At 43.5% G+C, this 288,358-nt stretch overlaps 3 protein-coding genes and 1 long non-coding RNA gene across 6 annotated transcripts; 2 read left to right on the forward strand and 2 right to left on the reverse strand.

The window, feature by feature from the left end:
- Positions 1-17,549: 17,549 nt before the first annotated feature.
- On the reverse strand, positions 17,550-43,048 carry GDAP2 (ganglioside induced differentiation associated protein 2). Of its 2 annotated transcripts, none has more exons than XM_037390737.1 (14): positions 42,920-43,048; positions 41,099-41,345; positions 39,432-39,571; positions 35,106-35,259; positions 33,475-33,563; positions 31,043-31,119; positions 29,816-29,975; positions 27,971-28,121; positions 26,927-27,003; positions 25,492-25,568; positions 24,794-24,933; positions 24,122-24,176; positions 19,258-19,401; positions 17,550-18,323 (listed from the first exon to the last, which is right to left on the reverse strand). In XM_037390737.1, exons 2-14 carry the CDS (start codon positions 41,272-41,274, stop codon positions 18,276-18,278), a joined length of 1,488 nt encoding a protein of 495 aa, XP_037246634.1. In that variant the 5' UTR covers positions 41,275-41,345; positions 42,920-43,048; the 3' UTR covers positions 17,550-18,275. The 2 variants fall into 2 exon arrangements, with proteins under 2 accessions (XP_037246634.1, XP_037246635.1); XM_037390738.1 differs by lacking the exon at positions 42,920-43,048 and adding an exon at positions 42,412-42,511.
- Positions 43,049-43,073: 25 nt separating this feature from the next.
- Positions 43,074-65,761, forward strand: WDR3 (WD repeat domain 3). The gene is made up of 26 exons (XM_037390736.1): positions 43,074-43,334; positions 44,265-44,474; positions 44,936-45,054; positions 46,758-46,836; positions 47,180-47,275; positions 47,733-47,843; positions 48,868-48,969; positions 49,085-49,182; positions 50,090-50,185; positions 50,514-50,744; positions 51,562-51,655; positions 52,014-52,115; positions 54,361-54,446; positions 54,901-55,036; positions 55,741-55,797; positions 56,464-56,564; positions 56,714-56,825; positions 56,938-57,072; positions 58,618-58,668; positions 59,297-59,362; positions 60,199-60,291; positions 60,847-60,894; positions 62,871-62,914; positions 63,426-63,554; positions 64,280-64,373; positions 64,971-65,761. Exons 1-26 carry the CDS (start codon positions 43,164-43,166, stop codon positions 65,124-65,126), a joined length of 2,817 nt encoding a protein of 938 aa, XP_037246633.1. The 5' UTR covers positions 43,074-43,163; the 3' UTR covers positions 65,127-65,761.
- Positions 65,762-65,873: 112 nt separating this feature from the next.
- On the reverse strand, positions 65,874-177,667 carry SPAG17 (sperm associated antigen 17). The gene is made up of 47 exons (XM_037390739.1): positions 177,561-177,667; positions 169,716-169,856; positions 169,257-169,316; positions 154,093-154,221; positions 150,143-150,353; positions 146,069-146,263; positions 138,527-138,708; positions 135,665-135,820; positions 134,874-134,955; positions 134,394-134,512; positions 133,350-133,487; positions 133,148-133,261; positions 131,592-131,742; positions 129,714-129,944; positions 127,255-127,343; positions 126,482-126,598; positions 124,832-124,986; positions 120,098-120,282; positions 118,308-118,405; positions 116,778-117,014; positions 115,502-115,613; positions 114,814-114,942; positions 113,452-113,565; positions 109,232-109,440; positions 104,891-105,011; positions 103,351-103,700; positions 101,603-101,732; positions 99,830-100,050; positions 99,401-99,545; positions 98,075-98,229; positions 97,484-97,660; positions 95,042-95,169; positions 94,737-94,867; positions 93,013-93,140; positions 92,456-92,638; positions 89,982-90,095; positions 87,836-87,881; positions 86,180-86,282; positions 85,672-85,725; positions 82,167-82,269; positions 81,462-81,558; positions 80,089-80,187; positions 78,025-78,176; positions 77,377-77,546; positions 74,177-74,237; positions 71,648-71,792; positions 65,874-70,547 (listed from the first exon to the last, which is right to left on the reverse strand). Exons 1-47 carry the CDS (start codon positions 177,654-177,656, stop codon positions 70,411-70,413), a joined length of 6,600 nt encoding a protein of 2,199 aa, XP_037246636.1. The 5' UTR covers positions 177,657-177,667; the 3' UTR covers positions 65,874-70,410.
- On the forward strand, positions 71,723-77,360 carry LOC119149473. 2 transcript variants are annotated; one of them, XR_005104712.1, is made up of 4 exons: positions 71,723-71,819; positions 74,908-75,297; positions 75,510-75,652; positions 76,795-77,360. It is a non-coding gene; the product is annotated as an uncharacterized LOC119149473 (long non-coding RNA). The 2 variants fall into 2 exon arrangements; XR_005104711.1 differs by having other exon boundaries at positions 75,510-77,360.
- Positions 177,668-288,358: the final 110,691 nt, after the last annotated feature.

Consider the following 288,358-nt stretch of genomic DNA (forward strand, 5'->3'; position numbering starts at 1 on the left):
TGTCAGTTTTTTGCTTGGGTTTCATGTAATTTTTTTGTTTGGTATTTTTTTTGTGCCAGGGTGTTAGTTTTTTTTGTTTGTTTGTTTGTTTTGGTTTTGTTTTTTATGTGTGTGTCCATCCATTTTTTGTTTGAGTTTTGTGTCAGGTTTTTTGTTTGGGTTTTGTGTAATTTTTTCGTTTGGTTGCATTTTATGTAATATTTTTGTTTGATTTTTTTGGGGGGGTCAGTTTTTTGTTTGGTTTTTTTGGTGTGTCTGTTTTTTCTTTGGGTTTTGTGTCATATTTTTTGTTTGGTTGGGTTTTGTGTAATTCTTTTGTTTTTTGTTTTTTGTGGTTTTTTTGTGCCAGCTTTTTTGTTTGTTTGGTTGGGTTTGTGTCAATTTGTTTGTTTATTTTTTTGTGTCTTTTTTTGTTTGTTTTTAGTGCCAGGTTTGGTTTGGGTTTTGTGTTGTTCTTTTGGTTTGTTTTTTTTTTTGTTTATTTTGGTGTTTTGGTTTTTTTTTGTATCAGTTTTTCTTGTGTCGGTTTTTATAAATTTTTTGTGCGCCTTTTTTTGTTTTGTTTTGTTTGGGGTTTTGGGGTTTTTTCCTTCTTTTTTTTCTCGTGGTTTTCCCCTCCCCGGCCTCACGGCGGGAGCAGCCCCGGGCGCGGCGGAGCGCGCTCAGCACCGCGGACAGCGCCCGGCCGCCCCCGCCGCGGCGCAGGAGCCAGCGGGGGCACACGGCGGGGCGGGGGGCGGGGCGCGCACGCGGGTATTGTGCACAGCCCCGAGGTAGGGAACTCTCGTAAGACCTTCCCCTCCTGAGGGAGAAATCTCCAAAAAATGAGGCAGAGACTCTGCGGGGCTGGGTAGCCAGCAAGCGTGAAGATGGGGAGTTCAGCAAGCTGCCGTGTTCCTGGTGATCCCAGTCTGGATGGAAGGCTCTAGAAGGAGTGTTTATTCTCCAAGACCCCTTCCCACCAGTCTTTCTGAAGACAGCCTCCTTCGTGAGCTCGGGGGGGTACTGATCAGGCAGCACGTGACCAACGCTGGGTCTTTACCTACTGAGCAAGCACCAGCCTGCACGTAATGGAGGGACAAAGCCTGTCTGTAATGAGACTTCTCCTGAGCTTGCAGCTCATCCTCACGTTCTCCTGTGATTAGAATTCTGAAGGGAAGATGAGGGCTCATTTCCAACCTTCTCAGGGCTTTCCTTGTACCTGTCACCTACACAATTACTCACAGCTACTCACCTATTCACAGCTATGGCATGTGTATACCAGTCCCTCGGTCAGAAACGGTTAATGCCATTTCATGTAGACCCTTTCACTGTGAGAATGTCATAAAGATCAATTAATTTCCCTTTTGGCATGAGAGAAGAAAGTATTTTAGTCCCAGATTTATTGGGGGAGGCCTGAAAAGAGAAGGAAAGATAAGAAAATAGAAATAGTCACACAGTAAAGTCCCTTTCTTCAGGACCTTACTGTTTTGTGTCCCTTCAGGCTCACCTCTGCACTTACCAGGAAGCATTCTTTCCTGCAGCATGGGCTTGCAAGGATTTCTTTGCTTCTTCCTCAAAAAGCACAGACAAGCAAAGTCTCAAGGCAAATCCTCTTCAGTAGGCAGCTGCGCAAAAAAGATAACTCAGGTCTAGGACTATCATAGAACAAATACAAGAAGAAAAGCTTTCCCACCTCAGCTCCCATTTCATGCTCAGTGGGATTCATACTAATAAAAAAAAAAATGCTAGGGACTTCTTTTTAGCCAGCTGAGAACATTTAAAAGGCAACGCTTACCCGGAGGTTGGTAGTAGTAGATTCCCCCTTCTCTTTTGGTGTGAGCTCCCAGCCCTGTTTCAGCCTTTTCGCTCACCAGAGACCACGTATTAGCTCACAGCAGAGTTTGGGCAGAACTTCATGTAACTTCTTATCCTTTTGACGTGTGGCAGAGAAAGAAAAGGCAGGGCATGCTGTATGGGTTCTTGTGTAGACCTTTGTATGGAAGAGTGTGATACCAGTGTGTAAAAGACAGAAAATATCAGAAGGGAAAATATGTAACTAAGGGTGGAGAGGTCAGGACTGGATCAGCCTGACCACGGAAATGTCAACGGGAGGAAGGAGCTGGATGCACAGATGACTTTTCTTGGGCTGCCTGTAAAAGCTCTGTCTGGGTGATGTGCCCTACTGTGCTGGCCAAGGAGGGCTCAACTGCCCAGCTCAGCTGCCTTCCTCCAGTGTGCTCCCTCTGGCTGCAGAGAAAAAGGGTGAGGGAACTTGGGGACTGGCTCCAAAGCCTCAGTGGGTTTGAGTGATCTTTGACTCTTAGGAGAATTAAAGGTCCTTTCAATGCTAGAAAAATAGATGGAAAGGAAAAACTGCCATGGGATGGGATCAGAGCGAAGAGGGGTCACGCTGTGGAACAGTCCTCCCCAGGCTGGCAGATCTCCTAGAGTGGAAAAATCCTTGTTATCACCCTCAGGAACAAGAAGGTGCTGATGAGGGGGGACAGCAGGGAATTCAGGAAAGCAGCCACCCAGGAAGGCTGAGGGATTAGTGACCTTCCTTTCTTCTCCTTCCTCTCCCCCAGACCCCAACCCTTACAGCCTCCGCTTGCTCCCCCAGTTAGCCTTCCCTTCACCCCTCTTTGCAGGGGCTGTTCTGCAGCTGGGCTGGCTTCAGCCCTGTCCTCTCCCTCTTTAATTGCAGACCCCCTGCTGCAGCCTTCCCTAGAGGGGTGCTCTGCTCTGCAGGACAAGGGCCAACACCCTCCATCTCCAGGCACATCTTGCCATGTCGGGGTGTGTGTAGGGGGTTGAATCTCATGCCTGCGCCTAGCCTGGGCTGCCAGCAGCTCCTCTCCAGCTTTGCATGTGCACTGGTATGTCAGTGGTGCAGAAAGCATTTACATCCTCCCTGGGAGCCCACGTCCTGGTGCTGGGGGGGGGGGGATCCCAGCCAGCTGCGAATGCTCCCTGGCAGCTGGAGGGTGGCATGTTGTGTACACAAGAGTGTGTGAACTCAGTCAAACTTCACAAACAAGGATAAGGACAGAGCCAGGACATAATCAGTGCTCAAATATAGCAACTCAAGGTTTCCTGAGAGAGAGACAAGCAAAACAGCCAGGCAGAGCAGGTGTTGCAGTCCCTGCAGCTTTCACTTCCCCTTACCTTGGCTTCTCAAGCTGGTGCTGGTCACAGGGCCCAGTTTAAACTATTGGCAGCAAATCAGCTCATCACAAGCAGCCTTGTTGCTATGCAAGGCAGGAGCCTTATGTGCCCTGTGTGGTGGCACGTCCCAGTGCCATGCAAGTCCCCCACCTCCAGCTGAGTTGCTGCAGACAGCCCCCACCTCCTCCCCATCTCCATAGCTAGCTCCATTGCTGCTACCAAAACAGCCAGGCGTGATCCCAGCTGGCAGTTCAGAGCAGTCTCGTGGCTGGCCTGTGAACCAAGAGTTGAGGGGCTGTGCCCCTCTTTGCACAGCCCTCCTCCTGCTCTGCAGAAGGCACCAGCAGAGCTGGAGCTCCAGCAGGACAGCCAGCTCCCTGTATCACAGGGGATTGCAGTGCCTGAGAAAGGTTTGGTGGATTGAAATAAAGCTCTGGAACCTGGAGGTTCCCTTTCATCTCCAGAACAAGAAGCTAAGCAGCTGGAGGTCTTATAAATACTGACATTTGAGTTTCATCCAGTCTGTTGCTTCTTCAGCAAGGGAACGAGTAACATTGCTTGCAACACAGCCACTGGCCAGATTCAGCCCACCTTGGCCTCTCTGGTAGGTCTGGCCACAGCTTTCAGCTGGTGGAAGGACTGGCTTGGTGAAATGCGATGTGGGCCAAGGTGGCTCTAGTCTCCCTCAGCCCCTGGAAGATGTCATGGGGAGTGTGTCGCAGCTGCCCAGCCGCCATGCGCTGCTTCAGCTTTCCCTGGGGAGGAGACCCACGCAATGGCAATGCAAAGTGGAGAAATGCATCCCCTCCCTGGCATGGCTTGGCCTGCTGAGCTAACGGGGGGTTATGCTTGTGGTTGCAGCTGATAAATCGCTGTCCCTCTGAGCCCGCAGGGAGCTGCTGTAAGAGGTGAGCTGGTGCTCCCTAGCCATCCCAGGCAGGCTGCATGAGGAGAGCCACCTGTAGCTCTCTGCAGGCTCGGGCACGGCTTGGGATGAGGTAGCTGTGTGTTGGACATGGCCTGGGAATAAGGAAAGGGGCACCTCTGAACCTAGGGTCAGGCTTAGAGCTCTCCTAGTGCTGGATCTAGGCAAAAGCTGGCTTGTGCTGGACCACCAGCATGTCAGCAGCCTCAGAAGAAGACTCTCTCTGTTGGAGGCATCGCACCACCCTTGACTTTCCCATTGGTGCAACAGCAGCATGGTAGTGTAGCCGTCATGGCTATGCCATCGCCCTGGAGAAGAGGCCAGGTTTCTTGGGGAGCTGGAACCAACAAGGAAAATGTTCAGAAACAGGGGTCTCCTGGTTCCACTGAAGCCAGGATGCTCGGGGGCTGTCAGTGTCCTGCAAAGAACATCCCTCTCCTGACTTGCTTCGTCAGCTGGGCTGGCTGCTTTTGACCCCGGATGGTGGTACAGCAAGGCTTGTGGCTGGAAATAGCTGCTCTCTCAATGCCCTTTTCTGACTCAAAAAACTCTGCTGCTCTGTGAGAGGACACGACAGCTAAAATGGGATGAAGTCAGAGGGCCAGCTGCAGCCTGTGCAAAAGCTTTCATAGCATCCCAGGTGCTGATAGAATACAGAGCAGGGGAGGGGGGAAAGGAGAGAGAAACCATCTACACCCTTCTGCGCATGCACGGCAGCTTGGACTCCCGGCCGAAGCCTAAACCAGGTGTTTCCTCGGGTGTGCAAGTGAGGGGGCCTTGCAGCTACCCGCTTTCTGTAAGGTCCTTTGGTCCCCATCCTCCTCCTCCTCTCCCTCATGCCTGCAGATGGCGTAGGATGTGGAGCCACCTCTGTTGCCCCTGAGATAAGAACTTTGTCCCACTGCTTTCTTGTGCCACACCCCACAAAACCACTCCTGCCTCTGTTTTTGTGCTTTGACCTGGGCACTGGCAGGTAGATGGGGGCCACGGCCGGCACAGCACCCATCACAGTGGTGCTCTGCTCTGTCTCCATCCATTGCCATCAGCATGGTCACCTGCAGCCAGGGTGTTAGATGCAGGCAGACGGAGAAGCCTCAAACCTGGGTAGGTGGCTGAGTTGGGTGAGGGTCTCTAAGTAGAGATGTCATACACAGCCTTCAAATTCCTCAGCTCTCCAGGGAGCTGGTGGTTGGACTTGCAAAAAAAAAAAAAAAAAAAAAAAAGTGCCACACACCAGCAAAATCCCATATGTGCTGTGGTATCCCCAGTTCAGTGTGGAGATGGACTGAGCCATTGTCCCAGCACCAGCTGGCTGCCTGCTGCTGGAGGGGTGTCCTGCAACAGGGTCAGTGGCTCGTGCAGCACCTGCTCCATGCACGGCTCTTTAGTAGCCAGGCTGTGCTCTTTCCCAAACCTGAATCCAGTCCTTTGTGTGCCCAGTGCCACTCACAGCCTGCTCTGCTTGTGCTCATCCCCATCCCACCCTGGGGAAACTGGAGATGGTGGGTGGCTGGGTGGAGATGTTCCCATCTACCCTGCAGGAGCAATGTGTAGATGTACGTGGACTTAGTTACCAGCTTAGGAAGTTTCTGAGCTGTTCATAGTCCATCCCAGTAACTGATCTGATAAACTGGTGCACGTGGTCCCTAGAGGCACTTGCTTCCTTGGGAATGCACAACAGCCCAAGGCGTGGTCCTACCTGTGATGCCAGGAGGGTTTGTGCCCGCGTGTCTGAGCGGTACAACACAGCAGGTCAAGAGAGTAACATGCTCACTTGGCCAGCCTCTCTGTTCTGCAACAGGAAGGGACTCTTTGAAGAGAAGTCACAGTTTTTCAGAGAGTTTGGCAGCTGTGGATGGTGGCTGTGGTGCATCTCATAGAGTTCATGGTGCTGGCTGAGCTTCTTAACTGCTCTGCCCTACACTGGGTGCCAGTTCTCCGGTGTTCCTGGCCAGACCAGCACACAGGACCCCAGGAGCTGCCTCTTGGCTTTGCAGGGGAGCCAGTGCTAGTGCTGAGGGCATGCTGTAACCCTGCAGCTCAGTCACTGCCTGCGAGCACCGCAGTGCAAAATGCCTGAGAGCCAGTGATCCCTGTGAGGCAGCAGCACGCTGGAGACACAGCAGCAAGGTCAGACTAAACATCAGCTGTGCGCAAGGTTGTTGATGTTTTGCCCTGGAGGAAAAGGTCCTGAAAAGACTTTGGGGAGGCAGTGAGGCAAAGTTCTGTGCCAGGATGGGACCCTTTCCCCAGCCACATCCTTTTTGGAGAGACCCTTAGAGCATGCATCCATCTGCTGGCAACACTTGCTGCCCCAGCGCGGGTCCCCAGGCTTGCGTGACCTGGGCCTTTACCCCCAAAAGGGGAGGCAAAGCAAGCCCTGAGCTTGTGCCCTAGCTCAAGAGTCATGTTGTGATTTGGAATGCTTCAGAAGCTGCATCTCCAGGGAGGCACCAACGGCACCAGCCCCTCTCCTGAGCACTGGCATCCTGGGCTGTGCCTGCACTGCTTGGGCCATGGCATCAGCTATCCAGCATGGTTCTGCTGGTTGCCACCAGTGTTGCTCCTGCAGCAGAGCCTGCCGAGTGGGTTTTGCTGGGGCAGGTGCCACTGGCCTGGGTAATTAGGACCGTCAGTTCAAGTGGGCCAAAAATAATTTTAAAAAAGAGGGTCTACTGAGCTGCTGTGTGCTGCTCCCAGGCTGGAAGAGATTGGTACAGTTGGGGAAGCATGGAAGATGCTGAGGTATCAAAGAGAACTGCACGTGGTACTTTCATAGAAGATCTGTGGGTGTCCCTCCAGCCATGCTTGAGACAGTTCATTACCAGCCTAAACCCAACCCAGCCCCATTTTCAGGCTCGCTAATGTTAATCACTGCCCTGGAAGCCTGAACAAATATTCCTACCCGTGTTTGTACCCCTTTGCCCTGAGCTGTGGCAGCGCTTCTCCCCTTCTACTGCAGGAGGCAGGGCTTTGCTCTTCCTTAAATATATGGGCCAGGAACCAACAAGTAAAGTCTATATGGCCTTGTACTAGGAAGGAAAGCTTTTAATATCTATTTTAATAACCTTTAGATTAAAAATTGCAAGGCAGAATGGCTAGAAAGAAAAAAAACCAAGCCCCATGAGCCTATATCCAGCCACTGTGCCTGCGGATTACCTTACAAAAAAACTTATTAAAAATCTTTGAAAGTCCAAATAAAGGCCAGTTCATTCCCTTTTAGCCACTTCTTGGCTGATTCAGCTGAACATTCTGTTGGGTTCATGAGACGATGGCATTTGCTCTGTAGCAGGCATCCCCTGGCAACCGTCAGTGTGTTTATGATTTTTCTAAGCGTGTCTGCTTCTCCTTCATTTATTGCCTCCGGTGATTTGCCAGGCAGGGGTATAAGCCCTATGGGTCTGCACTTCTCTAAAATGGGGGATGGGGGAGGTGGGGGCTAAAGCTGTTTGGAAGTTTCAATGTAAATTGCTGGCATAAGTTAGCCCATTTCACTCTCTTTCCAACTTGAAAACTTCCTTTTTCTTTGAAAAGTAGCATTAAAAGAGAAAGGAGACTTGGCTTTCTAGCCCATCTTGCAAGGAGGAGGAGGAGGAAGGACAGTTGCTTTGTTTGGGGGATGGTTTTGGTTGTTTGTCTCTTTAGAAGGATACACAAATACCTGCAACACTGGCAAACTTGGGTTTCTTCTTTTTGTTTGTTTGGGTTTTTTAAAATTATTATTACATTTTATTTAGGAAATGAGGTCTCGATTGCTCTCTCTTTCCTGGAAGACTCTGCCTGGTACCAGTGGGGTAGAAAGTGGATTTGCCACAACCCAAGCAAGGGGGAAAAAACAATAGGCTCCAGAAATATTTTAGTCAATCAAACAATTCAAAACATACATGTTTTATGTCAGTTCCTTTTAACAGCCGTTTGCATCCAGATGTCTGGCAAGTGGTCGGAAGAAGTGTTTTATATGAAAACTCAAAAAGCAGTCGCTGCTTCAGCTAGCAATGGAGAAGGCTGCTGTCTCTATCTTCCTGCGGGAAACAGGAGGGAGACAGGAGATGTTAGGGAAAGCAGGTCATACAAAGAGAACCCAATTCAGGATTAAAAAACAAATTTATGTCTAAAAAAAACCCCAAACCCAAACCCCTTCTTGGCTACCTTGGGGTTTTTATAGACCAGAAAGCAAAAGCCCTACAACAAATAAAACTCACATAAAGCCACAAGTTGCCTGGGACCTTTTGGAGACCAGAAGAGACTGTCATCACCCTGCCTTTGTCCCTGGCAGTGCCATTACAGAGGGTTGACTCACTCCACCAGCAGGAGCCCTTTTTCTACCCAGGGAGGACACTTCAGCTTAACTGATATGGCTTGTGCCTCAGGAAAGACTGAAACTTGCTTCGAAAAACCTTCTGCCTGTTTGACCACTGGCTTTGCTCAGCTGAGGAGCTTTTGCAAAACACAAATGGAGCTTTTGCTGATAAAGCTTTGGGGAAAAAATGGGGACAGCTGCATTGCTGCTCTTGGAAAAAAGAGGTAATTGCATTTGTGTGCCACGGGTGAAACAGCTTGAGCAGAAAGCTGCAAGAAGCCTGGCTGGCATGGAGCCCGTGTGGCCTGTTCCCACTGCCCTCCGCAGCTCTGTGCCTCCTCGCAGTGCAAACAGAGGTGACCCGGGGCCGGTGACCGGGCATGGCCGGGCTCAGGGTCACCCCTACCAGTGCTGCCCCCCCCCCCCCCAAGCAGTGCTGTGGTGGCAGCTGCTCAGCTTCCCTCTGCCTCAGCCCTGGGGCTGCCCGCCCTGATGCTCAGCCACGCCGAAGCCCATCCCCAGCGCGTACCACAGCTGCCGTGCCCAGCCAGCCTAGTGCCAGGGATGGGGATGCGGCACAGAAGTCAGGACTAGTGTAGACTTAGACACGGTTCCCCATCAACTGTGGTGCCACTCCAGGCACCTGGTGTCCTTGTGTAAACAAATGGTTCTGTGACAATTTTCTTTTTTCTTCTTTTTTTTTTTCTTTTGTCAGAATAGAAAATCAAATCTGCCTTCCTTGGCTTGGAAAGTGGCAAGAACAGGATGGGAGGAAGTTGACTGGATGTGACCTTTCAAAAAGGTGTCTGCCAGTAGGAAAGCAAATGCTAAAGGAAAAATAATAAGGTTTAAAAAAGTGAAATCTTTAAAATTTAAGAAAAAATGGATTCCCATGAATATCACAGTTTGGGCTGTCAAATAAGCATCCCCAGATATATTTTTTTGGTTGAAGAAGACCCTGTGCTTTCTGCCTCATCTTCTGGGCAGTCCCAAGAAGCTGCCCAGGACCTGGCTGACTGTGCCATAGGGTGTCTGCCCTGGGACACAACAGCGTGTCAGAACACAGCAGCCTGCACAAGCCAGGACTGAGACCAGGTTAAAAGAAAAAGAAAAATACAGTCTTTTGGGCCCTGGGAAACAGACCATCCCATCCCCCTGTCCCCCTCCCGCATCTTTCTGTGGGCCCTGCAGGCTCCCTGTTGCGTTGGCTGGTCCTGGGGGGAGCAGCCCCAACGTCGCCCCCGTCCTCCCCGACAGTCCTCCCTGTATGAGGTTACTCAACTGTGCGTATGAAAATAACTCGTATGTCCCAGTTTATTATTTCTCCTAAGCGGATGAGAGGGTTGGAGGCTGATCAGAGCAGAGGAGTCTCCTGGTGAGTTCATTCTTCAAAAGCTTGAGTGGGCTGCTTCTCATTAGGGCTTGCTATAGTGCCAAGAGAAAAGAATATTTCTTTCTGGATTCATGTGCACGTCCCTTTACCGCTGTCCTGGAGCTGCTACAGCTGTTCCTCTCTTGGGATTTGCCAGACACAGAGCAAACCCTGTGTGTTTAGACTGCACGGGGTGCCGGCAGCTGGAGGCGGAGGGCTCAGAGCAGCATGAGCTCCCAGCTGGGCAGTGCTGCTGCAGGCATAGCACCGAGCTCTCCACCAGTGCCCAGGTGTGGGCACACGCTCCATTCACAGACCCTGTGACACATCAAAGAACAGCTGAAGAGTCCAGGGTGCTCCTGAGCAGCTTTGTTCCTCCTCACCCAAAAAACCTCAAGCCAAACACTCAAAGCTTCCAAACCTCAAGAAGTATCTGGAGTCAACATGCTTCATTTAATGATGGTGGTTTTAAACTGCACGAGCCGTGCTATGGGATGGGATGCCACTGGGAACACTTGCTGCCCGTTGTCCTTGCTGGTTGCCCCAGGGCTGCAGTGTATTTCCTCGGGCCAGCTGACGAGCCTCGCTTTGAGCAGGGGCACGTGCAAGATCAGGCTAATGAAGCAGTCCTCCATCAGAAAACCTTGCTGCTGTCTGCAATGTATTTTCAACAGACTGTTTCTAGTTCTACTGCTTGCTGCCTACCTGAATCGATACAATAACTTGCATTAAATGTCAGCACACGCTGACGTGCCTTTCCAACCCAGGTGCTGGAAAGGTGTTGCACTTTCAGCCCATTTGCAAACAGGCCACCAGAGGAGGGAAGCAATGGGTTTTGCAGGGGGGCAGCCCCAAAGTGTTTTTAGTGACTCACTTTGAAGGCTTATTGCTAACTGTGAAATATTTCTGCACTGCTGCTTCTGTAATGACTAACTAGTTCTGCTCGCTAATGGTAACAGTGATGATTACAGCACATAGAGTGAAACACTCAAATGTGATGCAGCAGAGAAGAATTTGCTGAATTGCACCAAGGGCTCCAAAAATGCCTAAAAGGGCATCTTGCTCATGGCCGCTCCACCTGCACAAACTCTGCCGTCTTCTTTGGGCCTCGGCACGTGCTGCTGGAGCAAGCACCCCTTCCATGCCTCTAGGCTCTGCTGGCCTGAGCTGCCACATCACCCAGTCCCCCTGACGGCTGCTGCTGCACCAGCCAGGCTGCAGGACATTTCTTTGTACCATGCTTTAGGGTTGCCAGTTGTTGAGGGTTTAAATTTTTATTTATTTATTTTAACTCCTGAATCAGTCCCTCAAAAGCTTTGGTATACTACTGTAACAGAGCTAAGTTCAAAGAGATGTTCAAGTGCAAACAGAGCTACTGGGATAGGACACAGAGCTTTTCCCTTCAACTACTTTATTGGGATCTGCCAAAGGAAGCTATCCTACCGTTACCATAAAATGTGCTTGCATTTTTCAAATGCTCTTGTCTGGTCTTATAACAAAGCAGCTCTTCTGCTTGGTGGCCTTTCTTACGACTCTGGACTTCACATGAATTCTTGTTTGTTATTGTTCTGACTATGCTGTTGACCATCAGCTGGTCTCTGTTCAGTAACATCTTACCAAGTTCACATTTCATACTGACTGTGTGTACGAGCTTCTGGATGCATTTTCATAAGGTATCAGAGAGGCTCACGTTCCTGAAATGTCATCCTGCCCAGCTACCTTTGGAAGAGCCCTCTGAGACCAGAAAAGGGGGATTGCCCCTGGCCTGCAAGGCCGACCACTCACAGGGAGGGTTTCAGCTATGCCCAGCAGTTTTCTGTCAGTTCCCCCCTACCTCCCTCGCTGACTTAAAGGGTTTGATGGGCTGGTCAGGCTTCACTTAACAGGGGATTCAAGTGACCTCAGGGTCTGAGGTTTCTTTCTCCACTCTTCTGTGATTGGGTGATCACCTGCCAGGCTGGTTTGGGGACTCTCTTTTGGGATCTCTTGTAACTGGCTCTTCTCTGGGTCCTCGCAGCTTACTGAGGAGGTGCCCCCAAGACTCTTAGGAACTCCTGAATCCACATGTATGTGACTCTGGGCAGCGACTTTGGTTACACTTAGCCTGTTATTGCTGTTGGCTACTACTAAGGAGTAGGTTCACGTGCTATGGATCCACCTGCCCCAAAGAGCATGCTGCTTCTTGCAGGCTGTTGCCATTTTGCTCGCATTTGATCCAGCAGGCACAGCGTGGCTCACTGCTCTGCTAGAAGCCCAGCACAGCAAGATCCAATGGAGATGATGCCGTTGGACCAGCGAGCCAGAGAGCCAGCAGAGCTAACTAACGCCAGCCAGGCGCTGGCCACTGCTAATTCAGTCAAGGGCTCACGCTGTAGGATTCCCTGTTCCTGTGATGATGTCTTTGATATGCGAAGCCTCCTTTGAAATGCCCTTTCTGGGCAGACTGGGTAACATCTCACTTGCAAATAAGCAAACCTGTTCAGATGATGTAAATACATTTTTTCCTGCCAAACTATTAGCAATGCCTAAGCGAGTCCAAGTCGTTGCAGCAGCCAGCTGCTGTTATTAACCTTTTAAACCATGCAAGTTACGAGCTCCTTATTGCGCAAACATTGTGGTGAGAACAAGAAAAAGGGTTTGCAACCAGCTCTTTCTAGGAAATAAGCATAGTACATCGATGGACAACACTGGGCGTATTCTGTGGGATGGGCACCTAAGCCCAGCGCAGTGGTTATACCGATACATCAGTCTGGTTTTGTGCAGTGTTGCTTTATGGTAGGTTGTTGTTACAGCATCATGCTAGGAACCAAAGCAGTCTTACTAACAAGATTAATTTGTGAATTATCCTGTTGCTAAACTAGCTGTCTTTAGCACTACAGCCACACCTGAAATGTCACCCCAGTCCTTCATACAAGCAGTTGGCCAGACTACAACCCAGTTGCACTGACCACACAGGGGATGGCGCACCCATGTGCCAGGGAAGGACTGCAGCGTGGGTAGCAGATCAGCTTTATGGTGACTGTGAAGATCCTCCCACCCAAAGCACTCTCCCATCACGCCCAGGGGCCCTGGTCCTGAAGGCACCAGGCACACAGGTTTTTATGGGGAAAAGATGCACAACACAGGACACCTACTGCGCCAGACCACACAATTGGTCCCAGCAGAGGTGCTGAGCACGTCGCTCCATGGCTTCAATCAGTCGTTCTCCTTATCGACTACTTAAAGATTGCTTTTGCTTTCTGAAAAAAAAGCCCACAACACAGCAAGAGCAAAACGATCACGCCGAGCCTTTCTTCTCAGCTATTCATATCAGTGACTTACAGGACCTTCCCAAAGGACTGAAATTAAGCCCATGTTTCCACACAGCTTTTTTTAACGGGTGATCTGAAACTCACATATGCAGATAGCAATACAGCTGCAGGCTGGCGGGTCGGGACCACGCTGACTGACAGAGGCACCATGCAGATTTGGTGTGTATGCTGGCTTGGGTCTCTAGGCCAGGTACAGTGTCTCCAGACCATCTCCCCAGGACCTGGCTCAGGCTATTCGTGCTGTTACTGACTCCCTGGCTACAAAGCCAAATCTCTCTCCTAAAACCAGTTCCACCCAGAAGCATCAGTATTCTAGGAGGACGAGGCACTGTTGCTCAATGCTTCAGGCAGCCCAGCAGGGGTGGGCATTTAACCACCTCCCTCCCTCACCCCGCAAAAAAGGGGAGAATAAACTCCTCCAGTAGATGGGAGGAATGAAGAAGCCCTGCTGCCTAAATCTTCCCTGGAGTAAAGGCTTCTCCTAACATTTTGGTGAAAGTGTCAAGCATGCGATAACATTTTGAGTTTTGCTGCTCTTGTGCTAACCGCACAGTAATCTCAAGCAGCCCTGCCTCATCTGGAGGAGGAATCTGGATTTCAAGGGAAGCACAGCTGAGAGAGGCTTCAAACAGGATCTGATTAGCCGATTAAAAACAGATGCTGTCCTGGCAGCCAGGCTGATGTGGATCATCTGATACAATCCCCTTCCCCTCGTTTTTGTACATAATGTCCTTCCAAGCAAAGCCACCTCCCCCACAGCCATGTCTAAATTGCATTAGGAATCTTGGCATTTTTTCAGTTATACATGTTGTGAATGGTTTTGCCATTTAAAATATTTTAGAGGGACTCTAGAGTCAAGTAGTTGACTGCTTATCAGAAATCCACCTGGTATTTAAAAGAAGCAGAGGCCGTGCTGCAGAGGGCCTGGGGCTGTAGCACTTTATACTCTCTGCAGTTCTTAACCTTTACACAGCACTTTCCTCACCTTCTCCTGGAGGAGGTAGCTCCATCGACTCCGAGACCCGAGGAGGAACACCCCACCACCTCGCATGTTTTGCTTTAGTTGTAAGCATATGAGTCGAGAGGGCTCTGGGTCCCAATGCTGAGCCGTAACATCTTTCTCTCATTCAGCTTTGGAAGAAAACAGCACCCTGCAGCAGGTTCACTCGCTGCTCTGGTATGTCTCAGGGCTGCTTTAGCTCATCCACATCCCTTAGCCTAGTGCAGAGACTGTGTGTTGTGGGTCTACATACTCTGTCATTTATCCCTCCAGCCCAGGACTGACTCCTTTCCTGTTGGGGACTGAAGAAAATCCAGCGAGCAGCCTTAGGAGCACAGGCAAGGTATATGGCGTTAGTTCTCCTTGGCACTGGTGGCTCACAAATGTTGTAGGTAGACTCCTCCTTACCCTCTTCCCCAAACACAGCTGAGACACTTCCCTTACTCTCCCAAGCCCACACTTGCTAACAGAAGTCACTGGGATCAGTTCCTATTTAGCCAGAATCAACACATTCAGGAATTTCTGTAACATCCATAGAGGTGCAAACAAGTTTCAGACTGGGACTATTCATTTGGTTGCTTGGTCACACATGTAACAGGAGATTCATCCCAGAGAGGCCAAGGAAAGGGGATAATTCCTTTTCCTCTTGTTTTTGTTTGACAAAGGGGAAGGGCTGATAGCAGCTTGTTGAAGAGCAGAACCGTCTAAATTTCACATGGAGTGTCCGGTCCCAGCAGCAGAATGCTAATCCTCTGCAGCACTACAGCCACAGACTGCTCAGGGACAGAGCAGGGAGAAGGCCTTGTTCGGCGCAAAGCCGAGGCAACAGAGGCACATGCGATAGGAAAAAGAGAATTTTCAGCTACTGCTGGGGAAGAGAAGATGCCAGAGAAACTCAGCACCTCCGCTCTCATTCCAGGAGGTGAATTAGAACTCTCCAGAACTCATAAGCAGGAGAGCACAGGAAAAGAGCAGCTCAGCTTCCAGCATACATATCAAATTCACACCAGCTCGACGGCCTGTAGCTGATGTTCTGACTTTACCCATGACATTTTGCCATGTCCTACTCGCAGCAGCAACCGGTTAAGAAAGAAGCCCAAAACGCAGCAGGAGCAGCAGCCACCAGGTACTTCACCTTTCAGTGCCTTAGCAATCACTCCAAACTCTGCCAGGCCAAACAACAACAGGAAAGCCAAGATAACTTGTCACCTGTCCGCGGTCAGACATCAGCTTGACGGACTCTGGCTCTTAAGACCTGTAACTGCAGTATCTGCAAGGGAACATGGGATGCTTTCAGAAGAGGTGTGGCTGAGGAGCACCCAAGCATTGCATCCCAGTTTTACTGGCAACAACGTTGTCACTTTTCTGTCAACATCACACAGGGCATTAGAGCGGTAACGACACTCGTAATTACACTAATACACTTCTCTGTGGAGACTCCCCTTTCCAGCCTGCAGATGGTGTGAAACAGCTTTAAGCAATAAAACCTTCATCGGACATTTTAATTCTGCAGTGACTGCACTGGGTAGGGATGTTAAAACACACAAGAGTTACGACATACACAGATTGCCTCCCTGGCCTCTTCAAGAGGAAAGCATTGTACCCACCCATAATTAGGGCATGCCAGCATCTATCTCAGCCTAAATCAAATGCAGTTCAGCTGGTTTAATGCAATTGCTTTTGCATATTAGAATTAAACAAATATTTTAATAGCAATGATTATCCTGAGCACTTCAATATTTTTTTTTCCACTGTCATGTTACATTTAAAAGTTTCCAGTAAAAAAAACCCTGGTAAATTGCCATAACTCCAGAGTCACTAGAAAATGCAGGATATTTGCAGTACAATCCAGGTCTGACTTGCCACTGAGGTTTGTGAGACTTGGGTAACAGGAAAAAAAAATATTAAAGTCTTTCAAGGGAAAAATATACACAATAAGATGCACAGTGCCAAGATCTCCTTTTTGCTTTGCAAATGCTCTGGAGGTACATTCACACATCGCTGAGCCAAGTCATTTCTTAAAATGACTGGACTAGGGTTTGAAAAACGTGCAGACCGAGTCCCAAGAAGAACTGTTTAGATTTTATGACTCTGAGCCATCTGTGAGCTAAACGGACAGAAACCATCGAAAAATTGTGAAGCTGAGAGTTTGGTTTTCACAATATGCTTCTGAATCCCTGTTAATCTGCCTATTAAGCCAACGCTGGCTATTCTGCAACAGCCCCACTGAAAATGCCACGGGTGTGAAAAACAGCAGATGGTTAATGGGGGTGGAAAGCTAAACAAATCGTTAGAGAAGCATGGAAAATTCACTGCTGGCTATAAAAGTCACTAGACAAGGGCAGCTATAAACAGCTAGGTGAACACAGGAGGTAGGGACACGTGGTAGCTGCTCTGTATAGACTGCTGCTATTTCATTCTTAAAAAGCAGAAAAGCGCTGAAAGAATCGCGTGTGAGCTGACCATACGGTGCAACACGCCCAAGTACTGACACCAAGATGGTTTTCCATCGTGCTACAGTTTCCAGCCTGTGGCAGCACCTTGGATCCGATAATGGAATCGCACAAGGACCCTGGAGGACACTTAAAAAGCAAAACCACTTGCTTTTTACATGCTGTACACGCATGACTGTTAAACCCCAACCAAGTGATTATCTTAATTTGTAACTGACATACCAACATGCTGAGGATATGTGGAGTATAAACATAACATTAAGCCGGGAGGCCAAGGTAGGAAGGAAAAGAAACTCAGTACAGCCCATCTTTCACTGCACTCCTCCAACTACAAACCCCCAAACTCTCAGACTGCAGAAACAATTGTGACATGCAATTAGGTGACCAAGAGAGGAATTTCCTCCCCTCTTTTTCCCCAACAATTTACCTATCTTTAAACAGGAGAGAGATATCCATTTCCAATCAACTCAACGGGCATGAACAACTACCTCCTAAGGCATCTCATGATGATTTTTGCTTATGCTTCAGAAAAGGTAGTTATGGCAGAAGTGGCAGAACAAGGAGAATTGAAGTGAGGTAAAGACTGAGTAGCAGCTACAAGTTGGGGCAGGAAAGCAGCTACAATGAAGACATGAAAATCGTACCATCATTTTCATATTCAGTACTGTTGCAACATTCCTCCTGCCAGGGATTCCATCCTGACGTATTTGGGACTGCCATCCCCGATTATGTTTCACAAAGGAGCCTTCATCCTACTCTTTTAGCTTTCCATTGGCAGGCTGAAAAACTTTTCACCTCCAGTCCCCCCCAAGTACCCTGTGGCTGAGCTCTCTCACATGGATCATGCCTGTCAAAAATCGTTGTCAATGTAACAAGGAAATAAAGGGGATGCTGGTATCTCTAAGGAACAATCTCTGCCACCAGAGGCTGGGGTTGGAGTCACTGCTTCCCCCTCCCCGCCACGCACGCTTCAGGCAGATGGCATTCGTTTATCATACAGACACATCTGGCCATGTCAAATGAGAACAAAACCAACTGTAGTTAGAGAAAAGAAACTGCAAATGCTTTTCAATTTTATTCTTACTGGGAAGGTAGTGGCATCCTGACATGTCACATCATCCAATGAAAACTGACAGGGACTTTATCAAGGCTCCTAGCTCACCTAGCATTTATGGTACTAAGTCTTGCAGTCATCTTGGCTTGGCGGTAGTGTTTTGTTCAGCCTGCAGACATGGCATTCCCAATTCCAGACAGTTTTGCCGGGTCACGACCAAAATAACTGGCACTAACAGAAAGGGAAAGTAATCAGATGTGAAACTCAGAGACCCTGTGATGAGCAATGTGTCAGGCTGGCACTGCACAGTATTTGTACAGACCAGTCAGAAATGGGTATTACAAACAGAGCTGGAAAATTAGAACAGTTAAAAACATGACCAAGTGCTTTTGATAGGTTTCCCAGAAAAGAAAGTCTGTTCAGAAATAAATGTAACAACTTCAACTCCCCCCCAACCCAAAATAAAATGCATCTAGTGATCTTTAAATCAACTTTTCCATTGGATAAATATATTTGAAATGGTTGTACAGTTCACAGTGGCATAAAGTTCTCTGATTGCTTGAGTGCTTGAAAATATCTCATCAGTAAAAAAATACCAGAGCTGGGGGAGGAAAACCCTCTCTCTGAATTCTGCACATGGGCAAATGCACAGGTTTTGGCAGGCATCAGGTCATCGGATCCATGGGAAACCAGCAGCATCACAGGACTGCAGATCACAAGTCAGGCGACGGAGGATAAGAAGAATAGTAAGGCCCATTTTCCTGCAACGAGAACAGAACGAGCAGTTGAACAAAAGTCTTCCCCAATACATCTGGTGCAACGGGTGACGACACAGAGGCAGAAATAAACAGGTACCCCTGGCTTCGTCTTCCACAAGTACAGTGACGGCCACAATTCACCCAGGAGAGGACTGTGCTGGCAATCTGGCAAAAACTGGTTTTTGCCTCTGTTTTAAGCAAAAAGTGCAGGTTAAAATTTTGCCATTAAGCTGAGCTGTGATGCAAGGAAAGCCACAAATGCTAGCATAGCCGGTCACTTGACAGAAGTTGCTTACACAGACACACAGCTCTAGTCATTACTTTGTAGTTACAGCACACCCCTCTTTGGAATGATTTGGCCAAAGCAAGCCATATTCATTCTGCCATTTGGTTAGAGACCTGGGATGGAGAAGGGAAGAGGAGGAGGAGGGACCAACACAAAGGCAAGGCACCCTTCTATGGTTCCATTTTTCCCCACTGCTTCCCCACCCCCTCACCCTTTCCTGCACGCTTGTCGATACATGGGACAGGAAAGAATAAACACAGATAGTATTTCTTTTTACAGTCAGTGTAAGGTATATATCAGGTATATAATGTGAATTTTATCTTATCCACAGGCTTTTAGTGTGTTGTGTTATAGTTCTTGGCTGAAGAAAAGTTGTCTGCCTTTTACACGCATAGCAGACTGCTCTATTGGGAGAGCAGCCTGCTTCTTAGCCAAGCCCTCTGGTTTGACTGACGTAGAAAGAAAAATAATCATTAAGAAAATACTTCCTCACAGGAGAGCAACCAGAATTTCCAGGAACCCTCCCTTTCTTCTCCCCATTTCTAAGATGTGGAAGTCAGCCCCTTTAAAGCTCTTGCAGAGCAGAACGGGAGAAGCGTAAGAACTACACTTTGGAGCAAAGACGGATGCTTGCAACACGCAACCACTTACCCTGGCATCATACTCGAGGACAAAAGGGGGGAGATCAATCTGTTCCGGGGGTATGGCTGTGAATAACTGCTGAAGGCTTTCCACATAGTGGATTTTGTCCTTTAGCCCTGAGACCGTAAAGGTTGTGAAAAACCATGCTGAGACCTGAAATAAACCCCAACAAAAACAAATTAAGATGGTGCTGTTTCAAAACTTTCAAGTTCAACAGAATACTGCAGTTAAACAGGCTTGATTTAAGCTTGAAACACTAATAGCATGACAGTAATACAAGGTCAGGAAGCACGCACCACTGACTGCTAGCAACCACTGTCTCCAGAGTTCTGAAGCTGGTGCTTTCTGACTTCACATGCACTCCTTCCCAGCTGCCACTTTAAGGTCCCTTTCGACTGTACAAGAGTGACAGCTGTTCTGCTAGTTGCCTTCAAAAAACCATTAGTGTAGTGGCACATTTTCACATCCAGTTTAGCCAGCTCAGAATACAACCTATTGGATTCTATATCTGACAGAAGCATTTTCAACCCTCTGCCTTCAAGTTTTCACAGACTGGATCCACGGCAATCCTCCACTTTGGGGGAGAGAGGTTTTTCAACTGTTCAGCGATCCCATTGAAACTGCTCTGCTTTGGGTTGGCTAGTGAGAATGTCCTTCTGTTTTATCACACTTCTTATCAAAGCCTTATCAACTTATTCTACAGGATTTTACTTCAAGTATTCACACCTCTGTCTCTTTTAAACAGGATAAGGAATTTTTGTTTTGCAAAGGCCAATAAGACACCATTTATACCTCTGCAAGTTACTAAATATTCCTTCCTGTTTAGATTGACTGCAGAAGCTTTTACTTTTCAACACCCCTTCTCCAAAATTAAGCATTATATCACTTTTTTATTTCTTATCTAGTTTTTCCTGGCAGACTGAAGGGAAAGAAAAAAAACCCCACCAAGTGTTCTACAGGTCGCAAATGCTCCCATAAGGGACCATTTACATTGTTCTGGGCAACCAGCTCTTGCTGACCCTGCTTGAGCAGCGGGGCTGGACCAGATGACTTCTAGAGGTCCCCTTCCAATCTTGAGCATTCTGTGGTTGTTTGATAGTTGTGCTTTGACTGCAATAAGTTAACAGAAAAGAAGCAACACCGCAAGAAAAGCCTTGAGGGAAGTGGGAGTTTCAAATAAGCTAAAACACTAGGTCAATAAAAATGATTTACCCAAATGCAACATTTAAAGAAAAAGTTGATGCCCAAAACCTGTCCTGGAATATCTGCGCTACCTCCTCAAAACAGCCTATTTTCATGAGAAAGGCACAACAAAAGAGACAAGGAGGTAAAGAACAGGACAGAACATTAAGATTGGCTCGTTATTTTAAGGGCAGAATTAGAGATTTACGTTACTGGAAAGCAGGGAGACAGTTTATTACCGGCCTCCATTACTTACTGTGTTTTTCTAAGAAGACCTCTTATGAGTGACACTGGGTGACAGTTTGATGAGTGAAAAATACCCTCTCAATCCTGTACCAAAGTAGCATGCATTCCAAGGCACATTATGAATGATAATCACTAAATATTAATTGCTATGGACGTTTAATACATACAAAAGTCCAATAGGGAATATTTTTGCAGCCATTATGAAAACTGTTTTTGGGGAAAGCACACACCCCCCCACCCCCAAGTATACCAGCCACTGCAGTTTGACACATCTTCAGCAACAGAGAAAAAAGGGAGGGGGCAGAAGCCTTGCTAAAGAATTCTTCTCCTATCTCTATTCTTGATAATCACAGGTTATAGAAACAGCAATATGACAGCACCCATTTATTGGTAAAAGGACATGGAGCTTTAAATGAAACCAAGTCCTTATTAATGCACTGAAAGCAAAATAAGTTATACCAGAGCAGTAAAAAAAAAAGTTAAGAATCTAGACATCTGAAATTTTCCTTTATTTTTCTTGTTCTGCAGTTCATAATCTGAATAAAAGGCTATCAAAGTCACTCTGTCAAGCTAGAAAACCACAGTGTTAAAGTACCAGATGTCTTTCCCCCCAAAAAACCCAGCACCACCACAGATGCAGTGTATCACCAATCTCTTAATTAGGTCATTCCCCAAAGAGAAATTTGCTAAAAATCTAGAAAATTTTACTACACTTGGAAGGATCTTGCATAGAAAAAGCTGTAAGCTATTTGCAACAACCTTTATATTGGCATCTGATCCCCAGAAACTGCTTTTATGACTGTTACAGAAAAACAAGACAAAAATTGTTCATGATAAGTACAAAGACTACCATGATTAGGAATATCTGGTTTGATTATTCATGTATGTTTCTGTTTTGAAACATTCTTGATTCACAGCCAAGTTACTATATTTATAAACCCAGACTTTCTCTGGGTGAGACTGTTTCAGATGCAGCCACCAAGCTTTGTTTGGAGCGCTCTCAGAAGAGGGGAGCTGAGAAGATTCACACAAAATTGCCCCCCAAAAGCCCTTTACTTATGTATCAGCAGCTATAGCAATAATAAGCAGAAGTACATTCACATGCAAGAGGAAGGAACTTGTGGCAGCACTTCAAGGGTATCTTAATCGAAGGCTTGCTGGTGAAGCGTGCATTGCTGCCAGCCTAAAAAGCTAATGGTGCCTATGCTGCAATCTTGCAAAAATGCAAAGAACAGTTACATTTCAGCAGCACAAGAGAAGTTCTTCCCAGATCACAAGAACGCTCACATCAAAGCATGAATAAAGGCAGGATCAGTATCCAAAAACGGGCCATGCAGTGACACACCCTGCTTCAGTTACTCTGGGTTTTAGGGTAACTGCTGAACCCTCCTCCCTGCATACCAAACCCCACGTACTCTAGACAGGCAATTATCCTCAGAATATACATAATTTTTGAAGTTTCATATCTAGAAACCAAAGCAAGAATCATGGTTGGCACCACGAAGTACATTAAGAACTATGCTTGTTTTCTAGGGGCACATGAGTTTCTAAAAGACATGATGAAAACCTCTTGATCCTTTTCAGCCCAGAAATGAACAAAGCAACTCTAACAGATGGCCACCATCCTCTGTGCCAGGATTCAATACTGCTGTAAAACAGACAATTTGTATCTGAGGTTTAAGAGCGAGGTGTATGTAACAAGGATGATGCATTTGGGAAGCTGCGTGAATGCAGAAGCCTTCCTCCTGCATTTGAGACATGGGGTATTTTCCACTACTTCTAGGGAAGTCAGTCAATGCTCCAAATGGGAGGACAAATGTGCCAAACATTTCTGAAGATATTTGAGGCTTCTGAGCTACTAATCTTCCATGGGGACAACAGCCCTGAAAACAGCCAAAAAAGGAGGGGAGAGACAAATCATTCCCTCTTAAGCAGCCATCTTCACCGCCAGGACTTTCTGCTGCACATTCCCCACCGTGTTTCACAAGCTGATAGTCTCTGCAACAGCCAGCAGCAATCCCACTTGCCCTTCAGTTAGAGAAAAGGCTTGGCAGAAAAACACTGACACACATCCTCTTTTGCCTCCAGCTGTGCTGCTAGAATAGCATACAAACCAATTCCACTCCCAGCAAGTGGGAGAACTCTCCATCTCTCACCCGCCTTGCTTCCCACCAACTATCTGCTTGCCCCACAGATCTGTTGAGTGCCGCTGCAGTTCTCAAAGGGACAGAGAACATGGTAACAGACTGGTGAACGCGAGTCCTCATCCTACAACAAAAAAAACCCGTTTCTCAACCAAGTAGAAATGTAGGAAGAGAGGAGAGGGATAAAGTGCTGCTGAGAATTTAAAACACTAGTACTTCTAGCTTCAGCTTCCACTCAGCTTTGTGACCACAGTAATGTTTGATGCCAGCTCCTAAGTATCCTGACAGGAACTGGAAGGTATGCTGTTGGGAAGCCTCAGCTTCATCTGTATAAAACCAGGGAAGCTCTGAGTCTCACGGTGTCCCAGCTGTGCGCACGCAAAGAAAGGACTCTTTGGAAATTTAGCAAAGAAATTCTTGTTGAACATGTGCAAACAGATGTTTTTTTCCAGGCGTATAATTTCCTCAGATTTGATCAATGTCAGCAAAAAGCAGAGTAAACACAGAGGTTAATCTGATGTGAACGCAGAGGACCACATTTCCAACTGTTTTAACAGGACTAACAATTTTAGGAAGGGCCGCTGCTGACACTTAGTTCATCTGAAGTACTCATACCGCTGCAATACGAGTAGTGTGTATGAAGTACAGAGGGGAGCAAGCTCCGTCTTTTGTTACCCCACACAGACCATAGCCAAGGGTAACACCTTACTGCCTGATGAGCTCAGTTTTCCATCTCCTAAAGGCTTAACAGGATTTTTCTGCACTCCATCACAACAGCATTCTTCCTATCTTCCTTTGCTACTCTACACTCTATAATACCAAATAACCTCGGGGCTGCTTGACGCACTGTCCTCTGCCCACACCAGGGCAACTCTTAAGCAATACACAGCACCGATGCAATACCTCTTGTGGTGAAAGAAGAGGAAATGAACCACACAAAAAAAAAATTCCCACAGTTTTTGGTCATGGTTTGTCACCCTGCCAACCAGACAGCAGGGAAAAGGACAAAATGTTTCTCTTTGGAAGAAACAAGATCCAAAGCTTCCATCTCTCTCTGTTAAGAGCACAGGCAAAACAGGGCACAGACAGCTGCGCTGCACTGGGGTGCAGCTTATCACTAATTTTGGAAGACTACAGCTAGATCAAAAACAGGGATGAACTTCAAACTCTGACCGTGGATCCAGATGATACTGCCTAATTTTGGAAGTCTTCTATATATCTCCATGTTCCTCATACTACAGTCTTACATGCTGCTCTGCCAACACCCGAAATATACTTTTCTTTTGTACTGTTTACCTCACCTTTGAACGAAATGTTGGGTGGACAAAATACAGTGCCTTCAAGTTCCTCTTGTACCTGGTTTAGAGAAAGAAAAAAAAGTCTTTAAAAGTGACTTCTAATTAAGCTCATCTACACAACCCAATTGCCAAAACATAGATGATTTTGCTTAAATGCCTGTGATGTAATTTTATAGAGTTAGATCTAACACAAGGGCAGATACCAGAAAAGTAAGTGTAAGAGCGTGGGAGGGTGGGTGGGTTGGAGCAGAATGATTATTTTTCAGATAAAGACAACATAGACAACATAGCCTGCAGTCTTCTATGCGGACAGTGAAAATTATGGACAAATTATGACTGCCAATGTTACCCAAGCCTCTTCCCTCACAACAGCAACACACTTTTAACAAAGCCAGGCTCCAGAAGCTCCACCTCTAGATAAGAGATAGACAATACACCCAGTACATCCCTCTAAGAGCTCCAGAAGGCAGACTGCAGAGGACAGAACTTCCTGGTTTAATAGCTGGTTTTATGAAGGAAAGAAAACATATCTTCCTTCTTCCTGCCTTTGTTATGTATTTAGGTCTTTGCTCCAGCAAAACTCTTTTATAAATAAATCAGAAACCAGATACAGGGAACGACATACATTTCCGTAGCACGGAGGAAGACCAGAAAGGGTCTCCTATTGACACTCACTTGGCATCAACAACATCGTAGAGTTTCTTCAAGAAATTAGAGTCTAGTTGATTGTAATCATTTGTGAGCGTATGGAAGTACACCAGGACATATTCCTTCACTGCAATATGATCCATGACGTGGATGAAATACAGAAGAGCCTGAGACAGAAAAATGAAATTTATATTTGCAAAGAATTCTTTCACAGTTGCATCACATCTTAATATGCTTCCTTTAATTCATTCATAAATCAGGAGTCATGAGCTGGGTGGCATTATGTTTCAGCTACAAATGCAAGGTGAACATTCCAAGCCTTCAACTTGACTGTAGTAACTTAGATGTCTTTTTTTGTCTAGCTGACCTCACAGATGGAGATAAATTCTTGCTGTTTCCATGAAAAACAAATTTGACTCATTACATTTCACTCTTCATGTCTTGGCTGTTATAGAAACAGGGCAAATCTGTCTCTTCTTGAGATGAAAAAAAAAAAAAAATGAGCCACGTTAGGTCTGTTTTTCTAAAAATAGCACAGTTCCTCCTCTAAAAAGCCACCCCCAAAACCCACACACAAACCTTTATAAGAGAATACAAATTTATCTGCCTGTAAAAGAGATTAAATAGAAACTATTTAAGTCTTCTACAGCTAAAGTTTCTAGCAGTTATAATCAGATTCCTGAACATTCATATTCAACATACACAATAGTTTTACAAAGCGTTACCTTTTCCATGTCTATCAACGTTACAGGGATATTCCTTCCAACCACCACCATCACTGTGCGGCCACAGTTATCTACACCTACAAAAGAAAGAGAAGTATGTCTACACTTCTCTCAGTCATGCCAGGTTTTGAAGTTGGTCCCTTTTAAAACAGGGAAAACCAACCAGAGCTCAGAATTTTTGCAATGCATATGGTTTCCATCTTAAAAACAAAGGAAATACACTTAAGTTATGGTTCTCACTATACCAGTGGTTATTCTGATCCAAAAAAGGGTGCGTCACATCCGAGAAACTTAAGGACTGCAATTTTATGTTGCCCGAGTACTCTGCATTTACCCAAATCTCAAGTAATAACATTACTTTTATTAAAAAAAACCCAACAGAACAACCAACCTTCACTTGCAGTTCTACCACCAATGCAAACCTCTTCCTAGAAACCAACCAATCTAATGCAGATTCCCAGAGCACACTTTACTGACCTCCTGCAGCCCACAGAGCCTTGACTAAGGCAAACAAAAGAATTTAAAATTGCAGTTACTGAGCACAGCCTCAGCATTTGCACAAAGATCAAGGTAAGTATCTGAATTTTCAGGAGGCCAAAGTTATCAGGCAAAATGCTGAACAGACTTTCTCTGCAGAAACACAGCCATGGTTTTGAGACCCTGACTACTCGCCTGTTTCTTCCTGTCATGGTGCAAAGCAGCTATACGCCACTGGGACTATGGCAAGTTTTTACGTTCAAGTATGATGCTATCTAAAGAGTAAAAGTGAACTAAAGAGTACAGGTTCCCCATTTCTGCTTCCTAGGCTGCAAGGACCTTGCAGCTATGTTCTTCCACTGAACTCTCCACTGCGTTGTTGAATCTCTTCCTAATCTCCCCATGTACTGAACAAAGAAGTTGCAAGATGAGCTGCCCCTGGCACTCGGCCCTTAGTACCAGGAGACACACACAGAGGAGGGCAACGCATACTAACCCCAGGGAAATAAAGCAAGCCGCTTTCTTCAGGAAAGCTGTATCAAAAGTTGCTTTGGGAACTGCTTATTCTCTACAGTAATCACCTGAAAACAACATTCATTTCTTTGTAACAAAAGGTGGCGACAATTTAGAACAAAAGGAGAACTCTCTCATACACAGTACCTTAGCATTGGCTTAATTTATCAGTACTGATTCACATCTAAAGCTACAGACAATTCAGGACATGCACCTATCCTCAGACTGTTAGAGCAGAGCAGTTTGGGAGTTTACCACAGTGTCTTTCAAAGCCAATCAAGAGAGAATTCCTGCTTTACTGCAGAGATGTTGCCTAGTTCTTGGCCAGGCTTCTAGCTTGATAACATGGCTTACTGTATGCTCAGGTCTAAAAAAAATACTGTATCTTTATTTTTTATTTTTGCTTTAAAACAATATACATCAGTTGTTGGTAGCCTGAGCTTACCTGTCTGGTACAAGGCTTTCAGAGAAGCAATATCAGAGAGGTCTTCAGCTCTTGCCTGACACAGCCAGCGATTGTAACTAGAAAGTTAAAAACATCTGGTCAGAACTGATCCCCCTTCAGATTAGCATTAGAAGCCTGAAGACATACATGGGAAGGGAAGGACAAAACAAGCTCTTTATGACTGAGCCCTCTCTCTAGTATTGTGGATTTCTGACCTATGAAGCAACTATCAAGTTATTAAAGAAAGAAGAGGGTGGGGAAATTTGAATCTCTTAGTTACATATCTAGTGATTTTCACCAGTGCAATGAATATGCACCAACTAGTAACTACAGTGGCATTGCATTTGGGCTAAAAAGATTGGAGAGATTTTCCATTTAAATACTTCAGTATCAGTGTTTAAAAAAAATACAAAAGAAAGAAAATGTATTTGAAAAGTCCGTAAGTCAAACATAACTATGTAGCAACAACCATTACATACAGATTTCCCCACCCCTCCATTAAACGGTGAACAAATTAGTGATTCATCTGACAAAAGAAGCCATGCACCATGCCTCAAGAGGACTCCAGCATGGAATTGGCTTCTAAGAAAGTGATCATGCACGTTAAGAATGAGCAGGGGGAAGGAGGAAAAAAAGAAAAAAAAAGAAAAAAAAAAAGGAGAAAAGCTTCGGCATTAATTTATTTTTCTTTCTGTTTTGAAAGACTGAATAGAAATGTTTTGCTATCTGCCCAGAGCCTCAGGAGCATGCGGGCAGTACTGAAAGCAGGTGATCCCTGTACAAAAAGCAGTGACAAAACAGTGACATCTCGTGGCACAGAGGTAAGGCATGGCCGGACGCACTGGGAATGCCAGTGGGTTCACCACTAGCTTCCCTTCTCTTACTGCCCCTTCCCTTCTCCCTTCAGGCCAAAACCGCTACAGCAGGTTTTATCTGTATTTCCTTGCCAGAAGATTAGGCTTTACAGATAACAAAACCATCATAACGGTTGGTCCTCTGAACAGCTAAAACACAAAACATTCAAGCAGACAAGGGAATTCTCACTTCCTCTGATGCTGTTTTTGCAGCGCTGCCTCTGACAACTGTCCCTGAAGGATGAGGCGTCTCTGTTTATCAACATCTCCCTCCATGCGGGCAAAAGCATGGGAACCAATGAAAGACAAGTCTGCCTCCAGACCCTCTTCATCTGAAGCATCTGCAGTAGAAACAAAGGGTAGCGTAAGATGTTCAAGCTGCACACAAGACAGCAATGCTGCTGAGGAACTGGAGTGTATCTCAGGGAGCCAACCCAGTCATCACACTACAAACTAACCCAGAAAACCCACAGCACACCACGATACGACAGATTATAGTTTGTGATAACTACAGACTCCCTTAAAATGTTGATTTGCCTGGAAACTAACTGGGCAGGTCCTAGTCATCGGCTTGTAACAAAGGGGTGACTGCTAACTCTTGAAAAACAAGGTCTGGAGAGAGTGGCTTGGGCTTTACAGTTGTTCTACTTGTCATGGGGAAAAATAAGTATGCAGAGGGACAGATGCTGCAGCTTTATTCAGTTTAGAAGCGCGTGGTAGAAAGGACTCGCTTTTTATATCATTGACACTGACTGAACAGATCCTGTAGAGCTGGTGGTAAAATGAGTTTAGTATTTAGTATTTATAGTATTGTTTACAACACAACTGCGTGATGAAATAGAAAAGCACAGGCTCGCTTGCTGGCGACAATACCAGAATGCTCCACTACATTTGATGTCATCAAGGAACATGGCTAAGGCTTCCAGCATTACCTCTCTGGGCAATCTGGATGGGAACAGTGTTTCCCAGTTTTAACGTAACATGCTATAGTAGCAATGGGACAAAGGCACGGGATTCTGATATACCCCTTCGCTCCTACATGTGCAAACCCTGTAATTTCACAAACTATTCAGTAGTGATTGAATGCCTCCCACTGACCAACCACAGCTGCAAACACCACTCTAACCAGCAACATGGACAGGGAGAAGAAAAAAAGAAAAAAAACAAAAAAAGAGAAGAGACTGGAGTCTGATCAGCAGGAGTATGTTTATCAGGTATCAAACCGTGAACTGTAAAATTGTCTGTACCCTCACTGCATAATCAGCCTTACCCCAACTGGCCATGCTAAAGTAGAAAACCTTTGAAACCCTTACCAGGTTATCTGCCTTTGATGGTTTAGGGGTTCACAAAGAAATGTAAAACTTTCACAGTGCTGCTTAATGAATAAGGCAGAATGTGCCAGCTACGACCACTTATACGTTAAATCATCTTGCCACATGTATCTCACCTCCTCAACCCTGACGTCTAGGCAACCTTTTTGCAAAGAGACTTCTTCCACTGAGCTTTGACAGACGTTTCCCAAACATTGATCTCTGGGCTGACCTAGCTCTTCTATCTTTTAGGGGGTTTCTTCTTGTTTTCATTGAGCATCTACTAGTTTGATGTACACGCTGTCCCAACAGAATCTTATCATTTGAGACAACATTTGCTAATAGTTAAGCAACACTTGGCTAATATACAAGATAGGTTATTGACAATAATGCCTTTTTAAGTTAGGGGCTGCACAAGATTCTGCAAACAAACTGCAAAGGTCCTAAGCACTTTGAGAATGGGAATGCCATTTGCAATGGGAATGAACTACGCTTCCCCCAAGAAAGAAAAAGACAGAACAGCTCTACTGCATCCTCTAACCACAACACAAAGTGGCAGAAAGAAGTAGTTACTGCTGGGGAACACATGAAGGCAATGAGGCAGCCTGACAGCCGCCTTCCTTAGGCGAGGTGCGGTAGGAGCCCAGTGCTCCGCTTCTCACATGCCTTGCCTGGCTTTCCATTGACTTTCACACACTTCTGCCAAAGTTCAGTTAAGAACTCACCATCCGGCACACCCGGCTTTTCAGTGATCCTGATCTGCCGCTCTGGTACTACAGGCTCCCCTTCTGCATTGCCAATATCTGCAGGGAGGTAAGGCAAGGATTGTATCTCTTCTTCCAACGATCTTGGAAAATACAGAGGCAGCAACTTCTGGTAAGTGGCCTACAAATAAGAAAAATGCGTGAAGGGTCCATCACGCATCCTTGCTTTTCAGTTAAGTAACGCTTGCCCTTGTAGCAGGGACCTTCTCAGCGGTTTAGAGGCAAACTACCACTTGCCTCAATGGCTTATTTTGGGCTGCTACCTGGCAATAAAGGTGTGTAACCTTGATAAACGTTAACTTTTTTTTTTTTTTTGCCACACTGGTAAATGACCTTAAGAGGACTCTGCTTTAACCTTCCTGAACTCAGGTAGATCGCAGACTTCAGCTTTGTAACTAAGTTAGAATATGCATGGGTGACAGACTTCAGTGAAGGTTGCTTTTATATCAAAATGCACCACTACACAGATCACCTTTGGTGATCTGACTGGGAAAAAAGAAAAAGCAACCACCAAAAGAAACTCTCCCCACCTGGAGGAAAACAGTGAAAAATCTCTACTGAACACTGTAATAGCTCATGTGTTCTCTCCAACCGATTAATGGTTTTAGACCCCTTATCCAGATGCCACAGAACCTAGTACAATGGGGTGTTCTGCCCAGGAACTGCCATTAGCAAGTCTGATATACAAAAGAAGTCAATATTCAAACTGCCAGCATCCGTCTGCACACAGATCATTAAATGTCAAACTTCTTATTTCAACAAGCCAGCCAGCAACGTTCAAGATGCTCGCAGGTGATCTGCGGGCATGCTAAACTGGCCCTTTTAAAGCACAAGGGAAGCAGCGCTGTGTAAGGAGGAAATCTTGTACTAAGAATTTCCTTTCTGGCTGGCAGATTCCATCCAGCACAACTGCATGTTATAACCTCTAGTACTGGCTGCAATTCACGGCTCAGAAATACAGAAGCCAGAATTAGAAAGATTCTGAACATGCCCATAGTGATTGCCAAGGGCATAAACAGCACTGGAAAAGGTGCTATGCTAGCAGGAGACAGAAGGATGCTGTAGGACCAAAAGCCTGTATGATCTGAAGGGGAAATCCGAGTCCAGCTCTAGAAAGGAGCTAATTACTGCTGCAGAAAAGATCAAACAGGCCCATGAATTTTGGTGGAATGAATATCAAGGAGATACCTCTTCAAGCTCGGAGACTGCAAACACCACCTTCTCCAGAGTCTCTCCATGAATCTCCAGGAACCTTCTAACTGTGCCTGCAAGAAAGAAGAATAAATGTACTTTGCAAAAACAGGAGAGGAAATTTAAATGCACAACTGCAAGTGAGGGAGTTGGAATACAGAATAGAGACACATCCCTCCCCTCACACAAAACAGCTTCACGGGCTGTACCCAAGTGTGGATTAAGTGGCAGTTTAACACACCAAATGGCTTGCTGGCCATACTGGCAGTTCCATCTCCACTCTCTGTCGCTGCTCACTCTAGAGATGGATACAAAATGAGAAAAAATTTCTCTCTGATTTTAGTTTGCTAATTATTCCTCAGTCTGTGGAATGCGATTCTATGGCCCTGCAAAATTAAGCCAAATCCCTCCCCCTTAGAGTCTGTGCAAGCTGCCAAAACCAGGCAATCCTAGAACAAGTCATTGTGCCTTAAGTTATCAGGAAAGCAAGATGATAAGCAGCTATAGCAGAAGCTGGTATAAGACAGAGTCCGTCACACAAAACCTCTGGAGTCAACTATGCCAAAGCGGCATATAAAAACTGTATTTATAAATCATTAGAGAAACTGTTTCCTCTGTTACTTTCTTCTGACTCCCCCAAATCTCTAGCAAATCCAGGGACACAGTGAAGTTCCCAAGCCATTGCAGCTGAGGGGAAAAGAAAATGTTTTGTAACCAAGCTCCCCGTCAGACACATCCTTGTACAGATGAGGTCCTTGAGCTGCAATAATCTTGACACATATCAGGATTTTCAAGTGCTTCCCTGTCAGGCTGCCAAGGGAGAAAGTGTCCAAAGCAATAAGTTGGTCTAGCAGTATTTTATCAAGTAGCATACAGCCCTAAAGGGACAACAGACGACAGCAATAAGGAAGTGTACTCTGCAGAGAATGCATTAGCGTCAGTTCTTCAAGAAAGAGCAGAGGGGGGGAAAAAACCAAACTATTTTCAAATATTTCCTGTACAGAAATTCACATAAAAAGCAACACTACTTTATGGGAGAAATGCAGTTGTGTGGTTCCACAGCAAACAGTTTCCTGAACCTATGCGAGCAGATGTTTTCAGATCTCTCACTCAACAGGCAGATAGCAGAGAAAACAGCAGACTAATCTGTTTCTCCAGTGTCAGCATCTCTGCTGAACAGAGGGCAAGAAAGATTTCCTCAGCCAGCTTGCACAGCAAGAGGAAAACCCACTCCCTCCATCTGCAACAACCTCCCTGTTGTGCAAGAGCACCATGCAGGAGGGTCCAGGGACTGGGTGGTGGTGGTAGAAAGCAGATGGGAGCAGGCCAAGAGAAATGCAAAAGTCAAAAGAGAAAAGGGAAAAGTAAGAACCAGGCAGGTATATAATATTCTTCTCAGGGCACTTTCCTATTTCTAAGTATTTTCAGCCTAGGAAATATTCAGATTTGTTTTTAGTAGCCTTCATTTTTTTCTTTAATACAGTTTCCTTTTGAAGCCCCCCAGATTTGAAAACTTTTAGCATCTACAATGCTTTTTGGTAAGAAGGTTCATAAAACAAATAGTGTAAGCACTTGTTTGTTCTGAACCTGATTCATAGTAGCGTTGTTTAAAGGTTCTTGTTTTGGGAGACAGCGAACAGCTGATTCCTACCCACGATCTCCACGCCACTCGAGTTTATAGACATCTATCACATTCCCTTCAACTTCAGCATATTCCAGTCTGAAAAAGACTTTAGCTCACTTAGCTATTGCTTGCCTTTCTCCATTCTTGCTGACCTCTTCAACTTCTAGTTCTAGTGCATCCTTTTTGAATGTGCAGCTTTAAAGGGTGGACAAACCACAGATTTCTAGCATAATGTTCTTAATTTTGTTGTGTCTTACTCCAGCTGCTGTTATGAACTCCAGTGAGCTGTTGTTTTCATGGAACTATGATAATCTCAAGATTTTGCTCCTTAGGTTAGGCCATCATTTTGCATGTGAAGGCAGAAGCACACAGGAGTGGGTCAGTGGGGGAAGAATATCACTTCACAGTTGGATATGCTGATGACACTAAAATGGCAGATGACATTCACTTGAGGCCCATCTCCAGCTATTCGACAGTACGGCCTCATCTTTGCTATTCTGAACACTTTTCTATTACCAGCAAACTCTTTCACCTCACTGTTCAGCATCTTTTCCAGGTTAATTAATGTATTGAATATATTCCAGCACAGATTCCCATAGATCTTTACTGATGACTTCTCAACAGAGAAAGGATCATTTGTTTTTATCATCCACTTCCTGATCAACCAGAGGCAGCCTTGCCTTTTTACAGGCTCCAACAAACCACAGCCCCCTAAAAAAAGGGTTTCCCCATATTAACAGCAGTCTGAGGCAAGCGATCTGCTGAGTAATGCCATCCAGTTTATGTCACATCCCAGCAAACTTACGCAGTGCTATGTGGGTTGCATCCTCCAAGGGGTAGCATCTTTTCAGAGAGTTAATAACACAAAATCCTATGGAGCACATTGCCTGCTCCCTGAAATCCAGAAAAAGAGAAACAAATGAATAGACGGTCAGGTGAGAACAAACGTTTGCCAGTAGGGTAGATAACATTAGCACTTTTTTTCCTGCCTTTATGCAGCAGTGACCCTCTTTTAGGTTTGTGCAGAGGGATTCTCTTCTAGTAAGATGTACACATACCACCATCAGGCAGAAGAGGGAACCATTAATGATTCCACACTGTTTCCTCTTAGTTTTGTTCTCAGATTTCTCCTTCTACTTCAGCCACATTGTTCCTGCAGTTTCTCATATCCTGAATGAAGAAGTTCTTACCTCAGGCTCCTTGCAATCCTTTCCAAAATATTTTTCCTCCTGTACAGATTTGACAGTGAGGAGAAGGAGGGGAAAATGAGGTGCGCTCTATTGCAAACACTCTCCCGTTCCTCCACCTGACCTATCACTTGTTTTGTTAGAGGTCTGGACACAGACCAAGGTGGCTTACTCAGTCCTAGGCATGGTTGGAAATCACTGGTATAAAGCAATACAGTAAGATCTGCAAGGTGCTTCCAGCAGAGCACCAGATTTTTAGAAGAGTAAAACAGATGCCTTGCCAACAGTCACCAGAGGAGTCTGAGCAACCTCAGAGCTGGCAGACTATTTTACAAGCATCAAAAGTTACTCTAGAAAATAGGTTGACTGAAAAGCATTCAGAATCCATTGAGCAGAATTATTGAAGTTTTAAAATTGTTTTTACCATGCTTCAATCCAGGCCTGACTTTGCTTGTTGCTTCTGAGGCAGAACAAACCTGCACGTACTAGAAACCTTAGCTTTGATCTTACGAAACAGTTGCTATTGCCCTCCAACGCAGTCCAGGCTTGGAAGAACTGATCTTCCCAACCTTAAGAAATTGTTAAGTATATTTTATGACATTGCTGTTATTCAGGTACTTTTTGTGACTGTTACCATTACAATAGCTGTCACAGGAAAACAACAGACTACAGGAAAGAACACAGAAAAAACAGAAAGAAAAAAAACCCTGTTAGCTAAGAGGAAACAGAAAATACCACAGATGAAAGAGGGAAAACTACAAACCCATCTGCAGCAACTGTGGATTTAGAAATAACTTTGCACCTTGACTCAGAACTTTAGATGACTGTTGTATGAAGGCAGAGGCCAAGCATGTGAATGGATACAGCAGTCGGATCTGCCTGCGGCTACGTCCACATGGCCGCAGAGACACATGAAGCTGCTGCTTGAGCAAGCTCATTTAAAGCTTTTCGTGGCACAGAACCCAATGCAGTTATCACTGCTGGGCTCCTCAGAGTAACTGAATGCTGCGCAGCTCCAATTTCAAGACTCGAACCAGCTCAGATCTCTCTGCACATTCAATCTACACCACCGACACAGGCAACAAAAAGCATGAAGTATACCACGAGGCCACTCAGGTTCTCACGCCCTTAACCAAATCCAGTAACCATCAGAAGATATTCACAGACATTCGGCCTCTGTGCAGACCCGAGTGTCTAGGGCAGACACACCACGGACGGCAAACCCTGACGTAAGTGGCCGTGTGCTTACTTGGCGAGCTGCAGGACATTGCGGTAACAGCTGTACAGGGAGCTCTCGGCTGCTGTGCGATACCGGCTTTTGTATTTGGGTCCCACTGTGTGAATGATGAAACGTGCAGCCAAATTAAATCCTTTGGTGAGTTTAGCCTCACCTGTCCTGCACCCTGAAAAAAATAGACACAAGGAAAAATGCCAATGTCATGATAAGAAAGCTGGAAATATTCAAGCCCTTGACTTCTTCCAGTCAGACAACTCCATACATAGAAGTCATCAAATTTATATCCCATATGAAGTCATTTACACATCAAATACTAAGGATAGCATTCGATCTCATAACAGCTGCTTAGCATCACCTAGTCAGGTTGAGGTGACAGCTGTGCTCCATCTCCCAATTTTAAAACTATGCATGTAAGGACAAACCAGAAAATGCTAGAAATGCTGCCTTAACAGCAGTGCTTACTGTGCCACATACAGAGCCAAAGGCAGCAATGATTTAACTATATGCAGAGAACAGATGCACAAATATGCCATACAACCAGCAATAAAAAGTCCTTCTGAATTTAATAACTTGGCTTGGGGAGATTGCTTTTCGGATAAAAGGGCTAGAAGTCTCCTTCAACCCATCAGCTTTGACAAAGCTATTCAAAACAAACACATCAAGCACTTGCTCCACCTGTGCTCCCAGAACAAGGTACCTTGCTTTGTTTTGCAAGTTTCTTCGTGTTCACAAGGCAAAAGTATGATTCTCATGGAGACCATACTTTCTTGACAGACTAGATACCTAGTCTCAAGGCAAGGAAGCTCAAGCGACACATTTAATTGTTCCATCCACAGCACCCTCCAGTTGCACACTCCAGGATCATCTACTGTACGCCAGCATACCTCACATCTTTACCTCTTTTTAGTTTTGACTGCTCTTTGGCTATCCCCTGCAAGTTACTCATACTTAATTCCTGTAATTTTTCACAAGGGAAATCAGTTTGTCTTACAAACTTACAAACCCTCGATGACATCCGTAGGCCTATTCCCTTCAGTTTGTCAATGCATTTCTGATAATGAAAAATCCAGGAACAGCTGTTGTGTTTGAAGACTGTTTTTAGTTCAGCACCTGGACAAACAGCCTGCTAACCCTCCCCTTCTTCACCCAAATCTAGCCCGCTCCAGTTCTGGACGGCTGAAGAAGTACTTCTAGTCTTCCCCTACGCTCAAAGACAAGTATTTTCTCCCTTCTTCCTTCTGCATGTACAGCTGCACTGCAGCTTTCTGATCTGGCTGAAAACTAGTATTTTCACTGGATTAGCTTTCAACCTGATCTTTGAGGTTGCTAGTGCCCACAAAATGGAATGCGACAGGAACGAGTGGCTGCAACCACCCTTCTGGCAGCAGCACTGCAGTAGCCTGGCTTAAGTCAATCGTGAAGCTGCCCACCGAGTAGCAGTGTTCACCTCTCCTACTCTGTTGTTTGTGGTGCTCAGGCGGGCTATCAGCATGCACGAAAGCGTATTTTATGGCAAGAAACATTCCAGGTTGAGGATCTCTCTTGCTCAAAACTTTAAGCACGTCCTTTTAGTGGCAACACGTTGCCTTTCAGCGAACATCTTATACACTTTTTAATCCAATAAATCACATCATTAGCTTCTGTAGACTTCCACCTTGGTTTTATTGGGTTAATCAGAAGGACTACAACAGCACACTAAAACTAAGCACACTATTCTGAATTACTGCATATCCTCTAAGATGCCTCAGCTCAAGAGAGTAACTAAATAAGCACAGTATGGAAAAAGCAGAAGCTAAACCCAAAGCACTTAATGCATCAGGTATCAAGTTACTTTCTTCCTCCCTGGTCCGCCCAAGCCACACAACTTGAAAATAGCAAGCAAAGGCCTGCAGGAAAAACGGTCTCGTGAAAAAGAATGAAGGAATTTTGACTGAGGTATAGTTGTGAATTCAGCAGAGAAACTAATAAATTCAGACCATCAGTAATCTCTAACTGCACTTATATCACACTTTGTACTTCCCAATGCCTTCTGCCCGGAGATCTCTATGAAATTTATAAAACTAAAACGAGCAGCAAATATTATATCTATTTTAAGAAACAGGGTGAGGTAAGCTAGTAGAGAGAGCTGCACAAATCAAAGTCTGTGGCAAAAGTGAGAACAAAGTCAAGATCTTATTTTTTATCCCATGATATTTCAAACATTAGAACAACTTCTCTGCAAGTTTAAAACTGAGAGTCTGAATCCTCCATATAAAGTATGCAGTGGAGAAAAAGTCTCACTGGAGCAGGAAGACTACTGTGCGTTGCTGTTACAGAAGGTCTTTATTAGTCTGCAACAAGTATGTGTTGATAGGCAAGCATGTATCAATAGCACGTAATTTGCAAGCTTGCATCCTTGGCTGTAGTATTTCTGTTTTAATGAAAACTACACACTGTTCCTATGAATGCGTAAGTTAGCTGAGCCTTAAAGAAAGCAGGCCTTTGAAATGTCAGCACATCACATGCTTTAAGATCATGATTTTTCTTGGAGTCTATGAAATATGAATACATACCAAGGAGTAGGAATAAAGCTGGAGAGAACTAACTGAAGATCACCACTGCTCCCATTTCACAGCTTTAGAGCAAAGACCATGCATTTTCATGTTTTCAGCAAGAACATTCTGCTAGAAAAGAATTTCAATGGGAAAGCATGCAAAAGGAGGCAGAGGTGACGAAAGAATCAAACTAATTTCCTAACTGCACTCACTTCCACTTCTGCTACTGTGACAAACACATTAAAGATGCACAAAAGCCAAAGCTGTAATCCAGCCTCTCCTTCCTCTCCCACCCAAACCGCCAGTAGTGCATCAAAGAACTGATTTTCAAAAAGCTTTTATTACAAGGCTAAAAGGAAACTGTCATGTATAGGCAGTCATGAACCTGCAGAATGTGTTATGACGGGAAGACATCAGCGTCTTCACAGGGGTAGAGAATGCAAAACTACATCTATCTCAGCATGGTAAAAGGGAACGTAAGAAGCTAAGCCCAACTTTCACAAATAATTCCCTACAGAGCTGACAGGTCTCAAATGTTAAGTATGCCTTGAAACATTGTCCCTCTCCACCTCACAGTGCACAGAAGGAACCCAAGTTTATTTTAGAAGAGTTCTGGTGTACATAGCAGGGTCCTAACTATTTTATAACATCTGCTGTATTTTGAACCCAAAGGACACGCTGAGTTTTCCCTCTCCTATGAAACTGTCACTCTTCCTCTGGTTTTACATCCAGGTTACTCACAAAAAGCAAGTTGAATCAGCAAAACATGATTTTATAAAAACAGGATGTCTATTAAATTGCAGTTTAAGCTACTGAGAGTTTTCATTAGAAATACTGTGGTTCTTCTACCTGTTTTGTTACTACGTAAGGAGAGCGCGCTGTTAGGCAAGAGTGAGCAGTACTACTCAAGGATCACTTTGGTCTCAAAATTCAGCTCAGTACCACAGGTATTAGAAAAGTGAATTTTCACCTGCAAACTGTATTAGATTTCTGTATGACCCTGGACAACTATAAACACTTTGCTCCTCACACAGAAGAGGGAAACTCCTCTTTTCATCTAACAGGCACTGGGAATAAAGCTGAGTATTTGTAAATCTCATCACCAGCCATAAACTCTGTTAATAAGAACTCAGGTAAAGCAAACCTCATCCATTTCCAGAACAGCCTTCCATTAGGGATGGTCTTGTAACTTTATTAGAAAGTAATCTGTTGTGCAGAAAAGGCAAATGAACTAAACAATTTAAGTAGTCACTAAGTCTATTGCAGTGTTTTATCAATCCATCTATTATTGCCATTGTTTCCTGAAGGACTGTGTGCATATATTAATATCCTGACAGAGGATACACAAAGTGTATATTAGAACCCATTTAATTTCTGCAATGGTGAACTTCAGTTCCTGTCTTCCACAGTATATATACACACTGAACAGGGTAAGAGCAAAATCTGACTATGTACAAGGCTGGTCCCTTGAGTAAAAGCTCTGATAAGCTAACCACCCAGAGTGGCTTCAGGTAACAATGGGATTTACTGTATCACAACTCAAGGGCTCAGCAACTCTAGTATCTGCCCCAGGTTTTTAATGATCTGTACCCTGAACGACAAAACCAGGAGAGGCTAGATTGTCATGTGTTTCCTCCATCTATTTCACATTAACACCAGACGTTGGGGGAAGGGGATGAAAAAAACCCAAACAAACAACAGACCAGTGCTATGCCTTGATTTTAGTGTATGTCCAAATCCTCATGCTTTGTACTATGCAAGGACAGTAGATTTCAGTAAGATAAAAACATCTCCAGCCACTTACCTTTGAGCTTCTGGAGTTCATCCCTCAGGTCAGGCCCGGCGTGCATGAATATACTTTCAGATACTGGGTTCTTATCAGTGAGAGACTCATTACTGGTGTTTACTATGGCTGTGCAGTTCAGTAACGCTACATCTCCTTTCCTGAGGAAACAAGGAAACCGTTTATTGTGGGCTAAATGTAAGATGAAGCAATCATTGTCAAGTAAGTGCTGACAGGCAAGGAAATGCCAAGTTAAAGGACAAGCATTAACAGCGCTCCAGTGCCCGCAGAGGGTAGCGTACCCTGACATGCTCACCATGCAGAATCATCCTTTGCCTCTAACTGATGAAGAAAGACTGCAAGCAACCTGTCATTTCCTTAAACGCTCCCTGCCTCAACAGAAACTTAGTGATGTATGTAAAAAAGGCAGTGCTGCAGTTTTATGTAGGGCAGTTTAACTAGCAGAACATGCAAAGCAGCGTGTTAAACTGATGGGAGTGTAACACGTTCCAGAAACCCCATGTATTCTCTCTTGGAGATAAGAGGACAGTCCTTGTGGCACGTTACTTTAAAAACTTGAATAATTTTTTCAATGTACTTTTCTTGGTTTGCACACATGCTACCCAGGGCACCTTACTGCTGCTGCTTTTCCTCAGACCCCTGAGGATCTGGAGCGACACTGCAGCTAGACAAGCCTTTGCTGCTTTTGTTCCAGCACTGCGAACCGCAATTTGATCATGACCATTCTGCTGTTCAAGGCTCAGACATGCAGAAGATAAACAAAGCAGAGATGCACGAGAGTCAATGGAGTAGCAGAACTCTGACCTGCTTTTTGTCACTGAAGCAGCCATTAGGGATTTGGGGATTAAAGAGCATAGGAAGGGAAATAAAGACTCCCATGCACAGGGAGAGATTCAAGTAACAGTTGAAACTGCACATATTTATTACACCCAAGCCCAAGTCGTAAGAGATGTTTAACCTTTTACTTCTCTCTTTCTTTACTTAATCAGGTTCAGGAAATCCATGAACAGTCCCATTTCCTGCACGTATTAACCAGAAAGAGGTTCAAGGCCGACCCCTGAATCTGTGTCCCTGAGAAATCCTTCTCTCTTCACACTGATTAACAAAGAGCTACTCATCTAGAGAGCAGGTTCAAGTATCTGAGTTATAGGAAAGAAAAACTGATGGAGTAAGTTCACCTCAGCACACGGTACTTTATCAATAGATTCTGGCATAAAAATGTAGAGACAGAATACAGAACAGAGAGGGGGTGCAGGAGAGAGCCCAAAGCAAGCCATGAGAACCACATGAAAGAAATAAATACCAGAAAAGTGAAAGATTAAAGCCAGCAAAGAAAGAAAAAAGCTAGTATACAGCAAGTATATTTAAAAAAAAATTAAACAGTTGTATCAAAGTACTGTATTTGGTTTTGATATTTAGCGTACAGTATGACAGCAGGAAATACAGCTCCAGTCTGCTGCATCAAGAAATGCCTACAAACGTGCTGTTTATAACCTACGGTGGAGCAAAATCTCAGACTTGCGGATTTACAGCAAACAAAAAGATTCTTTTCTTCCCAGAGAGGGGTTAAAGACTTTATTCTAAAGCAAGTGATCATTACATGAGGCAATCGGATCCTGCAGTACACAGAAGTGATGACAAGCACACCAGAGCCACATGGAACTTACCATAAGATTATTTTTGCATTTATGTCTTTCCTGTATGGAAAAGGTGATCTAACATCAACTTGAGCTTTTTCAACAGGATTTTGGTGAGAGTACAGCTGCTTAGCCTCATAGGCATCAGTCCAGCCTGGCAGACTGTCAACATCCACAAATTGGGAAGGAGCACCCAAGGGATCCATGGAATGGAAACAACAACTCCTTTCCTCTGCTAGCTTGTCACACTCCAATTCTCACTGGAGTCTTCCAGGTGCTTTAAAGGAAGAAAATCAAACCAGGTCACCAGCTGTTCACTGAAAGTGACTCCCACAGAGCCAGACCTTTCACCAGACTGCAATGCAATTACAGCTAGCAGAAAACAGAAACACGTTTCCCACTCAGCTGCTCCTTCCTCCTCTTTTGTTACCTGTATGCAAAAAGGCAGTGCAAATACTCACACTAAAGACAAACTTTTCCAACAGTGCAAGGTGAAAACACCTGCTCTATTAAATTGGCCCAACTGGCTTGTGATTCTCACATTTTGAAAATGCTGAAAACAAATTCCCAAGTGTAGAAAGGACCTCAGTCTTTCTGGAAATTATTTCTTTATCTAAACAAACAGCAAGTTTGTAGCAGGGTATGTATAATCTATCCCTGCAAAGATTTAGGTCTAGCCCTGGGTCATACCTTTTAAAAAAAATCAATCAAAAAATGCAAAAGCAAAAGAAAATACACAGCGTCCCAAATCACTACAACCCCAAAACTCCTAAACACCCCCCCCCAACAAACAAACCAATGAAAACTTCCTCCCTCCCCCCAAATCGCACAACCCTTACGGTTCAGTGAATTCTGAAGCTATGCAAATAAGACTTAGAGTTGCACAGTTCTCACAGTCATGCACTCAGGCATGAAACGCCTTCACTCAAATAGGTTTTGCAAGAAAGAGAGCGAAGCTGTAAAATTAGAATGCTGCCCCAATGAACCTGCAGGTTGAATTCTGCCATCCGATTTTTTTTTTTTTTTTAAAAAAGGCTGAGATGACACTGGTTGCTAGATTAAGACCCAAACTTGCCAAAACATACTTTTTAACTGCTAGCACGTTACACCTAGGCTACTACATTTTCACTGTAGCTACTAAACTGTACTAGTAAATTAAGCTAGCACAAATACATGCACGGGTGATTCCAGTTCACCACATATACATCTATTATTTAACCTTTTTCACAGGTTCATTACTGATAATTTTGAAGAGACAGCATCCCCAAGTGGTAATTCTGAAACATGGATTATGAAGTATTTTCATTAGCTAGAAAAATAATCCAAAAGAAACAACCAAACACCCGAACTCAAGCTGAGGGGTGATAACGGCTGACGCCAGGACACTGGCAGCCAGGAGAGTGCCCAGGTAAGGTTTCTGCCCTGGAGTGCTGGGAGAAAGCGAAGAGCAAGAAGGCAGGATGGGCAGAACGGCTACAGCTCAGAGCTCACCCCCAGCGCTGCCCTGCCGCTGGGAAAGCGCCAGCAACCGGGGCCCGGGGGGAGCGCAGGGGGCAGGCGGGGAAGGGGCGCGCTGTTCCCGGGTACTGCGCCCCCCAGCCCGGGGGGTGCCAGGCTCCGGGGGCGGCACAAAGCGCTGCGAGCGGCGGCCCCGGCGCCCCCCGGCGGGGTGCGACACCCCGCCCGTGAGGGACGGCGCTGCCCCCCCCTCCAGCCCCCGCCGCTGGGCCGCGCCCCCCCGGGGCCAGGCCGGCCAGCGCCCCCGCTGCCGCCCACCCCGGCTCCGCCCGGCCCGCGAACCGCCGGCAGCGGCGGCGCCTCCCCCCGCGGACCGGCCGCTCGGTAACTCACGGGCAGCCCGCACCGCCGCCAGCCCCGCCCGCCCGGAGGGTCTCGATCGGCGCCGGTTTAGCGACATCACCCAGAAAAGCGGCGCGACCGCAGCGCGCTTCCGCTTCCGGACTGCATCACCTCACTTCCGGTGAGGCGCACTTCCGGTGAGGCTCACTTCCGGCCCTCCCTCGGCTCGTGTGGTGGCGGCGGCGTCGTCTCAGCGCCTTCTGCCCGGCGCGGCCCGGCTCTGCGCCCCGCCGCCATGGGCCTCACCCGGCAGTACCTGCGGTACCGCCCGGCCGCGCTCTTCGGGCTGGTGGCCAGCGCCAGGGGCAGCGTGGCCTGGGTGGCGCTGCGCGGCGAGCGGGGCCGCTGCGTGGCCGTGCCGGCCTGTGAGCACGTCTTCGTGTGGGACCTGCGGAAAGGGGAGAAGGTGGGAGCGGGCCCCGCGGGGGGCTGGGGAGAAGCCTGTGGGCCGCTCCGGGGCGGTCGGAGCAAAGCTGGCCGTTAGTGGCTGCGTGTGAAGGGAAACAGCACCCCCCAGCTCCCCCTCTGCGGGTGGGGTGGCTTGTGCTCTGGCTGCGCCCGGGCTGGATCTCGCTGTTGTTCTCTGAGGTTTGCCTTTGTGCCTCAGTTGGGGAAGAGTAACCGCTCTCGCAGCAGCTGGGAAGTTACTCCCTGTTTAGCTGGCGACCAGGAGCAGCACTGTGCAAAAGTGCTGGGGTGAAACGGGGATGTCATGGGGTTTGTGTCTCGGCTGGGTGTGAAGCTGGGCTTCCCACGTGCAAGTTGTGTTCCGTAGGGGGTTTGTAAGCTGTAACTTTAAAGGCTTTGCCACATGTTGTCTCCTGTCAGATTCTGAAATAATCGCAGGTACTACTGTCCACTGCAAACCAAATTCAGGACTTGCTTTACAGCCCTTAGAGTGTTGACTGTTGGCACGTTGTTTTGGAAATATTTTTGTTGTTCTCAAGTTCTTGGGCAGACTATGGAAAAGCTGCTCCATCCTATACCTGAGAAAGGCCCAGCAGGAGAGGATGAGTCAGGAAGAAGCTTTCAGATTTTACTCTCAAACAACGTTCCTTACTCTTAGGCACTTAAAATCTAGTGGCAGAAATTTGGGCTTTTGATTTTAAGAAAAAATTGTTTATTACTTCCCTTTTAGCTGCTGGCTGCCTTATAAAATGGGGCTAATGACACTGTACTGGGTGTAGGAAGCCGAAAAATGAACTTCTGAAGTGGCAGAAGTGCTCGGTTGGAAGTTCAGTAGAAGAGCAGAGTATATTCTTTCTGCTGTGTAAGTATCCTGCTCTGACATGTCATTTATCAATGTTATACGTGTTTTGTCTCCTAAAAATTGCAGGTCCTTATCCTTAAGGGTCTCAAGCAGGAGGTCAGTTGCCTCCGTACTTCTCCAGATGGGTTGCACTTGGCTGTTGGGTATGAAGATGGATCGATCCGTATCTTCAGCCTCCTAAGTGGAGAAGCGAATATCACTTTCAATGGACACAAGGCGGCAGTTACAGCCCTGCAGTATGACCATCTGGGTGGCCGGCTGGTGTCTGGCTCAAAGGTGAGGGTTGCATGTCTGGAGGACAGCCCTTTCGTAAAGGTGCTCCATGGAGCAGGCTGACCTGCACTGAAATGTTTGGTGTTTTTAAGTGGGTTACGTGGCCTCTGCCTGTAGCTGGAGGATGGCAGTGAGAGGAGTTAGGGCTGCAGGACAGTGATGGAGTTGGGGAGCCCAGGGCTGGGAGAGCAGTGGGGGCTGCAGGGCAGGAGTGGGGTTACTAGTAGAGCTGTTAAAGCTTCAGCTCATGAGGTCAGGAATAGCAAAAGTGACTCAAGCCCAGACAGAGGTGCATTTACTGGTCTGAATGCACCTTTGGGGAGGGGATGTCACTTGCATTAGTCACCCTGACATTCAAATTCACAGTGAGAAAGTGTGCTCTCAAGTAATCTCAGTCTCATGGCAGAGGTAGATGTTTTACAGGGGTAAGTGCCGGTCCCTTGAAGACCCTCTGTCTGTTCCAGGATACAGATGTCATCGTGTGGGATGTCATCAATGAGAGCGGTCTGTACCGTCTGAGCGGACACAAGGATGCTGTCACTCAGGTCCTTTTCTTGAAGGAGAAGAACCTGATGGTCACCAGGTGAGCCAGGCCAAGTGTAGTGGTTGGTCAGGAAAGCAGCTGTGGTGTTACTTGCAATTTAGACGTCCGAGGTGCTGCAGCCATTTGTATCTTTGTTCTTGACTCATGATCTGTCAGACCCACTAGCATCTGAGAATATGATTTTGCCACATCCACATATTTCCTAAGTGCGGTGCCTGAATCCAGATGTGGTAAGCAGAACTGAAATGGCTGTCCTGAAAAACAGTGTTTGGAAAAGCATTTAACTTGCTAGTGATATAATAGCAACTTAAAATTATTGTTACGAGGAATAGTGATAATACATTCATTATGTATGTAACTGTTTCTGCTGTTGATCTTGAAGAATTTAGCAGACTTACCTTCTGTCCGTGTAAGTCACACAGCAATGTGACAGAAAAATTGCTTTCTAGTAAACTGTAATTATAGGAATGAATTAAAAGAGGGTTTTTTGAGTTGGTTCTTAGTTATTTAATATGAGCTGCTAGTTAACTGTATCCATCTAATACTAAACAGTTGGTGGAAGATACTCTTGCTCAAATATCAGTCAATAGTTTTTTATTTATTAATATGTCATCTAATACCTTAATAGAAAAATGCATGCAGTCAGTTCGGTGTACAATTAGAACAAGTTTCCTGTGCTTTTTTTGTTGTTTTGAATAGAGAAAGTAGTATTTTGTTGGTTTGGTAGGTGATGCCTGTTTCTTAATGCGGTTTCAAATCTTTGGAGGTCAGCTTTAGAAATGAGTCTTAATTCTCTCAGTAGCTAACTTGTGATAAAGAATTCCTCTCTATTTTTTTATTATTTTATTAACAGAGTAGAGATGTTAGCCTGTTTTTCTGAAGATGTGAAGTTTTGCTTCCTTACTTTAGATTATTTCTTTTTTTTTTTAGCCCAAGCAGCTAACTGCAGCCCTTTGGGTACAGAATTTTTTGTGTTATTTTTCATTAATCCAATTTACAAGTACCTTTGGATCCTATTTAACAAGAGATGGATTAACAATAAATACCACTTGTAATCAGAAGTTTTTTGTCACAAGGGAGCTTCGTAGTGGAACAAGTTTCATATTTTGATTTAGTTGAAACTTACTGAGGAAAACAGGCTCTAACAAGGTATTATTTGTTGTAGGGTGTACTGGAGGAATCTGTATAAATGTTCAAATTACTTTCCTCGGGTGCTCTTGTAGTATTGGGGTAGCATAATAGAGCCAGAAATTTGTTTCCAAGGAGATCTAATCCTACGGGGGCTTTGAAGGAGTGAATCGGCTGTAATTCTCTGTTAGGAGGAGCAGCTCCAAATCACTGGTCAAAATGAAGGAATCTGCTTTTTTCTGTAGCCTGGTCAATGCACAGGCATGGCACAGGTTGAGAATGTGGAGGGGGGTTTAGAGGCAGCTTTAGAATTGATCATCACTTTGTACTTCTTGTTCTCACCCTAAGCCAGTGAGAAAGGACGCTGTGTGGTACTGGGGCTTGCAGCTGGATCCAGAGTAGGTTTTGGTGACTTGCTAGATACCTTTTCGCAGTATCTTTGTGTTGCTATACTCTGGTTTTGCGCAGCTTGTGAAATGCAGTGTTTGAGCAGCTGCTTTGTATGTTGTGGCATGTTTTAGATTTTTTTTTTTTGGTTTGTTTCTACCTCTTCTCTAAGCACGTGAGCTCTGGCAATCTTTCCTCATGTCTTGAGGTTTTCTTCTTTGTTCCAGCGGCAAAGACACATTGGTGAAATGGTGGGATCTGGACACCCAGCACTGCTTCAAAACTCTGGTTGGACACCGTACCGAGGTAAAGAGGATGTGTGGGCAGCTGTTGGGGTGGAGGGACTTTGGATTATGTGTCATGGCTCACTTTGTGCTTTCCCTGCTCTCAGGAGTTGTAAACTGGCACCGTGATACATTTTGCTTGTCATTAGGCTTTAGGGATGAGCGAATAAGAAACTTCCAAACTTCCCAGGAGCTGTCATCTATGTGCAGTGGGTGACAATTCCAATGCAGAGGTCCCTGGAGGAGGTCCTGGTTAGATCCAGTCTCTTCTTGGTTACTGCGTAAATAAATCGATTAAAGATGCTCTGCTGTTACGACAGTTAAAGGAGCCATAAGCCAATTTCTCACTTTGTACCTCTGGACAGGTTTGGGGGATGGCTTTGGTGTCTGAAGAGAAGCGTCTGATCACTGGGAGTGCTGACAGTGAGCTGAGGGTGTGGGATATCACGTACATCCAGGAGGTAAGATATTCCCTCTCTAACCCCTCACAGTCTTGTCCAGCTGCTTGTCTTTGGAGTAAGATGGGAATGAAACCGGTTAAATCTGATTGGCGTTCTGGGAAATAGAGCCAAAGCAATGTCTGCTGTCTGAGGAGTCCAGAAGTTGATTTTGATGTAGATTTTTCTGTGTTGAGTTTTCAAGTGAAGCTGTGAGCACTTCCAGAACAAGATTTCCAGACTGTGCCACATCTTCCTGCCTTCTGGCTTGCAGCTAGAGAAGACAGTCTTGTGGGTGGAGGATAAAGAGGGGAGGACATGGAGCGTGTGGTGCCTACAGGCATGCTGTAGGCCACTCCTTTGTTGCAGTGTGCGCTAATCACTTGTTCCTCCAGGGAAATGAAGTGTAGGAGACAGAAGCCAGAACACTGCAGCTCTTGTGGTTTAAGGTACTCCTTATGTTCTTTTTCTCTGTGAACAGGTAAAAGACCCTGATGAGCCAGAATCCAAGAAAAGCAAAGGGTCTTCACCTGGAGCAGAAGAAAATACTGAAGAGGATGAGCCCCTAGAGCTGGATGAGCAACCTGAGGAAGTAAGCTCAGTTTTCTGTGGGATGGCATATCTAACCCCATTTGCCTGGTGCTGTTGCAGAGCCAGCAGGAGTTTTAGTTGGTCACGCGTTGCTTCTCTCTACTGGATTTATACCCTACGTGTCGATTTAGTCATATTTCGTCCCCCATTAGGGAAAATGTGGTAATTCTTGTCTTACTTCATAACGTCTTCCTTGGCAGCAGTTGCTGCCTCATCTACCTGGAAAACACCAGCAGAAGTCTGTGTGCCACAACACATACGTGTGTTATTTTCCACTGAAAGCTTTTTCTTTGCCTTCTGTTTGGGGGGGAACTAGCAAATGTGTAAAGTTCAACAGTGCTAACAGCAATTTCATCAAACAACACAGGAATAAAATAGTTACTAGCTGGCTGGCAGCTGCTGAGTGCAGTGCTGATGCTCAGCTTTGCAGGTCAGTAGCAGAAGCTGAGAGGTCAGAGTTGCACCAGAATGAAATACGGTGTGAGGTGTGATTGCAGAAGGCCATTCCCACTTGTACTGCTGGTGGAGGTGTCACTGAATCTGTCTCTCCAGTGGACCTTTCTGGGGTTCCGCTCAGGTTGCAGACTGCTTGTAGTTATGGTAGACACCTGCCCTTGTTAAATACTTTTCCGGCTTCTTCTCCAGAGGATTTATCTCCTTTATCCACCTGTTTAAAAGTCTCTGTTCTCACGTTCTCACCTCTTTCTGACAGAGGAACTGAGCTGTGCTGCCTTTGTAGCATAAACATTTGGCTCTGTCTCTTAAATGGCTGTGGTTTGTCAATGAAGTTATTCTTCCACTGAGACTGTCAATGATTTTCAGCTAAAATGCAACAAAACATAAGAAGATATGCCTGTAGCTCACAGAAATGCTTGTTTTGTCCCTAAATTATCCTTGCTAGCTGTTTCACCTGTATGTTCATTTCCTCCTCTTCTCTTCTTGACTTCCCTTGCCAGCAGGTTTCTGAGTTTGCTTGAGAAGATCACTTGACCTTTCAGACCAAAGTTCTCCTTTTTTCCCTATAGCGCCTTGTAAAGTGCAGTAAAGTTGGATCCATCATGCGGGAAGGGAGAGATCGAGTAGTTACTCTTGCTACAGACCGAACGGGCAAGATTTTGGCCTGCCATGTAAGTAACGAGGGGCTCTGCTACTGAGCTGCAGAAGAGACTGTTGGAGACCTTGGGTAATTTCTGTAAGGGCCAGCCAGAGCTTTCTGTGCCTTTGACTTTGCTCTGTCTCTAGGGAACAGGTGCTGTTCTGGAGGTGTTCTGTGTTCTTTCTGAAGAGGAAGTCCAAAAGAAATTGGAAAAGAAAATGAAAAAAGCAAAGAAAAAAGCCAAGTAAGCAGTCTTTCGGATGTATTTGGATGCTGTCTGTGTCCAGGGAACCGTTAGAAAAGCCCTTCAGCAGCGTGACACGATGGTTGAACTCCAAGCTACGGGTCATCCTGTCTGTGCTAGGTGTTCTGTTTTGGGGTCACTGTTCCTGCGCGTCCTTGGTGCTTCTCTGAGCAGCGCTCCTCCCTGAGGCTAAGGAAATACCTTTCTTTCTGAGTCTTCCCCCTGCCAAAAAAGCTAATGTGTACACAGTACTTGACATAAAATGGGTTTTTCAGAGCTGCTCAGTTTTACCTCACAGTCGTATTTACACTGCTTTGTACATCAAATAAAGTCCTTGATAAGACATACAGGAATGAGAGTTTCATCTTGAGAAGTCACGGTGGCTCTGATCTCTCATCTCCTCTTTTGCAACAGGCAGAGAGATAGGTGAGAGCTTTCTTAACGTTGACTTTGTGTTAAGTGGCTGTCTGGGTATCCCGGCACTTAACAAGTGCCTCACAACAGCCCTTAGGGAGAGGTCTGGTTCCAGGGTAGAAACTGAAGCAGTGGGCATATAAATCTGGAGATGCATTTTGGCAGTGGCTGAGGACTTTTGGAGAGTGGTAGGGGATGAGCAGAAGCTGATCTCCCTCTCGGACACATCTTTCTGTTTATCCACGTTTCTAACATGCCTTGTTCAAGTGCTTTGGCTCCAGAGGAGGTTGCCTTTTTTAGGACAGTTTGTGTCTTTAGTAGTCTGCATGCCAGCATGAACTTCACTGTCTTAAATGTAGTTAGTACTGCTGGATAAGAGGGCAGTTACTTTCAGCAGGCTCAGTAGTTTCCTTATGCTATTCTCTGTCTGTGTGTTAGTTTGTGTTGGCTGTGCTGGGTTATTTGACTCTCCTCCATTATCTGACATTTCTAGAAAGAAGTCTGAAGAGGAGCCAGAAGGCAGTGTGGAGCTGAGCCTGCAGGAGGAGATCCAGCGGGTCACTAACATCAAAGCTTCTTCTAAAATCAAGTGAGTGGAAAGCCTGTTGTAGGGGCTGAGCACTGGTTGTGCAGCTACTTGGGCAGAGCTCGCCACAGCTCCGTGTTGGGGGAGGTGGGGAAAGTTCCCTCCTCGACATCTGTTCGTCTTGGAGCTGTGGAGAGACCTGTCATGATCTCCAGTCCATTCACACGTTTTCCACAAGTGGTCCTCTTCTTGCACACCTCTGTGGCTTAGTGTGCATTTGCCCGTGGTGTGCGCTCTCTATATTCCTTTTTCTCAGTTGTTGATATTTGATCCGTCCTATATTTTGTCTTACCGCCCCTGTGTACAGCTCTGATTTTGTCTAATCAAACAGGTCATTTGACTTGATTCTCTCTCCAAAAGGAGAGGTGAAGATCGCACTGCTGCTCCAGAACAACGTCATTGAGGCATACAACCTGAACCTGTCAGCACCGGTCCCACAGGCTGTCCGTGCATCCAAGATAACCATTGGAGGCCACCGCAGTGATGTCAGGACGCTGGCGTTTAGCTCTGACAACATTGCTGTTCTCTCAGCAGCTGCAGAGTCTGTAAAGATCTGGAACAGGTATGCAGTCCCGTTGTGTCAGTGCCCTCTGCCCTGCGTGTGTGGTCTCCCAGGGCTCAGGGATGCTGTGTTCGGGGAGGCAGTGATAAAGGAAGAGGTGACAAAGGAGAAACATAAAATGGTGAACAAAGTAAAGGGAGCGAATGGAAAATTATTTGACTTCTTTCCTTACTAGAGAAACTGGGAAGCTATAGAGCTAAAACTGCGTAATTAACTCATGGAGTTCGATGCTGTAAAGCAGCACTGAGGCCAGGTTTAGTGACAGGTATGGAAAGACGAGTCTCTAAACACAAAGGTCACTTGTAGCAGTCTGGTATAGACTGTATTTTGTTGGGTTGTTTTTTCCTTTTTCATAAGAGGTACTGGCTGTTACCCTACACTAGCTACTACGTGTTCCCTAATGAACAAGTGGGTTTCTTTGGTTTCTTATCTGAAGGATCTAGTATTAGGCTGAGCAGGCTGCTGTTCTGATCTGGTGGTGTCCCAGTGTTTCCTGAGTGGTGCCAGTTTCAAGCCGTCTTTCCTTTGAGCATGTTGTCTTATGGTCGTTCCTCTCCTGAATGTTTGAGAACAGGAGCTCTGTCCTTGCTCATAAGAGCAATAAGTCATGATGGTGGATGAGGTAATGGCATGTTTTGATGGAAAATGTTCTTTGCAGTACTGTTGGATAGCATTTGGGACATAGGATGATGGTGGTGTATCTTCTGGCCCCAGATGAAAAGACGGTTGTGGGCAGAGGGCATTCTGGAGCGTGTCTCACTTAGTGGACCAGATTTTACATGTGGTAAGAGGTTTTGGGCTCTACCTTTGTCCACAGATCAACCTTGCAGTGCATCCGGACAATGGACTGTGAGTATGCGCTCTGCTCACTCTTTGTCCCAGGGGATCGGCAGGTCATCGTTGGCACCAAGGTAAGTAGCGTCCTTCTGCACTCCAGGCTGCCCAGGTCTGGAAATATGTTGTGAAAATGTCCCTAAGGCAGCCTTTCAGAAAATGCAGTGCATCTCCTGATCTGGAGCATTCTGTTCTAGGTAGAAAGAACCTCTCTGACAGTCAGGTTCCCAGACTGTGTGGCTCTTGTGGCTTGAGCTGGACAGCTGCGGAGACTTTGGGCAGTCCTTGATGGAGATTAGGGCCATCTGTGTGTAACAGCTGTCTAATGAAGCTGGCTGTTTGGGAGGTGGGTGGCAGGGGTGCTTTCCTGCTGGGAGCTACCATGTGTCGTGAAGGTGGACTGATTTGTCCTGTGTGATGTACCTTTCTTCCCAGACAGGGAAGCTACAGCTGTATGACCTGGCTACTGGGAGTCTGCTGGAGACACTTGATGCTCATGACGGGGCGGTGTGGTCCATTGCTCTTTCACCAGACCAGGTAACTCAACCAGGTAACTTCTCTGTATCATCTGTTGCGTGTCTTTTCATGTAGCTCCTTCCTATAGAGCTGTATTTGCACTCCTGGTGGGAGCATGGGAACCCCTCCGCTTGGGAGCTGGAGGATGCAGCCGGTAGCATCTAAGAACTTTAACTGTGGATATATGCCCAGCTTGGTGAAATAGCTCTCTAGTTGTGTGGCACATGACAGTGAGTCCTGGGCTGAGCAGCGCCATCCTCATCATCTCATCTGGCTTCTGCATGATTGAGAATACTCAGACTTCCCTGGTGGAACCAGTGTGCAGCAATACATACCTTACAGCTGTGTTCCAGCTGTGGAGAGTTCAGCCCCTTGTAACCTGCTGCAGTGGCTGATCATCCTCCTTGGTAAATTTGCTGCTTGTCAGCTGGCTGGATTAAAAATCTTGTTAACATAGTGAAGTTTTTCCTTTGTGTTGCACTGTTGAGTGACCGCATCACCCTCCTTATCTATCTGATGGTTATTAGGCTGAACTCCTGTCCCTGCAGGATGTATTTTCCGGGCTCTTAATTGTTCTTGTGGTACTTCTTGAGTTACTGTTGTCATTTTTTTTTTGCTGGTGGCCCCAGGGTCTGGGTGCGCTGTGTGATCAGAATTAAACCAGTGCCAAACACACCAGTGCCTTTTGAATCCATCCAAGGATTTAATTAACTCTTTTGGTGACAGCACTGCAATATGTATTCAGATAATAATCCACTGTGTCCCTCAAAGCCCATTTTGGGATGCTGCTGTGCAGAAGGCGTATATGTGGGGCTTAGGTCCTCGCTTCCTAACATGTAAATAAAAATTTTGGTTCTGTTTGGGCACTCTTTCAGATAGATAGAATAGCTCTGACGTTATGTAGCTATATCTAGTTAGTTATTTGTCTAGTAATCCATAAAATCTGTAAGTGGCACAGTGTCAAGTTACTAGGGATTTCTGATTTAAAATTAAGCTTTGAAACCTCTTAGCTGGTCTTTAGTCCATGGACTATATGCTCTATTGAAGGATATTATCCTAGGGTTGTAATGAAGATACAACTCGGGACCGAGAGGCATGCCTTGCATGAGCAACACTGTTACTGTTATCAATTTATCCTTAAGCTTTAATCTTAAGGAAAAGGATAATCCTGTCAAATTAATTTTCTTCTGTTGTCTGTGCTCACAGTTAACCAGGCCTGTCTGTTTACTCTGTCTGAATTACGGTGTTACATTAATTTCTTCCTGGATCTCCCTCAGTATTTCCAAAGTTTCTGAGAATGGACATTGACAGTTTACAGATTACCTCATGCTGCTCTGTAAAGTCGTGGATCTGGGGGATCTGAACCATTAATTTGTACATGTCTGACATGGGCAGCTGCTTTTTGACAGCCTTGTGAGTCAAGTCTTGTAATGTGATTATGGTCTGTAGTTTTTCCCCCGAACACAACAGATGAGAAGTGCTGACTGAACCCATGTTTACTGAGCCAGTGCTGTTTAATAGTTCTCGTATTTCTCTCTGTAAATGGTTCAGTGCTACTGAAAAGGTACTTTTTTTTTATGTTCCTATTTTGCATGCACACACTTGCTCTATGTGGCCTAACCACCCTGGCTGTAGAAATCTGTTTGTCTTTTACTCCCGGTTCAGTTTTTCTCCATTACCACAGTTTAGGTTCATGTAATTCTGTCAATTTCCACTTCTGTCTGTTGTGTATGCCTTTCTTATTTTTCTTACATAGTCATGTTGTGCTGGAAGCTGGGGTGTTTTTTAGTGGAATCAAAACCATAGCAAGTAATAACCTGCCTGGGATTCGTTCACATATGGGACAGGTTTTACTCTTGTTCTTAATGTAAAAGGGATACTGTTGAACTGTTCTTTCTTTAGAAGGCTGTGCTTGTGGGGTTGTGGTAAGGTGTGTGTGATCCAGGAACAGTGAGCGTGTCAACGTACCCACAAAACACAAGGACATCGTTATCTACAGCTGAGATGACTACTTTCAGTCCCAGAATTTCAGTCCATGTCTTGATTTACCTTTGGAGTCTTTGTCTTTAGACCTCCCTGCGAGAAATTACAAAATTGTTGTTGTTGCTCTGACCAGCACAAGTGCTCCTGGTGGTGTCCACTTGAATCATGAATACTGTAGGAATGGGGGACATTTCAACAACCCCCTTGACAGTTCCTTGCTGTAGAATTTGTTTGGGTTATAGCTGAACTGGTTTCGCAATAATTTCTTTGTTTTCCCCTGCAGCGTGGCTTTGTGACAGGAGGTGCTGATAAATGTGTCAAGTTCTGGGAGTTTGACCTTGTGAAGGATGAGAGCAGCGTTCAGAAAAGGTGAGAAAAGAAACCTTCCTACAGACTACGTTCAGCTGCAGTACCCATTGCTGTTGATGGGGGCTTTGGCCTTTGCTGTGCACTGTAAGAAGTGTCCGTGACGTGTATGGGGAACACATGGAGAAGAGTGTGAGCTCGGTGCTGGTTTGTGAAGGTCTGAGCTTAGGTGGGGAAGGGCACTGGCTGCATTCTGATCCCTTCCTTGTGTCTGAGTTTAGCTTCTAATCACAGGATGGGCCTCAATTATTAAGCAGTAAATGTAGCAGTGAAGTTTATCAGCCTGCAGTGCTGTGATTATTTCCAGTCCTGTCTTGTTTATGTGGTAAAGAGGAATGAGATGCTGTGTATTAGAATGAACTTGCTTTCCTGGGTGCAACGTGGGAGTTGTATTTGTATCTCTTCCCAACTTGTTTGTTTGGGATAACAGTTGGTTTTTTCCTCTTCTTGTTTTCAGGCTTTCCATGAAACATGTACGCGTTTTGCAGCTGGATGAAGATGTTCTCTGTGTGCGGTACAGTCCCAACCAGAAACTGCTGGCTGTCTCCTTACTGGATTGCACTGTGAAGATTTTCTATGTTGACACACTCAAGGTGCCATGACCAAATGGGCTCTGAGACTGTGCAGGGAGTGACATAATTGTAGCCTGAAAGATCAGGAATACGTAGGAAGAGTGTCTGTTTATTGTGGGACACTAGTAAGAATCAAAGAGAGACCTGCCTCCCACTGCAGGTGCCTGTTTGATAGCAAATCTGACAGAACCGTGGCTGCCCCACACTGGGGAAAATATCTTCTTTTCATCTGGAAAGTGTTGTGAACCTGCAGTTGGCGAGGTTCACTCTAAACCCTGTGGGCATGGTGGTACCCCAGAGCTGCAGGGCAAGGGTGGGGATGGCTGTAGCACACATGGCATTAAATAGGGGATAGCAGAGGCAAAGCCTGAGGGAGGAGAATCTTCCTTGTGAGCAGTGTGGTGGTGTTGTGAGTTGTGTATTAGCATGTGAACGATAGGGAGTGACACAAGACAGAACAGCGCTGACAGGTAGGCAAAGAGAGAGAGAAGCTCCGTAGGCAGTGGTGATCAGCACCGGAGTTAGCTCAGCTTGCTTGGGTACTTCCACCCTTCTCTCAGATCTGCCATCATGGCCCTGCTGCTAACAGGGTTCAGGGCAAGGATGAAAGTGGGGCAGTGCTAGAAAGACAGGGCTTCTGAGGTAGAGCAGAACTGGTCTGGAGCTTGAGGTTTTCATACGCTCTACCCAGCATGTCTGACTGAGATACCTTTCTTCTGCTTCAGTTTTTCCTCTCTCTGTATGGACACAAGCTGCCAGTGCTGTGTATGGACATCTCCTATGTAAGTATCGTTAGGGCTGTGCGTTAGGTGGGACTGTGGTGATACGGATGACTGAGAACCTCTGCTGGCAGAAAGGCCTCTGGGATAATGCTTTCTTGTCACCTCCTTGCTCCCAAGTTAGCAGTTTCCTGATGGGACACAGCAAGCTCCTCCTTATCCCGCAGTCATACGCTCACTGGGAGGGATCGCAGAGTAGGAGTCACGACAGATCTGACCGGGGCATTTTCTGAGTGACTGAAAATCAAAATGCTGTGGTGGTTCCCCACACCCGTCTTAGGAGGTACAGCCAGCTTTCTGCTAAAGTTGCTGTGTGAGAGGAGCCTGGACTTTGTTAGTGGGAGCAGAGAGCAGGTGCTGAGGGGGAGCAGGCTCTTCGTGCCTGTTTGTTCTTGGGCTGTGTCTTGCTCTGGGGTGTCTTTGGAATGAGGCTTACTGGAAGCCAAAAACGCCAAGATAAAGCTACGGTCTTAAATGCCTGTGGAGGTTCAGAAAAGAGCCAGGCTGCTGTCAGCGGGCCACGCTGGTGAGGGGAGGTGGAGGGATCAGGAGCGCATGTTTCAGGAGCCAGGTATCTGTACTCGGCACTGCTTTGTCACTGGTTCAGCAGCAATTCATGGGGCCACCAGCCAGCTACCCACACCCTCCTCTCTCTTTGTTGCCCTGTAGGATGGGACTCTAATCGCAACTGGTTCTGCTGACAGGAACGTGAAGATTTGGGGCTTAGATTTTGGGGACTGTCACCGCTCTCTCTTTGCCCATGATGACAGGTCAGTCAAATCCTTCAGCATCTCTGGGCTGTGGGCTATCTTATCTACAAGGGGTTATAATCCAGCAATAATCCTTTTGTCCGGCATATACCGGGGGGAGGTCTGCAGTGTTCCCCACGTGGGTGAATTTGAGCCTTTTTCCCTTCCAGTGTGATGGATCTGCAGTTCGTGGCAAAATCCCATCTCTTCTTCACAGCTGGGAAGGACAGCAAGATTAAGCAGTGGGATGCAGATAAATTTGAGCACATCCAGACGCTGGAGGTAGGAAGTTTTGGAGACTTGAAAGGAAGTGTTATCCCTCCATGAGCAGCACTTCCCTTGGTGTAGGAGCTGGGTGGTGTTCATGTCTTAACCTCTACTGTCTGCCATGCAGGGCCATCACCAGGAGGTGTGGTGTTTGGCACTCAGCCCCAATGGAGACTACGTGGTGTCAGCATCCCATGACAAGTCCCTGCGCCTCTGGGAAAGGACGAGGGAGCCACTTGTTTTGGAAGAGGAGAGGGAGATGGTGAGAGTTGCATCCTTCCTGCCAAAGACAACTTTCAGACCTGTTTTCTCCCCAGCAGGCAGATTCCTTATTTTTCACTGTGGAAGACTCTTGGAAGGCTTCCTCACTGCTAACTGCAGCCTGGTGTTGCGGTGCCCAGGGCTGACTGGGGTCTCGTACACGCTGGGACTGTTGCCCTGAGCTGTCTGGAGGCAGCACCACACTGTTGCAGGTGCTTGCCTGTCTGTACTGCATTGCAGATGCCTGGCTAACTTCCTCTCTGCTTTGCTTCTCTTTTGCTTCCCCAGCTTTCCCCTCCGTAGCTGTGGTTTCCACGGGTCTCTCAGCTACAGTCTTTGACCTTCTCTTATTCTCTTGTGTTCCTTTCCACTCAAGTGTGCTTTGGTGGCAGTTCAGCAGGTGGCTGTTGTGGAATGATGGGGAGCACGGCTCCTGTTAAATGCAGTTTGCCTTGGTTTTCCCCTTCTCCAGCTGCGAGAGGTCTGTTCTGTTTCAGTAGCAGGGCCCAGAGCTCAGGGGTGCTGGAAGAAGCCCTTCCGCTCCATTCGAGCATGTGTTGTGAGGAATCAGAGACTCATAGAAGGACTTGAACAGGACAGAAGCTCTGAGGGTCTCTAGTGCAGCCCCTTGCTCACTGCAGGATAACCTTAAAGCTGTATGAGACTGCTCAGAGACTTGCCTTGACACATAAACATCTCCACGGGAGGAGATTTTCCAGGCTGAGTACCTATTCCAGTGCTGAGCAGCTGTTGGGGTTGGCAGATGCATTTGTTTTGCATATCCAATTGGAAATTATTTTGTTACTTTTGTCATTTCACTGTATCCCTCAGAGGAGTCTGTCTTCCCTTCCTAAAGCAGTTCTCAAACCACAGTGGGAGAAGGATGTAGAAACGTGCTGAAGCAGGAGTGGATGGGAAACTTGCAATAAATGTTTTTTGGTTTTGTGGTTGTTTTTTTTTTCCTGTCCCAGCCTGTTTGTGAGAGCTGAGGTGACCCATAGGCAGCATCTCGATGCCCAGTAAATAGCTGGTGTGCTAGGAGCGATGGGGTAAAGGAGAGACCTAGGCAGCTCCTTTTCCAGGTGCCAGAAAAGTGTGTTTTGGGTCAAGTTTGAGTAACAAGGTGGGCATGAGTACACTAGTAGTGAATATTACACTGATGGGGCCCTATTCATGCAAGAGAGACCAGACAGGAGTCTTTCTTGCAGGCTAGGGCAACCCTGGGACTTTTCTAGGCTTGTTTCTTCTGTGCTGTGTGCCAGGTGCCAAGGTCTGGTGCTAAACTGCTTTTGACTGTCTCAGCTCGGTGGGCTGTCTAAGGGCTGTTCCTGCATCCAGAGCAGAGACTCAATTTCTTTCCAGAGTTCTCCATGGGGCTGGGACAAGTGGACGTTTTGCACCGGCATTGTTGAGCTCTGCTGATTTGGCCTGGTTTTGCAATGGGCTGCATGAAGCTGCAGGTTCCCTTGCTCAATCAGTGTGGAAAGGACTTGTACCCTTGCTGCCGGCTCACCTGTGTTATGTGTTGTGTTCTCATCCACTGTAGCAACGCGAAGCTGAATATGAAGAGAGCGTGGCGAAGGAAGAGCAGCCTGTGGTGAGTCGCACGCACCATCCGAATGTGTGCAGGCCGACGGTACGGTCTGCAGGAGGCATAGGGGGGGTGGCAGGGCCTGATACTTCTCTTGCTTGGAGGAGGTGCAGGGAGGAAGGTGCTGAAGCTGTGGTTGCTCCATGATGCAGTTGGTTGGTGCTTCCTACAGATGTCCAGGGAGTGTGCGAGCTGGCCAGAGCTACGGACTCTCCCGTTTTGCTGTACTGTCGTCCTTCCTAGCTCCCCGGCTCAGGTCCACGCCAGCTCTGTACCAAGGCTGGGCTGTCTTCTGAGAGCTGCCTCCAGGTCATGGGTGCAGGACTGGTGGGGAGGCCTGATCCCTCTTGCTGGGATGCTTGGCTTGTGTTGCTGATCGTTTTGACACTGATCAGATTGGTCGGCTTCTGTTGGCGCAGCAAGAATGTGTTCACCTGCCTCCCAGAGCTCGGCGCTACCCCTGCCTCTGCTCTTGAGGGAGAGCTGTGCACTGGGAAATCCTGGACTGCCCCAGAGAAATGCCCGGTTTAGGGAACGGGGCTGGTGTTTTTCTTGGTATGGACTGGTAGGATGCAGGGGGTGCCTACATGTGTCACTTGCAGAAGGAGGGAGCTGCAAACTCTATATTTTGTAGGTGGCTGGAGAGACGCGAGGAGAGACGGGGCTGGCAGGAAAGAAGACGATTGAAACCATCAAAGCGGTAAGATCGCGGGGGTCTGCCAGCAATGCTTCGTGCCTTGCTAGTCTCTCGACAGGGGCTGTCACAGGGTCGCAGCATCAGTTTGAAGAGGAGTAACCTGTGCTGTCACCTAAGGACAGGTTGCCTCTGCCTGCCAGAGCAGGCTGTCCTGCTCAGTGGCCAGCAGGGAGGGCTCTGGCTCTGGAGAATCACGCACCAGGTATTACCTTCTCCCAAGATCTCTCCAGAGAGCAAGGTGTGCCGTTCCTGGAGCTGCAGCTTCCTCTGCCTGTCACGTGTGGAACAGACTTCCACACCGGGCTGCTCTTGCCCTTTGGGGTTTGCAGCCCAAAGGAGCACGAGGCCGCTGGGATGTTCTGTAGGCATCAGGCCTCTCCCTGCAGGGCTGCCCAGCCCCGTGGGCATCTGTGGCCGGTGGAAATGTATTGCAGTGCCTGAGGTGTGGGCAGTTTCATGGTTGCAGATTTTAGCAGTGTGGTGCTCTTGTAAATACAGAGGAAATCCTTAATCTGAATAGTCACAAGGGTCCGAGCCTGGCTTGTGCTTCAAAGAGGTACTGCTTGCTGGGGTGGAGTTCAATGTCAAGGCAACACTTAAAGCTGCTGCTGAGGGCACCTAGGGCAGTGGGGGGAATGTGGATGGTGTTTGACATCGTCAGGACATGATTGGTGTGCTCAGGGTAGCGGTGCAGCCTGGAGTAGAGGCTGTCTTTCTGAGCAAGATGCTCAGAAATGTGACGTGACGCTCCATGTCAGCCCTTCTGCATCCACCTCTTTCTGTGGCGTGGCTTGAGCTTTGCTGTGGCTTGTCTGGTGTCACTGATGTGCTGTTCGCAGGCCGAGCGGATCATGGAAGCTATCGAGCTGTATAGAGAGGAGACGGCAAAACTACAGGAACACAAGGCCATATGTAAAGCTGCAGGAAAAGAGGTAAAAGACTGAGGAATGTACCACTCCCAAGGTGTGCTGCGTGTATCCAGCTCGGGTGGAGAGGCTCAGCATGCAGATAAGATCAGGACAGCTGGAAATAGGAGACATTTGCTGGAACCTTTTGGAGAACAAAACAGCACTTTGCCCCGGGGCATGGTTGGTGGTGTGCTCGACAACCTTTATGCTTAAAGTCGGGGTAGGATGTAAGTTTTGTCACTGGGAGGGCATGCTACTGCAAATTCATCCCAGAGCCTGTTCTTTGTCTTCATCTCTGCACTCCCTGCTAAATAAGGGGCTGTGATATAACTGGGAAAAGCAGCAATTAAGAAGTGGATGAAAATTCATGTGTTTGAGTTAGTTATACACACCTGGGAATGAGATTGTCTGGTGGCTGCAAATGGGGCCTTCAGTGATGTCCTGGGGAGGGCGGAGGTGTGGGAATTGCAGGGAGACACTTGATGAAAGCTCTCTTCCACTGTGGGTTTAAGTTTTCTCTGCGAAATACGTGTTTGTATGCACGCACCTGCCTCATGCTAATCCATTCTGTGTCTTCAGGTCCCCTGTCCTGTCAATCCCATCCTCCGTGCCTATGGGAATATTACAGTAAGTGAAAGCCCAGGCCACAGCTGTGGGCCATTCCCTGCTGGAGCGGGGCGGGGTGATTTGCTGGCTCAGCCAAAACACTGGGTTGCTGTGGGGAGGGAGGACTGCTTGGTTCAAGCTGGCATAAAAACTCAGCACTTTTGTGCAAAGTGAACAACTTTTGGGTTTTTTGTGGGTTTGAGGTTTGGTGTTTGGGTTGGGTTTTTTTTGTATCTTGCACATGTGTTACAAAAGTTTAACCCCATGGGGGTAAACGTAACCCTGATGGTAGCCATGACCTTACCATGTATGTTGTCATGAGCCAGCAGTTTACAGCGTTCTCCAAGATACGGGAAAACTAGTTCAAACCTTTCCTGGCCTAAGGGCACGCCCTCCTGCTGCCGTAAGGGTGCAGTTGCCATGCTATAGCATGTTCCGGAGGAGCTGGGCCATCTTACACAAGGCACCCGAGCATCCACTGGAATGCGTGATCGGGAGCCCACGGCAGCGTGCCCCCACCACGTGACGTCAGCGAGCACTTGGCCAGATCTGTTTTCTCCCTCCCTCTGTGAGTACAGGCGTGTCGAATTGCGAGCTGAACAGATGGAACAGGAGTGAATGAAATCCTGTGGCTCTGTAGCTAGCAGCTTTGGAGGAAGGTGATGTTTGATTGAATCTCACGATAAAGAGAAGGGAATTTCAACCTGTTTCCAGAGTCTTGGAAGGGTGTGCTTGTCCAGGTGCTAGGCTGCGGGGTGGAAACGTGACACAACACCCTGTTACGTGGGGAACTGACCATGATGAGCATTCAGGATGTCAGACCACGGATGAACATACTTCATGCACTGACAGTTGTTTATCTTATTGCTTGGGAAGAGACTCTGCTTGTGGAACACTTGTCCTAATGTACCTACTGTGTTGTCTTGACTCAAAAAGCAGGAGCTGGACAACGTACATGAGGGCTCCCTGACCCTAAATCACTGCCTGTGCCGCTGTAACCGAAGCAGGGCAGCTCTGAGCAAGGCAGAGCCGTGTTGGAGCTGCCCAGGTTTGCTTCTGCGGCACTGGTACAGCAGTTATTGATTCGGGTTTTATTCCTAAAGAACTGACTTTGAGAAAATTCAGTATGGTAGTTGAATCTCCAGGTGTTTCAGGTTAGAGCTGGTGCCTTTACCTGCTCATGTCATACTAGTACATAACAGTGTTCACTAAACTCTCAGAATTTTTCTCTATACAAAATATGCACAAATGGATGTATAGATTGCATTGATAAATAAAAATCCACTACTCTGAATAGATTAGTTTTGTTTTTCCTGGTTTATTCCAATGTATGCTCCTAGTCTGCATTTTTACTTACGCTTAGGAAGATACTTGTTTTTTCATTCTTCACTTTTCTGAAAGTAAGTGCCAGATGAGAAAGCCTTTTGTCTTCCTTCTAAACCTGTAAACACCTTACAAGAGCTTTTCTGTCCCTGCCTCCATGATTATAGGAATATTTAATTGTAAGTTGAACAAACTGAAGAGAAGTGAATGACATCCTATGACTTAGTAGTTAGGCACTTCTCTTTGGCTATGCCCAGCTCTGCTCTGCATCTGCCAAACACTTTCAGCAGATAAACAGGAGCAGCAGGAATTAAAAGTCTTTGGGAGGTGAGTTTATGTGTAAGGTTTTATATGTATCATTTGTCTGTTTCACCAAGCTTTTTATCCAGTTTGTACAAGGTTCATTGAACTGAGTATGAGATGGTTGAATATAGAGTTTTCACAATATTCTTCACCAGTTTAGATTATCCTGAGAAGGCTGGGTTTATGTTTTGTGGAGGGACAACTTCTCAGGCTGGCAGCTGACTGAGGGTGAAAGGGTTTCCTCTTTGTTATGTTCAGCCTGATCTGTCCATCTCAGAAGACGTGACTGTGTGGTTTTAACTGGGTGAAATGGACCTTAAGATACATGTTTGTTTGGAACGTCTCATGCTGGTGTCTTTCCTCTGTTACAGCCTTCTGCGTACGTGTTAGAAGTTTTCAAGAAAGTCAAGTCGAGGTGAGTCCCAAGAGCCTTATTGCTGCAAGGTTTGTGACCGGTTTGTGACCGAGGGTTGGGTTTCTGGGCCCGGGGCTGGCTGGCGTCCTGGAACAGTCTCTTGTGCTGGGTTTGGGCAGTGCTAGAGAGTCTGGAGTCACTGTTCCTGGCAGCCTCTTTTGGAACATGCGTGGAATCGGGGAATGGGAATTGTTCTTTCCGTGGGGATTGTGTTGGATGAAGCTTGTGCGTGTGGGTTGGCTGCTTGGAGATGCACGTGTGCGTGAAGAGCAGCTTGTGGGGACGCCGAGGAGGGAAGGCGGTGTGCCTGCTCCCTCTGCCAGATGTCTGCTGGCCTGGGCTGCAGTCTGCGCAGGTGACTGTGCTTTGTGAGCAGTCACAGAGTTTCAGTAGCGCTGAATGCTTAGCACAGCTTTTGCACCAGAACTGACCTGTACGGAAGCGTTTCCTGCTCCTCTGTAGCAGTGCAGTGGCCGAGACTAACGCTTCTGTCCCTTCGCTTTCGCCTCAGTGAGCTGGAAGAGTCTCTCCTGGTGCTGCCCTTCTCTTACGTCCCTGACCTGCTCCGACTCTTCAATGAATACATTCACCTGGGTTCAGAAGTTGAACTCCTGTGCCGAGCTCTCCTCTTCCTGCTCAAGTGAGTCTTTAATCTGCCCAGACAGATCTGCTGGTCTTAATTCAGCTGCTCCTGCTGTCCAGAACCTGGAGCTGAGGAAGCCCTGGCAGGGCTCTGGCCAGCAGTGGGCCTGCCGGTTCCTCTGGGCCCCTCGGGCTGGTGCATGTCACAGAGCTGCTCTGTGCCAGTGACACGGGACAGCACAGAGCTGGGAATACACCCTGTTCCTGCAGCTGCAAGGGTGACATTGCTTGCTGTGAACACGCGTGGTGTATGAGTGTGGGGAAGATTTGGGTTTTCTCATATGTCTCCGAGTCTGAAGCTCTTGGGAAGTGTCCTTGAGAATAAAGATGTGGTCTCTGCAGGAGGTAAGGAATCGCTGCAGCCCCCAGCAAACGGTGGGTGGGAATGGGTTGATGGCTGCAGTGTTGATGTGCCCAGGTGGGGTTGCTGGTCCTGGTCCCCTGAGTCTCTGGTACGAGAGGTGCTGCATCAAAGCTGAAATGGCACTGTTGGCTGGCACAGACACTGCAGGGCCCGTGCCCTCAGAGAGACCTTCCCTCTTAAAGGGAAGCATCAGAAAACAGCTTTTGCAGATAATCTGCTCATGCCTGTTGCATAAGGCTGGCCTGGGGAGGCCTGATTTAAGAAAAATCCTGTCTAGAACAGAGAGAGGCTCTGGAGAGAGGCTTTCTGATGTTCCTGAACACAGTGCTGCAATGCATCACCGCCCGCTTTGTCCCCAGGGTACATTTTGGGCAGATCACAAGCAACCAAATGCTGGTGACAGTGATCGAAAACCTGAAGAAAACCACCATCTCCAGAGTCAGCGAGGCCCGGGTGAGTGCTGCACCCTTCCCTTTTCCAGGGGCTGGAATAGCAGGGTGGGCCAGTGTCTGGGAGCGTGTGGTGGTATCTGTGGTGTCCAGTGGGACGGTTGGGTGGGGTCAGAGCCCTTTCGCCTCCCTCCTGCACAAGCGCGCCGCTTTCTCCTCGTGTTCTTGCTGATGTGAGACTACCTAGTGACGAGCCTGCGCTCGTGCTCCCTCCCTCATTTACTTCTGGCTTTCTTTAATGTATGTATTTGGGCTTTGGCTTGCTAGTTTCTAAATATGTAGGAGGTAAACTACTTCTGTTGGGCTTTTTTGTGGCTCCTGGTCTCTCGGGTAACGCAGACTGTGCACCTTCCCAGAGGCAACCTCAGGTACCTGCCAGCGACTTGTCTCTCAGAAAACAGAGCGGATTAGAGCTGCTCTGAACAGAGTGCAGGACGGACTGTTCTACTCAGATGAAGTTCATGTTTAAATAATTTTGCTTTATTTAAATGTGTGCATTGTCTTGCTTTCATAGTTTCTTAGAAGGGCGGCCGGTGCAGGCCCCTCTACCCCCTGACAAGCCTGGGATGTGCCCCACAGTGTGGTGCTGGTCTCGTTACAGGATGTGCTGGGATTCAACATGGCTGGGCTCCAGCACCTGAAGAGGGAGATTGAGGCCAAGGACGAGGTGACCTTTTTTGCTGATGCCACTGACCGCTTTGAGGAGAAGAAGAGGAAGAGGAAGAAGAAAGAGAAGATGGTTCTTGCGATGCTCTAGCAGTTGCTGCCCAAGACCCAGAGCACCTGGATGGGGTCACATAACCTCAGTGGTGGCTGTGGAAGTGTTCTTGTGGCTGAACATCCGTGATGCCGTCTGGTGACCGGGACCAAGGCTGTCCCCTCCCCGTGTGGTATAACCCAGCATATAACCCCAGCTCAGAATGGTTGTCTCTGAGATGAACTCTCTGTAGTCTGCTGCAGATGTGTGCATTTGAACTATTTCTGAGGTGGCCATCAAAGGTCCATGCTTTGCCTCCAGCAGAACGCCCGTTAGAAATGGAGTCAGTTTGCCCTGCTGAAGAGATCAACTCATTCTGGCAGTGCTGACTCAGTGGAGTGGGTCCAGCATGTGAAGTGCTGGTGAGAGAGACCGTGCCCTGTCCGGGGAAGGCAGCTGGCAAGATTTTACGCTGTTTTGACACTTGCTGGTGCTTTCTGGCAGCGCTTAGAGCCTCTGGGCAAAGCTGTGTGACTTCTGCCAGCGTGAGAACTTGGTCTACAGCCACTCGCTTTTTAGTGGGACGGGGAAAAACGTGGCTGTGCTCTGTTCAAGGCATATTTATATGTGCCTTATAAGACAACTTTGTTCATGGAGTTTTGTCCTGATATTTCTCTAGTAAAGCCTCAGCTGCCCCACCCTGTGTGTCAGTTCTCAAAGGGTTCTCTTCCAGAGAATAAAATCTGTGAGAGCAGATGAAAGGGCTGCCACCCAGGGTTGTGCTGTTCCCTAGAGCTGGCAGATGGAGCACGAGCAGTGTGGGTCGTTTGCATTGTACTTGCTTCAGTTTTTAGAAATTGCACTGAATTGTTGCAGCGTTGTACTTGTATCACATACAATGATTTATTTTCACAGTGGGGGCAGAGGGACAAAGTGAGCAAGTCTGTGCTGCTGTCGGTAAGTTACTGGTCTGTAGTACCTGCTGGTTTTACTAGTAATCACAGGTTTGGTGGATGTGGTGGGGGCTGCTTCTGGGAACTTAGCTGACTGTTGGACTTTAACGTCTGACTCGGGTACTCGAAGCTGGACTTCCTCCTAACTTGAGCTTCTGTCGGATGGTGGATTGTCTTGGTAACCTCACTGGACATCCCGTATCCGTGTCAGATGCTCCTGAAATGGGCCAGCTCGCTGGGAAACGAAGGTGGTGTTACAAATCGGGGGGTGGCTGATGCCACAGTGCACCCTCAGCGACCGTGACTGAGGGGAGAGGTACCCAGACCGGGTACCCAAAGGGGAGGGCTGGCTGTAGGCCTCCACGTGATGTGCTCTGTTCGCCTTAATGCCGGGGAGATAAATGTTACGGAACTTACATAATGAGCTGCTGTTTGATGATCCTGTGGGAGGCCTGGGAGAAGAAACACTGCACAAGCGCACATGAACTCGGGGACTGATGACAAGGATGTAGATGGTGCTATAAAATAGTCACTTGGCATGCAGAGTCATCTTACGATGAGGGGTGTCTTCTTTGATCTAAGTTGGAAGAGGTGGAAGTTCTTCACCTTTGTCTCTGCTGTCACTGGGATTTGGGAAGAATCCTTGGAAAAAAAAGGTCTTTGAGGTGGCTGGAAAGTGGTTGTCCTCTTTCCATAGGCGCTGACACAGGTTTCCCTCTGGTTCTCTGACTTGTGTCGCTTGTGACCAGCCTGTATGGGCAGCAGTGACTTGCCTCAGTGCCCAGAATGCGCCCGCGGGGGGGCTGCGGGGGACTGGAAAGCAGCAGGGCAGAAATCAGCAGAGTCAGTAGGAAAATCATTGGGGTTGGAGAATCCCGAGTCAAGCCTGACAACTGCTGCTTGTGGTGGCTTCTCATCTGTGGCTTGGGCTTAAACAATGTCCACAGCTGGGTGCCTGCCTCAGCACCTTCCTGAGCTGGCTTGCAGCCTTGGCTAACGGGTTAAACCCGACTCAGGGAGCTGATGGACACGCAGTCGTGTCTGGAGGGAGCACTGGTGCAGTACTTGCTGCCGAGGGAGCTCAGTATGTGCTTTAAATGGGCGAGATCTGTCCTGTGCCAACAATCCCCTGATAGCCCGGAATTCTGGTATCTTTGGGCACTTCACCTTGCCCTTGCTTAGGTAAATTTCCCTGGATTTACAAACCTGAGCAGGAAAGTACTTGCAAATACAGGGCCAAAAAGTGTATTTTAAAATACGTCTCTCGACTGTGGATGGGAGAGTCCAGAACTGGCATTCGTATTTCCCAGTGCTGACAGCTGTTAATCTCCAGTCATGGGATTCTCAGCCGTTGTAAAGTACTGAGAGAGCAAGTCGTCCGCATGGGTCAGGGAAAATTCCCCATCTCTCAGGATGTCACATGCTGGAAAAAGGGTGAAGTACAGGAAAGCACCTCATTGGAAATGAATTCATAAAAAGGAAGCAGAACTGCACTTGAACACACGAATATGGTGTCTCACAAAGAGAGATTCTTCTAGTCACTGCTGCGAAAGCAGGGAGAAGGGGGAAAGGCCATCTGGAAGTGGCTCAGCCTTCCGCTGTGCAGAGCTGTGCAGGTGAGCGCTTGAAGGGTGTGTGTGACAGCGGAGGAGAGGATACAAGCAGAATCCCTCTCCGTCAGGTGTAACTGTGTGTATGTGTAATCCCCATCTGGTGTCTGCAGCTAATTGCAGGTGGGTGAACGCACAGGAAGGGACGCCTGTAATTGTGAAAGCAAACCAGAAACTCGGGATTAGAAGGCCAGAGCAGATCTTCAGCTCTTGGAGTATCACAGTTGACTTCAGTGAAACCTACCACATGCTCAGTCCTTGGAAAAGCTCTCAGCTGACTCGGCGCAGGTTATAGGTTTATTTTGTTTTTACAAGGGGTTAGGTTTCTATCAGGAGCCATTCGGCACTCTTCTGGTGCAGAGTATCGAATATGGGGTTTGAAATGCTGTAATCTTTCTGCTGTTTGCGTTTCAGACAGTCACGTCAGAAGGCTGTGCAACTTTTGGACCACCTTTTCCATTAATAGGGAACAGATGTTTTTATTCACATTGATCTGATTAAATACATGAAAAAGTCTACATCGGGATGTTTCCATAATGTTGGACTAAAATTCAGGTATTTCAATATTGCTGATCTTCATGTCATTCTTCTAGGGCTCTGACTCGTAGTGAAAGAGGAGAGGAAATTCACATGCAAGGAAAGAAAAATCCCAGCTCTACCCTTGGACAGCCCTTGGAGCAAACCCAGTGTTATGGCCAGGTTCTTCGCAAGTGTTACGCACAGGCTGCAATTACTACGGGCTGGCTGTAGTAGAACTGGCCTCTGCTCTTGCTGGTGGAAAGGAACGACAGGAGTAAAGGGTTCTCACGTGGGCTTCACCTAGATTAAGAGTTTGCTTTTATTTCACAAACGGAGTAGCATAAAAATCCTGACCACAGGGTCAGGATGGGCGTATGCTTAGGAGCAGTGAAGGCTGTCATGGCCTTCAAGGCTGCGTGCTTCCCGCGCAGTGTTTAATTCTGAGTGTATTAAGAGAATCTTTGTGAAATGTTTTAAATATAGACAAGAAATAACTGAAAAAACATAAATGAGATAGGACTAAGTTTGGTCAGGTGAGGCTTCCATCAGTCATTTTTGCTTGATGGTCTCTACTAGGAGCTGTGGCAAATTTGTGACCTAGTAAGTTTCGTCTCAGTGGAGGGAATCATTGGCTTTGGTGATAACCACCTGGGAAGGGTGATAGGAACTTGGATAGAAATTGGTCACAGTGCCTCTGCAAAGACTTAACTATTTCTATTCTGGATGGCTGAACAAGACTATTTAACCAAATACAGGGTTTAACCTAGGAGTGTCGGTGCGTCAAGTTTTTGTGAGACTAAACCAACCAGTCCAGAGTTCCTTGCTGTGTGTTGAGATGGATGTGGGTTTGAGTCTGTGAGATTTTGTGAGGAGGGATGTTCGAAGGGACCCTTGGTACAGCTGCTTGGGTAGCATGGGGTGGCTGGAGCCCGGGCAGCCATCATGAGCTGGGTGAGCCACGGGGGAGGAGGGGACCGTGTAGGTAATTCCTCTCCACCTGGGGCTTCTAATGGGAAATGATGTTGATCAGAATTCCTGTTGAGACTGGTGGGATGGGCAGGGGGAGATGTCTTACTGAACCGTGACCTGACAGGGTGAGTACTTCCATTTCAACACCAATGGAGAGACGTTTGTCTGAATTGCTGTCACTGATGAGCTCCAGGTTGTAGGTCCCTAAGCTGGAAGGCATTAAATTTGCTGTTCTCCTAGACTATAATTACGTGTTACTCGGTGGGTAAAATTCCACACTGGAAGAGGTAAGAAGATATTTAAATGGAGTGGGGGAAGCTATATTTGATGTACTCTGGGCAGCCCTAGAGCAGCTGTAGCGGTCGGAGGTGCCTGTCTCTGCTATGTTTCTTTTCAGAACTGACTGATGTGGTCGCTTTTCTTTTTCTCCAGAGGAGAGGAAATGAGGTACAGCTGGGATTTCTTCACTGGCTTGTTAGATAACATGGCAGACTTGCAGATGTTGAAGTTGAAAGGAAAAGATGACATCAGTGTTCACATGAGAGGCAGATGGGGACTCGAGGGGGGAAGCAGCACCCATAGGGCTCCTGTTTGTGACCTGTCACCGCTGACTGTATTGTGGGGCGCCGGAGTGGGCATGGGCGAGATGAAACACCTGCCTAATGTTACAACATGTCGGCTGGTAATTTGAGGAGAAATTCCCAGTAAAGCTTTCGTGTTGGCAGGGAATGTTACCCATTCTCCCTATAGCCTGATCCTCTGAGGTTACAGAAACGTGCTGCACGAACTGCCGTGTGCGGAGGGTTGTGTGTGCTTGAACGTGCCCTGTGAGGTTCCCCGTCTGTCAGACTCCTGTCCCTTATTACACTTACTGTTGAGATCAAAGGGTCAGCGGTAAGACACGGTTTTAGAAAGTGAAGAGTGTTAAAGAGAGGCTGATTTATTAGGGCTTAACTGCAATAAATCCAGCCTCCCGCTGCCAGGAGGCTCAATGGCTTGTTTAATGTGGAGACATTTCAGCGAAGGGCTTGGGATGGGACTGGGGAGGCTCTGCCGTGCGTGCTGCCAGGAGCTGAGCTGCTGTAGTGATCTCAGTCCTGCAGTGATCCTTCGGTTCATGTCAGCCAGCGCTTCCCCTTTCCCAGCTCAGGTCGTCATGTCTGCGCGATACGTGCGTGACAGCTTTACTGTCAGTTGTGTGAGGGTTGTTGATGACATGGATCACAAGCCGAGAGGAGGTAAAGCAACTGTACTTTAATTTAGGGCTGGTATCGCTGCATCCAGTTCTTACATTTACCCAGAAAGCTTTCGGGGTACTGTAATCCAGGACCGTGGTTTATGGCTTGTAGGAACGGCCCGGACTGTTGCTGCCATCCCGCCGTGGGGGTATCCTTGTGGGCGGCACTCGTAGATGCTGCCAGTTAACACAGGTGGGACAGCATGTTAAGGATCCATTTCTGTAACTGAACGTGCAGAGGCTGTGAAACAACTTGAGCTCTAAGATCAAAGGCCAGGTAAACCACGGCGGGGGGCACGTGTTCTGGAGGCTGCTCTGTGGCTGGGAGCAGAGCACGAGCCGGCTTTGCTGCTGTGCCATCAGCCCTGCCTCGCTCAGCTCCACAATAACGGGCACAAAAGACTTCTTTGGGTCACTCCAAAGTAGTTCGGTGAGTTTTAATGTCGCTTCCAAAGCACATCAAGCCTCAGTGGAGCTGCTCTTAGCTAGTGCTCTGGCTGGCCTCAAGGACCCTGAAGTTCTCCTGTGTTTGGTAAGGGGGGCCCTTGCCAGGAGTGGTGTTTCTGGCCTGTTTGGATGCACCGTGCCTTGCTATTTCTCTGAGAAGTTTCCAGAAGACCTCTTCTCCCAGACTTTTAAGTATAAATTTGATTATAAGTAAAACAGAACTTCACCCTTTCTTCTGCATTTGCCCTTAAAAAGTGAGCCTCTAATTTTATCTTTAAAAATTGTTTCTGGGGCATAAGGGAAAGAGAAATAATAGTTCTTGACTTTGCTGCTTTCTTTTGCTCTACCTCTGTCTTTAATGAAACAACTGCAAAGCCCGCTGAACCCCCACTGGGTTGATTTCTGAGAGCCTTCATGTACCTGTATGCTGTCTCTGCTGACACAGGGATTGTACGTTTGTGTAGCACCCAGGATGACACACGGGTGTTGCTCATCAGCCCGTACCAGCAGACGCTACCACAGGTTCAAAAATGTTATAAAGGGTTTCTATTGGGTGGTGGGAGTTCCTACTGTCTTAAAAAAGCCGTATCTTTCTGGGCTTACCATTCTTCCCTTCCCCACTTTTCAGAGCTTTGTTGCTCGGATGTAAATTGCTTTTGGCATCAACTCTTAAATTGTTCATTTACTGGGCTTTTGAAAACAGCCATTTGCGTGTTTCTGGAAAGGACTGTAAAGCTTGCGATTTCAGCAGCCCGCACTGGAAGTGATGCTTCAGGCTCCTGACGGGTGGATGGTCACCAGGGCTGATGCTAGGAGGTGTGGGGGAGGAAAGGTAACAAAGGATATTTGCTCTCACAGGCAGGAGAAGAGTCTCTGTTTCTGTTACTATTTCAATATCATGGGAAACTTCTTCAAGGCCACCAGTATCTTCCCCTCTGCTTACTGTGGCAAAAATCTGCACCTCCAGTTCGACCTGCAAGCCTGGCGCCACCTGGGAGAGACAGAGGATCACTGACAGGTACGGGGTGTGTTTCATATGTGGTCCCCTCCAGCCGCCTTTGGAGCTGGTTCTTGTTCTTCATCACCTGAGGGCATGAAAGACGTAACGCCCAGCACCAGCACGCAGGATTGTGCTTGCCCGTTACCACCTGCCTGTCACCAGAACAGTCTGTACAAAAGTGTGTCACTTCGCATGGCAGTTTGAAAGAAAACTATCAGGTGTTTGCATTTTTTCCCCTTAAGTTTCCTTTTAGGTTCCAGAGGGAAAAGAGGAATTGGAACAGCTGGGAAATAGTCAAAAAGAGAGGTGATCGATGCCCTGTGCCCGTCAAGTGTTTTAAGAGGCCTTTGGTCAGAGCCCTTACCACCACCTGCAGCGTGTGGTCAGCCCTGCAGTGGCCAGGCCGTGGGGCTGGGTGGCCGCTGAGGTCCCTCCCAGCTGGAACAGGCTGTTGCATTCTACTCTAAAAAGAACACAGAGGCAGGGAGAGAAGGGAGATACAAAAGGGATGGATGAGTAGAGAGGAAAAGAGAAATTATTCCAGCTATCTATCGGTGTAAGGCCTTTGACACGGTCCCCCACAGCATCCTTCTCTCTAAATCAGAGAGATACAGCTTTAATGGGTGGACTGTTTGGTGGATGAGGAATTGGTTGCAGGGTAGTGGTCAATGGCTCAATGTCCAGATGGAGATTGGCAATAAGTGGTGTCCCTCAGGGGTCCGTACTGGGACCAGTTACTGTTTAATATCTTCATCAGTGACACAGACAGTGGGATCGGGTGCACCCTCAGCAGGTTTGCAGATGATGCCAAGCTGAGTGGTGCTTTTGACACACCTGAGGGAGAGGATGCCATCCAGGGGGACCTGGACAAGATCAAGAAGTGGGCCTGGGTGAGCTTCAACAGGGCCAAGCGCAATGTCCTGCACCTGGGTCAGAGCAATTCCAGTATCAATACGGGCTGGGGGATGATGGGATGGGGGATGACAGCCCTGCAGAGGAGGACTTGGAGGTACTGGTGGATGAAAGAATGGACACGAGCTGCCCATGTGCACTCACAGCCCAGAAGGACAACTGTATCCCGGGCTGCATCCCCAGCAGCGCGGCCAGCGAGGCAAGGGAGGGGGCTCTGCCCCTCTGACCTGCTCTGGTGAGACCCCCTGCAGTGCTGCGTTCAGCTCGGGGCCCCCAACATAAGAAGGGCACAGACCTGTTGGAGCGGGTCCAGAGGAGGCCATGAACATTCTCAGAGGGCTGGAGCCCCTCTCCTATGGGGACAGGCTGGGAGAGCTGGGGTTGTTCAGCCTGGGGAAGGGAAGGCTCCGGGGAGACCTTATTGTGGCCTTTCAATACATAAAGGGGCTTATGAGAAAGATGGGGATGAACTTTTTAATAGGGCCTTTAGCAATAGGACAAGGGGAAATGGTTTTAAACTAAACGAGGGTAGATTCAGACTAGATATAAGGAAGATGGTTTTACAATGAGGGAGGTGAAACGGTGGCACAGGCTGCCCAGAGAGGTGGTAGCTGCCCCATCCCTGGGAACATCCAGGGTCGGGCTGGACGGGGCTCTGAGCACTGCAACCTGGTCGATGTCCCCGCTCATTGCTGGGGGGTTGCACTAGATGATCTTTGGGTCACCTCTCCCAAACTGCTCTATGATTCTATGATTTTAAATACAGAGTTGTGGCTAGGGCTCTGAACTAGGTGTGCCTCGCACTCTGGCACTGCCTCCTGGCACAAGCCATTGCTTCTTGATCCCGTACCTGTAAAAGCACTGGCAAGGATAGTGCCTGGCGTTACCCAGATGCCGCAGGGATACTGGTCAGCACAATATTTACTGAGATACAAAACACAGGTCAAGAGAGAGACTGAACAAAAGCAGGAAGCGTGAAAGCTTCCTACTTAATGGGACAATTATCACATGCTATGGTGCTCTGCTAGATAAAAGACTTAAGGTGGAGAACAGCAGGAGAAGAAATGGTTGTGACAAGGGTTTACTAGGTTCAACTCTTGAAGGTAGCAGGACAAGAGATACAGGTGTAAGACAGAGCAGATATCCCCTAAATGATGGGAAACCTCAGAGGCAGTGTTTGCTTTAAGAAAGCTCTCTATCCTTTGTGCTCAACCTGCTGCTTTCCACTGGACTGACCATGTTTATCCTCCTGCGTGCTGGTGCAGGCTCTGAGACTGGGAGCACAGTGTGCTCGGCTGAAGGCAGCAGAGGGACAGTGGAAGGCAGCATCACTTCAAATAACTTTAAACTAATTATGGACCCTGCCAGCGCTATTGCCAGGCAGCTGGTGCGAGAGGACCCCTAGGTGGCCGGAGGGCCAGCTAAGGCCAGGAAAACCCCCAGAGGTCCTGTGTGTAACTTACAGGTCCTGGTGTGTACAGCACTCTCAGTCCTGTGTGCGGAGGCGGTTGCTTCACCCGGAACCTGTCAGAAAGAAAAGAGAATCAGTTTGGCAGAAACTGCTCCAGGCAGGGAGAAGGCACTGCTGGAAGCAGGCTGGCTGCTCTTCCTCCGCTTGTGCACGCGGCAGCAGGTGTCAGCTTGTCTCTCCTGTGCAGTGGGCAACTTGGGCTACAGCCGTACTCCTGAGCCTCTTGCCAAGGCTCAGGTTTCCAACAAAAACACCCAAAGGAGCAGGTTAATGGGCCAAAGTCAGTTTCCAAAGAGCTTGGCAGAATGTGACACAGAACAGAATGGGTCCTTGGGGCAGGGTGTGAAACATCAGCGTTCTAAGCCTGCATACCCAAAGGAAGCTGAAGTACAAATTACATCTTCTTGGCAAACACATGGGTGTTGCACACCCAGAAGTCCTTAATGATCTTTATCTAATCTCCTTTGATACATTCTATTGCAGAAAGCATGATACTGATAAAAATGTGTAAAAAATCTTTAATTTCATAGTAACCACTAAGGCAGTAGTTTCACTTATTTCTCACTGATTGCTTCACATCTCTGCATCCCTTTGTGCAAGCAACTTCCACTGTTTAAATCTCTAAAGAAATTAGAGCAGATACGACCTCTGCTTTTGCATGGCTCTGGACTTTATCCTGCTTTTTTTTTTTTTTTTTTTCTTTCATTTACACCTGAACAACAGTTACCAGCATGCACCTGCACCGGAAGCTGTTAAGGGAAAGGCATTACAAGAGGCATCCCTATTATACGGCTCCATCGTATGGGAAGCCCTGGGAGACTTATAAACTGGCTGTCAGAATTCCGGCACCTTCTCTGGAGTGCTGGCTGCTATGAGAAACAGGACTTGATTTTTGTCAGGATGTCCCAACAGGTTCAGGCTATGGTATGGATAATTTGGAAGGCACACAGTTAACTACTGACACTGTCATGGAAAAGTTTTGGCTTCAGCATGAGGCAGATGTGGCTCAGAATTGCCCACCACTGGCCATGCCCCTGCCCGAGCACGTTCTGCTTCACTCCGCAGCTGGTCACTTAGCTCTCCTCTCAACGCATGAAGCGGAAGGCTTAAAAGGTGAGCTGAATTTATCAGAATCATGACGGTATTTTCCTTGACTGTCTACATCTAGGGCCTGGGCACAAACACACACACACAAAAAAAAGTAATGTGCACATCTTGAGCTCTAGGGTGTTGGCATATGATCTGCGGATTTATCAAGGCATGTACCATCATGCTTAAATGTGCATTAAAAGAAAAAATGTCTCTTTGTTGCCATATTTAACTAGGCTGATCTAAAAAAACAGAAGCATCTCTGCCATCCCTCCTGATGGAAGCAGCTGTACAGCAGTCTCTCAGCTGGTCTTGAACGGATTTCGGAGGTACTCCCTAGAGTGGAGTACGCGGAAGAGATCATGATGATCCCAGTAAGGTAAGTCTGTGAGCTCCTCTTTTGGTGATAATTAGCCACCTGAAGAGGAGGAACAACAAATGTCAGACGTAAATGTTTATTTCATTGCACCACTGTGGCACCACAGTAAAGGGGTGCTGTGACTGCTGAGATAGGCAGTGTCTCTGTGACACGTCTCCTGAGCCTTTTTCTAAAGGGGACAGCAAACTGCAGGTCCCCTGCAGCCAGAAAAGGGAAGGTGGGCAGGTGCTTGCTCATGTGAGGAGAACACCAAAGAAACAGCACCCAGAAGGTGCAGCACATCAGGTCCAAGAATGTTTAATGCCCTCCTTGCTGTTTTCCTTAACTAGTGCTAATGCTGCAGGAAAAAAATAAAGACTACTGATCACCAGTGCTAAGAGGAACCAGCTTTTGAATGATCTAGACCAAGATGCCAGTAGGGTGTTTATTTCCATGCAATCAGTTAGCCTCCCTCTCCTGGGACCTGTGCATCCAGCAGAAAAAAGACAAATGGATGACACTGGTCTAAATAGCAGCTTCCCATTAACTGCTAAATAAGCCAAGAACCTCTCCAGCTGCCGGAGGTAACTGAGGATAGGTGGGCACAAGAGGCTGACTTTGGAAAACTTCGGTGGGAATAGCTGTTTTGGAACACAGCTTGGGTCTGGCTTTGGGGCTTTTGAGCCATCTGAAATGACACGTTCCCACCAAGTACTGCAGTTCCAGAAAACATCTGGTGGGATTATAACCATTTAAATTCAGCTGGTTTGAAGTGACAGACCTTACGTGGAAGCCCAGAAGCTCAAAGGGCTTACAGACTGTTGTTGCTGGCTCTCCTTTGAGCTAAAAAGCAAGGTACATCATATACAGCAAGGTACATCATATATAGCAAGCGCGGCTGAGCAAACGGAGTGGGAGCAGCATGCCCTGCCCTCCTTTCTGTCACACGTATGGCACCTGGGGGACAGATGTCCTAAGCACACCTGCCTGATACAGCTAATGTAAAACTGCTGCAACGGTGCTGGTGCCAGACTGACTGACTGACCACACGTGCAGTCACTCAGAAGAGGAATTCTAGTACAATCACAAGCATTTTCTTGCTGTATTTATATATTCCTTAAACCACAGCTGGGCATGGTACTTTCCTGTGATTTGTCATGCAGGGCATGAGATGATCTGCTGGACTGCAGAGCTACAGATGGACTTACTTCTCCTCGCCCTTTGGAACGCAGTGCAGTGCTATTCTGCCCCCGCACTGACAGTGGTGACGCTAATGAAGGGAAACGTGTGCACACACAAATGCTTTATTTCATCCTCATCCCCTGCTTGTTCCCAGTGGCATCCCTGGAGCTGTTTCTCGATGCAGCTGCCTGAATACAGCTCTGCCTGTTTAGCCTGACTTGCAGTGTCCAGCACCACCTCCCATGCCAAGTGTAACACTCGTTACCATGAAAGACTTTGGTCCCTGAACATGTGAACTTCAATAAGAACCAGTAAATCATCTGTGACGGGCCAGGACTATGCAAACAGCACCTGCTGGTCCTTCCTGCAAACATGCACTAATATGCAAACAACGCTGAAGTATTTCTAATACTATCTCCTCTATCTAGTCGGTCATTATCAAATTATTCCAAACATAAAAATACCATTTTTAATCTCATGCTAATCAGATCAAAAGGTTGACAATTAACAAACAATGCATCTTTGGACAGTTAAAACCCAAGGTACTAGAAATTCAAACTAACCTTGAGAAGTTCACACCCACGTTCTTCAGGATCACAGTGGCTGCATAGGTGCAGCCTTCCCTTAGCACGCCAAGCGTCGCTCTGGCCGGAATGAGGTGGAAGAAGCCACTGAGATGCTGTCTTGTTGCAAGAGAAGATGTGTTGACCTTTCCTGCGACAGGATCTTCTATCTTTGCAAACAGAATTAAAATGTTAGACAGCAAAGAAAGTTGGTGGCCATCAAATTAGGTTCAGAGTTACTTAACCTACGTTTGACCTCTGCCCACTCATCCTGAAGAATGACAAAAAAGACATCCTAATTTGAGTAAAAACCAAAGAGGCACTTCAAATATTGTTGGCAAATTTATACTGGTTTGAGTTTTCGGCCATGTTAAGCCACTGAGATGTCTCAGGTGGAATGGGGGAACCTCTGCTCCTGTGGAAATCAGAGCTTCCCCATGGGTGCTGGTGCACAACCCTGCTTTTGGCACACAAGTCTGGCCGAGCAGTTGAGAGGGAAGGTACTTATAGAATTGCCAGTAAACTTATACACAAATTGCAAGTGCTGTTTCAGTAAACAGATCCAAAATACCTTCCAGTATTGCTCCAGAGTGAGGATTTTATGCAAGAGAAATGATATTAATGTTAACAAAAAAGATGTTACTTTACCTTTTTATTTGGTATGGAGTTTGGTTTTCCCCCCTGAAGGGATGACGGTAATTTCACTTTCTCTTTTCTTGGCTGTCCTGCAGCATTCACCAGCAGACTCTGAACTTTACGTTGAAAGGGTGTCTCTTGTGATCTTGCCGCCTTGTGTAGGTCTGGAAAGGAAAGATTTCCAAAAGCATGAAAAACTAAACATCATAGTCAGCCTAATCCTCAAGTTCTTCTTTAGGTAAGATTTTGTTTTCTATGAAAGCATTTGATTAGCAATGACAGAAGAATCAGTCTCACTTTTATTTAAGAGGTCAAGAAAGGCATTAAGGAACCCCCTGATACGAGCAAGTAATTAAAATCTAATAAGTAAAGTTGTACTGATTATGAGAACTTATTTATTAGAATTATTAGAATAATTAGTTGGAAGCATCTCAGTGGAAACTTGCAATGAAGATAAAACCAAAAGTGATTAAAAGCAGTAGAGGAGGTCCAAAACTCCAAGCACTAAAGTGAAAATGGAGGCAGCTGCTATCCCAGAGCATCCCTGCGCCGCACCCGATCAGCTGGGGGACCGTGCAGAACCCCGGGCTGGCCAGGCCCAACCTGCGCCCCCTGTCACAACAACGCGCAGCCCAGCCCCGCAGCGGCGCTGCCAGCCCGGCAGCCTTGTGTCTCAGCAGGATTTACTGCCTTGCAAGCAACAGCTTGTTCATAGGGATGGCCTGTCTGCTGCTAACTCAGGGGCGTGATCTCAGCTGTCTTTTAATCTTTAATTCTGCTCTACTGCATCACGGAGATCGACTGAGCACAGGGATGGCCACAGCAACTTAGATTTAAATATAACTTCTTTTGCTTGACAGCCTAAGACTTGAGTAGTTTATCGTAAAGTCGTAACTGCTGAAGGGAAGACACGAGACAATTATGGTGGCTGTCTTCTCACCCCAGGTCAGCATCTAGATCAACATTTTGTATGGAAGAGAATTGTTTTTTCTTTTATTTTTCTTGCCATTTTTTCTGCCATTGTTAGGCATTGTCCAGCAGGAATGCTAAGTCTGGACAGTCAGTCATTGTGGGGAGGCATAAATATTTTTGGGGAATAGCACCTCCTCTGGAGTCGCCTCCTATTTCCAGAGGACAGAACTGCAGGGGGTAGGGAGGCGCTCCCCATCTGCACAGCCAATGGCCCAGAGCTTATAAAACCCAAAAAGCTAAGCATGGACATTAGGGAAAAACCCCTAGCATCCTGCTTTGCCTAAAGGTAAGCAACATTTATGCTTTCACATTAGAAATTAGTGTGGTTTTGGCACCTCCCCCTCCCACCCCCCACTGCTGTTCCTTTCATCACCTCCCCTGTGCTCTGGAAGGACAGATCAGTGCACCTCCCCAGGCTCTACGCAGAAATAACAGAGGAAACTGAGGACGTTTGAAGGCAACAGCTTTTGCAGAGCCTCATTATTAGGAAGGGGTACCAGTATGTCTGCAGGGGAAAGGAAGGGGAGAAGGGAAGCTGCAACTATGGGATGCAAGGGTAGATTCTGCAAGTAAGCACTGCCAAAGCTCAGCTGGTGTGGCCTTGTGAGAGCCAGAGGTTGGGGCTAATTAACACAGCCTGGTGGCTCTCCAGTGGTGCTCATCCCAGGCTGTCACCACCAGCAGATGCATAAACAGAGTGAACGACAGTAGACATGGGAAGGACAGGAAAACTCAGTGGGGATGTTTAAACAGCAAAGACCATTTAACCACAGCAAACTGTTCTATAGTCTTTTGTTACAGGCCTTAACGAGCAGGAAAAATCGGATTGTGCAAATAATTTAGTTTGAGAAATTACTTCTTGGCTTTGCAGTTCCACCATCCCCATCATCCCTGTGTCATTACAGCAGTCTCCTAGGCTGAAGGGGAGAATCTCTCCGACTGGTTTTATACCTCTCCTCCCTTCTGCCAGTCTTGCAGTCAGAGGTATTCAGAATGCTGAACAGAAAGGGGGGGACTTAAATCTCTGTTGTAAATATTTTGTCAAAAGTTATAAGAAGATAGGTATTAACCTCCTCCTAACTACATTCTGGAAGGCAGCTTTACCTGTCATGCTGCTGGGATCTTCATTTTGTTTGGAATGAGCCTGCAGTGGAAGGCCAGGTGAAGGTGAGGAATCACTCAGGGTACCACAACATTCAGATGCTAAAGGGAAAATAATGGAATACTGTGATAAGGGTTTGTCATGATCATCATCATTTTCATAAGCACATGAAAAAAATAAATCACAAAGTCTTTGACACTTTAACTTAGACAGCCCTTGAGAGCTGCCTCAGAACTGTGAGAGGCGGGTGAATTCTGCATGTGCTCCACTGGGCACCAGGGCCCCAAACCGCATACCTTGCGATTAGTTCATTGTATCATTTCTTGTTCTCTGGCTAACTGAGCAGTAAGCCATGAAGGGCTAACGGGCAATCCCACACACACCTTCTGGTGACTGCAAAATGAGGAAATACAGAAATGAGGGAGGGGCTGATAAAGCCCTATGGAGGACTGCTTCCTGATGCGATCCTTTGCTGTGTGTGACTTTTAATCTCTCTATGACCTCAGTAACTTGACAGGGCTGCTTTTCAAACAGAACTGAAGCATCCCTCTCAATGCTGTAGAGCTCAGACCTAAGATGATGGTTCTTTCACTGCTCCTCGTCATCCAGTCACTGCTTTCCTCCTACATTCTCCAAACTGTCCTTGGCCTGCACGTTTCCTAATCCGTAGTGCTTCTGTCCCAGTCCTCAAGCTGCCCCTCTTACCACTGAGTTTCAGAATTCCATCACCCTTTTTTTTTTTTTCCCTACAGTCATACTGAAGTCTTACAACCTTTTTTGAAACTTGGCCTCCTCGGTTCTTGCTCATCCACCCCAATTAATGTTTATGCCATTTAAGTTTTTCTCCAGCATTTTGCATCCATCCACCCCTCACTCATAGCACAATTTTCAGTTTTGCATCTGAAGCCTGAGGTGCTTCCACACTCAACGTGTCTGCAAAGGCTCCTTTCACATGCTAAATCCAGAAGTCTCACAGACCACATTTATATTAGTGGATTGAGCAGGAACATTCCCGCAGACTGGAACACGCTAAGCTATACTGTTAACTTGTTGGAACTCTGGTATGATACTGACCGTGCAGCTCAGCAGTCTCCCCAGACCCACCCGTGGGTACCCAAGTTTTGGCCAGGAAAAAGGCCACCCTGTTTTGGGAGACCGAGTTTGGATTAGACACCTGTGCTGGTGGATCTGTGTCGGGGATGCTCCTGGGAATGTTTCATGTATCAGAATAGATACAGCCATTGCGGTCCAAGTAGGTCATGTGTCAAACTGACCGGGAATACACGGGGTCAGATCATAGAAACTTACATTTAACTGCAACATGAAATGAGACAACGGGGTAAAACAATGAAGACTATACTAAAATGTAGATTACCTCTACTGGGATTTTTGATTGTCTCTAGAGGGAAATTCCCACTTTCCTTCTTTTGAACTGGAGGAAGTTCCATAGACAGTGCTTCCACATCAGGAAACTAGAGAAAAAGTAAGAAAGAAAGCTTAGGTCTGCCCACTAAACACTTAGGGAAAAAAAAACAGCAGAGACCATCCCCTGCCCCCGTACCTCCCCCCTAAAAAAGGAAAAAACCAACCAAACAGCCCCGAGAAGTGGTGCAAAGGAAACAAATAAGCATAACCGAAGTGGTAACTATAAAAAAAGATATCCCTAAGTATGCCTCAGATTCAGAAGTACATTTTGAGCATGCTTTATAAACTTACAGCGTTTATTGGGTGAGATGACAACAGTTCCCAAGGCCAACCCTGACCCGGGGCCCGGTCTTGCCACCCCCCTCTCCAGTTAGCAGGGGGGGTTTTGAGGGGTAGGGGCACAGTCCTGGGCTTCAGCTTCTGCTCTGGATGAGACTCTCTCCAGAGTTTCTACTCAATAAACATATACCACCTCCAAGACACGCTTCCTTTGACAAGGGCACAGGATTCCCAGCGTTAATTCCACCACGCCTGTCCTCTGTAATGGTTTCCTGAGATAAGTGGAGGCTGAGGGGTAACCCCACAGCTGTCCTTGCGGGAGTACGGCAGAAACCACCCGGCCAACACAAACTCATCCCGCTGTCAGCTGCATTACCTTTCTCAGGAAAAACTGCTGGCCAAATTCTGATTCAAAATAGGGAGGAATTATTTTGTTTTTTATTGCCATTAAGGACTTCTTTTCTTCATCGAGTTCTCTCCTAGATTTTAACATTGTTGGTAAAGAAAAAAAAGAAAAAAGCATTATAACTGAGCCCACCCTGTTTTTCAGTATTATGTTTAAAACATTGAGGAATGGAATTGATAAAGGCAAGTGGCTTTTTTTTCTTTCTTTCTGGTTAATCACATTGAGTAATACTCATAATGGGCAATTTCCTCTGGGATAGAGCAAGAAGGGGCTGGTCTGCCGTGCACAGATGATGTCCTCAGACACGGCGGGTACGGTTTATGGAGGCGCTGACCAAAATGCAGACGGACAGTGGGGTGGCTGCTGTGAGGGGCCCCTCCCCAAAACGGGCTCCAGTTCTCTAAATCTTGTAGAACGTGTCTGAGACCACCAGTAGTGTCTTTCCAACGTTCCAACAAACACTTAAACATGAGAACTGGTATTTCGGATGCATTGCTAAGATTTATAACACAAGCAACTTCATTTCCTGATTTTATCACGGAAAAACTTGAGGGCTCTGTGGCTACAGAAAAAGCTGTTCAAAGTTCTGAAGGCAAAATTCGCCAGAGACCAGTTATGCTTTCAGCTTGATTTTGTCCAGTGTTACACAGCCACAGCTGCAGTGACTTGCAGTGTCTAGTAACAGTCATTAAATTATCACTCTTCATCATACTGGCAGTTCTGACACTGGCTTTAGAGCCAGAATTGCCTATGATGTCCTAGGGTGCTGGCTACTCAGATATATATTTTTAAAGTGATTCTCCAAGTAGTACGAAAAACAGTGTAAAATGCATTAAAACAGTATTAAAATATAAACCTGAAATTATAAAAGTTTTTATCTCATGCAGGTCCAAGTAATTAAGAAGTAGTATGGAACAGAACTTAGTTTTGAATTGCTATTTAACTTTTCACAAAAATAAGGAAGAAAAACCAAGTTTCTGATAATAATATTAGTTCATCACCATTTCAAGTAATTGTTTAATTTAAGACACAACAAATGACCTAAACAGCTGTCAATATAATTACTTTAATTCTATTGTGGATGAAAGTATGTTACTGATAACTCTATGTTAATCCTAGTTCATTTGTCAAGTTTTCTATTTCAACATAAATTAAATACGTATTTTTAATTCTTTAAACAGTCCTGCTTGGATTACACTGAGGAATTTGACATTCTCTCAGATTCACAAAGCCCTCTCCTGTAGAAGTGAAAGTGATAATGGTTTTAATGCACAATGCTAAATAAGAAGGTTTTTATATGATACCAAAGAATTATATCATGGAGCGATATAATTATCTGTCTCCACAGACTAAGAATCTGTAAATTTACTTTTGAAAAATCATATTTTTCTCTCAAATAATAGTGGCTTTGAGATTATTCCTATTTTTTTTCCCACGTTTTTGTAAATTACCGTATCTGCAGACTGAAATCCAGTGACTCAATTTACACCTGAGCAGAAATTCTCAGGAAAATTCACATATTGGATTGTAAAACATACATTTTTAGCAATATATGCTGTTTTGAAGCATCCATATAGATTTGTTTTCGTGAACTTATCGAACAGCTTCATCATTCGTGACTGGGAGATAAAGAACATTTTTTTACAAACTTGAAAGCAAGTGAAATCAAGGGGATTAGAACTAAAATTTAGGGTCAGCCTTAACTACAGCTTTCGGTGTTACAAACATCTTTATGCTTTTACACACAGACGCACACACATCTCCTCCTGTAAAAGCACTTCTAAGCTGAGGATTACAGCACCTGCCTCACAACTACCATAAGAAATATTTTACAAATAGCAAATTGAGGTACAGGTAATTCTCAAAGTAGAATGTTCCAATGTGGCGAAATGGACCTTGCTTTAGTAGCCGATTTTTTGGATGACCCTAACCTTAAGGTTCTTCTTAAGACAATGAGTTTGCCCTTAAAGATAACGAGTTTGCCTGTTGCCCACATGTTTTACGTCCTAAAATGTCCTTGCAAATGCAGCTGCATTTCCAAGGTCTAAACCAAGAGCGTGTATCCTGCAGTTCACAGCGTGCTCTGCAGCGAAGCCCCGACAATCAAGTGACGGAGCAGAGGAAGGGGTGATGTGAACAGGAGGGACACCTGTGGAAGACTGCATCTCAGACTGATGCCTCAAAGCTTGCCAGCCGAGCTCCTGCAAGACTTCACAGCTGCAAACAGGTAAGGAGCCAACAGCTGCCCGACATCGTTCTTTGGCCAGGGGCAAGGACAGGCCACGCCGCTGTGAGGAACTTGCCTAGACATGGAGCATCACCCCTACCTCTGCACCGATCCCCTGTGCCCCACGGAGTGACACTGTCTGGGAAACGACCCCCCTGAACACCCTACAAAAGGCTGTGCCACCCAACAGTCAGCGGGCATCTGGAGCACCCCCTCTGCCCCGGCGTGAACGAAGACTGCGGACCAACGGGACACCACTGGATCCATGGGGGTGACTATTGCTTGCACCTCTACCCTGATGGCTTGCTAGATCTCCTTCCTTCCTAGCTTTCCCTCTCTTTCCCTCGCTCGGAAGGGCAGGCCAAGGAGGGCAGCTGCCCTGTATGCAAGAGAGCAGGCGGAAAGCACGGAGCTCTGCCTGGTGGGGGCTGACGAGCCAACTGAGGGCTCACACCTTAAGATTAGTGGGCAGACGCAGACCAACGTGGAGAACATTGTTGTGGGTGTCTGCTACAGACCAGCTGATCAGGAAGGTAGATCAGCTTTGCTTTCTTCAGACAAGTGGAAGAAGCCTCACGTTCGTAACACCTGCTCCTCATGGGGGATTTAAGCCCCCACCACCCACCACTGGAAAGCACCTCTGCAGAGAAGGACCTAGGAGTCCTGGTGGACACCACATTGAACATGAATCAACAGTGTGCCCAGGTGGTAAAGCTTTCCCTTCCGCCCAGCACTGGTGCCACCACATGTGGAGTAGTTTCTGAGCATCCTGATATGCAAAAGGGCCACAAAGATTACTAAGGGCTTGGAGGATCTGTCCTGTGAGGAGAGGCTGAGAGACCTGTGACAGGTTTGCCTTGAGAAGCTTTCAAACACCACCATGAGATCGATGTGTCTGCGGTTCTATTTGAAAAATCGGCTGGGATTTGTAGAATACCCAAATTTTAACCTAAAGCATCAGTGTTTGAAATATTAATATAACTGCTTTTCCACGCTGGTGGCAGAACCAGAAAACAGAACACAGGACTTGGGACTTCAGCCTTGCTTTGAATAGCATACGTTAACAGTACACTGCCAGGTTTTGAAATAAATGAGAGAGACTCAAACCACCCATTCAGCATTTCTGTTGCAGAGAACACCCCAATAGTTGCTAGTGAACCATTGGATCGTTACCCAAGACCTGCTGAAATCAGTAACAGTCTTTCCAAAAGCAGATTTAAGTTGGCTCATAAAATAAGTAACTTCTACCTGTGTTCTTCCAGTCTGCTCTGCCACTTGGACACTGGTGGTACTCCTTCTGGGCTGAATGATCAGGAAAGAAAAAGCAGTGAAAATGAGAAAACTAGCATTATGTTCTGAAAAAACAAAAATATTTACAGGGTAAAGCTGGAAGGAAAATGCTCTGTAGAGCTCTTATATATGAGTATGTTAACATCTCAGCTGATGCCTGACTCGGGCTTGTATGGTTTGCACAAAATTGGTCACTCATATCTGCATTTTTATTACATTAGTCAATCAAAGAAACCCTGAAAATCCTTCTCCAACAAACTCTGAGGTATCTTTCTCAGATATGGAAAGACAGGCACAGAGGGACAATATAATCATAAGAAAAGCTAGTAAAACATTATGATGTGTATCTAGAGATCTGGGTCCCAGTCCATGACGACAGTCAGCAAAGTTGGCTGCCTTGCCTGCGTGCTTCATTCCATCCTTCGAGTTATTTACATTTGCATCAGTTCTCACTGGTCTGTCCTACCTGAACCTCTGCTGCTGGTCCTCTCTTTGCTTAGTGATTGTCTCCTCTGGGTGACACTGGCGATGAGAAGCCACTGCCTGTTCATACAGCTCAGTTACGTGAGCTGCAGGGTAAAGAGGATTATTGAATGTGCACGTTCTGCTAAGCACTGCTAAGTGTTCTGAATAAAAACCATCCTTCTGTCACTTGATGAAAACCTAACAGATTCTTTATTACTGTGAAGGAAGAGGCAGAAAGAACTTCATTCCAAAATCTATTTCAGAACATTAACAGGTAGGAAATTAATTCCCTTCAATGTAGAAAGCACCAGAAGCAGGTTAAGTTCCTACCAAATACCTGTGAATAGGAAAAGTTGCTGACATTCAGCTACTTTCTGACTGGGGAGAAACGTTCCAAGTCTCTATCTCCAGCTGAAGAAAATAATGTGGGCTTTCAGGGACCTTTATTACTTTCAGCTTACTTAAGCTGTGCTTAATTGTGGCTGTGAAGTAGCCATAATCAACATTCTTACGGAAGGAACTATTAGTTCAATATGTATAATGGAGAAAAGCCAATTTTTCCATATTTAAGATTGTTACCACCTCTGGGGCTTTAATAAAGAGTTTCCCTGTCCTCTGACATCTTTTATAAAATGTGTTATTTACTTCATGCTTTGAACCTAAACTGTGAGTCCCAAGCCTTAGCTGAAAACAATTTTCTGTGGCAAACCTTGGGAGATCTGAGTATTTGAGAGAGATGATGTGACTATGGCAATATCTCTTAGTGTTCTGGGAATCATGTAATTGCAGACTTCAAAATATGGGGGGTTTTGGTCAGCTTTTTCACCATAAAATATACTTTTTCTGCTTTTTTTATTTTTATGTCTTTTAAAGAGCTTTTCTTCCCTGCTATCTTATTCATTAATAATGTTATGTTAAAACTGCACCTCCATTTAAATCAGGAAACTGCGTACCAAACATTTGTTGCAGCAGTTTCCATTTACTTTGTACAAAATGCTTTTTTTTTGACAAGCAGCGGTACCCTTGACAAGGTGGGAAGGGCAGAAAACCAACACTTTAAAAGGGTAGTATCACTATGGGATTGAATAATGTGGATTTCTGTATGGAAAAGGCTGAAGAATTTTTAAAACAAACAAACATCTTAATGTTTTTGTACATACTGAAAACTTTTATTAAAGTTAACATGTATCTTAGGAAAACTTCTAAAGAAATTAATGAGGGAAAGCTATTACCTTGTTCCATCTTTTCCCTTAAGCAAGGTTGATGTAATCAAAACACATGATGGATTGAGATCAGATTTTCAAGTGTAATAAATAACCAGGATTTATCTAGTTGCTTTGGAAAACTTGTCTGAGAAGTTGGTACTTGTGTAAAAGTAACTAAGTACTGTCTTGGTTCTTATACCTAAGAAAACTCAATACATGAGGAAATGTGAGTCAAAATGCCAAATACACACACCTAAACACAGGAACTGGTTTTTAGAGGTACTGAATCATTGATGCTAACAAGTTCTAATCACCTGTAAAAATCACGCAGAAGCACCTACATAGCGGACAGATGAACCTTTACCTTCCTTCTTTTAAAATAATACTACAGTACTTCAAAACCTACTATGATATTTCACAATTCTGAAAGAAAGGTATTCAATTTTTATTACCTGTATCACTGAGATTCTCGGTTGACTTCTCCCAGTTGGGGAAGGCCTGAAAATGAAAGAACAGTGACTACGTGAGAAACAGACCCGACACCAGCAGCAGCTTGTTCGAGGGATTTCCACCCTAACAAGTGCTGCCTTGCTACCGAGAACGCACCCACGGGAACGGAGGGATTTCAGTGTTGATGAGCTGGGGAAAAAAGCAAAGTACAATTTCCCTGGTCCACACGGGTCTTTTGTTTCCTTCTTGATGGTCTACTTCACAGGTGGCTTTGTATTTTATGTAGTTGATGTTAGGTTTTCAAAGGGTTTGAACCAGATCTAGAAGTCAGGGGCACAACAAGCCGAATGGGAAATGGTTCAGGAATTAGTAGGCTTTGTTACTGAGCAGCTCTTTTGTGGCTGGCTGGTTTACCGTAAAGCACTGGAGGGGTGGGAAACCCTGAACTACGCTGTTCCTTTGCTCTCCTGCTGCCCCTGAGGCAGTTAAGTGGAAACAAGAGTTCCCGTGATCAGGCAGTCTGGGTTGTAACAGAGGGAACAGCGGGGGCTTAGGAGGAGCGGGATGCGGTTCCTGGGTCACAGCACGCCCACACCGAGACGCCACTGCTCAGAAGAGAGTTGTCCAGTGTGCAGTGTGCACCGGGAAGCATGCTCATGGTAGCAGGGATAATCAACAAGAATTAAGTCACTAGATAAGTCCATTGGAACCAAGCAGCATGAGATTCAGCACCTGGATCTCATCAAAGCAAATAAATGTCTGCTTAGAGGACAGGGACAGATCACCTCTCTGTGTTCCTCCTTCCAGAAACGTTGGGAGCTCCTTCCTAGTTTTTTTCTAGATACTTCTTTTCTCGACTCTCTTTTTAAGACTTGTATGTCACTTGAAAATACTGAGCAAAAATATAAATACGAAAGCTTGTAATATAAAAAAATAGCCTTCAGTTTCAGCAAATGAAAATGCTAACATGGATAAAATGTTTAGAGTCAAATTCTAGAACTACATGGGTTCTTTTTTAAGCTTGTACAGTGGAAAAAAAGTTGTATATCTATCCAGAAAGCTAGGAAAAAGAAAAGAACAACATTTAAAACTGGGAAGATCTCATTCCTAATGTTTTTGCATGTCGAGACAAAGTTTAAAATGTAGCCTCTAAGGCCAAGATGATGTTTGTTTGCTAGTGTGCTCAACTTTTGAAAGGCTGACAGATCATACGTAAGTGAATATTTAAACTAACATGGCTAGGTCTTGGTATTCAAATGTCGGATTTTTTAATTTGGTATGTTTGAATTCACTATATGCAACTTACTTGACTAAATGAAAATAAAGTATTTCCTAAATTAAACTAAAAAAGAAAACAGTGTTAATAATAGTAAAAACTATAATAATAGTAATAATTGTGTGAAATCACATCATGCAAGGTACCAAATTTAAAGGAAGCTGTAGGAAAAAAATTAAAGCACTGAAATAGAGCGAACTGATAACTTTTTACATAAAACGTAAGCCATGTCTCTCATTCATCCTAATTCATTTAACCCACTAATGCTGCTTGAACTTTTCTAATTTTTTCCCCCCTCATCTCCCACTAACCTCACTGCTTCCTGACTGCTGCCAAGTCCCTCCTCCCCTATTTACCCATCTTTCCCATTACCCCTCCCTTTTCTTTTCGTGCTCTGATTATTTGTGCAAATTAGCAGAGCACATTTTCCAAAAAATATGAACGCTGCCCAGCAGTAATAACAATATTCCTTCAGATTGTTTTTGGATTATCCCAAAAGCAGGGTTTAAACTCTCACTATGGAGGTGGCAGCTGTGGTTGAAATACAAGTCTCCCAGCTGCAATGACAACAGACTGGAAACATTCTCCTCCGAATGCTGGGGTATACACACATTTCAGTAATTTTCATCTGTGTGTTTGGGAATGTATCATTCCCTAGAGCCAAACTCTTGAACTGCTTGGAGCATTGCTTCTCCAGAAATGGCAGCAGTGCCGTTCAGTAGCCCAGCTGATGCCGAGTGTGGCTCTGCTTAACCATTAAACTACAGCAGAGCTGGCACTGTGCTACCCTAACATTTGCTATTTAGACAGTGATGTGTCTTAAGGCTGACACTTTCAATGCAAAGTAGTTAATTATTATTTTTTTTTCTCACCGTAACCAGTTCAAGGAGCCTTGCAGCATTCTCCTTTTCCTCTTCTGTTCTTGGTTCTTTTACATTCATCTCTTCCAGCTCATCTTCCTGCTTTAAAATGTTGTCTATATATTCCTGGTGGAATAATGAAAAAGAACAAGAAAGATGCAGACGTCTTCTGTGCAGAGGTAGACTTAAGGGGCACACATATAGAGAAAAGAGTTTTTAGAAGTAATGGATGTATATGCTTCTTCTCAATGTCATAAAGGCCCCTTCTGTGAATTTGTGTGCTATATAGATATCTAAAGGTTTGTATGCAGAAAGAAATAGTTTTTAAAAAACCCAACAGGTCAAAGAGAGGAGGACCACATGCTGAGAAGGTCACAGGCAAAAGCTTACCAAGGACTCTGAAGACCAGCAAGACTACTAAATCTGCAAGGACTAACATACTGAGGACACCAAGAGTCTGCTGAAGCTCTACCAGGCCACTAGCAGACATGAGCACCCACAGTGTGACTCAGAGCACATCCAACAGCCGTCTGGATGCCCCTGGTGTGTCAGTGTGACCCCTCGGTTCTGCGCAGGCAGGTGGGTTTGGCCTCCCAACTGTTGCACTAGGCAAGTACAAGTAAGCATGCAAGCGTTTTGAATAAACTATGTAAGTGAATAAAGAAATGTGTTGAGGAAATAGCTGCTGCTAATAATAATAATAATAAATTATATTATTAGGATCAGCTTAATGAATAAAAGGTGTTCTAAAAAAACATCATTTGTGATCTGTATCTCCTTCCTGCTCCTTCCTGTCTGATCTCCTATTGGGGAAAAGGAAGTTTACAACATCATAATTGAAAATGTGCGTTCAAGAAAAAAGTCTGAAGCTCTGTTTTTAGACAGATGTTTGCTTTGCCAGAATCACACTAAGTGCTACAGAAAAGAAATATTTTCTTTTCCCACACTACTTCATGCTTTAACGGATCAGTTAGGTGGGGAAAAAGGGTCCTTACTGCAGGCTGCCCTAACCCACTGCCCTGCTAACGAGCTACGGGCAGTACTGAGCTTTATGAACAGACAAGGTTTGCAGGAGCAATCTGTTCCCAGTTCCAGTTCTTTTTCATTCCTTTATACCTCTTAAATATTAATGGAGACAGAGAAAGGAAGAATACTTTTTTCTTTAGATCTTGATTTAGTTCTGACAGTTTAGTTTAATTTTCAGTTATTTGACTAAAGATTTAAGATAACTCTTTCTGGAAAAAAAACATTAATTAAATATTTATATATAAGCAACGAGGATATTTCCATTGCACATTAACACAATTATTACAAATGTTTTCTTTAGTGCCAATAATTGCAATTCTTCAATCCCCATGTAACCAAGAGCATTGTTCTCTCTCTGAAAGCCAACAACAGATCGGTCAATAGAGTGACCTATCTTGCGATTTTGGTGTGGAACTTGTTTTTGTAGTGTTGCCTTTGAAAGATCAGTTTGCAAATTAAGAATAATTATATCTATTTATAGATGGGTAAAAGGATAAAATTTAATTCTGATAGACTGGCATGCCCCAAATATGTCCAGGCTGAACAGTTGTCAATGTTTTTCTATTGCAAGCATGTCTGCTTTGAAATGTAATATGTGTGTGTGTGTAAATAATTCTACCTGGCTACAACATGCTACGACCTTCACACATTTCATATGCTGTTAACTTCCAAATTCAGTCTGCCATGCCATCATCAAAATATGTTGAATCAATGTTATAGAACACATGTATTATATTATTTTCTAACTGTAAGTGATAATGAGATTATAAGTCTAAAACCTCCTCTAAAAGCATCTTCACAATGTGAATTAAATAAATCAGTGTTTTATACCAACACTGAGAAGTCCAAAGTTGTTGTCAAGCATCAACTGCAGCACTTTCAGTTTCCATCTCAGAACACCTGCACAGGAGGTGCAGCTCGCACCTCGTTATGAACCAGCCACTAATGAGGGATGGACACACACTGTCAGGAGGCTACAGAGCTATTTGCTAGACACGGATAGAGTGACAGGACTGACTTGAACCTGGAAATATTCTACACTGATTTATGAAAACAAATACATAACCAAGACCAGAGTGTGTCTTAGTGGCCAAGTTAACTGTAGAATTATGGGGGTTTAAAAATTTGTGTACAACTTAATAGATTTACGTTTTTAAGGCTTTGTGAAGCAAAACAAACCCCAAGCAAAGTAAAAGCAAAGTAAGAGATACCAGTAATGACAACAAGGAAACTATTTGTTAGTGTACTATCTGTGATGTGTACCGGACAGGATCCCACGTATTAGCACAGAAAATTATGTTCCACAAGAGATGAGCGAAACAGCTGAGCTGCTTCTTAGAGACCTGTCTAGATGTGAAATATTGATTGATCTTCAAAGGTAGCAGATTATTTTTTTGTGTCACCCAATTTGTCTGTTCTCTATTGCTTACTGGAAGAATGAATAAATGCGATTGCACTACCTTGAGGGAAAGCTGCAGCTTTTCCCTTAGTTCATCACTGAGTGGCTCATACTGGAATAGCTGACGGATTTGCAGTTTATTAGGACATTTTTGCATGGGTACTGGCAAGCACGTCTGCTCTTTGGATCCAATGCAGAGACCCCTCCAGATATGTGTTCGGGCTGAGGGACCTGTGATCTTCCTCTGAACAGAGACAAGAACAAGTAAAAAGAGCAAGAGGCTACTTACATCACTGCCTACATGCAGATATCAGCAATGTGTGCCTCAGCTGAAAAGCACATGCTCTCCTTATAGCATCATAGATCTAGACAATAAAGCCAATAAAGTTTCTGGGCACAATTTATCTATCGTAAAACCTCTTCATCTGGCAAGATGAACTCCCCTTACAATTGCTAAGCCCCCAAAGGGACTACACTTTCCCTGACACAGCCTACCCCTCACTTTGTCTCCTCAGTAAACTGAACTTAACGATGTCACATTGTTTTAGAGCTCCATTTCCCCACAGTGACTAACACCTACTGCTTAAGCAGGAAAAGGTAATTTTGAAACAATTATACCTCAAGAGGAGAAAATGTGTCCTGGGTCCTTGACTGAAGATTTGGAGGAACAATACTCTCTGGTTCTTTCTTCATTACCCAGGGGGAGGCTTCAGCCAAAGGGCGGAGGACAGTAATACTTAAAACACCTGGTTCAAAGATACATTTTACTAAGAATCAGTTCAAATAAAAACAATTATGGCCAAGTGTCTCAGACCTCCAGAAAAATACACTTACCTAAGCATAAAAAAATCATATTATCAAGTGGTAAAACTCCTCGTGAAAAAGTGATACCTCATGGCTACAGATAATATGGGAGCCTGGCAGTGATTACAGAAGAGCTGGACAAGTTCAGATTACTCAGACCGTGTTTAACAACAGGCTGCCTCCGCCACTTGCTTCGATTCTTGGGTAACAGCTCAGTGGCACAGTGTGGGGAGTATCCCAGGCAGGAAGAGCAGACCACTGACCCATGTTCACTGAATACAAATTTCAGTAGTAGTACATCATATTCAGAACATGCCTAATTCTTCACTGTGTTTTATACTTCGCTGTAATCTGATCACTGGATGGATTCCATTAGAGAGTATTTCTTTTTATTGTTCTGATTAATGTTAATGTTCCTCAAAAATTTTTTTCCAATCCAACTGAAAAATCTACTTGATCTACTACTATCTACCCCATAGGTGGCCTTCAGAACGGGTAACCCCACTGAGGTACTTTGTCACAACGACCCAGAAGTGTGAAGCCTTTTACTACAGTCAGTATTGTGACAAATAGAGTATGAAGGCTGGAAATGTGTGCTACTCTTACAAACGACTGCTGGTTGTGAGCAAGTTTTCTTGACTGGGATTTTCACTAGGCATGTATCTTCTCCATCCTCCTGATCTTCCACCTTCCGTATCTTCCTGGTTCCCTCAGTGCTCTTGCTCTTTTCCTTCTCCCATGCAAAAAGTATTTCATTCAGTTTCTGCAACAGGGGACCGGTCATTCTTGTGCATACAAGTGAAGTAGCATTTAAAAATGGACAAAACTGGTATGAGTAGTAGGTGGGAAATGCTTATGATATAAATCTTTGAGAAGAATGTCTTAGTATTTTATGGCTTGAAGCAAACTATGCTTATCATCCCCCCATACCCAGGGGAACCATATATTCCTGTCTTTTTAAAGATACATTTGTTTTCTTAGGATCTACCTGTTATGCCACAGTGTGTTTTACAGACACACAGTGTCTTCAACTAACTTTACAATAATAACCAATCATTTCAGGATGTAACTTTTTGCATTGCTACTATGAGGTGGTTGGTGCCATGTTCTATGGCCACTGGCATCGCCTATTTCAGTCATGTTTTTCCATGTTCTTAATAACATTTATTTATCCTTTCCAATAGCCAGACTAAGGGTCAACATCACAGTATCATTGTCTTCATTGCTAAGAAGAGTTGTATCATTAATGAAGACTGTGATGCATTCACTGTTTTTTGATGGTAAATACACAGAGTATCTATGCATTTGGTATCGCTTTTGTTTGTGTGTCTGAGAGTGGGTTGTTTGTTCATTTATCTCTTCACAGGGTTATTCACAAGCTCCTTCTTCCCCACGCTTCACTGCCAGAAGTGTGGGCACTTGCCTACATGGAGAAAAGCATTTTCAGATTTCCTGTCCAGATAAGTGTTTTGAAGCTTCTGACTCTGCCTTTGCAATTACTTCTATTATTAGTTTGTCAGAAAAGAAAAGTTTCCTACCTGGACATTCTTGCACAGGATCCTGCAAGACGGCAGCAGTGGGATCACTATGGGCGTTGGCCAGATACTTGTGTACATCGCTGCTCCGCAGGAGCTCGGTTCCAGAACCATCTGCATAGATGATGAAGAACCTACAACAGCCAGCCATATGCATCAGACTATATCAGAAAAATGGAAATCCAACATGACAACATCATCAAATGTACAAAGATAGAGTACTGAACAAAGGAAGCACAAATCTACAAACCCTGCACAAATACAACGCAGTGAAGAAAGAGTCGACCCATGAACCCAACGCAGCTTACCTGGGGGCGTGCGCATTGTAAGTGACAGGTTTGTTCACATCTCCGAGCGCTGCTGCTGAACTTCTGTCCTCCTTGTCATCACAGCCAGCACCAGGAACACACACATTTGTGCTGCCATCAGCCATGACCTTTAGTAGAAATTATATAGAATAACTTGAGTTACATGATACTTTTAAAACAGTAACTTGCTGCTGAACTTTAATATAACCCAGCTCAGTGAAAGAGACAGAATAAACACATTTCATATTGAGCAATCTGAAATTCACAGGAAAGAAAAAAGAATAAAACTGAAAAGACAGTGAAAAAAGCAGACCAACCCTTTTTAGAAAGACATATGCCATGTCATAAATAATAGTATCACGTGTTGATGTTCAATAAATGCTCAAGCACTGTTAGTTGTCAAACCGGGCCATCAATGCTTGCATTCCGTATTCAACATATATATCTGCAGGCATCAACAGACAACTTTACACAAAAATACTCGTTTGCTGGTCAAGCCAGGTAACTGTATACTCAGACCGCCACTGACATACCTCTGTGAGGTATATATGTATCTATGTGTATACACTGACACACATACAGAGACATAGTTACACACAAATATATACATTACTAATATGTTTGTTAATAATCACATAGTACATACATATATACTCCTATGTAGGCATATATAAAAATATAAATGTGTATATACATACGTACAGGTGTGTGTGTATAAATAGGTATATAGGTAAATGAATAAAATATATACACCTATATATACATGCATCTAGATATAGATTCAGACTATATATGTATATCTATCTAAATATATATATATATGCATATATTTAAAGAGGGGGCTCTTCTCAGGAATTCATTAACTTTAAAAATATAGTCTCACATAATCTTATGATAATACCAAGTGAATTTCTACAGTATTTCCTTCTTGAAAATACTATGTGATTATTAACTAACATGCCATTAACATAAACAAACAAGGTACGTCGCAACGAATAACCACTTAACAGGGAATAAGGTGGCCTTTGGAAGGCAGAGTTTAAACCAGAGTGATTCAGAGGGCAGACCACGAACTGAATCCGATGCAGCCAGCCCATGCCCTTTTGGCTGTACTCTCAGACACAACTAGGACAGAGGAAGAACCAATTCTGTTACACCTGCACCTGGTGGCCATCCCTACCAACCATACAGGAGGTGAGAACTGGACTGGAAGACCTGGATCACAGCTGACTGGAACAGCGGGCAGGACCCAAAAGCTGGCTGCTGCCTATTGCATCTGTACGCAATGAGCAGCTTAGATCCATGAGTTGCTACCAGTACTGTATCCACATGGTCACCTGCTCCATCATACAAGCACTTACCCAATGAAAATGGGGTCTTGAGAGTAAAACAGTAGGAGGATGTAAATAAAAGATACTCCATCAACAGCAAAACCAATGGAACACATTTTCCCTACGGTTATTCTTCATATCTGCATCCTCTCATTCTGCATTCATCTCATCCTCCTCACTACAACCCACACCCCCTGTGAACCCACAATACCTTCAACTGCCCCACGGCCTCCTCAGCCTCCTTCCTTTGTTCCCTAGGAATCAGCTGAGAAAAAGTGGGATGTGCCGATGCCAGGCAACTTCTGTGCTGCTTTGAATCACACTGATTTTCTAGGATCTTGGTATCTTTGAAATTTCTATCCCTCTGGTTGATTAGTAAAAAATTTGATTGGGAGAGATGCACATAGAGCATAGATTTATATAAGCACCGTTTCTTCAGCCAAATTAAAAACTGTATTATAATGCCTATGTCCAGGGGAACCTCAGTGCTGTTTTGCAGGAATCTGGGAAAATGGCAAAGATTACAGTTGCAACAAGAGAAAGGATACTCTAAGGTTGCCACGTTTTTAGAATATTTAATTAGAACCTTAATTAGAAAACAGCGTGCAGGTCACAAACACTTAGATGATGTTTCTGGAACTCAAAATGAAGTACTAACCTAGCTCAAAAGTATCTCTTAGGTGTGAAAGGATCACAGCGCACAGAGTATGATTTGTAAGACTGAATCATTGCTTTGACAACATTTGCCTTACCAGGCAGATTCAAGTGTTTCTGTGTACCTTCTGAAAAGCAAATATCCTCTCTCGTTTTTAGTCCTCATTTGCAGACCTGATTTTTCACTATAGTAAAAATCAGGCTAATTAAGGTAACTTTACAGGTGAGGTAAACTGTAGACTATGTGTTTTATTTCAGTCTCTCTAAAAAAGGGGAAATAACAAAAAAGGGGAATCCAGCCACATACACAAGAACATTTCAGAGACCTGATTCAGGAGCTATTCCCTTCTGGCTCCTAGACTACTGTAAGTATCAAGGATACAAGCTGACTTGGAGAGATGTTTGTAAGATAAAATTACTTAAAATGCAGAAACCTGTTTCCTTCCATGTATTTTACCTTGAAAATATTTCCTTCAGGATCCATCACCTCACAAATAGTGCTGGAAGTGTGTTTCATAATATATCTCCCTGCTTGATTCTCTTCTTTCTTGCTGATGAAATTGTAAACTTCATGGGTATAAACTGCTGAGCAATCTTCATCAATGAAAAGAGAGCCTGCCTTGATGGGTAAAACCTGTGACAGTAAAAAAGGAAGAGGTTCAGTCCTGAAAGGTGAAATCTTCGGTGTAGAGGTACCATGAAGATGAAGAAAAGATGTGAGTTAAGAGGAGAGCTTTCAGACCTTTAATCATCCAGTTTTGAGGGACTGAAGGGAAAGAAAGAAGGAAGATGAGGTCCAGGATGTAGGCTGACATTAGTCTCTGTAATACTTGCTTTAACTTCAGGAAATTTAAGATTGTGATTTAGATATACTATACAGTTGTGAGTAAATACCGAAATATTGGCAGAGTATAAAAGACATGGAATCATAGAATTTGTGAAAGCTATAGAGGAGGAAGTTAAAGCAGTCATGATGAGAGCTGCTGCTGGCAGGGAAGTTGGAACAGAAAGATAAATTTCATTGTCACAAACTAAAAACAGTTCCCACCTGATACGTTCCCTGTGGCTTTGCTATAATAGATGTCCCATCTCCAAAGATGGTACAACAGGTACCATCCTCACAATCTGTTATGACAGTAGCAAACTCAGGATTCTCTACTTGCATGCACTTCACCTTCTTTGTGGTGGCTTCTGAATGTTCATCTAAGAATCAATACAGAACAAGAGAGGAGCACATGAACCATGGAAATGTCTTAGCATTCAATTTGCTTTTTCTCTCACAGAGTTGGATCTCTGTCTCCTCAGTAAAAGACCCTCACAAACTTCACAGCATCCTTTATCATATAATTCTATTTATGTAAACAATATGTTATGTAAACCTTTGGATTTCTGGACTGTGCACTCAGTACTGGAAAATCCAGCAGCAAAAAAATGTCTGTAACCATTTGGCTAGCCAGGAGAGTACACTGTGATTTATCAAGTACAGTACTAACCATAATGATCTGGATCACTGGATCTGATCAGTTGGATCACTGAAATTCTTTATGTCTATAATAATAGCTCTAAGGTGTGAAGATATTCCTATTCAGCAGCCCAATCTCGGAAAACAAATCAAACTTGTATGTTAATCTGGCCATTGCCCTCCCACTGAATAGACAAATCAGTTCAAGGTCATTGTTTTGATTTTTACAATCCCACAGGGAGATGTTCCTGAACGTTTACTGTTAACTGAATATCTTCTCCTATGCAACCAGCATTTCCTACTGTGTTTGAACACAACAGTCCAGGCACTCCCAAAGTAAATGTACACTTCATACTAATTACAAAAGACAGGACTTGTCCACAAAATGAACAAGGGAAAAGAATAACAAAAAAAGAATAACACTGCCAGCCAGGAGAAACACAGATGACCCATAGCCTCACTTATTTCAGGCAAACATAAGTTTCACTCCTCTAGATGTGGCATTTTCCACGCCCATATTCAATCCAATTTTCAGTATCTCCAAGGCTGGTGAGCCCATGGCTTCTCTGGGGAATACACCTCTTCAGTTAGGACTCAAACCAGCTGGCTTGCTAGCATTAGGGTAGGTGGAGAGAAGGCAACGAACACGCTAAACTCTGGCACTGTGGTCTCATGGTGAAGGTGGGCCATGGAAGTACATACATAGAAAGAAGGAAATTTGCTGGTTTGTGACAATATAGTTTCCACACTGAAGAGCGCTGAAAAAAAGACCAAGCAGACAAACTAAGCCTAGACTGCACTAGTGCATTTGTTATCCAGGCTACTGGTATGACCTTCCTTTAGTATATATTTTGATGATCATCTGCTTCACAAGACGTAGCAGAGATCACAGTGCTCCCCTTTTGATTTTACCGATTTCCTCACTATCCTTGGGTACAAAAAGTTCTTCACGGCTTTTATAGAAAGTTGTGATCCTAGTGCCGTCAGCATGATCTACTACTCTGCTACCATCCAGCTTCTCAACAATTATCACTCCATCATCTCGTACAGTCATAACCTGAAAGAATGAAGAGATACTCATTTATATTAGCACTTGTAACGGCAACAGTCATACAAGACATTATGTACTGAAACTTGGGAGAAGCTAGACTACTGCAACTTTAACTACTTCAGAGACCGAGGAATCACATTTTCTTCAAAATCTAAAGCTTTTTTATTAGTAGCAGTGCAACAGCACAACCTGTAGGACAGGTGTTCAAAGAACAAATCCTACAACTTCTATGAAGGCAGCCCTGTCTCAGCTTAGTAGACAGTGCTGTAACAACACAAAAGCTGTAATACCGTTCCGTCAGCTGGGTCAGTTGCCTGATAGATTAAGACTGGCTTCAGATCCATTCTCTTTGCTCCCTCCGTGCCCACTCGAATGCCTGATGGAGTTGTCGTTATCCAGGTTCCTGCCTGGTCCTCCTTAGGTTGCTCAGAATTAACCAGACCCTGAACAGTATTTTCAAACAACTCATCCTTGGTTGGGTGTGATATACTGTTTCTGCCACTGCCTTTTCCTGCAGAAACAAAAAAATTCTGTATCAGACTTGGTATTCTCTAAGGCAAAAGACAAAACCAGTAAAGTGTAGTTTCTGTGAGTATTGGTTTTGAAAGAATTGAAAAAAGAACTATTTATCAGGCTGAAAGGAAATCACAAGTCCTGTTACTTGAAGGTGTGCCCTTGAGCTAACCTTACTTATGTATTTGTTAATGACACAGAAAAAGTAAACAGTATGCTAATGACACGACTTCGGAAGGAACTATCAACGCAGAAGAAAATTTGAATGGGTTACAGAAAAAAAAGCATCCAAAACTGTCCCATGAGCTTGAAGATTAAAGTAATAGGAATTTGACAGAGCTTATTAGAATGAAATTTAATGTGAAACGGAATAAAAATAATTTCTACTTCAGGCAGATTTGTAACAGTAGAAGAAAAATAAAAGTCCTGGAGTTATCATCTGTATGGAATGACTACAAGTTACCAGTGTGAAAATACAGTAACAAAAACGGCAAACACAATCCTGTGGTGCATCAGAAGAAAAGGAGGGAGATTCCATTGTGAAAGGGAGTTGGAGAGATCTTATTAAGAACATGACAGAGAACTCTGATTTCCCATCTTCAAGAAAGGAACTTAAACTAAGTGTATGTCGAAAGACAACAGCATGGTCCAGTGAGGAGTCTAAAAGGCTTACAAGCACATACAACCTGGCAAGAAAAAACAAAAGCCCCCAAAGATATTTGTCAAGAATAAGCAGTGGAGAGAAAAGGTGGTGGGGGGAAAGTGATCATCCATAAAGGATAAGGAATAAAGGATATACGCTGACCACTGATAATGAGACTGAAAATCAGAAGACAGTTTGCCAGAGATGTTCTCAGACATCCTTCCTGTTATCCTAAGTCATATCCTAAGAACAAGGACTGGATTTGATGACTCAGAAAGTCTCTTTTTGAGAGACCTTTCTCTTTGGCAGCAATTTTTATTTACATACTTTCAATAAATTATGTTACTATTATGACAGGTGATAATTATTCTGTGCACTAAGAAGCACTGACAGTGATCTCAGACTACACTCTGAGGTATGAAGTAAACTTTTATTTGGTTCTTTCTCATTCAAAGTAAGGTAGGAATGGTTATATTGGCACAGACCACAAGTCCATACAACCCATTGATAATGACTAATAGTAGGTGCCTTGGAAAACATACAATGAGAAAGAAAATACAGCAAGTCCTCTACAAGAGAAGGATTTCTCAATACCAAGACTAAAACTTGTGTAACACATAAGTAAGGATTTGACACTACTGTAGTTACAAGGATTTATTTTAAAAGACTTCGTGTTGAATCACTCTGCTACTGATTTAGGCAACCTTTTACTTATTAGAGTCCTAGCATGTTAGAAGAAAAAGGATTTGGAGAAGTGATTTGTTATGAAGGTAACAGATTAGCAGTGCACAGCAGCTGAGTACAGATAAAGTTGGATTTTCTCACTGGCAGAATTTTCAGACTAAACAAGTATGGCCTTTATTAAGCATCATCAGCCCTGCTAACTTTAAAACACTTGAAATATTACCTTTCTTAGTGCTGGTTTCAGGCAGAGGCTCTGATTCTGGTAATGGCTGCATGTTCTCTGGAATTGAAGGTGGTGGTAGGACAGGGCCAGAATCAGGACTCCTACTCACTGTGCCATCAGCAAACAGAACCTACAGAAATCGAGGACATACTAGAGGTTTAAAGCACTTCAAAGACCAACAGAAAATCTCAAAAGAATGTGTCACAAATGCAATAGTCACTAGGACATTGTGGGTAACGGGAGAGGAAAATAGTAAAAACTCTCAGAATGAATACAAGAAATAAAGAGGCTGTCTCAAAAAGAATAAGTAAAATAGCCTGTTCCAGCTGGGAGGGACCTCAGCGGCCACCCAGCCCCACGGCCTGGCCACTGCAGGGCTGACCACACGCTGCAGGTGGTGGTAAGGGCTCTGACCAAAGGCCTCACCCCCCGCCAGGCTCGGGGCAGCCACCACCTCTCTCGGAAGCCTGTCCCAGCGCCTGGCCACCTCTGGGTGACGAAAGGCTTCCTCGTGTCCAGTCTCAGCTCTGAACCGCTCCCGCGTGTCCCGTCGCTGGACCCCAGGGAGAAGAGCTCAGCACCTCCCTCTCCACCTCCCCTCCCCAGGGAGCTGCAGAGCGCCATGGGGTCGCCCCTCAGCCCCCTTCGCTCCAAACCAGACAGGCCCCAAGTCCCCAGCCGCTCCTCACAGGACACGAGCCCTGCGGCCCTTTCACCAGCTTTGGTCCCTCCTCTGGGCACCTTCGAGGACCTTCCCGTCCTTCTGAAACGGCGGGGCCCAGACCTGCCCCCGGCGCTCAGGGCGAGGCCGCGCCGAGGCTGGGCACAGCGGGGTGACCGGCTCCCTTGCCCGGCCGGTGATGCTGCGTGTGATGCACCCCCGGGTGCGGGTTGCCCGTGGCTGCCAGGGCACACTGCTGACCGATCCTGAGCCTGCTGCCCACCAGCACCCCGGAGCCCCTGCTGCAGGGCTGCTCTGCAGCCACTCCCCTCCCAGTTCACACTTGTGCCCGGTGCTGCTCCATCCCAAGTGCAGAATCCGCCACTGGGACTTGTTAGATTTCATCCCTTTAATGACTGCCCAAAGGGCTGCTAATTGCTGCAGTTCATGTATATCATTAATGGGGACTCTATTTAGTAACAAACAGGCATTATAGAAGTAAAGATTACTCTTTGACTATTTAAGTGGTCAAAGACATCATTGATATCTGCAAAGATGGTATCTAGTCTATAGCACCTAAAAGGTACCAGAATTCTAGGCAACCTAAGTATGTGTAAACAAAAAAGGTACTTAGGAATACAGTCTTTTTGATGAAAATTTAGGGTACCTGAAGGTGCCTGCAGGACTGAAGAACAGTTCATCTTTTCTAGATCACATATGATTCTTTAGATGACTAAAAAAAATGTATGGATACTTTCCTGTTGCTAAAAATACCCAAAGCCCAACTAATCCACACTTCAGATGGTTAAGTCAATAATTTAGTTCTCAAAACCATATTCAGCTGTTTCCTAATCCCAGTTGCCTAAAACCTTCACATGACTAAGATTTTCATCATTAAAGCTATGTGCCCTAAGTTCTGATTCCAAACAAAGCCAAGAGCATTTTAGTCTTCACATGGCTGCATCACTCAGTGGGTACTTAACTCCTTCATCTACAAACCGGACACTTCTCTATCTCAGCTGACAAGCACAAGTGGAAGGGTAATCATACCTGCAGGTTGCTTTCAAAAAAAATCTACTAAATGTACCTGGGTAGACCCATCCATCAGGTACTTTATGATGGTTCCTTGACTGGTGATGACTCTTGACACCTCTTGTTCTGTTTGCCTTGACACAGATGTATACAGACGACAGTTCTTTACCTTTTGGGGATAACTCTGCCTAACCAGAATTTCCAGAGCAGACTGTTTGGCCTGTTCTCTTTTGGTGTCTTTTTGCTTTATTTCACCTTCTGTAACCCCATGTTCCTTCTCTCCACTTTCCATAACCGTTTCCTTCTTTGCTTCATTTGCTTTGGCCTTCTCTTCTTTGGCTTCACCTGCTTTGTCTTCATTTCTCTTTACCACCACTTTCTCAGCTTCAGCTGTGGTGGCTTCACCTTTCAAATGTGAAAACAAATTCTGAATTACTTAATACAGCGTAGCACACACATTCAAACAGTGCTAAACACACCCAGCACCATGGTGGCTACAGAATGCATGCAACTCTAGGCGAGTAAGACTGACCCTCCTTGGCTTCCTCTGTAACCCACTGAATAAGGGACAGGCTCTGTTTCTCTGGGAACAACTCAAAGCAGACATCCACTCAGAAACTCTGCATCCTCCTGTGGAGGTGTCTGTCTTTCCAAATGAAAATAAGGGAGATTTGAAGATGGATATATTACGGATACCGAACTTTTGGAAGACTGACATTAGGTGAGAGGAATTTCGTAACCACCCATAAAGGTTTAAAAAGTTACTGAGTTTCACCAAGTTTGAGTTTGTAGAGAAAGTGAAGTTAGATATTTTGTCTACTTGAACAAATGCAGTTTTTTAAATATGGCAGTGTGTTGAGTATACTAGTAAGTATAATTATGGTAATTGTGTTAAGAGACTACATGTGTGTGTGTCCATAATTGCTTTGTGCACCTCAACTATTCAGCATTTCAACTTCATGCTCCTTGCCAAACTATGTATGTTTGCAAACTCTCTGCATCATCTTTACTTCATACCAGACTGAGCAGAGCACATTTACCCTAAACTGGCAAAATCTGCCAAGCTGGCTGCACCTGCAGGGGCATTACTAGTGGAGACACAGATGTGATCATTGCACTCCACTTGGCTTCTCAGGCTGCACTTGGGAGTACCGTGTCCAGTCCCAGTCCCCACAGTTCAAGAAAGACGTGGACAGACTGAAGAGGGCCCAAAGGAGGCCCACAGAGATGAAAAAAAATAATCTATATATAACCTTATAAATATATATGCATTTATTAATTGAATTTGCTCATCTTACTACGCCAATATACCTGCACATTCAACTGATTATCCAACATGACTCCCAAGAACTTTTTAGGGTTGCTGCTTCCCTGTCCCAATTTGTGATGTCTAACAACTTGCAATTCTAGATTTTACATTTGAATCAAAACACTATGTTGCAAATGCTTTTCAATAGACATTATGACACTTAGCAATCTGAAGCATGAATAAATTAATATTGCTACATCTATAAGCCATCAAGGCAAAAATAATTTTCTTCCATAACTTTAACTGTTTTTAAATTCCTTACTTCGCAGTGGCTCACAAAACTAACCTCCAAAACTTTCACCAAGGAAAGTTAATACTAGTCCATTGGGACAGGAGACGTTCAAACTTGGGAAAGCAAGAGCATTTGACATCACTTGTGTTTGGGAAGCTGATTCTTCCATTCCCATCTACAGAATGAAACATGAATTAGTTTTATTCCACATTTTAAAAGAATAAAGAAAAAATTAGCCTACCGATATCAGTTTTAACTAAACACTGGAAAAAAAGTGCTTTCTACCACTCATTTTTAACATTTTGAGAGTTTAAGGAATCTGAAGTGGAAACAGTAGCTTATTTTCTTTGATTATGCTATTCTTCTCTCATTCCTTTTATTAACCCTTGAAGAACAGCCCTTCCTGACTTTATTCATTTTGCTGAATCATTACGCTGTCTTATGCACAGTGTCAAAATGAGATGACAATAAATGATAATGTGAAGCAGAAGAGCATGAAATAATTCTTGAAGTTGCACATCAGTTATTTTACCTATAACCATTAGAAGAGCACAAAAGATAAGTAGAGCAGTGCTGCCGAGTCGCTGCAAAAACAGCACTGACTGGAGAAGGGGACAGAAAGGACCGTTAGGCAGTCAAAACGTGTAATCCTCTTTGCACTGCCCTGTAGTGGAAACTCTTCTGATGACCAGAAAAGATGAGGTTTACCTAAGGAGGGTCTGAAGACCCTGGAACATTTGGAAAAAAGCGTGGCAATGAATCCTTTGATGTCACCCCCTCAAAAACCTATGTGACAATGAAGTACACTATGCCGGTAGTCATAAAATGAAAACAGTTTTGGGTTCCAGACAGAGGTACCAGAGAGAACTTGTCCTGGACTTACCCCATATTCTTGATTTTTAGGAATAGAAATAAAATATAGGGAAAAATTGGCAGATGTTTCGCCACCTGTTTTTCAACATGTAGGATGGTACATTTTATGGCTACTTTGCATAATATTACTGGGCAATTAAGGGTACTCTCAATACAAAAAGATCATAGTCACAGGATCAAGAGGTAGAAGTCACAGAATAGGGCAGAAGTAACCCTTAGTTCTCATCTACTTCTCCCTGTTTAATGGTTAAAAAAAACCCAAAAAACAAAAACCAAAAAACAGAAAAAAGAAAAATCAAGTATACCTGTATTGTTAGAGAAAACTGCTAATGCAACCTCTTCTGAAAATTTCCAGGGCTGGAGGTTTTCTGACAAACTGTTCAGGGCTTTACCCTGACTAACCTTACTGACGCTCTCCTGTCGGTTAGCCTGAACCTCTCTTGCAGAAAATTACTTCTGATTATTTTTTTTGATTATACAAGCTAGCATAGAAGAAGATGGTGTCCCTTTAACTCTTTGAAGAGGGCTATTCTGTCTCCCAGCTCTAGACCAAACAAACACAAACCAAGCCTTTTAATCTTTCCTCACCAGTCAAGTTTTCCAGACCTCTGATCCTCCTTGGGACTTTCCTTAAAACTTGCCAGTGTGGCCCTTATTTTTCTTGCAGTGCAGTACCCATAACTGGAAACAGCACTTCAACTGAGGCCCTACCAGCCCCGAATGGAAATAACCTGACGTTTTTAGCAGGCTATACTCCTGATGCACCTCAGCGCGGTCTTTGCCCTTCTCACAGCAAGATGGCATTGTTGACTTGCGTATAGCTTGCAATCCGTTGCAACTCTCAGACCCTTCTCTATAGAACTGTTACCGACAGAACTGTTACCCATTCTGTAGACATATACTGATAATTCATAAGTAATTGTAGAACCTAGCGCTTACTCTTACTGAATTGCATCCTATTTTACAGACCATGCCCATGTCAAGTTTGCTTCAGATTCTAATCCTGCCCTCCAAAATACTTGCAGAGCCACACAGCCAGGTGCTGTACACACTGACATAGATACTCTCTGTTTTAAGACATTCTAAACCAAACAGTAAATAGCCTTTTGGAAGAAGAGGAGAAACTTAGATATCCTCCTGGCAGAATTTTAATGGTAGGGGGGGTTGGTTTGCGCTGCACAGTTGCAGTATGTTATGCTGAGTGCTGTTTGGCAGCTCCCTACACCACTTTCCATGCTCACACTCTCTAAATACCTAGCTAAACTTGTTGAAATTCAGTCAGTGGGCCCTTTTGTGGATATGGACAGGATCCGTGTGGAAACAAGAGCCACAGCATTACTGCATCCACTAGGTACCAGAGAAGCAGCATAGGTACATCGTGTTTAGAGTCTTCCAAGGCTATCCTTACAACTCTCAACAAGCATGTGTTCATTCTTGTCTTTCTTATTACTGTCTCCTCTCATTTGCTTTGTGATGGAAGCTATCACTTGTTTCTGATAAACCTGCACTGGATTTAACCCTTCTTTTCCATACTGCCCATTCTACCTCTTTGAACAGTTCAGTCCAGCTCTGTCAACAGAATTATGATCTCCATTCAACCTCCCTTGCCAAGGGAGCCGAGAAGATATTTCATAAGTCTCTGGTGAAGGCATAGCAAGAGTGACTTTGAGAGAAGCTGCCAAAAGGAACCAGAGTAGACAAAAGACCAATTTTCCAAGACATAGTTCTGAAAAAGAAACATTCCAATCTTTAGACCAGAAAGTGGTGAATGTTTTCAGGGCAGCGCCCTAGACAATGGTAACAAGAACTGAAGTGGAGTTTCATGAAATGCCTCTGGGATTGGAAGCCACCACAGTTTGATGGACTAGTGCTAATTTTCCACGGATAAATTCTGAGGAACAGGACAACAGAGAAAACAGTGGAGGAAAAGAGCTGGTGCCACTCATGTTCTTTACGTATCATCCGCTAGTCTATGGAAGAAGCAGAACACAAGAGGAAGGAATGACCAGGTTAATGGAAAATAATCGGTCACAACAAGTATTATATGCAGTAGATTGGACTTAAATTTAGTTCAGTGTGAGAACTGGGACATTCCACTGGCAGTTCTTCCTGCATCATTTCAGCCATACTTGATTAAAGATGGAACAAAGTAGGGGGAAAATTAGAACACACTACTATATGCTTCAAGTACTTTTGCAGTTAGCCTGGAAAGATATTAAGAACCACGTTATCTAGAAATGCTACGAATTTTGTAACTTGATCTAGTTACAAAATCTAGAAATTTGTAACTTGATCAGGTTAAAAGGGATAGCTTTTTATCATAACTATCATTAAAGAATTAACCCAGACTGTATTTTAGAGCATTAGTGTAACTGTTTATGACCTCATTGCTTTCTGCGCTGATTACACCTGTTTTCAGAAGACTGTCCTTTCTTAAACTGAAGGTGGTAACTAAAATGGTTCTCAATACTATTTATGTTCATTTCTGTCCTTCTTTCAGAGTTTGTTCTGTATTTTAATTGTGTCCATTTCTGGGACACTGCTGGTTGGAGAAAACAGCACCAAAACAGAAAAGAAGTTATAACAGCTCAAATAAAAAAATCCTGCATCCTCTTCCACCATCCTGTTAATATCTCCTCCCATATTTCTTTGAGAACTTTTCATTTAACTCATACTCTGGCTGATCTGCGAGACCACTGGAACAAACAAACCTCCTGTGGCTGCCTATAATATTTTGCCAATAGTTACCTAATGACCTGAAATAATCTAGGTTACTCATTTTACAGAGGGGAACTTGTGACCCATTTCTGAACTGATACGGCCTCCCTCCCTCACATGCTTTAATGCCTCAAAGTTTTTCCTAGAGCTCTGTGGAAGATGTTAAAAGATTAATTACTGTGAATTTCTGAGGCACACGGCCCTGTAATTCCTGTATTACTCTATGCTAAGTATTCCATAACAGAAATTTGGAGTCTGCTTTTGAAACATCATCCATTCTGTCCTGTGATAGAAGTACTTCAGTTACAGGCAGAAGGAACTTCTCCAAGTTGCTGCTCCCTGACTTGTGATCGGCTGGGAAGACCAAACTGCAGACCAAGCTTTTGCAAAACCATCTCCACTAATTTACTGGTTGGTTAGACTTTCCCATACAGGTTTTGGACAGCACAGAAAAGTTCTCCTCCCTGGTTAATCTAAAAATTAATTTCTAGAGCAGTTATAGTCACTGAGATATTAATAATGTAACAGGTAACTGTAAAGCTAAAATTGACAAAAGTATGTCAACCATGGAAAAGAAGACACGCTGCTTTACATCAAGCTTCATTAACAGCTGCCAATACGTACATCTGAGAACAACTGGAAGAGTAAAACATATTCATAGAAGCACCACAAATTGTTAGGAACTTGTTAAGGCACAGTTCAATGCCCTATGAAAAGAGTATATGTTTCTGTTACATAACTTCATGTATTTGAATTTTTGTTAGCTTCTTTTCTGTGTTCATTGGATAATGTCTATTCTCTCACCTTTCCTTCTTCTTGCTTTACCAGGTCCTCAGGTGATGGAACGCCTATTTTGCTATGGCTTGTTTTTTTAGATGACAGAGGTTTGCCTGATTTTTGTTTGATGGACTTATCTTTTTTTCCTGAAGCTGATGTAACAGGAGAAATTACGGTTGGAATATGAACAGAAGGGATGTTCAGAATTCTTGCTAGGACAGGATCTGTTTCATCATCTGAAGAAGGGAAAAGTAATATTTATAATGAAATTAAATTTCGTAAATGTAGAAGGCCACATTTAATTTTTTTAGAAGATTTTGTACACTAAAATTTACCTTAGAAATAGTAACCTCAGTGGGTGAGTTTATTATTTCAGCTAGAGGGACTGAATATATGAAATTATTTAGAAAATCTTTCCAAAAAATGACTCATCAGCTTAAAAGACATCTCAAAACTGTTGCTTCCCACAGGTCATCACTTGTCTCTCAAAAACAGAAAATAAAATTTTAAAAATTCTCTGTTACCTCCAGAGTACTTAAGATAGGGGAAGACATTTTGAGTCTAGTATCTAGGAAATGATCGCTGTTGCTATGTTTATCATGGGGCTGATCCAGCATGGACCAACTCTAGTAGTTTTGCACTATATAGCTTTACTTTGCTATAATGAATCAAAAAGATTCTGATGATCTAGACCTGCTAAGACTCTCCCAATTCTTAAGGGCTGAGCAGGGCAGCACACTAAGCACGTTGGCAGGACGTAGTCACGTTGCCTTCCAAAACAGTTTCTTGAAAATAAAAATGATACAAACTAAGATTTTCTGTAAAACATTGTTTCAATGAACTGACACTTCTCTTTAATCAGAAAGCCTCATCCAGCACTAACCTTAATGCTCTTTTGAAAGATTTTTTTTTTATCACCTTTTCTTGCTTGAAGGCAGCCTAAGTCCCAAATCTACAACTCATGAAATAGCACCTTGTTTGCCATCCAGACAATTTAAACAATTGAATTCTTTTTTGTTTTGGAGAGCTTGTTACCCCAGATGGAGGGACTTGCTATCCACCTCTTAAACACACCCATATAGATAAGAAGTGAAAACATCAGTAAGCAAAACACAATGATCACAGAAACCATCTTTTTTAAATAAATAAAGCAAGCTTGTTTTGCTTAGTAGTTTCTACAAAGTATGAAGTTTAACAGTATGTCAGTAATAACAAGAATTTTCTTTAGGAAGATTTCGGAAAATCTTTTTTTTTGTGGGTTTTTTTGTGTTTTGTTTGTTAGTATTTTCTTTTTTTTTTGTAAAATTACATTTTAATTCTGCTTTTTCCAATGAACAACATTAAGTAATGTGAGAACTGATACACCAGTCAATGAAAAGTTAAATAACCCATTGATAAATGGCAAGCCAGATCACATTCAGACAAAGAAAGGAAGGAATCCATCCAGAAGCATGCTCGGGTGGCGCAACACCAATGAAGTGTTAATACATTTTTGGCTGAAAAAGATAAAAGGTAGGCCTAAGTGCTGCTATGCCCACTGTTTCCAGAAAGGTTTTGGCCTAGATGGTTTCAGATCTGCAAATAAGAAAATGCAGACGCCACATTAAAAATAAAGTTCTAAGCTACTACAAAGGCTGCCTGCAAGTTCATTTGCCTTATGGATGATTCTGGATTTACGGCAACTGCAAAGGTGACCCAACATTCAAGACTCTGAGGCTTAAAGAAACTCAAAGAACATGTGGTGATAAAGTCCTATTTAGGAGCCCATGGATAACGAGCCTTCCACCTTAGTTTTTAAGCCTACAATCTCAGTTTATTTTGGTGCCAGCATGAGGGAGTCACAGAGATACCTGAATATAGCCGTGGCCTTTAGCCCGAGAGGGAAATTCAGATCCCCACAAAGATCTCATTAGCTGACGTGGGCCTGATGCATGAGAGTCTGATGCTTTGTTGAGTGGCTCTGCTTTCGCGTACAAAATGCACGCTGCATGGCTTCCACAACTTATTGGAAGCCCGAGGAAAGATGAAATCTGTTTTATTTGTAATATGTTAGAGCTAAATTCTCAGCTAGTTATATAAAATAGGAAAGTTTAAAATTCTCCATGGGTTCCATTCTGATACACATTTATTAGACAGCATGGCCATGGAATAAACAAGTAGTAGCACCCACCTCCAGGTGGACAGTGAGAAGAAACAGCTGACTAATAAACTTTGACAGAGCTAGTGCTCCACAGAGAAGCAGGATAGCCAAAATGAAGGTTTCTGAGGCAACTGTCCAATAAAATCATTAGTGAATGTAATCCATCTTGTCAGATGAGTATAAATATCCATGTGAACACTGCAAACTGTGTATAAGGAAGTTCTTATATATCGTGAGGGAAGCTATCCTGCACAGCTGCCCATGCTGTGAAGTGGAGCACACTCCGCTTCAGATGACACTACTTTCCAGAGTGCTGAATTTAGGAACAGAAGCTACTATAGGCTTTTGACCCCTAAGGAAATTTCACCTATCCCTTTACGCTGGTTGCTCTGAAAAATGAGAACATAATGTCCGAGGGTAACAGTGAGAAAGAGTGGGTTGCTGAGACTGAGGAAAAGTGTCTTTAGAAATCTTGAGAGAGATGGGAAATTCCAGGGGGCTGTCAGATTAAGGAAGGTTTCCTTCCTTCTGCACACACATACAGATTTCTAGCACTTGGAATTGTACATCATTTCATCAAGGTACAAAGAGCAAGTGCAAAGGTTCTATAATAGCCAGAGGTGAAAGCCCTGCTGGTGCTCAAGCACTGCCAGATTCACAGAGCGATGAGGAGCTTACTGCTAAGCCTGGCTGTAAGGTGGTTTGAAGTTAGAGTTTTCTCATGCTACAGAAAACAAATAATAACATTTAAAAAACGATATAAAAAAAGATGCATAAATCTGGCAAACAGCCTGAGGGTTTTCTGTCATCTTAGCTTCCCTAAAAGGAAGATGGAAGAGATAAAAATGAGAAAACCCATAAGAATAATGAGAATTAGAGAGGTTCCAGATAAATGATTTCAGTAATGCAGGGAAACTGAGTAATTTGCACCAAATTTAACCAATTGTGGGAGAGAAACTGCAGATTACATGGCATACCATTCTACATTAGGGAAGGCTGGCATATGAGAACAGTCCTTATAAGCCAGAATATTTCTGGTCGGAGTTTTTCTGAGCACTTACAATGGAATCACCCACAAGGGGAATTAGGCATAAGCAAGTGATTGTAGAAAAACTGCAGAAGATCAAAGAATGCCAGTCAGCAGCGCAGCACTAAAGCCCAACGAGGCAAGGACTATTCTAGTGTAAAACAGGATGCTTATGGCAGATGTGAAAAAGCCTGAACATTATAGCTGACATGCAGGTGTTTAATTAGACATGTCTCTTATGCCAAGGTACAAGTTTTTACAGTTGATTACATTATGAATGCTCTCTTGGCCCAAGTTTTAAAAGTCCTTTTTTAGGAATCAATTTGTAAAATGTATTTGAATAATCAAAACTGAGTGTATAGTTGAATGGTTTACCAGAGTCCACACAAAGATGCATTCAATTAAATGTTTTCATATTAGAAGAGCTGAAAAATGCTGGGATTATTTTCTGATCAGAGGAGGGTTTCACTTTTATCCGTATGATGGTTTCAGTGGTCTTTCAAATGTAATGGAAACAAAAAGCTCTTGCTAAAAGCAGACGCTATTTTCACTGTGGTTTTGTGAAGCAATTGCTTCCAGTTGGTGAATGTGTTTATTGAAAGGTTGAGAGAAATCCCTCATTATGTCTGCACAACTGTAACCTAAAATCCAACTCCTAATGTAAAATGAAAGTTCCATAATCACCTATATAATTTTACAAAAATATTATTTCTTGGAAAACCAAGAAGACTCCTCAGCAAATCGCATTTTCTTTGGCTCAAACTGATTGGCTGATTTTGCTGGGCTACTTAATAACAATACTTGCAAGTTTCTCCCTGCACTGCTCTGTTTTCACAGTAAGCAAAAAAGCATGGAGACCTCCCTCCATTTTGAAATTTGAATCATAGAATATTCTTGACAAATGTAATCTCATCTCAAGCCTTGCTGAAAATTCCCCACCATGTAGTAACAGCTGCTGAGAAAGGCAGAATTGCATGCAACAAATTATTCGGTTAGGGAGCATATGAAGGAAAAAAAAAGAAAAAGAAAAGATTTCCCCCCATGCTTCTCAAATATCCCACTTCTATTTGCTTATTTTACCTGCTGTCTTCCCTGTAGGTCCGTAATAGCTCAGGGACAGCTGGATTCCATTTTCCAAGGTGGCTGAAAAAGATCCAAACTTGCTCACAGCTTTCTTTTGATTTTTCAATTTTCCTTTAAAAAAAAATCAGAATTAATTTTAAAGATGGCAACCATACCAAACCACCCGACCTGCAAAGCCATGGCCGGTGGAACAGTGGCACCTCAGTGTGGATGACTAACCTGTAAAATAGACTAGTACAGGATGGGGAAAACTTGATCCATTCATAGGGCAATATATAATAGTCAGTTTTGTGTAACATAGCTGTGATTTTTCATCTAGAAATTGCATTCTAATTAGCTGTGTGGGAAAACAGCTTTAACAGCAACAACTAGTGAAAAGTCTTTGTGAATTTAAACAGGAGAAGGATCCTTGTTTCTGTTCCCTGCTTGCCTGAAAAGAATGCTAAACTGCTAATTTCTATCATGTGCCCTACGCACTAATAAAAGTCACTGTCCTCAGATATTGTCAACAGGGACCCAGTGAAAGTGGCCTCAGATGCTAGCATGCTGGTGACTGGAAGTACCGTTCGGCAGACCCCAGAAAGTTACAGGTCTACTTTCAGAAAAGCAGACAAGAAACATTTCATCTGTGGAAGGGATGCAAATTTTCTATTCAGACAACCTACAGTTACATCACTGGTGGCTGCTGAAGCCGAGGAGCAAGAGCAAGATGCTTTCTAACACTGATGAAGATTAAAAGAGCTTGCACACGAAAAGTTATACTTTCCCAATACTCTTCAGTTCAGTGAGAGCAATTCCATAGTGCTTCTGGCAAACATATACACAGATTCTTACAGACTGACCTCCTTCTTGGAAGCACTTTCACCTGGGTTCAGCAAAGATATAGATTCAATCCTTTTGGAGTCTTAGCAACATGTCAACCAGCAGCCGTTGCTGTGGTCATCTGACCCACAAAAAGAGGCCCAGTTCAAAGGGAGAATCTTCCCTATCATGGGCTGACATGTATTCTGGTCATAATGGATGTGATTCAGTTTGCATCTTCTTAGGCCACATTAAGATCTGAAGGAATCCTCCACGAAAGAAGAAAATTCTTTTCTTAAGGAATGGTGACTCTTTTAATTGATTTCCTTGCTTTGGAAAAGAGACTGGTTTGCACCTGGTGACCTATATTGTGCTTCTACATCTTGGTAAGATACCTCTACGTGGTGCCAACTGGATTTTTATTTCTATTTACAGAACACTGATCTTTCTTACCTTCTGCCAGTAGCAGGAATTTACTGTTAGTTGATAAGGTTTGCATCCAATTACTAAGTACAACAAACTATTAATGATTTACATCAGTGATGTCAATCCACTAACCTGATCTAACGCTCTGTTCTTCATTAATTTCTTGCACTTCAATTTCTTCTAAGGTTTTTTTGGGGTCTGTGATATGAATGAAGAAATTATGGTTGTCTTTTACCACTTTCGCTTTTACCAAAGTTAGACCTGCAAAGCAATGGAGTACTGTTATTGCTCCCACCACGCTTCAGAAATGCCTCACACCCCAAAAAACCCCTGCACCCACAACCATAAAGCACACAAAAAAGAAAATTGTTCAGAAGTGGAGTGAATTGCTCAGCAGTAGACCAAGACGACAAAATTAAGGTTAGCTGAGTTTAGACTAAATATTCAAAACCATCCTGACAATTAGATCTGAGAGGCTGCAGAATAACTCTGTTGCTTAGGTATATCACATTTGACTGGACAAATTATTGGAATGTGTTCTGGAAATATCATGCATCAGTTGCCATTGAACAGATAAATATGAACTGATTTTTCTCCATGTCTAATTTTCTGATAATTTATTTATCTATCACTTGTTAACATACTACAGGGAAATGTAAATATTAGTAGTGATAGAGGCTAATATGGAATTACATGGTACCCTCATAATGTCTTTAACCGAATTTCTACTAGTGAGACATGAAAAAGAATTTATGGAGAAGAAACTATATCATCAATTAGTGAATGATTCAAAGCAAAGAATAAAGAATTAAAGAATCACCTTTTACAAATTCTATCTTCTCTACCTGAATCTGTCCTCCATCAGATGGGAAAAGATACTGATTGGTTCCTGTCACTTGAATGAGATCCTCTCCTGTATTGTAGCCAAGAAACTGGAAAAAGTTTCAGATTACGTGAAATAAGGAAGGCAGAAGCCATGAAAGATGTAAATGAAGGGCAGATCACCACGATCACCACCATGCTGGTCAACATTTTTGGCTTAGATATTTAACTAATGTAATAGTGACTTTAGCAAATACACAGCATGCTATTCTTATATTCAAATAATTTCTCAGTTACTAACTGGAGTAACTTGTTACACATGAGAGCAGAATCTGGGAGCCACCATGGAAACTGAAGAGTAGCAAGTAGACTGATGGCTTAAGATATCATGGAAGGGAAAGAAAAACTCTGGCCAAGTACAAAGAGATAAAGTACAATGCCATCGGATCAGATAAAGAGCAGACAAAGATTCAGCTTTCCACCCTCTAGAGTTTTGAATTCAGACACTGTAAATCTGATTCTTAGACTGCTGTGCCTTCCAAAGAGCCACTAATTGACAAAAATTAGGTGAGTGTACTCAAGTTACGTTCACATTGAAACGTTACATCTCTCCGAGTCTGAAGTCTGTACTCAAGCAAGTTTAGACTAAAATATATTGACCTATGCAAGTTTGGATGCAAGACCCTGCAAACACGAAGCAGCGCAAACTGGCTAAAACCTGTTTGGACAAGAGTTCCCTCTTCAAGAAATACCCTTCTGTTACTATAACAGGCAGAACAGTTAGTATTAGGGCACTCCAAGAACATAAATTTTGCACCAGGAAATAGAAGAACAGTGAACTCCTTTTATTTGATTTCCACTGTGGACAGCTAAAACTTCAACTAGGTCTAGCAGTCTCCGAATGTGGGAGTTGGAACAGGTCTTTATGTTCCCCTTTCCTATGAAAATCACATTTTTAGGCAAAATGCATCCCATAATTATATTTTCCATGGGCATAAAATCAACTTATCTTTTTGTTCGTGTCATATACACTAAAACCCATCCAAGTTAATTCAATAGTCTTGTGTAGGATAACCTTAAACATCAGACACTGCTTTTCAAAAGTCTTAGGAAAGCATCTGCTGCTAAAATGGTGGTGTTAAACAAGACCTAGTTAGGCTTAATTTGCCCTGGACTCCAATTTCACAACGGATGCTTTGCTGTAATCTTCGCTCTCTGTATGACATAAACAGTTAGTACTTCCCTAACATGGTGCAATTAATATGACTCCTTACCTTATAAACTTTCTCAGGATGTGGTTTTGGGAGGCTGGGATCCTCCTGAAGGTCAGGGGCTTTTGCTGGGTCATCTTTAAACTTCTCTCTGGAAGATTTCTTGCTGGAACCTTTCCTCTCTTCATGTATTGTTATCTCCTGTCCTTTCTTTTTACCTCCCAAATTTTCTTTTTTTCCTTTTTTTTCTTCCTTAAGTAGTTCTTTCTCTAGTAATTGGTCCCGCTCCTGCTTCCAAGCCTACATTAAATGTTAGGAATTCAAAAGACTGCTGTTCTGTTTGTATGACATGATATTTCATATGTCCATGCTGAAAAGAGCACAAGTAAGCAAACTCAAAGCAATCAATGTTCTAAGTCACTCTAAGACATGTTTTTCAAACGTGCCTGAAGTTTTACAATGTTATTAACTATATTTTGCATAAAATTACTGACTCATTCAACCCACAGGATCAATCACTCTTGACCACAGGAGACATATCAGATTATTTGTATCTTACACATTCAGTCATAAAATAATTATTTCATTGTGCGCTTTTCCCACAATGTTTATCACCAAATCAGAACGCATCGCTGCTATTAGTTTATTCCCAAAATGCAACTATGAGATAAAATGATTTTATTCTTTTACAGAAAGAGGAATGAGGTATCAATGCTGGAATTAATAACTTGTATCAGACGACATCTGAGATTTCCCAGAGTATTTAGAGATTTGTAGCATTCCATATTCCAAGCATACCAAAGCACAAGCACTTCTGTGAAAGAAATGGTAAGCATCCACAGTTACAAGTTAGGCATTAGCCTACCTTGAGCCGTGCCAGCTCAAGTTGAGTACCCAGGAATTGGTTAATACAATTTCATATCTACATTCCAATATCAGTACTTTAAGTGCAGAGCATTACACACGATAAGAAAGATGAGACATATAATGTCTGTGAGGAGTCAAAAAAAGCAGGGGATTACATCAGTTAAGCTATATTTGTGCAGATTAATGATTGTGCCAACGATAAGCCTTCAAAAAATGCGTGCTTAACACCTACCTCAGCCAGAAGCTTAGTGCATGAACCTAAGAAAGTCAATTCTGTAGTGCATGACCATGGTCTACATCTATAAAACGGGGTTCTCTGTCACAAGGGAACTACGAGTTACCACATTTACATTCTTTAACTTCAAAAAGCTGTGGATAGTGAAAGTAGGAGTTGGGTACATAAGATCCAGATTCATGGAAGTACTTAAGTTTTTATAGCTTTATAACCAGAAGACTTCAACAAGAATTAGGATATTATCCATAACTTTCATTTCCTAGTACTGCAATTAAGAATTGCTTTTGGAATGTCTAGTCTAACTCCAAACAGTCTTCCCTTAAAAAAACAACATAACTGAATCAATAAGGAATAAATTAAAGAAAACAAGAAATAAAGTATACAAAAAAAAGCCAAGAGCAGAAAATCTAAGAGGACTGAGTCAAGCCTTACCTTCCTGGGAAAGCAGTGTTATTTAGTCCATTTCAGAAACATACATATTTTTGCCTCACCTTTAGAGAGCCTTCTCTGATAAAAGGATTTTTTTCATTATTGCATTGAGATTCTGGAATGGTCTCTGTCATACTCTCAGATCCTGCTGATGTGCTGCCTTTGATAAATGAAAGGGGAATTAATGAAGTTATAAATACATGAAAATTGAATAATTTTTTTAAATGGAAAAATAAACATAAATGTACAAGTAATTAAAAAAATACCCATTAGAAAATAGTAGAAGCGTAAAAGTAAAGAAAACATTAATTATTTTTAGTCTGTTCAGGTTAGAAGAAACTTATCTGACAACTAGTATTACTTGATAGTTATAACTGGGGACAAAATATCCTAAACAATATATCAACAACTTTAAAGACTGACTCCCTGCTTTTTGTTGTTGAAAGCTTTGCTCCTGTAACAAGGTTTTTTTAGGCAGATGAGCAATGCTGAATAAACAATAAGCAGTATTTATTATTTTTGCTACTATCACTGTCCCACAATTCTGATCCAGTGCTTTAACCAAATGCACGAACAAGCTCAATACCAGAGTCATAGGTACTACAACCTTTCAAGACAAAAAAGTTCATAAATGCTGTTAGAACCTTCAAACCTGCACTAAAGAAAAACGATATTAGGTTTACTATTAGGGCTTTATAGCATCTATGACTCATGAAAAGGGTACCTTAGAGATACCTAGAGGGTGCATGGGTTTATATCATGCTCAGATACCCAATATTTACCTGTTAGAAAATATTAAAGTACTCTATCAGAAATCTCTAGTTAAATTTCTTTGTATTTTTAAAAAGTAAAAATTGCAGTGTGGGTTAAAGCAGTGCCAGTGAAACTGTAATCAGCTAAAGACACTGTTGCCCATCTGCACATCCCAGCCAGAGGCAATTATCTCCTTCTTTCAGCAAGTGAACTCCATAAATCATATCTGTCATCAGGCACCAGGTGGGCAAGATTCAATCTAGCTCCTGTGACAGCTAGATAGGTACAAATTATGATTTAGAAGTCATAACTGTCCTTTCAGCCTACAAACTATAATCAGACATGTTAATTAAGTTGAGCAATAACATTCCTATTTTTGTAAATGCTAATTGCTAGTACTAGAAGGTTTCAAAGTGCATTCTCAAAGGTCAACTAAGCAAAGGCTAAGTATCAACAAGTCATTATTAACGCCATTTAAATATCCAAACAGACAATTTAGACAAAAGTTCTCTTTTGTAAAAAAGGGGTTTCAGATTTTGCTGCCTTGTCAACAGTTACTGTATAAACTGCTTACAATTCTCACTACCCAAAATGTTGCCTATAATTAAAGTTTGCTCTGCAGTCTAGCCAATTCCAGTTTCCAGTTCCAGCCCACAGCTTCCGAGTTCCAGATTTTATTCTGCCCTTTTTAAAAAAGAATTTTCTGGAACCACATTGCCAACTTTAACTACTGCTCACCTCTTCATCTGTTCAGTCATCTAAACAAAGATTCATATTTGCATGTAATCCTTAAAGTAATTCGATTAAATAAACACAGCTATTGCAAAAGTAAACTGACATTAAAGGTCCCAGTTTTCAGAACACAGGATGATGCGATGCAGAATATTTAAATACCTGTATTTAATTAATTTCAAAACATATTTATGTCTATACAGATGACAAAACAAGGTTAGGACACAAAAAAACCCCAAAAAAACCCCAACAAAACCCACACCAAAAAAAAAAACCAAAACCCCCACCATTCTGCTCTGAACAACTTTGGGTCTCAGCACCCAATATGAAAAATGAGTTATCGAGGACAAAACAAAAAGATACCCACTTTTGGCTTTCTTAGGGAGGCCAGTTCTTCTGACAGCACATGCAGACAATTCAGAAAGTGCTTCTGCCATAGTTTTTTCCAGTTTAAGAGACTCTACTTCCTTAGCCATCTTATCTTCTTGGTATTTGACTTCTTCCTCGTTCACCCAGTCTTCAATTGAGTTGGCCACCAGCTCAAGATAGCTCCTGAAAAGCACAACATTCCTCTATTTACCATAAGACCGTTTTGACTAATGTGATTTCAGGTCAAAGAAGATCACTTGGCCTCTCTGTTTCTTACACAAATATTATTCTATAACCTTTGAGAGAAGGCTTGTGTTTGGGGGGGTTCTCTCATTTTTTACAGGACCTGGTACTTTTGCCTGGCTGGCATTTCCTTAAGAGATCTTACATGTGGGATTTCAGTTACTCTTTCTGCAAAGAGATATCAGAAATGCGTCTTCCAAAGAATGCCTGCTCCCAAAGAAAATCCAGAAAGTCAGAAAACATAGTGACATTCAGTTTAAGAAATGTTCAGACTCACTCTCCTCACTGTTTTACCAGCAGGATAACTTATTTTCTTAGTTGCTCTTGACTGATACTGTCTTTTAGAATACGCTTCAGTTGTTTGTTCAGCAACTGAGATGTTATTCTATTTAATTTCTAGCTCTTCTTTATTGGTGTGACAAGAAAGTGTTTTGAAAATTGTCTCCCAAATCCCGATTAGAGAATTAGCACACCATAGCCTGGCATAATTTGAGAATATTCACAATCAAGCTGAAGTGAGCACTGAATGATAAACTGATCCAGAATTTGCAGCTGGTATCTGTAGTTGTATTGTTTAATCTTCCAAAGGTGTCTGAAATGACTGCTAAACTGCTTCATTGTGAACAGCTGCTTCCAAGGTAGGGTGAAGCCTGGAAGTCTTGCATGCAGTTGCCACTCAACCCCTTGTTTGGAACATTACCATAATTTTTCAAAGTAAAATTCTTCAAGTGTGCAAAACTAAAATGGGCTTCTAAAGAATGCATGAGATTCAATTGTTGTGTCTTCACAATGTTTTGCATTTATTAGTTCAAGATGATTAAACTTCATTCAAAGGCTCTGTATGCGTTACAGTTTTTGGTTGTGAACATGTTGGCAGCCCAACCAATTCTTGACCTCCTGACAGTTTTAAAGTTCTTATTGCAGCATTACATTTATATGTCCAAGAGAATTATGTAGGCTGCCTGCACAGCACAGCTTTGAGATACACAAGTCTCTCCCAGCTTCTGCAATGTAGGTGGAGCCTGCTATGGGAAACCTGCATGGAGAAACTCTTGGTCATATACTCAGTAAGGACAAAGTGACTCTGCTGGTATCTGAAAATGTACAAACTACAAAAACAATGGTGCTGAAAACAAAAGGCAAAACTAGGCTGGGCCCTAGAGTTTCCAGTACTGGAATAACCTGAAGATGAATATACGTTATAAATAAAAAAGAAATTATTCGCATGGAAAGTATTTTAGGGCAATGAAACAGTCATTCAAAGTCAAAAATACACATTCTATTAATATACATTCTGATGTCACTACTGCTAGTGTCTGACTCAGAATCATTTCTCAGAAAGGATTATTCTTTTCCAGTAACTTGTGTAATGTGTTTACTATGAAACACTAAACAAATGTCATTAAGATTAACTTTGAGCAAAAGAATAGTTTGGATAACGTCTGAACTCATTTGGCTCCCTGATAGAGTAGCCACTTATCCTAACCAGCCTTGACATGTTTTATACAGCTGTCCCACCGCAGGTACGGCTCTCCGTGCCTCTGGATCCCCTTGGTCAGCAGCATCCACCAGATTTCACATGCAGCCTCTTATTGCCGATCCTTTGAACAATACAATTCCTGTACTGATAGATGTTCTGCATAAATAGGGGACCTGATATCCACAGAGAAGGGCAACTGGGATCTCCAGGAGCAAAAGCTGCTGCAACAGAAGAAATTTCATTTTCCCCCTGCATGTCAGCTTGCTGTAACAGGACCCACTCTAACCAACTGATTAGCAGGTACCAGAAGTATATTCCAGACAGCAACTATGGAACAACCCGACAAAGTGGGTCTGTTGTCTACAAGTTGTCACAATAAAGAGGTAACAAGTCAACCCAGATGAAGAATTCCTAACAGACAGTCAAGCACAGGGTCTGTTGTGTATTTGTAACTCTCCTGTGGTGAGAACGTGACTCTTAAATATATAAAAAAAAAAGTAATTTAAACTATTATAAAAAATATATAATTTAATAAAAGGAAAATCAACAAAGTGTTACTGAACTCATCAGGAGCCAGTTATTTCATACAAAGGTAAAAACTAGCAATACTACTGCTTAATTAATGAGTAGGGTTTGTTCTTGCTTCTGGCAACTCAGCAGGATCTGGAAGCTAATTGCAGGCAACAGCTTGAAGCACTCCAGGTATTTAAAGGCTCTCCTCCACAGAAATGTTATGTTGCTTGGAAACATATACTAGCAAATATTTATGATACTTTGTCTGGTAATCTGAAATGATCTTTAGTAAAAAGGCTGAATTAGGTCAGAAAATGTGCTGATTATTTTGCAGAGAAAAGGCAGGTGCAGATGCCTGATAACAGAACAAAGTGAGAGCCCTCAGCTCCCCAAGATACCAAGCAGCATACACAGCACACTGTATATGTCTATGAAACAAGAGCAAAGCCAAACCTTCCCGGCAGCTTTCATGACAGTTTCTTAGGAACCCCTTGCTGCTTTAAAACAGAACCTGATGAAGTGTCACTTAAAAAGGATGGCATGCCCCAAGCAGAAACTATCTTTAATGGCTGAACCTTGTTTTCAGGGTATACGGAAGAGTAAGAAGGAGGAAGCATATAGCTATTTCATCCCCAACTGAAATATAATGTCTCTACAAGAGAACAGGCTTCATTCCTTCTTTAGATTCAAAATTAGCCATTTTTGTTTTGCAGCTATCAAGAGCTCTTCCCATTTGTCAATTGACGTTGAATTGACTGTTTCAATGCTCTTTCAAGGTGACCAGCCAAATTGTTCTAGCCCCCCACAGATGAAGAGCTGTTGTTTCAAGGAGAAATGCTTCCCCGAGGAGCTCTGGTTCCTCACTCTCTGCTCCTACAGACAGGATAACAACTACACACCATTGGGATGAGGTATTACCCAGTGTATGTAAACAGAAGTGACACATTAGATGTACTAGGGTATGTGACCTGGTTACCAGAGTCTGTGCCAGAAGAGTATGGGTCTCATGTCATGTGTCACCCCTGTGCAGCCATCCCAGATGTACCAGGCAGCTGAATGGGCACAAGGTGTTTAAGTATCTTGAATAAGGCCCTCAATGTCCAGTGCCTCAAAGAAGAGTAAGAGCAGCTGGCAAAGTGAAAGAGCTCTGGGCTCCAACAGGTACTTGTGTAACAGACTTTGAGACCACTGACCGCTCTGCCTGGGTCCATCCAAATGCAAGACCCAGGTTTACTTGAACACACCATCTTTCACTACCTTTTGGGGAAGATTTCAGCTGTTATATATGTGTAAAAAAAAAAAAAAAAAATCAACTGAGAAGACATGTAGTAGATTTGCCCAAAAACCACAAAACACTGCTTTTTCTCTAAGGAACTTTGTGTTTCTGTTGGTAAATCTCTTCTGGCTCTGGTCCCAGTCACTGCTAATCATACCAGCCTCTTTTCTTGGCAAATAATTTAAGTCCAAGTGCCTGGAAAGCCGAGATGGATTCAAACACAAGTTCTTTGACCGAGAGCAAAGATACAAAATAGAATACAAAATATATCTTCAGGAAGGCATGCTTTGCCTAATTTGGCATTCAAACCTTTTCAAATATATGGGTAACAACAAAAGTTTCCATTAAAAGATTCCCCTATTCTGATTAATGAGGCACTGCACTTAGAAAGGGATATCTGCAGACAAGCATCTCTCTCTTTCCTCCCCTGCAATGGATAACTTGCTTGAAATTCTATTTGATAAGTCATATCTAATTAATCCATAGAGCACCTGAGTGACATGGTTAAAGATAGCTCAGCTGTCTCTCCATGGCATTGTAATTGCTTTACATACCAGTACATGGACACATACTCTATTTTTGGTCAATTATTTGAAATAGCTGTTGGATCCACATCATTTATATTGCTGTTTCAGCGCAAAAATGTATTCCAAAATGAATAGGTCCACTGACAAAAGCTCTAATAGTAGACACATCAACTACCCATGTTCCCCTAACTGGTGAGGCGATAGTGACAAGGAATTAAGAAGAATGTGGTATTCTGCAAAAAAATTATTCTAATATTAATACAGGGCTTCTAGATTTTCTTGGAAGGCTTTCCCAGTGACACTCACCCAATTTAAGTATATGTAGTTGAAAAACCTGGTAAGTATATTCTCAGACAGAATTTTCTTTTTAAACCTCCCTCACCTGAAGTGTCCTCAACATAATGTTCGTGATGTGGATATCCCTAATATGACTTTGTGTGTATGTGCGCTCTATATGTATCTTTATAGTTTGTGTTAAGGAGTCATATACAGTGTTACTGCATGGCTCTCCTCACTCTGAAAAACTTCAAGAGAATTCTTTTGATATGGCACTGTTCTGCACCTGCATGACTTGCTTTCTCATAGATGTGTTACATCATGATGTCTTCCAATTTCAAAGCTGTGCACCAAGCATAGCCATGCAGGGTTTAGTTGATAATGACTGAATGAGACATGAAAGATATAAACAACTACCTGAATCCAACGTTAGAGTGCAATGCAATATCCCAGGTTTCTTGGCACAAACGGTATTGATTCATAGGGTTGTGAAGAACCATTAGCAAAGAGTTATCTTGGGTATGATAAAAGGAATCAATACATCTATAGTCTTGGGATGCACTATGAAGAACCTGAAAAGGAAAGAAATAAAGGTACATCCTCCTTGCAGGCACAGATGCTGCACAGCACAGCTTTTAGCGAAAGGTGTTTCAGACCTTCATTCTCCTACAAGAGGTACACAAAGCATTTGGATTCCAGCAACCTGAAAGTGCTCAGGCAGGTGAAAACTGAAAATCCACCACTAATCAAACTGAGAAAAGGAAGTCATTATCTCTACCTTCTGAGACTCACCATGAATGAAAAGGTTCAGCTAAATAACAAACAATAAATTTAAATATTAAATAAATGCTTGAACAAATTTCAATAATAAAGTATTTAAATAAATAGTAAATAAAGGCAGAACTATCATAAACAAGGTAGAGATATTTATTTTCTTAGCTCAGTTGAGTTTACTTGGTATTCCATTTGCTATACTATGATCTGCATGTCTCCGATTTACTGTGTTCTACATTATTCCACTCTGTTCTGTACTACCCCATCATTTTCAATGTTTGCATTGCCTGCAGTCTGCAACTTATAGTCACAGTTAGAAGAAAGACTTCTTTTAAATGATTATTTTTTACAGAACTATGCAACTGAAGTAAAACTGAAATAATTCCCTATCAACAAATATTCTCTTTAAACATGGAAATGTTAATAGCAGCTGGTATAAAAATTATGTTCAGATGTGACACGTAGTACAAGGAAATTGGGAAATATTCTTATAAAATGTTATTTTGTGTTGCAGTTATTTTCCATCAGTATCTTTTGACTAGATTTGCTAATTATTGACAGTTCAGTTAGTATTAGCTATTTATGTTGCATAAGAAGGAATTTCCCATGTACTGAAATGTATGACCACTTTAAAGTTGTGATACTAAAGTGATGCTGAAAAAGTCCAAGGAGCCTTTCCTTCACCTATGTTTAGCATGTGTCAGGATCAAATAAGAATTGCAGTATATAAAGCTCAAGCCAGCACAGGAACTAAGAATCCAATAAATAATCCTCCCAAGAGAATGCCTACCAACTTAAGTCATCTACACTTGAATTTATCCTTCATATTTGTCATTCTGTCCTTCTGCAAGATGAGTTTTACTCTGTAGCTTGCAAGATCTCTATAAAGGAAGACTGTAGCACTGAAAGGGTGAAGTACCATTACAACAAAATTTTCTATTTGCCCATAAAACATATATACTGTGTAGGTATTTGCAAAGCGTGCTTCACACACTGCAAAAATGAGTCCTGTAACTGCCAGGAAGGATCACTCCTAAGGGCAAGATCATTTTGTCTCCATCACACGTTTATCCAAGAGACTCACAAAGAGAACAGCAGCAATTTGGCCAAACCAAGAAATAAAAACCCATTACAGATTTCGCACAAGAAACAGCCGAAGAACAATTTTGGTAAAGATGTAAAAGGGATAAAACTGAATCAATTATCTCGCAAGGATATACCCTGTACTCTGCTACTAATTCTTTGTACAGCATTCAGACGGGTGACTGTGTAAGATTGTCAGTTCACAGATACCTGAAGAAGAACATGGGGTTGAAAATGCTCAGCAAATCTCCAGTCTGTCAAACAGCGCCTCTGTGTCTTTTTTATTTCTTCTAAGTTTGGTCCTAGGCCATAATTTTCCAGACTCACCTCAAAATACAGCAAACAAAAATGAATATCAACATTCCAGTGTCAGTCGTATGAAATTATCTGTAATCTTGTTGACTTAATAGAGAGCATCCCATGTTGCATCACAGTTAATTGCATAATGCTGCACATGTGTAGACCCGTATGACACCATTTAATAAAAAACACAATTACTCCCAAAAGTTTTTGGTCTTGGGTTCTTTATGGCAAACAAACTAAATATTTTTATTATTAGGTTATATGTTTTCGAGTTCTGTAAGCCATTATGAATATTTAAACATGTCCTATGAAGTAATTTTAAAATTGCTATATTTATCCAGGGCTATATGGCAGGCAAATGTTTCTGAAAGGCCTAAAGTACAGAGTTTACTAGTGTGACACAGTTTGGCAATTTCTGTCAAACTCTCATGCTAGTATTTGACCCCTGCTGTTCAGTGAAACCAGCACAGAACTGTAATTAGTAGCTTCACCGAGACCAAGAATTCAAAGAAAGTGATTTCATAGGGTTTAAAAGTTACGGCACTATTTTCCAGACTTCACAAAATTAACACTTGCATGCAGCATTGCACAAGAATCCCCAGTACCATGTCCTGGCATTGAACATTATCTTCTGTTGTCTCACGCTATAGAGCACAGTTTATTCTGTTTCTCACACTTGCCATATCAGAAAAACGATGATCCAATTCTTTGTTCAAAACGGGACCAGCCAGACCATCTCTTCCCTCTTTGCCATTCGTTTCTGCAGGTCCTGGAATTGAAAGTAGAATTTTAAGAAGTGTTCCAGAAATTTCAGTCCTAAACACTAAGGTCAGAGTGATGCAATTTCCTGAGCCTCCCTGATGAAGTTGTCATCAAGTTGAAGCTTCCTTTTACAACACTAGTCCTATAAATACATGATCAGTTCTGCTACACTTCTTTCCTAAAAGAGCACTTTAAAATCCACGGACAAGTGCCAGACAGTGAAATAAAATAAAATTAAAAAAAAGAACAATAAAAGAACACTTTGCAGGACCCACTCAGATCATCCTCTTTATCTGTCCTATGCTGGCCTTGCATGATCAAAACCATTAAAAATACTTTAAGCTGTGTCCTCCAGATTCGTACATGAAGAACCATTTTTCTGCGTACTATCTGAGAAACAGTAGCCAGCATTCCTTTGCACAGATGACATAAAAAGAGAAGGAAAAGTAAATTGTTTTGATATTTTCAAATTTTTTTTTTTAAATGCACATTTTAATCCTTAAAATTAACTGGATTTATAGAGTTCTATAAGCTACTGACAGAATATTACTTCTGCTGAGGATCTGACCAGTCATTCCATCATCACAGTGGGCACCTGGTATGAGCAGGATCACATGGAGAATTTAACTTCTATATTCCCATTCGTTTTTGAAATAATTTCCTGTCAGTATAATTCTTTATGCCCTGAGTCAGGGCAGAGATCGTCAATATTTGATCAAAATTCACTGGTACAAGCCAAACACACTTCCTGGGAGAAAACACTGCAGAAGTATTTGTTCCTAAGTGGTTTATAACCAGCTCAGCTTCCAGACATTCCAGATACATCTTTAGGCTCTGCTTCTCTTGGAAATTAGACCTATTTACTGAGTGTCTTTAGAAGACTTAAGAAACCTGAAAGCAAACATTTTCTCTTCCTGGTATTTGCTTCTGTGCCGTGGAGGTGTTGAAATGTTGACAGCTACGTTCATAACTGCAATATTTAGTATTGTGACTAGTATAAAAGTAAAATAAACTAACACCCAAAAAAGGTTGCTGAAATTCAGAAGAGAGGCAGATAAGGAGGATTCAATTTTGTCTGTCTCAGCCTTCTAAGGAAAGAATCCCATCTAAACTGGTTGCCTAGATAGCTATAGCAGGAAAGCATGGGCAACATCATGAACCTAAAGGTATAGCCACTTAAACTGACATAAATTCTACTTTCCTGGCATCCCAGAAAAACAATCATTTGTTTTTGATGTTGCTTCTTGGCCAACACTGCTCCTTTAATCAGACCAACAACTTCCCATTAGACCCAGATTAGAATCTGTAGGAGAAAATGTAGAATTTTCAAAAAATTCACTCCACGTTGTCTGCAAGAGGTCTTTGCTGTGTCAGCTCCTGCTCTCTAAACTGCTCCTGTTCTACTATGAGCGAGATAGTTACAATGGCTCAAACACCACCCAGTAGCCTGCTACAGATACAACTGCAGAGACTGGAAATGAAGTCAGAGAAGCTGATGAAGCTGAAACATTGCTCAGACATTCTTTACGATTTTAACTTGAGGGTTTTCACATATTTCTGGCCAAATACAGAGAGAGTCTAATTTGACTATAGAAACTGGATGTTTAAACTTCTACTTTACAACATCAGTTCTACCACGTTAGTCTTATTACAATTTCTTTCCATTGGTCTCACTTTCTTCAGCACCTAATAGATATATTCCTCTTTGCCTGCTACTTCTGAATTTGGCCCAAAATTTTGAATGTCGAAATTCTGTGCTAGATTAACCTGTATGTGAAAGAAGAGAGAAGTCTAGAAGGAAAAAAAAAATTAAAGGAAAAGGTATGTATGCATGTGTAATTACAATGCGTAGCATACCTTCTCTTAATTTGCAACTTTTTGTATCACCTTTTAGAGTCCTCGTGTAAGTTATGTATTCTTTGCATTTCCTAATACTCATTCACTAGTAATCATCTAATTAACCTCATAGACCACTTGATTTCACTCTGTGGTTGCTACTGACTTTGTAAAGACTCGTCTGCCATCATAATTCACAACAGCCTGTATTCAGAAAGATATTTAAGCATGTCTTCAGGATTTTATGTCTATAAAATATGTTTGATATCGTAAGCAGCAAAACAGTTTTTTAGTACATACTCTGCTACAGATACCATTTTAAAGAGTTGCTGAAATAAACTGTTAATGTTGTCATACAAAACAGCTACCTTTTGACTTTACCTAGTATTCCTACATAGATACTCAGGGTACAGGCTGTACGATACTTGAAAATTTGGTGATTTATACAAGAAAAATCACAACCTTGCAATAGCAAATGATATGGTAAAATAAATAGTGGATTCAAGTTCTTCAGGAGTAACAAAAACAAAGAGGTTTTTACCAGCCTGTCTTGGAGATTTCCCATGCAGCTTCTTTTCCATAAGGAAGAGTTGTCTCAGCTGTCTTGCAAACCTGGCTGGATTATCCCAAGGGATAAGAGACACTTCAGAATCACCTCCAACCATAGATCCAGAGCTCTCCAGGAGACCAGAGTCACTCAGCCCAGTCAGCCTCAGGCTTTCAAAAGTAAACACTCTGAAGGCTCTTTCTACTTCAGCCCAACTCAGAAGTTCTATAAAAGAATTACAGTCATTAACTGAAAATGTCCTTACAGCTCAGCAGAAGATAAATAGAAGGCTATGTAAGTGTATTGTTCTTGGCGACTCTGCTAAAGCCAACAACAATTTCCTTAATGGTATTGGATCAAATCATGTGAGCTACATTTTACACTGTATTCGAAGTTGAACGCTTCCAAGCTGCAAAATGATATGCCTGACTATTAATCCATCTTAAACAAAGTGCTTCCTACATGTGAATACCTCCCGGCTCATTAACTTTATATAAATGATGTTGATTTTAAAATACTGAGTCGCATTTATCAAACCAGTTAACAACTAGTTATTTTCAGTTCATGAAAATGCTGCCATTATCATAAGCTTTTTCATTACCTGTAGCTTCTCAACCAAGCATAATTTTTTTTTTTTCTCTTCAGACCAAATTTTACACAGAATTTACACAGAAGTGTGCAAGGTGCAAAGGCAATAATAAATCCCATTTATGGCTGTGTGCATTGGTGTCAATATAACAATGATAATCATGGGAAGGACTGAACCTTAAAACAGGTAGCTCAGTGCCCAAATCATACAAATAACATCTTCAGTTTGAAAAGTTTTCTCTTTACAATAAACACACAAGCAGGTCACACATCTTGAAAATGTTGGATATCTTATCTCCCATTCAAGCCAATCACCTTCTTGATAATAGTGAAGACATTTCTAGCTAAGGTAACAGCTGGGAGAGTCTGGCAGTATAGTATGGTCCAGTGAAGACCATCAAATTCTATACCCATCAGCTGGAATACTACAGCAATACAGAACAACTTAACAGCTTAGTGTCCAAAATGAATGCACCAACAACTAGAAACAATGCAGCGAGTGTAAAGTAATCCAACACAAGGGATTTCAGGACTGAATAGCTGGGAAAGTACCTTCAAATCCTGTGCCTGTTTAGATGGCATAAATGTAACCAAAGGGACTTGGATGTTTGTATTTCTTAGTAGTACAGAGAAAATGTTCAAAACTACCTAAGGGTATTTATGTAGTTGCTGGGATGGTTTCACAGTGCATGTCACGGTGGTATGCGCACTCCAGGAAAAGGGAACTGCAGGAGTGATTATGGCTGAAGAAGTGAATGTATTCTTGGTTTGATAACAGCACTACTACAGAAGCCATTTCATTATTAAAATCAACAGCTTACATAGATGGCTTTCAGAATATATTCTATTATTCAATAAAAATCTTCTACCTAAGACACATGTGCTCCTCCGCCAAAAGGGTTTTGGTAAATAGACATAACAGTTTACATCAGTCTCTTCTGTGTCCCAGGATCAAAATAGAATTTTGTACAACTACCTCCCCCCCTACCCGCCCCCCCCCCCCCCCAATTTAGTAAGTGTCTATATGTAAAGGAGTTCTGTAATCCTTCCAGCTCTTAGTTGTGCAACATTTAGTACTCATATAGCCTTTCCCATTAACCGTGAAAATGAGGTCTGAAGTTTAACTGAAGTTTAGAGTAGGCTAGGGTATAAGCAAAAATGGGAATATATGCAAAAGTTTGAGGCAGCTGAAAAAACTTGTCCCAAAATTCCTGCTATTTAACAGGATCACAAACCAGAACAAAAACATGGAAGTTCTATCAATGAAAAAGAAAATCACTTTACCGCTGGTACAATAGTGCATGAGCTCGTGAATGCTAGCCAAGCGTTTAGTGTTGTTTTCGGTTGAAGGAAGGGTGAAATGGATAAGTTCTGTAAAAGGCAGTTTATCCATCATTTCACGTTCAATCTTTTCTGCATTTAAGTTCTCTGGGACCTGAAAGAAAAAACAAAGGACCAGAGTCAAAGTAAACTTTCACACCAGAGGATTTCTAAAAATTATGCTTGAAGAAATCTTTTTATACCAGAAGACATAAGCATGTGCTTAAGTCAGTTGAACATAAACTTGTACTCACAGCATGTTTTTACATCATGGTATCAGATCTTTTAGGCAGAAAAAAAGGAGATACGTAAGAGAATAACTGACAGCGTAGCAACAGACACTTTTTAGATGATATTTGCCTCTGCTAGCTAGACTCAAAAACTCTGGAATGCAGAAATATGTACTGATCTATTGAAGAGGCAGCAGGTACCTTCCACGTATCTTTCAGCTGGTGTGTGCTACTACTCACAGTAATGAAGTCTGTAAACTCATGATCAGTCTGTGACAGCAGCATCCGTATATATTTAAGGATCTATCTTTTGAGACTTATTGGTAACTTTCATCTTCACTTTTTTTAGTATTACACAGTTATAGTAACTTTTTCTTGGACCGTATCTTCCAAACCTTTTTCCTCTATCCACTCCTCAAACATTGTGCTATATCCTAAATTTCCTTATCAGCAAATACATCATATACACCAAGCACATGCCTGCTAAGGACATCTCTCAGAGATTATTCAGTCCTGCCTTCTGCTTGAATACATCCAGTGTATTGATTTGTTTCTGAATACTGTTTTAATCCATGGTTGTCAAAGTATTCCACATATAATTTGTAATTCATGAAGCCAGGCAGACATACCTTAGCTGTGAAATCTAGAACCGTATTATCACTTGTATTACCTTCAGAGTATTTTCAAAGTTTGATGGTAAGACTACCCCTTGGCTTTGGAAAAAACTGAGAAATTCACAGTGGTGTTTTGGTTCAGAAAGTCTGGGTAACTGTTACTTCACAATAACCTCAAGTCTTGCAGTCTCTGAACCTTTCTGCCTTTGTGAGAATTTGGCAATATCTTGGTTATACACTATGCTCCAACTATTTAGCCAACCTAAATACACTTGTGTTCACTAACCACCTCTGTATCTTTTCTTATACTTCTCTACGTGCTAAATCACCATTATCTAGTAACTCATTTTCCACAGTTGCATCAGTGTTTGGCTACAGCACATCAGCACAGTTTTGTAATATCTCTCATACATGCCGAAGGCTGAACATTATTATTAATGCAAACAGATCACTGACATCAGCACAATGCTCTGTGTTTGTGGTATGTCCACTGTCAGTAGCAGTAACTCCCTGCTTCTTAAGCAGACTGAACACGTTAGTGTGTCCATCTCAGTAGGAGAAAATCTAGGTTACACTGTTCTGCTTTGCAACACCACCACTCCACCCTTCCCAGTGCATTGTGTATTCACCACCTGTGGACTTTAGAACTCTTTATGTATGATAGATAGCACTATACCTTCAGCAGGTGCAACCGCTGAGCCAGGGTGTCATGGTAGTTAAATAAGAGAGGGTACTTGGGGGTGACAGTCTTTTTGGCATTGTATTTAGGAGAAAAATATTCATACAGATCCTGTCAAAAAAAAAAAGATGTATTAAACCCCAGTAGTCAGATTGGATTGATTTGTCATTTTAGGAAATAAACAAAAGACAACACAAACCTTTTTTTCACACTCAGAAAGTGAAAGAGAAGGAAGAACAGAGGCTATATGACCTGCAATGGTATGATGTAGCCCATCTGCCCGAGGCTCTGGTACCACCAGGCTAGGTGGTGTAAGGTGTTCTTCGCTTGCAATAACCTGGCAAACATGAAATACATTAGTTTTCATTACAGTATGACTGCTGTTTAACTTCATTAAAACTATAAAGCAGCTCCTGCTATAAGCTAAACATCCATAAATTCTGTCAGGAAATAAAACCACAATTTTTTTCTACAAGTAGCAAAAATGCAATTCTCCATGTTAGTTCCTGGCCAAAACAAAGATTATGGAAAACAGAATTAACTATTTTCGCCTATTATTCACTTTTGGAAGGATAAGAAGAAAAATATTTCCAACTGGACATGTTAAGAATTGTTAATTAACACAGATAATTAAAACACAGATTGTATATCAGGTGCTGGACCTTATTTTGAGTATTTTTGCCTGAGTCTATTTTCAGACTGAATTGTAAAAAGTACAAAAATAAGATTGTGCTAAAATTTTATTTCTAAAACAAGGAAGATTTCCAAATCATACTTTGGGTCTCTTTAACTCATAGTTCATGCCTGAACTCAACAGAGGTCAGATCTGTCCAGCACTAGCATCGATATATGCTACTTTCATATTAGGTTTGTCCTAACACCTTTTTACTGAACAAAACAAAGTTCAGTATCAATACCATTGTTGCACCACATGAAAACTTGTTATCGACTTAGCTAAGAAATTACACCTTTTTCCTTGTTTGATTATATTGGATCTTTAGTCTTGAAAAAATCATTTTGGAATAACACTGTATATACAGGGTAAGTGCACAATACAAAAGAAAACCAAAGATGTCACTTCTGAGCTGTGATTCCTTTGTATTGAACCTCCTCAGTCAGTGCCTCCATGCACAGTCCCTTATATTAGGCTGAAACAGATGGATTTATTGATCTTTGATCAATGCATTATACAAGGTCTAAGCTGGATTTGCCAAAGGAATTACAAAAAAAATAATATTCCCACCTGTTCCAACATGCAGTTAAGCATCAGCGGTACAGAAAAGCATTCCTCGGGAATCTGACTCAGCAAGTCATTGTAATACCTCATGTCCACAGAAGCAGCCAAAGAAGCAGCTTCTTCCTCTGTTGTAATAAAAGATAAAACGTTAAGATCGATTTCTGAAGAAAAGCCAATTTGTATTACCAACCAGCTCAACCTTCAGACAATTTTTCTTAAAAAAAGCCTAACACAGCCCATTACTGTAGAGCTCTTAAATGTGACCGTGACTAGGAACAGACAGAAATGATTTTCTAAAGAATTTTGTTATCACCACTGCAGATTCTAGAGACTTCCGCAATGTATTCACCAAGAAACTTTTCTCACAATATCAAACCACATCTTTAGCTAACTGTGCAATGATTTCAAGGATTTGTGCTGTCAGATGAATGACTGGTACAACAGAGTGAACAGCTACAGGTGAGTGCTTTAATCCTTTAGACGTACCCTGTGGCAAAATTACTGTTTGCAGAATGTCTTCTGCTTGCCTTTTTTTCTTTGAAGGTGTAATCTGTGATGCTGGTCGTACCTAAAGGAATTAAAATAAAGATGATAAACTTCAGAAACAGTAGAACAAATTAGGATTGCACAAATAGGTGGGAGAAATTAATTTCATTTAGCTTTGGTTATTTACCCTAGACTAGATGCTAAACTTTTAAATGGCTGGTATTAGGGGAGGGAAAATCACACCTTACCCTGCATGGGACAGACAGTAAGAAAGTAGTTCTATGAATGTTTTAAATGAGCATTTAGTACTGCTACAGATGGAGTAAACCCATTTTTTTCCCCCACCACTAGTACATGTCCTAATAAGCCATTTTCTTCTGCTCACTTAAGCTTTTGTCTACAAACAAAATAAAACTGATCTTGCATAGAACTAACCAACTTTTTCTGATAGTTCACAGAGCTGCAACAAGACACAGTAGCTCTATGCAAGCATATTGATTTTTTTAGACAAAACAAAGTGTCATCAGAAACGATTTAAGGAATTGTTACACCTGTGATGCTTTATGCCTGTATGATCTTTCAAATTTTCTTTTTTCTGTTTCCCCAGCACTCAGCTGTGGTTTTTTTTTCCATTTCTGAGGTTTTAAAGGCTGAAGACACAAATCCCAATTTCATTCACAGAAAACTGCACATGGAATGATGGTCCAAGGTGACTTTTTGACTGCAGAATTAAACACAAGCAATTCTAGCTTATAACTAGCTATCCTCAACAAGAAGAATAGGATCCTTGCCTCAGTTACAGGTGGTTGTGTCGCTTTGCTCTCTGATAATGCAGGCACATTAATAAACTTGGTGTTTTCCAAGTAGTTACAATGCTGTCTTCTCCAGTCCAGGCAGTCATACATTAAACAAGCAATGCTTTCAAAGAGTGCAGTGCCAAATGCAAGCTATGGCAGAAAATCAGATACAAAGGATGAAATTTGCATAGAAAAGTGTCATGTAGCTTAGTCACACAAGTCATTAGATCTCTAATCAGCAGATCCACAACTATTAAAATCTTCCAAGGGATTTTTTTCTCTACTAATTCAAAATGTTTTATTTAAGAAAAGAAGGCTGCCTCATTTCTATTTGCCTAAACACAGTCACACCACAGTATGGACCCAGTACTGCCTAACTGCTTTCATTGTTATAAAGTTTAACTTGTCTTAACAGTAACTGTTCAAGGTCTGCTCTCTTGCAATGGCAATTTAAGTTTGGGTTTTTTTGATGGGAATGAACAGGAGAGGTCACTTAACGGTTTTATAGACTACGTGCATGTTTCCACTAGTGATCAACCTGCAGCATATTTTCAAGGTCAACCATTCTCCTGCCCTAGAAGGATAAAAAATAAAATTCCAACCAAATAATGTCATCTCATATTATTTTTGTTCTTTCTGTTGCCTTTTTAAAACAAAGAATGCCTCAAGAACAGAACTCTGAATTCCATAGCTGTGCAAGCAAAGGAATGTCAGCACGCTGCCTGCATGTCCAAAGGGAGAGTGCTGTATCTGCAAAAGTCTGACAAGGAAAGGTTCAAGGCTCTTGAGGTGATGTACTGTAGTTTTCACCGAAGCTTGGGAGGAATAAAAACAGTATCAGCAATTGCTGTTATAAATATGAAATGTTTTTGTACAAATACCAAAACCGTATTTGAGACCCCAAGCCCCACTCAAGTTTCAGTGGCTTTAATGGACAGAGTCTTCTGCTGTCCATACCCTTACAAAGCATTAAGCATTCTTCAACTCAAACCCTCTTTATGGCACTTCAGACCAAGCACTCCAAATCACTGACCAGTTATGGAATACTTGTCTCAGTTTCCATAACATTTAAAGACTAGAGGACATATTTAGGACAGAATTTCTATTTGTGAAAACAGAAATTTCAGGGTTAATATTTGTGCATCTCTTTTTTTTTCCAATTCAGTAGCCTTCTAAAAAACAGGTTAGCACAAAAGCCTTCCATTCATGTATTACTCAGAAGAGATCACTAGAGTACATGAAAATTTAAAATACTGGGAGTGTCTGAAAGGTGCAATCTTTTAAACAAAATAAGATTTTTCACAAAGTTCTAAGTTACAACAGCTGGCACTACTCAAAAGGACACATGCAAAGTTTAGTGTAATTACAATTTTGTGATTCAATCTGCTTGTTCTCTCCTCATCTCAGGACAAGCAGATGCTTGTCAAGTGTTTTCCTAGTCTAACCATTAGTGACTACTGAAAAAACATATTTTTGAAAGTATTTTCCTTTCTAAAGATCTGAAATCTGAAAGTAGAGACGACTTGCTGTATGTAGTACTCCATAATTTTCATATCAATGTCTTAACGATTTGTCACAAGAGTTTTCCATCTGTTTATCTTGGACTTCAGAGATGCAGCAAGCTATGGCTTGGAGACTCTCCAGCAAGTCTACCAGAACAGACTTACTCTATCCACCTATGAACTCACAGCTTATATTCTTCCCATCTATATATTTTAAAACTTACAAATGTTCCTACTTCTTTAGAGCTCTGCTGAATTCTGAGATACAGAAGAATGCGAATTTACAACTACAGCCTTCTGGAACACTTTCAGTGACAGATCATTTCTCTTTTATTTCAGCTAGAAGATACATAAGATAAAAAACTTCTTTCCAAAAATAGTCTTCACAGTTTCAGATTAGGTCAAGAGTATAATTAAAAGTAATGTTGTGAGTAGCAAGCCTACACGTTTCCACAATTGAGGCATTTTAATGAATGCCTTGGAAATCTCTGTGGATTTAGCCAAACTGTTCTGATTCCTTGAGGATCAAGGGTACTTCCTAACTCATCAGATTGTTTATATACAGGATTTAGTGTACTATACATAAGTGTTAGGAGGATGTAGTCTGTCCTTTAACCCTAATAATACAGACCACAAATGCAGTAGGTTAAATTATGGCACGTTGCTTTATTTTGTTTTAGCAGTTTTTATTTTTTACTGCTGCCATTGTGGATTGAAAAATACTGGATCCTTTTACCTCACTATACTTGAGAACCTAGGCTGGAAAAAATTTTTAAGGGTTCACTTTCTCTTGCAGTGCCCAGTAATAGTCTTGAATCAGCAGGCTATAATGAGTAATGAGCCAGAGCCATGGTTTGGGTGTGACAAAAAGAAGCAGTACTGGATACGTTAAAACAACATCTTATATCAAAAAGCATTCTTGCATTCATTTTAATTTGTTCCCATGCAACTGCTCTGAGATATATCAAGTAGACCTGCGGTATGAGGACAAAAATATAGTTTTTGTCTTAATTCATATAGACATCTGCCTCTCTAATGAGACCCAAATTGGGTCTATGTAAAGATGCTGAATAAATTTAGTATCTCAAACTATTTTAAAACTCTGCTGCTGTGCCCTACAATATTAAGAAACTTCAAGTCAGGTATTTTTATTCAAAGGACTCCTTGTGAATACATGCTGAATAAACTTGTGGGATACATGAGAAATATTTTTTGTTAAAGATTATAAATATACTAACTACTCTGGTTCTGTTTCATAGAAGACCAAGCTAAAATTTCATGTTATTTCTAAATTGGTCTTAAATGTTACAAAGCCCAAAGCATGTCATGCATTGTGAAAGCAGACTTTACTGACCAGCATTTCTCTGTCAGACCAGTCAGTGGGAAAAGCGGTCTCCTTAACTAGGTGATGAAGTCTGGCAACATCAAAGAGACTTGATCCAAGCTTTCCACTGTTCAGAACTGGCTCCAGGTATTTCCAAAATGTTTTCAGGTCTCCGACAGCTTCATCTTTCTTTCTTTTCTCTGCTTCTGCAACTAAAATTTATAAGTATTAGATAAATCACAGAAGAATGTCTCCCTTTTACACAAAGCACAAATCATACATGAGTCTTTCATAAGTACTGTTAAAACATTCCCATCCACAGAGTTTCAGCAAAAATCTGACATCCAACTTCAGGATTAAAAACCTCCAGGATAAAAAGGCTCAGTAAAACACGGTAGTTCTTTCAAAATAAAAAAACAACCACAAAACCAAACCAAACCCACCCCTCTACGCCCCCCAACTAAACAACGACAGTAAATGAAAGCTATGAAACTTATAAATCCCAGGTTGCACTTTTCCACAGCTGCCAGCACATCTCTTGGGAAGCCTGTTCTTTAAGTATAGGGTAAACAAGCCTTACTATCACAAGTTGGTTAGCACAGAAATTAGGGCAAAAGGTGATTAAGGTACAGTATGACTAGGAATAGTAAGCCTAGAAGTTGTACGGTTTCTATCTTTACTGTGTAGTATTGATCAATTTTCAAAGATGCTCTAGCTACAGAAAAAAAACCACAACAAACAAACCAACAAAAAAACCCTAAATCTCTCTCTTTTAATGCCAACCTTACAATCACACTCTGGAATCTAAGATCAACCATACTTTTTTAACAGCCTAATTTAAGAGATGTAAGGTCATTAAACCTGTAGTGATCTGCTTTCATTTGGACTTGTGGGTGCTCAGCACTTCTAAAACCCAAGTATGAAGGCTAAATACCTCGCTCATAATTCCAGGGGCCCCACAGCTTTAAAACAAAACAACTCAGTGAGGCTGTAGACTCTGCAAAACATGCTGATCTCCTTAAGGTTTTCTAAGTTATATATGCCTCCTGCACACAGCCATCAGAAACGTTTGCCTGTTAACATACAGAACAGTCTTCTCATGATTTGGAAGATACATCCCATTAAGTGACTCTAGAAACCGGGTAGAAGACCTGGGAACTCTCTGCCAAAAGGTTCCATAGGTGTAAGACAATCTCATGTGTTCAAGGGGAGACTGAACAAATACTTAGAAAAACTAAATCTCTTGAGGTTTACTAACAAGACAAAACACATCAGATAGGAAAACCTGTTGACTTGAAAATGACTGCTGGTTAGGTGATGTACATGTAGAGAAGTTCCATACACGCTTTCTTAGTACTCTTCCTTGTGCTTCCAGTCCTTTCCTTTACGCTTCCTTGTGCATTAGTTTATGATCTGGAGACAGATCACTGGCCTAGAGGGTCCCTTGGTCTTAAACGGTTCTATGCTCCTAGCAGCTCATCTGAGTCACAGGACAATCCTTCCTCTGTTTTTCATTTGCTCGTGAAAGATACCCTCTAATTCAGGACGATGCCTGGCCCGTGAAAGCACATCTCAGCAGCGTAACAGATTCAGGGCTGCTCAGTCAATGGATTCTTCTCTTTGCATTTTTGAATGGAAGGTGAAATAGACATTTCTTTTTTTACAATAGAAGAATAATAACATTTTATAACTCTACCCCATAGGTTAATAATGAAAAACACACAAAAATGTTTATAACACTTAGGCTTCCCCTTTCATAGAAACATCACGGCTTGCCAGGGCCAATTATTAGAGGCTCTGCCCTTGACTACTACCTTCCCTCTTCATTCTTTTGACTGCAATCCTAAGGCTTTTCCTTCCTCAAGTATATTTTCACCATGGGAACCCTCTCAGAATGAATTAAAGTTTTCATAAGTAACCCCAAAAGAATGGGCATGAGCTGGGAGAAGCTGTCAATACAGAAGAGATTTGGCACAACCCCACAAAGGAATAGAATTCCCTTTAAGTCTTCAGTAACAGAAGTGAGACAGTACCCAGCAGTACACCACATGATTTTGGAAAAACACCATTAAAAAAACCAATAGTATCTGTTATCATCATGTAACAGTGGAAGACAAACATCTAGTATAGACTAATTCATTGCACAGCGATTCTGACCCATCACCGTGAACACAGAAATCCTACAATCACTAGGATGTGTCAGGTCACACGCCTTCAGCTGACATGGACAAAAACAAATTCCATTTTGTCAGGCTGAGAGATTGGTCCGAGTTCTCTCGTTAGCTTTCAGAAAAGTTACACAGTTACTAGAGTGATTAGAGGAACAGAAAACTAGCTGTACGAGAGAGTACTAACAGTGCTTGACTTGGTAGCTTCATAAACTGAAAGCCATTAGGGGATGAAAACACACAGGAAGGAAAAGAACACAAAAGCTATGGTCCCTAGTCCATGATTCCTGGGTATTCATGCTAAGAACAACAGAAACACTATAACATAATTGTATTTACAGGTTAATGTCTTCCCATATAAAAGTGTATCCATACGTTATTAAGATGATGAATGATGATCTACTTTGTAAGTCATTCAACTATGAAATAATTGAGTTAATACCTGCTCCAAGGCACAATTAATTACATCTGTGCCACTGCTGACAGATGTTTTGTCTTAATTTAACCTTAAAAGTCTCAAAGTTTCAATAATACTCCTACTCAGCCTACTTCCATACTTCACTAGCCTCACCTGTGAAGACTCTTCCTCTGCATTTTTTTCTACTGCAACTTAAATTCTTCATCTTTTGTCTTTTACAAACTTGAGAACTTTTATAATTTCTCCACCACATCATTCAGCCTTCTCTTCTTAAGTTTAAGGATAACACTTCCACTTTTTTCCTTGTAGGTGAAATTTTATAGTTCCTTAATAATTTTCTTTTCCACCATCTGGAATTTATCTCATTTGCACACATTTCTTCCAAGGTCTTATCTCACTGTTTATTTGCATGATAAAATTACTTCAAGTATTTTTTTTTAGGCCATATTCTCATTTATAATCTAGAGATGGGATTATTTTAGGGGTTTAGTGGCATAGTGATATTGCTGATTTATGTTCATTTGTGAAGTCAGCACGACAGCCTCTCTCTCAAACCTGTCATCTAGCCATGCCTTTCCTACTCTTTATTTGTACATTTAATTATTCTTGTATAAGCATACTATATCATCCACATTAAATGGAAAAGTCTTTTTTCCAGATTATTATTTTCTGTGCTGTCAAGAATACTTTGCATTTGAATTACATCCCCTTATTCCAATACTTAGAACACCAAATACCAGACCCAGCATAAACTCCCTTAAGCCTGTTCCACGCATCCTTCTATTTGATAGCAAACCTTTAATGGTTACTCTACAGAGGCCAAGATTTTTGAATGATGCTGCACCTACTATATATTTATTTTCATTTACACCTACCTCATCCATCGTGGGCCATGTGAAATAGCCTTATTAAAATCCAAATATACAACACAGGCTACTCTTCTGCTCAGAAGGCCAGTGCTTCATTTTGCAAGGAAAGTAGACTTGCTTGACATTATTTGCTCTTGAACAGCATACACAAGCTGTTACTCATCTCCTCATTTTTCTTTTAAGTGGTTATAAATTATTTGTTCCAGCATTTTTCCAGAAACAGAAATTAAGCAGATTACAGTACCCTGGCTATCTGTGTTCCTTTCCCTCTTCCTCACAGCTCTTCTTCCACTATGTTACTTGCTGTTGTGAGTTTTCAAACACAAATGAGAATGGTAGGCCAATCTTAAACAGAATACTATTTAAGTTAATCTGAAACAGCTGATCTGAAAAGTTCTCCACTTTACCTAAGTAGCACTCAGTTGTTTTACTTACTCCCCCACAATCTGAAGCTGAATCTTGCTGCTACCAGCATTAATTGTGGTTAGTTATAACTATCACCTGTGTGCAACAGAATTTGTAGTGAAAACAGTTTACTCCCCCCCCCCCCCCCCCCGGAAAACACAGGCCACCAAGTGCAAAAAGCTCCTTGCCCTTGCCCCCCCGACCCACAAAACATTAACCGCCGCCAGCCTTCCCAGCACCACCTCCTGGGAGTTCTTCCTCTGCTGAGCAAACATTTCCCTTGGGCCTCCTCCTGCACCCCATTTCGTATTTTGGCATTTTGTGCCAATAGGCTCATAATAAACATATATTCTAAATCTTAGCGACCTGACCTGTTTCTAATTCTGAAATGCTTCCTTACATTTGAGGTCCACAAAGCATGCATGGTTTAGCCAAGCTGTTTTCTTACTATGCAACCTATCCTTTCTTAGTAAAGAGGAAAACTTGCATTACTACCTATAACACTATTTATGCAAGATACTATAATCTATATTTGTATTTTTTCGTCTTTAAAAAGTTTCCTCACAGATGTTAATTACTAATTATCTAAGTTTAGTAAAGTCTTCCTACTATTATACAGACCAAAGAAAATGTGATATAACTTTGGAAATATTTGGGGAAATCTGCTGCCTCCCCCCCCAGCAGCTGTTGCAAATAAAATGAAAATAAACAAACCCATGCTTTCTGCTCTCTGCACTTCCAACTATCTTCTAGTAAGACATTACATTTAAATTTTACAAGTTCTAACAAAACTATGAGAAGCTGGAAATTATACTTTCCTCTCATTCTTTTCCCAGAGATAAGACTGCTCAAATTCAAACCTGACATTATTTCTTTGAGTCCACCAGCTGATGCTGTGATTGCCCAAGTCATAAAGGCTACACATCTCGTGTCAAGGCTACATGTCTCATGTCATCTCACGCTGGCACCTTTGGGGACTGATTCCCTTGTGCCCACACAATCTAACCTGTAGCATTACAAGATCTCATTTAGTCAACACAAATCGGACAGAAGGAACAGCGCACTGAGACAGCTCAGCCCCCACAACACTCACAGGTAAACAGTTGTTATTACCCCGTGGTCAGAACAGCAGTCACAACATCCCATCTCATGCCCTTCAGCCCTCCGACGTAACCAACCCCCATAGCCCGCGCTCCTGCCCACCATACCCAGGACACACTCCTCTCATTTACTGGGTTGCTCGTGACATCTCAACAGTGTCAGAACACAAGGAATTTCCCAGCGCCACAGAGAACATTGCAGAAAATCAGTATGCAGAGTTATAATTGGAACCATTATTAGTCAAAAAACACATGTATGAACAATTACAGCTAGCAACTAACTTTCTCACTTCCACTTACTTATCACCAGACTTCAACTTAGATTTAAAACCATTCCGGTCTGGAGGAATCTCAATCTCCTGCTCAAAGCATGGTCCACAGGCAATTCAGACAACAGGCTCAGGGCTTTATCCAGCTCAGCCTTGAAAAACCTCCAAAGACAGAGATCCCACAACATCTACAGGCAACCTGTTGCAATGCTTGACTGCCTTTGGGTAATTTCCCACCCCCCTTCCCCTCCCCTTACATCTTGCCAGAATCTTCTATTCCAGTTGCAGAATCACAGAACAGTTGATGTTGAAAGGGGCCTCTGGGGGCCACCTGGTCCAACTTCCCTGCTCAAGCAGGGACACCTTGAGCAGGCTGCCCAGGACCATGCCCAGATGGCTTCTGAATATCTCCAAGGACCAAGACTCCAGAGCCTCTCTGGGCAACCTATGCCACTGTTAGTCACCCTCACAGTAAAAAAGTGTTTCCTTGTGTTCAGGTAAAACCTCCTGTGTTTTAGTTTTTGCTATTGCCTCTTGTCCTGTCACTGAACCCCACTGAAAAGAGCCTGGCTTCCTCTTCTGTGCATGTTCCATTCCGGCATTTATATACATTGATGAGAAACCTCTGGGCTTTCTCTTCTCCGGGGTAAACATTCCCAACTCTCTCAGCCTCTGAGGGATTACGAGGGATGCCCAAGTCCCTTAAGCATCTTTGTGGTCATTTGATGGACTCTCTCCAGTAGCTCTGTATCTCTCCTGCACTGGGGAGCCCAGAACTGAACACAAAACGCCAAGTGTGGCCTCATCAGTGCGGAGTAGAAAGGAAGGATCAACTCCCTTGACCTGATGCAGCCCAGTATACCATTAGCCTTGTTTGCCACAAAGGCACATTCTGGGCTCATGTTCAACTTAGCGCCACCACCCCTAGGTCCTTTTCTGCCAAGCCGCTTTCCAGCCCATCAGCCCCACCAAGAACCGGTGCATTGAGTTGTTCCTCCCCAGGTGCAGGATTTTGCCCTTGCCCTTGTTGATTTTTAAGCGGTTCCTGCCAGCCCATTTCTCCAGCCTGTCGAGGTCCCTCTGAACATGCTGACAGACTAACTTCCCGTCCTTCACATGCTTGGAAATTGTTTCCAGGATTAGCTGTTCCATCATCTTTCCAGGTATCAAGGTGAGTCTAAGTGGCCTTTAGTTCCCTGAGTCCTTCCTGCCATTTCTGAAGTTAGGAGTGACACTTGCTTTCCTCTGGTCCTCAGGCATCTTTTCCAATCACTATGATTGTTCAAAAGTCATTGAGAATGGCCTCACAGCCAGCTCCCTCAGTATCTGTCCCATGGACTTCAATATGTCCAGTTGGCTTAACTATTCCCTTGCCTGATCCTCTTCCACCAAGGGTATGTCTTCCTTGCTCCAGACTTTCTTCCTGCCTCCAGGGCCTGGGATTTCCAAAGGCCATTCATGATCACATCTCCTTTTTCTTCTTCCTCATACCTCAATGAAGAGTCTTGCTCTGTGTTCTTGGTAACCTTCTCAGAGGTGTTAGAAGGATGCTATTAGGTGCCTCGTAAGAACTCTTCTCCAGATCAAGCAAGCCAAGATCCTTCAGCCACTCCTCATCAGGTGGCTGTCTGCTGGACTCAATCAAGTTTGACTAACATCTTCCTTGTACTGTAGAGCCCAGAACTCTTTTCTCATGAGAGCCAAGTAACAGGGAATAACCACTTCCCTTGATCTACTGGCTTTGTTACTACAGCTCAGTAGTAACCTTCACTGATGACTCACATTTAGCTGGCTGTTCAACAGGATCCCAGTTCAATTGAGGTGTTACAGCCTGGGGACAGCCCAGCACAATTACAGGATATTATTCTGTGGTATCTTCTTCTCTGGCTGGGGCCACAGTCCCAGAGCAGCTGTGCACTTCCCTTGAAGTTACCAAGTGAGCCAAGTTTGCTTAGCAACACACCTTCCTGACTAATGATTCATAGAAGTAGGCATTTGGTAAAATGTTGTCCTTTGATGGCTGCTGCAGAAAACTATGGCTGCAGGCACTGCATGCTTAGTCAGTCCCTCTTTCTACTGTCCAGCTGAGGCAAGTTTTTTGCACAGGCAAACCATTTGGTTTGGTGCCAACCAATGGCAACACCATTTTTGCACTTGCCAACACAGCTGCTCACAAGGTTAGTTATGTTACAATTAGTTACGCACGAACACATACAGTTAGTTATGCACAAGTTAGTATGCACAAACACAAGGCACAGAGAGTGAGAAAAACACAGCAGGAACAGTCTTCAATATAAAACAGTCTCCTTTCTACAACAAAATTTGTTCTTAGGACCAGATTACCTTCAGGTGACAGTAAAGATTCTCCTTGAAGTTTAGTTGCTTCCAAGTATGTCTGCAATGGCTTGTAATTCTCAGAAGAAATTCTAATTACACTTGAAATTTTAATCCCAAGATCAGACATCACAGCCAAAAGCTGAGGGTTGTGGAAACCCAAAATGATAAAGTAATGATGGGCACCATCATCTGGTTCATCATCTGTTCAAAACAACACAGACAGATTAAAGCAAAGACATTCAAAAGGTAAACAAAATTCAGTTTTTTCTCGACTATATAGGAATACAGAAATTTAACATCAGAGAAACAGTTCTTTTATAACCTCATCATATAATTTCAAAATATTATGTGCATTAGACTGAAGTCTTCTGTAGCAAACCACCTAGAACTCAGCAGGAAAAATACAAGTCAGAAGTAGTAACTGCTTGGAGAAGCACCAGGAGAAGAACTGGAGAAGCCGATTATAACCAGAATGCTAGCTGTAGCAGCATTTCTGTAATTGCTTCTCTTTAAGGAGTGTAGTGTCAGGACATACTCATACGCTCCAATGGTAGTTTAAACTATTCTATTTCATCCTGCATAAAGCTGGCCAGGGAGCACACAGAGGAAGTTACTGTGTCTTATAGATGAGAGATTACATGAGCTATAATAATTTGGAAGGATTAGCTGCAGATACGAGCTGACTGTCCCATGTTTGTTAGATGGCCTCCCTGTCAAAATCCTCATCAGCTGGTAATACCAGCTCACACTAGTCCTTTTAGTTGGCAAGGGGCATATCCAAATTCATCCTGAAGTGCAGATGAGAAGTTTCATTGAGTACCAGCTATGTTTGGTCTCATTAGTTCTGTAGAAATATGCATAGCAACTTTTCAGTAGCAAAGCAAGAGGTTAAGCATTATGTAAGTAAAAATGGGCCCCCTAAAAGCTTGACTCTAAGTTAACTGCGGAGATTCCATTCATGGCACATTCAGAAATACAGGTATTCAGACAGTTATCCGGTGATTTAATTCATCCAGCATGGTTATTTATCCTAAGACAACAGAAACTGCCTGCTGAAGCTCCTATACCTCTCCATCGACTACGGAACGCATACAATTTGTGCAGACTATCCTGCGCTAACCACAAAACAGTTTTATGTTCTATTTAGCATTAAGATTCCTTCTTATGCCTACTAACACAACACACTTAAAACTCCTTTAGCCACTCAGCTCGCGGGAGTCATTCATCCAAGGGAGAAACAAAGGGCAGGAAAAAAGGCAGCCTGGCACTGACATCTGCCTGTGCTCAAGTACATCGCCAGGGCTGCGCAGATGCTGCTGCCATGGAGCAGCAGGCTGGCAGTGTGGCTGTCTCTCCCCATACCATCAGGCAAATGCAAAAGAACACAGTAATGTGCAGGAATACTGGCTGAGCAAGTAGCCACCACAGCCCAGTACATACATCACATAAAGCAATATCAAAGCCAGAAGAAAACCAGTCCACTATATCACTGCTAGTACTGAAACTGAATGACACGTTTTGATGCCTCAGTTACTGCAGGAAGAAAAAGCATGAACACATGTAATTACTGAGCACTAATGACTTCCAATAAAAAAGACAGATGTCTGCACCGTCACTTACAGAGATCCAAAAATTCCAATGCATACATGCTGAAAAGAAGACTGCCTACCATTCAAAAGTTATAATGATGATTATGCTAATCATCATGACAACTTGATAATAATCAGTCAGTTCTAATGATCAGCAACTAGTTCATATTCCAATGATGAAAGACATAAGTGTAAGTAATCTCAAGATTATGCAAAAGCAGAAATATTCCATTTCAGAAAGGTGGTATTTACTAGGGTTGAATGACAAAATGACTGTTAGCTACTAAAACCAGATACAGATTGTCTTTTGAGTTCAAGACATGGTTATATATAAGCAGTAAGACTACTCTCAAGTACAAATTTCAGGTTTTTGCTTGATACAGCTACTTTAAAACAAATATAAAAAGGGGACATTTAGATTGGATATTAGGAAACATTTCTTCATTGAAAGGGTTATGAAGCATTGGAACAGGCTGCCCAGGGAAGTGGACGAGTCACCACCCCTGGAGGTATTTAAAAGGCAGACATGACACTTAGGGACATAATTTAGTGGTGGACCTGGTAGCATTAGGTTTACAGTTGGACTCAATGATCTTAAAGGTCTTTTCCAACCTAAATGATTGTATGACTCTATTAGAGCGGCCAAAATTGCTGAAAAAAATTTTTACTGTGTCAGCTTTAAGGAACATCCAAGGTTCTTAGCGTCTTTTGCTCAGACTTTTGTAAAAAATGGCATATACATGAAGATTTTTAAAGTACTACATTCTCAATAGAAAAGTTTCATAGATCTACATGTTCATGACACTGAGAAATGGAGCTGGCACCATTTTGTCCCAAGACACAAACCAAGGCTTTGACATGAGGTCCTTGAGAACCTTTATTGCCATGCTCTCAAGGAAAGACAGAAAATCCTGACACAGTTGTTGCACTATGATTAATGTTCATTTAGAATGGTCTCCAGAAGTTTTGGCAATGCCTGACCTCATTCTTCCTGACAATTCCACCCAGAAGTCCATACCAAGAGAAAATTAAGAAACAATTACCTCTCCACATAAAACAATAGTTGTGTTGTCCTTCTTAAGGCTACAGATTCCTCCTCATTGTCTTCCTCAACATGACTAAAAGAAGTAGCAAGCTCAGATTACCTTTTTTCTGTTGTTAGGTAGTTCCTTATTGTCTTCACATTGGAAATGAATCCACTGAATGCATTTTTTTTTTTTTGTAAGACTTAGAATCAATACAGAGTACAATCAGAACCTTATACAGGTACCTGATATCTTCTGCCCATCTTTCAAGGCACCAGGGAGCAAAAATATTGAAGCTCGTAAAATTGTTTCTATGGGGCTGAGTGGAAGCACATTAATACCCACCCAAAGTTACTGTGTACTGTATATTCTGTACCAATTTTAGGAAGATTTTAGTAAGACGACGTAAGTTCTCTACATTGCTTCAGCGTGGGTTCTTAAAGGCATGAGTATTTCTTTGAACACTTCTCCTTTCAGGCCCTGAAAACCCTTAAAAATCATCAAAAGAATGATGTTATAGCCAAGCCTTACCTAAAAAAATGAGAAGCTATGTACAGATAGATACTGTTGTGGTTTTGCGTACTTTTGTCAGCTTCAGTAATACCCAGACTTGCTCTAAACACCTGGATTGATGCTTCTTAGGTGCTTGAAGAGTGCCATTGATCTCAAATGAGATACAGACAAAGATCGCATGAAAGACTGAGGAAAGCCAGCAGTTCAGCTTGGGAATAGCAGGCACATATAATGTATCCAAAACCCAGCAAATACTTGTCCAGTGGGAGAGATCCTGTTTATGTTGATGTGGCTCAAACATATTATGGTCCAAATTAATATAACTGTGATCTAATGAGGAGACCTATGCATGTTCTCCAATATTTTTCGTTCCAGTGAAATTTGTAATCATGGGTGCTATGTATTAAGAATAAATATTTTCTGAAGCACTAGTTAACATATTATCATTTACCTTGTACAGCTCATTTCTGGAGTAGATTTGTTCAGGTCTCAGTTCTATCCACAAGTTTTCCCATCAAATTAAATCATAATACCCTTTGTACAGAACCTGGCTTCATCCCCAGACAACGGTAGACAGCTCTGTCATACTTTATAATACAAGGAGAGAGCCACATTTGGATACTGACACGAATGCATTTAATTATTCCAAAATCTTTCTGTAAGAAAGGTTTTCTGTAGGATTTGTTTAGCCACTTTCTTTTAGTTTTACATGTGCTAAAACATTTTGATGTCAACATGCTACATATACCTCACCGGTATTTTATTTCTTGGATTACACAATCTATCCTAATACTGAGCAGAACACAGTGCCCTCTTCAAATGCAAAGTGGTGATGCTTTAATATTGCCAAATAAATCTTGACTTTTCCACATGGAACAAAACAAAGTATTCAAAAGCTAGGTTGCAAGATTTCTAGCAAGTTCATCAGGAGTGTATCTGCATTTTTTACATACCAATGTATCTGTCCTCCTTTTCCACTTGTCCCCTCCGCTTCAGCTGAGTGTCCTTTTTATCAGTGAATGGTGCTAGAGGGCCTACTTCTTCTGTCTTTTTTCCTCTCCTTTCTTTCTCAGCTGTCTTGGCAGTAGAAATGTTCTCATTCTTGCCAGAAGGTTTAGTTTTCTCTTTCCCTCCATCTTTTTCCTTTTGTTGCTCTTCTTCTGCCTGACAAAATAAATAAACTAAGTTCTCATTGTAGCCTTTGTGCAGAACCAGGGGCAATCTGCTGTAAGACTCCATAATTCAATTTTTTTATTTGAATACTTTTCCCTCCCTGCCACTACAATGTTGATGTGGTGAAGCTGTCTTGAACACTCTTTCTTTCTCAAAAACCATTCAGTTTATTATATTCTTACTATATCATAGTGTTAAGACTTCACATTAAAAAGGAACTGTGAGAGGCAGGTAGACATTATACCTACAAAACTAATGAAATGCATACTGGTAGACAGACGAGTAAAGAATCACTGCACTTTAGTTACTACCGTTACAGCACTTGCATCAGCCAGGAACCTTCCCTGGGCTGAAGGGAATAAGACAAAAATTCAATTTCTGTTAAGTCTTTAGCATCTCTGTTAACACTCTTGAATATGGTGTAAAATGGTACCAGCACTATTTTTCTTTGATGTAAATATCTGTCTACTATAAACTAGAACCGAGAGTCTTGTGCTCATTTCACACAGGATATTACTCAGCCATTCTCATTATTTTCAAACAAAACCACCTACATTAAGTTCTGCTCAGTAATTTAAGACTAAAGAATGAAAAAAGTTTTTTTTAAGTGTCCCAGAGCCTCACACTATAAATCCAGAAAGCTGAGTCAGTCTAAAATTAAAATAATCCAAAATAAATAAAGGTGCTGTAAGAGCAAGGAAGTCTCCACCATATTTCTACCCAGCAGCAGTACTACACACTAACAATGCAAGAATTGCATTTAAGGATTGTAAAGCTAAATTAAATATAATAAAACAATATTAACTTAACTCACTGTTACCATCCTGCTGGTGTCACTTTAAAGGCTATTGAAAAGCTCTCCATGCAAATGAGTTAGGGCAGTTAACTCTACACAGTTGCCTTCCCTAGATCCAGCTGGAAAAGCAGACTTTCCAGCTGTAGAGGTGTGTTTAGTTCAAATTCAAAACCAAAGCAGAAAATCTTTCCTGCTTTTCCCTTCTTCATGCATTCCCTTTCTGTAAAATTCGGAAAGGCCTTCAAGAGATCCTTAAAACTATTTGTGCTGTGAAATGCGGGATTTTGATGCTTTCATTATTTTCTTTCAAATTTATTCCGCTTTTGACATTTCAAACCAAAGATTTTGATAGTACTACTTAGAACTCTAAGCTGATGCACACATCAAAACAGATGATATAATCATCAGGTGACAAAGTTCACAATCAGCTTTATCCATTGCATCTGCATCATTTTATGTAATTAAGTCTCAAATAAGCAGAGACACTTCTGAACTTGTCAAGATTCCAACAAAGAACACTAGCTGACCTTACTACCTCAGGAAGTATAATATCTCCTTTCTAGGACTCTTTCCTTTTCCTCTCAATGGCGTATTTCTCCTTCCCTACAAGGTGCAGCTTTTTGTGGAGTTTCTAATCTTCCAATAGCTTTACATTCTGTAATTTTGTTATTTTATTACTACTTCTCTTACTACCTGAAACATTTTTCTAATTCAGAGACACTTATCTTCTACATATTAATTTAAATGCATACATCTGTAAATTTATTACTAACTTCTGCTCCTAATGAAATACAGAAATTTGACAATGGTTTATTTTTGTTTATTTGCTTGCTGTTTTTCTTCTGCCAATCATTCTATTAACTGGTGTCTACTCTAAAAAACCAATGAGCAGTTATGTTGGCTTTCTGGGAACTGATTTGCTAGTCAAATCCTGGTTTCAACTCCTGAGTTGTTGACAATGGAACTTCTACTGTACAAGCTCATTGAAAAGGATTAAAAATTTTATGGCAGACAATTCAGAGATAGAATTCTAAATTAAAAGCCAGTTTCTGCCCATTCTGTACTGCAAAGCATCCTCATGGCCAAGAGCCCTCCCAGTTCTTGACTCTATCTTTGTCCTCCCACTGCTGCTCTCACATTTGCCTGTCACGCTTTGATACAGATGCAATCCAGAGGAGGCGATAACTTTGTCCAGGTTGCTTGGCTAAAACAGAGAAGAACTGTTAGTTCCAGAGATTCTTCAACCTTCAATACTGAGTATCTGAGACTCTCCAGGGAAATAAAATTATAGTTACAAGAATAATCTTGCCACATCAAAGTTACAGGCTCCATTTTAATGTTGAAGTGCCCAATCTTTATAAACTTCAAATTTTTGTTTTACACTTTACTTATCAGCACTGACTGATATCTAAGGGAAAAGCCATTTTTTAATCAATCCAGTATAAAAAATTTGTTCTACAGCTTCAGCCTCTCAATTCTTATTCAGATTGAAAAAGCATCTTTTTTTCTTAGAATCTTCATATATTTCTGTGGCTTACATCATCCCTTACTAATCAATTTTTCAATTTACTTCTATGGGAACAGGACACAACTTTATCACCTAGCATTTAATGTCCTTGTGCGCTATACTTCATCCACCAATTATTCCCACAAATAGAATTATTAATAAAGAAATTTACAGACTTTTCAACTACACAAAATCCATGAAACTGTTCTCTTCTTGCATCTTTTACGTGCATAGACTGCTTAGATCTCCATGTCATCACATTTTACATTATGGTTTTTGATCAATTAACAGGATAAACTATTGCAGCAATTATAGGACTTTCTGATAATGGTCTTCAGCTGCATGAATGTTTGCTGGAAAAGGACTATAGCAAAGACCAGCTGCTCAGTAAGTTGTTGAAAAGGACCACTGACAAATTGGGTTTTTTTTAAATTACAGATGTTAGAAAGCAATTAGAGGTCTGATCTGATTGTGATTCTGTGCAAGCTTGGTGAAATTCCTCCTAAAACACATAAGCAATCTGACTGAGGAAATGTTGGAGCTAGCAGTGATGATCTTGGAGAATATATATAGCAGCAAGTTTTGGGAATGCTGGAAAATGTGGTACCCAGCTCTGAGAAGCAGATTTCAAGATATAAACTATTTGGAGAGTTCAGAGGAGAGGAACAAGCATAATCAAAAATCAGAAATCACGAGATATATTGGGGTTTGCTTAGTTAGATATATAATAGCTATCTGCAGAATGGAGGGTAAGAAGTGTCCCCATACACAGCGACAAATGAAGCAGTAACAGGTTTAAATCAGAGCAGGGTTGATAAGGTTAGAAACGTTTTCCAAATGGCTACATTGCAGAGATAGCTGAGCAGTATTACTGATTGCCATAGAAAAGCAAAAGTACAGCAGTGGAAGGTTTGAAGCAGAGGTTCAAGAAACATCTGCCAGGAATAGCTTTTGTAAATTTTATCTTGCCTTAGTGCTGAAGGTTGGAATAGATAACTTCTCCAAACTTCCTTGAGAGGCTATTTATGATAATAACTTTTTCATATTGCTGCTCTGCATCTGTCCTTGATACCTCTCAAGTAATAACCTCTCCTACCTTTACTTCAGCAGAGATATATTCAGTGAAGCTAGTTTCTAGCTCTATTTTCTATTGGTCCTAAGACTCAGCTAAGACATTACTACTTCTCGCTCTAGCAAAGAGTTCTTGCACAATATTTTTTCTTTTCTTTTCCCTGTCTCACCTGCACTTAAATAATTGAGAGCTTCTTCCCCAAAATGTAATTAAATCAAAAAGATAAATTTCAATTCACATTTCAATTACAGATCTAGGAAGTTAAGCATGAGGAGAAAGCTGGATTTATGGAAACAGCACTAGAAGTGTCTTCATAAAGTTAATTAAGCATCTGCACTAAGGCGTTCTATAGTACCTTTTCAGCTTCTCTCCTCTGAAGGTCCTTCTGTTTGAGACAAAGCAGTTGAAATTTCAACAGCTTTCCAGTTAGTGTTACAGGAATTTCTTCACCACTATCTAGAATGGCTTTCGCTACTTCTATCACCTGCAGAGAATAAAAAAAAATCCCAAAATAACTAAGACTTGTATGGGTTTAATTTTGCATTTGACATATTCTGCATGCCGAAACACTATCTCACATTGTACAATGCGTGGGTCAAAACAGCCACACTTCCAGAAAAACAATATACCAGTAAGATACACAGCTATTCTTTAGTTCCTAAGACCTCAAATGAAGTTATATATCTGCTGTAGTATGAGACAAAACTAGAATGGAGAAAATGTCTATGATTCATGTAAAGGTCAACAGACACACAGTTCTCACAGTAAAATGTCATTCTTTTAGGTTTTAAACAGAGAAGCAACATGAAGCCACTACTTATTATAAAGCAATAAATTAAAAAGCATATAACAAATAGCAAATCAAGGGGAATAGTTTTGAGTACTGTTTACAAAGTGACTAGTGTCTGAGGCTTTAGCCCTGAATGGAAGATAGAAACTCCTTGAGTGGAATTTGAGAGGGTCTGTCTTGGTGAAAATATACCCCCTCCCTGTGTAATTCTGATTCTGCTGGTATGCAGCCTAATTGGGGTGAAATAAGGCTATTGAGTTTTCTTAGGGTGATGACAGCAGCAGGAACATACAGCTGCATTGTCCAGATGTGTGGCATTGACAGGCTGTTTTATGACTATGTTTTTTACAGCTTGTTTCCACTAAATTTCATACAACTCAGTAACATCTGGGCCGTTTTCCTTGGAGCCTCATAACCACTTTATTTACTGCGAAAAAAATAAAATAACATAAAAATACCATAAAAAGTTGTTATATGTTTCTTTTCACTTGTGTTGTCTCTGTAATAAAGTTCACCTATGTAGGAAGCGCTGTTGAGGAATAATATAACCATAATATTTTCCTACTTTTGTTTTTAAGCAACCATCAGCTTTATTTATAACCATGGGCTGAATTAGGTGTTACTCAAATGTTCTGACATGTTTCTCTTTTCCCCTCTTGGAGCAATTACAGTTGGGCACATATGGTGTCAATTTTGCTTGCTAACATTCAGACAATGAAGGTGCACACTGCATCTCACTGAACTGTGTCTTGTCTGGCGCAAACACCACCATTAGCTTGGAGCTTTCATAGCTTCTTGCCCAGCTTAGAGATTTTAACTTCACAAGTAGAACCTACGTAAGCAAACATAGCCACTAAAAATGCTTCTCTAAATAAAACAAAGCCAAAATGAAATCCAGACTATTATATGCTGGATTATTATTTCATACAAATGAAAGCAAAGTAAGGAAAAATAAATCTCTTAAAATTCAGATTTGTTGGAATCGCATAACAGGGAGACAAAGCAACCAAAATATTTGCATTTATAAACCCTCCAAAAACAATCCTGCCCCTCAACCGCTAATAAACCTGATGATCTCCTTAACATACACATAGGAAAACACATCATGGTTAAGATCAGTTCTGCTTTACATCTTTCATATTCAGGGTGAGATTACTTACTGGTCACTACCTCAACAAGCCAACCATAGAGGGCTTCTAGAAAGTCTCCTGTTGACTTCAAAGTCATGGCAGAAAATCAAGGATATGTTAAGAACAGACTTAAAAACTCCCCCAGACTGTAGGCACACTAGAAACTACCAGCTATTCCAATAAAAAAACAGTCATCCAGAGCTAGGTACACAAATCTGCGCTCTGGAAAAAAAAGAGACTGGTAGAAATAGCATAGTAATTTCCCTTAGAGAGAAAAAAATCTCATACAGGTTTTTTTGCAGAAGTGGTGTTAACAGCCTATGGAAGGGGATGCTTCCCAATTGCCTAATCCAGACGAGTTGCACATTTCTTGAAACACAACAGAGGGGAAAGAGAGGGATTCTGGAAGGATTCCTGACAACTGTATATATAGTAACCCAGCTCGATGGCAGTTGCTGATTTATTGTTCTTGGAAGAAGGAAGGAACAGGAGTACATTCCACGACTGTGGAGAGAGGTCAGACAAATAAGACAAAGATAAAATGAGCACACTACATTTGGCAAGGCAGAGAAAGCAAACAGTTTTTTGTACAGCTATGTAAAATCTGCTTTAGGCATAAGCAAATAAAAAACAAACCTTCATCACTGCTAGACACAAAATAGATCATTCCATATACAGTGGATAAAAGAAATTAAATCTATTACACTTATGTATGTTTACTTCATCTGTCATCCTGTGAATTATGCAGGCACCTGGCATAAACAGCTAAGAATCCACAGAGCCTCAATTAAAAAAACAAAGCTGAAGACAAAGACTTGGTAGGAGTACAGAAGGAATTTTTTGGGATACCATGAAGTGGATTCATTTCAGATTGGCTATACTTCATCCTGCCAGTGATGACCTTTTTCCTATGTGAGAAACCATGGAAACTTGGATGGACAAATGCAGTTAGGTAGGGCCTCTTTCCCTTTAAAGGAAGAGGAAACATAGCATTCCTCACACCGCAGGGGTCACATTTGTGAAGTGCAGAAAGGCTTCAGTGATGCAGTATTTGATCTCATATGGTGGCAGTATGACCCACGCAGAAGTTTAGCTGCCTGGTGCAGAGGACACGTATTTCAAGCCACTGAAACACTGCAAGAATGCTTGTAAGTGACACTGCACTGTCCGATGCTCTGGCAGATGCCAGCACCACCGAGACAGGAGAGCGGTCTTAAATGTTCGGGTAACATTTAAAGCCAGAGTCTTTATGGTACCTTTCTTTGAAATGCCTCCTTTTCAATTTACAGAACCATAGCAGCTGCTATATCATAATCAGAAAAACTTTCAGAGTGATAAATCACATTATCAACTTTCACAGCTTTATCACTACTTGGAAGCAGTAGCATCCCTTGCCATGAACTGCCATCAGCCAGTCTCACAGTGTAGTTCTCCCATAGCCAGGGTGAGCGTTACAAAGCCCTGTCTTCCCTCTTCTTCTTGAAACTGTATGAAATCCTGGCCATCACATATTCTTCAGATAACGCTTCCTAAAAGAAACGTAATGGTTCCTAGAAGAACTTTTCAGTAATTAAAATCCCTTAGCAGCTGACACATTTCAAGTCAATTTGAAACAGAAGAGCCATCAGTCAAGAGGCTATATGGATTACAAGTACCAATCAAGTTATTAACTGTTCTAATATTTCCTGAGCAAACTCATAAAAGCAGGAAAAAAAAAAAGAAGTGATTGTCACTTTGACAGCTTTCAAGACAGGCTACAGAACAAAAGCTGCATGTGTCATACTAATACATTTTTATTGTCCAAAGGTGACCTTACACATACTATTAAATATTTCTAAATCTGCTGATGTCATTCATTGACTATAGCATACTACAAAGAATCATCTTGAAAGAATACCAAGAAGGCACTGCACTAACTGAAACCATTTCTTTCAAGATTGCACCTCCAGTGTACTGAAAGGCAATTCAGTCTCTACTATCAGACTATTCACCTAATTTCATTTTCCCTCTCAAAACATCTTCCCAACTACAATGTCAAAAGATCACTTGCTTACCCATTATCATTCATTGCTGAATGAACCACTCACAATTCAAACTGAGCTGTAAATCAATAAATCAATTGCATATCTGAACAGAGGCCCTTGGAGAGCTTATGTACCTACAAGTCAGACTGTAAAACTTGAGGTAAGCCAACGAATCATCTTTGTTAATCAATGAAGACTTTACCAACATGTATTCCAGTCAATTAAAAAAAAAATAAAGTGGATTTGATGACTTCTTTTGCCCCTCAGAGTAATTTTCAAACAAGCCTACTAAAATAAGAATAGGACACTCATTATTGAGCAATACTGAGCAAATACTTATGCTGTTCATGTACTAAATAGCTGCCTTTCTATTGTGAGAACGTATCGCAAAGCAGCTGCAATGGTTGCTTGTACCCTAGAAAAATATGTTGACACTCATATGAGTGAGTCTGTTTTTTACCAAATCACAACACAGCTTGATCTGGTTAGCAGAAAGCCAGTTAGAAATAGCCATTGTAAGAAGGTCTGTTCTTTAAATCTCCCTCTACAGAAAATGTGCAACCTGAGGGCATACCTTAACTGGTTTAATCTCAGCAATGCAGAATGAGAACTTCCTAAAACATGTGTACAGCGTATGTGTCTTAGTCTTACACGTACTAAAATAATGTTTTAAGGGAAATACAAACAGGTGAATAACCCAATTAAAGTAAAAATGAGAAAATAGAATACATAAAAATTAGGATGACTTTTCACCTTGGCTTTATTAAAGAGCTTATACAGGAGCTTTCACCATCTATGACATGTACCTCCTAGAACATTTTGACCACCTAGCTGCTACCAAACAAAACTGCTTTAAGGGAAGAAAAAAATACGATACAAATATCCCAGGATTCCAAAGCTCAGTCATTAGCATTTCTATCTCAGGAAGGAGTTTTATGCATATGGAAGGTTCCCCCGTGTGACCCTTCAAGATACCTGTTAACTTTTAACACTCTGCCTTGGGGGAGACAGTTGAAATGGCATTTAAGTGATTTCTGAAGAACTCCTACAGAACCCAGGCCTTTTTAAAAACAAAGCACAGGCCAGTCTACTGTAATCTGTGCTCAGAAAATATACATTGCTACAATCAAATCTTGAAATGTTTACATTTCAGTGGTATGAATCTACCCAGCAAGTCTTTCCATTGTAGAGTAGAATATTTTATGCTTCTGAGAAGCAAATTGTCTCCAGTAATTCCAGCCAACTGGATCCACACAATGAACATTACAAAGCTAAAGGGTTTAGTCATGCTTCCCTAACATTGCATCTGGCTAGGAAGAGAACCCAGTCAGAGGCGGAACAAAAAGATTTAAGAAGCAAAGCTGTCCCATCAGCCCTTGTGCTGGCAGAACCCATCTAGCTACATCTTGCCAGAGCTTCCTGAGCTGCCTCAGAGCTCAAGGGGCAGCAAGTACCAATGGCCTCATAGGCTTGGCACCACACAGCTCCTAGGCAGGATCTTTCCACCTTGGTCCAGCTCTGCAACGGGGGTTTGGGCATTTTTTTTTTTTTTTAACCTGTGGTACTAAAGGATTCTGGAATTAGTTGCTCTACTTGAGAAAAGTGACTTAGACTCTATTGTCCAACTACAACAACCTGAAATTTTTGAAGGCAACAAAACAGAGAACAACATTTCCTTTGGCTACTCCAGAGGGTCCCTCTATCAATCTAAGGATGTCACGCTTACAGACATAATTGCTCTTTGCTCTAGTTACACAGAGATTTCAACAAAACCTGCACAGAAAAAGCAGGGAATTTTATACCAAGTTGCATGCATGCAGGAAACCTTGTAATCTAGGAAGCAAACTCGAGGTCTCATCAGTGTTCCAAAGCAGGGTTGAAATAGATGAATTTCAAAAGGTATTAAGTCTCTTACCTAGAAAATAAGTTGTCAGTAATTTTGAGTTTTATGACTGGCTTCAGGCCAAATAATTACAAATAACAGTAGGAAAGTAATAATACATGCAGAGGGCATTGCTTCTAGAATACTGGGATTAGGATTATGAAGAAGAGTTGCTATTCTGAAAAGATGAATATGTTCAATTGTCTCATTTAAATAACAGGATCCGACCTCTCAGATTTTACAAACCAGAAAATGAGATGACACAGATTGTTTTCCTGCAGGAGCTCAAGACTTTTTGCCCCAGTTTCAGCATTTAAAAATCCTGGTACTTCTTAACATCCTTAGAGGGGTCCCTGGAACAGTATACCAAACTGGAGAGACTTCAGAAATCGATTGAACACAACTACAATTCCTAAGACCGATTGGTTCATAGCAACAACAGCCCAGTCTCATGGAATAAAAGAAATCTCAAATAGAAGGCATATAATTTGATAACTCAAAGGACTACACAGGCCACTATTGATCATGGAGTGGCATCAGATGCTCTGACAATCACAGAATCACAGCGGCAAAGGCTGATGCAAAGACACAATGGTATGTCTGCCTAATATTTTATTCTTTTTAGGTGGCATGGGTTTCCTATATTTGACATTAACATCCCTTTGCTGTTATCTGAGGCTTAAAACTATTCACCTGATCTCACACACACCTCTAATGCCACTAGCATGACCTAGGTCATTAAGACATCCATACTGGACTGGCATATGGAACACAGAACTAGGCGAGATGTTTGCTGTTCTGGAAAGGCTGCTGAATGCCTTTTCTTTTGTCAGAACATGTTCTTTTGTTTCCATTTGGGCAAGTTATGACAAGGCGTTTGGCAATGATATTCTACTCTCTTGGATATTGGTGCTAGCAAGGCAATCAAAGTCCAAGCAATTTAGCAAGCACTAAGTCTACCAGCCAAAGACATTCTGAAGTAAGAATTAAGGTGAGCAGGACAGGTAGGTGCCTCTGTAGCTTTTCCTTCAGTGACTGCTAGAAAAATCTTCAAGATGTAGAAAATCTTGGAGTTTCCTAACATTATCTAGAAAGAATATGGATAACCTAAGTCTGCAGTTCATCTGAAGATGCCAAAGATTTGTGTCCTGGGGTGCGATAGTCTCTGTTCGGAGTATTTTGGCACAGCCATAAATCGTCCCTACTCAGTTAGTAGCAGAGCAAACTGAACTGCTTCTAAAGGTCTCCTGTGAGGTAAAGAGAGGGTAAATCTAACCTCAGCTGATAGGCAGACACTGGTAGTCTTCCATAAGGCTCATTCACGCTGATATTCACAAACTGCTGAAGGCCAATGGGAGTTGTGAAACTTGCTAAGCCTAAGCTAATGAATTTTGTCTTTAACATTCTTTTAAGTAAACTGACCCAGTAGGGAGAGTAGTTAAACTCTCCTCAGGAGACAAGACAGTAAGTATCTCAGGTAAACATACCACCTCATACAGTGGGATCATTTACAAAACATACTCTATTCTACACTACAACGCACCTGGCAGGAGCTTTGTAAGAGATGTAACAGAGCTGCAACCAGATGAGTAGACAGTGCCCACAGCAGGGTGTAAAGTTCCTTACCCTTCCCCGGAGCCAGTACCTCCCTAAAAGGTATCTGCTTGTAACAACTCTCTGCTGTTTCTGGAGCATTAATCCTCTGCATATCCATAGTGTAAGGGCCAAGTCCTTCTGCAAAAACATTCTCTTAACTTGCATCCACACAATAGCACTGGACAAAGGCTGCCTGTCGAACTGTTCCATTGTATTACGACATTTAAGACTGCAGTATGTGTTTTGCTCTGCAGTGGAATGAAAAAGAAAATTAAATCTTTCTATCCTTCCAACCATTCAGCATGGCTGCCAAAGTTGTTTTTACTTTCGAACCCTCTCATCAAAACAATGATACCAGACAAGTTTTGGCTCCTGAGCTGTTCCATTTTACAATAACTTTTACAATTAGTTTTGTTCTACAGTGGAATGAAAACAAAATCTTTCTAACTTTTATTACAAAATGGAATTCTATTGACATACATTTTTAGACTGAGAAGGCTGGGCTTTAATAAGACTGTCTCTTACTTTTGAGAAAGCCTATTCTTGACCACAACCTCTCTGATGGTGTTTTATCAAAATCTATAAATTTCCACAAAAATACGTCACCTCTAATTACATGTTTCCACAAGAAACCAGAAGGCTTCCTTAAAAATACTCCTGACTAGCATTATTTCTGAAACTTTTTTCTTCAGTGACACATAGCCTGGCTACTAAGAAGTCTGCTCTCCTCCAGGTGCCACACAACATCTTGTACTTCCTGGGTGAAAATTTTTCTTGCCGTGTTATGTTTGCGACAGTAAGAGTTTTGTTTTCACATCAATCTAAACCCAAAACTTTTGATTTTTCTACCCTAGGAATTTACTATAACATCCTTAACACAAAATAAATGCATACTCCTTGTCCCTAATGCTGTTCTCCTTGCCCTCTGTTTTTTTTTTTCTATTGACGACATTGTTAGATAGTATATTTATTATATAACTATATAATTATCTATCACATAATTATATATAATACAATATATACATATTTATATATAAAATTTTGTAATACAGTAAGAGCACTGATCCCAGAAACTACATGTTCAGTTCCAGCCTACAGTGGCCCTTCTCTTTACATCATGACATGACCAGCACTTCCAACAGTCTTACCAGCAGCAACCCCCACTTCCTAAGTCTACACTCCACATGCTTGTAGTAAAGCATGAAATCACAGAAATGCTTAAAAGCTGCTTTACATCAACTGCTTCCTGGCTAAATTAATCATGGTTTTTTCCACTTCAGCATGTTTGTTCTTACATTTTACTATCCTACAGAAGTTCTTAATATCTTGGGTTACATATTTTGTGTTAGAAGTGACAGGAGAGGAATCTGTTTCTGTTACACCTAGAAAACCCAAGGATCCTTCTGACTCTGCTACAGACTATTGCCTATTAAGGCAAGAAGTGCTGTGACCATTACACAACTTCCCAAGGATTCTGACAGCACAATCTTAGGGGGAAAAAAAACAACCAAAGAAAAAAGCCCATGTACCATATAAATAATCTTAAAACAATGCAAGATTTTATTTCTAACCAATAACCTTTTAGTTCTCAAAATGAGCTGCACAGAGCATGAACTAATTAAGATTTATATGCAAGCACTCAACTGAACTGGATTTTTAATGGCAAAACTGTGTATATTAAGCTTGGCAGTAGAAAGATTTAATTTGGGGGTCTCTGGATTTTTTTGTGGAAACTGCACAAGTAGGTTGGTATCTGCCTGGTGATGCAGGTTGGCTGTGACATATCTTGACTCAGACAGTAAAACTGGCAGTTCTGCTTTTATCAGTCCAGAAGTTCGAAGTATCTGAGTGAGTGCTATTTCCCTGTTAGCAAGGAGGTAAAATAAGGTGAGGTTTTGTATAAGGACCATTTTCCATGCCAATCCGGAAGCAAGGCAACTGGAGAATCAAACAGATCCTGTGTTCAGCCAGTGAAGACAAAAAAACCAATTTGTAATCAAAATCCTATATACCCTTCTGTGTAAGTATTAACAGTTCTAGCATGTGACATGCAAGCTAATGTTTGCTGGCTTGTCACATGCCAGAATCAACCAAGAGATAATCCAGTGCAATCAGATGGGTTCCTGGATATCCAGATCCTGGATAGCCCCATTTAAAAGTTCTCACTATTTCAGATTTAAGGAAGAAAAGCAAGAAAAAGAAGAGAAAGACAACATACACCAGCAGAGATAAAGATGATAACAGATTTTTTTTTTTTTTTTCAAATGGTACCAGGAAAAAATATCATTAACATGGCATTGGTTTGGTATTAAATGGAAACAGTAGAAGAGTCAATAAAGGTGTAGGAAAGAAGGCCTAATCCGTGATTCTTCTGCTCTGCATTTGGAAAACCAACAGTCACTTCATCAATAAGCAGTTACTTCCAACTGTATCAACAGAAGGATGCAAGAAGGAAGCTTTTAAAGCTCGGCATACCAAAAACCAGTAGACCTGGGCAATGTAATCAAAGTAGTATTACAAACAGGTATGAGGAGCAATTCAGATGCTGAATATTGACTTTAATAACTCTCAGAGAACAAAGGCAGATTTAAAGCGAATAAAAGAAAGCTGATGTCACACCAACACTTAAAAAACAGGAAAGTAGAATAAAGTATGTATTTAAGTACTGGCAATGTAATCTTGATCATAGCAGAGTAACAGAGGAGCCGATATTATTTCCTTAATGTCCTAATGGAGGATTTATTGAACAACAATAATAATATTATCAATAATTATTACCAATAATTATTACCAATCCAATTTTGTTCTTCTTGGAAACAAAAGGAAGGTGCCTTTTCACAAAGAGAATAGCTTCCTCTGGTAAGACTGCAATTCTAGTTGAAACAGATTAATATGATACAGCCAAAAGCAGAATTCCCTAAGTATTCTTTGACCATTGCTTTAGCAAGCAGTGACACAGATTAAAACTCATTAACTGACAGATCTAAAAATGCAATTACAAACAAAAAGTCATCATCAAACAGGTAAGTTTCTTGTGGGGTATAAAGCATACAATGTACTGAGGCTATTTTGTCAGCTTGTCAATGATCTGGGAAAAGACAACAAGTCTTCAATTACAAGATATCCAGAAGACACAATAACCATGGCGATGCAAAGAATGTAGCAGAAAACTCATTCATACAAAGAAATTTGGTTAATGTAGCTAGTATAATGCAAGAAAGCAGTATGATTTGGTTTTGTTAAATCACAAGACTTATCTCAGAAGAAAGAAACCCACCACATTTATGTGAAGGAGAACCTGTAAAGTGGTCACTTTGGGAAGGATTCATTTGTCAAGGATGAACTGATCAATCCAAAGTTAGCTCTCAGTGCAAGGCAGCACTCACGATAACTTACACAATCTTCAGACTCGTATATGATGAGCTATCAAATAGGAGTACATGCATTATGTTTTGCTTGCATTTGATATATATTCAACAAAAACACCAAGTCCATTCAGTGTCCATAACTAAATAAAATCAGTGAATTGTAAATGTTGGTTAAGAAGATTAACAGAAATTAGTAAAGAATTGAAGAAAAACCATGAAGGAATGTATTACACATTGCTAAATAAAGGGAAAAGTTAAGGGACAATTTGAACACAATCTCAAAGTTTCTACACAGAGAATAATTGCAAGACTTTATTTCATTTGGTAAATATGGCTGTAAGCCATACATTGAAACATAACATTTACACTGAAACTAGAAGTAACTTTTATCAGGAAATGGTCTCCCCAGAAACAAATTAAGATGTAGCAGATTCTCAATTGTTTTCAATCATTTAGAAAAAGCATCCAATCTTGATTTTTGAAATTCCAACATAGAGATTATTTTTGAAAAAAATACTGTGACCTGTGCTACAGGTCACAACAGTCTCTTCTGCCAATCAAATCTGTCTAGCTACTAATTTCGCAGGACATAAAACCAAACTGGTGACAGCAATACTGGTAAGAAATCCAACTCTTGGGCTACACTGTTTAGAACTTTTCTTGTCAGTAGCCTTTCCTACCAAAAAAGAAGAGTCAAAACAATTTAGTGATCTTATTTTGTGCTGACATATATATATATATACACACACACACATATACATATTTCTGTAGAATTCACTATGGTCTCTTGGGAAACCAGATCATATTTACACTTGCAAAACAGTTCTGAAGTTTTCACACCTGACCAGAAGTTACCTCTCACAGAAGTGCCATAGCTCCCACTTAAATCCCCTTGTAAGCCAGAACAGCGTAAACTGGCACCCTGTAAGCCTAAACCACTGGGCATTTACCCAGCCCTTCCCAGCACAGACTGAGAACACAAGAGAGCATCGGGTCAGTTTTACTAGAGAGGAACAGACAAAGAAAACTCTTCAAAGCTCTGTGTCTTGCAGGAGAAGGAAAGACAGGAGAAAAAAGGCATCATTACAGCAGGATTAAAAAAAAATAATTCACTTGTAGGAAAATTTCCTTTCAATTACACCAAACACTTCCACGGCATTTGAGGTTCAAGGCCCAGACAGTCCATTTACCTTTTCCTTTCCAATATGAATTTCTTTTCCAACCACTTTCTCCTTCCATGCCCTGCAAGTTATGGGATTTGCTGCTATCGGAGCCTTCACTCCACGTGCATAATGGCTTCTTCCCCTGCCTTGTGCCCATCTTTTCTGCTTAAAACATGCTTCTGCTCTTTCAGAGCCTAGCAGAAGTTGGATTTACTCCGTAGGTTTGGGTTTATGCATTTATATATTTGTATACACTTATGTATATATAAAATTCTGCCATGCCTAGAGCTTTTCTAACTTCTATTCACCTATACCTGTCCTCAATAAATCCTAAGTCTAGCAAGGATTACTGGAGTGCAGTGCACACTGCTCATGCTGCCTCCCATCCTCAAATGCAGAAGATGCCAGTAGAAGGAGCTATCTATGCAGTGCTTAACAGCTGGGAAATACTCATTTACAGCTGATTAATTCTGCTCCAGTCTTACAGCATTCCAGGATGAGAATGGGCCATGATTTGGATTTGGCACCTGATTTTATTGTATTTTTTAGTTTGACAAATATAGGTAAGAGCATTGTTGTGAGAAACCAGAATTAATATATTAATTCTTGACAGGTAATAAAGATTAATATTTTTAATTGCAATTAAGCCTTTTTGGTTACACAGGAAGGCTTGTCCTGGAGATGAGTCAGAGCAGTGTGGAAGGATGCTGCTGTTACAAGACTTCAGTTCTGCTGGCTTCACAAGCACAAGGACACATTTTGAAAACAGTGTTCTGGGACCCACATAAAAGCAGAATTGCTCTCGTCTCTGCCACTTGTGCCTTTTTCATCCTTCTGTGACCCTTTATCGCAAGCATCTCAGCTTATCTGACAGAACCACCAAACTGTTCCACATCTCTGTCCCTTCCATCCTTCTCTCTCATGGCCATGTTCCTTATTTAACTGTCTGTTCTCAGTGACACCCTCTAACTACTTCCAGTCTTTTCACACGAACAGGCCACATGAGGCTTCATCTTCTTTCACAATCTTTTCTCACCATAGTACTACCCCCCAGCTCCAGCTTTTTCCTTTATGAGTATGGGACAAGATTCCTTCTCCAAATTTCCTGGGTAACATAAAGGCAACTTTCCTGACCTTGTCCCAATTAAGTCCAACAAAACTGGAAACAAGGGAAAAATTAATTAAATAAAAATCCTTCCATCCACACAGCCCCTGAACTCAAACTCACCAGAACTTTCAAGGGGGTTGGGGGTAATCAGCCTCATGAAAAAATCTAGTATGGAATGTTTAGGCTTGAATAGATTTTCAAAACACAAAGTTTGGAAACTAAACCACTATCATATTTAGTGGTAGTGGTAAAGCACCTGAATTACACATGGCATTACCAGCCTTAACAGAAAGCTGACAAAAGAAACAGGTACATAAACATTGAAAGATACTTACCTTGCTTATAAAATGCATATATTTTATTTAAACATGCTGTAGTTCTAGGTCTTGTCTGTTCAAAAAACTGTACATGATAAATTAATCTGATTCATTACGAAATCTCTTGATATTTTACAGGAAGGGTAACATTCTCCTTTCCATATACAAAGAGAAAAAATAATTTCCATGGCATCTTTAAGACAGATTCAGCCTATCATCACTTAATTAAGTGCTGGAATTAGCACACAACTACCAACCAGGACTCCTACTCCCATCAAGTCATTTAAGAGATTTAAGGCATTAGGTACCTAATTCTCATGGATATGGAAATCTTTTAGCTACATACTCATAAAGCCTGCCCTAATCCTCTTCACTTTGTACAATAAGAGTGATATGAAATACAACACAGTAAGACAATAGAAACCCTGAAGGGAAATAATTTAAAATAGACAAAAGGAATTATTTTTGTATGATATATAATTAGCTTGCAAAATACCAAGAGCAGTTTGTTAAAGTTTCTTGACTTGTAGGCACTGCAGACTGCTGCACTGAAATTTATTACCCCCCCCTGCATCTCAGTAGATGCAATGCGCAAGACTGACATGGGTAACAACGTTACTATTAATACCATTAATAACCACATTACTTTGCATGTCATCAGTCCCAGATTCACACACATGTACATGTCATGTTCAAAGACCATTAAATGTCAGGATTCTCATTTACAGCCTCCCTAGAAATGAATATGCACTTGTGGAAATGCCAGTGTGTTGAATCCTACCGCAGAGAAGAGAACTGCATACGGTGAGGAGAGAAATGCTCCTCTCAGCAGAACGCTTCACAAGCCTGTGCTCTGTGCTAACCTCATTCTTGTTTATCCTTGCTGCAGTGAAAGCTTTGAATGCACAAACTGCACATGGACTTTAAGTGAACGCTCTGGAGCAAATTCTGCCCAGAGAGGCAGGATCTTAATGCTTGTGGCAACATGATCAATCTTTTAATTTACTACAGCTAGAACGGAAACTGAGTCCAAGCAAAAGGTCAGAACAGGCATTTTATATTCTCTGTTAAAGGAGGGGGAGGAAAAAAAATGTCTTTGAGGAGTAAAGTAAGCAGCTAATGAGACACAGCACTGACAGCTGGAATTTAATAAGTATCCACTTCACAAGGAAAATTGCTCTTAGTAATTAAATACAGGTATCATACAAAGCTTCTGCTTAGAGCTAGACTTCAAAATCCTTCTGTCAGTAGGACTGAAGAGGTTTTACATACCAGATAATACAAGGGTGAGTTTGCCTGGGAGGCTAGTCCTAAATGAAGAGGGTTAATTGCATAAAATTCACAGTCATGTCAGTGGTAAATAATTCCAAAGGGACTTGTTCGGATAGTAGTCTGGCATTACTGAAAAACAGACTGCAACTAAAAAGACCTGTTATAAAGTCCACCAAAACCCGAGACACATAAAAAGTTTATTAGTCATTGCAGAAGTAAAACACAAACAAGATCTCTTTAGAGGGATCCAAAATTCTCTATGCTCCAGGTCTGCAGGGCCATAAAACTGTACCTGAGAAAATTTTAAACAATCTTCTAATTAATCACAGGATTTTATAACCTCTCACAAGCTGTAAGTAAAACATTAACAAGGTAGGAGGAAGTACTCTTTGTACTAAGCATGATTCTTAACCCCGCTGACATACCCCACTAGACGAACCAGGTTAGAATTTAACATCAAAATGAGATCAGAATGGATACTAACACACAGAGATGGTGTTTCATTTATGAGACTGCATTCCCATAAATGAAGGCATAAGTCTCTAAATTACTGGGAGCATCTGAGAGAGCAGACCATTTTACTGTAATTTATGACACCATCATCAGATATGACCATATAACATATTCTTAACATAATAAAACTAACTCACATCCCTGAAAAGACAACTTAATCCTCACTTAATTAGCAGTCCAACAGAACACTGTTGGTATCACAAAACGAAAGTAGTTTAAGTATCTAGATGGTTGAATGTTTTTACCAGCTAGATATGACAGCTTTGCATTTACTCAGGTACGCATAACACAATCACACAGCTGTATTTACTTCAGCGCGAAAGAGCACTGACTCTGCACTCCATGTTTTAACATACCTCATAGTGCATAGGCACATCCTTAACCTTTTTCCCCTTTTGATTCCCAGATTCTCTGACCTGCAAGGAAATAAAGCATTCTACTGTGAGAAGATTTTAAGTTTACACAAATAGTTTTACTCATTATTCCCTTTTGCAAACATTACACTCTCACTCCAAAACAGTGAGGAATCATCTTATGGTATCCCATGTTTGTACCTTAGGGAGGGAGCTTTTGTGATCAGCACCTTGAAGAAAAGCCTGTAACAAAACCTCACTATTTACAGGGAGCGGATGAGCTTATAGAATAAGATTTTCTTTTTCCATTTTTAACTCCTATAAATTAGTGTAATTTTTAAAACTTGCACAGAGCAATTCAATTGAATACGAAGTGTATAGTTACTCCAGGTCAAAGCAGTTAGTATCTAGAAGTGAGATCTAGGGTTTGGTTTGTTATTAGAAGGTCCTTTCTTAGAATACCTGTCTGAAAATGTCTTCACGCATTACCACACTGAAGAGCTTCCGCTGCGGCACCTGCACAGCAAGAGACAGGGCCTTGGTGTGGATTTCATCTTCAATTTTGGTCCCAACAACAAAAGTGATACTAGGCTTCCAGTCATCCTACGTGCCAAAATAAAACATTTCAGATATTAAAACTCAAGCAAACAAAAGTGATTATCTGCGGTTTCAAGGAGTAATCCTGTAGACATAGTTACTCCCTTTAAGAGATATTAAACATCACTGTATTAATCACACTGAAATAAAGTCTACACAACCCGAAAAAGCATATACTACTTTGTCCCAATTATTTCTGCCATCAGGTGGCAGCATGATGCTATGGAAAACACAAATGCCTGCTAACAACCTCTACAAACCTCCTTGCATGTAAACATCACACAAAGATCAAGTGATTTTTAAATGCCATTTGCAGATTTGACAGCTCAGTAAGCAAACAAGAAGGAGATTTTGAATATATGTATTATTGTGATTATTTGCTGTAGAAAAAAATAAACAAATTTCAGATCCTTCATCCCAGGTATTAGATAATGCACAGATGCCTTTTCTGAAAATTGTACCATCATTTGTATGATGTTTTATGAACTACAATATCGAAAACTAGAGAAACACTAGCAGTTTTCAAACATTACACATTTTTATGGAAAAAAAATTATTTCAGTATTAAAGAAATGCAGAACAAGAGAAGACTGGAACATGTTATTTAGTGATACCACAAAAGCTTCAAAGTGATGTCATTAAGCAACTTTTACTAGTTACTCTTCTTTCCCATTTCTTCTGCTTCAACCTACTGGACTCCCTTTCTCGAAGCGAGCAGCTGGCCACCTCCCGCACACCTGCATCTCACTCCAGAGTATTCTTATCAGCACCAGTGGCAGCTGAACCATAAGCACACCCAACGGCTGTGCTGCACACGCTTTAGGAATCATCAAATTGTTGGGTTTGTTTTTTTTTTTTCAATGTACATCTGCATGTGTAAACTGCAAGGGTATCAGTAAAGCTGCATAAAGGTAAATATGGAAAGAGCTTCAGTAAGATCAAGGTAGTCCCAAGACACTGTCATGCTAATCAGGACCAGGCTAAGCAGCCACATACTGGTCCACTGTGCATCATAGCAGGGAAAGATTTTACAGACAAATTTAAGAGAGGGCAGTAACTTCAGGATTTAGATGGATGTGACCATTATGTACAAAGTCCTCATGGAAAAGAGGCACAAAACCTGAGCTAAGTAAAGTGAGGGAAAGGACCATTCCAAAACAGAAGTTAGATGTAAATAGTAAAAGAAGTTTCTTTTTTCCAGTTTTACTGTAGCCTTCTTCATTTGTTCCTTCTCTTAGCTGAAAAAAAGCCTATGTAAAAGTTTGCAATTTGAGTAACTGATGACTTGGGATGGGAGAAAGCAACAGCTGATGTAAGTTTCAAACTAGTAAATGCTTGCATGGAAGGAAACAGCTTCTAATACTCTTTAACAAAGCATAACATCACATGAATATGGCACAACATGATTATACATGTATGGCCCTTTCTTTTTAACCACAGAATATTCAGAGCAACAAAAAAGATGAAAAGGTCACCTGGGTCACTAAGTGTACTCTTCTGAAACTGCAAGTAGTGACAGAGCAGATACCTAATCCAAAAGAGCCCCTACAGTTCCACACATCATAAACTTCCTTGATGTTTTATAGCTGCACAAAATAAACCTCCGTTTTTTAAAATTACAAAATGCAGGACAGTGCAAGCGTATCTCTGATGCTCTAGGAGCACACAAACATGATGGAATTTATGAGAGGAGAGCATCCAGCTGACCTGGGGCAGCAGGCACTGCTCAATGGAGAAGTGCCAGCAGCAATTCCCTGTGTGGGGACTGCACCAAGTACACCGAATTTCTTTTTCTCCTTTCCAGTTGCAGGGGAGGACAGGGGACAGACAATACCTCCTCCTGCCTAAAGCTGCCAAGATAGCTACCATGCACAACACTATGAAAGAGCTAGATATTCCAATATTATCATCAAAACACATGCACGGGAGTTGCAGTTAATCTGAATTCAAGTTAAAGTTGTTGTTGTTGTACAGCTGCCAAGAACTGGACACAAAAACTTTACCGTTCTTTGAACAGAGAGCATATAGATGTCCATACTTTTGTGCAAATGCATAATTTTCTAGGCTTTCAGAACTGAGATTGAAATGCCCTTATGTGGCAGTATCCTGGAGTTGCCAAGGCTTGCCAGCAGAGACGGAGCCTTTAGAACAACCAGCCACCTGCGACGTCAGCTAATGGAGCAACTGATACCACTATGCTGTCCCCTTCAGTGAGGGCCACCAAAAGAGGGAAATGAGGCCAAGCCTGCTGGAATCTTGGTGCCTGCAAATTAAACCTGCTTAGCGCTGATTAACATCACCCTGCAACAATGATGTCTGTGAAACCTATCTCCCTTATAGTCCTGCCTCTCTTTGATCCTCCCATCCCTTGGTCACAACTGTCCCTAGCTCATTCCTCCCTCTACTTCCACTCTCTGTTCCTCATCCGAGTTCCACCACTTGAAATGATTCCTACATCTCTGTTACTTGCTCTCCAGGCTTGTGTTCTCAGTCTTCTTTCCAGCCAGTCCCTAGTTTCATTATCTGATCCCACTTCCATCTTTCTCCATCTTCAGATTCCTTCTCCAAATCCTTATCCTCTAGCCCATCTAATACTTCCCAGGCACTTCCAGAGTTGTTTGAGCAGTAAGACTCTGTTTGAGCAATGAGACTCTCCTCCACGAGTCTTTCCTTGCATTCCTTGGAAAGGCACTATAAGCAATGGAGATTGCATTTTCCTGATTTCCACTGGGATGCTCACCTTCACAGCAGGCTGTAACAGAGCACCAAAGCAAAACATCAGGGTAAGCGTCACTTGTCAAAAATCGATTTTTCAAAAAACTTAGGATTTATCCAAACACAAACATCCTCAGGAAAATGTATGCCCTCAGCAAAAGGTATGCCTGTGAGATCAGTGTGCCACATCTTCTCCCTGAGCAAATTCCCTGCTTCAAAGAAACAAGCTGCTAAAGCTTCTCCACAGACCCGCTATGAGAATAGTGTAGCCAAAACACTGGCTAATATATTAAAATCAAAATACATGGAATGAGCCACTACAAGATAACTGGTAGTGAAAATCATAATCCCACCTGATTTAATTCTACAGAAGTATATGCAACTTGATTCAAGGTCTTTTGCGTAAAAATTTGAACAGTATTAGAGATAGCCCCCACCTCCCTATTTGCAAAAGGAAGAAAAAACACTGCTTTTGTTAAAAAGGTGTAATACCTGGGAACTGGAGTGAGATAAGTGCTAGAAGTAGCTACACACCCTTCAACAGTGAATAATGATCCAGCATTTCCAGAGTCATTAATAGCATGTCATCTGTTTCTAGACTGCCAAATTTTGAAGCTCTTGGAGATCATTTTTCAGAAAAGCTGAACACAGAGCAGCAACTGAAGTCAATAAGGACATTGAATGTGCAGCATTAGTATATAGTTTAAGGTGTTTAGTTGACTATGCTCTTTTCTGACCTTAAAAATCTATTATTTTTGCAATATTGCCCTTATATTATCAATACTGTAACAGTATCCTTAATGTTCAAGGCACTGAAAGGATAGAGAAGAAACAGACCCTGCTTCTACAGCTCACCACCTAAAATCACAACATAAAAATGAGAAGGAAAAGTAGTAAAATGTATATGGTTACTTTAAAAATATTTTCTCCCTCAATACACAACTGCTCCTCTACTTAGTTTAATTCTTTTAAATGTTATTGTAGAGGTGAGACCTGAGAAAGGATCTGAAAGAGGATAGATTAGCAACCCTAAGGCTACCTCAAATGAGGTTCCCCGCTAAAAGAACAAGATAGAGAAAACCATAAAAATAACTACTGAAAAAGCATGGAAACAGCCTAGGGAGGCTGCCACTGACAGTGTAACACAAGCACTACATACTGTGAACAAAGAAGACCAAAATGCAGGGAGTAGATAGCCCACAGAATCAACAATGGTAATTCAAACATGAACAGAAAAAATACTGAAGCTGGAAATGTGGCATTGTTAACAGAATACTTAAAAAATCTGAAACAAGCTCCAATTAAGGGGAGGCCAGACCACTCTCACTAGAAAACATCCAATGATGATCATTGTCACAAGTGATGCTGTATCCTGTCCCATCCTGTCCCTCTGTCCCTGTTTTAAAACTCTTCGCTGTGTCAAGCGGAAATACACCAACGACTCTCTCAGTGTTAGAAATAACCATCGATGTAGTAAGCTTGTGTGTCCCTCAGGTGAAGAGGCTCCAATCCTAGCAAGATCCCTAACTCTGAATGGTCCATGCCAGCAGGTTTCCAAAATTCTTGTTTTCACAAGAAACACAGAATGTGTTCTTCTCATCTTCACCTGATTTTATTCTTAAGCCTCCAGTGTCCCTCTGTAATGTGATTTTTTCCAACAGTGAGAAGCCAGTACACATAGCCTTATTTGTCACAGTTGTATTACAACGACAAGGTATGTTAAAAAAATCCTCTAACTTCAATTCACATTGAAGAAAAAAGCAGAAGTAGTAGCTCACAAAATTTTGTTTCCTATTTAAACATATCTTGTTTTCTCTGCTTCAGTTCCTAGACACAAAAGAGCAGCTGTTTTAGAGAAGGCATCTGAACAAGTCAGGTATATATTTTATTTTTGCAGTACCAGTTTCTAGATCTCTTTGGCCAGGAAACGCAACAAGCAGCCATCTCCCCCTCATGCCTTGCCCCCTGCTCCTCCCCCCCGCAATTTCCAGGCAATCTGAGTATCTGTCATTTTGCATCATCACTTATTCTTGTGGCATTTAATGGGGGGATTTTTGAGTTTTCAATTTTCAGGCCCTGAAATGCCAACAAAATGAAGGAAACCATACAGATGGAAAATCAGATCAGAACATGCCTTCAGTTGTTACATAACTATATAACTATACTTCGTTATACTAGCTAATAAGAACACAGAATAGATAACAGTTATTTCAATTAGGGCGCCCAGAATTCACCTCTCACTTAGCAAATATCGCCCTTTAACTACTTAAAGCATGCAAAGTTTAAAACTACCTAAGAATCTTAATTTATATTTTGTGATTTAAATCTGCAGTGAACGCAATCAAAGTATCTTGATCAATATCTGAAGGCTAACACAGCTTGCAGCTCCATGTTCCTCTGCATAGCACATTAGGGGGAAAAAAAAAGTATATAAACCATAATGTGAGGCTCTGCAAAATCCGTATTTCCTCTGTACATGTTTGTAAGTTGTCTGTTTGCCAGTTTTCACAGTGTGTTTAGTAAAAGCAATTATTTGGTTAGTAAATACCATTTAAATCATATTTTAGTTAGCATACCCGTCCATAAAATTCTTAACACCACTGGTAAAATGACTCCTTTTCATAGATCAGACTAATAAAATATTTTAAGTCATAAACACACATTAAAATGTGAAATTTCATTGCTTAGTCTATCTGCTACAATTTACAATCAGTTCTAGTAAATTCCCTTTGACTCTGTTAAAGGGAAAGAATATTCTCTAAATTGATGCAAGTAAAAGATTTAAAAATTCTTCATATATGAATTACGAGGAGATAAATTCATTTAATTGATCAGAGTTCTGGCCACCTCCCAAATAATTTCAGATTCGTATGGTGTATCACATACAATATTGAGGAAGGGTAAGAAATACTTTGTGCACTCTGTCTGGTGACACCTACAATTAAATCTTTCTCTACATGCTCTATCACAGGCTGTTTCCAGTCCCTGAGCTTTATATATTTGAGTTTAAATCTTGTATTCTATAGGATTACCGGGGCAGTGTGGGGGGTGAGGGGGACAGTGTGGTTAGACTATTTGCAGAATGAGATTTGATTTTTTAAAATCCTGTTTATCCTTTAATAAAAAGTCCTATGTGATTAAGTAATTAAGATATTTAATTCCCTCCGTGTTCAAAAGGAAGGAACTAAATCTGGTAGCACAGCCATACTTGTGTCAAAGATGTGCTTTTACAGAGCACGTTTATTTACACTAAGTATATCCACATTCGGCCATACTTGATGAATCTGGAGTCACACATGCTCAGAAGAGATTTGTTGGCATTTGACAGTTTCGCACCGAGTATGCTCCTGCCCCTGACTATAAGAGCTGAGTAAGAATTTCCCTGCGAGAAGAAATTAAGAAATTTCAGCAGCTGCCCAGCATCACAGAAGCCTGAGTTCAAGCTGCCTGCAGCAGGGAGCCAGTTTTTCCCATGTTCCCAAGGCTCTGCCTGCTAACAGCAAGGGAGAGAAAGTGGAATTAGCTCAACTGGAACAGAAAACAGTTGGACAATACCAGAATTAAGAAACCCAGGAATCCTAATTCAGCCTCCATGGAATGCCTCCATATAGGCATTACGATAATCTTTAATTAGGTGATCACATATTTTTTCCTACAGAACCCTTGCCCCATTCAGTGAACATATTAAACATTTCTTTCCATCTGCCTCAATGTGTGGTCCTGAACAATCCTAATTCTGGCATTTCCTAAATTTCGAGCATTTTATTTCCTACCTTTTAAAATACTTCAATATAGTGGTTTGCAATTAACAAATGTAATAAATTACATGTAGAAGCAGAAGAAACAACACACTTTGTTCAGTGAATTCACTGGACAATATCCACAACCACAATAAACACCACCATAAAAAAAAATAAAATAAAAATATCACTAATTGGCACCTTGCTAGTAAACACAGGAGAAAGGTCAGGAATTAAGTAGGTGACGGAGATGGAACCTCCACTCCCTTCTCATGCTTCAGGGAGGTTCTCCTAGAGTAGGGGTGAGATCCACAGCGAGAAAGGACTCAGGCACCTTGGAACTCTGCTGAAAAAATCGACATTCTAGGGAAAAATGGGAAACAGCAGCCTCAGCCGAGCAGCTAGCTCCAAAGAGTGATTTTGTTTGGCTAAACTTGTACTACATGGTTACTACCAAATATAAGTAAAAGCAAGTGTTTAAGAGCTTTTTGGACACCTGTGGCATTTTCTGGGAAAAGCAATTAGCCAGTTTAAAAGCCTCCTCCTGAACTCAAATTTCCCCATGCTTAACCAACTGCTGGCATGGTCAGAAAAAAACAAGCCCCAAACCCCAAACCACAGCAACAATGACAGAAACACCCTCAGTTTTTTAATAGGGCACAACTGGAACCCACCAAACAAGGAAGCCACAGAACTCATTTGTCTCACTTGCAGAAGCAGCGCTAGATAAACACGTGCGAGATAAATATTATTGTTTGCTAAACTACTACCCTACTTTGAAACCAAAGTCTCTCTTGCAAGTTAAGATTTATTAGAATTACATTGCTTACATAGAACCTGGAAACGTAAATATGCCTTTAGATCCTCACACGCTGTAAAAGAGGGGAAAAAAAAAGGGGGGGGGGGGGGAAGTGCCTTTTACCTACACACACTCAAGGAGGAAAATTACAGCCTCACATTTTCAACGCTGCAGTTAATGCTGTGTCAGCACCTCCGTCAAACCTCGGTGTTCAGCAGTTTATAAAACGTTCACTCCGAGCCAAAATTTGGCACCTGAGCCCCAGAAAGAAAGAAAACGGAGAAAAAGCAAGAAACCCTATCAGCGGCGGGGGCAAAGGGGGGTGCAGCTCCGCACCGGGGGGCGACCTCGATGACCCCCCCGCGGCAACCAGGGCCGGGGCTGCGGCCTCCTCTGGCCCGGGCCCCCCACCCCGCTCCCCGGCCGGCCCCTGCGCTGCCCCTCGGCTGCCTTCACCTCCTCCAGGGGGGCAGACACCAGCGCGGCCTCCCAGCTCCTGCCCGCGGCTCCCGCTGAGGCGATCCCACCGGTTTTCGGCCTCCTCGGGCCCATGGCGGGGCGGGCGGCGGGCAGGGCCCACGCGTCGCCGTGGCGACCGGCTCCCGCGGGGTGACCGCCCTCAACCGGCGCCTGGGCCGCCCCTCTGCCGGCGGGGCCCGGTGCCCGCCCCGGGGAGCTCGACGGGGCCGGGGTGTGGAGGGCCCGGTGCCCGCCCCGCGGAGCTCGGCGGGGCCGGGGTGTGGAGGGCCCGGTGCCCGCCCAGGGAGCCGGCGGGGACGGGGGTGTGGAGGTCTGTCCTGGGCCGACAGCGGCCTTCCCACCCGGCCGGCCTTATGGTGGGGTTCGGCGGGGCTTGGGCCGCCGTTGAGCCCCTTTGCATCGTCGTTTGCCACACGGGTGGGTGGCTCAGGACACCTGGAGCAGCCTCCAGCCCCGGCTGCTCCAAGTGGCTTTGCCGAGGCTGTGTGGGAAGGGTTGGGGGTGCACGGCAGCAGTGCAGCGCCACCAAGGTAGACCTGGCATCCCAAGGGCTGCACAAACCCGGCAGCTCTCGGGGTGCCCGGGGAGGAGGGCGAAGGTCACGGTGCCGGAGCGTGACCCGAGCAGGGCCGCCTGAGGGGCAGCCAGGAGGGTGAGCGCACAGGTGTGGGCAGCCAGGCCTGCTCCCAGGCCGAAAGCACTCCAAATACTACCATATGTTACGGCACTGGGACCAGAAGGGGAGAGGGAGGCACAGTTGGGAGAAAGCAGGAGAGCTGCCAAGATAAAGAATTCATTACAGAGGAGTCATGTCGTGATCTCACACTGGAGACGAGTGAAATATTCTGTGTGATTTAACATTTGGTGAAAATATCCCAAACCACATGCTGCCCTTCCCCCACCGCCTTATACCGACCCGGGTTGCTCAGAGCCTCCAAATCTTTATTTCAGTTTCATCAGAACCTTAAAGCCCTGCTGTGCTGCACGTTATTGCTTCAGTCAGAATTCCATTCTGGGATGATCCTGACCTAGTGTATGTGCTGAATAAAACCTTTAATTACACGAGTTTAGTGGAGAAGTAGGAATTTACGTTTGTAGACTCATAGAATAGTTTAGGGTGGAGAAGGCCTTTTAGATCATCGAGTCCAACTGTTAACAGGCAAGCCTCATATCATCTTGGTCTGCAGAAGGGTATCTTCCCTGGGTTTGCAGACGGTGATGTAGTTTACAACATGGGAAAGCTGCGCAGAGGGTTTGCCAACACCCATAAACATTCCCCCCTACCCCGCTTCTTGGCTGGTGTTCATTTTCCTCTTTTTGAGTTTTTCTTTTGTTGTCCAGAAAAAAAATCAGACTTCAATTGTTCACAGAAATAGGCAGTGTGACATTCCCACCACACCCTTGTTCTTCCTTAAAGTCATGGATCTGCAGCCTGTGCCTTCTGAGGTGCACTGAGAGAGTAGGGGAAGGTGGAACAGGGCAGGAGCACCAGTCGATGCAGCAGAACAGGACAGAGGTATGGGGCAGAATGCACAGATAATGGTGCCTTATTATGAACCACACTTCTGATTTTTCAGGGCTGGATCTAAGCTTCAGAAGGACCAACGGGAGAGGGTTGTGCACCCAGATCCTGATGGTATGGCTGGAGATGGGCACTACCATGATGTCTGTGGGAGAGGACAACTGCTTGACTATGCCCGCACCTGGATCTGTACGTTCAGGATCATTAGGAAGGTTAAAAAACAGCAAGGCTGATGTCAGCCTACAAACAGGTCAGAGAACATGAACAATAACTGTGAGAACCATGAACTGGCCTGTTTGTATCTATTGTGTGTTTGCTTTGATGCAAAAGGATTATTTGAAGGAAGCTGTTTTGTTCTGCTGCTTACCATCTTAGTAAATGCATCTAGATAACTTGTTTATTGTTGCTGGATGCTATAGCAAGTAGAGAGTCAAGCTGAAGTAGGACAGCTGATCACTGGGAGCTTTACCAGTCCATTTAAAATTACCTCCACCACTCTCCTGAACAAAAGAGAGAAAGAAATGTATAGTTCTGAAATAGGTTCTCCAGTAATGAAGTCAGCTAAAGACATCTTCTGTTTGACTGCTTGTCTTTGTCCACTCAGTTATGCTGCCAAAGACCCTTGTAGGCCAAGCTGTAAGCCAGATCATTGAAACCCTCGTGGTTAAATCCTCCCAGAGACAAAAGAGGCAAATAAAAAATATCAGGAAACTACAAATCTCTGGCTTTGTTTCCTCCAAATGGATCTGGATGGCAAAACACCCAGTTGTGACTGAGCCATCTGAAAACCTTCAGCTTCCTTCTGATAACTAAAAGATGAATTTTCTGCAATCTTAAAACTTGTGTTAGCAAAACAATGTAATTCAGCTGTACCGATAAGCTGCAGATGAGAGGAATAGGCAAATCAAGGATCCAGAGAGACAACACACCGTTTGGGCTACCTTCTGCACAAAAAAATGTAATGCACCATTGTAAGCCTGACATTTCCATGTAACAAAATCGGGTCTACTATTAGTGGCAAGAGTTAACAGGCCTATCTGTGATGACTTTGTGTATGACAAGACTATTTATGGTGAGATTTTCAGGGAGAGTGGCAACCTAAAAATCACAAAGCCAGCCTTTCTATTTTCTGGCTTTTTAAAAAGCATCATTTGTGAATATGAGTGGAGTAACCAAAGCCATGAATTTATAATACACTTGCAATTCTGAATGATACTCAGTGTAAATAAAAGGTAGCTTACTATTCCCTGCGAGAGGGGTTAACAAGCCTGTGTATTCTGTATTTACACAGCAGGATAAGAAAGCCTGCATGGTTAATACTGTAGAGTAGTTACATGTTCCTGTGCCACACTTAACAAAAATGAAGGAGTGTTTAAAGATCAGGTATACTCTTTACCTCCTTCTGGAAGAAGACACATTGGTTACCTTTTATTTCAGGGTGATTTAAAGAACATTCACACTTACTTGTTCTCCAGTAAAGTGTGGGGAGTGGAAAGGCATTATTACTAGCTGTAAAAGTCATGTCTTCTCTACTTGTCCTGAAATCTTAACTAAAGAAATAGTTGACTAAAGAACTGGTAAAGGGTTTGGATCTTAAATAATTAAAGCCTAATTGACTGAGAGGGGAATTCATTTTAATCGTGCTTGGGTTTTTTTTGCTTTTTTTTTAAAGTGCTTATTCTAAATGCTTGACAAATATTTGGAAAAAAATTATCTTTTCAGTAAGAGCCATCAACTTCTCACCTTCAGTTGAGAAGTCAGCAAAGACACCTCTTTGCTTGAGCCCTTAAGAACACATTAATTGCTTTATATTGCTTTCATAAGATTTAAATGTTTCTTAAATGGGGAGGCTTCCTGAATTATGGCTTCAGAAAGCTGTTTCTGTTTCAGAAAACTTTCCAGAAGGTTGTCTAGAACAGCTAACAGGGCCTTCAGCGCTGCTAAGGAAAACAGTCCTTCGTATTCCTTATATTGTAAAAGAAGAAAGGTGTTTGTTTTTTTTTTAAAAAGGCACTCTTTTGAAAAAGAACACTGTTCAGACTTTTTTCCCTCAAAAAGGAAGAAGAGGAAGACCACAAAACTCATTTTGCTTTACTTCCCAGTTTCATACCACTGCAGCATCTGGGCTGGGGACAGCTTTTGCAGCCCCCCAGGACCCAGCCATCTCACAAGTTACACAGATTTGGCAGCTATGGCGTGCGTTTCCACAGCCTCCCTGAACTCTCACATACCAAGTTGGATGCAGGAGGCCTTGCCTACAGTTGCTGCTCTGGCCACCAAATGATTCCTTATAATTTATTTCTCAGTCTCTAAATTCGTTTATATAATTTGCATAAAGCTTCCCACATGGACTGCATTGGCCTCGTGGATGTGGACCAAATATCTGTCTTGGCTTTAGGATCTAGAAAGCTTATTTCTACATCAGTAAATTATAGGTGTGTGTGCCCTGAAAGGGACAAAGGTTAAGCTGAGCATAAATTTATTAATGCACTCCCCTCCTGAATGTGGCGTGGTGTACTTACAATTTTTCTGGCACCAGAGGTCAATAATTTCTTGATTAGACTGAGTTCTAGCTAATGAAACCATAAAATAAACTCTCCTCTTCGGATTGTAATGTGCCTTTCCTAATAAGATAAGGGTCGCTAGAGGCTTGCAAGCAGGGATGGTTAGAGAGAAAAGGAACAGCTCAATTGCAAAGACAGTGCAATTCAGGTGAGTCTGTCTGCCACAGTGCAAGGCCTGCCCTTGCTGGGCCGCTATACGCACAAATCAATAGACCAAACCTGTCCATCTAAGAATGAGGCAAAAAGCAGAGCAATTTTTTAATATTCCCTTCTGCCTCCAGCTCTAGCATTCAAGTGTTGGCCTGGCTGCTTGTTTTTTCTTCCCTCAAAAATTTCTTGTCAAGCTGAGTTACAAATGTCTGTAGCCTCTGTTACTTATCACAAGCGTAACACACAGGACAGATCAAACTTCCTTTGTAGATACAAATAAGTTTACATTTAAGAGTCTCCACCAACTTTGTTTTACTGGGGAAAAAACCTTACAAGGCCCTGCATTTAATTTTGGAAAAGATGCTTTCGTAGTCTGCTCTCTCCCACGTGCATGCATGTGCGAGGAGAATGCTTTTTCCTCTCTACAGCCAATGGTATGAGGATTCCTGGCACAGCTCTAAATGAAATCCATTATCATCTGTCAGTAAAATGACTTCCAAATTCCAGCTGGATGCTGTGCAGCAGTCTCTTTAAAGAAAGACTCCCTCTGCATTTAGTGTTGTACTTCTGTCTCTAGGTAACTGAAGTTTGGAAGCAGTTCAGTGCTGCCAGTCAGCAAAAAAGTCCAATTTCAGATATCGTAGGCTTTACTCCTGCCCCTTTCCAAAACAGATCACAAGGTTTTATTCTTCTCCCTGAAGAAATAAATCCAAAGAAAACATTTTCCCACCCTTCCAGAAAGCCAATCTCCCCACCTCCGCCCCATTCTCCTGCACTGTCAAGCCCTTTGTCATTGCCTGCTTGCTTCTGGTGCAGGAGGAGCGATGTCCCCTGGGTTAGGGAGCCCTCCGTGGAGATCTGCTGCTGGAGCACTCCTCGCGCCTATGGAGATCTGCTGCTGGAGCACTCCTCACTTCTACTGCCGTCCAGGGAGTTTGCCACAGTAGTGCTGAGCACTAACCACTAACATTTCTCAACAGCCAAACAAAGCAAAATCTAAATAAATGGAATTTGAAACATTGTATCCTTACTGGTGCAAAAATAAAACCACTTCTAATCCGTTAAAACCAAACATTAGCTCCATGGAGGGTAAACAGACCTAAGATATATGCCAGTATTTGCAATGAAAATGTTCATAGTAAGTGGTGGAAAGACATGGAGTGTTTGTTTATTTTTTAAAGGAGAAGAGCTTTTTTGTAAAAATTAATGCAATCTGAAGTGGAGTTGGATAATTAAATGGCTAGAGCCATAATACTTTGGCCTTGGTATCCTAATTCTGTGAACTTGTGTTTAGATAGGTTTTGTCTGAATTTTCTGTGGGTAATGTCTATTTTTTGCAGAATAAATTGCAACAATATATATTATTCTGAAACTGTTGCTTCAACTTTAATTCTTTCTCCTTTCTTTCCCATCTGTTTCCCTGAGCACATGAACTCCCCTGTAGCTTTTGGAAAGAAGTGCATGGAGTAGCAACTATTTCCATCTCTATTTTGGCACCTGGCACTCTCAGTCATACTTGTGCCTAGAATCTACTTTATAGAACAGCCATGGTTAAACTTCCCAGTCTTAGGACTGTATCCCCAAACACCATCATCTCTAAGCTTATCATCCGCTAAATCCTTTACTTTTCCATAAACCTGAAGTCTAACCATCGTCTCCTTACCTCAAACCAGAAGAACACTCTGTGCTTCTCTCTGCCCCCACCAGCATCATTCCTACATCACAAGCTTTTCTTATTCTGCATCTCCAAAATTCAAGCTAGACCCCAGTCCCCTGTGGTACCCCCCCTCCTGTGTCAGCGGGCTGTGCCACCATAAAGACTCCAAGCCAGCACCTCCTGGCAGCACACCTTGCGAAGGGCCAGCATCTCTCCTGCCAGTCCTTGCTTGTAGAGGAGTATATAGAGGGCTGTATGAAAAATTTATTTGTTAAAAGGTTGTAATGTTTATTAAAAACATTTTAAAAAAAAAGGACAGGGAGGTGTAGTGGAATGAAGCTGGGTTAATTAGCATTGATAATATACAGAGGCGGTGGGGTGGCTGATGGGGTTAATGTGCAGGTGTGGCTGGTTCTGTTACGATGTTGGGCAGCCAAGGAAGAGAGAGGAGCCGAGGAAGAAGAGAGGGAGGAAGATGCAAGAGAGGAGAGAGCAGGCCCTGGGTGAGGCGAGATGAGAAGGCAGCAGAGGGACTGTATGAAGAATATGCTGGTATGAGATGGTAAAAGACCTTGTTGCAGCTTGATAGTTTGGAGAGTGCTGCGACACTTGCTTCTGGGTGCAACAGGTCTGTGTGATCCAGGGTGCACCTGCCAAGCACCCCAACCTGCGAGCAGCCCCCGCAGTGCTCTGACAGGATTCATGCAGATGTGGTGCCCTCCCTCGCCAGCTGTGCTGCAGGGCCTCCTCCCTTGTGCTTCATCGAGCACCCCACTGCCACTGTTTCCCAGGCGACGTAAGAAATTAAAGAATGTGGGCAGGCTGGGTACTGATACAGCCGGTGACTTGAGTTCACAACCTAACATTTGGCCAGCCATCCTATAGAAACTCCTGTAGATGATTTGGGAATTTACTTATTTCATCAGGATTTAGCCCTGGACCTATGTAGTGCCCCCTGCAAGTGCTGTAGCCCCAGCTGTTACTAGGAAAAGCACAGTAAGAATTCGGAGATGGGACTGAGCAGGCTATGAGCAGTCTCTGCCTGCCAGGGCCTCATCTTGCACCCTCCTACTGCGATAAGTGAGAGACAGAAAGGTATTATCAAATGTGGCTCACCTTTGTGGCACTCTCTGTAATGGAGTGTTTTCTTCAGCTTCTTTGGATGGACACTGTGCAGTTATGCAAAGTCACCACACAAAAAAAGACGGTTTCCTGCCCCCCCAAGTCGGTGTATGTATCCTATCACAAGGTTTTAGTGAGTCTTTACAATATGGGAAGTTGAAAGGATTTGTGCTGTCTTTGGTTCTGCAAATGATGGCAAAAACAAGGCACTGTCAGATTTCCTGCTTTTCTTAAATTAGCTGTTTGAATGAAGGAGAGCAGATTTCATTTAAAATTCTCAGAAAACTAATTATTTAAAGAGCAAATGATAGAATTTTAGGAAAGGTAAACAATGTTTTCAATATTTTCATCCCTATCAGATGTCAACACCTGCTTTAATGTAAAACCTCCACTTACTACTGACAAATGTTATATAATAATAGAAGCTGTAAAGAATTGGAGACACCTTATCATCAACATTGTACAGCTTCTGCCATGACCAGCCATTCCTGTGGATTCAGTAAGCTTTAAGCAAATAAAATGCAGCAAGTGTTTACATTAGACCATTACAGAGATCAAGTTTAAAAGGATTTCTAATTAGCACTTTTCTTAGTTAACAAACTGCGTTTGGAAGTTAGTTAGCACTAATTCCTATCAGCCAAATTTCTTAATTCACATTAACAGCAGTCAGAACGAAAAATCAGGCCTTTTCCCATCTCCCTCCATCTCATTACTGCAAAGTGAAACATCCACTGTGGCAGGGCTGCCAAGTGCTGAGGACCATCAATGGAAGAGGTACCCGAGCTGGATGAGGTCTGTCCCTGCTCCCAATGCACTGACCTGCCTGTGCCAGTGTTTGCAGATCACGCCGTCCTTGATGCTTATTTTGTATCTAGTGATTTTTCAGAGGTGCTAGTCAGCGTTTGAAAAGAATGTGGAGAGATTTGAAATAAACAGCTGAGCTTAGCATTTCGGCTGTGGTGTCCAAAGCCTAATTCTCTTCTATGCGGATATATTCCAAGTACACAAACATCATGAAGTCATTGTGACTGTCTGTCATCAGGTATGGGAAAATAAGACTGTAAACAAAATGACAGAAAATGGAATTTCTTAGCTTTCTTTAAAATGTATGTTAAAAGCCAACAGAAAGCTTTCTTTGGTGAAAAAGTCTTCTTCCATTTGCCTTGAATGATCATTGCTTTTCTTCATCATTCCACAAAATTCTATGATGACTAAGCAATAATAATTTAAAGAAAGCACTGATGAATTAGTTAGTTTTCTGCAAACTCCTGTCAGTAAACCAGTGTAGATCAATGAAACGATGAGTGGTGTTCCTCAGGGCTCCGTACTGGATCCGGTGCCCTTTAACATCTTTGTCGGCAGCATGGACACTGGGATTGAGTGCACCCTCGGCAGATTTGCCAGCCACACCAAGCTGTGCGGTGCCATCACCCACTGGAGGGAAGGGGTGCCATCCAGAGGGACCCAGACAGGCTTGAGGCATGGGCCTGTAAGCACCTCATGAAGTTCAACAAGGCCAAGTGCGAGGTGCTGCCTGTGGGTCAGGGCAGTCCCAAGCACAGACACAGGCTGGGCAGAGAACAGATTGAGGGAAGCCCTGAGGAGAAGGACTTGGGGGTGTTGGTTGACAAGAAGCTCAATGTGGTGCAGCAACATGTGCTTGCAGCCCAGAAAGCTGACCCTGTCCCGGGCTGCACCAAAAGCAGCGTGGCAGCAGGGTGAGGGAGGGGGCTCTGCCCCTCTGACCTGCTCTGGTGAGACCCCCTGCAGTGCTGCGTTCAGCTCGGGGCCCCCAACATAAGAAGGGCACAGACCTGTTGGAGCGGGTCCAGAGGAGGCCATGAACATTCTCAGAGGGCTGGAGCCCCTCTCCTATGGGGACAGGCTGGGAGAGCTGGGGTTGTTCAGCCTGGGGAAGGGAAGGCTCCAGGGAGACCTTAGAGCAGCTCCCAGTACCTAAAGAGGGCCGACAAGAAAGCTGGAGAGGGGCTTCTTACAAGGATGTGTAGTGATAGGACAAGGGGGAATGGCTTTAAGCTGAAAGAGGGTAGATTTAGATTAGATGTCAGGAAGACATTCTTTACTGTGAGGGTGGTGAGGTGCTGGCACAGGCTGCCCAGAGCAGCTGTGGGTGCCCCATCCCTGGCAGTGCTCAAGGCCAGGTTGGACGGGGCTTGGAGCAACCTGCTCTAGTGGAAGGTGTCCCTGCCTGTGGTGGGGGTTGGGCTAGGTGACCTGTAAAGGGCCCTTCCAGCCCAACCCATTCTATGATTCTATGAAGTGCAACTTGTCTGGTTTCCTTTTATATAAAAGTCTGACATTTGCAAGATTTATTTGAACTTTTGGGGAATTTTACAACACCAACTATTGCTTTCCAGGACAGAAAATTAATGAACTGAAACTGAAAGGCCGTCTTCTGGTCTAATGATGTTTAGACAACACTAGAAAGACAGAACTATGCCACCAAGAAGTGTGGGAGTTTGGGTGTAATAGAAAGGCTACTCTGAAACCGAATCACTCCTAGGGTAGTTTACATTTCAGAGGTGATGGAGTTGTGTTTCGGAGATCATAACATAGCTCTTGCACAAAAGGTTCAATCAGCACATTATGTTTCTTTTTAGAGCTTGGTACTTGGGATTCCAAGCTGGTGCAAATATATTGCTGTTATTTTGGGGCAGTAAGCTAGCTGGGGGAAAAGCTGATCAGTTCTGAAGCAAGGAAAATACTGACTACTAAAGCTCAACACTTACCTCATTCAGACCTTCCCCTCGGAGTTCGAGTAATTCTAGATGCTTCGAACAACAGGCTGAGGCCCAGGTCTGGAGGCAGTTAGCTCGCCAGGTACTGTGAGTGACCTGAGCTTACGTACCTGGCTCACACACCGTCAGCCACCCATCCTGGAGCGCTGGACGTACACTGATGTCTAATTAGAGGGCTATCTAATAGATGGAGCTGGCTTACCCTTCTTTTCTGCCCAGAATGAGTGGATTAGCAACACGTAGTAGATACAATTGGCAGCACTTCTCATCCAGTGGTTCTAATAGATTTTAATGGAATCAAAGTAAGTCAATTGATCCACTACACGTACTAGGATGCTGTTCAAATCAGAGACTTGGAGATCTTTGCTGGTCAGCCCAGTGGAGCTCCCAGCAGAAAGCACTATCCTTTTTGCTTTTCAGAAATATGGCAAAATGATGGAAAGCTTCACAGTGCAGCTCCAGCTTTGCAAATGCATTCAAAACCATGCTGAAAATATGGACATTTAACATTACAGCTACCTTTGTATTGCCTTATTCTACCTTTCTTTCTGCAAATTCTATTCTAGACATACTACTGTACAGAAGTGTCTTGCATTTGAGGTAGCTTCTACAAGCTGCATCCGAGGTAACAAGCCTGCCTTCCACAAGTTTTAGCAGAATCTTATAATTGTGTTTTCCAGAGCTCTAGGTCGTGAGTGTACGTTTGAAACAACCAAATGATCACATAGCAAATATTATAGTTTCATGGTTCAGCGTGTACACTCTTTGCCAAAGTGTTCATGAAAATGAACATGGATGATTCAGCTTGGCCTTTGGGAGGCGTTCCTCAAGGCTGCATTTATGACATCATTAATTATTTCATCCACTAGCCAGGAACAGTGTGGTTTTCTGAAAGAATGAGGACATTCCTCTTCCTCATCTTATCTGTGGAGGGGATGTGAAGGCATGGAGAGAACAGAGGAAGGACGGAGCTCAGAACCCTGGAGCACACTGCATCGCTGCTGCTGCACAGAAACAAGCAGTCTGCATGGCTGGAAGTGTGATGAAGGGTGAGAAGGCACTAAAGGCAGGCATTTGAAGCTGGCAGAAAATAATTCCTGATCTCTTCATGCAAATACACTGCTGGCGGGGCATGGTGCTGGTGGGGCATGGCAATATTACCACTGGGGACTGTGCTAAGTGTTTTATGTCTTGTTAAACTGAGATACCTTGACCTGCCTTAACCTGTTTGCTTGCCCATCCTCTCGTGCTGAGCCCTAGACCTCCACTTATATATTTGGAACTTAAAGAATTGTTGAAGGGAGGAAACATTATGCACAGATTTTCATCCATTTGTTATCCTCAAGTCAGTGGGGAAATAGAATGTTTTAATTGAGTTTTGAAAGGCTCCTGACCTAGATGGGAAGCCCTGGAAATCATTTGCATCAGCCTTTCTAAAAAAACAGTTTATCGGTCTGATAAAGATCAAGCTGGGGATGTCTTGCTCAGCTGCTTTCTAGGATATTTATGAGGATTTGATGATGATGTGTGCTTCAAAAAGCCTGTGGGGTTTTTTTTGTTTTGTTTTCAAAGAATGCAAGACACTTCTGTACAGTAGTATGTCTAAAATATAATTTGAAGAAAGAGAGAATAAGACAATAGAAAGGTAGTTGTAATATTAAATGTCCATATTTTCAGTGTGGTTCTGAATGCATTTGTCAGGCTGGAGCTGCAAAACTCAGGCTGGATCCTTGATATCAGTTTTCTTATACACAGTGAAAGAGCAAGACTGTTGTCCAAGCCAGCAGCTGCTCGGTGCTTTGTATCTATGGGGAGAAAAGCACAAGCATAGAAACGCAAACGTTGGTGTGGGAGACCACAGCCTTCCTTAGGCAGAAAAGATAACTAGGCTCCTTCACGGAAGAGAATATATGTGATACAGTTACCCCTGTGCTACCCTTCCATCCACACTTCAGGTGAAGGCTATCTGCCTGAACCAGGAACAGCGGGAGGAGAGTGTACATGCTGAACCATGAAACTATGATATTTGCTATGTGATCATTTGGTTGTTTCAAACTTACACTCACAACCTATAGCTCTGGAAAACACACATATATGTGTGTGTGTGTATATATGTGTGTATAATATTCTGCTAGATCTGGTGGAAGGCAGGCTTGTCACCTCAGATGGAGCTTGTGGTGGCGGCCTCAGTTACTGGCTAGGCGGCAGTAGAGATTATTTGTGTATTAATACACAAGTGCACTATTTACTGTACCAGTTGGAAATTCAGTTCACTGTCCTGGTGAAAAGTTCCTGTTATCACAGATATCCTCATTCCTATGCTACTGCTGCTGTGCTCTCTTGCATCTAGCAAAAAGCAATTTTCATAAGGATGACTGGCTATCTACTACTGCTTCTTGCACATTTGTAGAATGTCAAACCAAACCCTGTTCACTTGGGCCATTTTAAGGATAAAGTTCTAATTAACGTTATATGAATCAATCAGATGCCTACTGCTGCGGGACAGTGAAAGGCTGTTTTTTCTCAGCTCCCTTGTTGATGTATTTCCAGTGGTCACTGTGTTCGCTTTCCCCAGCACAGGGTTGGGGCAAGATATGGGCTGCGGTTTGCTGGCATTGTGATGTGGGCTCATGGCACGATAATTAATGCTCCTCAGGATGGCACCGGAGCAGTCAATAATGCTGGGAGCAGGAGTGGCTATGCCAGCATCAGGGCTCTTATGTCCACTCCAGGAATGTCATTCAAGGTGGTGGTTTAACTCCTCCAGCAGAAGACCTCCTGTCAGCACGGGAATCTCTGCATGGATGCTGCAGGGTGGCTGTCATTGGGAGGAGATCTACAATTTGGACAAGGGACCATGTAAGGGAAGCTCTGGCCACCGATGCCTGTGATTCCCAAGAATGTCAAGGAAACTGGTGGTTTGGAGACCATGTGGCAGGACCACTTGAGCCTCTACAAGTGCTGCAATGCAGTTCCAGTCTCCAGCCCAGCAGATGCTAATGGGATAGAGGTCACAGCCCAGCCTGGGCCAAACATCTTTCAGTGAACCAGGCAGCGTGCTGATCCTTCCACCGAGTCAGAGGCCACCAGGCTGATCTGGGTTTGGACCTCTGAACAGGAGTCAGTGCAGCGTGATGAAGATATGCAACTGCTGCCTCCTTCAGAGAAGGGAGCTGCCCTGCCAGGGACCTCTTCCCAGTGACCTTGACTACACTCCGTAGCTGGCTGGGATGATAGGTTTCCTGAGGCCTCAGGGAATGGACACCCTGATGTTTAGACTTGGATCTGGGAAACCTGAGGCCCGGAGGAGTTGATTTACATCCTCCAGCTCCTCTTCCTTGGTCCGGTGTTCGCAGCATCCTGTGGAGCCCTCTGCCACGGCTGGAGCTGTGCCCCTCTACGGCGGCAGCTGCCATCAGCCCTGCTGCTTTGCTTTACCATCTGCTGGTAGAGGCACTCACAGGCAGCCTCCAGCCCAGCCGGATTAGACCCATTCATATCTGAAATAACCGAGGCAGGGGCAGGAGCTGTTAAAACAGCTCATCCCCCTCCGAGCAGCTCCGCCATGGACCCCTGTCCCCTCTGAGCAGCTGCCCCCCCACCGCTGAGCCCCTTGGAGCAGCTGCTGCCCGTCTGGCTGCCCCAGTCCTCTTGTCAGCTGTTTTATGTCACCCATCAATCTTCCATCTTTCCTGCAAATCTCTGATGATCAAGTTTCACATTTCCAGGGCTCTGGCCGTAAAGCCCCTTTCACTGGTATAATTAGTAATTAGAGGAAAAATGTTAGCAAACTCCTCTTGGCATAAACAGACACTCAATCCCCATCTGTCAGGTCAGGAAATTCACATTAGGGCGAAGGCTCAGCGCAGGTTTTTCTCTCTGAGGTGAGTGACCGCACATGCTCTGCACTACTTAATTAAACTGGCCACATGACTTGGAGTGAGAGCTATTTATAAGTGGCCGCTTCAATTATAAACAATTTTCAGTGTTTTGAAAGTCATCGTATCTTCCCCACTAGGAGTCCCCATGAACTTTAGAAGACATGGGCTCTCACAGTGATGCTCCACAGCCCCCGGTAAGGAGCCGGGGGACATGCCTGGCTGGTGTTCCAACACGGAGCCACACTGCCGTGACACAGCTCCGTGGAGTCACGCTCTCACTCAAGCACGACAGGTAAAGGCCGACTGAGGACTGGCCCCCTTCAGTACAGCAAGCAAATGCATGGTGATACGCAGCGGGCGAAGCTGAAGACAGGCTGGAAACAGGGCTCCACGTATTTAATGTGGAACACAGCTAATGGCTGGGGACAATTAGCAGGCGTTAGGATGAACACCCTTCTCTGGAAAGCTTCCAGGCAAAACTGGATGTTTTTTCCTCCTGTAACAGATGCTATAGCTCAAAGATAAGGTGATTTAGGAAAGTCCTATGCCTTGCATTGTGGAGGAGGCTGGAGCAGATGATCACAATGGCTTCATCTGGCTTTATGGTCTGCAGTGGTAATGCTGGCCAGGCCCTGCCTAACCCATAACTTGGGCTCCATGCATTGTTATTTCCTATGGCGCATCCTCTGGTCTTGTTTGGCTCCTGTTAAGAACTGTTTTTTCCCCTTCTGCAGAGGAGAAAATTCATGTATGACTGAGGATCAAGCCTCTGGTCCTTCCATAATTATCTGAGGGAAAGCCAGGGGTTGTATGTGGTTAAGCTCAGCAACCCTTTTCTGGGCTTTCTGTTTCATTTATAGGTGTTGGTGCAACCAAAACAAAGACAAACAAGCCAAGTCTGTGGCTGCATTCCCTGCCCAGAGAAGGACAGACTATAAATACAAAACCCCAGCACCACAAGCAAGGCAATTCTTATGTGCCATCTTGCTCTGTAACCCAGTCCTGCCTGCTCTCTCCAGAAGGAAAGCAATCTCCTTCCAGGTTTCTAAGGCAAATTAGACATAGCAGCACAGGGTTGTTTCAGGTATGGGCAGAGAAGCTGGGCTTGCTTGAGCCACACTTGGGTAAGGAGCCATGACTAAATGGAAACTGTAAAATACAATCCGATTCTTCAAGCAGTATTTAACTTTAAAGTTCTCAGACCACTGTATAGCTTAAGGCGACCTCCCTTTAGGATCCTGCGAGGGACAGGGTGAACCACAGCTGCTGGAGTGGGAAGGGAGGAGTTTCTAGAGAAGGAGAGATCCCCCAACAGCTATATGAGATGCTCCTTGTCATAGGCATTTTCTTTGCAGGATGTGTAGCTGAAGAAAGGCACAGATAATTTTTTGTTGTTGTTGTTGGAACCATTTTCAGATAGGCTGAACACTGTGTCTCAGGGTACTAAAAATCAAACTGGACACTGAGTTCAGTGTTAGGTAAAAAAATAGAAATTAATACAGCATCACAGGAGAAACTGTAAGAAAAACAGACTTAAATTCTTACAGTAGCATAAGCTTATACTTTTGACCTGATGCATGCCTCACAAAGCTGAACTTATTTTAAACAACTTAAAAGTCTTTGACCTTAACAGCTTAATAGTATTCTCTTAAAATATTTTTCTGAGTTTATGTTCCTAGGCCTCAAAGAGGAAAGGTGAACTCAAGGAAAAATAAACCAGTTATGCAGGATCACGCTGACATCCTTAACTCCACAACTGATAACTTAAGATCACTTTCAGCAGCCCCTGTTACTTGAGCTAACTGGAATAACTGGTAACAGCAGAGGTTTGTTATTTGGTAGGTGAATGAGCACTACGAGGAGATGAGGTCATACGTTCGTACTACCACATGCTATTGGCTTTTAGAGAGACTCCATGCAGGGGAAGAGTGATGTGGACTCTGTTCTGATGGGGACTGTGACCAAAGGGGCTCCCTTCTGCCAGCTCCAAACAAGCTGTGATCCTGCGTCCCATCTCTGTTCCCTGGTCCTTGCTGCAGTCCTATCTTTTCCCCATCCTGAGATACGTGTAGTTCAATCCCATCTCCCCATCCCTGCCCCAGTTTCTTGGCTCGACTTGTCCCTGACTCCTTGCTCTGATTTGTGTCACTAGCACTGACTAGTTCCCTGATAGATGCTTCCCTGCCAACTCCAAGTTTACAGTAATGTCTCCCTACCTGTATTTTTCGCAGTCTCTGTTCCTCCGTACCGCTCCAGCTTCTCAGACTCTTCCTTCACCCCTGGCATTCACCCTCTTTTCTGCCTTCCATACCCTCTGCTCCTTCTCCAGTCTCCAAGTCTATCTAGACCAACTCCTTTACGTTGAACACAGCTCCTGCTAGAACTGATCTCTCTCCTGCCACACCCCTTCATCTTCAGTATAGCTTGTGGTTCCAGCCTCCTCCTCAGGCTGAGTCTTTCCTCCTCAGATTCCTGCTCCTCTTTACTTCTGAAGGTAGCCTTCACTTTTCCTCAGATCTCTGCCCTGAGCATTACCCAAACAACTCCTGTCTGCAATTTCTGTGCTCCAGTCAATTCCCTGCTCTGTATCAATCAGTTTTCATTCCTTCCCTCTCCCCTCCACATCTGCTTCCATTCGCTAGGTCTTCTGAGCCATGTTTTCTGAGTGCCAGTTGCACATCTTCACGGAGTCTGTTCTACCACTCTTAACTCCAGGAGCAGTGTCTATAAGAAGCAACCTATTTGACTTATGCATGCAGAACATGCACAAAGTCTGTGGTGACTTCACCTGCACAGCTCTGACCTGCACATTTCAAAGTGTGGCCTTTCCAGCTTGGCCAAGCTTTGATAGTTTTCACAAGGAGAGAAAGAGGAACACTCTTGACTCAAAAGTTATTCCTTCTGGCAGGACCTCCTTTTGAACATCAGCACCACTACAGCTTCTAAAATAAACAATTTATCAGAACATGTTCAATATGAGGGAAAAAAAAATCCATAATTTCATTTTTCAATTTTTCCAAACAAGTGTCTTACCATGAATATGACAGTGACCGGGGCAGGCTAGGAACAGAGAGGGAGACGAGAAGCCAGAGCGAGTGGAAACTTGAAAAGGAAGAAATCTATGCCAGAGGTGTCTACGTCTTCCTTTCTTTATCAGTGGTTGCAGTAAGTCTTTAACAACATATGCTTGGTATGGTACCTCTGCTTGTCTTGTCTCCTACTTTATTCAACCCCTTCTGTAATTCCTTGTCCCCAACATTTTTATTCTTCAGTTTTGTACCTGTTTCATCTTCTACTGTATCTCTTTATACTCCCTTTGCAGCTTATTTTGTTTTTCTTTCCTACTCTATTTCTTATTTATCTTCTAAATCTCTTCTCTTGGCTCCTTTTCCTCCACATCATAATTTTCTTCCCCCCTCAATCTGCTCCATGAAATAACTCTGGCTATGAAAAAAAAAAAAAAAGAAAAAAGAAAAAAGCGCCAAGAACAATAGGTATAAGGCCAGATGTCTGGACATCAGCATTCGTTTGTGCTCTTATTTTTGGTCATACTCAAAATGTGCCCAGCTGTTGCACTAAGCCCTTTAAGCAATCAGCAAATCCCTGCTCTGCCTGCTCCGAGTATATTCATGCATAGAACCCATCTGGAATTGCTCATCTCTTCTCAGGTCCTCTTAAACTACCTTATACTTCTGGGTCTGATTGAAGAAAATATTTTATAAGGAATATTTTGAGAAAATATGAGCAAATCCCATCACCTTAGTCAGAAAATCTTTTCTACTGACACTATGTTTTCCACTGTGGAAGTTGGGTGTGTTCCCCTTTGCTCTCTGTCCTCTCTCTCTGTCCCTCATTTGCTTCACCTCCATTCCTCCATATATTACCCCTGTGCTGTGAATTTGCTGGAGAACATGTCTGGTTTGCCTGTGTTTGAAAGCCCCAGGCTGTTTAGTGATAACACCTGTCCAGCTAGTTAGAGAGGGCGCAGATCTGCTGGGGACGGCGAAGGGAGGCAGAGGCAGCTCTCTCCATTCAGCATGACACTGAGGGTTAATAGAAGGAAAATATTGATGTTTTATTAAATTACTCCTATAGGTCGGATCATATAACATGCCCAAGATCTAAACAATGATCCTGTTCTGGAGGAATGTGAGGTTCAGACTGATGAGATAAACCGTTTGCTGGAATATCTCTGAGTTCACTAAATTGCTTCCCTTATTTAATTACAAATTAATTGAAAACACTCCTTGCCCAGCGGAACAATACTTAAAACCTGATTTGTTGATAGTATCCTAATCCTCCTTAATATTCCCGTAGACTCTCCCATGATTATGTCATCAATTTTACACTTGTTTAGACTTTGGCAAAACCTTGTATGCAGGACTCATTAACATAAATAAGAGAAATAGATGCAGTCCTGGTGTTCACAAAGCCTTATTAATCCCAGCCAGGACAATGCTGACATAAATAACAAAGCGGCACACTTGCAAGTGATGTAAATTTTGTAGCTGAGGCACTATCAGAGCTCCGAATGGAAAGATGTATCTCTGTTAGTGGAAAGAGGAGATGAGTATCTGGAAAAGAAGCAAAAGAAATCTGTGCAGGAAGAGGTTGAGTTATGGAATTAGTTGAATTTAAAGCACCTAGAGGGCCACGTGTCCTCTGCCTGTTGCGTTTCTTGTCTTCAACCAGTACCAGATCCCTCACCTAGCTGTGCACTTTCCAGTGCTTAGCACCACCTTTTGATATTCCAAAGGAGGCAGTTTGCCTGAGGCAGACAGCTCCACTGTGTGGTAGAAAAAACTGGCCAACAAAAGAGAGAAATCAGAGCTTACTTTCAGTCCCCAAGAAGCAAGTAAGTTGTACGCGTTTCAGCCAAGTCATTGGCCTCTCAGTTCGGGACGATGTCTATTTGCCTACTGTGAAATGCTTTGTAAAAACAAAAGAAATGCAAATACTGAGCAATATCAAATTCTTATGAAACGTCTGTCAGCCAGCATCACAACGCATTCTTACTCAGACAGCCAAACACTATAAATCCAAACCACTTCCCACCTTCCTGCACCCAGATAAAAGTCCACCTTTCCCTTCGATCCTATAGCTGACACTTTTCCTCAAACGCTAATCATATAAAAATTTATATCGTGCACCAAAAAGGCTGACAAAACTGGGCAATTTTGGACACTGTGGTGGAGGAAAGACGAAATAAGATCTGTAGATTCTGGGTCTGGACTTGTCAAAGCACCTTCCCTAGCTTCAGTGGGGAGAGGATGCAGGGAAGAGCGGGTGATTTACGCAGGCTGGTTCTAGCTATTTTGGGTCAAAGGGAAAAACTGGAAGTCGAACAGGCGTGTGGTACAAATCCCAGGGGTCTGGGGACGTGTGGTCTCAGGTAGGTGCTCCTTGAGAAGGCAGGTACTCACTTCACACTCCCATCCCTGCAGATCTTCTTTCAAGTACAGCCCCCTCCCTCGCACATACCGGTGATCTGCTGCTGGAGTAATGGAAGTATGACCAGTAATGGCACAGTGGCTGTGGCCCAGCAAAAGTCACACACTGATGTAGGTGGTAAAGGCTGAGAGTTACTACCATCGTATGAATGCCAAACAGCTACGGAAGAGATTTAGTTAGCTCACAGATGGGCATAAATTAGAGGTTTCTTCTTCTGAGTCTGCGTGTGCTGAGTTTTCCAGATGAAGGGGCTCTTACCATAGAGGAATTAGAAGGTATTCCCCAAAATGCTGCATTTGGTTGGGCAATTTAGTCAGGTTCCTGGGAAAATAAGATGGTAAATATAGCCCAGGGTGCTATATAAACAAGCAGCTCAACTTTTAATCAGCTAGAGCTTACTTCAAGCTGGCAATATCCATCCTATATATAGCTGAGTGTTCTGGTAGTGGGTCCAGGACCCATCTGGGGCCACACTGATGTGGACATGTGAATCTTCATAAGCCCAAGGAAGTAAAAGGCTGGAGCAGCTCATCAGAAATGACCACCAACTGAGTAAAAAGAAGGAACAGGGTTTTTGCTAGTTCCACCCTGCCAAAGGGGTGGGGGAACCTCATTCCCCTCTGATGGAGGTGGAGGGGGATACACACTCCCTGTGTGGTGGGCACTCTGGTACCTCCTCTGTGATTCCAGCTAGTCGATGTCCCTATGCATGAAGAGCATCACACCATTTGCACTTGCCCCCATCAGCCAGAGAGCTTTTAATAGTGCTTTTTCCTGAAGAAGACTGCTCTGTACAATTAAATTAAATTCATCTCCCCAAAACCACACTGAAATAAAAACCACGGTGGGCTATGTACCCAAGAAATAGGGACCATGAATCTGGGGTTGCAAAAAATGCCCAGGTATGTTTGGGTAATCAAGTAATAATGTATTGATGAATATAGTGAATAAAAGGTTGTATCAATGAATACAGCTAATGGTCTCTCAAAGATTTCAGGATAATGGTGATGCAATTTTGAGTGTTTGTGGTGGCCCTGGGGTTTTCAAGATAAGGAAAACCCAGCACAAGTTCCAACCAGTGCCTATGGATCAATGGAAAAAGTACAGGGACAAATGCCTGAGGACTTGTACAGATCATCTGCACAGGTAATGGATAGATATCTGTCTCACCAGCTATGCTTTTCTAAAAGTCAGTTTACAGCTTTCCTAACTCCACTTTTCCTAGGGCTAAAGTAGTCCCTTTCTTACCATTTTGACATCGTTGGAGCCACTTTAACAAAAATCAGGAAGGTTAATTTCTCTTTAATTGCAGTGAGAGGTGGGGACAGAAGGGAGCAAAAGACCCCAAAGTCATAAATTATTTAGGGCAGGGAGGGAGGAAAATGTTCACAAACTGCTGACAAGATTAATATGCAGTTGATGGGAAGCGCTTTCACACCAGGGTGCCAACAAATAAACACAATTCAAAAATATCATCCCTCCTGCAGTGGAAAAGGGTGGATTCCCAGTGACGGAGAGGGAGGAGGGAAGGGGGAGACATTTAGAGAGGGCAGGAGACCTGTTTGCCCTGTGAAGCTTCGTGCCCAGAATTCCTCCGGTGGAATCTGATAGTGGGTGGCTAGCCGGGCCAGGGTTACTGCTTTCCACATTAAAAAAAAAAAATAAACAGGGAAAGGAGGCTTGGGCAGGGGAGGTTGAGGACTGTGTGTGAAAACCTGAAGATCAAGCCTGTGCGCAGCTGCTGTGAGGCTGGGAGCTTCCACCTGCTGCGGGTCCAGAGCGAACTCCACAAATGCTGCAGGATTTGCAGAACCCAGAGACGAACAAAAGGGTAGAGTCATCTCCCTGTGCAGCACACGGTGGGGGGCTGTCCCCCGCTGAAGTAACCTAAAAGTGCCTTGCTAACGCAGGTTGCCTCGAAAGAAAAAAAAATAAAAATTGGGGGGGGGGTAAATTAGAGGAGCAAAAGGGGAGGCATTTCCACAAGGTGAACAACGTGCTGCCAAATTAACAGTTTATAATCAGTTTACCAAAAAAAAGAAAAAAAAGAAAGAAAAAAAAAAAAAGAAAAACTGAGAACCTGAATATTTTTCCCTTTCCTTTCACCTTTTCTGACTTTGTTCTCTGCTTCCTCTCTCTCCATAGCGCTCTCAGCTCCCTTCCATGCTACCATATTCTAGGAATGAGGGAAGTGCTGCCATTCCACTGTCAATCACCCATTTAAAAATGCAATTTAGATAATATTTCAGCTAAGCTGGGGTGTAATTACCAGGCCTGGCAGTTGAACAGCACTGGATTATATGTCTATATATATCATCAGAGGAGGTTTAATGAAATTGTTCACTAATTAAATCTTAGCTTTAAGACTTCACATCCCTTCAGAGAAATGTGACTTTAAGAGCCCTCTGCCTCTGTTGGGACCAAGAAGTTGTTACTGTGGCTGTACTGTAAACAAAAGGATAAAAAACCCTTGTTGAACTCAATGGGAATGCCACCAGTTACTTCAAAAAGAGTTTTCAATCTTTATGTTCTTCTTATGGTTGAAAGCACATTTTAGTCCTGTCCTGCAGCTCTTCACCCTTGCAGTCCTACAACCTCTGTCCTGCCCTGCTTGTCCCGCCCACTTGCTGTGCCACCCCGGGGCCCCCCCCTCCAAATCTCCTTGCCACCCCCTTCCAGCCTTCAGCGGTTCAATGCCTAGGCAGGCTTTGCACCCAGCAAACTGCGGAACCATTTTGTGAGGCTCATAAACAGGGAGTACGAAGGAGGATAACCAGTGTCCCCCTCCTTGTCTGTTTGAAAGTCTAAATCTCGGTTTCCAAGGGGAAAAGGCACCGGAGTAACTCCATCGCGCTGCACTTCACCTGTGCCTCTCAGCCGCTGCTGGGCAGGGAGGATGGGTTATGGGTTATGGGTTTTGCTTCTTGGGCTGATCCAATTGGTCTTGTAACCTTTGGGTTCCCACAGGAGCATGACAGCTCTGTCTGTGTAACAGCTAATGCCTGGCAGTTGACCTCCAGGGTCAAGGGCGTTGTGCTGATCTGGGGATGACAGTAATAGTTCTGTTGACAGATGCATTTCACCAGCTGTACAGCCGCTTGGTGGGACTTGAAGTTAACCCTTCCTGTGCCCCCTGACACTGACGGCTCAAACATAAACTGTGTGAAACGGGTTGTCTACAGCCCCTTTGCCCTCCACGAAGTATAAATATCTCCAAAATAAATTGCCTCATTGTTTCAAGGAAGAAATATGCAGGTTCTGAATACCAGGCTCTCCCTACACCCTCTCCTTCTCCTCAATGTAGTCTAGCCAGCTTTATGCCTCTTCCCTCTTCCATCCATTTGCTTCCTCTCAAATCCCTGCTTGTTAGTTAAAAAGATCATTTAGACCTTGTGATTTCTCTTTGGTCCTGCTCCCTGGCACCGAAACCAAGTCTTCCCCTGATGACAAGGCTGACCCAACTACCGCACTGGGGATCCTGGCTGATGGCTGCTGATGAACCTCCTCTTTGCTCTTTTTCCAGTTTCTCGCCTGAATTTTTTATCTGTCCACCTCTTTCTCCCTCACCCTGTGGTGCCTAGTCCTTATGTTGGATGACTTCATGGGCTGCATCAGTGATGTTTTGGTCTGAGTGTAGATTTATTTTTGTTTTCATCCTCTTCAGCACTGGCCCAATGTCCCTATTCACGCACTCAGCTGCTCTCACAGCACATTTTCTGTGAAATGCTGCCGCCTTCTATTTCTCTGTTTCTTTTATTTCCATTTCTTCCTCACTTGTTTCTCAGCCTTTTTAGGACCTTGGTCGGGTTTTCTTCCCGAAGAGCCCCTCTAGCATCTGTGCTCACACCTACTCTGCTTCATTTACCTTTGGTGGGGTTTTTTGCATTTTCCTATTGACTTCTTCATTGCCACAAGTAAGTGTCGCTCCAACGCTGTTCTCTGAGTCTCCCTTAGGACTTGTGTAGGTGGCTGAAGGAAGAAAACTTTTCACAACCCTTCTTACCCATGAGGCCGTGGCAGCAGCTCTTGTACCTGCAGTGACTTCCCACTTAGCTGGGAAACACCAGAAACACTGCTGTGCTGGATCAAAACCACGGATCAAGCCCAGCTTTCTCACCCCTTGGCTCCTAGAAAGGCTCCTGACACTGCGTGACAGCCACACTTGAGCCCAGCCCTACTTACCCCACGTCCAGCTGATTTCATGTACATGAACAGTAAGATGAAAGACACCCCCCCCCCAGAAAGGGCTGCATCTTTGGATTTATGAGCCCAACAGTCCCAGATTGCAATCCTGTAGGATGGAAGCATGTCCTTTGTGTTTTGAGACTGGCCTATAAAAATCAAAATAGATGGTAATTCTGCATCTGGAAAAAAACAGTCTAGTGCCTTCTGGCATCTCTCACCCCTAGACTCTGTCCTCTCCCCTCTGTCTCCCATATTTTAAAACCCAAATATTCTGACAGATTCAAAAGCTTCTCCTTAGATAACAAAAGTACTGTTGGAAGCCACTCCCGTGTGACAAGATACAAAAAGGTGAAAAAATACACAACTGAGGAAAGAGAAAGAAAGTTAAAATGTGTAACATTTTGTTTTAAGAACTCTTGCAGTCCATACAGAATCAGCCAAGTCAACATGCTCCTTTTTTCTATTTCTTCTTTTAATATTTTGATTCCATTTTAGATACAGATTTTCATTTTCACTTGTTTCTGTTTCTGAACGCTTTTTTTTCCTTAATGCTTAATTTTCCACTGACTTTACTGAACTACTTTGACTGCTCAGGAGTTTTTATGGAGTGCACTGGCACATCTTTGCCCAGATCCTAACAAATACTTACTGGCCATGTGCCTAAAATCACCAACACAGCCTCCATTAGCACACACCACTCCTCCTGTCCTAATTATAGGAACAATCCACAACTTAATTTCCCACTGAGACTGCAACATTGCTTAACACCCATTTTTACAGAGGATTTGTGAGGGGGTTGAACTACCAGAATGCTATGGATCAGTACAGGCACCCTCCCCCTGCCCATCAACTTTATTAGATTAAGGAAAATCGATCTATCTCCAAAGCTACTTTCTAGGCTTACTATTACATACGACCTTCCCCTGCTTTCGACTTAAAGCAGTAGTGCACATCTCTCCATTGTCCTCTCTTAGCCACAGTTCATCAAGTCTGAAAAAAAATAGTCAAAAAGAGATGAGAAGTTTTGAGAGGCTTGTATTTGTGTGTGCTTCGCATATGCAGAATACACATATTTTAGTAGACAGCAGTGAAGTGGTAAGTGCCTTCTGAATCTAAATATGGTGTTCCCATATAATTTTGCTAATAAACCTGATGCTTGTGCGTCCCTCGTTATCATGGCAGTAGTGAGTAAGTGATAAAAAACATTTGTCCTCTTTCCTTGCTATGAGAAAATGCCAAGTTTGGCTTGATTTTCTAAATGAAGGCATCACAAAGTATTACTAAAAAAATAATAAAAAGCCAAACCTTTCCAGACAGGTGGGGTTTACACTTAATTCTTTAAGTGGAAAGACTAATCATTCACTGTTGTTTCACCAGGCAGCAAAACTCTGCAGCTTGGCCCTGGTCCTGGCCAGGCTTCTGCTTCCCGTGGTCAGAAGCCTCCCCCTGTCGACCGGCAATTTTGCTGTTCGAGAGAAGGATGAAGGTTAGAAAAAGCAAGAGCAGGAGCTGATCTGCCAGGTATCTGGCACCTCTTGAAAAAGGGCTTTGAACCTGCAATCAAAACAAAACAATTTAATAAATGTTTCTGCATAGTTTTGAGTTATTTCTGCTTGTTAATGAAATGTACACAATGCTATTGAAGGAATTGGTCCAGCAGGGCTAGGAAATTAAGTTCTTTTTGTTTATAAAGAATAAGCTATCTTCCTGCTATCGCATCTCTATTCCTAACTCCAGTGACAAAAAGGAATGAGTTAGCCTACATGTTTCTCACCTGAAGGGATTTCAAGCAAGAGCTGTGGAGAACTGCATCAATCAGGTCTAGCATTCAGGGATGACTTGTGCAAACGTGATTGTCATTTAAAGTCACTCAGAAGAACTCGGAGAAATTTGCTGACCTGTTATTTTATAGTTATTTGGGAGAAGCCCTCAGTATACACTGACATGGATCAAAAGCCGTTTTGGTGGCTCCACTAATAAAGAGGGGGGAATCAATTAAATTCAATAAATATATGTTCTGTATTTATTTTTTTCAGACAAGGTTATCAAGGGAAATTATAAATTTGCAGGACTGTACTTATTTACAAACTCCACTGTACTAGACAACAGAGAAGCAAACTCAGGCAGGCAGCTAAGCATGACCCTTTCTCAAATGTCCATTGACCTGGGTCCTTGTGATGATGGAGCAGATCCTCACGCAGCATAAATCAACGCGGTGCCATTAACTTCATTGGAGGGTTGATGAAGTACAACTGGATGCCTAACTTGTCTGGGAGAAACCCTCAAGGTTCTGGGCTGTGTCATGTGTACCGACATGCTGATTTATTGTTAAAACTTTGGGGTGCACAGGAGGACTGGACAAGGTACGCCACGCTGCTATTTTGAGTTGCTTGGGAAAGCTGCAATGTGGACTCAGAGACTTATTTCAACAGGGTTGCTCAGAAATTGCAACTGGGGAGCATGAATTAAGAAAATGTAGAGAGTGAGCTAGCTGAGGGGAAGAGGTGAGTTTGAACATATTTCTAGCATCACAAGACTACAGCTGTGGGAATAATTAAAAAAGCACACTTTTTTGGATAATTTATTTTTGAAACTCTGCAAAATTTGTCAAATCGTTTATTTGATGAGCATTATTTGACCAGCTGTACAGGGAGCCACACTGGAGTGCTGTAATGAGTGCTTTGGAATGCGACCAGCATTAATATGCCTGTGATAGTTGGATAATTCTTTTACCCTGCTTATTTCTGTGGTTCGCCTGTAATTATGGCCCCACTTGATCGCTGTTATGATGTGAGCTTTGAATTCTCTCTCTCCTTTGGCCTTTTCCTCTTGGCAGTTCCCACAGAGCTGAGCCCTGATTAGAACCACAGCAGGTCATTCGATCTTCAGATGGCTATAAAAGGTCTATGCAAGTGACCATCTCACTCCTGTCCCAAATGGATGATCAGGCATAGCACACATTGCCACACTGCTGGCATGGCTGCAGCAAAAGTGGCAAGTTTTCCTTCCAGAGCTAAAGCATAACACAAGGTTCGAGGAGAAATTCCATTAAATGCCCCTTTAAACTGTCAAACTTAACAGGAACCTTAAAACAGAGCAGACTTTAAAGTGATGAGGGAGAAGTACTGTTCCCTTGCTTGAAATTGCAGCTGGGTTTGTTACCGTCAGGTGTGATATGAAGTCAGCATTTTCTTTGATGACTTTTTCCTTTGCCATTGTTGCAATCTGGCATTGCAGATAGGAGTCTCGTTCCAGGTTTTTAAAGGGAACTGTTACTTTCCTGAAGGATTTTATTCCTTGTCTCCTTCTAAATGGGTTTTGTTATTTGGTAATTTCTCAAAAATAGGTGAATTTGATAAAATCCAGATATTTGGAACCAAGATGGAGAGTTCAGATAATAACAGCTTTAATGCAGAAAAAGCAGAGGTTTAAATACTCGTGCTATTAAGTAAAGTCTACAGTCATGTGCTGCTGTCTGCTTCACGGGGTTCTTCCGAATACTGATGCCCCTTTTTCAGGCACTTGCTCTGTTCACGTGCTGGTGGCATTGCCACGTGAAACAGCCACGTGGGCTACACAGGTTACCTACCCGGCTTGTGGGGAAACACCCACAAGAGAGATCTCTGTATCTCAGTACCTGCATGCACCTTGCTTTGTTCACAAGACACATGCTCTGGAACACAGGCTGCAAAGTGCTGGACACAGAACTGTTTCTTCTGGAATCTCAGCCTTTTACGCAGTTTACAAAAGAACATTTCAAGAATTCATTCTGATCAGACATCGAAGCAGAGCGTGAATTTATCTGCTGCTTGCACAGCTGCTCTCTTCAGACACTGATGCTATCAAGGGCTGAGATTCCTAATGCAGACAATCTTCTTCCTAATGCAGAATTAAATTTGTCCTCTTTTTTTTGCTAAGTGCAAGTATCATCTGGGGATTCCTGGCACAGGCACAGTACTATTTATCACTCCATTATTTGTGTTCATTATTTTAATAGTGTTCAAATAGTGGATTTCAAGCCAGAAGCCTGAAGTTTTATTCCCGGCTCTAAGATCAGCTCACTGAGAATACTTTGGACTCAATCAGTTTGTGGTTAAGTGTGCCAGCAGGAAAGAAATATTGCTTTGCTGCTCTGTTGTACTGTCCTTTAAGGTACACTCCACATTAGTGCTCAAAAGTCTGATCTCAAGTTGGAAAATGTTAATAGCAAATGGCTCATGAGTTTGAAGTAGCTAATTTTAATTTTTTTTTCCCCAAAAGTTATTTTTGGGAATACTTTTTAAAAAGACAATTCTTTAAAAGTATAGTAGAATCAAATGATAATATATACAGCTTCTTGGAACATTTCTATGGAACACATAGTCTCATTTTTGGTTTTGGTGGTTTTGATTGAATATTCTTCAAATCAAGGTTTTTCCACTTGGTAAAAAATCACAGTAAAATTTGTTGAGAAGAATGATCAGCTAAGGAAAAGAAATATGGTTCATAAGGTGCCACATAGAAAAGGGATTCAGCACTGATACAAACTCTGACTGTTGAATTAATTTTATATGTAGATTATTTTATCATTAACATTAATACTTCAGCATGTCAGGATAGGTTATGAATATCCAGTGAATTAATTAGAATTTCTCAGGTATATTTTATTTTTATATTGGAAGCACCTTACCTCAGCTCAATCCAAACATTTGTGCAGAAATTAAAAGCTAAGTACTGGAATGTCCACACGAACACAAACCTGAATTCCTCTTTTATTAGTGCTCAGTCACACTTACATTACACAAAGTCAGATCAGAGTTGCGCCAGATGTCAGGGGACAAAAAACACACAGTGCAGGTGAGCAGAGGGCTAAGAGAGCTGTGGTGCAAAACCAAAGGGCAGCCACAGAAATGTCTTGCCAATAGACCTTACCTGAGGCGATCGATTCTCTCCTGGAATGCAAGTCCAGCAGTACAACAAGCACAGGGGTTTCATATGATTAAGTACCCCAAAATTCTGCTGAGATGGCCAAAGATACTGATTTTTTCTGGCACTTTTGCCTTTCTGGAGACTCCACCTTTTTTTACAGAAGTGCAAGAGCAGGAAGCACCTCTATGTCCAGATGTTGTAGTTCAGAGACTGCCATTTCAGGTTGGCCCAAAAGCTTCAAAGCCAGCTTGGGATGGGTAGTAGGAACACAAATATTGCCTGTACTTCCCCCTCAGAAAAATTCAACAGAGATCAGCAGGCAGTTGATTACTAGCAATCAGCTCCAGCAGACTAAAACTGTAACTGGACTCTGTATGGCACACCAAAGTGAGCTACGTTGTATGCCATTCTGGGAGTTCATAATATTTCAACATTCATTTTTGTTCCTGAATCAAACCACAAAAATTTAACCGCCAAAACTTCCTCTGTGAGAAGAAGAAAAAAATAAAATAAAGTGATTCAGGAATAACGACTATTTATTTATTTAATATCTCAACCAAGCAAAACCCTTGATGCATGCCCTCAAATTAATGAGGTTGGTTTGTTGAACTGATGTGGTTTGTTCTGTGAACCATCAACCCACGTTACGCTGAAGTCTTCCCAGTAAAGCACACACTGTCTGGGGAGCTGCTCGGCTCATGCCCCTCTCTCACAGCTCTGCGTGCAGCTCGGTGGCTGGATTGCGGCTCAGCCTCAAGCCATGACCAGCTTTTGGTCAGCAGGCAAATTCTGTGACATGAAGAGGAAGGTGACTCACATGGAACTTGACTGACAGAACAGGCACTTGCGAGTTCAAAGAAGCAACAGTCTAATAGGGAAATGAAATTCAAAAACCTACTGAATTGAGGCGGCAAAAGTTACAGGTAACAAGGCCCCAGTGGAGCAGTCGTCATTGCATTGCCATTTGCTAAAGCAGCAGCTCCCAAACATTTCCCATCACTTGTCTAGGGACGTGCCAAGGACTGGGACTGGCACAATAGATTTCATTAAATATGTATCACTGTCATCATGGTACTTACTATTTCAGAGGCCTCTGTGATGGGACAAAGATCTCTGTGCTAAGTGGCATACAAAGAACACATCTGGAAGTTCCCTTCCAGACAAAATTATGATGGAAACAAGAGGCTGGAGGGAGAAGGTTCTTCTCTGATTCAAAGACTTGTTCCCTGGAAGTTGTATGTGCTTAGACTTCTCTCTGTGTTGTCATACCCTGCTATGTAAGATTTGTTCTGAATGAATTGTCAAATATATAAACTTCCCTATCTGTGCTCTAGCTGTGTTAAACTTGAGGCGATCGCATGACCTCATCCCAGATGAGGCTTTTCAGGAATGGATTTACTGAGGTGCATTCCTCTTTCTTAGCATCAGCCATCCACTTACTGCTTATGCAACTGGCTGCACCTTGTTCAGATAGGACCTGTAACCACCCCAAAAATGTAAATTAAGACACCATCTTTTCTGGCACAGAAGGGACAGGAACCCAAGGAGGCATGCCGTAGACAGGACAAGAGATGGCTCAGAGAACACATGGGTGAAGGAAGTGATCCAGAACAGTGGAGATAGGAGTGGAAGAAGCTGCTGCTGGAAGGGAAAAGGTTGTTTCATGGGGAGAAACACATTTATTGACATTTTTGTTTATTTATAAAAGTTAGATGAACATACTGCTTGGTGTTTGTATTAGAAAAGACTATATCAAAAAAGCATGACAGGTGTGTGGAGCAGCAGATGTTAGAGAAGATATTGATCCTGATTTTCTGTATTCTGATTCTGGTTTTGCACATTTTTAGAATACACACATAGGGAGATCAGACATCACAGCTCACAAATCTATATGGATGAAATGATAACCTCCCTCTGTATGTAGCTGGAATTTCTTATGGGCTAAAGGCTTCCCCCCGAACTCTATAACGTTGCTATAGATCAGCCAGGTGATTGACCAAGACATGGCCAAGGCATTGTCTGCTAGGACAGCCTTCCAGCTGCCTGTAAATAGGAGGAAGTGTCACTTGAGAGTTTTTGGAGGTGGCTGCAGAAGGAGTGTGTTCCAGACTAGATTAATTTGTCTGTTAGTTTCTTCTTTGCCATCCTCATTTCTGAAGTCCCTGCAGCCCGCCCTTCTATCAGGTGACAAGGAGTGAGCTGGTCACATGCCTGACTGTTATTCCCTATTATGCGACCACATGTACGCCCCTCACATGATGTGGGATGCTGGCATTTTTGGCATGTGGTGGCTGTGCCTCTGATCGTATGACAGGAAAAGAGGAAAAGGAGAGCAGTTCTCCCATATGAGGCTTCCCCTATTTAAAACTTCACCTTGGTAACCTGATAGGGAATGGAAGGTGGGATTTTGTGAAGCAGGGTAGCAAGGAAGGCTCCTGGAGAAGACACTGTAGGGAAACACCCTTTAAAAGGAGAGGTCAAGAGGCTGCTTATTTACTCAGATTTTGAAACCCTGTTTATCCAGTGCTCAAGAACCCAGTGTAAATACAGAAAGCACAAACTGAACCTCAGTCAACTTTTCTCATTTCTTCTCTATTTCTTCTAAAACAGAGGCTCTTGGTTTTCTCAGAACATGTGTGAGAGAACTGGCATTCCTTGCATCGGAACTCAGCAACAAAACCAACTGCTGTGGCACTTTCGGTGTTCTCACTATGAACAGAAAATCTGCTTGATACACTAGGCCTTACTGAAGCTGTTCCCACCTCAGTTTACGTGAGGCATCATTTTACCAGTCTGCTGTCTAAAGAAGGAGCAGCCTTCAGCTCACAAAGACACTCACACATCAGATTTCTATTTTGATTACTTGTGTCACAGGATCTGATTTACTGCTGGACAGAGGCTTGATTGAGATCAGCACAGATCAGTTTAGCTTCATCTTGGTGAACTCCCCCCACTCCCCCCTCCTTACACAACCTTTTAGGACAAGTGTGACCTGCTTAGCATGACACTGAGTCATCAGGTTGGCTCAAATTGTCTCCCCATACCTTTGAGATGGGTGATTAAGATCCAATTGCAGGCCAACTGAAAGCTTAACTTCAGCACGGCCAGTAAAGCAACTCTGTTAAAGCTGAAATGAATTAATCACTGAAGCATCCAAGGACTCTATCGGGGATCATACACAAGTACTCAATGCTGTATCAGTTTCCCACCCAGACACATCTATTTAAGTTGTGACTACCTGTCAGAAGGAAATAGTAGCAACATATCCTAACGCATCTTCTGGTCAGGTTCTTGTTATTCTGAAATAGCGTGCCTGTCTTCACAGAAGAGCCCTAAATGTAAATATATGCCAATTGTTTTTGCAGAAGACCATGTACCAGGAGTATGAACTAATGAAAATGTATAGGCATCTGATGTTCAGAACTAGGAGGTGGGTGTAAGGCTGCTGGGCATTTATGCCTTTCTCTGAGTCAGTGTGAAGGACTTCCAAGAAAATTATGCTTCTGACTTTACCTGTCTCTGAAAGAGGGACAAATAGTGCCTCTTTATTATATTTGTTACATTTTGGGGGGGTTATGCATTTTTGTATTTGTTATGTATTTTATTGCTAGTCTCCACCCAGCCACTCTACTGATCATCATTGTTCCATAGGTTGATGGATGTCCTCCTACAGTCCACATGCTCAGCATGCTCACAAAATAATTCTGATTTCACTTGTGCCACTGTGTACCAGAAATGTGAAAGTACTGACACAGTCCACAAAGTTTCTCACTTGAGGTCAATGTACACAATGGGGTTAGAATTAATTGCATTATTTGCTAAAATAAAAAAAGAGATAGGAATACTTCCCACTATATCTGATAGGAATAGCAATGTGAAGGAAGCATATGGTAGAAGATGAAAAGATAATAGAGTAGAATGATCTTAAGAAAACATGGGGCTTTTATTCAGGCTCTGTCTCTCCTTTGGAAGCTTGGTCATAAGGTGAGAAAAAAACCCCTGACATTTTACAGGGAAAATCCCCCAAAGTACTTTGTATAGCTTAGACTAAGTTCCATGTTATCTGTAGTACCAACAGGGAGTTCAGGTGTATGTCATTTGAATAGTGATGTGCAAACCTGAACAATTATCATTTACCTATCGCGTGTACTACTTACACAAGTAAGGAGTAGCTCTAGCACTCATATAACTGTGAGTATCCGGACAAAGCCCAGCTTGGCAATGGCAGACCAAGCAGGCTGTGTATGTCTGGCAGCTTCCTCAGAATATAACTAAATCTAAACTTAACATTGCAATACAGTGAAGCTATTCCTCAAACTTCCTGTGAGGTGAGGGATTTATACCTGTTACTGAATCACTGAACTGACTTCGTAGGTCCAAGAACATCTGGGACGCACAAGAGAAAGAAAGACCAGAACCCCAAGGAAAGCTCCTGCAGCTGGATGGTGAAACTTGTTTAAATTGCTCTGTGGTGTAATGGGGAAGTTTTCTTTGGCCATCACTGATGCTTCAGGAGTTTCTTGAAGGGTTTCTTTATAGAAACATCTGGGTTGACTGTAGCAATTTCATCATCAGTTCTCTAGCAATATTTGCAAAGCTGGTTGTCTCCATGGTTCCAGAATGAGTCATGTAAAAGAGTGTTGAGCTTGTCCTGTGTCAGAGCCTCCCATGTGTGACTGATCCCCTTCTGCTAGCTCACACACCAGACTCCATTTCATGGCTTTTTCTCATCTTTCATGGTTTAGTCACATCACAATATTCCTTTACTTGCATGGCAAAAATAACATCTGCAGGAGCTTTCCAATGTCCTGTGATTGAAAATAAGATACAGCAGGGATTCTGTGTGGGTCTAACATGCATGTGAGGATAACACAAAAGAGTGCCTTCTCACAGCTTTCACAGCAGGTCGTTTTGATTGACGTATTTGTAGAGGCTACAGGGTGGATTGTAGATTCAGCTGGTATGTCAAACCAGATGGGAGAATTCCATCAAGTGCACAATGAAATGAGGAGTGCAATTCTATGGCTTTCTCTGCTAACAGATGGATGGGAAAGTAAAATACCTCTCCATAACCTCCTTTTCTTTCTGAGGGCCACTTCTATTCCTTTCATCACCTTCCTCCCCTTTTCTCCTTCCCCTGTATTTTCCTTCTCAATTTGTGTATCCCTTCAGCTTTTCCTATCTTCTGGCTTTTCCACATAACCATCCTTTTCTCTGTCTTCTCCTCCTCTGGGTCCTCTTTGTTGCTCTTATTTTTCTACGACCATAGGTGCTCCCAGTACAGAAAGAGCAGACAATACGTGACAAGACATGCAGCTAGAAAAGGGGCTAGTGAAATTTTCTATCCCAGTGTGGAATTAAAAACACAAGATCGGGTCAGGGAATGAGTGAACCTCATGTCATTAGAGGTTTGGCAGAATTCTCTTGCTATTTTGGAAGCTTGAACTAGATGGAACTGATAAGCCTTTTTTTTTCTTGTAATTTTATTCCTTTTTATCTTTTCTTTTGGTGATTCAGTTAAGGAACCCAAATATATTTACCTAGCTCAAAGGAAGTTTTTGTAAGTGTCAGAGAAAAAAGGAGTCCCCCATATGCTAGGCTGGTACAAGTAGTTACCCTATATTGTAGCTTTCAAAACAGCAAAACCTATCATTGAGGTTATGTTTGGACTTTCATTATAATCTCCCATTTCAGTGCATGGTCTCAGCCTCTGGAGGTAAAAGTTTTTAGAAAGTTTGACCACAAACCCATTGCATGTCTCTTAGTTATGCAAGTGAAAAAAAGTCCTATTGTACGATGTGTTCAGATGCTTTTTGCTCAAGGTATACTAAATAAATAAATAAATAAATAAAGGCATTCTGAAATGTGAAATTAATCATAAATCATATTAAAACAATTACCTGCAGCAAAAGCAATTATCATGTTTTAAAACTTAGCCTTCTACCTACTGGGTGCCCTTCCCCAGCAGCACATAACTGTCTATAAAAAGATAGATGAAGGAAGAGGTAAAAACATCCTTCTCTTTCCACAGAGCTACCACAGGTCTTCTGCAAGAAGCACCAACATTGCTGCAGGGTAGTTACTGTATCCAGCACATTTTACTTTCATACTTGGATTCCCCTAAATGTAGTAATGCAGCCCTCCAAGCCATGCTTCGAGTTTAACCCTGGACCTGTAGAAGTGAGGCTGTGCATAGATACAGAACACACCATCTACAAGCCACTAAACGCAGCAGAAGTGAAAGAAAAAGGGAAAAAAAAAAAAAAAAAAGTGTGTGTTCAAAAAACCCTGATCATCAGGATCAGAGCTGTTCAAAATGTAAGAGATTTTCTTGGCTACAGACTAAACAGAAGGGTCTTGTTTACATTATTTTTGGCAGGGTGGCAGGTGGATGGTAGAGCTGACTGCAAATCTTCAGGGAGAAATAAAGTGCACAAAGGCTCCTTTGCCTCTGGGAAGCCTAGATGGCCAGCCTCAGACTGGGAAGGAGTTAAAGAAGTTGGCTTCTTTGGGATGCTGAAATGCACTTGCTACTGGTCTTGAACTCCCCTCCAACAAGCCCCCACCGTACCGAGCACCACAGGGGGCTTCCCACCATCACGCCCTGCCTCGCTTTCAGCCATGGCTGCCTCAAGGCCTTCTCCCCTCAGCCACCACCCAGCTTTTTGCCACCGTCCCATGTTTCTTCTCAAATAACTGACCAAGGGCCGTGATGGGAGAGAAACCAATGGCAAAGTCTGCTCAGCAATGGGCAAATGTGTTTGTGTCTCTGCTCGCCTTGCCTGTCGCCCCGTGGGGACGTGAGCTGCCCTGCTCCGGGCTCCCTCAGGGGTCTGTGTCATGGAGGTCCCACAGACCCTTTGCAATGGCAGAGTGAGGGCGATGAAGGCAGGACAGGTAGCCTGAGGAGGGTTGCTTGGGCTCTAAGGATCTGAGAACAGCAGCTTTCCCTGGGTGAGGGCAGGAGCCAGGCAGGGGCAGCAAGGAGGCAGCATGCCCCTTTCCTCTGGCTGCCCCCGCAGTGGCCCTGTGCCCTGCAACATGGCGGCGGGGCAGAGGGCGGCTGAGGTGGGAGAAACAGCAGCAGCCCCCATGGGCAGACGCAAGGCCCAGGGCTGCTGGGGGGCATGCTCAGGTGGCCATGGCTCCCTCGGCCCCAGGGCTCTCTGCAGCCCAGGGTGAGCCAGAAGGAGAGCAGCCACGATGGCCTCCACACGCCAGCTAGGCCGGCTGGGCCCTGCTTGGCAGCCATGGTTGGGGAATGGAGTCCACCCCAGGGGATGCCTGTCAGTCCCAGTGCCGGGGAAAGGTGTGGAGCAGCACCTGGTTTATGGATGTGAAGGGGGGCTTTGATGTAAGGTGGGCACTGAGCCGGGCTGGCTGGGCTGGGGCAGGGTGTGCTCTCACATGGGGATACCTGAGAAACTTTCAGTGTTAAAACCTGAGCTGTCTGTGGAGCTCAGACCTCAGCTGCCAGACCCCCAGTGTTCATTCATGCGGCCTTTCACAGGTGCCCCTTTGCTTTTTATGGCTGTTGACTGGAAGAAGCTCTTTATGAAGGACCAAGCAGTCATCAGAAACATCAACTGGGGCAGAATTTCCCCCATGAGCCACAGATGCCCCCAATCACCCCTGGCCCTGCACCTCTCACAGCATCAAAATTGCCTGAGATCAGGCACGAGGTGACAGACAATGTCGCAGCCATTTTTAATTGTTCCAAAAATGGTTTGGTGATGCATAGCTACCCCGCTGTAGCTGCCAGCTGATGTAGGCAGCAGGTGAATCTTTAAAAAAAAAAAAAAATCTTTCAAACAAATCTTTCAAAAAAAAAGTTTTTTTCAGGCTAAGAAATGTAGATTTAGATGCCACTGACTCTGCCTGCCTGCCTACATCTTTTTAGGGGTTTGTCCCCAGAGCTAATGCCTGTCCTGAACACTATTTAGGACCTGCAACTTCCCCTGCAGAGCAGACTCAAAACCAGATAGGGTTTTGCAGAGTTCATAACCTCCACAGGAGGGAGTCTTTACCTATATTTAAATAACCCACCTATCTACTGAAGGTGTTTGTCGCTTACAGTAATGATTGATAAGGGCCGATTTCTGCTTTTTCTGCAAAAGAGAGGTGGATCAAATGGGGTTGCACACTCTTCAGTCAACATCGTCCAGGTATGGGGACTTCGGTCAAGCAAACTTTGGAAAGCCTATGAAAAAAAAATTACACATGCACATGGTAGCATCACTGGTTGTTTTACAGCGAAGTGTCAAGCTTGGTTTTCTTCTAGAAATCAGAAAGTTATTGCTTTCCCTTTTTTCCCCCCATGACTTTATGAAAGTAATTTAACTTTACCACGTGTTAGGTAAAAGAGAATAAGAAGACCCAAACTCTGGCTAAAAGAGAGGAGTCCTGGAAATAAAAAAAAAACAACTGGGAGATAAGAAGCAAAGCTCCTAAATGTGGCCAGTCCAGGATATTTTGGAGAAGGTGGCAACAGCGTAGGAAAACATCTAGCCTCACAAGGGTAGAAAGCATTTGTTGTCAGCAACATTAGGCAGCGTAGTGCTGTCCTGAGCTGGGAGGGTGAGCAGTGACAGCTACTTCAGCTGTTGCAGGTGTATATGCAGCGACAGGCAGCTCTAGTTGAAGGATGCACAGCTGCTTCATCCACTCAGTAAATCAGGGCTGGTAACACAGAAGCCTTCCTAATTCATGGATGAGAGAGAGCTAAGAGCAGAGTTGTGAAGGTGGAAATAAAGCACATAGGCCTACTGTGCAAGGAGAAGGTGAAAGGTGCAAGAGTGAAGGTGGAGAAGTCTGTTGCAAACAAGAGACCTGGAGTGCAGGAACCAAAAATGACAACTGCAGCTCACAGTGCAGCTCAGGAGGGAATAGGTGGTGGATTTTAAGGCTTCTAAGGCAGCCAACATAGACTGAGAGCCTCCGAGTAGGTTTGGCTAGGGAACAGGTCCAGGGAAAACTGAGCTTCTGGAACATTCACATCCGCCATGTTAAAAGTGTAATGTTCCTGGTGGATAATGCTTTGATACTACTGCCTTGATGCTACTGATTTGAGGAAGGTTATAAACCTACCTGTTTTGAGGGCAAAGTTCAAGTCCCATCTCTTTACCTGAGTTTCCTTTGCCTTTACTGAGACGGTATTAATGGAAAATTAATTTGTGTGCACATTCTTGCTGTGAATCAGAGGACAGCAGTAACCTTAATGACTCATAAACTCATTAGTCAATGTGAAGGTTTTTTAAAGAGGATTTGTTAAAGTGGTTTTCCATTTCTAGCTCCTCTAAATCTTGGATAAATTATTTTCTTTATAGATGATCAGAAGTTCCTTTTCTACTTGCAGGTTGACAAATATGTATGGTATACAAAAGCACTCCCTTCCTATTTTGAGTGCCATTAACAATGGAGCTTTCCTTGCACGGCAGTTACGGGGGCTTGGCAGTACAGAACAGGTTTCTCAGACTGTGCTCGGAATAGAGTAACACAGAAAGCCCAGATGCACAGTCTGGTGGTCACTGCAATAATCGAGCATAGCTCTGATCTTAATGTGCCTACTCTGACAGCCAAGATCTTTCTTCCCTAGGCATCCTATTGTACGCTCTGATAACTAAGCAGAACAGAAGTGGTATTTCTCTCCCTAAAAGGCCTCCCCTCTTTCCTCTCTTATTTCTCCACCTGCAACTACTCTTCTGATAGGCATTGCTCCCTCAGCAGAGTGCTTTCTATCAGATCAGGTTTTGCTGGATGCCCCTGAGAGTAGTGTAACCCACGCCCTATGCTGATTGATTGAATAAAGCCACTAATCGTTAAATGAAAGTTACACCAGACATTGTATGGAGTGGAAGGAGGGGCCACAGTTTTCTGCCTCTAGGGCTTGGCAGATTTCACAACAAAACAGCTGGCTGTGAGACATGGGTGCTGATGGAATACATTAATTACTGTCGTCAAGGTTTTAGACACACTTGTGTGTTGCTGGTAATACCAGCATGCAGGATTATCAGAGAAATCGTCTGTGAAAAAGAAAAGAAGTGGAGAAGGGAAGAAAGGAAACTGGAATGAAGGTAGTCTGATTCTGGCCCCCGTTGCATTTGCATAGGCAAGTCTCACCCACGTTGACCAGTGCATTCCTTCACTTCCCCATGGCTTCCACAACAGATGTATAGTTTCTCTGAACATCATGAAGTAACTGAAGGCCTTTTTGGTCCTTATCATTCTAAGTATTTATAGAATAGCAGAAGTCCACTATGTTTCATAGCAACATAAATTAGAGCCAGCCTTCCCTGTTAGACTGACATAAGTTTAATGGCAGCTTGGCTATAGTCTGTAAAAACAATAAGCAGAGGGAAAGGTACTTCTGGATTTTGTTTTATGACAAAGAGATCATAAACTGAATTTGGTGGGCTGTCAGCTCCTTCTAGTAAAATCTGACATGTTTATTTTGTATGTTGATTTTAGTAGCATTATCAAACCAAGTCACTAAGTAGTCAATTTGCTTTTAGTTTGGTCCTTGTAAGTCAGAAGTGATTACTAGCTAAAAGTGATGTTCACTTGAGCCTGGTTCTGTTCATCCACTCACAACGTCTGAACATCTCACAGTCTGCCATATATGTTTTCTTTCCCTTGAGACAGGGTGAGAGGACCAAGGCTATGCCTACATAGCCCACTCCACGGGCTGGAAGAGACAGAGGAGAATCCGTGTTCAAAATTAGCTCCAAGAGCAGTATAGCTGAGTCAGTAGACAGGATGGTACCAAGCTAGTTTTTCCTGCTTCTTGGCAGCATAATAATGATTTTGGTGAAGAGTTGCCTTGAGATAGCTAATCAGTTTCTAATGGCTGTGAGTTTCTTGCAATGTGCCACCTAGACTTGTCTTGCGTGATTTGTCCTTTCTTGTTGTTTTGGGGTTTTCTGGTGGTTGTTTGTTTGGTTTTTTTCCATTGAAAAGAATAAACCATGTCTTCTGGCCAAGTAGTGCAAGCTAGCCTTCAGCCATAATGCTCCAGGCCGGGACCTACTGAATGGGACTCTTCACCCAAAAAGATTTTGCAGGAGCATGATAGGAGGGGTAGTGGATGACATTCACATGTTCTTGTGATGTTCTTGTGATCGTGTTAATCATAAGGAATATATAACTTATTTTGATTTGCTTTGGAGACCCATGGCCACTGGGACCAGTTACAACAGCTCAGTTCATTACATCCATTCTTATGCAACCTGGGAAAGACATGACCAGGCCAGTACCCTGTCCTCCCAAGGAGACATCAGTCATCATGGCCTCAAGGTACCCACCTATGATTTAAGGAATGTTGCTAATGACCTGTTGCCCTGAATCACACAGCTGCCTCCTGACCACACAGACCAATACGCCCTTTGTACTTTGGCCTTGAGCTCCTATAGAGCAGAAGTGGAGCATACTTTTGGGAGCAGACACATGCTGCAGTACCCTTTAGAATTAGCTGGATCAAGCTGGATCATGACAGTTTGTGGGACCAGCCATAACCAGTGTGAGAAGGCTGGCAACTTTCTCCAAGCAGAGAACATCAGGACTGAGCCACTGGTCCATCTGTTCACAACCTGGCTTTGCTGCTGGTTAGCTTATGGGGCAGGGAATGAGTACACGTGATGATGCTGTGGTGATGCTGCCTGTGTGCGTGAAAGCCAAGGTTGGCATCAGAGCAGCACAACGTTGGACACCTGGGTTCTTTTGGACAAAAACTGAGGTATACCTGGAATCACAACTGCTCCACCTCTTATCCCATTGCAGGGTTTGGCTCTTAGCTCCTTCAGGACCACTGGGCTGGAGGGCTGCACTGCCTGAGGTTCCGAAAACACCTCTGGGACACAAGCAGCTTGTCCATCCTGGGTGAAGGACCACAAGCTCTTTGGAAGAGGAAGATCAAATGCTGAGCAGGGATGTGAACATTGCCTTGCCTCCTGCTGAGAATTCCTCATGGTTTTCTCCCAGCAATCATTCTCTTCCATCCACTTAGCATCCTTCATCTTTACCTCTGCCTGGGATTACTCTCACAAGCAGACTTTCTCTGCAGCTCTATTCATCACCTACTACCTCTAACTGCATTTTTTTGTAGGGTGCTGGAGTAGGGTTGAGATGGCAGGAAAGGTGTAGCTGTATCCAGCTTTCATTAGATTCACATGCACAGGCAAAGATACTGTCTGGAGACCAGTAAGCTGTGCTGCTGCCAGCCAACAACCTCCTGTATCCCATAGCCAAACTTCGCAGCTTTATAGGATAATGCTTTGTCTAGGTTTGCTGCTTGGTAAACCAGTTTGGATAGCCTGGAGAAGAGCTCTGGACAGGATAGTATGCCAGACATTATGGAAGTTCCTCATCTGGAGGAGGATGATAGCGTGCTAGGTGGATCATTTCTAGATGGAGAATTTTGTGCTGTTTCAGATGGCACCTTATACCATCCTTATACCTGCAACATATCCTGTATGACATGTTGGATAATTCTTGGGTTGGAAAAGAGACAGGGATCTTGTACTGTAGGGACACTGTGTTTTGGGTTGGATTTGAGGTTCTGTTAGAGGGATCCTGGGCAAAGGCATGTCATCACAACCAGCTCACCATTTCTAGCGGGTTTTAGCCTCCTTGGTCCAGGCTGTGTAAAATGTGCCTTTCTTTCTTCTGCTTGGAGCAGGCTGCTGGTTTTTGCTAAGTAAGCATTTAGCTGGGACTAGACTGACTGAGTCCCAGTTACAGTCATCCAACTGGTGGCTGAACCTTGTGTCACCATCACCAGCAGAGGAGGCAGAGATAAGGCTGAAGGCTGCAGGGTCAGCCCTTCGCAGCTGTGAGCCCCGTTATAACCTGCAATGGGTTTCCCAAACCTGACTGTGGCTATTTGAGGGACAAATTCTGGAGTATTGCAACCAAGCTGAGTTGCAGTTTGCTCAGTAGTCAAAGCAGGTTCTAGGCTTGCTTCTTCAGTGTGGCAGAACTTTTATCTCCATTTTATTTGTACTGGGAACCTGAAATAACAGGGGAAAGCATATTTACCCTCGGTCTCCACAGAAGCAAGCTGAGGCAAGCCTACGGTTGCAAACTCATGGAATCAGCCAGTAGAAGAACTAGGAGTAAACATGTTTCTGGCATCCAATCCACTTTGCTGTTTGCTAGATGTGATGGCTTATCTTTGAGCTCAAAGGTGAGTGACGAGTCTCCCTTTTCCAGCACAAGACACAGGCACGCGGTGAGGCTGAAGGGAGCCGTTAGCTTTGTAGTGCAGGGCAAGGCTGCCTCTGCTGCCCTGTGGACAAGTCCCTTACTAAGCTGAGCTACCTCTTTGTAAGCCCCACCTGCCACTTTATATGCAGTGGGGTAGAGGTCAGGCCACAACACTCCAACGAGTCATTAAGAGAAAAAGCAATTGACCTTTTTTGCTTGTATTAACTTTGCTGATCTCCAGCCCTGAAGTGTTTATTTTGAAAAAGATTCTGTCACTACTACTTGCACCAAGGAGACACAATAATGCCGTTAATATTGTTTGTTTTGGTTGGAGGAAAAGCACTCTGAGCCTCTAACAAATATCCTCTTGTTAGCAATTGGAAACATATAATTAGGACAGACTCTCCAGTTATTTTAACGAGATTTCAGTTTCCTCTCTCTCTCTCTTTTGCTGTCGTTCTCTTTCCCATTTTTAATGAGATACCAATTTCCTCCCTTCTCATTTGCAGATGCCTTTCCAATAAAACAGACAGCTTTGATTTTCATCTTAGCGTGCATTCTTAGCCTTAATTTATTCGTCTACATAAGTTGCCCACCAGACTCTCCATGTGCTAAACGGCTGTTAATCGCTGAAAAATTAACAAGGTGTTTAACGCCAAAAAAAAAAAAAAAAAAAAAAAAAAGCTAAGAAAGTCTTTTGCTTGTTAGGTGGAAAGACTTGTATTTTTCTCACATGGCCAAAGCTCAACTAATTCTAGGCACCGAGGGCAACACAGGATACGTTTTTGCAGCTACAGCCTATCACTCCTTTGCTGTCCTGTTTCTATTCTATACCTCTTACTCTACCTTTCCCCAAACCTCCCCGCCAGACTTCTCTATAAGCCGGAAAGAAATCCTGTACTTCCCTTTTGTAAAATTGACTCTAGGCCAGTTTATTTTAATTGCAGAAATGCTGTCAGTTTGTGCGCAGCCCGGCAGGCCCTGGAAGATTTGTAGGTGTTGAAAGCATGAAGAGAGGGACCTTTCTCAATGTAGCTGATTCAGTACAGCCAATTCTTCCCCTGAGGTTTGGGGAGATGCAGCCTTTGGCAAGTTTGGTCAGTAAACTATTTATTTATGAAAAGTTATTTTTATTTCACTTAAATAGCTCTTTAAGGCTTTCAGAAATCCTGAAACAGCACGGAGCAGAGATCACCTTGTGGCAAAGAATCTGGGCTTTATGTTTTATTCAGCCCAGCTATCAGATGAGATTTTGTGCAGCTGTGATATGTTACTTCTGTTATCTGAGCTGTGCCATCATGAGTGCTAACTCACTAGCTCTTATCTCTGCAGAACTGAGATGGCTCCACGTCTGGATTTTGTCTCATGTCCTAGAAAGATGGTAGGTGTTGCAGTCAGTAGCTGGTAGTGGGCTGTGCACAGCTCCTGGTGCTGCGTGATTCTGAAAATGCCGCACTACAGAAAATGGTCCTGTTGACAAATCCTGGAGCATTTTTCCCTCCTTTACTCTGTTACAGATGGAGAAGTGGCTTGTGCTCATTGTCTCATCTAGTTTTACTTGGGTGTCATGCTACTATGGCATCAGAAAACCTTTTGCTCCCTTTATTTCTAAAAAGGTAATCTTCTGTAACAGTCCTCTTTTTGGCTGATATGCCTCAGTCAAACCAAGGTCGCCAGACTCTGCAGAAGAGTAGCAAAGTCATACTCTGGAATGTTCCCAAGGTCTGTGTAGGAGATTGGACAAAATGGCCTGTGAATTTGCCTTTATGTTCCCATGACTTCGTCTTAAATTGGAGTCTGAATCAGCCTAGGAGGTGAGCAATTTCTACACTTTGACCAGTTCCCAAAATGAACAGTACCTGGAATTTGAATTTAAAGTCTGTAAGTCTTTAATTCTGAAGGCCATATCTGCATTACCACAAATTATAGGGAATAATTAGCCCACAACTGATTTATCAAAGTCACATGTAAAACATGTGCCTGAGGGACAGAATTTCTTGGAGAGTTTGGTCATAGGTGATAAGACGTTGCATTGTTTCTCCCACACCTGTACAAATCTACTTAACCAAAGCACTAAAATTGTGTGGGCAAATGCCCAGGCCAAGGCGGGCTCATTGGTGTGTAGAGCCCCAGCGGAATGGTGGAGCCAAGGAGAAGGAGCCGAGGGAAGCAACGACCTGTAAGATCTCTGAGCGAGGTCAGAGAGAGCCGCAAGGCAGAGGAGCCTGGAAGGGGAACATTGCTTCACTAGGAGTTATCTAGTGAACCCAACATCACAGATGAAACCGCTGTATTGTTTCATGCTGGGCTTACCCAATTTCTGCTTGTATCCAGAAGACCCTTTGTGAACAGCAGACTTACTACGTAACTCCCTTACTTAGACATACTTGTTCTGTTGCTTTAGTTAAAGCTTTACCCAGTCCCTCCCTTGTGTCCGTGCTATTAGGCCCAAGACCGGGTGCTAATAGCCGGCAGGGTGGCTGGGGGAGGCAGCTGGGCAGCTGCCTGGCCAGTAATGCACAGTGCGATCCAGGTGGTGCTGCTGGGGGCAACACAGTCAGCTTCGGAGAGAGCCCACACCTGTTTCTACTGGTGTAGCTTGGTTCTTTACTGGAGGAAGATAATCTATACCAGGATAAACATAAGTGTGACTGTATCCACAGCTGAGGCAATATTTCAAAGGTAAAAATAAAGTCAAGCCTCTAACCAAAACAGTTTATGCTGGTACAGAAATATATGCCCAACAAGGCCAAATGTGTAAACCATGAGAAAGATTATTATTATTGTCAATATTTTTTAGGTGCTTAGGATGAATTCCCTTCTGTTCTGCATGTGAAAAGACTTTCGGGAGGAAGCCTTAAAAGCCAAGATCCTGTTTACTCGGAGTCAGCATTAGTACGAACAGGCGTATGTAATTTTCTATAGTAACAAGCTCACTTCATAACAATAGGGCTCAGGAGAAAACTGCTGCCCTCTCCTCCTTGCTGTACTTCTGCATATAGTCCTCAGAGCCATCTCTTCCAACTCCCACTTTCCACAAAAATTAACTCTATATTTAATTGTTCTCCTTAGCACAGGTAATTTGGATATTCTGAATGAAAAGTACCACAAAGGTAAAACAGAAAAAGCGGTAATAATTTCTCATAATTAATTTTCCTTTTCTTTGGCCCCTTTCTGGAAAGACGGGGGTATAAAGTTTGAGGTCTCTCAAGATATGGGGAGAGGGAGTTATAACAAGCAACACTGGCTGGGTAGTTCTTAGTAATCTCAAGACCCCTAGTTCTGTGTAGACTGCAATACCATAGTCAGACTTAAACTCTCACAATTAGTGTAAGCTAAATGAAAACTGAGGTATTGCTCAAGCAAAGTCGAAAATAGAGAATTCTTTGATGATGAAAGCTGTAGCAAGAGTTAGTGGCTCAGAGTTCAGGTCACTAAAATTCAGAATTAGAATTTTAACCATAAGAATAATGAACCATTGTAGCACTTTACCCAGGGACATCATAAATTCTCTGCCACTTGAGGTCTCTTAATGGAGACTCATTGTCTTTTTGAAAGGTATGCTTTGGTTCTGCCACAAATTAATGGCTGAGATGAAGCAATCACTTGGCATTTTTTTTTTTCGTATGGTACATAGAAGTCAAATTAGATGATCACCGAGTTCCCTTCTAGACTCTATAAATCTGTGTGAGCCCTCCACATGTACTTCCAGCATGAAACACTGAACAGGGTCAAGTATTACAGTTTGAGTAATGAGATAAGTATGAAGAAACCAAAACATAGGTGGGCTACTGAGAAAAAAAAATAATCTTTTCAGTGACATTTATTAGCTGTGGAACACCACCTACAAGAGATGGTGAGAACCAGTTCTTGAGTCATTTGAATGAGTGGAAGCACAGAATTGCTGAATATAGCAAAAGGAGTGTGCCTTCTTTGGTCTCAACAGACTATTAAAACAATGGACTTTTCCACTTCTACTCTCATGATTTTTATGACATTGTGCAAAATCTAGAGAATATTAATTAAGAGCTAGCTCAAGAGAAAATTACTGCTGATGACTGAACATTGGGCATGTTCATATTTCAGATGCCTGTAGTGAACCTTTGTCAGTAGTGTGGGGCCTAATATTACAGCTGTTTTTTTTCTCCTTCCTCATCTCATTTGCCACAGTACATCAGTGAATGCTGCTGATCACAAATTATGTGACTATTGTGGAAAGACAGAGAAACAGATCACTCAGTCTCACAGCAGGTCAGTGCCTGAGACTGTCAAGCAGAAGGTTTGCAACTGACAACATCTAAGCATTGCTTGGTATTCAGGAATTATCTGGCTGAGTTAATTGAGGCCATCACTCAAAGCAATGTGAAAAGAGATTCAGAGGATAGACTTTCAGTGACTTCTATACTTAACATATTTTACAGGAGAAGATAATTTCTAGGTCAGAATACTCTATAAGCATGGCTAGCACATTGATGTGGAGACGGTGGGACAACAGGGTAGGACAAGATGGTAATTTGCAATGATCGGCTAAAATTGTGCCTTACATCTCATATTTTGGAGGCTTGATGAGCACACCAGAAATACTTAAAAGCAGAGCATCATTTCTGTGAAGGGAGCTGCAAGCTTTCTGTTTTTCCAAGAGCAATCCCCAACTGATTGTGTTACTTTAAGTTCTTCTGTACTAGTATTGGAAAGGCCCAGGCTCTTCATTAACAGTTAATTAAGCCACAGTGGCCCTTCCTTCCCATCAGGGGTTGCCTTCATTTGCAGATTTAGTTAAAGGGATTCTGTCAAGTTGGTTAGGCTTATAATGTGACTGATCTTTACAGCTGCATAGTCCAGCAGGAAATGCCCAGAGCGCACCCCCAGGGTTCTGTCTGTCTCTCTAAACTAAAGCCCATCCTTCAAAAAGCCCACAACTACTATTTTTTTCAAGTTGCGTTTTATAGCCCTGGGTGTGAGTCAGGATGTGATGGATGCTTACAGGCTGCACCCTTGTGCTCTGAGTGCAAGCACTAGTGGGTGTTTACACACGTACCTTAGGCAGGCTAAGCCTCGGTTTGCCTTTCTTTTAAGTACAGTGAAATACTTGGACTTGAACCTGGCAATCTGAAAAGTAATCCTGCAAATGGATGCCAGAGATGTGATAGACATGATTTTATTACTGGGAGAGCAAGTGGGGTTTTGGGCAGGTAGCAAGGTACAAGCTCCATTCAGGCTGAGGTGAGAAGGGCAAAGATTCAGGAGATGTGTCACTTGAGTGGGTTGTTCACTGAGCCTGTTGGCCATGGTTGGAGCATCAGGCAGGGAGTAAATCTGTTCCCTTCTTGGTCTAGTTAATGCTGGAAGGAGAAATGGCCCTATGGCTACCTCGTTTGCAGGCATTCATACTTGCTATGCCACTATACACCCAATTGCATAAAAATATGAAAAGAGTAAAAACCCTAAGGAGTTATGTGCTCAACAGTTAAATCCCAAGATTAATGTTGCCAGCCCAAGATTAGCTCAACTCTTTTTGGAAGCATGTTATGATGTTAACTTTGTTAACTTTATTGTTATTCTACTTTTTTGCAGGTTACCTGCTTTATCCAGGGCACAAAATAAAGGGCGCTTAGGGACTGGATCAGGGATACATTGTTGAGGAGGTACATGGCAATGCAACCTGGACCTCACTTCTTATAGATGGTGGAAGATGGATAAGAGATTTCATCGTCTCCCAGGTCAGGCAGTTAAATGCTGTTGAAAAAGGGAAAGCAGCTGTAGGTAGACAAGATCGACGAAGCACTGTGGTAGTAAAACCAGGAGTGTGCCTCAGGTTTTGGGCAAGGTTTGACAACTTTATTCTTATCTGTGTTTCTGATAAGTGGTTTCTGCTTCCTCCATTGTCCTCATAGAATTTTCTCTCTTACTCATTCTGGGCAGCATAACCAGCACAGAAAATATTTTTTTCCAGCAATAGCCAATATTTTCCCAGTGCCTGAGCAACCACTTCCAATTTTAAGTCATTAGCTTCTTCAAATAGTGTGCAATTTTAAGTTTGTAATTCATCACAACACTCTGCCAACACATGCTACATGACAGAGCAGAAGACTGCTGGTGGTTCTCTGAGCACATCGTGGGAAAAGTGGCTTCTTGGGAAGGCAAGAATTAATGGGCACACAGTCTTTGGTACCAGCCAGTTGACAACATTGTCCTTCTGTGGTGGTAAAGATAATCACATCCCCTGGAATCCACCACACAAGAAGAGCCATGCAGTCAGATATGGCAGTACTGGGTGCCAGCAAGACAACCTCCTGCTACTGTACCAACCCTCCCTGCCATTTTTAGGCTACCTTCTTGTCACCGCACTGACCTAAGGGTTTATTTAGTTTGTGCCTTGATATGAGAGGGCTGATAATTTCTCTAAGAATCATTCTTATGTACCACAAAGCTGCAGCCTCGAGTCTGCTACAAATCCATCTGATGTCATCAGTTATCCTAACCCCGAGCAATCCAGCAACATAGCACTGTTGTTTTCCTGGCAATGTGACAGCAGATTAGCTCAGAATGGCCCAGAAAAAATATTTAATAACATAACAGTGGCCAATATGCAATGCTGGACATTTCTCTTGTAGTCTATAAATCAAACAAATGACTTATCAACCCCTTCTAGACCTTTTTTTTTTTTTTTTTTTTTTTTACATATAGGTAGCGCGCACATATAGGAAAGTTTCTAAGAGGCTTAGGATTGTCCTGATGGTTTGCATGAAGCAACGGCTGCTGATCAAGTGGGACATCTGTGCTATCACATGACAACATGACAAGCTTGAAAGAATTTTTCCCCATCATAAAATAGCGTACTTCATACAAAATCTGTGAATGTTATTCCAAGAGAGAGAAGTGAGCTTGCTAAAGGTGATACAGTGGGTCATTGAAAAAAGTAGACCCCTGCACTCCCCCTTAGTTTAGAGGTGTTGCAATGGATAGGTTGTTGTCATAGATGGTGACATGTAATACCTTTTCCCATAGAATAACTGTAGGTTGAAATATACTGTAGTAAGTGGTTTTCCAATAGCTGCAAGAAATTCTGACCCATGCAGTTCCTGAAATGTGTGGCTATTTCACTGTAAGTGCTAACATCTCATGTTCACAACTGGTTTCTGTGTGGGACTCTCTTAACTGACGCGTATCAGAAACTTTCATGTAGATCAATACCAGTTAGAGTTGAGAGACCTAGTAACATCTTGTGATTTTTGTCAGATGTGATATTAGAAACTCAGGGGGTCATACAAAGCAGAACTAATCCTTAACATCAGGACTCCTGGGCTGACATAATGGAGTTGGACGAAGGCCGTCCTTGCAACTGGTAACCCTGTACTGGTGCGTGCCTTCTCCTCCTCCCCACCCCAAGTGCCCTTCTCATCCTCAGAGGGTAACCTGCTACAGCAGTTTACAAAAACTGGCAAGGACAAGCCTTTTAAAAACTGTATTCTTTAGTGGCAATTGGCAAAAATAAACTGTTGGGTTTTTTTTTCCAGCATGAAAACCATATCCAAGTCATTCAATATTTTGTACCTGAACGTAATTTCCTCTTTTGGGCCAAATGGCTTACCACATCATCAGCGTGTTTGTTCTCTGTACACATGATATTTTGAGATGGAAGCATATCTAGGGTAACTGTTATCTATTAGAAGCTGAATCCCTTTTTTCCTGGCTGGTTCAATGGCTCGCTTTTAGGGGATTTAAATTCCTTTTATCCTTATGTTCCTATCAATGTTTGGAAAATGTATGTAGGAAATTATGAGTGACAGGTAAAAGTTAGCAAAGAACAGATCTCAAAGCCAGTGGCATCCTTGGTGCTGACTGTTGAATACTCCACAAAGTGTCCTGCACGAATGCTGGGACAACCCGATAGCTCAGTTCATGGACACTGAAATGAGATAATCAGTGATCTAATCATTGGAGCACAACTCTCTCATGACTTCACCCTCTTCATTGACTTCTGACTTCAACAAATTAGTACCATCTAATGATTCACTGAATGTTCATTTGCAGACTGACAGGACACCTCTATTTATTCTCCAGGTTTACTACAAATGATTCCTTTATACAGAATTATTCTGCTCTGCATGTGCATGCGCATGTACTTTCCTGGCTGATCTTAGTGATTTCTTTTGAACTAAATGAGACCCTAAGTCAGACACAGTGGAAAGAAAGAGTGTCTCTCAGGCTCTACTGCTTTCAAATGATTGTTCTTTAACAATCGGGATGGCTCTGAACACACTTCTTTCCTGGATTAGCCTAATTAATGAAAAGGAAATCAGATTTACCTGTAAACATTTCTCTCAAACTTCTTAATTACAGAAACATATCACTTTAGGGAACAATTACAGATTTTAGTGAGTGCAAGAAAGGATTATATATGCTGCCTTTTTATTTATTTTTTTTTAAAAAAATCTTTGACTGAACAGACTGCCTTATACAAACGTGAATGTTACAAATAAGCACCCTGTAGCCTGTCTGGAGAGAGCTGCTGCGAGTCTGACTGTAAAGGGATTTTTTATTCCCAAGGAAAAAAGAGATGAGGCATTCTGAAGTGAAAAGATTTTTCCTTCTGTGTTTTATTATTCCCTCTTTATTCTGAAAAGGTTACTTGTTTCACGGTATTGTATGGTTTTGAGTTTCTTTATGTCAGTGCAAATGTCGTTTGACAGTAGTAGAGACTATGCAATGTGTAATCACATAAAAACTCACATTTGGGTATGCCTGTTTCTGTGAATTTGTGTTGCACACGTGTGACTGTATTCAGCCATCTCTGGATATGTTTCTTATTTGCAAAATGGCTTTTTCACACTTTTGACAAAACAATCCCCTGTATTTATTCTAAGCTGTACTCCCACAGATCTTTACAGCAGAATCAATCATTTCTAAATGGGAACATTTGTTCAAAGATCCATGAACTGAAATGTATGAATGCATGTGTTCGATGTATGTTTGTGTGATCTTCGTGTTATTATTAGCTCCATTCACTTTAATGATTAATTGTAACATCCTTTGTAGCTTTCTTTTGTAAAATTACTGACCAATGCTTAATGTTAAACCAAGCTGGTTAGATCAGTGTGTTTATCTGTGGTGTAGTAGCTGAAGATATTTTAAGAAACATCATGCCTGAATCCTCTGAGTGACTAAGTTTGGGATTTGAAAATTAATACAGAGACTTTGATTATTCAAGGGGACGGCAGACCAAGAGCCTGTGGGCCTGAGAAGAAAGCCAGAAGCAGTTTAAATGATTTTGTACTAAGGACGTGACAAAACCTCTATGTAGGATATTGCAAAGATTATTCCTTAAGCGCTGTGTTTAATTTTGGTGTTGACTCAGAGAATGAAGCTGGAATATTGAAGAAGGTATGAAGAACAGAAAGAAATAAGTCAGGAAAACTTGCCTTAAAATGCAGGACTAAAAGAGCTTATTTTGTTTAGCCCATGAAAGGGAATATTTGTGGGTAAATTAATAATGATCAGTAGACTACAAAAGGAGATGTATGTCATTCTGAGACCCGTAAATCTAGCTGATGAGGGTAGCTGATTAGATGTGAGGTTAGGAAAATGCAAATTTGAAAAAAAACATATAACTTCTCAACCATGAGTATAATTAATCACCAAACAGCTTATCAAGGGAAAAGCTAAATTCATAATGGGCTGCAGACTTCAAATTGAGAATGTCTTTCTATTTTAAAGTTACTTTCCAGACCAGTCCCAGGCTGCTGGGTAATTCCTTCGTGAAAGCCTTCTCCAGGCCATGGAAATAGGAATTGTTCACTCACTTCAAGAGAGGACATTACATCAGTAAGGAAACAAATCTTTGAGTGAAGATGTGGTTTGCATTACAACAGATTCAATGGTAACAGTTCTTCTGGTGTCAACATCTATGAATTATCACAAGAAACAAATTGGCAGGTACATCTTTAAGTTTGCCCAAGCTTGATTTTTTCAGTTTCTTTTACATAAATTTCTGACCTAACCCTTTGCACAGGATGCATTTTTGAAGAAAGCACCATCCATTTTGTGGAGCAGGGGAGAGGGAAGGTTTCCATTTTTAAACACTTCTTGCAAATTTTCATCACAGGATAGTACACACCAGATCTGAGATATGATGTGAGGAAGATAGCTGATGTGGCTTTCAGTGCCTCAGTGAAACTGTTTTGGCTGATCAACTGAAGATCTTTGATAGAAATTTGTCAAGTTGACTGCATCACATCCTGATGGCATATGCTATGTATAGGTCTGGCCCATCAGTGTTTAACTCCCAAACCCCTCCAAAGCCAGTGCAAATTGATTTCTATATTTGCTGATGAGCACTTAATCCTATAGGCTTCCTTCCTGCTGAGTGTTCTTGGCTGATGGCATAGGGAAAGGCGTGGGGAAGCAACAATGCTGGACTCAAAGGATGGTTCTTCCTTTCATTTATCATATAAGCAACTGCAAGAGATGTGTCCTGTGTGGTTTTAATTCCTTTAATGGCCGTGACACTTGCTCAGGATGCTTTTGGTTGACAAAAGCCAAAGAAGCACGTATTTTCTATTTCACAGAATGGTCAGGGTTGGAGGGGATCTCTGGAGATCATCTGGTCCAACCTCTTGCTGAAGCAGGCTCCCCTAGACCAGGTTGCAGAGTCATGTCCATGTGGGTTTCAAATGTCTCCAGAGAAGGAGACTCCACAGCCTCTCTGGGCAGCCTGTGCCAGTGCTCTGTCACCTTCAAAGTAAAGTTCTTCCTCATATTCAGAAGGAACTTCATCTGTTGCAGTTTGTGCCCGCTGCCCCTTGTCCTGTCACTGGACACCACTGAAAAGAGCCTGGTCCCATCCTCTTGACTCTCGCCCTTGAGATATTTGTATGCATCGGTAAGGTCCCCTTTCAGCCTTCTCTTCTCCAGGCCTTCATCATCTCTGCAGCCTCCGCTGGACCCTCTCCAGTAGCTCCCTGTCTCTCCTGAACTGGGGAGCCCAGCACTGGACACAGCACTGCAGATGCGGCCTCACCAGGGCAGAGCAGAGGGGGAGGATCGCCTCCCTCAGTGCGCCGGCCACCCTCCTCCTAATGCGCCCCCGGGTACCACTGGCTGCCTTGGCCACACGGGCACACTGCTGGCCCGTGGGCACCCTGCTGTCCACCAGCCCTCCCAGGGCCGCCTTTGCAGAGCTGCCTTCCAACAAGCCAGCCCCTAGCCCATGCTGGTGCATGGGGCTGTCCCTCCCCAGGGACAGGACCCTGCACTTGCCTTGGTTGAACTTCATGAGGTTCCTCTCCGCACAGCTCTCCGGCCTGTCCAGGTCTCGCTGAAGAGCAGCGCAGCCGTCTGGTGGATCAGCCGCTCCTCCCAGCTTTGTATCTTCAGCAGAACTTGCTGGGGGCACGCTCTGTCCCTCGTCCAGGTCGTCAATGAGTAAGTTGAACAAGGCTGGACCCAGTACCAACCCTGGGGACACCGCTAGCTACTGGCCTCCAGCAAGACTCCGTGCCACTGAGCACAACCCTCTGAGCTCTGCCATTCCGCCAGTTCTCAGTCCACCTCGCTGCTCATCTAACCCACACTGCCTGAGCTTACATACAAATGTCCTCCTCTTCCTCTCACAGTCATATACTGTTGTGGTGACAGCAGCTGAATCTGTTTGTGGGCTTCTTAAAACATAAAAAACATCATTGTAACACAGCTGAAATGAAGTATAGAAAAAAATGTGACACCTTATGCCCCTTCAACTCTAGTTTATGTTGAGTTTCAGTCTGTGATGTTTTTAAACTAGTAGTCTTCAATGAAGATGTCTAGTCAGAGAAGTTTTGGGTTTTATTGCTTTATTTTAAACCTTAGTAATGTCATGTGTACAAGTCTTGTTTTTCATGCTTGCTAAAATTCTTTGCTGGAACGACCCAGAGATGTTAATTAAAATTTCTTACTAGAAAAGACATGTTGATAAAGACCTTTTCTTTGAGCTGATGAACAGAGCACTTCAACAAGGTGGAATATGATAAAATCAAATACAAAATAATCTTGTATAGTCTGAATAGAAATTACTTCTTTCATCTTTATGCCCAACTATTGTAAGTGCTGCCTTTGCTTAGTGAACCTCATGTGAAGCCCCAAAGCCAGGGCATGGGAGGCTCTGCTGTCATCTCTTCTGCTGTGCCCTGGTGGATGCAGGACAAATAGCTGACCCGTTACCCCTAGCTGGAAAGGCCCCTGAACAGTGGGGTTCCAGCTTCTAGCACCAAGCTGTGACACTAGGAGCCTTACAAGCCACCTGTGTTGGACTGGCACTCTCTCTGCTCCTAAAGCCCTGTGTAAATGGAGGAAAATCTGCTGCTACCACCGTTTCGAACAGCATCTCAACCAGACTTGTTCCAAGCAGGGTTCAACGATGTGGTGGATGAATTGGCAGTAGCAGCTGGTGGCACAGCTAGCCCAGGTCTCCACCTCAGCAGTGGAGCAGGATGCATGTTGGCAGAGGTACACAAGCAGTAGCCAAACCTGGTGCTCAGGGCATCGTTTCTCTCCCTGGTTCTCCTACAGTCACATTGTCATCAGAAAAAGATGCAAAGCAGATGGATATAGTGCCAAACATGAACATGTGGTCCAGTTTGTAGGGATGTGAGGAAACCCCACCTTGAGCCCACAGCCAGAAACAGGGAAGCTAAAGTGTTCTGCCCAGACAGTCCATGATGAGCCATACTGCGCTGCCTGCGAGCTGCATAGAAAGATTTAAATCAGGAGCTGTCAGTAGAAGGGGATGTGGTGATATACCAAGCTGTCAAATCTGAAACAGTACACCGTAGGAGAGATTACTACTAAATTACACAGGCAATAGTTTCAAATCTTCCTTTACCCTTCCCTTTATGTGTAAATAATGGAAGCTGTTGTCTGTCTCTCTGTACCCTGTTCATAGCTTGTAATCTGAGTTTAAAGGACATCATTTGTTTGGGGCTTGAGACTTTGTACCCCCCTCAACAGGGAATGTTCTGTTGGAAAAGCTTTTTTGCCTTTCTCAACTTAGAGCAAGGTGAGCATCCTTCCCTATCGCTTTCACAGTTTAACTCCTTCCTACATCACTGCGCTGACTGATCTGTCAGCTTCTCCCACTCTGCTGGTGGCCACCTCCCAGTCACTCCTGCTGTGCTTCAGGTCTTTTCTTAGAGGAGAACCAGTGACCTGCAGAGTCCAGATGGAACAGAGGCACAGCAAAGGTGGTGTAAGAGGAGCTACCAGGGGAGGCTCTTTCCTGGGAGTTTTCTCTCTGCAGGAGTCCTCAAGGGCTAAACCCCACCACTTCTAGTCTTGTTTTCTTTCCTCTGCTCCTCACTACTTGGATGGCTGCTTAGAGCTGCCCCGCTGTTGAATAACAGGAACAATAAATGGATGCAACAAGGTGGAAAGGGTGGTGGCAACTCTCTTAATCTCTCCCAGGAGGATGCTCTGTGAGATGGCAGATGAGGAAGCAAATGACCTCATTTTTACCACAACAGGGAGCTGCCTGGTAAGGTCTGAAAAAAGGAAACCAAGGCACTTTAAAAAATAATTTACCTGATGCTCCCTCATACCATCGTGGCAACCTTGACTGCTCTGTTTTACCATGTGAATGCATTCAACGACCTCTGGTGTCCCCCAGAAGCCCCCGTGAGTGCCCACTGCCCCTCTGGGGCTGCCAGCTGGCTGGGCAGCAGGCTGGGCACCTGTGGAGCCCCATGGTCCAAGGAGCTCTGGCTGGTAGCTGGGGTGTGGACTTTCATGGCGTGGATATTGCCCACTTCAACCAAAGTACACAAAGCTTTAATGGGCATTCTCTGGCACCTGCTTTCTCCCATTTTTTCATCTCTCTTGTCTTTGCTGCAAATCTGTGAATCCAAGTGAGACAGATTTCCCTACGACACCCTTAATTTAGCTGAATTATGCTATATGAAGTGTTATGAATATATGTTGCAAAAAATGAAAGCTGTATGAAGTATATGAAATATGTTTCTTCATACACATGTGGAGTCATTGCAGGTCTGCTTGCTCTGTTGAAGCTGTCTCTGTCCTCGACAGAGACACTTAGGTCCAATCAAGCCCCTTTCTTTCCTCATACTGCATCATACCCAGCGCTTATGGAGCGCCTATCACAGAAAATGTCCTTCCCAGTGAGGGAACAGGAATACATAAATGCTTCCTCCTTTGTCCTTCCTTTTGCCTAACCACCCCCCAGATGTTTCAGATCCTGTGGTTCACACATCGCCAAGTAATGCTCTTGTTTTTGCACAGCAGGAAAGAAAGGGATTTTGAAAATGGACACGTAACTGTTCCTTATCAAATATTTCCTGGCAACTCTCTCTAATCACTGATCCTCCTCTCAGATTTTCTCCTTGAAGTGATTGAAGCCTGATGTTTTATAATCAGCTCTCTTGCCATTTGATAAAGTTCAAAACAGCCTTTAGTGGAAACCATTTTACTTGGTAAAAACATAAGGTTGGGCACCCTGCAAATAACACCCAACCCCGCTAATCAAGCATGGGATATAAATGAGCACCCTGGTTCACTCATTCACAATTATTAAATATATTGTCCTCACCTCTACAAGAACTAAAAGCCATCCAATTTTACATTTTTTCCAGTGTGTTTGTCAGTGTGTACTCTTAATGAAAAAGTCTTATAGGGAAGACACTACAAACACATTCCTTATTTTTCAGAGGAGTAAAGGGCCAGATTTCTAAAGCCAGTTAGATGCCAAAAGAGCATTGCAGATGTAACCCATAATGTCCTGACCCTGTCTATGGTGATGAAAGATACTCTGGTTGTCTCTGCTTTTAGAAGGGTTATTCAAAGATCGCACTGAGGTACCTTACCCGCCAGCTATCTCTGGTCCCCACAGTTCGCTTCCTTCAGATCTAGCACCTTGGGGCTCCTGCAGGCTGCAGCTGCAAACTTACCCTGACGGACTGAAGCAGTTTGTGCCATAAGCTGTCAACTTTGCCAAGGTACTGATCTGATCGGACAGATGGTGTTCCTTGCGAAACTTTCCAAATGTTGGGTAATGCAGCTCTTAAACCACCCTATACATACTAGGGTTTAAAGCTTTAGAATTTAGAAGACATAGCTCAGGGGTTTTCTGTTTTCGTCCTCATCTTGCTTCCAGCAAAGATTTTATTGATTTTCTCATTGAGGCATGCCTGAGGAGCACCGTGCGTCCTTACAGTCCCAGGGAAGCTTGAGACCAGCAACAGATGAGTGTGTTAGCTTTCAGCCCTTATCCAGCAATTCCAGTGTCATTCTTCACCCTCTCAAATCATTTGACTGGCACTGCCTACACTTCTGGTATGTGTTTTGTTTCTGTGTGATATCGTGCCAAGATACTGCAATGTGCAGGTTTTATTCAGTGAGGCCCACATTACGTTCGGTATTGTCACCTGGGATTAGAGTGCAAATTTTTATATAAATCATCCCACTACAGACTGTGGTCCCATCCTTTTTTTTTTTTTTTTTTTCCACATTTATTTAAAACAAAATAAATGACAAGGAGGATAGTCTGTTAAGCTACTTAATATTATGTAATATTCCCATAAAACCTGTACTGGCTGACAGATGGCATAATGTGGCTAAATTCCTCTCACCTCTTACTGAGGAGTACAGCGGGCTTTTTCCTTCTGTTCTTGTGTCTTGATTGTGTCTTTGAGGTGGACAGGCTTATCTGTGCTTCCAGGGAAAAACACCATCCACTTTTATGATAATGAACAAAGTTTTATCTTTTTGACACCTGTGACTTTTTTTTTTTTCCAGGATGAGATTTCTCCGAAGAGAATGGTTCACATATCATACCTCTGGGACATTGCCCTGCTCTGGAATAGCAGAGTGAGGAATTTCTGCAACTTTGAAAGAATTTTAGCCATTTTAACAGCGTCCCTGTTTGATTGACTGTGTGGTGGAGGTGAGGCCTTCCTTTTCCTGGATCAGTGCCACCACCTTTCTGAAAGAAAACCAACGTCTTATGCTTTTTGGGTATGCCATGTCTGCTGAAATGCCTCTTTGCTTAGTCTCTGATAGTTACTGTTGTAATGTCTGGTAGCCCATCTAGCAGCCAGAGGTCTACATAGTGATTAACAGTAGCAATGTATTTTGTATGGATTCCTGTGCAAAATAATACCCATTCCTGCTTTAGTGCAGTGCTCAGGACGATACTATATGTTTATTTTTTTTCTTTTTATTTTTTGTTTTATTTTCTTTCTTTTCCTTTTTTATTTTTTCCTCTTTTTTTCTTTTGTTTTCTTTCTCTGTCTGCAGGGAGCACCACGCTGGTGCCGAGTGAGCATCCCTGGAGCCTGCCTTGCTGTCCCTCCATGGCACTGTCTGCAGTCTGTGAACCCTAAAGTGTTATATCTTGTCATATTACAGTGACCTCTCCTGGAGATCCACTAACTATCGCTCTATCGTTTCTGTGGAGACTTTTCCAGCAGCACCAAGGACTGATTTTTCAGCCAGCAGAATTATACTACATGGAAATACTGAATTACGTATAACTCCAGTTTTATTTAATCTAAGCAGATCTTAATTTTAATAACCTAATAGTAATGCTGTTTAGCATTACTAAATGCATGTTTAGCATCACCTTGTTCAGTTGCTGCAATCCCCAATTTCTTGTGTAGGTAAATACCTTAATACTCTCACGTTCCTACTCTTAAATGCGCAGTAATTGTTTTAATTTGACATTCAGCAGCTATAAAGGTTACAGTTAAACCGTTTGCCTCCTTAACTGTGTTTCGGGCACTTAATCTGCGCCAGAGGATTTGGGGATTTTCTCAAGTCCTTCTGACACCTCCATCTGTGTGCAAATGCACGTTACGTGCAAAGTTAGCCGCATCGGCCCCGTGTTGTCTCCGTTCCTGGCAAACTCCCTCCAGATGTCAGAGTAACCTCCTGCTTCGTAAAACTAATCACCATCCACAGTGAACCACGTCCCCCCGCACCGACTCCAACTGTTGCTTTTTGTGCTTGAAGGGCCGATCCCCTCCCTCTCCCCTGCCTCTGGTGTGCTGCCTGGCACAGGTAACAAATGCTTCGTCACTGACCCATACTGGTGTGAAGGCCCCTGGGTTCAATTAAATGGAGCAAGAGGCAGTAAATAAACCGCATGGGTCGGGGCATTAAATCACTCAGTGCGCAGAAGAGTCAGATGCCGAAGAGGTTTGGGTTGGAGGTGGGCTGCCTGCACTTGCACCCACGCTGCAATTTAATACCCTTGCTGCAAGTTAATGACAATTGCAATCAGGCAGGGTGATGTCCCCTTTCTTCCTTCCACTTCTGCTTTTTTTTTACATTCCCAGTGTTCTCCCCAATAAATTAAAGCCTTTCTCCTCCCCCACCCACCCCCCACCCTCCTTTTCCTATTTTGTTTTACTGCCTTCATGCTGTTCTCCTTTATTTCCAGAATTTTATTTCAAGGAGTGGTTTTGAAGTGCTCTCAGCCCATCTGCTGGTTTGGTTTAGAACAAGGACTGGAATGAGACAAGGGGTTTTGGAAGTCATGAACTATTTATAGCGTATTTGTTCTTTCACATTGGCACTAAACTTTGTTTATAGAATCACCTGCAGTAGAACCTGAGCCAGGGGACCACAGCTCACTTGATCTAAAATTGGCTTTATTTCTCGGGTTTCTTAACAGAGACCACATGTGTGTGTCTGCTGCGGGCCAACGCGTGTTTGATGCTCGCACACATGTCGAATGCACAAACACAAAGTGCCCGTGAGCGTGAGTGTGTGTGTAACTCAGAGTGCGCCCTTAGGAAACACTCTTACAGATCATACCTGTACGCGAAATAAGAAGGGAGTTGGACACACGCATTACCACTGTCTAGAAAGTAAAGGTTCCCAAGAGAAAACTTGAATGAAAATTTTTCATTATAATTTCTCCAGTCAGTTTTCATTTTCTCCAAAAAGTATTTTTGTCTTGCGTTGGCCCATTGAAACACAATGCTCATTTTTGTTTTCCTTCTGCGTTAAATATTTTTCTTTTTTTTTTCAAAACAAAACAACAATTTAAATAGAAACCAAAGGAAATCTGTCATTTTAAATTGCTATTTTGACATAAAAGCATTTCATTTATTTTGCTAACCAAAAATTGACATTTTAATTTAAACCAAAACAAAATCTTTCATTTACTTTCAAAGTATCAATTACAAATGAAAATATTTTCGATACGTCTCCTCAGAAAGTCAGACTATTTTGTGCTTCCAAAATTGCAGGTATGTGGGTTTGCAATATTTGTGTGTGCATAACTGTGGTGGTGTGACCGTATTTGCAGGATGCGTGTTGAGTATTTGCAGGTGTGACGCATATATATACGTTTTGCAGAATGTACCCTCATCCGTGCCGTTTGTACATCCACACCTGCACAGAGGTGGTAAGATATGTACACATATGTGGAGTTCATGCTAGTAACAGCTACATGTTTTTAGGTTTTCCTGTAAATGTGTTTTTAGTGTGCACGGTTTGTTGCAGTGTTGCCAACAGCGTTAAAAATAACGGAGCAAGACTAAGTCAGCCATACGACTGGGGAAAACGGCCGACCAGTTTCTTTTGTCCACTTTCTTTCTTTTTTTTTCTTAGCTTGTCAGATTCATGTTTTCAATCTGGTCTTTACAGCTTTGATGACAGAAGAGCAACATTTTCATTGTAAAAGGAGATTTCTGGTTCTGCAGCGATCATTTTGCTCTGAGAGCTGAGGTTTAAGGAAAGGCATGAAGAAAATAGCAGGACCTGCATTAAATTTTGGGAGCTAAAGAGTTTCTGTTTCTGTTTGCAGGGCAGACAGTTGGGTATGTGCTTGTATTAGCAGTACTATATACTTATGCTTTGTGCTTGCATGCATCTATGGGAAAACTAAATGTGTGCTTTTACCACACATTGGTGTGCATAATGTGTATTTTTAGCCATATTCCAGGTTAGCTTCTAGTCTAAATCAGCCACTGAAGCACTTTGTAGTAAGTAGAGAGAAACTTTCAAAGCAAGCAACTCATCCCGTCCTAGGATTCATCTCCTCTGACAGTGAAGGCACTTTGAATAAGACATCTATTAGTCTATTAAACTAGTCACCTAATTTTTTAGGTACACCAACTGTGCGTTCAGGATATGTGTGTTCACTTGTGATTTATACATATGTCAGAATCCATATGGCCGTTCTGTTTGTATGTGCAACACGCATGGAGACACTTGTGCAATGTCTGTGCACATACATGCGCATGAACAGAAGCCAGCAGGAGTTTTTGCAGAGCACCCTGTGAGCACGAAGTACTCCAGTCTCCATTCAACTTGGCTCAGACAATTCTGCTCTGCTGCTCTTACCGACAACCTTTCAGAGCAGCTTGCTGCAGCATTAGGCCAAACACTGGTGTTACAACGGAGCCCGTTAACCTTTCCCCAGAGCTCAGCTCCCTGAAATCCCTGTTTCCCGCAGCGCCATACAGGTTTCTTGTTGCCCAGTTTCTGCCTGGAAGGCATGAGCCGGCCAGGGAGAGGGAGCGTGCTCCCATGGGGATGCACGGCCCTTCACAGCGCACCGAGGACGTTCGTTAGGATACCGACCTGTGGTCCCTGCGAGGCAATTTACCACGGCGAGGGAATGGAGGTTCACAGCAGCATTGACCTGCAGGGAAGTGTTTTAATTTGGGGAATGTTGATGTGGTTTATCTGCACTGAAGAATATGAAGGTGCAATGTTTCCCTTTATTCCAGTTGCCATTATCCAAGAAGATGAAAGTGCAATGTTCTGCCATTTTTTGTAAAAATGTCATTTTCTTTCTCTGGGAAGTGTTAGCGTTTCAGTTCTTAAGCTGGGGTAAAATAAGAAGGTGAGATGCCAGAATTTCCTATTGGATAAATATTGTGAATTGTGCTTAGCTTTGCATTTACAGGTAATCTGTGTATTCAAGTAGGTGTATGAATAGTCCAAATTTAATGGGAGAGCCTGCGATGAACTCTACTGTTGTAGAAAGTGACTACTTTCTGTGAACTAAATCGGAGGTATGAAACTCGAATGCGCCTAGTTACATACCAAGACACTTCCTAGTTTGCAAATATTCATGTTAGCATTTTGGGGAACAGATCCTAAGCAAGTGAGGACTGGTACAGCTCCACTGACTTCAGTTGACTGTTGACTCCCGCCAGGAACGTTTGTGGCCTGGAAAACATGCTTACTATGAGAGATTAGAGGGGATCTATTTGTTTCACTTGTAAAAGAGCTTAAGAAACAATTCAGTCATGTTCTATAATTACTTATGCGAGGAGAAGATATCTGATATTACAGGGCTCTTAGTCTAGCAGACAAAGGTATAACAGGAGCTGACAGCTGGACAATTCAAACCTAATGTAAGACACAGTGTACTTAAGCTTCGGGACAGATAAGCAATAGATAAGGTAAATCTGCATCTCTCTGAATCTTTAAAATAAGGCTGTGTGGTTCCCTAAAAGGGATTGACTTTGTGCTGTTGAGTTAGAAACCGAATTACCAGGGGAAAATTCCTGGCCGGTGAGAGCCGAAGGACCAAGCCACAATTCCCAGATATAAAAGCCCAGCAAAAGCCAAACGAGTGAGAGCCTCAGTGATGGGTTAGCTCTCCTCAGATCAAGATGATCTGCCGCGGCGAAGGAAGAACCAGTGATCCGCTTGCATCGAACAATGAGCTGCCCCTCGCTCCCCGTGCGCACACGCACACGTGCTGCACACGCGTTCAGGCTCTTTATTTCGGGCGGTGACGTGTGCTTGCTGCGGGTGGCCGGGGCACGCTGCTCGGGGTGCCCCACACACAGCGTGGGGTGGCGGGGAGGGGGCGGAAGGTTACACAGAGCCTCCAGGAATCCCCGGCAGGGCCCCTCCGCTGAACTTTGGCTCCCCGGCTCGCTGCCAGGCATTAACTACTCTACTCGCACTTGTTTTTGACAACAGCGCGCAGGTTGTATTTCACCAATTGCTATTTTGGTTGGGGAGTTATGGCAGAAATGTCACCGGGTACTCGGCCGGTATAAGCGGAGCAGGAGATTTACTCTTATTGTGTAATGTCACCTTTCAGTCAGTGCTTGGGATGAAAATTATGGGGTGTCATTTGCTCTTTTTATTAAATTTCAAGGGTATGCACCTCTCGTGCGGGAGGAGTGTCTGGGGAGTAAGTCTGGCCTGATTCTGCCTAGAGGGACATCAAATCCCTCAGCTATTGGGCACCTTTTAAAATAGGAATTTCTCCTTTTTTTATTTTCTTTTTGTCAGTAAACTGGGACCAGAGGCAGCAGCAGTTGCCATTATCCAAACTGCTGCCTGTGATGATAGATGAGTTTGGCCCTGGAAACCCAGAGAGATACTGGACTCAGCACAACACAGATGTTGCAATGCAGCCAAATTAAGCTTTAGTGGGAATGTGCAAGTTGGGTCTTAGTCAGAGTATCTCATGCCTGCCTGCCTCGCTGAAAAGCAAGAGTGAAATATTAGCAGCTGACCTGGTGGGATATACACTTGCCCAAAATATTCTGTTGCTGGCTGTAGATGAACCAGCATCTGATCTGCGGTGTGACTTTCCCGAGGATCTCACAGCCACAGGGCGCGCAGGCCAAGGAGTCCTGCGAAAGAAATCATGATTTCTGCAATCTCTGTATCACAAATTCTCCATAAATCAGCACACAGGAGATAAATGAGAGATGTTACAATGGCAGGTCGTGCTGATTCCTTAGCCCTTGCTCGGCACACAGCAGGAAACAAACCTGCACATTACAGAAGGTGAGAAATATTCCTGGGAGCTTCTGGGATAAAACACAAACAGGCTGGGACATTGATTAGGAAAATGGAGATTGTAACACTGGTTCTGACATAAATTACTAGTCTACACAGCTAGTAAGACCAACTGGCTAACTTTATTCCTCAAACGGACACACCAATAAAACCTGCTGAGGGAGCACCTAGAGCCCCCTGCTCACAGGCAGCAGAAGCTGTGGCCAGGCAAAGGTCCTGTATGACACCTTCAGCCTGAGAGAGGGGAACGGGAAAACCAGGAAAAAGGTAATGGAAAAGAATGGATTGTGGATACAGGGAAAAAGACACCAGGAAAACAAAAAAAAAGTTCTCACTAATGGTTTCAGGCTGCAGAAGAGCAAACAAGAGATGTAATAAATGTGGCAAAGAAGTCAGGGATGAAGGGATGAATATTCTTTATTTATTTCATCAGCCTCTTTATAATCTTGAATTGTCATTGATGTGTTCATTTTAACATGATGGGGTAACCCAAAATTAAGAAGTCAAAGGGAACAAACATATCTTGCAGTCTTTCCTAAAAATATTTCTTTTTTTTTTTCTCTAGCTGAAGAGAAAGGGGAGGAAATACCAGCTCCTGAGACACCCCCCACTAGAAGAGCCCGGTCCTGGGAAAGGCAGGCAGAACCTCCAGCTAGGATGGAGCTGAACTGCTACAGCAGGGCAGAGGGGATCCAAAAACTGCCTGAAAAGCAGTTCCTCCTTGTGACCAACAAGAGGGACAGACTGGAGACAAATACAGTTTCTGGAGGGTGAAAGTTAAAACTGGATCGGATTGTCAAGCACAAAACTCTGTTAGAGACTGTGTAAATGGAAAAATACTAATGAGAATGTGCTAGCAGATATATATCCTTTCCTTTTTTATATGACCTGTCTCTTGTGTGGCTTTGCCACTCAGCATATGTGAAAATAAAACTGAAGGAGAATTCTTATATACTGCTAACGTTATCGTGGACATTCCTCTTTTAAAAAATCCTCTCTATTTAAAGAAGTGCACGTGTATGGGGGGGTAGATATGTTTTCTGTTTGTACAATAAAAAAGTGTATCTGCTATAGGCATCAGAAAGGACAATTTCCAGTCACACCGAAGAAAAACAGAGCAGCTTTAAATTAACCCTTTTTGGTTTCTTTCACTGCACAAATGTATGTGTGGATTAAAGCTGCTGGAAAAACATCAAAACTGTTTCACATTAGAGCCCCAAATACAAAATATATTGCTTCTCCTTTGGATGAATAAGAGGAATGTTTTTCAGTTTTTAATGTTTGTACACCTTCTTCTATTTTTCCCAAATACAATTTTATTTGTACTGTTTTCTCTTTTGATGGCTGAAAGCAAATGCCACCGAGAATGTCAGTGCTTTCGTTTCACTTTTTAGTTTTTAATTTTGCTTCACATGGCTTTTTTAAGCTGTGTCAACTCAGAAAAACTTGTTTAAGAAGGAAAATAATTGAAACTGAAACTGCTAATGTGCAGCTTCATCATCTTTGAAAAAGAGCAGCTGGATTGTAGGGGTTTTGCCTGTAACCTTTCCAGCAAACAATTTGATAAGGAAGAAATACTGAAAAATTGAACAAAATAAACATCAAGAAAAAAGAGAAATTGTACAAAGTAAATATCAACAAAGATCCAGTAATCCAGTCTATTTAATTCACATTCCTGGATTTTGAAAATTTTAATTGACAGATAGCAGGGAAAAAAAATTAAATGACATTTTAAAAGACAGTTCTGCTTCTAAGAAAGAGTTATTTTGGGGCAATCCAAATCCCCAGTAGAAATTTTTGGTTGGCAAGAATTTAGTGTCCTGTTTAACACAGCTACGAAAACCCGAGAGAGGATCTTTTATTTCAAAATCCGCCTTTTAAAAGCGGTCCCCACCTAGGCTGTGGGAAGCAAAGGGAATGCATGCAGATTCGGTTTAATTACTCTGGTGCTGCTTTTTTCATGGGCTCCTAAGACACCTCTGCCCCCCCCCGCGATCCGAGTGGTCTGAAGGACGGGGCTCACACCGGCCCCGGTCCAGCCAGCCCGCCTGGCTGGTTTTCTTCTTTCTCTACTTTCTTCTTTCTTACTCTCCTGCCAAGTTTTCCCTTTCGCTTGTCCTCCTTGTGAGGTGGGGATAAAAAAAGCTTAGTGTACAAAAACTCACGGAATGATACTCTGAGGGCAAGTTATGTCCTCACTCCCCTAGGCAGCTCGAAGTTGCCTGGAATATAGGAAAACAGTGCAGATTTAGGCTCTAACAGTAATTTTTATCACTGCTATTTAGGAAATGGTTCCGGAGTCTCTTCTTGGCAGCCGTCTTTTACATCCATCAGCAACACAGCACAACCATACCCTCAGCACTAAGCACGAATTCTCACACCCTGCTGGGGACTCAGGACAAGCCTCCCACAAATAGCTTTCCATTTCCATCCTGAATTCGGCATTAGCCAATTTAGAGGCAATATATGGCTCTAGGAATAGGCTGTCATGTACAGTATGCACAAGACAGCTCTCCCCTAATCTCATCTAATTGGCAACAGGAGTTGCTGTCATTAGGCACAGAGTGTGAGAGGCATTAGAGTCATTAGCGTTCGTGCAGGCTATCGGGGAAGGTCAAACATTTGGGGAGATTCAGACACGTTGCCTAGGAAGACGCTGCACTCCTGAATTACTGCTTCCACTAAGTGGATTCCTCAGGAGAACTGTGTATTTGCCCTAGCGCTGTGCTCGTGAAGAAGAATAAGAAAATAAAGATTTTTAGCTCAGATTGATAATAACTTTGAGACATGTGGGAAATGATGTTTGGTGTTTTTTTAATGTAGGAATTTAATAAGTCAGGATATACTCTGTCACCTCTGAAGTATAGATCCTACTGTAAAATAACATTCTAGAAAATGCTCATTTCAGATACATCAAAACATTTCATTTTGACACCCTCTTTTAAAAATATTAGATCAAAATATACTCTACAAAGAGAAAAGATTACAGAAAGTCATTTCAAGGTCACAGAAACCTTCAGAGGAACTCTGGCCTTCCCATAGTGTTAGACCATCTCCTCCAGCTTTATCTCAGAAGCAAAACTTCCATGAAATCCTCACAGGCTTGTGAAACACTTCTTCTACTTCAATGATACTGGTTCCCCGATGGCAAACAGTTCTGCTAGATGTCTTCAACAAGCGTCAGTGCAATTTAACCATAGTTCTGGTACCCAGCCTGGTATAAAATGCTGACTTGGCTTTTGAGAGAGGCCCCGGACTGCAGAAAGCCGCTTCCAGCTAGGAGTACGAGCTTGGAGTAGAGTTTCTGTGTACTTAGTCAGGGAGGTTTTGTATTCGTTCAGCTGGCAGAACTCCTGCCTGCAGGTCGAGGAGGGGGGATGCTGAATTACCCTGTGTGGCAGCATGAAGGACACGCTCCCGCAGGTCTGACCAGGGGCTGGGAGGAGTAATGCCCAGCTCTGCTCCAGCTTCGGGCCACGGCTTGTCTCCCCATCTCCAAGCCCCTGACAGCAGCGCCAGCCATTTTCGGCCGAGCCTCCTGCGCCCCCGAGCATCCCGCACAGCCTCCTGCGTCACCAGCCTCCCCATCCCTGCCCCACAAGGCTTCTCTTCCCCAGTCCCGTAGAGAACTCCTTGTTGCTTCGGATTTATTTAAGTGGAGACTGTCTCACCACAAACACCCCATTTGTACTTTTTCTTTCTCCGGATAATTTGGGATTTGTGCAGGGTTGTGGTTCGAGGAAAATCTGAGTCCAAGTAGAGGGCTCGGTCAGACGGCGGCTTCACTCAGCAGCAGCATTTCAGCCTCCAGACCATGGCGCCTTTGCAGAGGCAGAGAAATTGTGTTTTGCTGTGAACACAGTGCTCCTCTGCCACACTTTTTGGTTGCACCGAGCTCTTTTGTCTCATGGGCTGTGAACAGCAAGGGCCAGGTAGTTGTTTGCTGCTGGTAAAGGTTTGCGGCTGCTCAGCCTCCCCCTCATCCTCTGCCGGAGGTTCCCCCAGCGCTCTGCGCAGTGCGGGTGACAAGGCGACAGGTGAAAAGCCACTTGCAGGTACCGAGGTGTTACTGAAGAGCTTTGAGCTGTAAAACTTCCCCTGCTGATGCAGTTCCCTGGGGCACAAGCAGGAGATGGTGCTAGAGCAGGTAACGCGAGTTGGAGCTGCCACGGGACACAGTTCTGCTCCTGGCAGTGTCGCAGAATTAGTTTGCGGATGGTAATATCATCAGCGTTTGCTGTTGTGAGAGACAACGTATGATAATGTACGTGAGAGAGAACAAATTCTGTGCTGCGGTGGCAGGATGTCAGAGGACCTTACCGCAGGGAGAAGCAATGCTATGTGGTAAGAAAAGTGACTCTACCACTAGTATCTCCGTCGTGCAAGCCCTCTGAGGGGGGTGAGCCATGGGCAGGGGGTGTTATTTCTCACCAGCCCTCCCAGTGCCATACCTCTCACATGGAAATAACAGAAAGTAGCACCAATCTCCCAGTCCCTGATAGTTGGATAGTCCCAAAATCCCCCCCATGAAACCCCCAAGCATGGCAGGCGATGATGACTTTAGCATATCAGCTTCTAACTCTTTTCCCTCCATTCTTTGCCTCATTTTAAATGAATTAAAAATGAACAAAACAAAACAAAAAAATCATGAAGTGCTGCTTGGCCAGCACATCTGGGTGGTTTTAGCTAGGACATCAGCCATAGGTGATGAGAGTGGTCAGTGCCTTACCAAAGATAAAATAGATGGATATTTTCCCTGGTGCTGGCTAAGGAAACATTTTCCTGCGGCTCCTCATTAAAATCTCATATTAAAGATGCTTTAAGAGGCCTGCTAATGGTAAAGAAAATAAGGCACAAGTAGTGTTGATTGGAAAGGAAGCTACCCAATTACCAGAGCGCCCACGAGGGATGCTGGTGCCACTGGGAGCTGTGGCAGGTGCGTAGGGCTCTGCTGCAGATGTCCTTCCATCACGCCCTTGCCCCAGCCTGGGGCATGGTTTCCACACTCACTTTCCAAGCAGGCAGCAAGCCAGCCCTGCTTCATCCCTGCAGCCCAGGTCCTGCCTCGTCCTTTTCCTCGCACCCGGACAACGATCAGCTCTGGTTTCTTTGCCCAGCGGCCCATGTGGGTGCACAGGCACACAGGGCAGCACAAGCAGGGGTGCTGGATGAAGGGTTTAACAGCTGGCCATGGGGTTGCTGCTTTTGCAGCAGTGGCAGCTCATGCCCACCTGGAGCAGGTTGACGGTGCTCATCCAGGTTGCAGCTAAGTCTAAGGTACAGCAGCTGGGGAAGCTGTCTGGGGGGTCTGCTTCCTCCTCCACACCATCAACATCTTCCCACTTCTGTGCTCCTGCTGTTTTTTTTCCATCTCTCTGGTGCCAGTCTGATCCCCCAGTGCTGCAGGGCGTGTGAACACCCTGATCCTGACCTTACTGCTGGGCTAGTTCTGTGAGTCAGCCCCTGGTGGGATAAGGTAAGCCCCCAGGTGGGAGCAGGTGACAAGGTGGTGGTGCAGCCAGGAAAGGGAACTAGGACCTGAGAAATAAAAGCCTTTCAGTAACAGCTAGGGAGACTGGCTTGGCCATAACATGACTTTGCCTAAATCTCTGCTCTCCTGAGTTTGGCAGGGGAAATCTGGCTTTTGAGTAAGGTTTTTCTCCATCCACTGATATACTCAGCTTCCAGTGTTGGCTATTTCCAGCCTTCAGCTCCAGAAGAAATGAAGGTGGTATTCCCTTTCACTGCTGTGTCCATGCGGAGAGAAAAGCGGCTGCTGGTGATGCTGTAGGCGGTGTTGCTGCCTTGTGAGGCAGAGGAATGGAGATGATGATCTCTGGGATCCTTTTGGGGACCATTTTCTGGAGTTCTCCGGCTGTGCCGGGTAAAATGATGAGTTGAGAATCCAAGATCTTGAGTCTATCCTGGTATTTGATGTCTATGACCTTGCATGTATTTTTCGTTTGTGGGAAACGACTTACTGACACCAGTGCATTGTTTAGCCTAGAGTACCGGGCAGAATGAGTTCAAACAAATATCCTCCTTCAAGTGTTGTTTTAAACAGCCAAGAATGGTGTGTTCTAATCCTAACAAATAATTAAAAGTAGCTGAAATAACACAGAAGTAGAAAAATCAGTTCTCCTTTTTTAAAAAAGTGTTCCTTTATGTATTTTTTTCCTTAAAAGACACATGTGGGAGTACACATCGTTGCACTGTGCAGTGTACCTTCCCCTTGTGCCACAAGGCACTTCAATAGGTGGAAAAGAGAGAACCATCACATGCTGTGACGAGATCACTCGGAGGCCTTGGTGCAGAGCAGCATGGCTGTCATGCAAGATGAACAAAGTACGTTCAGCTCAGTTCTTAGTTGCTTGCCATGGCTATAGCATGCAGGTGAAGGGGCTGGAGGAGGGACAACCAGGGGAGTAGGAGCGGGATGTTGTGCTGACCCAGGCCCGTTCTGTAGCCAGTAAAATATCCTGATAAACAGCCCCGCTGATCTAAGCTTATGATGGATGTCTAAGGTTACGATGGATGTCAAGGTGGATGTGGAACTGGAGGTGAGACCTTCCCCTGAAGATGGATGGAGGGTTAAGGAAATAGGTGACTGCCTGCCTATGGCTAGGACTTCTGAGAACACGTTTGAACATGTACTTGGCACTGATTTAATTATTTCAGCGCAGTTAAATTGGTAGAGCACTCCGAACCCTGGATACAGTTATTCCAGTACAACCATGTCGTCCTGGTACAGCTTGTTCTTGCACAACACATACAGGCAATCAGCGGTGTAAGGCATTGGTGTAACTATCTGCTCTGCAGGGACCATAACTTGGCTCTTACAACGTCTGTCTGCTGAAGAAGGAGAGAAAAGCTGCAAGAGGCAGGACGTTGTACTGGATCTTATTCCTGCTGCAGAAATCAGCCAGATCGCGTGCACGGGGACAGTGAAATGAGAGCACAGAGATGGGGAAATGTAACCAAGAAATAGCTGTATTGTACATTGCTGAATCATACTTTTCCTGTAGGTTCTGCTGGTACTTGGCAGCTGGTAAATGATAGAGAGCGTTTATGCTGCTGATATAAATCAAAGCAGAAAAGAGCCACAGGACTCCACCAGAATATGCTGTGTGCTCCTATGGGAATCTGTCCCAGCATTGCTTTCATTTGAATCCTCCTTTGTTTATTTTGCAAAACAGAAAAATTATTCTGAAGGACTTTTGGCTCCTCCAACTGCTGCCTTAGATATTCCAGCTTCCAACGAAAGTCAGACACCCTCTGGCTCCAGACTAGTAACTCCCCACTGTTTTCCCTAACCACTAAGAGGTCTAGCACGTACAATTTTGAACTGAGTATCTAAACAGAAAGAAATCTAAAATATTGTGACAGACTACGAGTTGTGTTTTTTTAATCACAGTTATAATTTTTGTATCCCGTTACTCATTAAAGGCATGGAAACTTCCATTTAATCTTGAAGAAAAGAGTTAAAAACGATTCAACATAATGAGTCTCCACATAGCATGTAAGACATTTGAACTCAACTGGCAAGAAAAAGCAAGTTGAGGTACTTTTCAGACTGGTAACTGTTGTCCTTATAGGCCAAAAACCCAGCGAGGCACCAAATTACCACCGAGAATAAAACTGTGGGCCAGCAAAACAGCTCTTCTGCTGACCTCCGGAGTCACGTAGGTTAAAATGAGGCCAACAGGGAATTTTTTTTGCAGAGGACATTGAATTTGGTTGGTGAGAAAAGAACAGGATTAGGAACTTGGAAAGAAAACTGTGGTCTCCTCCTGGATTCCTTGAGCAAACACCTGCCAGCAGCCAGAAGAGCCACTCGTGACTGATGCACCTGTATCTCTGACACATCCCCTCCCTGGAGCCTCTCAGCACTGCTGGCCAGGACTGAAATAAAATAAAATAAAATAAAATAAAATAAAATAAAATAAAATAAAATAAACCCAACAACCATGAGGACAGATAACTCAGAGGAAGAGACTGCAAACAGAAAATGGTAAGGGGAAGCTGTAGCCAAGCAGTCTCCTTTTCATCATCTTTCAGGGGATTTTTGGGTCAGTCTCCCAGGGGCAAGAGGAGCTTTTGGAGAGCAGGGAGTGTTCTAGCTGGCTCCATCCAGAGGTGCTGCTGGTGGCCAACCATTCTTCTGTGCTACTTTTAACACCCTAGGACAAAGATATCCTGCAGATTACTGAATCCGCAGGTAACTTTTGTCTCCTCTGGCCATAGCCCAGTCAGACTCAAGCTCCCCCGTGAGCAAGATCGTCTCTGACACCTCTTCCAATGTCACATCCCCCAAACTGCTAGTCAGGCACAGGCACAAATCCATCAATTGCCTCCAGCAGACCGCTCCATGCAGGCAGTTCACATTGCTGCTAGAGAAGATTTAACACCTCTTCCAAGTTAAAAATCTCATTTGTGTTAGCTGCACTTCTTTATGTACAGCTAATTCATCGTTTCCATTCAAGTTGACTAAAATTCAGTTCCTCAGTTCTTGGGGACAGCCCATTTTGTGTTCATAGCTTGTCACTGTGATCATGTCACTTTTTGTTTGCAACTTTCCTCTGCTTCTTCTGCACCTCCTGCAATAAATGCAAGGAGCTGGTCTTTCCTTGCTGTCTGCAGTCCTCTTCCACCACCTACCATCTCTCATTCACTTGGAAGATACTGGATCTTCGGCCAGCCTAAGGTGCCACACCATAGTGCCCACACATTACATTTTCAGATCTGATGACCACGTTTTCTCCTTTTCTGCCCCTCATTCCTGGAGAAGTTCCCTGCAATAACAGACAAAAGCTGCTCCACCAGCCTCTTTCAGGTTCGGCTGGCTGGAAAAATTGTGACGGAAGCGTTTTCGTGGTTGCTGGCATGTGCCAGTTTGCTGCGACTGGGAAGCTGTGCAAGTCCCGCACGGGGCCAGCCTGCCAGGAGAGCATCCCTGGCGGGGGCTCCGCACCCCCTCTCACCCAGCATTGCAACAATTCCGGTTTTTGTTCTGGCTGGACTGTCACCAACTGCTGAGATGCAAATTCCTCTGCAAATAAAATGCCTCTCTTGGCTTCGTTCCCTTCCCAATTGTTTTCCTTGCAGTGATGCCGACAGTGGCGAGGGTTAGGTTGCAGCCCAGCGTGCTGCCCAGCCTTGCCGCTCAGTGGCTGGGCGCTTGCTCGTCTGTCTGGAGCTGCCCATTGTCTTTTGTCTTATGATCACTTTGGGGGACGGAACGATGTTTTCCTTTTGTCCTTAGACCTATGGGACTTTGGTTGAAAACCAGGCATCTCATGCCCTACAGTAACATAAGCAAGAAACAATCAGATGTTTTCTTTCAGCAGGAAGACAAATGCTAAGTTCTTACTCAAGCAAATCCCCATTAGCTACAGTGCAGCCCAAGGCTGCTTGAGCAGAAATGCAGGAAGAAGCCAAGGGTTTGGTTCAAGAGAAAATAAATAAAACGTACACTATTCTCAGCCTTCTGCACATTGAAAAGCATGTTATCTTTATGCTGGTGTAACAAAGAGCCCACTCTTAGCACGTTGTAAGCAGCAGTCAGACACAGAGGGGGTCTGCTTATGGTGAGGAAGAGGAACAGCATCGTTTGGGCTGTGGTTTGCGCAGACATTTGCCAGGGCTGTACGCCCTGATGCATCTCCTGCTCTGCCACATTGCAGACCAGGTTATCAGTCTTCAGCATTCTCAGGGGTAGAAAATGGGAGCTATAGGCCATGTCAATTCTAATAAATAAAATGAGCATGAAGGAGAGCAGCATACCTACCGCTGCCCAAAATGCCTACGGGAAATACTGCCCTGCGCCATTCCCATAGGCTGTGCCGTGGCATTGTCCATAAGGGTCTGGTTGGCTTGGGGAAGCCGTGTCAAGGCATGAGCTAAACATTACAGCTGATTGTTGACTAGTTCTTGAGCCTGTGCTGCAACCCTGATTAGTTTATTAGCAGAGATGTAGCCTTATACACCAGAGGCCCATACATACAGAAGGTGAAGATTCAAAAGGAAACCACAAGTTCACAGGCAAGAAGTGTACATAAAAACCCTGTAGATAAGAGCCTGGATAAATGGATTAATTAAATTACTAGTTTTGAAATTCATAGTGTCCCCATGACCTGTCCAGGATAGGAATGCAGCTCTCCCAGGTGCTTCATTAATTAGTAGTATCGGACGTCCCCTGTACATTACAGCTAACAGTCTGGTTAAATAAAATACTTTAAAAGGGGGATAAGAAGCAAAGAGATGAATGAGCAATTTTTAAGTTAACCCAGTTATGCTCAGTTTAGAGTATAAATGCATTCATGCTTATCTTTTTTCAAAAACTGTGCAAGAATGAACGGGTATCTCCTTAGACACATTTTGCACATTCTTTCCCAAGAGCAGCTAAGGCTAAAAGGCCTGTGGCAGTAGGGTCTGAGGAAGCCACGCTGTGATTTTGGAGCCTGGGAGCTGTTCCTTAAGGGACGTCACGAATCAGAAATCTCTGTCACCTGAGAATGCAGATGGTCTCCCTTATTGCTTACTCTGAAAGTGCTGCTTTTATTCCATGTACCCCTGAAACAGGTGAAGGGGTACAAACTCATTGAATGACAGGGTCAATACAAGTCAGTAAATTCATCCTTAAATGCTGATCAGTAGCATAGTTACAAAGCAAAGAACTTACTTTCAGTGTTTGCAACTAGAAAGAAATGTAAGCAGTTAGATTTAATACAAGTTTACCAGAAGGTGGAGCTGGATAGTAAATCTAAACAATAACTTGCAATTAATGCATTCCAAGGATTATTTCAGTACAGAAGAGTGAATTGGGTTTATGTACCAGTAGTTTCCGTGCACTGCAATTCAGATACTACAACTGCTAAAAGTTGGCACCTATTGCCTGGAGAGAACTCTAATGGTCAGAGTAGCCACAAAAATGTTCTTGAATAATATAGTGGTAATAGAAAGGAGACTGCAAAAGTATGATTTGAAAATAAAGAAAATGAAATGCTGATCTTAACTCCAATCCATCCAAACTTTTTAAGAATATGCATGTCTTTGGTAAACAGTTACTCTGTCATGTGCACCTTACCTTGAGTCAAAGTCTTCTTCAAGAAACCTGCACTGCATGCAAGAGATATTTAAAAAGTAAAAAAACCCTGCAAACCAGTAGTTGAAGTAACCAAAATCAGACCCAGAAGCTTTTTGTCTGTTAGAAGGTACCTTTACTTTAGTGTCACCCTGCTACAAGCCATCTTTTTCTATTCCACAATAGAAATAAATAGATAATTTTTTTTCTTGCTACTAAAAGCTCTGCATGTACTGATGCCAATTGGGAAAGATCATAGCAATGAAAAAAGGTAATATAGCAAACCCAGTGTCATCCTCTGTAAAGGTATGGCGTTAGCCATATATATGCCATTAGCCATAACCTCATTTTTGGAAATCCTTTGCCTTTTTGTATTGCAAACAGAACAGACTGACCAACATATACAGGTGAAGAGCACAGAGTCTTAAAATGAGCCTGTAAAGGAAAGTAACCTCCAGGCAATAAAACACAAGTATCAAGATAAATAGCTTTATCAGACTTATCATGGGCTACCTCTTAAAATTATATTGCAGTATATTTCATGTTGCCATGTTCCCATTCCCTGCAGGCTGTTGTATTTCCATACAAATATTTCTTTGGGCAGGTGAGGCAGACATTTGCCTCCATCTTTTTGTCCTGATTCATCAAAAATCTCCTTGGAAGAGCATCCTTCACTTTGTAGCAGGCCAGACTGCCTTTGCTGCTCCATCCCATAGCTAGGCTTATTCAGGCTTACAGACTGCCCCTGGCCGCAGGGACTTTTGAAGTGCCGGGAGCTGGGTTTGTGATGATAGGAACACCCCAGCTTCCTTTTGAAGGTGAATTTCCCTGGTTGAAAGCTTCTGCCTGACTGACCTGCTGGTCTTTTGCCGGTCTCTTGGTATCAAACTCAGCCTGGAAGTGTTCAGCTGGAGGGTTTGCCAGAGGCACCTTGGCTGTCTCCACACCAGAAGAGCCAAGGGCTGCAGGTAACCAGCCGCTGCTGTGCTGTTTGTGAATCCGTCCCTTCAGGAGACACCTGCCCTTGAAGCTGGAGAGCATCAAGCCCAGCAGCAGTATTCCCAACACAAGGTCAACCCCCTGATGCAGCGGCTCTCCAGCCGACCTCGTGGCTCCTGCAGGATACAGTGGCACAGCACAGGCCTCGGCTTTGGTCCAGGTCATGTGGATCATCTGGGTGATTGCAAATGTCATGACCAAATGTGTTGAACTGTTGGGTTTGTTGGTAAAGTGCTGTTTGAGCAGGTCAGGACAGGTGTGTGCTCTGGCTTCCTCTTCTTGGAAAGATATCCTGAACCACACATTATAGCCCAGTGGTGCTGGGCATCACATGTGCCCCTTCCTCGGTGATGTTTGCGGTGATGGACATTAACACACCAAACGGACCCCCAAAGGTAACAGCTAAAGACCAGCATCAACCACAGAGGAAGCCCAAAGCAAGGACTGCAGGTGGCCTCCCACCAGCCCCATGAGCTCTCCTGCTTTTGGGCCCACCTGCAGGTCACGGTGGAAGCTGGTCCTGGTCCGGAGATATCTAACAAAATGGAAAAACTTGGCACCAGGCTCCGGACCCACACTGACTCCACTCCAGCTGCCGGGAATCTCAGAACTAAGGGCTGTGAAAACCTGGCAAAGGCTGTTGGAAGGGCTTGCTCAGCAAGATGGTTTTTCACAGGCAGAAAGAATACGGTGTATGTTTGCAGTGGAAGAAATAATAAATACAGAGGTCCATTGTGTTCCATCACAACTGACACAGGGCTCGCATGATTAATGATTAATGCCAGCCCAGTAAAGCCCTCCCAAATATGTCTCCCAAAGAAGGAGAAAGGCAGAGGGTTTAGGTTCTCAGCTGAGGTACCTGAATTAATTTAAATATGATTGTATCTTGCATGCTTGGTCTTAATTGTCTCCTCCTGAAAATTCAATACCTGCATTCATGCTCCTGGGCTCCAGGGATTCCAGAGCACCACACTGTCCCCACTGAAAGGAAATGAAAAATCGGCTGATGCTAACCAGACCCCTTCAGCAACTTTACCCATTTAAGTGCTGTATCCTGCAGAGTGATTAATGATTTTTTTCCTTTTACATCTAACAGCAAAGAAAGAAGGAAAGAAAGAACGTGTACTGTCGTTCACCTTCTAGCCAGTAGACTACAAAGGCAGGGTTTGCCAGGATATGCACTTCCCTCCCATCTGTGATTTATTTTTTTGTGCGTATTGAATGTTGCCTCTTCCTTGTACGTGGCCGGAGCCTGCAGCATCTTATCAGCAAAAGTTTTTGGCTCGCTCTTGTATGTGGCTAGTGCTCTGCTTTCTTCGGGCCTTTTTAAAACTGCAACCTGAACCTGTTCACCAGCCTTTTATTAACATGTGTTTTATGGTACAGGTGTAATAATTAATCCAAATGGTTAGCAGATGTGGCTGTCTATCTCTGGGCATGTCAGTTCCTACACACCACCCCTTAATCAAGCAGTGCCCAAGCAATGCCAAAGTAAATGAAAGAAAATAAATTCCACCGAGATATTTATGAGGGCCACCTGGACAGGGAAATACCTTGGCCTTTGCCTGTCCCCTGCTCCAGGTGGCTACAAAAGACTGAAGTCCCTCACTAAATACAGGTCAAATCAATCTTGCAGGGAGCTGAAAATGAAAAGCTGTGCTTGGCTCCCTCATTTAACAATAATGAAATTTTGTACATGTGCTCTAAGGAAGCCTGCCCACTTCACCTTATTTATTTGAAATTTCCCTTCTTTTTACCAGTGCCAGCACCTGCTGGACTTCACTTAACTCAGGTTGCTGGTTCCTGCCTCTGTCTGGCAGGCCAAAGCCAAAGATCTTCTGTGTGTTATCAGCTGTACCCCGACTGTTGCTTTGCATATCACGAAGGGAGACCCCAGAGCTTCACAGCCCTGCCATTCCCACATCTTTTTTTTCTATTATTTATAATCTTCACATGGGTGGTTCCCGGCAGATTTTCAGCACGTTCAGCTTCTGCCAGGAGGAAAGGCTTTGCCTGTGCAGGGGGGTTGTGGCCACCTGCCTCGGGGGAAGCGGGGGGGGGCTGCAGCATCACCCTCCCTACAGCATCCCAGCAAAACGCACCTCCCACCACCTCGGAGCCCCCACACATGTGGTGCAGCACATCCCACTGCTCCTCCCCAGGAACAGCCACGCCGGGGACACCAGGGGTGGAAACCTGGGTCTTCCCTGGGGTGGGGGGTGGGTTGACCCTGGGGCTGGGTGCCAGGTGCCCACCCAAGCTGCTCCATCACTCCCCTCCTCAGCTGGGCAGGGGAGAGAAAATATAACAAAAAGCCCATGGGTCGAGATAAGGACAGGGAGAGATCACTCACAAATTACTGCCACGGGCAAAACAGACTCGACTTGGGGACATTAGTTTAATTTATTACCAATCAAATCAGAGGAGGATAATGAGAAAATAAACCCAAATTTTACATACACCTTCCCCACCACCACCCTTCCTCTTGGGCTTAATTTTACTCTGGATTTTCTCTACCTCCTCCTCACCAGCAGCACAGGACGGGGCTGGGGCTGCGGCCAGTCCCTCACACGCTGTCACTGCTGCTGCTTCCCCCTCATGGGGAGGGTCCTCACACCCTGCCCTGCCCCAGCGTGGGGTCCTGCATGGGCTGGGGGGGGGGGATCTGCTCCCCGTGGGCTCCATGGGCTGGGGGCACACCTGCCTCACCGTGGGCTTCATCACGGGCTGCCGGGGGGGATCTGCTGCAGCACCTGGAGCCCCTCCTGCCTCCTCCTGCCCCGGCCCGGGGGGCTGCAGGGCTGCTGCTCTCACATGCCCACTGCAATTGCTATTGCACAGTTGTTTTTTCCCCCCTTCCTAAATCTGTTATCCCCGAGGTGCTGCCGTTGTCGTCGATGTGCTCAGCCTTGGACAGCAGTGGGTCCCTCTTGGAGCCGGCTGGTGTGGGCTCCGTCAGACATGGGGACAGCTTCTGGCATCTTCTCACAGAAGCCCCCCCTGCAGCCCCCCACCACTAAACCCTTGCCATGCAAACCCAGTACAGGTGAGCAGGAGTTCTGCTAAAAAAGGGTGGGAAAATTAAGCTCCTGAAGAGCGTTGAATGTTCTTACACCCATGACCATGCAATTCTCAGTGAATGAGAAGCAGTCGATGCCAGAAGAAAGCTGTGTGTGGTGGAAGAAATCAGCTGACATTCTTATAGCTGTACATCCATTTTATCCACACAACAAAAAATGTGGGTATCAGTGCAGGTAGCTCTGTCACGGGCACTGCTGTAGCGCATAACAACCATGATGCCAGGCTACATAGGTAAAATAATGTGCCAAAAATAATATATAAATAAGCTGAAGCTGATAATGAGTATGTACCTTGCTATTTCCACATGTAAGCTCCCTTCCTAATCAAACAAAGGTAGGAAGAAGTTTTTCTTAGGTTGTTATTTATCTATTTGGCAAGTTTTGCCTAATAAGCCTGTGCATTGACTGCTGCCACGGATGAAGAAGCAAAAAAAGATGGGTCATTGGAGTGAAGCTTAATGCACTGATTATCTGGACACAGTTGAAATATTTATTGAAAACTGCCATGCAAATACAAGGAGAATCAAAACCTTTTTCAATTTGAGCTATTACTGCTTAAATTTCCCCATTATTCAGTCATGCTAGAGAGAAATTACTGAACGAAACCAAGTACATGATTCATGGTTAAATCCGTGAGACCTATTAGCTATCAGCTTTCCATTAACAGGTCTGAAATGCTGTGCCAAGAAGTGTCACAGTCTGCTTAGAACAGCAGTGGGGCCAGCCTCAACCAAATGGCAGCAGCAGCTAGAAACCAAACTATGCTGATTTTGTAACATATCTCTCCATGTTTCCACCCCCTCTATGCAAAGTCTGAATGTTGGAACGAATTGTCGTCAATAACAGGGAGGTGCCTAATAAGCCCTGGGAGTCCAGAGGCTCCTTTTTTCATCTTAAAGAGGTTTTGGAATATGAATGTGCACAGAAGTGTGTAAAACGGGTTATGCTTCCATTATATTGTTTATTTGCAACATGAGAACAGCACAAAGTAAACACCTGGGAATCTCAACTGGCAAAGTTCAGATGTGCTTTGGTTATGAAGGCACAAAAATAGCATCTTTTTAGAACTAGCGCATAAAGAACAATTCAGAAAAGCCATACACTGTGTAACTTGAAAACTGAAGTTTTTCTTGTGGCTTCCAAAAATATCCACTTCTGCACCGAGACTAATGCCTGTTACAGTTTAGCCAAAACAGGGTCAAAGCAGGTGGTTTCAGATTAAAGTCCCACATCAAATTAACTGTGATATTTGAGATGTGGTAAATACTCTCTGGGGCAAGTTGAGTAAGAGACTTTATTATATGGAATAGATTGAAGTAAATAAAAAGTGTGAGGCAAACAAAACATCCACTCTCTGTAATGAAGTATTCCCTCCACAGCCCACTCTCAAGGGAAGAAAAAGAAAAGGAAGACCGGCGGTCAGAAGAAATACTTTAGATGTGAAGGAAGCATGTGTCTGGCAGCTTCAGACGTGCACATGAAAAGTAGACTGTTGGAACCAAAGGGTTTCTCCATATGTTGAACTCTGAGTCTCTCATTTCTTCCAGAAATGATTAGCTAAGGATATTTTCCACTTTTCAGTCAAAGAGAAGAGCAAATACTACAGGGAGTTGTTCGATGTGCCACTGGGAAATGCACATCATCTTATCTCTCTCTACGAGTATCTCTTCCAAACTTCCTTCTCCACCTGCCCCAGACCCTGGGATGCAGAGCCAGGTTCCTAAGGGACTGCAGTTTCCCAAGCCTTCCTGCTGATCCTTCATAATTACTGGCATGAGATTGGCTTTTTTTTTTTCTCTGGTTCAGTGGAACATCCTCAGGAATCTAAAACTTATTTAAAAGCTATGTCAGTGGCTCAGCAAACTCCTTAGCCAATTCTTTTAAGGCTCCTGGCAGCAATGGATATTTGTTCTTTGCTATCCTAAGGACAAAGCTGATATGATGGAGGTGTCCTGGCTTCAGCTGGGATGGAGTTAGCTTTCTTCTTCGTAGCTGGTGCAGGGCTGTTTTTTGGCTCTGATGTGAGAACGATGTTGATAACACACTGATGGGTTTAGTTGTTGCTGGGTGATGTTTATAATAAGTCAAGGATTTTTCAGTTCCTTGGGCCCTGCCAGTGAGAGGGCTGGGGGGGCACAGGAGACTGGGAGGGGACATGGCCAGGACAGGTGACCTGAACTGGACAATGAGATATTCCATACCATAGCATGTCATGCTGAGTATATAAACTGGGGGAAGAAGAAGGAAGGGGGGGAACATCTAACATTATGGGGTTTGTCTTCCCGAGTAGCCGTTACGCGTGATGGAGCCCTGCTGCCCTGGGGATGGCTGAACACCTGCCTGCCCGTGGGAAGTGGTGAATGAATTCCTTGCTTTGCTTTGCTTGCCTACTAAATTATTCTTATCTCAACCCTTGAGTTTTACATTCCTCTCCGATTCTTCTCCCCATCCCTCTGGGTGAGGGGGGGAGTGAGCAAATGGCTGCGTGGTGCTTGGTTGCCGGCCGGGGTTAAACCATGACAGGAGTTAAGACACATGATGTGTCCGCAGCTCAGACAGGGTCTGTCTGTCCTGTACCAATGGTAGCATACACACAAGTTACACAGCTTAATCAAAATTAATAGCTTCATTCCCTTCACAAAGCTGCCAGTACTATCTCCCTTGCTTGTTCTTGCATATCTGAGAAAAGGAGGATGGCTGAAGATGCGGCTGGATACTCTCTGGGTTGCTGTCTGCCCATATTTCTACTCATTCAGTTATTTCTAGGGCCTGCTTTTGCTTTTTTAGCTCCCCGTCTATCCATATTCTGTATACGTGAAATGCATTCTATAGGTAGGACCAGAGGAACCGTTGTCTCTCTGGTCACTGCACTTTCTGAACATCCTGGTACTTAAACGCCAGTGCAGATGTTCCAGGTTGTTGAAGCTTTGTGCTCTGCGTGGTAGGTGGAAACGATGCAAAAAGCCCTCCTTGGCCAAAGGACCGCAGGAAAGATGAAAGGGAGAATTTTGGACTTGGAGAACAGGGCTGTAAACTCTGGCAGTCTTCGAAAATGTAAAATACATACGTATCTGTGTAAAAGCTTTCCAACAACACTGCTTACAAAGGGAAAGTAGGGTGACTGAAATAATCAGATGTCTGTCTAAAACGGGTGAGGCAAAATACTGGAGGCTGAGACAGGGCTTCTGCCATCAAAAATTAGTATGTTCAAAGTGGATTTATGTAAAATAGATCTTGTCCAAGTAGCTTGAGATATAGGGCAGACCAGGTTCTAAATATAGTGCATAAAGATTAGTACGTCAATAAAACATCCTTCGATATGGAATTTCATTTGGTGTCACTGCATGTTTTCGTTCAGAAACTGGCATCATAAAAAATTAATGCAGTATATGTTAAATGTTTGAAAAATGAATTGATAAATTAAAAAGTAATACTATAAATCTGGAATCTTTGTTAAATAGGTGTGTTTTATGTGGAGTCCTGCATGGGTCAGGTTTCAGAATGAAACTATTTAGTATTATTATAATGACCAGGAAAAAAATATATGGTTGCCACTGACAAAGACTGGATATGATGCAAAGACCATGGAGTGGAAAAAAAAAAAAAAAAAGAGAGAGAGAGAAAGAAAAAAAGAAAAAGAAAAAGCAAGAAGATAAAACAGTGATGCAGACCAGATTGCCTGGTGAAACAGATGCAAGCAACACATTAGGAAGTAGAGGCATTTGTTTGGAAAAAAGAAACCAGGGCATCCTGATGGAGTGCACTGTACATGTTCTCTGGGGGTGCTTGGGACTGCAGTGAGCACGCAGTCAAAGGGGAGCTCCCTGAGCACCTCCAGAAAGGGTCCCAGAGGTGAATTAAAGAGGAGAAAATGGAGATAGTTACGGTATTTGGTGACAACATGGCCATAACATCTATATTTGCTGGTGCCCACAATCCAGGCTGGATAGTGAATAGCAGGAAAAGTCTCATAGGAGAATCGAGAGGATAATTCAAAGGCTGTAAGGCTTACACTGCAATGAAAGACTCCAAAAGAGCTCAGCCGTTTAAAGAATGCTATAAAGATGCCTGTCCATATCTACCTACACTAAGAATATTGGTTTAGTTTGGTTTTTTATCTACTGGCGAAAGGCACTGCAGGACCCAATTTCTGGATGTACAAGTACAGCCCCTTCAGCCCCAAAAGAAGGCATGCGTGTTTTCACCAGAGAAGGACAGTGAATCACCAAAGATGCAAACGTGGTGGCTCTGCAAGGTCCTGTACTACTGGCAATTTGAAAACTAAGATTGGCTGTTTCTCTGAAAGATGTGCCTTACTTCCAAGGGGAAGTAATTCAGGGAAGAAATGGTCTGGGCTGAGCTGGGCTGGAGGTCAGGATCGACACGCAGGCTCTTCCCCTCTGGCTTTATAAACCATGAATCTGTTCCTTAATTCTTTCATGAGGAGGTCTATGCTTTTGGGGTTTGCTTTTCCTTTTGAATTGAAATTAGCCATTATTGCATTTGTAGCATTAATTCTCCCAGTCAACCAATAAATCAGACACAAATTTTGTCTGGGACGTTTAGTTCACTTTAGCCACAAAAAGACTGAGGAGGAACTTGAACTGGAACATGTGTATTACAAAGGGAGGAAGAGATAGCTTTATGGGCTGTGATGAGATGACCTCATCCAACATTGGCTTTCTTAGATGTCAAAACCCTAATTGCTTGGGATTGTTTTTCTCTATTTGTTGTTTGCTTGTTTTCTTCTAATTGAGCCTAAACTAAAAAACAGAGAGAAAAGCCATGACAGAGCCAAAGCAGGACGAGCAGTCGCTTTTTCCTCCAGAATTATCCCAAGATTTTAACTTGGAGTCAGTTTAATCTAAAGACCGCAACCTCCCTGTAGCCACATGTTGAATCAATTGAAAAGCAACCAACAGGTAAATATCTCTAGCACGGCACTGCTAATAATGTAGCAGACCTTTAGCAAAAGAGGAAACCCTTTTGACCCCTCTTGTGAAAGCTTTTCTTTGGCCTCAGAATTGGTTGATTTTTTTTTTTTTTTGTTAAACTGTCATTACAAATGCAAGAAGCAGACACCTGTGAGAAGCTGGTAACTTTACGTACACCAACAAGGGGGCAAAGCAGAGCCAAACAGGTTTTATTTGGCTTTAACAGAACACCAGGGAGAAATACAGAGAAAGATTGACTGACAAGGGCTTCAGTAGGAACCCGTCAGCTCGTAATGTGAGAAAGTGCTTGTAAATGTACAAAAAGCCCGTGGCCCTTTCCAAAATTAGGACACTTTGCCTGAAATATTCGACTTTTTCGCCATTGCTTCCTATCCTCCTGTGTTGAGGTCTAACCACAGAACAAGGCACCACTGACCCACGCTGCCGTTCTTTATATCCATCTGGAACACGTCAAACATTGGCAGCCTGCCCCTATGCAAAACCCTGAAAGGGGAAGGAGGGAACCAGTGCATACAGATTTTTTAACACAAATATGTTCTTCTGTGTTCTATGATTCTTCCGGGTTTTGCATCCTAAATAGAGACAGGCGAGGGTCACTAGGTAAATTGGGAGCTTCCAAGAAACCTTGGGGTATTAGGACAAGAGTGTCAAAAGAAGATCTCAGAAGCTGAGAAGAAGTGAAGGAGCAATGCAGTAAGTTACTGGAGACATCCCCTCTCAATTTAGACATAAAACAAACATTGTCTACTTCTGGGCAAGTCAGAAAAAACTCAGCAGAAAATTAAGGAAATTTTGAAGAATTTTGCTCCTATTACTTGAAAATGTCTAGTCCTAAAAAAAGGGAGATATTGAAATTTACAGAGCTATTTGCTAAAATTAAAATATTAAGTCAAATTTTCAGTCGATTTTTGCCTCTGATGCCATCTCACCTTTTAATCTTGCTCCAGTAGGACCGGGGACTTCTCACTCTCTGCCCTACACTGGTTTAAAGGGATATGCTGGTTCATAAAATACCTCCTAGACCCTCTGGCAACAAAGAACATGTCCTGCTGGAGGTACTGTTTTGTCTAACATGTATATTGTCATTTTATTTGTGTGTAGAATAAAATTTAGGTTGTAGCTGGTTTACGCACATTATAGCATGTAACTTCTGTAATTCTGCTTTCCTTGAAGTTACTTGTTTTGCATACACTTGAAAGTTGTCGTATTTTAGTGGTTTTAAATGCTAATGTTTTATTTATGCTTCTGTACCATCTTCATTGCAAAAATAAAACAGAGTGGTTCAGACAAAAAGCCACTGATCAGTTTTAATGGAAAAAAAAACCCCAACAAACATTAAAATCTATTTATTTGCTTTCTAGAAAAGGACTGGTGTGTTTATAAATTAGATCCACAGTTTAGAGGTGCTTTGGGATATCAGTGTTGCCCTCAGCAGATTAAGAGAAGTACTTGCAGCACGTTTCCCAACCTAAAGGGACAGTAGACTTAAGATGAGTGTTGTTCGTACTGCAGGCATTGTGAGACGGTCTCAGCTTTCATAAATTCATATAGGATCAGCTTCCTGAGCACTTAAAATGTTAAGGGCCTTTTCCCTTATTTACGCAGTAAGATGGTGTCAGGCATCTGGCTGCATGAATTGATTCTTGGAATCTAAAATGAATAAAATAAAACCCATATCAACTACTGATGAACGATGTAAATTGTGTGGAGTAACATATCTCAGGGCCAAATTCATCTGGGAAACAACAGTTTCGTTGCTGGAGTTATGGGTAAGATCAGGACTTCGAGAAAGTTTTTCTAAGAGAAGAATTTGTTTCCTTTTGTGCCTCACTTCATCTTGGTAGCTGGAAAAAAAGTGCTTGAGTTGGTGAGAAAACATACCGAGATTCAGACCAGTGGTGGGCTTTGTGCCTTAAGTATTTCTTTCTTCTTTGTTTTTATTAAAACAAAAACATATTGGAAAGTGTCATGATGTTATCAAAGACATTGCAGTTATTTATTCATTATGTATTTTAAGTTATGCATTTGTTTATATATATTTATTATATATATGTATTATATTTCTTATAGATCTAAACCACTCCACAGTGGTTTTTATTGCTTAAGGACGGAGCAAGCGCTGCACCAGGGTACTGTCACTATTGTTCTGTGAAGGAGAGAAAGAAAGAGATTTCTAAGCCCCAAAGATGAAGATGTGTCACCTTCTCCTGTGGCTCAATGTCCCTCCAAGGATTTACCTATGCTCAGGCACATGGGTTCGTTATGAAGAGTCGCAGTTGTTACCCAAATGATGCCATTTCCCCCCCTGACCGTTAACTGAGGGGGGAAATCTGTACCTAAAAAGTAACCTGGCGCATTTTTGTATTTCCGTGAAAGCTGTTGCACCATATTCCCTCACTCAGCATCCCACAAAAATCATGTAATTGCTGGATAAGGTAAGTTGCAACCTGTTACTCTGCCAAACTGGAGAAGCGCATGATGAAACTACTAGCACACAGTTTTAACACAAATAAAGTACTTTTTCACCACAATGGATGTAAACTACTGGCATTTGTAGAGACGGGCAGAATTCAGGATTCAGACAAATTTGTGGATAGGGGGTCTGTAAAATGGACTAAAAGGGCTAGCAGCCCCCTAGCATCCTTAACTGGATGACTGTGTATCCTGAGGCCCACAGGCAGTGGGCAGGTTTGTGTGTTACCCCCAAAGTGCATACCCCCCTGCTGCTACCCGCGTCAGCTCCAGGGCTCAGTGGACCACGGCTCTGGCCCCAAAGGCAAGAATTTTCTCCATCCACTCTGTGGGCCCAGGATTTATGGCATTCAGCCTTTAATATGGAAAACTGAGATTTATCCCCGGCTTTTCTTTGGTGTTGCTGTGAACAGTTCAATCTCTTACGTTCCCAGCTAAAGGTGAGGGGAGCCTGAGAGCTGCTTGCTGGCAGTTGGATGGAGAAGACAGGGACAAGGCAGGACCAGGGCTCCCAAGGATGCCCACCGGCTGTGGGAGTTCAGCTTTTGATGCTGTCTTTTCACAATACTCCATTTTAGTTCACTTTATCTGTTCAAATCACAGCTTGCCACCTCCATGCACTCTGCATGTGATTGAAGAAACCCTTTGGCTCTTCTTATAACCCTGCTGGGCTTTGGCAACAAGGAGCACAGAGAGAGAAAGCAGAGAGCATCTTCCATTTGTGCTCGGAGAGATGCTACCGGAGCGGCCTCTGGCAGCAGGGAGAAGCAGCTGCACCAGGAGCCAGCCAGAGCCTCTGCAGAGCCAGGTTCAGGTGAACCAGCCCTTTATTTTTCCTGGAACAGCCCATTTTTGCCAGAATGTTTCTGGCTAGAGTAAAAGTGGCAGAGCTCAGGCAGGGAGTGCTGGGAACTACGGAAAGGTCCTCAGAGGACCAGCGATAACAGCATTGCCTTCTGTCTGAGGGGTGAGGGTACCCCCAAGCAGTGCAGCCAAAAGACCTGAGGCCATGTCAGGTTGGGCCGAGGATGAGCAGCAAAGGCTCCTCTGCTGCTTGCAAAGGTCTCTTGGGCTTTTTGCTGCTCTGTGGCAGCTTTGGCATACACATCCCTGTCTATCTAAGGGAGGGATCTATTGGTTTTCTTTTCAGAATTTCATTCTGATGGTGATAAAATTTTCTATTTGATAAGAGTATTTTCTATTCTATTCCTATTCTGTTTCATATTTTCTATTCGCAGACTGCTGTGTCAGAGCTGCGAGGCAGGTCGGAGTAGAAGCTTCATGAACAGCCCCCATAGTGCAAATTCACGTTTGTGAAGACATTTGTTCTTTTTCACTGTTGTCATTCTAACTGAACGGCAAGGCTGAAAGTCTAACAGGCCAGATAATATTACAGTGTTCAGATTAATTTCATTTTTATCATTTTTATGGCTTTGCACCTTATTGTTTGGCAGTTAGTGGGAATAGATCAACTTTCCCCCAATTCTGAAAGCTGATTATCTCCTTCCCTCTTTAAAATAAGCAAAACCAATTGCATTTTCTTGGATAACCCAGCCATGCGGTCTAGCTCTCCCCGTTCAAGTGTCGGTGGCTATCTGTTGTAGATGCTTTTGCACAAGTGGCCAAATGCCAGTTCTGTGAGTAAAAGCCATGATTTTGGGGCTGGGATGTTTTCCGTTAGGAATAGAGGTAAGGAGGGAAAAAGAGCATCTGAACAGCAACACACAGGAGCTGCTCTGCTCTGATGTCTGCGCCCACCTGGAGCACACCCCACACTTGGGGCACTGCTTGGGACCCTGCTTGGGACCCTTTTTGCCCTGGAGAGCATCTATGCAAAGGGAGCTCGTGCAGCTCTTTTCCCTTTTGCGTGTCAGAGCAGGCACACCGCTTACGGCGAGGTTTTGTCCTTGCTTCCAAGCAACACCAGCACAGCCGGGAGAGCATCGCTTGGAGCCAGCTCCTCCAGAGGCAGCAGCCAAGTGACTTGCTGAGATCTCCTTGGCGGCACCTCATCTGACCCCGGCTGCTCACAGGGCTGCAGGCGTGTGTCCCTGAGGGTGCAAGCACCGCGCTCCGCAGGCACCTTGGTGCAGGAGAGCTGGTGAGCATGGGCTGGCACAGCCTCCACTGCAGCCCTCGCAGCGCTCTGGAGGGACGGTGGCTTCTCCCTGGTGCTGAGTGATGGGATCCAGCAGCAGCCGCAGCACTGCAGCAGCTGGAGCCAACAAGGAGGTGTGCAGGGTAGAGAAGGGGTCCTAGCTGTCCCTGCTGCTCAGGATTTAGCCTCCTTTGCTCTGGAAGAGGTTTGCTGACCCGGTGGCACGCAGCTCGGCATGCAGCATGGCCTTCTGGCAGGAGAAACACCCGGGGACGAGGGGAAGCTGAGGGGCCTTACAGTATGCTGCTTGGAGCAGCTTTGGCAACCTGCACTTTCTCTTTTAACAATATAAATTAGTAGTTGTTATTAGCATAAAATCACCAGTTAAAACACTCTCAGCTCATTTTTTAACAGTGGAGCTAATTGCCCTTAAGTGCCTGAGCTCCAGCAAAACGAAATGGCACCTTTGTGCAGAAACCCCCAGTGTTTCCCTGGTACATCCATAACGACCTTTAAAATAAGCCGTTACAATTCTGACATGGTACCAGCCTGACACCTTGGGCTGGGATTTAATTTTGAGTTATGACAGCGTTAGGAAAACATATGATGTGGCCGTTTGTTTGCAGAAAGAAGGGGGAAAAAATCATAAAACCCTCTTTTTTTATGAGCTGTCGCTTGATTCGTTCCTGGAGCCCCAAGTAGCTAGCGTCTAAATCAATGCACACAGCTGTTCTTGCTTCTTGGAGCCCAGCAGGTGTACTACCCAATGCGCCTGCCATGTCCCCCCACTCACATAACAAATAATAACGTCTTACACACACCAGCCATCCATCACAGTTATGGCCGGCCCTGGTGAGGCCGCTGTTCTCAGGCTAGCGTGGAGATTTCCCCCCCCCCCCCTTTTTTTTTTCTTTTTTTTTTTTTTCCCCATGCCTTTTTACTGTAGAAATACCCTGCCCATGGATTATTAGTCACACTTTCTGGAGACCTTTAATTGAATAACCTTTGGCTCTTGTGGCAAAGAAAAAAAAAAAAAAACAAAACACAAACCAAAAAAGAAACTCAAACCCCAACCCCACACACCACAGTGTTTATTTGTGTTAAAAAACAATAGGCATATTGTGACTGGCGAAATCAATTAGTCTTCCTCTGCAGTAAGGTCCCACATCTGGTGTGATTTAAGTTAATGTAAGGGAAGGGCTGCAGAGGCCCAAAGACCCTGAGTTCTCATTTCAACAGGTGACAGAGAAGGCATAAAAGGCTAATATATACTACAAGTGCGGAGGCGAGGTTATAAATACTGGAAGGTTTACTTAGGAGGCAAAACAAAGCTAACCAATAATGCAAAAATAAATACCTTCCTGAGACAGGCTGTCACCTGGCATGTGTGGAGGCAGGAGGAGGAGAGGGGGGAACAGGGATGGGGATGGAGATGGGGACAGGGATGGGATGGGGATGGGAACAGGGACAGGGATGGGATGGGGATGGGGATGGGGACAGGGATGGGATGGGGATGGGAACGGGGATGGGATGGACATGGGGACAGGGATGGGGATGGGGACGGGGACAGGGATGGCTCGGGAGGCATGGGGCAGCACGAGGGAGCTGGGTTTGCTGTTTGGCTGGGGGCACCTTCCTTCCACGGAGGAGAAGCAGTGGGAAAAAGATGTGTGTGGGGGGGTTCTTCAACTCCTGCATGATTTCCCTCGGCTGGGGTCTACAGGTGTTTGCAGGAGCCCCTGCCTGTGCCTGCACCTGGTGGGGACCCAGGTAATTCCCCCCAGCCCACCTCAATTCGGCCGCCTGTCACCTCAGTTGTCCCATTTTTTGTTCCTCGCTCGTGCTGCAGCAACACCACGGTTCTGCAAAATGGTCTTGTGTATAGAGTCAGTTATACTTCACTGAGAGGAAAAGAGGATCAGGTGAGGTAGAATTTGTTGGGTTTTTTTTAACGAACCAATTTTGCAGAGTTCTGGTAGGATCCATAAGCCATCGAACTCACGAAGCCTGGTTTCCTATGGATTTGTACCCTGCACCCTGACAGCTCTTCCCTTACTCTGCCGCTACACGAAGGCGACTCCCTGCCTCTCCCTTGGCAGCACCTCCCAGCCTTCTGGCTTCTCCTAGACTTTCCCATATTCCTTTCATCTGACCTCAATATCCCCAGCTCCTTCCTATGTCTTTCCATTACTGAAAACACTAGTGTGGCCCTTTCTCCATTACTCAGCTGCCAATTTTCATAAAAAATTAAGGAACTTGCCTCAGAGCCAGTCAAGTCTCCCTCAGGTTTGGTTGCAGTTGTCCTTTAGGATCAGCAGGTCTCAGGAAGGGACCAACATGCTAGACAGGATGGATGCTGCAATTACCAAAGCTTTTTGCTTCGTAAACTGAAGGGTGTTCTGTAAACACCACTTGCAGATTTGCAGATTTGCAGTTCTGCAAAGTTCACGCGAGGCCAGAAACAATGGTTTGAGCCTCCTCTCTCCAATGTCCTTCCATAAATCCTGGCCCGTTTGCTGGTGTCTGCGCATCCCTCACTCCTGTGGCCGGCCACCCCCATCATTCTGGCACAGCTGGAAGCTGAGACTCTCTGAACCGGGGAGCCACCCCCAGGTGACAGTCCTGGAGAGGCACCCGGGTGGGTGCATGGGACAGGAGCAGAGGGCATCACCCCCACTGAGGAGTGTCGGGACCCCTGTGTTGGCCTGGCGAGGGAAGAAGGCAGCGTGCCACTGGGGCCGTCCTGACACTGAGCATCACCCCTCTGTGATGCTGAGCATCACCCCCTGCTGTGTCTGCACAGCGTGCAGCAGCACGGACAGATCGACGAGATCAGACGTATGAGGGAGATTCGCTTCCAACAAAAAGGCACTGGTACTATAATTATTGCTCCTGAGCTTTTGATATCGCCTTATTACGAAACACCTGGGAGGGCAAAATACATATATTGTATGGCCCCTGAGTATAAACCCTACCAGGAAAACGCATCCTTGGCCTGAATCACTGTTGCTTTCTAGTGGGGATGTCTTTTGGTTCACTAACTCCAGCGACTTGTCTAAATGGGAAATTTGACTATTCCATTTTAATTTCTTCACACCAGTGATAGTTAGCCTACAGCCACAGTCTCCGTTGCCCTCCTCACAGAGGCTATAGGCAGGTACTGGGATTGAAATAACATCATGGCGATAATAAAGGTTTTTGGTGTTTGGTTGGTGGTGTTTTTTTTTAAATCAGTTTCCAACAGCTGGTTGCCAGTTGCCCTCTGACACAGACACATAAAAGGGAAGTAGTGAGTCCTGTACCAGCAGGGATCACTGGAAGAAATGCAGCCCTCATAAATCAAGCCAGCGCTGTTACATAGCTTTAGTACAATGAAGTGCACATGTGCAAGGGCGACTGAAGAGGGACCCCACTCCTCGGCTGGGAGCAAACAGACCTGGCTCACAGGGAAGGGGTATTCCTGCCACCAGGAAAGCAGTGGGGAGGACCTGGTGCATGCTGCTTCTGGGATCCTTAGTGAGAAGCAAGCGAGGCTTTGGTTGGGGCAAGAGCCCACGCTCTAGTACCCTGAGGAGCAGATTCTCAGGTGGTTTCTAGTGTTTCACCAGTTAAGTCCACAGCAGCAGAGTTCCTACTCTCCCTGTAGAAAACGAGATCACTCCTTGACATGCCTTCATGGCAGGATGGAAAATATCTTTCATTTGTTTCAATATATCCCCTTGCTTTCACCCGTATCTGCCTTAGTCACCTTTAATGATGCTACTTTCTCCCTGTAATCTTTGAAGCCTTGGAGGGGTTACTAGTGTCATCTCATCACTGCAGCAGAATCAAGCCAGGCATGTTTTTTAGTCTTCCTTCAGTTGATCCATCACCTTTAAAGCCAGAGTGCCAGCCCTGCACATAACAGCGCTGGCCAGAGAACATCAGCAGTGCCTTCTGCACTGAGCCATGTAACTTAAGGCTCCAACAGGCTACCCTTTTTAGAACAAAGAAGTCACAAACATTATTCCAGGAGCAAGGAATCACACAGGGCTGCTATGACACTTCCTACAGTTCAGCTGTCCAGCTTACGCATCCCTCTCCTGCTCATTGCTTGTTCCTTCAGTCTGAAGAGCCCCTGGCAAAGGTGCAGGCTGGGAACAGAGTTCTGCCCCAAAAGGAAAGGGCGCAGGTTTTTCCCAGGTGACTTCTTCCCCAAAGACCATTGGATTCTCACACATCAACCTCTCAACAAGACAGAACTCTTTGTCATGAGGCTCAGGGTGCCCGTTAGGTCATGGAGGGGTCATTCTGGCCAGCTGGAGTAGGCAGCTACCACCAGTTCACCCTGTGCTTAGGAAAGGGGACTATCCAAGGCAGTCCCTGAGCAGGTCGAATTGTTTAGGCTCTCCATGGATCGTCTCTGAACTGTGTCATACACTTTTGAAAGAAATGCGGCAGGGACTTAAAGGCTTCAGGAGCTGAAAGTCTTCTGCATCCTATGCTCATTCCACAGGTTAAATATTGCATCTTTCCCCAGCTTAAATTCAAGTTACAGTCACTGGATTTTGTTTCATTTGCTGGATTAATGAATATCAGACAACTTTTCCCAGATACACACTGTCTGAAGCCCTTGAGTGATGAATTCTTCCCTGTCAGGGAGAAAAGTAGAGTTAAACAGAGAAGGTTTAAAGTGTATATAGATAAATTGTATAATAAACTCTTCAGTGGTCCAGCTGATGCAATTAGCAGGGGTGACATGACAGAGTTTATCAGCACCATGTTACGGAGACCGCAGTTTGGGCTGTGCGTTTAAGGTTTCACACAGCCAGCAGTTGCGCATCAATTGCATTTTAAAACATACGTGTAGTATTTTTCTTTCATCGCAAAAGGTATTGCATCTAGTATTGTGGTGGGTTGGCCCCACGCAAGCACTCACACAGCCACTCGCTTGTTCCCCCCACCCCAGCGGGACGGGGTAGGAAGAGCAAAAAGGAGAAAAGCTGTGAGCTGAGATTAAGAAACCAGTTTAATAGGTGAAAGGGAGAGGAAACAAAACAAGCAGTGCAAAGGCAACAACTCACCACCTCCCACAAGCAGACCGATGCCCAGCCCATCTCCAAGCAATAGCCACCTCCAAAGACACCCCCCAACTTCTTCACCTGCCACAGCTGTTATTGCTGAGCATGATGTTATATAGCACGGAGCATCCCTTCTGCCAGGTCGGGTCAACTGCCCTGGCTGCGTCCCCTCCTGTCCGCTTGCCCTGCCTGCTCAGGGGGAGCTATGGGGGGCAGGGGTAGTGAGACAGGGGCAAAGCTGTGGCACGGGGCAAGCACTCTTCAGCAACAGCCCAGACATGAGCCTGTTATCAGCCCTGCCGCAGCCACAAACGCAGAACACACGACTGTACAAGCTGCCACGAAGGAAGTTACCTCCATCCCGTCTGTGTCTGTGCTCGAAGCCCACCAGGGGCTGTGATCATGGAAGAAGTGGTACCGGCTGGAAATAATGAGAGTGAAAACGAATCACTGCCAAGTCTAGGTTACCCAGCAAATTGGCACAGTTCTTTTTAAGTTAACACACAGCCAAGTTCAGTGTAATAGGCAGAAGAAACAGCCGTACATTTGAAAGAGAGATTGTATCCTGGCACACTGAAGAGTTTTAAAGTCTTGGCAAACAAGCATTCGGCATGATCCCTCCATCTCCATCTCTCCTCCTGGTGCAGACAGCAGAAACAACTCACGCTCATTAGGTAGGTGTGAAAGTGCATGGAGGAGAGGAGGCTTTACCTCTATACTAAGCACTGGCAATACTGGGATGGGGATAATTCATTCAGTGCCGCATTCCTTATTTTTAAAGATTTTCCAAACTGGCAGGAGAGAAGAGCCATAACAATTGTTTGGGTGCTATGGAAACTTCAGTTATAGAAAAAAGCGGAGCGACTTTGAGACTTGATTGCTCTTTTCCCTTGAATAAAGCATTCAGAAGTGAGTATTACACCGTGGAAATACTTCCATGAAAAGCAAACACTAAATGCTTTCGGGGTTTTCACCCGCCGTAGGAAGGCATGATTAGTACTGATGACAGAAGGCTAAAGCCAGACAAATCCAAATTGAAAATAGGCCCGTATTTTGATAATAAAGACAGTCATTATGAATTACCAGGAATGATGTTAGGAGTCTATCTCTTCCTGTCTTCAGAGATGTATGTTAGCGAGCAGCACATAGTGTGGAATGGCAAGCTCTTGCGGTAATGAATTAGATGTCTGAATGCTCTTTAGCTCTCTGAGGTTGTGAATTGAATCAGCTCTTTATTTTGGATAAACTACATTGATTATGGCTTTTAAAGTATGACATATTGGAGTGGACGTATCCCAAGAAATCAGAATATCCTACATGAGAATTACTGTTGCTACTCCTTCCTCCAGTTTTGTAACATCAGTGAGTTCAGACAGATGCATTATATCAGTACAGACACCAACTAGATGCTCTTAGGTTTTCCAGGGATGTTTTGAAGAACCTGCCCACTCCCCTGTGTAACACAACGGTTCATCGTTCCTCACAGAGGCTTGCAGACCACCTCCTTTTGCCTGCTAAGTGCTGCCTGTAGATATATTAGTTGCTGATTTAAATTCCTCATTAGCTTTCCTTTTCTTTCCACTTCTGAAGGCTCATCAAGGTTTTTGGACTTGTGGTCTCACCTGAGTGTCGCTGAAGATCTTTCCTAATGAAATCAATGCCATTTGTTAAAAATCTGGGTATCGTTCACTGTGAAGCTCTCAAAAACCCTGACCTTGATGGGCCACACGTTTTGTCTTCATGACTTAGAGATCCTAAGGGTTTTCTCTTATCTGTATCATGCTCAGGCACATTTATGGATTTATTTTTCCCAAAAAGTTACAGATTGTAGATCACTATATACTTGGTTTGCCATGTCTGTATTGTCTCCTTTTCATGAAGAGATGAACTGTGAGTAATTACTTTGTGCAAGCATGTGAAGTGGAGTTTAAATAGGTGCTAAGTACTTTCAAACAAAAGCCATAACAAAAGCCTGTGCGAGTGTGCCCCCTGGGTTAAGCATTTAAAGAAATGAAAAGTTGGCATACTGCTAGGTGATGTAAAAAGACTAGAAAAGTTGGATCCAGGCTGTGGGACTGGATCATAGGAGGGGGTGTTGCTGGCATGTTTGCAAATGATTTTTTTCCAGTTCAGCCAGCTGTAACGTATAAACTGCTGAAATACGTTTCATGCTGTTTCATAAAATTGTGTGTTGATTCCTTTGTCTTAGAGCAATACTTGTGAACAAATAAGAAATAGTTTTAGAAATAATGTTAAAGAAATATAGAGATAAAAGAGGAGAACAAATAGAAAAAGAAAATCCTTTTACCCAGGTAGTAAAATGAAAAGTCATTGAAGTCAAAGTTGAAAAACAACTCTTTCCTCAAAAGCATAGTTAGCAAAATACAACGATGAGCTGTCCTTGGGCTCTTTAACTTTTGGCTGGTGGTGAAGTAGTATTACTTTAAAAATTAACTCCAGGTAAAGGAACGAGTGGTGGTCCCATACTTTAATGTGTCAGCGTGTATGACAAAGATGACTGTAAAGCTGTGCCTGCTCCGAGAGTAATCACACTCTTCCCAGAGGACAGCATGTGGCTGCAAAACCTCATACGAGCCTGCATGAGAGTGTAGAACTAGTAGGAGCATTTTTTTTGTTTTACTTTGGATTAACTTGGGCTACAGACATCCTTTTACAATGACTGTTTCCCAAAAGATGCTGACAGCTGTGGGTTGGAAGCTCCCAAGGTACAACCGCCTGTGTTAGGAGTGCTGAGCTCCAGGTGTGGCTGATCACGCTGTAGCCCTGTGTGGCTGCGTCTGGCAGCCCAGAGGGTCAGGGGCTGTAGGGCTTATTTAATTCTTCTTCTTCCATGCCTCCCCCAGCAAGGGAGGGATGTGGAGCAGCGAGGGCAGAACGCTGGTAACGCACCATCCCTCCCGCACCATCGTGGCAGCTCTGTGGCACCAGCAGGCAGGATACTGAGCAGGTTGCTCACCTTCTCTTGCTGCTGGTGGCAGCACATCGGACTTGCCTTCACTCCACGATGGCCCAAAGCGCTTTAGCAGCATTTCAGAAGCCATGCGTGAAGCCCCAGCCACTCTGGGTGCTTTGTAGGCGTTAATCGACTGTGATTTGTAGTGCCTAAGATGGAATATGATCACAAGAAGTGCCTCCATGTACATCTGTATAAATTACCTGCAGCTATCCCCTGTCTTCCCCCATCATGATGACAGTGTACAGTTAATGAGGGTAAAGAGCTTTTAAGACCGTCTGATGAAAGATGTTACGGGGTAAGCGGTGGCAAACAGAAGTGGTGCTTTGGCAGGAGGGCGATATGCATTTCACGCCACAGGGATGGTGTAAATGAGGTATTTGCTCCGCATACTTGGGCTCCCTTCGTGTGTGGTGCAGGGAAAGCGGCTGCCCTGCGTGAAAGCAGGTTTTATGTTGTGTGACATAAACGCTAGAGACCACTCTATGTGCTGGGACATACGATACAGCTGACTTGTGGGCAAAATAATATAACCCACATCTCTCTGCCATGTCGAGATAAATCCCAGAGTGCACCTCTCAGAACAAGCGTATCCTGTCGTGAAATGTCAAGCAATCAACATCAATAAATAATGAGTTGAAAACGGTAAGGTGGCGTAAAACTGCACAGTCGCGCTTGGGAAGGTAGGGAAGCTGATTAAGTGTTATTTCCTGATCTGTAAATCATCAATTCCAAACCTCTTTGTGTGTTGTCTATAAAATATTGGCTGTGGGCCTTTTGTTATAAAAAGGTAACTAATTTTTATAGCAGCCCCGTAAATAGTAATTAACGTGCCACAAACCGAACAACATCCTGCTGTAAAAAGTGGGGAAACGCGTTGCCTATTTTTTAAGAGACCTGCGTTGGTGCCGGGGTAGGGGTGGGTGCTCCCTTGCCCCTGTTCGGGTGGGCAGGGGCTCGCGCACTGCCGGAAAGCTCTAGTGCCTTGCCTTTGTCCCACCTTGGAAACAGCCCTGGCACAACCTGGGAAGCACCAGTGATCCACAGCCCACCGTCTCTTTTATGGTGCCCACCGCATCAGAGGAGGCAGGAAGGAATGATGAAGTAGACGATTACTGAATAGAGCATTTTTCTTTCCAGCCTCTATCACTTAATGTTTGGCTTATGTCCTGAAACGTGAGAGGGACTTAGATCTCATCTCAAAGCATTTTTTCTGAGTCTGTCTAATAAAACTGTAGATGCTCTCATTATCCATGTAAATCCCTAATCCCTTTCTGAACAGCAACAAACTGTTGACCTCAGTGATAGAGCGAATCCCACAGGTTCAGCACTCATGCTTGAGAAGAAGAAAACTGACCAGCCCCCCGCCTTCCCCCCTTCACTTCCCAGCTTTAAAATAATGATCTTATGGGTGTAGTCGGTGCCCCTTGGCCCCTAAGGAGAGGGTAGATGGGCATGTCAGATTTTTTGAACGTCTAACACGTTGCGCGGAGGGGCTGGAGCTGGGAGGAGGGGGGGGGGGGCTGTGCACCCCGGCTGGACCCCTGTTACATGACCTGGAGTAGGTGCACAGCCCCGGGAGGTGTTAATGGCCTGCAGCAACAACAGCCCCATTCCTTTTGCCCCCTGCTGCCTTCCTTCTGAAAATTTGCACCTGGCCACGTCAACACTGAGAACAGAGACCCTCAGATGCTCCTGCCGGCAGCTACATCTCCGTGCCACAGTGATGGGACATGTACACACAGCACCCACCTCAGGTTTTTCTGCCTTATGCCAGCCCCACTTTGAGAGGGAAAGGAGGCGGCTAGGCTGCGAAGCCATCACCCTGGCTTCTTGATGTGCAGGCAGCTGTTGGCTGAACTGCTTGGTGCCACACATTAGATTTATTACTGAATCCAACGTTTATATTTGATAATTCTGGTATTGGCATGGCCCTGTCAGTTAGGGGATGCTACAAGCTTGCACTCTGGTACATTGCCTTACTTGCTATATTTCACTCGGTGAAAAGGAGAAGGAAAGGGGTTAAAACATTAAGTAGTTTTTGTCATTTTGAGTTGTATCCCTGCAGATAAGGAAGGTTCAGGGCAAGGTAGAGCTGTATCACTGTTGTTGTTCCACATCTGTGATAACTTCGATGCAATCAGCTCTTCCAGCTCCTTCCTTTGTGTCATCTGTAGTCTTTCTTGGTCTCACGGCACGTCTCGGTCTCTGCACTTGCTCTACGATCAGCAGTGTTTAACGCCTGTTCTGCCCTGCCTTTTGACTCCCATGTGCAGGCGCACCATCATTCACACTCCACACACACCAATACGATATTTCCCCTATAAATCTTTACATCTACATTAGCAAGTAGTGTGGCACAGGAGGGGCAAACCAATAGATCAAAAAAACTTGTGCTGAGGCTGGTACATCAACACCATACGTATTTCAGTGTGTTGGCTTTGGAGCAGAGCTACTGCAGCCCGAGGGATGGAGTGTCTGTCAGAGGGGCAGCCATCCTATCAACCTAAAAATCCTGGGCTGTGGGCCCCTCAGCGGGTTTTGATAAAACCCTCTGGGGCAATGTCCTGCCGATGATGATAGCGCATCCTCATTCCTGCCGCTGTTACCCGCAGGACCTCAGCCAGGGCAGCGAGCCGTGCTTCTGCTCCTGTCTAACCGCTGTTCCCCTTCCCCTGAGAGTGACACTCAGGGGCTCACCGCCCAGCCCTGCCGACGGGGGCTGCGCTAGCACCTGCCCTCCTGCCTGCACTCTTGGAGGAGGAGGAAGCCAGGGATGATGACTTCCTGGGAGTCTTTGCTGGTGCCACTGGTTCGCCTGGCTTGATTGAAGGTTCTGGTCCCAGGGGAAGGGCTCTGATGGGAGGGGGCAGCACTTTTCTTAGGATGTGGGCAGAAAGCAGCAGATGCAAACTCTGAGACATGGTGAGTGAGTGTGGCAGAACATTAAAAAAAAAAAAAAAAGGAGTAATAGAAGAAAACGAAGGTTTCAGTGAGGTGGGAAGAACAACAAGAGAAAGCAAGCCAGGTGGAGAAGGGGAAGGATGCTGAGGAATGAGAAGAGGCAAGGTCATGATGCTCTTTGAAGAGGAGTACTTGACCCTTCCATCCCCTCCATGTCACACCATGCCCCTTGTGTTCAGTCTTACACAAACGCTGTTGTCTTCACTGTGGATTAGGGTCAATCGCACCATTTTGGGGTGAGATTAAGACACCCAGACAATGAGCGCAATGCGGCCAGATCCTGCTCTTCCAGACACGCTGCCAGTGCTGGGGACCTTTGACTGAGATACCTGCTGTTGTGGTAACTAGAGTTTACAGCTCCACAAGGCCATGGCAAAACAGTTATGCTTTTTAATATGTAAAAATGCCTTTATCAGGGAGGTTGCGTAGAGGATTTCAGATTCTGCTGAACTTTTTGTAGGAACCAAACTGCAGTAACTCAAATCACTCATCTTTACAGCCATATTTTTAAGCAGGAAACTACGTAATGTCCTCAATTAAAAATACAGTGATAAAGGCACGTAGTGATTTCACAAGAAATATTGATGATTAAAAATAGTTTCCTGCCCTCTAAAGCATGGGACTGCTTCACAACCACTCCACAACTGCTGAATTGCTGTTGAAGTCAACAGGCAACACAAAAACGCAACAGCAAAATCTTAATATGCAGAAAAAACTGCTCTGGCCACTAAGATCCAGAGTCCTGAAGAGTTTACTACCTCTCTGCTATGGATTGCAGTGGGAGTCAGGTTCCCAAGTACCTACTAGAAACTTAGCCCAAGTGACAAGATAATGCCTATTCATAACTACTCCGGCCTGATTTATCCACTTCTGACAGAGTTCTGTGAACAGGGTCTGCTGAAGAAATATGAACTTGTTAAACCTTGCTGAAAGGTTTGGAGAAAGGCTGCAATCTCCAGTGAGCAGCGTGCGTATCTCCCAGAGCAGGCTGCACGCTGGGGCCATTCATCACCAGCCGCAGGGAGGGGTCTGGCAGGGAGCAATTGATACGGTTTTGCCATTGAAGAGACAGTTTCCCTTTACAACATATGGAAGACAGATTACATGGGCCCATCCCAATGTGAGTGGAGCTCAGATGGGAAGAATACACAGGCGAGAGAGGGACATCTAGGAACCGATATCATCTGACACCCATTTTCTGTTTGCAATATGCAGCCCTGCGCCTGGCTGCCTCTGCAAGTGACTTCCTCTGCTTGCATTTCAGTTCTCCCTGCAGATATGTCCCCCGCGTCCTAAACCCCAGGGTCTTGCATCTTGCATAGGCAGTGGCACAAACTAATGGAAGAGGCTGGCCCTCCCCACCACACCTCCCTCCTCCACCTCTCCCTCTCCCTCCAGCAGGCTGGCCAGGTTCTCCAAGTGACAAACTTGAACATGGAAAGGGTTGGCAGGGTGTCTCAGGAAAGTTGTTGGGTACACAACAGTGAGGATGGTAGGAAAATGCTTCTCCAAACATCATAACCCCTACAGATCTGGTCCTTCACCTTTATTTTCTCCTTTCCTGACCCGCACAACCAGCTAGAACCACCCTTAACAAAGCACTGACAGTCTGCTTTTTCATGAGGAACACACGTGCCGTAATCAAGGCAGCTAAGGGGAAACAAGGAGAATCCAAAGAAAATAAGGAGAAACTTACACCCTTACAGAAGCAAAGCAACTAAAAAAGCAATGTTACAAAGCAAATAAGCAAATTGTAATGAGAAAATATAGAAAGAAACGGGAAAAGAAAAAAGTAACCTACATCGATACGTTCCTTAAGCAGAGAACAAAATGTACAGTAAATGCCTTTTAAGAACACAGTCTTTCTTGGGGAAAATTTCATCAGGTTTTGCAGAAACAAAAAAGTTGGACAGATAGACTGTATACCAAAAAAAAAAGAGAGAGAGATAGCAAAGGTGTGTGTCAGAGCAAAATAAGCACAGAGAGAAATGAAGCAAATAAATGTTTCTTAGGATTTCTGTGCAAAAAAGAGATGTGAACATGCAGCCTTACCTGCCCTATGTGGGATAGAGCCGTGTCCTGTTTGGTGGGATGTTCAGATGAAAGATGTGTCATCTTTCAGGCTCAGTGTGAGTAGGGATCCCACCAGTGGGATCGCAGGCGAAGGGAGTGTGAGACCACAGAAAGGTTCATCCACAGCAGGAGTCAGGGCTGGAAGAGCAGAGGCATAAGAGCCTCTTGCCTTTTAACACTGCAGAGAAGAAGAGAGGCAGGAAAGCAAAGAAATTTCTTAGAGAAGTCGGTGGGAGAGAATGTGAAAGGAGTAACATTCTCCTTAATATAGGACAATTCATTATTTGGTGAGAGAAGCTGGTTCTTTACAGTCCAGATGTTTTACAGCAGTTACACAACAAAATTAGGAGCTGTGTAGAGTACCAAGCTTGAGATGCAGCAAACACCACAAGTTAACATACCTGCAAAGCATCAGATGCATTAAAACCTCAGAAAATTAAGTAAATTGGCACATGTACATGCAGAGAAAGGAATAGTTCAACTCAGAGAGAAAGTGAGAATTAAAAAACAAAAACACAACAAACATAAACACACACACACACAAAAATTGTACAGAAAAGTTTTCTTTGTTCATCTTTGTGGTGTCCCAGCATTGCACAGGATCATCCCTCCCCTCCACTGGCAGTATTTTGGCTTCCATCACTCTCCGCTGAGGAGTCCCGAGCCATCACCACCTCTTCCAGCCCACCCCACAAGGGACCATACATCACCGTTGTTATTATTGCTGAGGTTGTGCACTGTTTCTCCAATAATTCATTGATGCTTTGTGTGGGAGCTACAAGAACTGCAACCTGAGGGGTAGAGCTCACTGGTGGGGGGTTCCTCCAGAGACTTAATTTTAAAAGTTATCCACTTTACCCTAAGTTATTGAGATATATCTGTCGGGGCCCTTAATGCACTAATAGGTCTTAATGGCCCTGAGCATCAAGGTCACCCCCCCTACCCATGCTGCCCGTGGGCTCTGGGCTTTCTTTTAGCTTGGGAGCCTACGGACTTCTGTGGTCATCTCATGTCCAGCCCTGTCTCTGTCCCCCTTCTCCCTCTGTTCCTCACCGAGTCCCGCAGCCGGACCCTGGGCATGATCCATCACCTTGCCTTGGCTGGGGGTCTCAGCAGGGATGGTTATCAGCCCCCTCCAGGTCCCTGCCTGGGCTGGGATGGCCCTTGGCCCCGGCTCATCCTCCCTCGTGTGGCAGCCCCCCTCCTACTCCTCCCTGATGATCTCACTGCCTTGCATGACCTTGATTTACACCAGGGCAGGGACAAACGCCTGTCCCCTCTCTTGTGGCGATGTAGCAAATGTAGGGAAAGACAAGGGAGAGAAGGGAAAGGTTTACAGCAGCTGGAAACGTGCTGTTTAAGACAATGTTCTCATAAAATTGCTGAAAGGCCTTTTGATATTGCTCTTGGGCTATTCTCTACCTACTTGCTGAGACCACAGGGCGTTCACTGAAGAAAGGTTGCTCAAGAGAGAAATTTCACAGGGTTGGGGTTTTTTCTTGGTTTTGTTTTTCAAGGAATGGTTTTGCCCCTGGGACAAGGGAGGTAATCATTCTTTTAGGCTCGATCTGACAGACCATCCTATGGGGTAATAAACATTGATGAATCTAAGAAGAGATGCCAAGGCCATTTATTTTAAGATTAGCTAAAAAAAATATGACAAAGTCAGGGAAGGAAAGTTTGAGTGCACTGGAGAGGACATCTTGCATTTTGGGGACTAGCAGACACCAGGGAAATGTGAGAATGTAGCAAGGAACAAGAGGAGTGGGGCCTCTTGTCTCTGGGTGGCCACAGCTTTATAGGAAAACGAGGCTGTGTAATTACTTCTTGTAACAGGCTTCTTGTATTTGACTTTTTTTTTATCCAGTAAGTTGAGCAAACAAACCCTAACGGTCTATGTTAGTCCCTGGGCACGGGGGTGTTAGAGGAACGCTGGTGCTGACTTTTCCTATGGATGAGAAATAGATGCTGGGGGTGGGAGATTTACAGCGTCTGCAAGAGTCATGAGGGATTAAAAAAGAGTTGCTTGATGGAGTGAGGCTCATGATTTGGGATCAGCCTGTATGTCACGTACCCCTGGCTGGAATGGGGAACATTTGGCAGGAGTGGGAGGGCCTCTTCAGAAAACTTAGGCAGCATGTCACTGGTAAGTGGCCAAAACCATGGACCTGAAACTTATCTTTAGTGACATTGGGTTTAGTGGGGATAAGTTTGTGGGAGACTAAGCCAGAAGAAAAGGGGACTGCTGTGGTTGTAATTCAAGATGAGAAAGTTTTGTGGTGCAGAGAAAGAAGAAAGGCAGGAACTTTTCAGGAACTTTTTTCTCTTTCCTTGCCCCCAGACTATTTAGACAGCTGCACTAGCAAAGGACAGAAGGCCTGAGAAGAAGCAAGAAAAAAAAAAAAAAAAAAAAAAAAAAAAGCTATTGAAGAGGGAAGATGAGTACTATGAGTACTGAATACAGAGCTTGACAATGCTTGATTTTTTCTCATACTTAGAACAGCATCCCTCATTTCCCTCCTCAACCATTCTGATGAGATCAGAAATGGACTAATTTTCTCCAAAAGCTAAGCAAAAGTATTGCGTGCTGTCACAAATCAATGATCCTACTTGTTGAGTGCAATCTTTTTCTAGGATCATCTTCATCTAGGAGCATCTAGGTGAGGATGCTACCCATCCCCTTCACCCTAGGTTGATGGGGCAACCCATGTGAAACAACACAACTTTGTTGAAGTTCTCACTACCATCTCTCCTTTTTTTTTTCTTTTTTTTTTCTTTTTACTCTTATTCATCCAGAATGTTTCTTTATACACAATAACATGTGATGCCACAAGTCGGTATCGAACTGATTCCTCAAATTTGACTTTTGTGGCAATCATATCTCATGAGCATCTGCAGTGATGCTTAAAACTTTTGATACATCAATATCAGTTTGGACGTTCACTTCACTCCTGCCCTGTACACACGTCTTAACATTCAGCTGGCCCTTGAAGTAAGGCAACCTCATTAGCGTACTTTTTATTTCAGCATCTGGTAGATATATGGGTATAGCTATAGTACTGTCTCTTCCCTTTACTCTGTGCATGTGTGTAGCTATAGTACAGACCTTATATCAATGAGCTCATCAAAATGAATGGAAAACCAGTCACATTTATCTAAATCATCTGCTAGTTGAATTGTAAGGTCATCATCCAACTTAATTCTTTAACTTTATCCCTGCTGTTTAGTGTGCGTTTTATATTCAGTCATTTCAGGTTTGTTATCATAGGCTTAAGATAATGGCTTGGCGCAAGAGATGCTTGTTCCTCCTGTGAAATCACCGTCAGATCGCAGTTTTTGATGTGCAGTGCAGCCTGCCACTTGAGAGCTTGCCAACAGAATGTTATTTGCTGTCATTGGAAACTTCTGTAGTGAAGTGCAGTGCCTAGGAATGTTTGTCATTTCAAAAGAGAAGGATCCTTTTTTTTATCCTCTTTCATTTGAAAGCAAGTTTTTACGATGCCTTTCAAAATAACATTTAACATTAAAATATTCTTTAAAATCTACTTCCAGAATCTGGAAGGTGTAATGGGTTCCAATTTTGTTTCATCACACAGGACTTGATTGTTCCCTCATGCCTGAAAGTCTCGGTCTGCTGCTTTATTTTACATTTTTGGATTTACGCTCCAGAGCCCCAGTGTCAGTGATGGCTTGAGCGCAGGGCTTGGGTGTGTTTATGCAACATGCTAGATCACATAATAAGTATTGTAAACATTTTTGTATACATCACTAACAGTTTTACTCTGCTAGCCTTTAAATAACATCCCACTGTGTATCAAGCCTGCTTTCGAGGCTCAGAGCCCATAAAACACAGAGCGGGCGTTGCACAGAGTGCTAAATGTGCATGAGGAACATTTTTTCACATTTATTCGCAGAGCCTGCTTATAATGAAACCCTGTATTGTTGTATTACAAAAGGAATAAGCCTGTGATTAAAAAAAAAAAAGAGAGCACTGTAATTAATCGCCACTGGTGCAATGCCACATCCCTGCTGGTGCCAGTGTTTCGCCACCACCAGTTTAATCCTTTCCCTGCTTTGTCTTCATTCCCTCTGTGCTGTATCTTTGCCTGGAAGTCAATTTTCTTTTCCTCCCCACCTTAGTCTTCTCGCTTCCCTGTGAGAAACTTCCCCAAACTCCCGGTGACCCTTTCCTTCTTGCCTGGTCTCTGCCTCTTCGCCCCGCCCTCCAGCTGCTCTGTTGCCTCATTGCAGGACCACTGGTGGACGTTCACTCTGCTCTTTCATCCCCCACCCGCAAAGACCTTGCTCCTTCCTGCACCTCAAACAGTTTGCATCTTCCCTCCCCTACAATTTGCTGTAGAGAGAGGTGTTTATGGAAAAAGCATGAGGAAGTCCAAGTTCTTCATCCATCTCTCTCTGGGGGCTGCCTGAGGAGAAGGAGAGGTGGCTCCAGGGAGCTGCATCCTTTGGAGTACCAGAGCAGCCTCTCCAGCTTGAGGTGGCACCTGAGACCTGTACCTGTGAGTCTGTCCACTTTCTCCTTAACTACTCAGAGCACAGCATACGCAGACTCTCCAGCTAACATGCTTGACTGCTTTTAGACAAGGCAGTTGTAAAGGCAATTTGTAACTCACCAACCCCCTTGCCTGGTTTTTGCACCTGGTATTAAGTATACGTTGGCGCTTGTACCTGCACTAGGTAGCCTAAAGCCAGCTTGGATGCTCCCTCAGCCTGGGCAAAATGCTGAGGTAACCTTGTTTAGGAGACAAAAGTGCTGCTGCTTGGAACCAGGAGACCAAAACTGATCCCTGACAGCCCTCTTTACACGTGAATTCATGTGCAGGGTAGCAGGAGAGACAAAACCTGGGCAAAAGACATGAAGATGAGGAAGCACAGAGGGACAGTGCCTGGGAAATCAGTTCCCCTCCTCTTCTTCTCTGTTTTGCAGAGGTTCATATATGATGCAAAGTATTTCTGGATTTTCTTGGGTTCCTTGAGTTTGATATACCCCAGCAGGGCCCAAGGGTCTGTTAAGATTGGTTCTTTACTGAGAAACATAAGGAGAAACATCAGGTGTCACGTCTCCTACGCCTGTCGCTGTGTGCCAACGGAGTGAGGCACAGTAAATGTGTGAGACCTGTGATCGGGAATGAAAAGGTTAATGGCAGTGACATTTAAGCTGTTATCTCAGGGCATTGGAGGGCTTATGTGCACCCAAACTGCAACCAAAATAGCAACTTGGCTTTAAATCTGAACTTACCAGTGATTCTTGGTGTGACAGCGCTCAGCTTTTACGCTCAGAGCAGTCTTTTCCCGTTAAGCAAATCGCTGCCAGATTTGCACAGAAGGCGCTGGAGCTGATGCAGGGATTTGTCTATTGTCCATTCTGGCAGTGATTTAGCCAAATCAAGTTAGTATGTGGATAAGCCTCCAAAATATTCATGTACAGGCTTGAACTACAGGTATGATTTATAAGGCTGGTATTTTTGTACTTCCAGCCTATGTATAGATGAGCCCAGAATTAACACCGTGCTGAGATGAATGGTACGGTTCATACCTCTTAGAGCTGTTGTTCCAGTTGGCCTGAAGATAAAATAACATCTGTTCATGACAGAGATTGAAAAAATGTAAGTGAAAAGGGGGCATCTTCTCTACGATAATAGGTGAATGCTGTCTCTTGACTCGATTTCTGGGACGTTTGCTCTGAATGCATTCACATGTACACACTGACTATAAGGAAAAACCCAGTGAGAAGGGGCTCGAAGTAAAGAACACGAACACCTAAGGGCTGATAAAGGAATGGCAGAAACCTAAACTTCAAGGACCTAGTGTAGATTTTGATGTTTCATACTTGGACAATGAGCTGAAGGACCCAAAAAGAGACTGACCCCATGGTTGAGGTGGTGGTAACCAAGAAGTTTTTTAACAAATGGAACAGGCAACGGGTCTCAACTTTTTAATGAAAGGTAAATCCAGTCCTGGCAATAAAAACTGACACCTTTTTCAAGCAGCTGTGTAATGATATTGCTACCTACAAGCCCCATATTGCCCCTACCAGGCCTCCCTTAGTTATATCTGTAAGAAGAACTTTGTGTGATTATCTCTCCTGTTCCTTCTGCCTTCTGATGCAGGGGTACTTTGTCCCGTGATTTGCATCCCGCAGTACTTTGCAGTCCTAACCCACAGTCCTTTACCACTGTCTTGAGGCCAAACCATGGAAATACAGATGATTTGGGTGGAGATTTATTGAGTGTGTGCTGGGACATAATTTGCTTGCATGAAAACTGCGTTATGGAACGAGGCACCGATGCTTGATGAGGACAGTTTCCAGCAAGACCATTGTTGGAGGTAATGTATCTGGGCAAGAGCTGCTTATGAAAACTGCATCTGCATTAAACCTATAGCAAAACACTTAGGACGAAGGAAGAAACTATGCTTTTAGTGGTCATTAGCTCTTGAAGAATAATTTCTAGCATCACTCGGGCTCATTCTGCTTGGCCTTCCAGGTACGCCGGGATGCTGTGACATTTCCTTTGCCGTTCTGCTTTCTCAGTCTGGGGAGAAGGGAGCTGCACTCTATTAAAGGATTTTTTCCCCTCTTTTACAAGGTTGTTTGTTATCTCAGAATGCAGGCCGGCACTGGAGCGTGTAATTACAACACCATGTCCTGGGTTAGAAAGAACTCAGACACTAAATTGTCCATGTCATCACCTGAATTTGACCATGAAATATAGCACAGAGGGACTGGGAAGGCAGCCTGTAAAGAGGTGAGGCCTGAATGGGCATTCTGGTGCACTGGGCAAATCCAATCTGCTCAATCCATTGCTGCAGTCCCACCGTGGCCATTTAATATTATTACCTGCTTCTAGCCCTTGAAATTGTGCTTCCACCTCTCTTTCCATGAGGTGTGTCTGAGTGGAGGAGGTCAGGGTTAGAGAAGAGTGTAATAAAACATGACTCATTTTACATGGGTGATCAGAGTCCTATTAAGTTGCAAAGAAGTTGATTTTGTAAAGAATGTGGGGTTTTTTCTCATTCATTTTTTTCTGTGTGCAGATGCTAGAAAGTAGAGGTCAGCTCTACTGTTCAGAGATACCCCCAAAGCTGGAGTAAAACCACTTACACTCCTTCTTGTGGAAATTCTTCATTTTATTCACTTGAGCATCTTACTGTTACCACAGATTTTGAGGTTAATGCTTTTTCTGGGCTTCCACTACATGTTAGAGCAGAAAAAACTGTCAAGTCACCTATTTCCAAGGCCAGAAAACAGCTCTTGCAGGGACCTTCTCTGAGCTCAGAGCTGACAGGTCCACACAAGGAGCTGCCGCAATGTGGTGACCAGTACTTGTCAGGAGAGAGGAGCTGGCCGTGGCCGATATTTCTCTTCTCTACCTACACATGACACTTGTAGTGCAAAGAGGAAGAAAGGGTTTGCAGAAGGGGCTGTGTGAGAGACACAAGACTTGCAGAGAGGTGTTTGTGCCTGTGCTGGCTTGGGGACCATGAGAGATCCAGGATGACATAAACAATGGAGCAAAAAGAAAAGCAGGACAATGACAGAAAGTAGTAGCTGCAGAATATAAAGCTCACCTCTCTCTCTCCCTTAGTAGTTCTCTGTCTCTCTCTTAGTAGTTATTCTCAATAACTTCATAAAAGTAAGTTTTGGTATGAGCATGTGTGTTTGTATATATGTGAAATAAAGTCCTGTGAGTTGTATCAAAATATTTTTTCATAAATTCTGCTCTTCAACATAAACTAACAAGTTTCAGATGGTTTATTTCTGACACGCAATACCTTCTGTGACAGCATTCTCACACATGGTGCCCAGGCACCCTCTCCCCTCTGGATTCCCCACATTATTCACCACACTTGTTTTACAGTATATTGGTATTAATAAGTGAATGTTGGGGGGGTTTGCATCTGAAAAGGCTGTGGTACATAGTTATATTTATTCACTTTATATACTTTCATGATTAACTGTAGGCTATGGAGTAATAATAATAAAACAAAATCTCAGAGCTACATGCTCAATGGATCGTTGATAACTGTTGATGTTTTAAACCACCACAACACTCTGAAGTGACATTTTAGGTTGCATGATTAGACATCGTTAATTAGGCATTAAACATTAGACCAGGAAATGCTAGTGTGGAGGCTGCTTCTTTGCTTATTTGTTTGATTCTTCACAAAGTTTGCTAGTTCGCTTGTGCATTGCATGTCTGTAAATGTGAACTGGTGCCTGCAGCATCACTAAAGGAAGCATGGAGAGTCTTCAGGGCCTTCATAAGTCAAAGCCATTGCCCAGGTTCCAGACACTTTGTGCTATTAAAAAATAATGGCCTGCTTCAATACACGATTGTTCAACATGGTTCTGCATGCCTCAGGTCTGCTCCGCTTTGAGCTTGTGAGGTGCAACAAGTATGGCCCTCTCAGCCAGAAAGAGATCTGGTCAACTCAGTTTTCTTGCTGCAAACACTGAGCCGTCAATAACGCTGGCCAGGCTGGTAGGATGCTAGCTTGGTGGTAGTACCAGTATCCATGGAACTTCTATCTGAAGAAGAATAGTTGAAAAAGCAGCTGGGAATTTTCTTCTGCAGTCTGTGTTTTGCATGTATACAACGTTGTAAAGATGTGTGCGTTCCAGTAGCCAAATTTTTGCCGAGACCATTGTTAAAATCTGATAATGGTTTGTTTTAATCTATGATGCAAAATTTTGTGGTTTATCCTGGCATACATAAGCCTCATTTTGACTGAAGTGCTGCAGTAAAAAACAGGGTGCTGAAAAGGTCATGCTGATAGACTCTCATCTCAGAGGAATGCTGCAAAAGACATGTCCTGCTTGTTGGAACCCACCTTCCCTAAGGAAAATAAATTAAGGAGGAGTGCTCCATATGTGCTGTGATACAGGCTAGTCTAGCTGCTCTTAGGGTAAAAGTCTTTATCTTTCTTTAGCACAGGGGAAAATAAGTCATTTCCAATTCTACAGCTCTTTCTGGCCCCCTTCCAAAAGCCGAACAAGTTAATGTGCAAGAGGCTTTCTAGTCTCCAGAAGCAGTTACTATACTTCTGCATAAACTCCACATCCTTACAAATACCTATGCAATTTTATATTTTCTTTCCTTCTAAACCCTTTGAAAAAGCCATCTGCTCCCAGTGATTTAAGTCACTCGAGATTTTTAGATTGCTCTGAAACTTTCTCCTTGCAGATTACACTTTTTATGGTTATACTCCTTTCCCATGAAAGGACCTTTGCAGGAAGAATTTCCCCATTGTTTTCCATGATAAAGACATGCAATGAAGTCATCTTTGCTGCTTCTCTGTTTCCTGGAAATTGCTCCTATTCCGTCATCTTCCCCAGATATACCAGATATACCCAGAGACTTCTCGTTTCTAATGCCTCTGGCATATTTTCTAGTTTGGCTCAGTGCCCCTGGGTATTGGTTCTTCCTATCAGTTTTCCCCCATTTTTTTTTTCCAATTTCTTTCCAGCTTTATGGCATGACTTGTGCTGTGTCAAGGTAGAAACCTTTTTAGTACGTTTTCAAATCCTCAGAAGCATTTTTTTTTCGCTGTTTAGTTCATGCTTTCCCCTACTTAATTGTCCTTTTCTTGGGGCTTACGCTCCCACTAGGACCTAGGGAAGCATGCTGTACATACTCTGTGATGCATTACATCCTGCTTAAAAAGTAAATCTGGCAATATCTACATCAGTGGGGGTTAGGCATCGAGGTGTCTGAACATGACGGAGACCTGGGAGTCCTGCTGCCTAGATCAGATTTGCTGATGCAAACAGTTATCTACCAGCATTTTAAAAGTTTAGATTCCTTGTGCCTCTTGAGTCCAGGG

This window comes from Falco rusticolus, chromosome 5, assembly GCF_015220075.1.
Source record: "Falco rusticolus isolate bFalRus1 chromosome 5, bFalRus1.pri, whole genome shotgun sequence".
Classification (NCBI taxonomy): Eukaryota; Metazoa; Chordata; class Aves; order Falconiformes; family Falconidae; genus Falco; species Falco rusticolus.

Excerpts from the sequence above, each read along its gene's own strand:
- GDAP2 (XM_037390737.1), bottom strand. The coding sequence starts at position 41,274 with ATGGATCCCTTGGGTGCTCCTTCCCAATTTGTGGATGTTGACAGTCTG. Across the intron at positions 33,564-35,105 it reads AATGTCCTGCAGCTCGCCAA|GGAGCAGGCAATGTGCTCCA; the intron begins GTAAGCACACGG and ends TCTGGATTTCAG. Across the intron at positions 19,402-24,121 it reads ACCCAACATTTCGTTCAAAG|GTCTCAGCATGGTTTTTCAC; the intron begins GTGAGGTAAACA and ends GGTTTATTTCAG.
- SPAG17 (XM_037390739.1), bottom strand. The coding sequence starts at position 177,656 with ATGGGCCCGAGGAGGCCGAAAACCGGTGGGATCGCCTCAGCGGGAGCC. Across the intron at positions 114,943-115,501 it reads GAAGATAGAATTTGTAAAAG|GTCTAACTTTGGTAAAAGCG; the intron begins GTGATTCTTTAA and ends ATTGCTTTGCAG. Across the intron at positions 109,441-113,451 it reads ACCTACAGGGAAGACAGCAG|ATGATGAAACAGATCCTGTC; the intron begins GTAAAATAAGCA and ends TCCCTTCTTCAG.
- WDR3 (XM_037390736.1), top strand. The coding sequence starts at position 43,164 with ATGGGCCTCACCCGGCAGTACCTGCGGTACCGCCCGGCCGCGCTCTTC. Across the intron at positions 45,055-46,757 it reads AAGAACCTGATGGTCACCAG|CGGCAAAGACACATTGGTGA; the intron begins GTGAGCCAGGCC and ends TCTTTGTTCCAG. Across the intron at positions 56,565-56,713 it reads CTCTTTGCCCATGATGACAG|TGTGATGGATCTGCAGTTCG; the intron begins GTCAGTCAAATC and ends TTTCCCTTCCAG.